This window comes from Capricornis sumatraensis, chromosome X (genome assembly GCF_032405125.1).
Source record: "Capricornis sumatraensis isolate serow.1 chromosome X, serow.2, whole genome shotgun sequence".
Taxonomy (NCBI): Eukaryota; Metazoa; Chordata; class Mammalia; order Artiodactyla; family Bovidae; genus Capricornis; species Capricornis sumatraensis.
Window position 1 is genome coordinate 19,626,971 of NC_091092.1, and position 288,358 is coordinate 19,915,328.

The following is a 288,358-nucleotide window of genomic DNA, read 5'->3' on the forward strand; positions in this document are numbered from 1 at the left end:
TGGTAACCTACTCCAGTATCCTTGCCTGGAGAATCCCATGGACAGAGAAACCTGGCAGGCTACAGTCCATGGAGTTACACAGAATCAGACACTACTGATGCAACTTAGCACATGTGCACACAACTTTGCCTTCAGTGTCCCACCAGGATGACACATAGATATGGATCAAGTAAACTGTCGATAATACATAATTTAATGTACAGCCCTCTGTCTCCAAAAACTTGTATAACTGTGCCTTGACTTCTAATTGGCAGAACGGTTCTCAGAACTTTGTGAGATGCTTTTCTGGGTTGTACTCCTCTAAATTGATTTGAATAAGATTTTCAAGTTCTTTCTTAGATCTGCTGATTAATTGTTGTCTACAGTTCTCGCAGTAGGCCAGGAACTGTGCTAATATATCACATGCATTATGCCATGTAAATCCTGTTTGGTGCTACTACTTCTGCTGTTGTGTATCTGAGAACTGGTTTGTTCTTTTCTTAAGCTAGAAGGAAACAACTAAGACTTTACAAAAAGAAATCAAATTGAGTTTTATTTTTCCAACAATGAGGGAAAAAATATTCACTTCCTTCTTTGCTTCTAAGTTGTTTTAACAGAGCTTTGAATAGTTATTAATTCCTTACATAACCTTGTTAGAGTAGGCATTTTTAATGACAAGAGGCTCATTTTAATAATACATGAAAAAGCATTCTCCTCATCAAAGAAAAGGAAAGGATGCTCAAAGAAAGGAAAGAACAAAAGGAAAAGAGAGAGGAAGGAGTGGTGAGGAAAGGAAGATAACTCTGCACCCAAACGATTAGAAGCACAGGCTAGAAAATAATGTCACCAACATATACTTTGTCTCTTTAAGAGACAGAGAGAAACTGACTAACTTTTCAAGTCAAAGAGAAGGACAAGAAGGTTTCTTTCATGCACCCAACATCACTCTTTTAAGGTTCCTGCTACTTCCTCAGAACTGAGCTTCTGGGGAATCCTATATATACTGTTAAAAAGGAGACAACAAGTCCAAAATAGACTTTCTTGTGCTAAGCCCCTCATCACCAACTGAGACTTAATACCTAACTTAAGTTTCAGCCTCCCCTAGGAATAGAATAAATCTTCAACTAGTAAATCTGGAAATAACCTAGTCAGTAGTGTTGGTGTTCAGTCACTAAGTCACTTCCAACTCTTTGCAACTGCAGCATGCGAGGCTTCCTTGCCCTTCACTACCTCCCAGAGTTTGTTCAAACTCATGTCCATTGAGTCGGTGATGCCATCCAGCCATCTCATCCTCTGTTGCCCCCTTCTCCTCCTGCTCGCAATCTTTCACAGCATGAAGGTCTTTTCTAAAGAGTTGGCTCTTCGCATCAGGTGGCCAAAGTATTGGAGCTTCAGCTTCAGCATCAGCCATTCCAATGAATATTCAGGGTTGATTTCCTTTAGGATTGACTGGTTTGATCTCATCGCAATGGACTCTCAAGAGTCTTCTCTAATACTAGTCATTACTAGTGAGGTAATCTGCCTGATAGACCCCTGCTGTCCCCTAAAGGAAGTTAGCTTGCCACAGATAATGAGATATTTGCTAGTGTACCTTTCTTGTCCTGCCCCTTCTGTCTATCAAAGTCTTTCATTTTGTATAGCTCTTTGAAGGTCCTTTATATCTGCAAGATGGGATGCTGCTCAATTCATGAATCATTGAATAAAGCTAATAAGATCTTTAAAATTTACTCCATTGAATTTTATTTTTTAACAATAGTAAACCTGAGGCAGGACATAGTTGGGCCCCAGGCTGGGCAGCTGGAGTCTGTCTCCTGTGGACAGATACTCCAAAATAGCAGGGGCAAGAGAGGAGCTGAGCCCTGCCCAGATAAGAAAGAAAAGACCACATGTTCCTCATTCTCCAAATCAAGATCTTCCTGACTACACGTGTGAAGAATGGGCCCTTGGAGGTTAAAATGGAGGGGGCACCACCCAATAGTAAATAATGTTAAGCTACTCATAGGCCTCTTCACTAGAATCCATCTTGGCTATGAGATGCAAGCTGCGTGTGCACACGTTTGAGATGTGTGTGCACACATTTGAGATGTGTGTGCACACGTTTGAGATGTGTGTGCACACATGCGAGATGCCTGTGCACACATCTCAGGATCCTGAGCTTTACCAAACACAGATTCTGAACCGGGAAAATGAAAATGATTGGCCAAAGGAAACCCAGAAGAAATGCCTCATAAGAGTGATTCAAACTACCACAAGGGCTCCACACTCTCTCTCAGTCTACAGGTGTGTCTATCAACATGTACTCTTTTCCCTCCTAATAATTACTTTAATTGTTTCACTACTTTTTGTCTCTATATGGAAATTCATTTCTACACAGCAGATGAGCCAGAGCCTTGTCACTGCCCACTAGCCCCTGTGGTCTAGTGGTTAGGATTCAGTACTCTCCCACTTGTGACCTGACCTCAATCTCTGGCCGGGAACTAAAATCCTGCTTCAAGCCACTGCAGGCCGAGGCCACACAAGATCAAACCCTTCCGTTATTTCCAAATAATCTCTCACTGGGTCCATGAGCCACTTCAGAAAATAGTTTAAGAGAAACAATGGACAAGATATAACCAGGATACGTTTATATTTAGTTTTTTCTGTGCTAGGATGGAATTATTTTATCCCACTTTGGTGGATACGTTTATGGTAGCCCAGAGGATGAACTAGTTGGAGAACCTTAATTCCATAGATGGTGACTGCCTGCTTTTAACTAAAACTTTGTGATCCCATCCTGCTAGGTACCTCAAGGTCTTTTTTTCTTTCTAGAAGCATTTTGGCCTGCTTATATTCTGTACAGCTGGAGAACAGACTAGGAACAGAATAGTAACACGTTTTAGGGCATCCATTTTCAAGTTTAAATTTACCTCATGCAGGACAATGAGAATCATCTGTTCTTCCCTAAATCTCCAACATAATCTCCTAAGCCATTTAAAACTAGCTGGGAAGGTGCCAGTTAAATGAGAACTGGATCTACATGTTGCTGTTACCACAGTAGCCTTCTGAATACACACAGAGTTCATTTATTGATATGCAGAGTGCTCATTAATGTGTACACACAGAGTAATTGAGATGATAATTTAAACATTGTTACAAACACTTGTGGGGGAGATCTTCCCTAGTTTCCTGCACAAGGAAGCCAGTCCACAGATTTTAGGCTTTAAATTGAGAGTCAGAGAATTGAGACCTAGCAGACCGTCTTCTATATGTTCAAAATTCATGCTCTAGACCAACCATAGTCTTCTGCTTTTGGCTATCAGCATAATTCCTCGCATCCAGGTAGGTTTGTAATGAACTTTCCTTAACCTTTGGTATAGTGCCAGGATCTGTGACTGAAAGGTCCAGTTGGTTGTATAGAATAGAAGCCCACTCAGGCTAGTTTAAAATCACAAAATGACATTAAATTAGAAGGATAAATGTGGGTCATGGTTCTGGAAGGAGTGACATGAAGAAAACACCATGTTATTTGTAGAAAATCATCAGGCAGCTCCATCTTCCTTTTTTTTTTTTTTCTTTTTGCTATGTGGCCCCTTTTTTATGTATATTTGCTCTATTCTTGTGTTTCATCTTTACAGATTAGCTCTATTGATTCATGGTTTCTATGTTTTCTTATAACTATGGTTTGTAAAAGACTTTGTCTTGCCATGGCTCCAGCTCTGGCCCAATTCAACATGACCATAGGTAATTCATTCAGTCACTGTGTGCAAATGATTGTCTCCACATAGCTTATGGATTGATAACTCCTGGATCAGGTGTTCACCTTCACCTAAAACAAGGCCTTTTATCTGAGACTAACACTATGTGGACAGTTTCAAAAAAGGAGGCTTTGGTTAGGTGACAACTCATATAGACTATACGTGCTATCTGTGGATGTGAGAAAGATCAAAGTCTGCATTAGGGTTCTTTTGGTAACAGAACATATAGTACAAACTAGTTTAATTAAGAAAGGGAAATACATCAGGTTATGTATATGAAAGTTTCAAGAGTAAGGCTGACTGGAGCAGGGAATTCACATATCTTTAGAAATCTCTATCATCTCTCAGAGTGACTTTCCTTGTGCTAGAAACTATTCCCAATAACGTGATAAAGAAGAACATCAGCATCTCTAAATTTACATTCTACTAGCATAAAAACTTCATCCAAACCAAACAAAACAGTAAGCTCCTTACCTCTAATAATTTCCACAAGTGTCCCAAGATTTTCTCTGATTCAGCTGATTTAGATACCCACACACTCCTAAGCTGATCACTATGGCCAGGAGGATATTGTCCTCCTCAGGTTATTTGACCATTTCTGGACCTAGGAGGGGTGTTTAAGCCAAAAGGAAGAGTTGGGCTCTTTAGCCAGGAAAAAAAGATGTCAGCTAAGTGAAAATAACTGATGCCTACCTCACCAGCACATACAGGATTAAAAAGATGCCCTTAACCTCATCTGTACTTTGCTCAAATCAGTAGCCATCTAACTTCTAGGGCAGCAAGTAGATTGAAACATCATGTATGCTACATTGATGGCAAAGTTTCTAGTAAAACATATATATACACAAAGAACTTATGTGTGGCTATACAAACAACATTGAGGTTGTATGTTTATGTATAAACAAGACTGACATAATCAGGGTGTGATGTTTAGTTATTAGCTCTGTGGGATAATTACCTCTCTGGACTTCAATTTATCCATGTGCAAATAACAGTGCTTGTATTAGACCTTCTAAGAACTTTTCAAACACTGACATACAACTCAACTTCAGGTCCTCAGACAGCACTTAGAAGACTATTAGGTAAGCATTTAAACAAGAACTGATCCTTATGTCCTGGCACCCAAAATAAAAGAAAGTAATTATATCTTGAGTTATACTGTCAGTACTATTCATATGTCTTGAATATAGGCCTGTTCTTTGAATTTTTCTTTGTAGTTGCAGAAATGTGTTTCCACTGAGTCATCCAAACTCACTTTCATCCAGTTCTAGAATGCATCTCTGAAACAGCTGATCACACTTACATGGCAGATATAACATGGTCGAAGGCAACTGGCCCATTTTGTAGAAACAAACCAAGACAAAACTAAGTTATCCATTAGAACTCTCGATGTTTTAAGTGACTGAAATACAACTCAAAGTGAAAGTGAAAAGTTAAAGTGAAGTTGCTCAGTCGTGTCCGACTCTTTGTGACCCCATGGACTGTAGCCCTCCAGGCTCCTCTGTCCATGGGATTCTCCAGGCAAGAATACTAGAGTGGGTTGCCATTTCCTTCTCCAGGGGATCTTCCCGACCCAGGGATCGAACCCGGGTCTCCCACATTGCAGGCAGACGCTTTAACATCTGAGCCACCAGGGAAGCCCTCAAACTCAAAGTAATTTATATAATAAAGGGAATATATGGAGGGGACTCATATTACTTAAAATTCCAGTGGTAATCAAAGCTCAGTGCAGCAGCTCAGACAATATCACTGACAACCCAGGTTCCTTACATCTTTCTACTCTAATTTCTGCATGACTGGACTCAACCTCATATTTCATTTGGTAGATACTTGGCAGCTCTAACCCCTCCCACCTCATGGTACCAAAATGGCTGCTGCAATTCAGACCTCTCACTCCCCTTATACTACATAGAGGCAAGACAGAATTTCTTCCAGTAATTTCTATGCTAGTCCTACTCACTATGATTCATATTAATTAAGTCAAGTACTCATCTTTAAATGAATTGCTTTGACCAAGGGGATATTTGTGGATTCGTTTAGACCAATCTGTGTACATCTCTGGTTTTAGGGTGGAATCAACCCCATCTAAGCTGTTTTTTTTAATATAAATTGATTTATTTTAATTGGAGGTTAATTACTTTACAATATTGTATTGGTTTTGCCATACATCAACATGTATCTGCCACAGGTATACACGTGTTCCCCATCCTGAACCCCCCTCTCTCCTCCCTCTCTGTACCATCCCTCTGGGTTGTCCCAGTACACCAGCCCCAAGCATCCAGTATCATGCATTGAATCTGGACTGGCGATTCATTTCATATATGATATTATACATGTTTCAATGCCATTCTCCCAAATCATCCCAGCCTCTCCCTCTCCCACAGAGTCCAAACACTCATCTAAGCTGTTTTAACTGAAAGTCAAGTAAGAGTGAATTCCTCAAAGGGGAATCAATGTATCGCTGCTGAAAGAATGGAGTATGGCTGTTGGAGGTGAAACAACAAATGCTATTTTTAGCTAATGAAAATAGTAAGTCTACAGTACACCAAATCTACTGAACTGTACTTTTTAGTTAAATGTTGTTTGTTCAGTCATGTCTGACTCTGCAACCTCATGAACTGTAACCCATCAGCCTCCTCTGTCCATGGGATTTCCCAGGCAAGAATACTAGAGTGGGTTGCCTTTCCTTCTCTAGGGGATCTTCCCAACCAAGGAATTGAACCTGTGTCTCCTGCATTGGCAGGTGGATTCTTTACCACTGAGCCACCATTAGAAATCCTTTATTTTTCTATGAAGATAATTTGATTCTGTAACTGGCTGGTTAATAAACAAGTTCCAGGACTTGAAGAGATCTGAACAGGAAATCACTTTATTTTTTCACTCCTTATTATTTTAAATTATGCTATTGAGACTCTCCCTTTCTTGTCCCACAATGATCCCTAGGAAGAGTATATAGCTTTTCAGGTACTTTCGGTTATAGGGACAACTTTATTTTGAACATTCATACTTTTTTATTTATTTATATTTTAAAATTTAATTTTTAAATGGTTGTGCTGGGTCTTCATTTTTGCATGGGCTTTTCTCTAGTTGCAGCGAGCAGGGACTACCCTCTAGTTGCAGTGTGTAGACTTCTCATTGCAGCGGCTTCTCTTGTGGAATCCAGGCTCTAGGGCATTAAGGCTCAGTAGTTGTGGCTCCCGGGATCTAGAGCACTGGCTCAACAGTTGTGACACATGGGCTTAGTTGCCCCACAGCATGTAGCACATTCCTCAATCCACAGTCGAGCCTGTATGTCCTGCATTGGCAGGTGGATTCTTTACTACCGAGCCACCGGGGAAGCCTGGACTTTTTCCAGTTAATAAAAATCTAGCCAATATAAAGTAAGACTTCAGTTTCCTGTGTTTTCCCTTTCCCCAGCTCAAGGATCTGCAGTTGGGGAGAGGGAATGAGCTCTCTTTTTCTATTCCTAATGGCTTTTATACCCCTGTTCTTTCATCCTCCAATTGGTTGCAACTAAGGAAGAATAAGGAAGTTGTTGTTGTTGTTGTTGTTGTTGTTTTAACTTAATCGGTGCTTCTGACAGTTCTCACTTGACTAACACTGACTGGCCTTTGTGACAGGCTTTGAAATCCAGGCTCTATAATGAGGCATATTTTGGTGTTCTCTGAAGCTCTGTAGAGACCATAACATTGCATGGTTTCCTGAAGCAGGTAATACATGCTCCCCCTGACTAGAACTAATGCACATTTTGAAAGCTACAATTTTTCAAATGGGAGCAGTAATTTACTAAATCAGAGTGAAGATCTTGCAGGAACATAGAAAAGCCCAGAGGATCTTAGGCAGAGTTAATGTAGAATAATCACAATAGCAATTGTGAGAAAGGAATATCTGTTATATAAGCATCTTGTTTTAGCCTGTTTTTCACATGTGTTTCATACATTAAGCCTTTTCTGTCTAAGCCTCACTATCTGAATCTCATTCACTCTTCTTTCTAGTTTCCCATCCCTTACTCACTGATCATCCTTTTACAGATACAGTTCTACTACTGATTCTCTTTATCTTTTGCCCTCTTTTGATATGGACTCTACCCTATCCACTTCCAGGTCCATTTTAATCAAGCTGTGGATTGTTAACAGAAGGGTGTTCTTAAGTTTCAGACCTAGTCCTTCTTCCCTGCTTTCACAGTCTAGTACTAAATACTAATTACGGACCCAGTGAATGGGTGAGTGCTCAGTTGTGTCCAACTCTTGGCAACCCTATGGACTGTTGCCTACCAGGCTTCCCTCTCTGTGGGATTTTCCAGGCAAGAATACTGGAATGGATTGCCATGCCCTGCTCCAGAGGATCTTCCTGACCCAGGGAGCGAACCTACATCTTCTGCATCTCCTGCATTGGCAGGTGGGGTCTTTACCACTGAGCTTCGGGGGAAGCCCACATAGACACAGATCCATAATATAAGGATTCACACAAATTGTATGTTCTTTTGGGTCTAAAGTGTAAGGTAGCAGAACATAAAGAAGAAACTTTAGAAACACTACAGCAACACAGACTCCAATCAACTTTTTTTTTTTTTTTAACGAAAGGACCTAGATCATATTAGTGCTAAGACAAAAATATTTCAGAGCATAAAACCTCCAGTTAAAGTTTTTATTTTGACTTTTTTTTCCTCTTTGTGTGACAGGTCTTTGACCTTTTTGTCCTCCTTCCCCCATCCTCATACTATATTACTATATATATCTGACTTCTTTTATTTCCTTTCCTAAACTCATTTCAATACTTATCTTTGGCCTTTTGTTCACAAGAATATTATAGTAAGTGAGTACCCTCATTCCATTCCTCTCTTGGTAATTTTGTGGCAATTTTTCCTACTCTATGCTTATAAAAAATGAAGAAGCATTTAATTAAATCTGATAGGCACAATGAGTCATTTAAGATAGTTATGAAACCCAATTCATAATAGTATGTCTTATTCCAATGTCCCTGGAGTTATTTATGTCCTAGGGAGGCAGAGTACTTTCTGTGTTCCAGAGGAGAAACAAAAAAGGAAAGAAAGAAAAGCTTTAGTTCTTCTAAATCAAATTAACTTTGAATTAGCCAGCACATAACAGAATGAGGAAATAGTCTCGACACTTAAACACACACACACACACATAATCTCACACAAAACTCACTTCAAAATTTGCCTGAGAGCTTGTTTTTCCAATTGCATTGTGGTCTCTTTCTCTAGGGACACAGTTTTCCCCAAGATAAGCTGTTATTTCAATTGGAAAAAAAAAAGTGATATACACTAACACACACACACACACACATTTGGCAACCATTTTAGTTTATAGCTTTAGAAGATCAACCAACAGTCTCCACACTTCTCTTCTTGCTCCTAGGGTCTCTGTTTTTAGCCATTCCCTGTTTCTCTCTCACTGTCCTCACTCCCATCTTACTTGTAGGGATAGATAACTTTTATAATTTACCCATTGGTATCAGTCTCCAAAAAGTTCAAAGCCCAACTTTATACTTTTCTTTTTATCCTATTTACTGAGTGTTCTGGGCTGCATTATTATTCTAGCTAGATAGCTCTGTCTTCACAGACAGCTCCAAGAGTTTCCTATAAGCAAGCCCAAGCACCTTTGACTTCCTTCTGATCCTGCCTTGTAATCCAACCTTTATACTCTACTTTTTCCATCCAGGGGAGAGGTTCTTCTGATAACTCTGGGCAGCCATATGGAATATCTTCCATGATAAGTGTTCTGGCCACCTGAATGTGCTTAACACTTCTGTTAAGTTCCTGATTTCTCTCTCTTGATCTCTCTCCTTTAATTATAGTCTCATTTTGATTAATTGAAATCTCTGGTATCAGGAAGTTCTATTCTTAATTCTGATGAATTTACATTTCTTCATGGCAACTACCAGTTCCAACTGATAGGTCAGTCTTTTTGCTGAACCATTCACTCCAAGGAGGCTAAATTCACTTTCTTTCTCTGTTTTCCAACTTTGACAACCATCTTCTGCCAATAACATGTGCCACTCCCAAATAACTAAATGTAATCATTGAGTAATCCTGAGTGTAATCATTCAGAAGATAAACAGCAAAAGATAGGAGTTGAATCACAATTTCACTTCAAAAATAGATACCCACAGCCTCCCTCTTCAATTGCACTTTGTGAAATGCCTTAAATTCAAATGCCCCTGTTTTGCTGTTGCATTTTTTTTTTAAAAAGTAAAGCTCATTATCTGAAGCACCGTTAACCTTCAGCACCATTGACACATATATGATGCAGTCTCCATATTAAACACAAACTGTTCAGCAGTTCGAGGACTGACCGATAAACAGGAGATGACCACAGTGAGGTATACAGCTAGATAGGGAGCCAGAGGCACTGATCGGGGATATTTTGGGGGAAGGTGGATGATGAGGGAGGGGAATAAAAATATTTCTGATTAGTGAGGGGCTTTGCTATAGTTAACCATTAGAGAAATATGAATATTTGTTGTTTTAGAACTACTAGTACCATGGGCATTGAAGGCAAGAACTCAGAAGCACTGGTTGGATTGAATGGAACAGGAAGAACAGGAGTAATAGAAATCTACTTTACCCAGTAGTTGCACAGTTACTTTTAGCAGAGGTTCTAGTTCCTCCCTGTGGGTTTCCCAGGTGGCGCTAGTGCTTAAGAATTCGCCTACAATGCAGGAGACCCAGTTTCGATCCCTGGGTCCAGGAGATCCCCTGGAGAAGGGAATGGCTACCCACTCCAGTATCCTTGCCTGGAGAATCTCCATGAACAGAAAAGCCTGGCAGGCTACAGTCCATGACGTCGCAAGGAGTGGTACACGACTGAGCAACTAAACGACAACCCTAAGCTCCTCCCACAGAAGTAAATGTGGTTGAGTTAGATTTTCTCTTTCATGGTTTCCCTAGCCCAAGCCTGTAATGACAGTGAGACCACGTTGACCATTGCTTGGGTCACTGTGTGGTTGTGAGGATCCCCTTCCCCCGCTTCAGCACACCCACCACTCCCCACCAGCATCCATTCACAAACCTGAAACCCCACTCAAATTACAAAATCACAGATTTATTTATCTGCCTTATGGCACTGGGGCTTCAGAAAGTGACTGTATAATCACAAATGAAGTGAAGTGAAGTCACTCAGTTGTGTCCGACTTTTTGTGACCCCATGGACTGTAGCCTACCAGGCTCCTCTGTCCATGGGATTTTCCAAGCAATAGTCTTGGAGTTGATTGCCATTTCCTTCTCCAGGGGATCTTCCCAACCCAGGGATTGAACCTGGGTCTCCTGCATTGTAGACAGACGCTTTACTGTCTGAGCCACCAGGGAAGTCGTATAATCACAATCACTTGGCAAATCCTAAAACTTAGAGTAATTGTTAGGTTGAGCATCAGCATCTTGACATGAGTTTATAACTTTGAACTACATTCTAGAATAATAACTGGATGCAAATATGAGATTTTGGGAAGAAGATTTATCATTTTTGATGAGGGGAGATGGTAGTGTGAGCGCAAGGCAGAAAGTTCAGTCTCAGAGCATGGATCATTGTGGGGGAAGGCAGGAGGAATGACGGAGGCACCGCTGAGCAGCTATGGAAACAGAGGTTGGGAAGCAGTAGAGAGCAGAAAGTGATATAAAAAGAGAGGTAGGAGCATGAAGAGGAAATATAAATGATAAAACAGCCAGTAGCTAGGAAAAAGAGAGCAAAGCTGGATTAAACAAAGTCTAGGTTTACTGGCATGGACTAGTAGGCTGCTGCCCTGAATGCTTTATGACACAACACATTTTCTTAGACTGAATTGTTGTTGATATTAACTCAATTAAAATTTGATTGCCTACTCTATGTCATGCACTCTGCTAGATATACAGTAATGACAGAGACACTCATGGGACTTCCATTCTGGTAAAGGTTACCTGGAATTGCAATCAGTGTATGGGACAGAAGATGGTGGGTAGATCATTGTGTAAGGGAGTAGTGGGGAGGTGCCTAATCCACTCTTGGGTTGGGGCATGGAAAACTTCTCAGAAGAAAATACTTTTAAGCTGATGCCTGACGAATCAGGAGAAGTATGTCAAGAGGATATGGTGGAGATGAAAAGAGAGTTCCAGGTGGGAGAAATAGCCTACACACAAGTCTAGAGGCAAAGTGTTTGTATTTCAGGGAACTAAGAAGAACCTGATTGGAACACACAGTGCAGGTGGAGGGAGGGGAGAAATTAGGTTGGAAGAAAAGGCTGGGGTCATATCATGAAAGAGCCGTGTTAATTTATTTATGCTTTATCTTAAGAGCTATATGAAGTCATTTCATTTCAGTCTTCCCAGGCTAATATTCTGGGGTCAGGCCCTTCCAGCTTATTCCTCCCAGTTGTCATTCTTTTGTCTAGGAGACAGTCATTTGTATAGAGGTTTAGCCATCATGGATTAAAATCTTCAAAGCACCAATGTGAAATACTTTTTGGTACCTGTTGAAGTTAGTATGAGAAGTTTATAGACTCCCTGGGAAGATCATCTGACTCAAGATAGAAAGTATTACCCAGAGAATTTAATGTTGATATCTGTCTGACCCACAAACAGGACACTTTAAACTCTTATCCCTTCTGACTTGAGTGCCTGTGATTTTTGGCCTAGATATTCTGCCTTTCACCTCTGTACTCTTTCTGTCACCCCCAGCTACCTGCCTAAGTGTGAGGATAGTAGGAAGGTACAAACTATTGATACAACTACATGGGCGATAAGCCCAGCTTCATCCAACTTGGGAAGACAACTTACTCCATCTTCTCAGTTATCTTTGAAACCAATTAAGATCTTCCTTACCCTGCTTATTCAAGCCAGATGCCTCTTCTGATTTCAGTCTGTACTCCTCCTGTCTAAACTCCTCTGGTTGTTCAGGAGGTCTGTCTCCTCTGGTGCAGAGCACCTACTAAATTTGCAGACTCTCTTTCTTTCCCTCGCCTCTGATACACTCTTGGAAACTTAGATTCTGCTTTGGGCTGTGGTTTGCAGTAACCCACAGGCACCTTCAACTTTCCAGAGGAGCTGGAAAGGCTTCTTTCTTGTGGCCATTTGATAATCTTATTTAGATAAGTTAAGACCACTGAGGCAATGTCATTGAAGGGAAAGAGAATGTACATCAACAGATCTGACTCTTAGTTCTGCTCTTCTCTGCCCTGGCTGCGGGATCTTGTAATTCACTTATTTATTTTTTCTATCTTGGTTTCCCCTTGAAAAAGAAATAATGGATATGACAGTACTCTGAAAAGTACAATATTCAGAAATGATAAGGTAATAATTATATAATCATCATCATATACAGACCTGGCATATGCAATACAGGTCATGCACTCAGGTACATGCATTGGCAGGTGGCTTCTTGTAAGCTCTGAACATACCACAGCCCTCTCCCTGCTCGGGAAAGATGAAGCGTGATCCTGGAATCTACAGCAGGATATACACTCACGTAATGAAGCTTCTCCATCCGGACAACTATTCTGCACTCCACAGTTAAGTTTCTATTTATTCAGTGGCTTATTTCAATATGCTAGGCCACCTTCCCAGGCTGACACACACCTTCATGTGCCCCTGCCTGCCAAATTATTCTTTTGAAGGCATCCCTCCCTTTTCTTTGTATCCATACTCCATACAGTGCAAATTTCATATCTGTTTGCGTTTGCAGCATTCACAAATCTTACCTGTATTTTTTCTCTGTGTGTACCTGATAGTGACAGAATAAAAATGACAAGTCTTTCTTCCTTGCTTGAGGACCTGAGGTGTCAAGTGGCAAGACTAGAATTCTGGTCTGTGAGGCAGCTTTGGCCAGCCCTGAAATGGAATCCTAAGAGGCCAGTTCTGACTCCAACAAACAGGGTATGGCTCCCAGCTACGGGGGTAAGGAAGATGATTAGAGAGTTGCCTTTTAGGACACTTGTCCTTCTGAGATCACAGCTGAAAAGCGAGGCAGCTGTACAAAGGGCTGCTAATGGTCAAAACAGCTGCTACATACCTTAATATTCATATCCTTTACACAGGAAGAAAACGCCTTCATCCTCATCCTATGTCAATACAGTTTTACCCTGTATACAGTTCTAGCAGAACTGGACATTTTCTTCCCCTGTCTATGGTAGATTAGAAGCCGCAAAAACAGGGAACAGAGAATAGGAGTCCCCCATTCCTAGTGCTGGGTTATTAATGTCAGACATGCTGACAGCTGCAGAGTGGCACACGAGTAGAAAGTAGTAACTAAAAAGACCAAAGAATAGAAAACTTCAGTTGTTTGGGAACTCTGAGGGCCAAGGAAAATAGTAATACCTGTTTTCAGAGTCCCTAAAGGCATCATGACATGAAAGCACCATACTATGCTTAATGACACTAAGTCGTCAGGAAGGAAAAAACCCAATTACATTATATATCTTCTCTTTAAGTAAGCATAAACCTCTATTTGTGTGTAATTTTAAAGGAAAACAATATAATTTAAAAAACTGAAATTCAAAAATATAATTTCTTTCATTGATTCTTTCATTCATGAAATATGAATTGAGGACTCTGCTATGTATCAGGCACAGGGGATAGAATGGTGAACAAGACATAGCCCACGCCACCTTGAAGGTCACATTCTAGTGGGAAAGACTGACAAGGTAACAAGTGATTAACAAGCAGGGTGAAAAGAGATCACTTGGGAGGGACACTTAACTTGGATATTAGCATTCAGGAAAAGCTTACTGGAGGATATGATGTCTAAGTTAATAAATAAATCAGACAAAAGTAAGTGGAGATAAAGAGTTCTATGCAGTGTGTGCCTGCTAAGTTGCTTCAGTCATGTCTGACTCTTTGCGACCCCATGGACTGTAGCCCACCAGGTTCCTCTGTTCATGAGATTCTCCAGGCAAGAATACTGGAGTGGGTTGCCATGCCCTTCTCCAGTTCTATGCAGAGGCAGCATCATATATGATAGGCTGAAAGTGAAAGAGAATATGGCTCATTTCTGGAAATGCCAGTAGTTTGGTGAGAAGGGAAAGATGGGTAAGTACCAGAAAATAGGTTAGGATGTTTAATGTTTTCATAAAGAACAATAGGAAGCCATTAAAGAGTTTTCAGTTCCTGAATAATGGGAATCAATTTTTAAAATTTAAAATGTTTACTTTGGCTACAGCGTGGTTAATAGATTGGAGGGAGCAGGACTAGAGAGAAGGAGTAGAGTTGGGTGGCTGTTTAAGTAGCCCAGGTGAAAGAAAATGGAAGCCTGTTCTAAGATAGTGTCCATATATATGGAGAGAAGATGGATTTGAAAGAGACTTAGAAATACCACTGATAGGATATTGTGTGAGAGAGAGAGAGGAGTCAAGGATAATGTCTAATTTTTTGTATGGTAGCATGGTGATAGACAGTGGCAGTGCTATTTTCCTTAATATTCCTACCTAGCTACCCACTAGCTATGAAATCAAATTCAGCTGCCTCATTTTTAAAATGAGTAATTTAGTCTAGATTATTGGTTCTCAATGGGATTCCCAGGTGGAGCAGTGGTAAAGAATCCACCTGCCAGTGTAGGAGACACAGGTTCAATCCCTGGGTCAGAAAGATCCCCTGGAGAAGAAAATGGTACCCCACTCCAGTATTCTTTCCTGGAGGATCCCATGGACAGAGAAGCCTCGTGGGCTATAGTCCCTAGGGTTGCAAAGAGTTGGACATGGCTTAGTGACTGAGCACACACTCATGTTGGGTCTCACTAGGGGAGATTTTGTCCCTCACTCAGGATACATTTGGCAGTACCTGGAGACATTTTGGAGAAGGAAATGGCAACCCACTCCAGTATTCTTGCCTGGAGAATCCCAGGGACAGAGGAGCCTGGTGGGCTGCCATCTATGGAGTCGCACAGAGTTGGACACGACTGAAGCGACTTAGCAGCAGCAGCAGAAGACATTTTGGCTGTCACATTCGGGGCGGGGTGGGGAGGGGGAGGTGTTACTGGCATTGAATGAGTAGAAGTTAGAAATGCAGTAAAGATCCTACAGTGCACAGGAAAGTCCTTTTACCTCATCTAAAAATGATTTGGTCCCCTACTGTATAGCACATGGAACTCTACTCAATGCTATGTGCTAGCCTGGATGGGAGGGGAGTTTGGGGCAGGATGGATACATGTATATGTATGGCTGAGTCCCTTCACTGTTCACCTGAAACTACCACAATATTGTTAATCCGTTATATCCCAGTACAAAATAAAAATTTAGTTTGAAAAAGAAAAGAATTATTTGGTCCCAAATGTAAATAGTGCCAAAGTTTTGAAGCCCTGGGAGAGATAATGTAAAGGATTTAGATTAGGTAAACGCAAAAGTCTAGTCAAAGCTTTTGAGTTGTGTATACTTTGACACTGTAGGGAATCAAGTTTTAGTGACTCTCTTCTGGAAGACTCTCTTCTATGTACCAGGTGGATAAATGAGGCATTACTAGAATTATATGACTGATAATAACTAGACATTGGTGGATATAATCTCAATAACCTACACCAGTTTTCAGGAGGATCCAGGTGAATCATGTACTGTAGATATCTGGAGTATGTGTACACAGGAAACTTACTCCAATCTTCCAGAGACCTAGAGTGCTTCCTGTCTGCATTCTTTTTTTTCCCCCAAAATGCAATGTGCCCACTTATACTTTAGTGCAAAGGAACAGGAAAGAGATAACGGGGCAATGGCAGCTCCTGCCTGAGCTGTGTATCTCCTAGAATCATCCTTGTTCCTTGTTGTCAGAAACCCTGATGTACAGCATTTAGCTCCATGTATAGGACTAGAGGTGGGTCCCCACAGAGTGTCTATCCCAGGCCAAGATATTTTATTAACTTTTGGCTTTAGAATGTAGCTTACATTTTGATAGCAGGTGCTGCCCTCCATTCTGTATAAGAAATACCCTTCCTGAAGGTGTGTCTCCCACTCTTAAGGGCTTCTTTATAGGCAGGGTATAAAATTCAGACCATTCGTGTAAGGCTATAGAGTTTCCAGTCCTTACTCAAGGCCTTCATGGCACATGGTAAGCATTCAATAAATAAATGCTTGTTGAGTGAATGAATGAGTTCCCTACATTTTGGGGGCCAAAGGGGAACCTCTCAGCCCCTTGAAAGGGAAAAAGGAGAAAGACAAATCTATCTTTTTTAAATTGTTAAATTTATTTTTAACTTTTTATTCTGTATTGAAGTATAGTTTATTAACAATGTTGTGATAGTTTCAGGTGGATAGCAAAGAATACAGCAATATATGTATACATGTATCCATTTTCTCCAAAACTCCCTTCCCATCCAGGCTGGCACATAACATTGAGCAGAGTTCTCTGTGCTAAACAGTAGGTCCTTGTTGTTTATCCATTTTAAATATAGCAGTGTGTATATGTCCATCCCAACTGTCCAACTACCCCTTCCCACATCCTTCCCTGCTGATAACCATAAGTTTGTTCTCTAAGCCTGTACATCTCTTTCTGTTTTATAAGTAAGTTCAGACAAATCTACTTTTATTAGTGGATATTTACTGAGTGCCCACTATGTGGCAAAGTACTTGTTTTCGCATTATGAACCGTCACCAGACACTGAATTTACTGGAACTCTTATCATGGACTTCCAAGAGTCCAGAACTATGAGAAGTAAATTTCTATTGTTTATAATCCATATAATCTGTGATATTTTTGTCATGGCAGCCCAAGTGGACAAAGACACTAACTTATGCTTTAATATCTTTAGATAGAAGCTAGGCCACCTAGGAGTCCGTTGCAATGCTGCTGCTACTAAGTCGCTTCAGTCGTGTCTGACTCTGTGCAACCCCAGAGATGGCAGCCCACCAGGCTCCTCCGTCCCTGGGATTCTCCAGGCAAGAACACTGGAGTGGGTTGCCATTTCCTTCTCCAATGCATGAAGTTGAAAAGTGAAAGTGAAGTCACTCAGTCGTGTCCGACTCCTAGTGACCCCATGGACTGCAGCCTACCAGGCTCCTCCATCCATGGGATTTTCCAGGCAAGAGTACTGGAGTGAGTTGCCATTGCCTTCTCCCATTGCAATAATCAGAGGCAAGTAATTGTTGCTATTGTTCAGTCGCTAAGTCTTGTCTGACTCTTTGTGACCCCATGGACTGAAGCATGCCAGGCTTCCCTGTCCTTCACTATTTCCAAGAGTTTGCTCAAACTCATGTCCACTGAATCCATCCAACCATCCAGCCATCCAGCCATCTGGTGGCCATCCAGCCATCTCATCCTCTGTCACCCCCTTCTCTTCTTGCCTTCAGTCTTTTCCAGGATCAGGGTCTTTCCCAATGAGTCAGCTCTTCCCATCAGATGGCCAAAGTGTTTGTTGGATCTTCAGTATCAGTCCCTCCAATGAATATCCAGGGTTGATTTCCTTTAGGATTAACTAATTTGATCTCTTTGCTGTCCAAGGGACTCTCAAGAGTTTTCTCCAGCACCACAGTTTGAAAGCATCAATTCTTCAATGCTTAGCTTTCCTTATGGTCCAACTCTCACATCCATACATGACTATTGGAAAAACCATAGCTTTGACTATATGCACCTTTGTCAACAAAGTGATGTCTCTGCTTTTTAATATGCTGTCTAGGTTTGTCATAGCTTTTCTTCCAAGGAGCAAGCATCTTTTAATTTTATGGCTACAGTCATCACACCCAGTGATACTGGAGCCCAAGAAAATAGAATCTGTCACAGCTTTCACTTTTTCCCTTTCTATTTGTCATGAAGTGATGGGACCAGATGCCATGATCTTTGTTTTCTGAATGTTGAGTTTTAAGCTAGCTTTTTCACTCTCCTCTCTCACCTTCATCAAGAGACTCTTTAGTTCCTCTTCATTTTCTGCCATAAGGGTGGTGTCATCTGCATATCTGAGGTTATTGATATTTCTCCTGGCAATCTTGATTCCAGCTTGTGAGTCATCCAGCCCAGCATCTCACACAATGTACTCTGCATATAAGTTAAATAAGCAGGGTGACAATATACAGCCTTTACATATTCCTTTCCCAATTTTGAGCCAGTCGGGAGAGGAGTACATCAAGGTAATAATGCTGGTCAAAACCAACAAGGCAGCAGTGAATGTGTAAGAAACGAGTGGACTCTGGATATATTTTGAAGATGGAATCAACAGGTTTGCTGATAGATTGAATGTGGCTGCAAGAGAAGAGATCACTCCAGAATGACTGTTAAGTTTTTGAACCTGAGCAATAGGAAGTATGAAGTTTTCAAACTTCGAACTGAGATGAGGAAAGCTGCATGAATTGAAATTCAGTTTTAGACAAGTGAGTTTGAGATATGTATTAGACATCTAAGTGAAGGTGTCCAGAAGGCAGCTGATTGCATCATCGAGCTTAGAGAGAGGTGTGAGATAAAGATGTGAAAGCCATGAGACTGGATGAGATTATTAAGGAAGGGTGTATAGATAGAGAAAAAAAAAAACCAAACACAATCTAGATTCAACATTAATAGACCTTTGTCATTTGACCAGGGGTGGGGGCTGACTCTGCCTGTTTACTTTTCATGGAGTGAACATTGCAGCAGCCAACCCGCTCCCAGCAGCCTCCAGAATGGGGCTTGGAACTTTAGAACCTTCGCTCTCTACACTAGGTCCTACTGTGCATACTCCTCTCATAGAAACAATAGCTAAATCTTCACGTGATGTTTAAACCTTTAAGAGGTTACTTGGTTATAAATATTTATCATTTCCTCCAGGCTAATATAATAATGATTATTAATCCTAGCTGAATAAGAATCCATTGTTACCAGGGTGAGGGGAATTTTTTTTTTCCCTCTGTATAATTCATATGCAAATATTTTGAAAAGCAGTTTGAAATGCAAGCTGCCACCTGTCAGTTTGCTTTTTACAATGGAGAGGAAGTCACCATTGTCCCCTGAATTCTGAGAATAGCAAGCATTTGCCTGACTCCATGCATCTTGTTTGCAGGCTGAAAGGTTCCTATAGTAGGTGTTACTTTAGGTAGGAGATTCACTCCCAAAGCTGTTGCTTGGTGTTTATCATCATTTCAGAGGACATTTCTCTTCCTTTGAGGGCATTGATCTTAACTCCTCTTAGGGTGCAGACACAGAGATAGAAACATAAAGGAGGAATGAGAAAAGGTGAGGCGGCAAGTACTGGGGTGAGGCATTGCTCTAAGGCCACCATATTCCTTGCCCTGCCTCTCAGATAGGAATGCATCCAGCATTGGTTCTAATTCCCTTGAAACTGTCTAGGTGTATTTCACATTGTAATCAGTAAATTAACCTTGATTTCTAAGTTCTGTGGTTCTGGTGACTATGGTCATTCACATGTACACGCTTTAGGTGCAGGGGCACACATGCTGTCTAAGAAAACAGTTTTCATACCCGGATGAATGTACCCTTGGGGATACATGAAGACTTCCTAGGGGACACACAGACACAATTTTAAGACAATCGGCTGCCAGATTCTCAATTTTCATAAGTGCTTTTTCCTAAAATAGATGTATAGTTGGAGAGTCACACTAGTTCTCATTTTGTACCTCTTCTTTCAAAGTCAATATTCTGCTCTGCGTAAGAAAGGCATACCCCTTACTCATCTGAATTATTATGATCTGTTCCATCCTCTGACTATTGTGGGGAGGGTGGTGGGAGGGGGGTTCAGGGTTGCGAACTCATGTACACCTGTGGTGGATTCATGTCAATGTATGGCAAAACCAATACAGTATTGTAAAGTAAAAAAATAAAATTTAAATTAAAAAAAGAAAGAATGCAATATTTTGAATAGAGGGTCTTGTGAGAGTAAACATAGAACCTTGGTAAGAAATGCCTTTTATAAGTTCGCATATACTATTAACCAAAACCTATCTTCTGCCTGCTGTTAATTTCCACAAAGTACATTAAAGTCTTAAAAGCATAACATCTACCTATATATAGAAGTAGGACAAAATGTTCCCCAAATGTACAGTCTAGTATGTAATGACTTGAACTTTAGAATATCAGGTTCATTTCATTAGGGTTAATTTCTCCCTCTCTAGAATAGGTATGTTCTATTTCTGTCAAATTGTTTTTAATCATGAAATGAATTATTGACCTATCTATGTACAATAATTCTCAAATATCTGTCTCTCTATTCATCTGTCATACCATTTAAAGGTACTTTAAAACCATCTGAAATTGAAATTTAACATTAAATATTTAGATCCTAATTCACAGCCGATGGGGAAAAATATATGCACACTTTAAAATTTTGAGTTGTTCATTCTCCAATTTTGTCTAATTTCATAGACAATGTGCTTCTAAGTGAAAGTTATATATACAGCTAATGTTTTTATCTTTATAAATGAATTGCTTCTGTTAATTCATAAATATATACAGAGAAGTATGCAACCAATAAATGTACATCTTTATAAATTATCACAAAGTCAATAGACCCATGTAACCAGTCAAAAACTGAAAACATTTTCAGCTCTACAAAAAGCCCCTTGAGCTTCCAATCACTATCTCATTCTTCCTCCCTGTAGGTAACCACACTCCTGAATTATAAAAGCATAGATTTATCTGTTTTTTTTTAAAAAAACATTTTATTTAAGTTAAATCATACAGCATGTATTCTAGTGTGCCTTGTTTCTTTTATTCAACATTATATTTGAGGCATTCATCTATGTTTTTTTGTGTGGCAGTATCCATTTATTTCCATAGCTATATAATATTCTATTAAATGAATATAACAAAATATATTCATCTTTTCTACTATTGATGGACAGTCAACATTTCTACTGTTTCCAGTTTGGGGCTATTAAAAGAAATGCTACTACTCTTGTGAGAGTTGTGAGTTAAGTTTAATTTGGGGCAATATGAGGACTGCATCCTGGGAGACAGTACCTCAGATAGCTCTGAAAAATTTCTCCAAAGATGTAGGGGGAAAGGACACTATAAATGTGATTTTGGTAAAGGGGGAGTACATGCAATCAAACACATATTTTTGATAGAAAGTTTCTACTGGTCTCATTAAGTTTCTGCTAGTCATGGGGGGGAAAAAAAAAACCAGTCACTATGGAAGATTTTAATGCTTTTCTAGATATGAGGAATACCGGAATTGGGCCCATAAAATCAGCTTCTGAGAATATATGACTATCTGAAGACCTGTCTTGCCAGTTTTCCTGGAGCAGAGAATGCCTCATTTCTGCTGCTCTCCACCCTGAACTCCTGCAGGGGTGCAGCAGCATATGACTTAATCCTTGTAGAGGTAGATGGCAAGCACCCACGGCAAGTGCCAACTTGTGGCTGACAAGAGTAAGAGGATTTTCTACCCACCCCTCATCCAGAAACAGATAGGGATTTCTTCTGTTTTGGGCCCAGAATCAATGGATTTTTGCTTGCACTTTATGGGAGAAAGGGTTACTTGCTCTTCTACCAACAGCTTGACCTTTACTTTGTAAGAAAGAAGGATGCTGGGAAGTAACTGGACATCTTACTTAACTGTCAAGCAGCAGCTAGTTACATACTGCATCACCAAGGGGTGAAAGTGGGGGAATTCTCTCAGTCCTCCGCCGTACCTCCAATGTTCTTCCAAATACCTGGAGATTTCCACAGATGTGAACTTGTGAATCAGTGTGAGCTTTTCTTGTGTCAAGAACTTCTTGTTATTCCAAACTGATTGTCATCTATACTTGCCTATAAGGATTTCATAAAATTCCAGCTGATTGCATCTTACCATTTTGCTTGGTGGCCATTTTTTTTCTCTTATGTTCTGCCAAAAAGTGGAAAAGTTCTGTTTCATCTCTCCTTAGAGACACTTGTCACTTTGGTGTGTTTATTTGGTTGCTTTGATACCTCAACTCTATGACAGGCTCAAAAAAAGTTATTTGGTAAATTATCCATCTTCCCTGAACTGAGAGTGGGAGCAGTTTCCTCTTGTGGCTTTCTATATCCTATGCATGAGTGGAACTCTCAAATATCATTACTATGGACATTCTTGTACATAACACTGGTATACTCATGTATACCTTTCTGTTGGGTACATACCTAGATGTAGAATTCTTGAGTCATGCATGCATGTGTTCAACTTTAGTACATACTGTCAGTCTTCCAAAGTGTTTTTTATCAATTTAGAATCCTAGCAGTGTGTAAGAGTTCTAGCCAACACTTGGTAACACCATTTGTTGTTATTTGGGCCATTCCTATACGCATATAAAGGTAATTCATTGTGGTTTAATTTTAATTTCTCTATTGAGTACATTTTCATTTGCATAATTTTATTTCTTTTGCCCTTTGTGGGAATTCTTTCTGTATCATAGAAATGAGCTCTTAAAAGTCATATGTGTTTCAGACATTGTTTCTCACTTTGTGGCCTGCTTCTTTGGTCTCTTAATGGTGCCTTTTTAAAAAGCAAATTGACTGAGATGTAATTTATATACAATAAGTATAATACAATATTGTCCTGTCCTGGGCTCACTCCTATGCTACATTCCACAATTGGTCTAACTGCTGGGTCTGTGGAGTGCTCACCACTTCATCAGTGGAAGACTTCCCATGGTGGGCATCTCCACTTCAAGGAAAGGATTTTCTCCAAGCCTGCGAATACCTTTGACAACAACAATCATATGTGATGCCTCTTCTTAATCTGATGACATCTAACAGTCCTAAGATGGACTGGTGCAACACTTTGTACCTTAACTGTGGACATAATGTGACTTAACTTTGCTGATTGTTCTGTTTTTGCTGTTTGCTCCCTGCATCTGTAACTGTGTGACTGGATTTGTTTCTACCCACATGAAGGCTTTCAAGTTATAAATGTTTGCTCAAACTCCTGCCAATGTGGCAGCTTCCTTCAACTACTAATTGGGGCCCCTGGATCAGAGACCCTCAGTATGAGAGTTAGGAAAATATGTTTCCTCACCAATTTAGGAATGATGCCCCTTTCCCTAGGCAACATAATTCTCCTAAAAGAAAAGGGAGAAATGAGATGGTAACATGTAGGAAGGCTCAGTTCAGTTCAGTTTAGTCGCTCAGTCGTGTCTGACTCTTTGTGACCCCATGAGTCGCAGCACGCCAGGCCTCCCTGTCCATCACCAACTCCCGGAGTTCACTCAGACTCACGTCCATCGAGTCAGTGATGCCATCCAGCCATCTCATCCTCTGTCGCCCCTTCTCCTCCTGTCCCCAATCCCTTCCAGCATGAGTCTTTTCCAATGAGTCAACTCTTCGCATGAGGTGGCCAAAGTGCTGGAGTTTCAGCTCTAGCATCATTCCTTCCAAAGAAATCCCAGGGCTGATAGGGGTCTCCAAATGGAGGAAATAGGCTGCAAGTGTCAGACATTTTTTATCTCTCTCTCAAGCAGCAAGAGGAAACAAACTGCGTGTCAGATTTTTGGCTTCCCTGATAGCTCAGTTGGTAAAGAATCCCCCTGCAATGCAGGAGACCCCCAGTTCAATTCCTGGGTCAGCAACCCCTGGAGAAGGGATAGGCTATCCACCCCAGTATTCTTGGACTTCCATTATGGCTTAGCTGGTAAAGAATCTGCCCACGATGCGGAAGACCTGGATTCAATACCTGGGTTAGGAAGATCCCCTGGAGAAGGGAAAGGCTACCCACTCCAGTATTCTGGCCTGGAGAATTCCATGGACTGTAGAGTCCATGGGGTTGCAAAGAGTCGGAAATGACAGAGCTACTTTAAATGTAAATAATAATAATAATAATAATACAATACATACATACAATTAAATGTACCCATTTAAAATTTATCAGTGAATTCTGACAAATGGATATGCCACCACAATCAAGGTAGAGAATATTTCTATCACTGAAAAAATTATCTTCTCCCTCTTCCCAATCTATTCTCATCCCCACCACTGATTACTGTCAATCATTTGTCTACTTAGATTAATCTTTTCTAGAATTTCTCATAAAAAAATTTAGTATATTTTGTTTCTTTTATTCTCAGTGTAATTTTTTTGAGATTCACCAGTGTTGTTTTTTCAGTAGTTTATTCCTTTTTATTGCTAAAATGTTTAATGTTCACTTTTGATGGGTATATTATGATATTCTCTTTATATAAATTAAGCCAATTTATCTGGAGAAGGAAATGGCAACCCACTCCAGTATTCTTGCCTGGAGAATCCCAGAGACAGAGGAGCCTAGGGGGCTGCTGTCTATGGGGTCGCACAGAGTCGGACACGATTGAAGAGACTTAGCAGCAGCAGCAGCAGCAAGCCAATTTATCAATCATTTCTTTTATTGTTGATATTTTTGAGCCCATTTTGTCTAAGAAATGTTTGCCTACCCTAAGTTCATGAGGATGTTTCTCTATGTTATCTTCTAGAAGCTTTGCTATTTTACCTTAACACATTTAGATAAAAATTTACCTGGAATAATTTTTGTGTCTATATTGAGACAGGGTCATTTTTCATATTCAGTGTAGATACCTAAATTACCTAATACCATTCTTTGAAAAAACTGTGTTTTTATTCAATGCCACCTTGGTTATTAATCAGTTGTCCATACATACACTCTGAGTTTGTTTGCATGCACTCTATTCTGTTCTGTTGATCCACCCTGTCTGTCTTTATGTCAATACCATACTGCCTTGATTTGAATAGCTGAAAAAATCAGGTTAAGTCATCCAACTTTTTTCCTCTTCAAAATTTCCTTGCATGTTCTTGATCCCTTGTACCTCTATATACATGTTAGAATTACCTTGTCATTTATTTTTCTACAAAAATATCTGTTGCAATTTTCATTGATTTATAGACTGATGTCATAATTAGCATTTTCACAGTATGAGTCTCCCAATCCATGAACATGGAATGTCCCTGTTTATTTAAATCATTTACATTCTGTCTCCAAAGTTTTCTAACATTTTCTGTGTAGACATCTTGCATATCTTCTGCTAGATTTACTCCTAGCCAAAGCAGAAACTGTGGTGTTCTATCCATATTTCCTCCTTCAATACTAAGGAACTCATTTCCCTAGCTGCTGGGAATCTTGAGGGCTGAGAGGACTATTGGCTGAGTCTTTTTCCAGGAATTACTTTCAGCTGAAGAGAGGTACCTAATTGTCTCACCCCTCTCCCAATGACTGGTTGATATAGGAAAGTAGTTATAAGAATTTGTTCCCTTTCTGCAAGAGTACAGTGTTAAATAAAATATTAAACACCCAGTTAAATTTGAATTTCAGATGAACAAGAATTCTTATATCAATGTTTAAGTGAAGTCGTTCAGTCGTATCCGACTCTTAGCGACCCCATGGACTGCAGCCTACCAGCCTCCTCCATCCATGGGATTTTCCAGGCAGGAGTATTGGAGTGGGGCGCCATTGCCTTCTTCAGGGGATCTTCCCGACCCAGGGATTGAACCTGGGTCTCCCACATTGTAGACAGACACTTAACCGTCTGAGACACCAAGGAAATGTACTTACAAAAAATCACCCCATCTTCATCCAAAATTCAAATTTAACTGAGCAGAGTACTTTTTGTTTTGTTTTAGTTTTTAACTAAATCTGTCAATGCTACACAAGTGTGGACAACAATTAAGTGCCATCCCAGCTTCAGAGCGGAGAAGGCAATGGCAACCCACTCCAGTACTCTTGCCTGGAAAATCCCATGGATGGAGGAGCCTGGTGGGCTGCAGCCCATGGTGTCGCTAAGAGTCGGGCACGACTGAGCGACTTCACTTTCACTTTTAACTTTCATGCATTGAAGAAGGAAATGGCAACCCACTCCAGTGTTCTTGCCTGGAGAATCCCAGGGACGGGGGAGCCTGGTGGGCTGCCGTCTATGGGGTCGCACAGAGTCGGACACGACTGAAGCGACTTAGCAGCGGTAGCAGCAGCTTCGGAGAGTCCCTTGAGTTTGAAGGAGGCTAGTAAAGAATCCGCCTTCAATGCAGGAGACCTGGGTTTGATCCCTGGGTCAGGAAGATCCCCTGGAGGAGGGCATGACAACCCACTCCAGTATTCTTGCCTGGAGAATCCCCATGGACAGAGGAGTCTGACAGGTTGCAGTCCATGGGGTTGCAAAGAGTTGGACATGACTGAGTGACTAAGCACACACACACTGTTGCTATTGCATTGCACTTCAACTCCTTTCTTTGCACAATTCTACTTTTTAGACTCTTCCATAAGTGCTGACCCTGAGGGTACTTCACAGTAATTTTATAAGAATACAAATATTTGTTTCAGAGGCTGTTACCTAAGCCAGTTAGTATTAAGAGTGGTCTTCCACCGGGCTTCCCCAGTGGGGAAAGAATCAGTGGTAAAGAATCTGCCTGCAGTTCAGGAAACGCAGGAGTCCCGGGTTCATCCCCGGTCAGGGAGATCCCATGAAGGAGGGCATGGCAATCCATTCCAGTATTCTTGCCAGGAAAATCCCATAGATAGAGGAGCCTGGCAGGCTATGGTCCATGGAGTCACAAAGAGTCAGACACAACTAAAGTGACTGAGCACACACAGCACATTAGTGGTCAGAAGATGCAGATTAAAACTGGAATTTGGGACCTGAGTCACTGACTGGGATTCTGACAGTTAGGATTTCATCACTAGTAGTAAGATGGAATGCCTGGCATGCTCTAGTAGTGTAACTGTTAAAACTTTCACTTGTGGTGAACAGGATAGAAGTGAAGTGAAAGTTTCTCAGTTGTGTCCAATTCTTTGTGACCCCATGCACTATAAAGTCCACGGAATTCTCCAGGCCAGAATACTGGAGTGGGTAGCCTTTCCCTTCTCCAGGGGATCTTCCCAACCCAGAGATCCAACCCAGGTCTCCTGCACTGTGGGCAGTTCTTTACCAGCTGAGCCACAAGGGAAGCACAAACAGGATAGGATACTAGTTAAGAGAATATATTGATCACTGACTGGTGTAAAATCAAGATTTTGAGAGTTTTTAGAGAAGCACCATTTGTAAAGAAAATGGAATCAGTTGGCTGTTCAGTACCATGAGTGCATTGGAGAAAAGCTATGAATAGCTATGTGTGATTAATCACTGACTGAAAAACAAAATGTAAAGTCAAAATGTCTATTTGGCAGTATATAAAAACATCATCTCCTGCAAAGGAGAGAAAATATTGAAGGTCAGATTCATAACTCAACTATAGGGATAGCAGTGCTCCAGAGAAGGTTGGTTTCCCAGCCACAGAAAGTCCAGAATGCCATCTATGTCAGATTTGGAGACCTTATTGTGCAGGAATCATGGGAGTTACAGTGAGGCACCAGAGTCAGATAACTAAAAATCCTTGCAACCCCAGTTTCCCTTGAACCCTCTAGGCCTGAGAAAGTGATCTACTCCTCCCTGTTAAAGACTAGCATTCCTCCTTTCCTTGAAGATGATGCAGAGGACTCTGCCTTACAAAGCAACATGTGATTCCTTCACAGTTTCCTCCTATCTTCCCTACTGGCCATAAAACCACAAAATAGGTCTAAGTCCAAACGTAAACTGAACTTCTAAGGAAGAAAAGGGACTATACCCCCAAACACCTCGAGGACCAGGCAAACAGGAGCCACCCTTATGGCAGAAAGCTAACAGGAAATGAAGAGTCTCTTGATGAAAGTGAAAGAGGAGAGTGAAAAAGCTGGCTTAAAACTCAACATTCAAAAACTAAGGTCATGGCATCTTGTCCCATTACTTCATGGCAAATAGATGGGGAAACAGTGGAAACAGTGACAGACTTTATTTTCTTGGGCTCCTAAATCACTGCAGATGGTGACTGCAGCCATGAAATTAAAAGATGCTTGCTCCTTGGAAAAATAGCTATGGCCAATCTAGACAGCATATTAAAAAGCAGAGACATTACTTTGCTTAAAAAGGTGCATATAGGCAAAGCTATGGTTTTTCCAGTAGTCATGTGTGGATGTGAAAGTTGGACCATAAAGAAAGCTGAGTGCTGAAGAATTTATGCTTTTGAACTGTGGTGTTAGAGAAGACTATTGAGATTCCCTTGGACAGCAAAGAGACTAAGTCAATCAATCTTAAAGGAAATCAGTCCTGAATATTCACTGGAAGGACTGATACTGAAGCTGAAGCTCTAATACTTTGGTCACCTGATGTGAAGAATTGACTCATTGGAAAAGACCTTAATGCTGGGAAAGATTGAAGGCAGGAGGAGAAGGGGATGAAAGAGGATGAAATGATTGGATGGCATCACTAACTCTATGGACATGAGTTTGAGCAAGCTTCAGGAACAGGTGATGGACAGGGAAGCCTGGTGTACTGCAGTCCATGGGGTTGCAAAGAGTCGGGCATGACTGAGTAACTGAACTGAATTGAAACAGGAGCCAAGAGAGTACATTTGGGACTGAGTCATGAAGGTGTTGGATCAACGTGGAGGGGCAAGGGAAATATAAGATTGGATAAAAGAGAATATATTGGTATGGGAGCATTCTCCATTAATCCAGAATTTACTCCCCTGGAAAAGACCTTGGGAAGCCATGCTAGGAAGCTGCGAGAATGGCTCTTAGAAACTTAGAGCAATTGATGGCTCGCATTAAGTGAAGTAGATAGGCCAGAATTGCCATAGAAGTCAGTAAACACAGATCACAAGGCTCAAAAAGGTGTATTTTAGAGTGGGTATACCATATTAGGCTAGAAAACTCATCAGTTGATTATGTTTTTGTGAGAGAACCCAGTGGTACTCAGTTCACCAAAGCATTAATGAATGTGGTAGTGAGAAGTGGGGATCAGAATTGTTGAGATACTTAGGAGGGGCTGTTTTATTTGGATTGAGATGATGGAAGTACTATTACAAAAGCAGGCTCACTGATAGCCATAAGGGAAAAAATAATCCTGAAATAATGGAGGCTAGCTGGTGGTGCTTTACCATTAGAAACAAACAATAGGTAGTAAAATGTAGCATCCTTAGAGACAAGTTAAATGGGTAATTGGAAAAAAAAGGTATTACCCAATCTGTATTATGGGTCAGTAAACTATAACCCATGGATTAGCAGCCTATTTTATAAATAAAACTTTATTGGAATACAACCATGCCCATTTATTTTCATATTGTCTGTGGTTGCTTTCACACTACAATGGCAGAATGGCAGAACTGGGTAGTTGTGACAGACCAAATGACCTACAAGTCTAAAATGTTTGCTCTCCAGTCTTTTAAACTAAAAATTTGCTAACCTCAGACTCATATAATGAATGGAAATCAAAGATAGATAATCAAGAGACTGAATGTTGTCACACAAATAAAAAGTCACATTCCTTTGCTCAGTTTCAGGACTGGACATGAATCAGGCCCCAAATACTTGCAGCACAATAGAAAATATATACAGTATTGATTTCCTCGGTCTTTTTCTACAACATTGATTCTCAACTAGGAGTGATTTTTTTTCCTCCCAGAGTATATTTGACAATGACTGGAGACATTTTTTATTTTCATGATTGTGGGAATACTACTGTCATCTAGTGAGTAGTGGCCAAGAATACTGCTATACATCTTACGATCCATAGGATAGGCCCCTATACCAAAGAATCATCCAGCCACAAGTCCCAGTCATGCTAAGGGTAAGAAATGCTGTCCTAAAGATATCTAAAGCCATTTACTCAGATAACTGTACACTGGGAAAAGGAAAATACCCAAATATTTCAATAACCATTGGCTCTGAGTCAATATACTCAAGAACTGGAATCATCATCATTTAACACCCCCTCTTTGAATGGAGAAGTATGAAAACTAGGTCGTAAATGGAGTCCTAACCCAGGATCAGTTCACAAAAGATTCAGAGTCCAAGCCAATAGTTATTCCCCAAGTCCTCAATGTCTAATTGGAATGTAGATATTGGTAATTGTTAGGACACTGCTCTAGTTATTTGGCCTATAGGATAAGAGCTATCATAATAGGGGAGGGCCCAGTGGAAGAAGCCTCTCAAACTCCTCTCCACCAAACCCAAGGCCAAGATAGTAAAGTGAAAAAAAAAAAAAAAAACAGTCAAATGAAATAAATGGGGCCAATTAGTACCATCCTTAAAGATCCTAGTGGTGGTGGTACCCTTCATATCTCCATTTATTTTTTTTCTTTTTTAAAAATTTTTACTTTATTTTACTTTACAATACTGTGTTGGTTTTGCCATGCATTGACATGAATCCGCCACGGGTGTACATGAGTTCCCAATCCTGAACCCCCCTCCCACCTCCCACCCCATATCATCTCTCTGGATCTATTTTACTTTATATTACTTTACAATACTGTATTGGTTTTGCCATACATCAACATTAATTCACCAGCCTGGCTTTTAGAAAAATCAAACATATACTGCAGGATGACAGTGGGTTCAAGCAAATCATAAGCCTCAGTATCAGCTTCTCTACCAGAATTTTTATCTTTGCTAGAGCTGATTAGCAAGGCCTCAGGTATTTGGTACATGGTCATTGGTCCTATGAGTGAGTTCTTTTTCATCCCTACTAAGGAAGAAGATCAGAAGCAGTTTCCATTTACTTAGACTAGATAACAGATTACATTTGCTTTATTTCCAGCAGCACTATTAATTCACCTATTCTGTTGAATATAGTTCCAAGAATTCTGAATTTTCTGAACATTCTACATAATATCATGTTGATACATTATATCAATGATGTCATGTGAATCAGACAAGATGAAAAATAAGTGGCAGGTAATTTGAAGGCATTAGTAAGAAACATGAGCACCAGAAGTTAGAATATAAAACCTATGAAAGATTCAGAGGCCCATGACATTATTAAAGGTTTTAGAGTGGTCTAGGATATGCCAGGATAACTCCTTCAAAGTAAAAGAAAATTTATTTCATCATACCTCTTACCACTAAGAAAAGAGACCAATATCTGATAGTGGTTCGACAGGCAGTATATTGCACATTGGGAATATTACTTCAATATATTACCTGGTGCTATGAAAAGATGCCAGCTTTGAGTAGGGGCCAGAGCAGGGAAAATCTCTGTAACTGGTCCAGGCTGTCATATAAGTGGCCCTGTTGTTTGGGTCATGTGACTCAGAAAACCCTATGGTACTCGAAGTTTTGAGGATAGGAAAAGATGTCACGTGGAATTTATCAGTTTTAGTAGGGGAATCACAGTGTAGACCAATGTGTCCTAGACTAAAGACATGCCACTTTCACTGGAAAGTTGCATACCATTTGAAAACCAGTCCCTGACATTCTATTAAACTATAATAGAGTGATTCATCATGGAACATCAAGTGACCACATGGCCAGAACTGTCCATATTGAGCTGGGCTCTAAAAGATTCTAGACGAAGTTATAAGGTTTCGTAGACCTAGCAGTGATTTACTGTAAGATGAAGTGGTACATCTAGGGCTGGTTGTGAGCAGGGCCAGATGGTACAAGTAAACTACATGAGTAGATGGATCACATTTTCACGTCACCCATCACTGTTGTATTTGCACCTTTTTCTCGGTTTTCACTTATAGCCACATTTGTGATGGTGGTGGTGATGGTGGTAGTGCACCTTACAATTGGCTGATGGAAAAGGGAAAACACCAAGCTTCATTCACAAACTGACCAGTTCAATATGTGGGTGCAAAGCCAAAAGTGGACTTTCGGTATACTATAGCCCCACTCAGAAAGGCAACAAGCTAAACACATAGTCATCCACTCTCTCTGAAAGAAAGATTTGAGGGAAATTCTCAGATGGTGCAAATGACCATTTACTGTGTATGGGGAAAAACTGGCCTAAGTTGAGAATATTTAGGAACTTATTTTAGTGAAAGATCAAAAGATCAGGGGCAAGAAGGTCTAGAAAAGAGGCAAATGATAGACTTAGGGAAGTGTGGATAAACCTCTAGGAGTAGATACCAGGTTTGAGGGCTTCTCTGGTGGTGCTAACAGTAAAGAATCCACCTGTAAATCAGGAGACACAGGAGATGTGGGTTTGATCTCTGGGTCAGGAAGATCCCCTGGAAGTGGGCATGGCAACCCACTCCAGTACTCTTGACTGGAGAATCCCATGGACAGAGGAGCCTGGCAGGCTACAGTTCATAGGGTCACAGAGAGTCAGACATGCCTGAAGTGACTCAACACACACACATGTACCAGGTGTGAAGATCTTCAAACCACCTGTTAAAACACGCCAGAATCATCTGCCACAGAGGGGCACTAACAACCAAGTGGACAGGATTGTTTGGCTAGTTTACATTGCCTAGTCCCTGTCACGGACAACTCCGGTGCTGACAAAATGGGAACAGAAATATAATATCTCAGGTGGCAGAGATGGAGGCTATGTATGTGCCAAATAAAATGAAGTTCCACTCACAAAGCTGATATAGCTATTGCCTCTGCCAGAAGTCCATCCTGTTAGCAACAGAGAGAAGCTGAATCTCCAATATGGTACCATCCCTCAAAGAGACTAGCCAGGCTTTTGGTGGCAAATTAATTATATTGAATCCCTTCCATCTTGGAAGGGCAGTGATTCATGTTGACTAAGACTAACATGTATCCTGGATCAGAGTCTCAGTCACCATCTGAGGGTTTGCACAATGTTTATTCCAATGACATGTTATCCCATGTAGCATTGTATGTTTGATATCAAGAAACATATTTTACAGCAAAGGAGGTGAAACAGTGGACACATCACCATGGGATCTGCTAGTCCTATCACATCCACATTACACAAAAGTTACTGGCCTGATAGATCAATAGGACAGCCTTTGAAAGTGCAACTAAAGCATCATATTGAAGATGGTAGCCTGTGAGATGGGAGTCCCATTCTCCATGAGGTAGTGTACACACAAAATCAATGTACTTTAGTATTCACCACTTGATGCAAAAAGCTGACTCATTGGAAGACTCTGATGCTGGGAAAGATTGAAGGCAAAAGGAGAAGAGGGCAGCAGAGGATGGGATGGTTGGATAGCATCACTGATTCAATAGAAATGAGCTTGGACAAACTCCAGGAGATGGTAAGGGACAGGGAGGCCTGGCATGCTGCAGTCCATCGGGTCACAAAGAGTCAGAAACAACTTAGCAACTGAATAGCAACAACAATCCTTGCTTACTATAAGCTCCAAGTAACCCATTTGGAAAATGTATACTTCCTGTCCCTATAAATCTGGGCTCTGTGAATTTAGAGGTGTTGGCTCCCAGAGAGGGATTGCTTCCACCAGGGGACACAGAAAGAGCACTTGTACACTTCAGATTCTTCAGACATGTCACTCTAACAGATAGGCAGAGAAAGAAGTCACCATCTTGACAAGGATAATTTACTCTGATGATCAGAAGGAGATAAATCTTTTTTTACACAATGAAGGTAGGGAAGAATGTTTGACACCCAGTTCATCTACTAGAATGTTTCATTACTCCTTTGCCTAATTTTGATGGTCAAGAGAAAATTTTATTAGTTATGGGCTTACAAGAGCATAGTAAACAGGGAAGAGGGTTTGATCACACCAAATAAATCATATAGGCCAGCAGAAGTAGCAGCCAATGGTGAGGAGAATCTAGTCTAAACTGTGAATATTAGATGTACCTTGAGATCAATGCTGTGTCAGGAACTGTAGTTTATCCTACTAGCCTTCATCTTGTAAATTCCTGTTGGGAAAAAAATAAGACCAAATAGAATTCTATTAATATTCTGTCCTTACAATTTACTAAGTAAATGAATTGAAGTGATAAAAATCGTGAACTGTAGTCAGCATCATTGTGCATGACAGATTTCCCATGAGAACCGAGATACTCATTCTCCCAGCTACGAAGAATATTGGTACCTGAGTGCTTGCAGCTAACCTCCTTTCTGAGAATTTCCCTCTGTTGAAGAAAATCATCTTGGTCTAAGTGATGCCAAACTCCATGAGCACGTTGTGTCCAGGACTGTCCATGTAGGGGGGATAAAGGTCAAACTCCCATGCCTGCAAGTACATTATAGTTTTAGAGTACCCACTGAGACCACGAAGGCTTTGTTGCAGCCACATCAGAATTCAACTCCCACTTTTCTCAATCTTATATCCTTCACTCTCCAACAAGTACTTATCTTGAGGGCACAACCCCATAAAATTCTTGGATGTCAAGTTCCATCATCTACTCAATAGCCCAGGGAAACTGATCTAAGATATGTTGCATTTGATTTTCTGTGCTATTTTGATTGATATATTTTATTTTTTTTAATTTTATAGTCATTTGTTGCTGATTTAAATAAGAGCATTTTGTGTATTGTCTTTGTATCCAGTAGCCTTGCTAAATTAATTTATTCATGTAGTTTCTCTAGAGTCATTTTTTTCTATTTTCTACCTATATAATCATGTGATTTATGAATAATGGCATATTTGCTGCTGCTGCTGCTAAGTCGCTTCAGTCATGTCCGACTCTGTGCGACCCCATAGACGGCAGCCCACCAGGCTCCCCCATCCCTGGGATTCTCCAGGAAAGAACACTGGAGTGGGTCATATTCATGTCTTTTCAATTCTTTTCTATACCTTTTCCTTGCCTAATTGCACTGGCTGGTATATGCAAGTACAATGCCAAATAGAGGTAGTAAGAGCAAGCATATTTTTCTTATTTCTAATCTCAGGGGGAAAGCTATAACATGTCACCATTGAATACGATGTTTGCTGTACATGTTTTGCATATATTTTAATCAGAATAAGGGCCTTACAATTAACTTCTAGTTTTCTAACATTTTTGTGTAATTGTTGATTTCTGTCTAATATTTAATGTATTATTTATTGATATGATCACAAGATTTTTCCTTTATAAGTAAGTAAGTGTCAGTAGCTCAGTTGTGCCTGACTCTTTGCGACCCCATGGACTGCAGCCCACCAGGCTCCTCTGTCCATGAGATTTTCCAGGCAAGGATACTGGAGGGGGTTGCCATTTCCTTCTCCAAGGGATCTTCCCAACCCACAGACTGAACCTGGGTCTCCTGCGCTGCAGGCAGATTCTTTACTGACTGAGCTACACACTATTAATATGATGAATTACATTAACCAGTTTGTTTATTTTTATATATTTTTAATTCACATACAACAAATGTCATTCTTTTAGAATGCAGTTCTATGATTTTCAACAAAAGCATGTAGTCCAATAATTTTCATCAATCAAGACACAGAACAATTCAATTACCAGAAAAAAATTTCTGCATATACTTCTTTGTACTAATCTCACCAAATCTCAGCCTCTCACAGTCACTGATTTATTCTTGGTCCCAATATATTTGCCTTTTTCAGAATATAATCTAAATGGAGTTAGAGTAAACTACCTCCTTTTAAACCTGATTCATTTTACTGAGTACAACAGGTTTGAAATCCATACATGCTGTATAGATCAATTCATTTTAATTTTTGTCACAGAGTAGTATTCCATTGTAAGGATGAACCAGTTTGTTTTTCTAAGCAGACACTGAAAGAAGTTTGCATTGTTTCTAGTTTGGAGTAATTATGAATAAACCACAACAAATATATTCATATGTGATTTTTGTATCAGTCAGTTCAGCCACTCAGCCGTGTCCAACTCTTTGCGACGCCATGATCCGCAGCACGCCAGGCCTCCCTGTCCATCACCAACTCCCAGAGTTCACCCAAACGCATGTCCATTGAGATGGTGATGCCATCCAACCATCTCATCCTCTGTTGTCCCCTTCTCCTTCTACCTTCAATATTTCTCAGCATCAGGGTCTTTTCAAATGAGTCAGCTCTTCGCATCAGGTGGCCAAAGTATTGGAGTTTCAGCTTCAACATCAGTCCTTCCAATGAACACCAAGAACTGATCTCCTTTAGGATGGACTGGGTGGATCTCTTTGCAGTCCAAGGGACTCTCAAGAGTCTTCTCCAACACCACAGTTCAAAAGCATCAATTTTTCAGTGCTCAGCTTTCTTTATAGTCCAACTCTCACATCCATACATGACTACTGGAAAAACAATAGACTTGACTTTGGGCAGCCTGTATATTGAAGCTCAGGGCTATGTTCCTGTGTTGCTGGAGAATTTGTGCAGTATGTCTTGCTCTGGAACTTGTTGGCCCTTGGGTGGTGCTTGGTTTCAGTGTAGGTATGGAGGCGTTTGATGAGCTCCTGTCTATTAATGTTGCCTGGAGTCAGGAGTTTTCTGGTGTTCTCAGGATTTTAACTTAAGCCTCCTGTTTCTAGTTTTCAGTCTTATTTTTACAGTAGCCTCAAGACTTCTCCATCTCTACAGCACTGTTGATAAAACATCTTGGTTAAAGATGAAAAGTTTCTCCACAGTGAGGGACACCCAGAGAGGTTCACAGAGTTACATGGAGAAGAGAAGAGGGAGGAAGGAGATAGAGGTGCCCAGGGTGAGTTGAGGTGGAATCAAAAGAGGAGAGAGCAAGCTAGCCAGTAATCACTTCCTTATGTGCACTCCACACTCTGGACTGCTCAGAGATGTTCATGAATTTATACAGAGAAGAGAAGAGGAAGGAAGGAGACAGAGGTGGCCAGGAGGATAAAGGGGGAAATCAAAGGAGAGAAACAGATCTAGCCAGTAATCTGTTCCCTAAGTGTTCTCCATCATCTGGAACACACAAACAGATTCACAGAATTGGGTAGAGAAGGGGGAGGGAGGAGATAGAGGCGACCTGGTGGAGAAAAGGAGAGTCCAAAGAAGGAGAGAGCAATCAAGCCAGTAATCTTGCTCCCAAGTAAAAATGGGTACTGAAGATTGGGTTCTTAAATGTACAAAATTGATAACATGTATGCTAACATATACATATGGAATTTAGAAAGATGGAAATGATGACCCTGTATGCAAGACAGCAAAAAAGACACAGATGTGTATAGCGGACTTTTGGACTCAGAGGGAGAGGGAGAGGGTGGGATGATTTGGGAGAATGGCATTGAAACATGTATACTATCATGTAAGAATCGAATCACCAGTCTATGTCCGATGCAGGATACAGCATGCTTGGGGCTGGTGCACGGGAATGACCCAGAGGGATGTTGTGGGGAGGGAGGTGGGAGGGGGGTTCATGTTGGGGATCGCATGTACACCCGTGGTGGATTCATGTCAATGTATGGCAAAAGCAATACAGTATTGTAAAGTAAAATAAAGTAAAAATAAAAATTAAAAAAAAAGACTAAAAAAAAAAGAAAGCAAAAAAAACACAAATATCAAAAATCAAAGATTAAAAATCTAGAGTAGAGGTTGGATTTTCAAAAATACAATATTAAAGAGAAGAAAGAAACAGTCACAAAAATTATAAAATATATATATATATATGAAGTTTGCTTAAAAAATAGGGTCTCTCTTTTATTTGCAAAGTAATAGTAGGTTATAAAAATGAAAATTAAAGGAGTAATAGAGGGCTTAAAAAGTAAAAAAAAAATCAAATTAAAGAATGATAGTAAAAATAGTAAAAAAATATATCTAGGACTTTCTCTGGTGTTGTTGTCACATGACTGAGCAACTTCACTTTCACTTTTCACTTTCATGCATTGGAGAAGGAAAAGGCAACCCACTCCAGTATTCTTGCCTGGAGAATGCCAGGGACAGAGGAGCCTAGTGGGCTGCCGTCTATTGGGGTCGCACAGAGTTGGACACGACTGAAGCAGCTTAGCAGCAACTTAGCAGCAGCTGGTGTTGTGGGCAGTGTGGGGTCAGTTCATTTTCGGATAGTTCCTTGATCTGGCTTATATTTCTCAAGATCTATAGGTTCCTTCCTATGTAGTCGGTGCTAACTACAGGGTTTTAATCTATCGCTCCTGTCACTTCCAAGGAGGTTTCCTGTTTTAGCTTCTTCTGTTTGCTGGTCTCTTCAGTGTCTAATTTCCACCCTGACACAAGGGGGCGGTGGTGGACACTTTTTTAGGCTCATTTGTTCAGTCGTGCTGTGGGGAGGGAGGGACGCTGCAAACAAATAACACTGGTGTGTGTTCGCAGTGTCTCGGCCACACTGGGCCTGCCCCCTCCTCATGGCATGTGTGCTTCCCTGTCTACACTGCTTAGGCTCTAGGTTGCTCTGCCGGGAACTGTCTGCGGCCAGCCCTGGGTTGTATGCACTTCCCATGTCTAAGCCGCTCAGGTTCAGGTACTCGGATAGTCCTCAGAGGCACAGACTCTGTTGTGCCTGCGTTTTGTGCCCTTCCCAGATCCGAGCAGGCCAGGTGACCAGGTGTTTGATGAGCATGGTCGCTACGACTTATCGCCTCCCCCGTCCCTGCCACTCGGTTTTCTGGGTGTACAACCGATGCACCTTCTCAGCGGATGTTGACCGTCCAGAATCCCAAGAAGTCTTGGTTAGCAAGGAAGCCTGCTTGCAGTTTGGTAGATAATGCCTCTCTGGGGCCGTGATTGCCTCCTTCCATCTCTGGCTGCCCTCGCCTACCTGTCTCCGGAGGGGGATAGGCTGGTCTGCAGACGGCTAGCTCTGCTCAGTCCTTTGTTCTGTGAGTGGGCCTGATGGTGTCTTAGGTTAGGGCTTTTCACATAGCTCTAGTCAGCCCTTTGTTCTGTGAGCAGGCCTGGCAGTGTCTTAGGTTAGGGCTTTTCACTTGGTAGCTATCCCACAGTCTGGTTTGCTAGCCCAAGTTAGTTCCCTCTGACTGCACTTGGAGCATTCAGGCCCTGTCCTTACTCTAAGCAATGCAGCCCTCACCTCCCTGCCCAGCCCCCGCTTGCTAGTGGCGGATGCAGGCGTCTGCGCTGCTTCTCCACTGGGGGAGTTACTGTTGGGCACGTAATCTATGGGTTTTAATTATTTATTTATTTTTCCTCCTGGTTATGTTGCCCTCTGTGGTTCCAAGGCTCGCCACAGACTTGGCAGTGAGAGTGTTTCCTGGTGTTTGGAAACCTCTCTTTTTTAAGACTCCCTTCCCGGGTCGGAGCTCCATCCCTACCTCTTTTCTCTCTCTTTTATATTTTTTCCTACCTCTTTTTGAGACAATGGGCTGCTTTTCTGGGTGCCTGATGTCATCTGCCAGCATTCAGAAGTTGTTTTGTGGAATTTACTCAGCGTTAAAATGTTCTTTTGATGAATTTGTGGGGGAGAAAGTGGTGTCCCCAACCTATTCCTCCACCATCTTAGGATTGCCACCTCAATTATGTTCATTTTAAATGTTTTTGTCTACTAATTCTATCATCTATATTCTTTCTGTATTAAATGATTTTTCCTTTTCCTCATTACAAGTTATATTTACTTGCTGCTTTTTATGCTTGGCAATTTTTGTTTGGAAGACAAACATTGTGAATTTTACTTTGTTTAGATTGGACATTTTTGTATTCCAATAAAATTCTTGAGCTTTGTTCTGGGACATGTACTCTGAAATGGAATAATCACTTTGGGTTTGTTTTGGAGGTCTCATAGTAAGGAGTGCAGCTGTGCTTAGTCTACGGCTAATTTTCCTATTATTGAGGTAAGAATTTTCTGTATATTCTACTCAGTTATCTGAATCCTGGGTTTTCGTAGTCTGACTAGTGGCAACAGAAACTATTCTCAGACCGTTTGAGCACTGAGTTCTTATGCCTAGTCATTTCAGATGGTTCAGCAGACATATGTTGGATTAGCACTTAGTTGAACACTTGAGGAGACTATCTACAGATCTGCATGGTTCTTTTTTTGTGTAGGTCTTTTCTCTTCGGTACTCTGTCCTGCAAACCCAAGTTGCCTTGGTCTTCCCAGATCTTTAGTTATGTCTTTTCAAATCAAGGAGACTCAAACTTTGCCTGACTTCCTGTTCCTTGCATTGCAGCTTGGAAATACTCCAAAGGCAGTATACTAGGGCAATCATACAGCTTCCTGTGTTTGTCTTCCGTCTCTCAGGGGTCACTGCAATTTATCCCCTGGTGTCTAATATCTTGAGAACTGTTTTATATATTTTGTCCATGAATTTAGTTGTTTCAGTCAGGAGAGTAAATCCAGTTCCTTTTCATTTTTGCCCAAAGTGAAAGTTTCCCATTCTTTATTTTGAAAAATCTTTTTTTTGGCTCCTGTGACATGACTTCCTCTTGATTATCCCCCTACTTTTGTTCCACACATCTCTTAATTTGGGTATCTCTGTTCTTGTCTTTACATTCTCCCTCTCAGAGCTCATCTGTGATTTTGAGTCCAGGTACTATCCCTTCTGATAACATCTTAAGTATTTATTTACTTGAATGTCTGTATCATATCTACAACTGCCTAAAGGAAATTCTACTTAGATGTCTTGTTCTCATTTAAAATTCAAAAGGTTGGTGTTTTTTTAGGGTGTTGAATAGCCTGGATTCTAGTCCTTACTTTGCCACTACCTTATTAGGTAACCTTAGAGAAATCACTTACACTTTCTTAGCTTTAATTGCATCATGTATATATTGAAGAAGCTTGATTAGATAATTTCTGAACTTTTTTCCTAGTTGTAACATTCTTTTATTCTAGGTAACTCTGGTTAAAACTTAAATTTTCATTATCTTCTTTTTCTGAAAGCTAATTGCTTTCACTTCACATCTGCCTTATACCGTAACCTCCTAATAAGCTTTCTTTCTCCTATCTAACCTGTTGGACATAACAGCCAAAATATTATTCCTTAAATATTCTTATCAACTCATATTCTTGTGAGAACTTGCAATAACTCTTTGTTGACTGACACATTAAATACAATCGTCTACCTGACTTTTAAAATTCTTATCCTTTTTATGCACTCTTATGTCCTGCTACTTACCTATATGAACTTTCAGCCTCACTGTGGATGATCTCTTCTTTATTCCATCTTCCTATTCCTCCTCCTATGACTACTGTTCTCATCTCTTGATGCATCCTTTTTTCCACCCATCCAAGTCCTCACTATCTCTCAAGGTCCAGCTCAAACCTCACTTCCTCCATTGAAGCCTTTGCCTACTGCTTTGGAACACAGTGACCTCTTTACCTTGTAAGCTCCTTTTCTACTTCCTCAGTACATACACCTCATGGTCTAATTGCTAAATATCTGATTATTCCATGCCTGGTAATTTTTTTGTTTTCTCATACACAATTTAAGGTCTTTAGAGACACAAACCATGCCTTCTTGTTTTTTAGGTATGATTTCTTCCAAACATACGGTATTTGTCAAGAAATTATCATTTGATTAAGCCATTCAATTGGGGTTTAATTTGTCTTTTTCCTGAATTATCATTGTGTCTGTGGTGTGTGTAAATAGTACTGGCTCCTAAGACAGTTTGTGCTTATGTTTATTCATTTTATGCTGAGATTTGCATATGCTTTCTGACCACTGTCCATTTCTAACTTTTCAGAAGCAAGTCAGCCCTTGGTTAATGATTCTGAGCTGGGATTTTGGAATACAGATCTGTCTTGATGGCAGGAGCTATGCTAGTACCACATCATCCATCCCTTAGTGAACTTGGCAGATCTTTGTTGGGAAATCTGTGAGTGAATCATCATGACAAAGAGGAAGAGAAAAGCTCAAAGCTCTAGACCTTGATGGCTTAAGAATGCATGCATGCATGCTTAGTCACTCAGTCATGTCCAACTCTTTGCAACCCCATGGACTATAGCCCACCAGGCTCCTCTGTCCATGGGATTCTCCAGGCAGTAATACTGGAGTAGGTTGCCATTTCCTTCTCCATGAGCTTAAGAATAAATATTTAATACTAGCGGGGGGAAAAAAAAGAGAGAGAGAGAGAGATGACAGTACTATGTCATGGTACCCCTAGGATAAGCAATAAGACAATGGCCATGATCTGAAGAATGAGATAGCTTTAAGGAAAGGTGGAGAAAAATTTTTGTCAGCAGGCTTTCTTGGAAGTGAAAATGTGCTAAATAAAGGAAAGGAAGCAAGGAGCTGTGAAAGGATTTCACAGAAGCAAACGTCTTGAATTTGTTTTGAGTAACTTAGCATGCAGTATGAACAGTATTTTAAGACTTCTGAAATCACACTTTACCCTGTTCAACTCAGAACTCATTCTTAGGCTTCTGAAGTAGTGAAGTGGAAGCGACTCAGCTTCTTGGTTTCATATAGATATGGTTGGAATAAATGCATTTCATTTCTTTGCAACCACCACCCCATTCCCAATCAAAACTGAATGCTCAGAATTTTTCTCTTATTGACTTTTTTCCCTATTTACTTTTCCCACCAAGTTGTCTTTAGACTACAGTCTCTACCACTGTCTCTTGTGCCCAGGGACCACAAAGCTTTGGTCACAATTAGGTTTCACAGTCATCTACGTGGAGAAAAACAAAGACATGTCAGTTGAATTGCTGAGAGACAGTCATCATTTCTTTTCCTAAGTTTGATTTATTAAAAGGTTCACTGAACTGTCCGTCTAAACAAAGCATGGTTTAGTAGAAAGAGTACTGTAATGAGAAATATGTGATCAAACAGCAGTAACTGCCTGTTTGACTTTCAGCAACCAACTTAACCTCTGTATTAGGTATGTCATCTGTTAAATTAAGTGATTGAATTATGCAATCTTTCCAGTACCATTCAGGGGTAGTGTTTGATGTATGTGTGACTACTTTCTTTCATGAAGTGTTTCTGATAATGTCTTTTCCTGATGCCCTGTCCACTCTTGGATTCTGAGAAATTTTTTCTCACTTCCTAGACCAATAGCTTTTTCCCCTCCAGGTTTTGTTTGTTCCTTTTTTTTTTTTTAATGGATGAAAGCCAGAAATATGTTAAATGTAACTTGATTCAGAGGTCACAAATAATTCAAGGGCACCCCAGCTTATAATTATGTCTGTCTGACCACGACAGTGTTTAATTTTTCTTTTCTTTTTCAGTACTTGGTTTTTACAAAATTGTATTAGTTACCAGCATTTGAAAGTCTAGGGATCTCATATAAATATTCAGATTTCCAGCATGTCAAAAAGAATCATGATATCAGGAAGCAGGAGCCCCTCATTTCTACAAGGGATGAATCGTGGGTATGAAAGAGTGCCACACCCTTTTAGGCTGGGCTCTCTAGTTTACCACCCCCAACACTCCCTCTTTCCATTGTCTTCCTGGCACTGAAGCCAAGAGTAACTGCCTTTTATTATCATGCCTTTTGTTGCTAGTTTACACTTTATGTGGGGCATTGACTCTACAGTTTATTGCAGCCCCAATGAATGTCAGTTACCACTTAATGTCACACTTGCACTGCTGTTGTTCTTTTACCAGATTTTAAAAACTGAAATTTTTGTACCTATATCTATCAAAAATAAGAAGGCACATCTAAGCCAAAGAATCAACAGTTTTATTTGTCTCATCTAATTTACTGTTTTATTTTACCTTCTTGAACTCTATTGGTCTTTGTATTTATAACCTCTGTTCTAAGCTAAATATATCTTCAATATATTTCTCATTCATAAGGACAGTTTAATCAACAAATGGAATTAGGAAAACTGGATATTCATACGCACAAGAATGAAAGTGGATCTCTGTCTTATACCACACACAAAAATCAACTCAAAATCTATGAAAGACTTAAACTAAGACCTAAAACTGTAAAACTCCTACAAGAAAACATAGGAAGAAATATTCATAACATTGGTTTTAGTAATGATTTCATGAATATGACACTAAAGGCATAGGCAACAACAAAAACAAAAATGTGTGGCTATGTCAAGCTAAAAAGTGTCTTCAAAAGAAAGCAAATCAAATAAAAGGAGAGGAAAATAATCAACGCAGCAAAGGAAATAATCAACAGAGTGAAAATGCAACCGGCACAATGGGAAAAAAAATATATGTAAACCATATGTCTAAAAAAGGGGTTAATATCCAAAATATACAAGGAACTTATGCAACTCAATAGAAAAAAAAAAAAAAAACAAACTGATAATCTGATTTTTAAATGGGGAAAGACCTTAAGTAGACATTTCTCAAGGAAGACATTCAGTTCAGTTCAGTTCAGTTCAGTCACTCAGTCATGTCCGACTCTTTGCAGTCCCAAAGGGTGCAGCACGCCAGGCTTCCCTGTCTTTCAACATCTCCCATAGTTTTCTCAAACTCATGTCCATTGAGTCAGTGATGCCATCCAACCATCTCATCCTCTGTTGTCCCCTTCTCCTCTCACCTTCAATCTTTCCCAGCATTAGGGTCTTTTCAAGTGAGTCAGCTCTTCGCATCAGGTGGCCAAAGTATTGGAGGTTTGGCTTCAGCATCAGTCCTTCCAATGAACAGTCAGGACTAAGTTCCTTTAGGATGGGCTGGTTGGATCTCCTTGCAAGGAAGACATACAAGTGGCCAAAAAGATTATGAAAGAAATGCTCAATGTCACTAATCATCAGGGAAATATAAATCAAAATCACAATGAGATATTATCTCATACATATCAGAATGCCCTTTATTTTTAAAAAAAGACAAATGACAACAAGTGTTGGCAAGGATATAGAATTGCAACCATTGCACACCATTGATGGTAATAAAAATAGTGTAGCCACTATAAAAAGTAGTGTGGAGGTTACTCAAAAATATAAAAAAACTAGAACTTCCATATGATCCAGCAATCCCACTTCTGGGTATTTATCCAAAATGAATCAGGATCTAAAAGAAATATCTGCATTCCCATGTCACTGCAGTTATTCACAGTAACCAAGATGTGGAAACAATCTAAATGTCTATTAATAGATGAATGGATAAGGAAAATGTGGCATATATGTAAAATGAAATACTATTTAGCATTTAAGAACAAGGAAATTCTGCAACATGCAACAACCTGGATAAACCTTGAGGACTTTATCCTAAGTGAAATAAGCCAGACAAAAAGACAAATATTATATTATTGCACTTATATTAAATATCTGAAATAATCAAATTCACAAAATCAAGGAGTAGAATGGTGATTGCTAGGAGCCAGAGGTAGATGTGGGAAGAGGGGAGTTACTAATCAATGGATATATAGTTTAAGTTAAGCTGGATGAATAAACTTGAGAGATCTGCTCTATAACATTGTACCAATAGTCAAGAATGTACACCTAAAAATTTGCTACAGAATAAATCTGTTAAATGTCCTTACCATAATAAAATTTTAAAAAAGAACAATGGGAATCATTGTGGGGTTTTCATCTCGGGGTAGGATTGCCAGGTAAAATATAGAGCATCCAGTCATATTTGAATTTCAGAAAACAACATAAATTTTAATATAAATATGTCCCGAATGTTGCATGATACCTACATATGCTAAAACACTATTTGTTGTTTTTCTGGAGCCCAAATTTAACTGGGAACTCTGTATTTTTATTTTGGTGATTTAACAACACTATCCTGGGAGCAACCTGATTAGTTTTGTAATTTAAAAAGATTACTTTGGTTGCAAGTAAAGAGCAGGTTAGATGGGTGTAAGGCTGGAGGCAGGGAGACATTTTAGAAGACTTGATTGCACTAACTAGATGACAGATAATTAGTAACTTAGGTTAAGGTTGTAGCAGTGGAGATAAAGAAAAGGAAATATCAAAATAAATAGATCTTGGTGAAAGATGAAGACAGAGGATGGAGGTATTACAGAGAATGTCCCACAGTAAAGTAACCTTTTGATTTCTGATTTGAGTATATGAAGGATGATCATAATTTATCATCTAGAATTGAATATTTCTGAAAATGAAAGAGGATGCCAAACCAGGATGTATGGCCACTCTAGTAATTTGTAGCTTCCCTCTTTTTTTTCTTGATATTTATTACCAATGCATATCAATTTTGCTAGGTCTTTTCAAAGAACAAATTTTGGGCTTTGTTTATCCTCTTAATTATATAATTTTTTATTCATTTAATCTTTGCTCTTGTTTTTATTCCTTCCTTTTTCTTTGATCTAGCTCTTTTGTTTATACTTCCTTTGCAAAGATACTTAGATCACTCATTCTCAATATTTCCTCTTTTTTAATACATGTATGCTCTCTAAGACTATACATTTTTCCTATGAGAACAGGTTTACCTGCATCCCTGTAGTTAAGATGTGTAGAATTTTCAGTCATTCAATTAAGAATATCTTCTATTATTCATTGTTGTGTTTTCTTTGACTCTTGGGTTATTTAAAAGTGTATTTCTTAATTTTCTATCATATGGGATCATACTAGATCTCTTTTTGCTGCTCCTTCCCTGGTGGCTCAGACAGTAAGGCATTTGCCTGCAACGTGGGAGACATGGGTTTGATCCCTGGTTCAGGAAGATCCCCTGGAGAAGGAAATGGCAACGCACTCCAGTACTCTTGCCTGGAAAATCCCATGGATGGAGAAGCCGGTAGGCTACAGTCCTTGGGGTTGCAAAGAGTCTTTTTGCTATTCATTACTTATTTCTACAGAACCTATGCTGTATAACTTCAATCTTTGAAATATTTGGGACTTGCTTTTGGTTCAACATATGACCAATTTTGGTAGATGGCCCATGTGGACTTGGAAAGAATTTGTATTCTGCAGTTGATGAGTAGTGATCTAAAATTTGCCGGATTAATTTGGTTAATAGTGTTCAAAGAGTACATCCTTGTTACTTTTTTTTTACTTTCAAATTTTTGCTGACTTTTTGCTTGTTCTATCATTTTATAGGCGAGGTATGTTAAAACTCTTTAGAAAATTGGTTTTTATTAACCTTTTATAGTTTTGAAATGCAGTTACAAATTTAAAAATTCTTATTTCCTTAAAGCTTAGTTCTGTGATATCAATATAGCTAGTCAACCTTTGTTTGGTTAGTTTTTGCAAGTTATAGCTTGTCTCATCATTTAACTTTTAACCTTTCTGTATCACTATAATTTAGATGAGTCTCTTGTTAGAAACTTAAACTTGTTTATTTTTCCTTCAAATCCAGAATGATAATTCTTATATTTTAATAGGATAAGACTACATTTATTTTTGATATGATTTTTGTTATTTGGGTATAAATCTAATATCTCAAAATTTCCTTCTTATATCTAATCTGTTTCAAGTTCATTGTTATTCTTGCTTCTTGTCTTCTTTCGGATTTTTTTCCCCCTCTAGCATTGTTATTACATATTGTTTTAATGGCTCGTCTAAAAATTACATTTTTTTCTTGACTTATCAAAGTCTAATATTAATTAGCCCATCTATTCTTTAATAGAAAATGCAAGAATCTTATAGCACTTTGAAGGTTATGGAGAATTCTTCCCAGGTATTAATATCCTCATATTACAGATGAAAATACTGATGTTCAGAAGAGTTGAGTGACTTGATTATGCTCTCAGAGCTAGTAAGTGGCAGAGAGATTTGAACTATGACAGAAACATGTTGCATTTTCTAGAATCCTTTATGGTCCATTGCTAACAGATATTCCTATAGTTGTCGTGCATCTGCAGAATGTTTTGTTTGCAACAGCCCAGAGGCATATGGTAGTGTCATAGTCTACCCTCCCAGCCACCACCCCCAACAGTACATGCTTTTATTTTTAATATTTATAGCAGTTTATCCTTTACTGTACATATTCACATGCATTATCTTACCTAATACTCTCAATAATTCTATTAAGTAGGTTGTTGTTCAAGACAGTTGTTCAATCACTCAGTCGTGTCCAGATCTTTGCAACTCCATGTCAGGCCACCCTGTCCATCACCAACTCCTGGAGATTGTTCAAACTTATATCCATCGAGTCAGTGATGCCTTCCAGCCATCTTGTACTCTGTTTTCCCCTTCTCCTCCTGCCTTCAATCTTTCCCAACATCAGGGTGTTTTCTCATGAGTTGGCTATTTGCATCAGGTTGACAAAGTCAGCATCAGTGTTTCCAGTGAATATTCAGGATTCTTTTCCTTTAGGATTGACTGGTTTGATTTCCTTGCAGTCCAAGGGATTCTCAAGAGTCTTCTCCAACACCACAGTTCAAAAGCATCAATTCTTTGGTACCCACATCCATACGTGACTACTGGAAAAACCATAGCTTTGACTAGACAGATCTTTGATAGTGAAGTAATATGTCTGCTTTTTAATATGATGTCTAGGTTGGTCATAGCTTTTCTTCCAAAGAGGCAGTGTCTATTAATTTCATGGTGGCAGTGACTTTAGAGCCCAAGAAAATAAAGTCTGACACTGTTTGCATTGATTCTTGCCTTTTTTGCCATGAAATGATTGGACCAGATGCCATGATCTTAGTTTTTTGAATGTTGAGTGTTAAGCCAACTATTTCACACTTCTCTTTCACTTTCATCAAGAAGCTCTTTAGTTCCTCTTTGCTTTCTGCCATAAGGGTGGTGTCATCTGAGTATGTGAGGTTACTAATATTTCTCCTAGCAATTTTGATTCCAGCTTTTGCTTCATCCAACCTGGCATTTTGCATGATATACACTGCATAGAAGTTAAATAAGTGGGGTGACAATATACATTCTTGATGTACTCCTTTCACAATTTGGAATCAGTCTATTTTTCCATGTGTGGTTCTAACTGTTGCTATTTGACCTGCATACAGATTTCTCAGTAGGCGGGTAAGGTGGTCTGGTATTCCCATCTCTTTCAGAATTTTTCCACAGTTTGCTGTGATCCACACAGTCAAAGGCTTTAGCATAGTCAATGAAGCAGAAGTAGATGTTTTTCTGGAATTCTCTTGCTTTTTCTATGATCCAATGGATGATGGCAATTTGATCTCTAGTTACTCTGCCTTTTTTAAATCCAACTGGAACAACAGACTGGTTCCAAATAGGAAAAGGAGTACGTCAAGGCTGTATATTGTCATCCTGCTTATTTAACTTCTATGCAGAGTACATCATGAGAAACGCTGGGCTGGAGGAAGCACAAGCTGGAATCAAGATTGCCGGAAGAAATATCAATAACCTCAGATATGAAAATGACACCACCCTTATGGCAGAATATGAAGATGAACTAAAGAGCCTCTGATGAAAATGAAAAAGTTGGCTTAAAGCTCAACATTCAGAAAACGAAGATCATGGCATCCGGTCCTATCACTTCATGGCAAAGAGATGGGGAAACAGTGGAAACAGTGGCTGACTATTTTTCTGGGCTCCAAAATCACTGCAGATGGTGATTGCAGCCATGAAATTAAAAGATGCTTGCTCCTTGGAAGGAAAGTTATGACCAACCTAGACAACATATTAAAAAGCAGAGACATTACTTAGCCAACAAGGGTCCGTCTAGTCAAGGCTCTGGTTTTTCCAGTAGTCATGTATGGATGTGAGAGTTGGATTATAAAGAAAGCCGAGTGAAGAAGAACTGATGCTTTTGAACTGTGGTGTTGGAGAAGACTCTTGAGAGTGCCTTGGACTGCAAGGAGATCCAATCAGTCCATCCTAACGGAGATCAGTCATGGGTGTTCATTGGAGGGACTGATGTTGAAGCTGAAATTCCAATACTTTGGCCACCTGATGCGGAGAGCTGAGCCATTTGAAAAGACCCTGATGCTGGGAAAGATTGAGGGCAGGAGGAGAAGGAAACAACACAGGATGAGATGGTTGGATGGCATCACCAACACAATGGACATAGGTTTGGGTGGACTCTGGGAGTTGGTGATGGACAGGAAAGCCTGGCGTACTGTGGTTCATGGGGTTGCAAAGAGTTGGACACGACTGAGTGACTGAACTGACTGAACATCTGGAAGTTCTTGGTTCACGCACTGTTGAAGCCTGGCTTGGAGAATTTGGAGCATATCGAATGAGTGTAATTGTGTGGTAGTTTGAACATTCTTTGGCATTGCCTTTCTTTGGGATTGAAATGAAAACTGACCTTTTCCAGTCCTGTGACCACTGCTGAGTTTTTCAAATTTGCTGGCACATTGAGTGCAGCACTTTAACAGCATCATTTTTAGGATTTGACATAGCTCAGCTGGAATTCCATCACCTCCACTAGCTTTGTTTGTAGTGATGTTTCTTCCTAAGGCCCACCTGACTTCTCCAAAATGTCTAGCTCTAGGTGAGTGATCACACCAACGTGGTTATCTGGATTATTATGATTTTTTTTTTTTTGTATAGTTCTTCTGTGTATTCTTGTCTCCTCTTCTTAATATCTTCTGCTTCTGTTAGGTCCATATTATTTCTGTCCTTTATCGTGCCCATCTTTGCATGAAATATTCTCTTTGTATCTCTAATTTTCCTGAAGAGATCTCGTCTTTCTCATTCTATTGTTTTCCTCTTTTTCATTGCACTGATCACTGAGGAAGGCTTTTTATCTTTCCTTCCTATTCTTTGGAACTCTGCATTCAGATGGGTATACCTTTCCTATTCTCCTTTGCCTTTCACTTCTCTTTTTTTCTCAGCTATTTGTAAGGCCTCCTCAGACAACCATTTTGCCTTTTTGCATTTCTTTTTCTTGGGGATGATTTAAATCACTACTTCCTATACAATGTCATGAACCTCTGTTCACAGTTCTTCAAGTACTCTATCATATCTAATCCCTTGAATCTATTTGTCACTTCCTCTGTATAATCATCAGAGAAGGCAATGGCAACCCACTCCAGTACTCTTGCCAGGAGAATCTCATGGACAGAGGAGGCTGGTGGGCTGCGGTCCGTGGGGTCGCTAAGAGTCAGACACAACTGAGCGACTTCACTTTCACTTTCCACTTTCATGCATTGGAGAAGGAAATGGCAACCCACTCCAGTGTTCTTGCCTGGAGAATCCCAGGGACAGAGGAGCCTAGTGGGCTGCCGTCTTTGGGGTCGCACAGAGTTGAACACGACTGAAGCGACTTAGCAGCAGCAGCAGCAGCAGCAGCAAGTGACTTTCACTCAATTAATGTACAACATGTGTAAGTTGAAGGTATAGAGTGTGATGATCAGATACATGTATATATTGTAAATTATTTCCAAAATAAACTTAGTGAACACATCCTTTACCTCTATAATCACCATTTTATTATTATTGTTATGATGAGAACATAAAAGCTCTACCCTCATAGCAACTTTCAAGTATACAATATGGCATTGTTAATTACAGTCACCATACTTTACATTAAATCCAAAGAACTTATTATTTACCTTGTAAGTGGAAGTGTGTACACTTTGAGCAACATTTTCCTATATCCCCTACCTCTTGTTTCTATTTCTATGAATTTCATGTGTTTAAATTCCATGTGTAAGTGAAATCATACAGTATTTGCTTTGCTCTGTGTAACTTATTTAATTTAGCATAATGCCCTCAAGGTTCATTCATGTTGCTGTGAATGGCAGAGATTTTCTTCTGTTTTTCTGGCTGAATAATATTTCATTGCATATATATACCACATTTTTAAAAGTCCATTCATCTGCCATTAAACACTTAGGTTATTTTCATGTCTTAGCTATTCTGAGTAATGCTGCAATGAACACGGATGTGCAGATATTTTTTTGAGACAGTGATTTCATCTTCTTTGAATATATTAATATAACCAGAAAATGATTGGGTTGTAGAGAAGGAAATGGCAACTCACTCCAGTATTCTCACCTGGAGAATCCTGTGGACAGAGGAGCCTGGAGGTCTGCTGTCCATAGGATCACACAGAGTTGGACACGACTAAAGCAACTTAGCATGCATTGGAGAAGGAAATGGCAACCCAGTCCAGTATTCTTGCCTGGAGAATCCCAGGAACAGGAGAGCCTGATGGGCTGCCATCTGTGGGGTCACACAGAGTTGGACACGACTGAAGCGACTTAGCAGCAGCAGCATGATTGGATTATGTGGTAGTTCTGTTTAAAATTTTTGGCGGACCTACATTCACCTCTATTTTCCTAAGTGGCTATATCAATTTACATTTCTATCAATAGTGAACCAGGGTTTCCTTTTCTCCATATCCTTAGGAGCATTTTTTTTAATCTCTTGTCTTTTTGATCATAGTCATTCTAACAAGTATGAGGTGGTATCCCATTGTGGTTTTGAATTGCATTTCTCTGATAATTAGTATTAATATGGAACAACTTTTCATGTACCTGTTGGCCATTTGAACATCTTCTTGGAGAAAATGTCTATTCAATTCCTTTGCACATTTTAAAATTAGATTGTTTGTTGTTTCGCTATTGAGTTGTATGAGCACCTTTTATTTTCTATATTAAACATGTATCAGTTATGCAAATTGCAAATATTTGCTTCCATTCCTTAATTGTCTTTTCATTGTCTTGTTTCTTTTACTGTGCAGATCCTTTTAGTTTGATGTAGTCCCATATTGAATTTTGTTTTTGTTATTTGTGCTTTTGGTGTCATATCAAAAAATCCATTTTTTAGACCAATATAAACAAATGCTTTTCCCTAGATTTTCTTCTTGGAGTTTTATGATGTCAGGTCTTATGGTTCAGTTCTTAATCCATTTTGAGCAGATTTTTGTGAGTGGTATAAAACAGGAGTCTGATTTCATTCTCCTGCATGTGGATATACAATTTTGCCAGCACCATTTATTTTTTCTGACTAATATGTGTATTTATTTTATCCTGTTGCTGCTGCTAAGTCACTTCAGTCATGTCCGACTCTGTGCGACCCCATTGACAGCAGCCCACCAGGCTCCCCCGTCCCTGGGATTCTCCAGGAAAGAACACTGGAGTGGGTTGCCATTTCCTTCTCCAGTGCATGAAAGTGAAAAGTCAAAGTGAAGTTGCTCAGTCATGTCCAATCCTCAGCGACCCCATGGACTGCAGCCTACCAGGCTCCTCCATCCATGGGATTTTCCAGGCAAGAGTACTGGAGTGGGGTGCCATTATTTTATCCTATGGAACTTAATTTTTTTCCTTTGTTTGTTCTACATTCTTTTTTATTAAACTTTGTATTTTATTTTGGAGTATAGCCAACTGACAGTGTTGTGATAGCTTCAGGTGGACAGCAAAGGGATTCAGCTATACATATACATGTATGTACTCTCTCCCAAACTCCTCTCCTGTCCAGTCTGTCACATAACATTGAGCAGAGTTCCATATGCCCTACAGTAAATCCTTGTTGGTTATCCATTTTAAATATAACATTGTGTACATGTTGATCCAAAACTCCCTATCACTTTCCTCCCACCTTCCCCCCAGGAACCATAAATTCATTCTCTAAATCCACCCAGTAGCATTTATTGAAGAGTATATCTGTTCCCCATTGAGGAACTACCTCATCAAATATTAGTTGAACATACCTGCATGTGTTTCTGTGTTTAAATTTTGTTCCATTAGTCTACGTGTCTGTTTTTATGCCAATACTACACTGTTTTGATTACTATAGCTTTGTAATATATTTTGAAATCAGGAAGTATGATGGCTTCAGCTTTGTTCTTCCCTGTCAGGACTGCTATGACTATTCATGGTCTTTGTGGTTTCATATAAATTTTAGGATCCTTTTTTTCTACTTCTGTGAAAAATGCTATTGGGGTTTTGCTTTTTTGTTTATGGCCACACCATGCAGCTTTGGGATCTTAGTTCCCCAACCAAGGGTTGGACCTGGGCCCTCAGTAGTGACAGTGTGGATTCCTAACCACTGGACCACTAGGAAATACCAGCTATTGTACGGTGTTAATAGAGATTATATTGCATTTATAGATGGCTCTGGGTAGGATGAATATTTTAATAATATTAACTCTTCTGATCAATGAACATGAGATAACTTTCTATTCATGTCTCCTTTCTTCTTTCATGAATGTGTTATAGTTTTGCCGTTTAGATTTTTCACTTCTTTGGTTAATTTTATCCATAAGTATTGTTTTTGACATGGTTGTAAAATGAGATTGCTTTATTTCTATTTCAAAAGTTCATAATTAGTGTATAGAAATGCAACTGATTTCTGGGTATTAATTTTGTATCTTGAAACCTTACTGAATTTGTTAATTAAATCTAACAGCTCTTTGATGGAGGCCTTAAGATATTTTTTTCTAAATGTTGAGCTTTAAGCCAACTTTTTCTTTCACTTTCATCAAGAGGCTTTTCAGTTCCTCTTCACTTTTTGTTGTAAGGGTGGTGTCATCTGCATATCTGAGGTTATTGATATTTCTCCCGGCAATCTTGATTCTAGCTTGTGCTTCTTCCAGTCCAGGGTTTCTCATGATGTACTCTGCATAGAAGTTAAATAAGCAAGGTGACAATATACAGCCTTGACTTACTCCTTTTCCAATTTGGAACCAGTCTGTTGTTCCATGTCCAATTCTAACTGTTGCTTCCTGATCTACATATAGGTTTCTCAAGTGGTAGGTCAGGTATTCCCATCTCTTTCAGAATTTTCCACAGTTTATTGTGATCCACACAGTTAAAGGCTTTGACATAGTCAATAAAGCAGAAATATATGTTTTTCTGGAATTCTCTTGCTTTTTTGATGATCCAGTGGATGTTAAGATAAAAAAGATGGGGAAACAGTGGAAACAGTGTCAGACTTTATTTTTTGGGGCTCCAAAATCACTGCAGATGGTGATTGCAGCCATGAAATTAAAAGACACTACTCCTTGGAAGGAAAGTTATGACCAACCTAGATAGCATATTGAAAAGCAGAGGCATTGCTTTGCCAACAAAGGTCCATCTAGTCAAGGCTATGGTTTTTCCAGTGGTCATGTATGGATGTAAGTGTTGGACTGTGAAGAAAGCTGAGCACCAAAGAATTGATGCTTTTGAACTGTGGTGTTGGAGAAGACTCTTAAGAGTCCCTTGGACTGCAAGGAGATCCAACCAGTCCATTCTGAAGGAGATCAGCCCTGGGATTTCTTTGGAAGGAATGATGCTAAAGCTGAAACTCCAGTACTTTGGCCACTTCATGTGAAGGGTTGACTCATTGGAAAAGACTGATGCTGGGAGGGATTGGGGGCAGGAGGAGAAGGGGATGACAGAGGATGAGATGGCTGGATGGCATCACTGACTTGATGGACGTGAATTTGAGTGAACTCTCGGAGATGATGATGGACAGGGAGGCCTGGCATGCTGTGATTCATGGGGTCACAAAGAGTTGGACACGACTGAACGACTGAACCGAACTGAAGATATTTTAATATGTACAAAATCATGTTATTAGCAAACAGATCATTTTACTTCCTCTTTTCTTTTTGGATGCCTCTTACTTCTTTTTCTTGCTTAGTTGCTGTTCTTCCATAGGGCTTCCAGTACTATGTTGAATAGATTTGGTGAAAGTAGGACCCTTGTCTTATTATTTATTTTAGAGGGAAAACTTTCAACCTTTTGAGTATGTTAGCTCTGAATTTTTCATATATGGCCTTTATCATGTTGTTATATGTTCTTTCTGTATCAAATTTGTTGAGAGTTTTAATCATGAAAGGATGTTGAATTTTGTCAAATGTTTGTTCTGTATCTGTTGAGATGATCATATGATTTTATCTTATATTCCATTAACTGATTGCATATATTGAACCATCTTTGCATCCTAGAGATAAATTCCACTTGTTCATAGTGTATGATCTTTTTAATGTTCTGTTAAATTTGGTTTGTTTGCATTTTGTTGAGTAATTTTGCATCTATATTTATCATAGATATTGGCCTGTGACTTTATTTTCTTGTACTACCCTTATCTTTAACATCAGGTTAATGCTGGCCTTGTAAAATGAGTTTGGGAGTGTTCCCCCATCTTCAGTTTTTTGGAAGAGTTTCAGAATATTTGACATTAATTATTTAAATGTTTAATAGAATTAGCTGCTTCCTAGGTGGCACCGGTGGTAAAGAACCTGCCTGCCAGTGCTGGAGATGTAAGAGAGGTGGGTTCAATCCCTGGGTCGGAAGATCCCCTGGAGGAGGGAATGGCTACCCACTCCAGTATTCTTGCCTGGAGAATCCCATGGCCAGAGGAGCCTGGTAGGCTACAGTCCATGGGGTTGCATAGAGTCAGACACAACTGAAGCAACTTAGCATGCATCATGCTTGTTAAGCTAGTTGATCCTAATCTTTTGGGGGAGATTTTAGATTACTGATTTAATATCCTTGTTATTGGTCTATTTCTTTATGACACACACTTATGTTTCTAGGATTGTATACCCATTTCTTGCATACTGTTTAATTTGTTGGCAGATAATTATTCAGAGTAGTCTTTTATGATCTATGGTTATCAGTTGTAATGTTTTATTATTCTTTTATAATTTTATGTATTTGCCTCTTTTCTCGTGATAATTCTAGCTAAAGGTTTGTCAATTTTACCTTCTTAGAAAGTCAATACTTAGTTTTGTTGATATTTTCCATTGTTTTTCTAGTGTCTACTTCATTCATTTCTTCCTGAAATAAATTTCTTATTTTATCTCCTTCCTTCTGCTACCTTTGGGCTTAGTTTTTTCTTGTTAATTTCTTGAGGCTTAAAGTTAGGTTGTTTGTTCGAGATCTTTCTTTTCTAAAATACACTTTGGCTTGTTGTACCTCCATTTTTGTTTGTTGCAATATATCTTTAAAATTTCATCTTTTGATTCCTTTTTTTTTTTTTTTTGACCTATTCATTGTTCAGGGGCATTTTAATTTCCACTTAATTGTAAATTTATCAGTTTTCTTCCTGGTATTGATTTCTAGTTTTGTAATATTGTGGATGGAAAGGATATTTGGTATAGTTTAAATCTTTTTTTAAGTTTACTGAGATTTGTTTTGTAACCTAACATATCTATCCTGGAGAATGTTCCACATGCCCTTGAGAAGAATGTATATTCTGCTCTTCTTGGATGGAATGTTCTTTATATCCCTGTTAGAGCTGTTTGGTCTAAATATAGTTCAAGTCTAATGTTTTCTTATTGATTTTTTGTTTAGATGATCTATCCATTGTTGAAAGAGGAGTTTTGAAATATCCTATTATTACTGTATTGTTGTCTATTACTTCCTGCAGATATGTGATTATTTGCTTAATATATTTAGGCTTAATATATGTTGGATACATATATTTATAATTATGTCTTCCTGATGAATTTCCACCTTTATCATTATATAATGGTCTTCTTTATCTCATTCCAGTTTTTGACTTAAACTCTATTTTGTTTGATGCTCTTTTTTGTTTCAGTTTGTTTGGAATTTTTTTTGTATCCCTTCACTTTGAGTCTGCGTGTGTTTTTGAAGCTGAAATGAGTCTCTTGTAGGCAGCATACAGTTTGTAGTTGTTTTTTCATTATTCATTCAGCCACTCTACCAGGCTGTATCATTTAGATTAAAGAACACAAACTTTAAACCATACAGATAATTTTGTAAATCTTGGTTATTTCCGTTATTAGCCAAATAATTGTACACATGTCACTCTGCTTCAGTTCGTTTATCTGTCAAAAGGAATAATGATATTTGTTATGCTACCTCATGGAGCTGTTATGAATATTAAATGCAATAATTCATGTAAAGTGTTTAGCACTATTCGGAGAAGATAATAGGCTCCCATTAAATTATGCCTCTTATTTATTTTCCCTAAAATTAGGAAGATAAAATCATACAGTAGTTATTATCAGGGGTTTATAAACAAACAGACCTGGGCTGTATGAGTAAATTACTTAATTTCTCTGAGGCTTAGATCTCTCTTCTACAAGTAAAGTTAGTGTCTACCTCACAACATTGTTGGACTTCCCTGGTGGCTCAGATGATAAAGAATCTGTCAACCATGCAGGAGACCAATATTTGATCCTTGGGTCAGAAATATCCCCTGGAGAAGGAAATGGTTACCCACTCCAGTATTCTTGCCTGAAGAATTCCATGGACAGACAGGAATTCCATGGCAGACTATAGTCCATGAGTTGCAGAGTTGGACATGATTGAGCAACTATCACAGGGTTAGTATTGATAGGTATCATAAATTACAGCATTTGACACAAAGTAGGAACTTTAAATAACAGCTATCATAACTGTTGAGAAAAAATAAATAGGAAATTGTATCAAAAACAAAGAATTGTATCACCAACTCTTCTGCAATTTAATAGTAATTAAGAAATTTAATGGTACAGGGAGGGAGATGGGAAGGGGGTTCAGGATGGGGAACACGTGTACACCCATGGCAGATTCATGTTGATGTATGGCAAAACCAATACAATATTGTAAAGTAGTTAGCCTCCAATTAAAATAAATAAATTTAATTTAAAAAAAGAAAGATAAAAAAAGAAAGTTAAGTGTGAGTTTTCTCCTATAGTTGTTGAGCAAAAGACAACAAAGAAAAATGCACTTTACTGAGTCTCTGCATTCCCAACTTAACCAGTCATTTCATAGAAATAGTGGTAAGAACAAAATCTTGTTCATATTGTGTTGTAATAAATATTAATTAAATCTGAATTTGGACTCGTTCATTTAGTTCATATTGAATAATTCAATATTCCATGTAATTTTTGGTTGTTGGCATTATTTTTAAATTTTTAAATACTAGTTTTATTTTTGGCTGCGGTGAGTCTTCATTGCTGTGCATGTGCTTTCTCTGGTTGCATAGAGCAGGGGCTACTCTCTAGTTGTGGTGCACAGGCTTCTCATTGTGGTGGCTTCTCTTGTTGTGAAACAGGGGCTCTAGAGCACAGGCTCAGTCTTTGTGGCACATGGGCTTAGTTCCCCTATGGCATGTGGGATTTTCCCGGACCAGGGATCAAACCCATGTCTCCTGCATTACAAGGTCTATTCTTCATCACTGGACCACTAGGGAAGCCTTGTTGGTATTGTTTTTAATTGAAAACTAATATATAGATGGACATGGTAAAAAAAAAAAAAAGAAACATTTGTAAATGGGTATGTACAATTAAATATATGTTTAAATTCCAGCACTATTTTTTATCCACTGTATGGCCTTGAGCAGGTCACTAAACCCCTGTGTCTGTTTCCTTGGCTATGAGAATCATGTCAATAACTACTTTATAGAGTTTGTATGAGACTCAGATGTGTAAATCACTTAGAATGGTATTTGGCCTTTGATAAGTTCTATATGACTTTCGCTTTGTTTCATTTGCTATTTGTATTTTTCTGTGAATTTCTCATTTATTTTCTTTGCCCTTTTAAAAAAAATTGGATTGTGATATTTTTCTTTGGATTTGTAAAAGCTCTTTATTGTTAAGGTAATTTGTCTTCTACCATATTTTCTTAATCTTTTTTCCCTCATATTTTAACTTATCTATGGATTTTTCTCATATATTAATTTTTCCAGAAATAAATTTTAAATGTTTTATAGTCAGATTTATCAGTATTTTGCCTTAAGGTTTTCAGGGGTTTGTGTCTTGCATACAGAGCCCTTCCACATTCCAAAACTATTTCTTAAAAATTCTCCCATGTTCTCTCCTACTGCTTTTACAGTTATCCTCTTTAGTCTATCTGGCATTTATTCTGATGTAAGAAGTAAAATAGTCATCTACTTGTACTTCTTTTCCAAATGGCTACTCAACTGTTCTAGCAATGCTTACTGACTATTCTATGTAAGTTAAATTCTTACTACCTCCCAGATGACTGGGTATTCCATTTTTCTTCAAGTCCAGATAGTGTGTAGCCCAATCCTAATTCATTGCACTTTAATTTTTTCTTTTGGTTTTGATTTGAATACAAGTAGACTTGGGGAGACGCATTTCTTAGGCAAGTTACTTTCCCTCCTTATAAATTAAAAAAAAAAAAAAAGAGGCCCAAAGTAATAGGTTGTGCTTATCTTTAAAATTCTTTAAACTAACAGCCTATGAAAATTGTTTAAAGAAAGTAAAAATTCCCTGTTGAAGGACTGGATATAAAACTCTTTGTCACCTAATATTCTATTATGTGGGTAAATCATGTTTGATTAAATTTAAACCATAACTTTTCTAATGCATGCATTTCTGAATGTTAGATGCTAAGGAGCAGGCATATACCTAAAAAATAAATGACTATTGTGTATATATACCTTAGAAATTAGTGGATCTTAGAGTATGCACATATGAAGCTTTATGTATTTTTATACCAAATTGTTTTCCAAAAATGTATATATATAATAATAGAAAATAATCACCGCTCATAAGTGATAGACCCTTTCCACTTTAAATATTTCATTTAATGCTCATAATAATCCCATGAGGTAGTGGCACTTTTTTTTTTATTGATGAGTAAACAGAGGTTAAGACCCCATGGACTGTAGCCTGCCAGTCTCCTCTGTCCATGGAATTCTACAGGCCAGAATACTGGAATGGACATTCCCTTCTGCAGGGGATCTTCCCAACCCAGGGATCAAACCCAGGTCTCCCACATTGCAGGCAGTTTCTTTACCATCTGAGCCACCAGGGAAGCCCTTCAGAGGTTCAGAGATGTTAAATAATCTGCCCAAATCCATGGTTAGAAAATGGCAGTCAGAATTTGAACATGCGTTTGACTTTCGAGGGTATGGTGCTTCTACTAAACCACCTGTATTGGATTCTTAGGGCTGTTGACAAGGTACCACCAACTGCATGCCTTAACACAACAGAAATTTACTCTCCTGCAGTTCTGGATGCTTCAAGTACAAAGTCAAAGTGTTGATAGGGCCAGGCTTTATCGGCTAGCTTCTGGTTGTCACCAACAGTCCTTGGTGTTCCTTGGCTTGTAGCTCCATAACTCCAATGTCTGCATTGATAGTCACATGCAGTCTTCCCCCTGTGCATCATGCTTTCCACAGGGCTTTCTTCCATCTGTGCATTTCTGTCTCTGTGTCTTTTCTCTTTTTCTTACAAGGACATCAGTCATACTGGATTAAAGGCCCACCCTACTCCAGTATGACCTCATTTTAACTTGATTACATTTTCAAAGACCTTATTTGCAAATAAGATTGTATTCACAGGTACCAAGGCTTAGGACTTCAGCATAGCTTTGCCAGGGTGGGGGGGTGGGGTAGGGGGACAAAATCTAACCCACAATACCTTCTTACATATCTTATTTCAATCAACTGAGCATTGAACATATTGGTTGCAAAGATACTATGTTGTTGTTTAAAATTACAGTTTTTATAACTGCAGAGCTGGTGCCTGTGAGGTATGTACCTGCAGGAACAACACTTGTATTTGACTTGCCAGGAGGATGGGTGCAGTGGCTGGGCTGAGTTCAGTGCCATGGTAATGTTCTTTCCACCTGATTGGCTTAGCAACCCAAACATCCATAACACTAGCTAGAGTTTTCTTGTTTCCCAAATGCAAAGTTCACAAACTAGTAGCCCAGGATTTGACCCCAACCCACAGATATTTTTTTGCTTTTGTTTTTCCCACATAGATTTTTTTTCAATTTCAGTTATCATATTTCTGACCTGTTTTTGAAATGCAACTGAGTCCATGTTCTAAGATGGCCCAGTTGTAGCTGTTCCCTTTTAGAAGGCAAGCTCCTAATTTGCTACAGTCCCCACCAGTGTTAATGCAGGGTCACATTTTAATGTTTTCTGCTTGATCCCTGAAGCTTTTGACCTTGTGACCCCTGCTCTACGTTTTTGGCTAGGATAGATTTGGAACGAGACCAGATCCAACTCTCTGCTAAAAACAAATACAAAACATAGCAGCAAAATTTAGAGCTCAGTTATTTTGGAGGTGATAGAAGTATTCTAAAATTGATGGTTGAACTACTTTGTTGATATACTAAAAAAGAACCCATTGAATTTTTATACTTTAAATGGCTGAAATATATTGTGTTACATATCTCAATAAAGTTGTTTCTAAAAATAGAAATTAGACAACATAGAGGAAAACATAAATGATGAATCAACTTCTTAAAGACTTTTTCACTGAACTCTTAGAAAGTCTAAAATCGTAATACTAGGATGGCAGCAGATTCAAATGGTTAAGAACAAGAGAAATAAGGTTTAGAAATACTACCCACCTCATGGGGTTGCTATGAGAAGTAAATGAGATAATCCCTGCAAAGCACACAGCACCCTGCCTGGTACATGGTAAGCAATGGATAAGGGTTAGGTATTATGGGCAACTATGGCACAGAAGATACCTAACAATACTTAACCTAACCCCACTGACATTGTATACTCCAGTACCCTGAACCCTGGAACAGTTCTTCCTATGGCCTCTCCAAATGTCCAGTTAGTTCTAGGTGGCTATAGATCCTCAGCTAGAACTGTAGAAGCCTAAGAGGCTCTTAGTGATAGACAAAAAAACATAAGCATCCTAATACTGCGGTGTCTAGGGAGGTGGGGACAAGCTCTTTGTGGCTTATTCAAGCAATACGATGTAGCAGAGTCTCCACAACGCTGAGAGTAGGGAGACCTGACTTCTAATTTTGCTTCCACTCCAAACTGGATTCCCCCTTAAAGAATATTAAAGGTTTCTATGTGTTCGTTTCCACATATACTGAAGGACAATGATATTTACCGAGCTACCTTATAGACCAAATAGGGAGCATAAAGCTACAGGGAATGGCACAGAATTACATATAAGGTAAGGTATGTTTATTCAACAAATCAGCGACCCCAGTCAGGTGACAAGCATACTCTCAGAGAAAGACTGAGGGCCGTAGATTCTTATAATGAGAGGAATTTGAGGATGGCTTTATGGTTTTAGACCCACTGTCTTTGTAAAGATTCCTCAGAGGATGGTGAAGCTCTTGGCAATTAGAGCAGATGTAGCATGGGCTACTATATGCCATGAAATAAAAAGAGCTTCTGGCCAAAAAAACTCATCAAACCAATGTCTTCACCCTATCACAGAATGGAAAATGGCAGCTTCCCTAGATTATAGGGTAGGGTTCCAAAGCAGAGAAAATTACATTCACAACCAAAAATGGGAAGTTTCTTCTCTGGGAAGAGCTAAGCTGTCATTAGGAGACTGGGTAGGTGGCTGTGATTCTTTTCTTCTTCTTCTGAAGTTCTTTGTGAATTTCCATAAAATTCTAAGAAAGGTTTAGAGGTTGATTAACCCTGTTACATCTCCAGATAGCTTCAGGTAAGTCATCCAGTAGATATGGGATAAGCAGGGGCATTTTGCCAGTGCAGCAGTTGGCAGGTCATCTTAATTACCACATTCAAGCACATTCAACTCAGGCAGGGTCTGGGGGTACTAAGGCTTGAGGGACAAGCTGATCTCTAATGTTCCCAACACAATCTTTCAGTTGAAACTGGTGAACTAATGAAGTAGTAGCCACCAGCTTCTTCTAACACATTTTGCTATGTCAAGAGATATTTTAATATTAAAGAGTCAAGGAGGGAGCGGAGGGAGAGGGAGTAAGGTGAAAGTATTCATGGGACGTGAGAGGAATGGAGGATATCTTAGTTGCAGAGTGGTTAAGAGCTTGGGTTGTGGCATCAAATAGACCTGATCTATATCCTGGCTCTGACACTTAAATTCTCAGTTAATTATAAAATGAAATGAAAACAATACTGATCTTAAGCAGCTCTTACGAGGAGAAAATGAGATTATATACTTAAAGCAAGTAGCACATTTCCTGGTACAAAGAAAGTGTTAAAATTAAAAATAGTTATTAAAGATACATGCACCCTAGTGTTCACAGCAGCATTATTTAAAATTGCCAACGTATGGAAGCAGCCTACATACCCATAAAAGACTGCTGCTGCTGCTGCTAAGTTGCTTCAGTCATGTCCGACTCTGTGTGACCCCATAGACGGCAGCCCACTAGGCTCCTCTGTCCCTGGGACTCTCCAGGCAAGAATTCTGAAGTGGATTGCCAGTTCCCTCTCCACCATAAAAGACTACTCAGCCATAAAAAAAAGAATGAAATTTTGCCATTTGCTGTAACATGGATAGACTTGGAGGACATTACGCTAAGTGAAATAAAAAGATAAATATTGTATAATATCACTTATATGTGGAACCTAAAAGATACCAAAAACTAGTGAGTAAAAGATGCCCTAAGAAACCCTCCATTCCTCTCATGTCCCACGAATACTTTCACCTTAATCCCTCCCCCTCAGCTCCCTCCTTGACAAAAAAGACTCAGATAATAAACTAGTGATTGGTTACCAGTGGGGAGAGGAAAGTGAGGAGGGCAAATATAGGGACAGGAGGGAAAAAGAGAAGGTTGGCAGCCTAACTAACAATAGCAGCCACAGTGAGGGCTGACATGATGCTTTGAATGACACAAGGACACTCCTTCATGAGCACATACTTTAATTCCTTCCTGTAATACACATATTTAATGATGATGTTCAGTTTGAGATTTCATATACCTTTTCATTCTTTGTGCCTAGAATTTTGTGTGAATATGATCTTGCCTTCAATTCTGTAAGCTCCCTAAGTTCAGGAACTTGGTTTTCTACTTATGTGTCATTGAAAACAGTACTTAGCATCGCTAGAAGCATTGGGAACTCTTGATAAGTAATGACTGAATATCAATGAATTTAAGGAAATGTGTACATAAGTTAATACATAGAATAGAATAAATTAAGTGGCAGTTTTAGATTCAACAAAACATTGTTTATTGCAATTAGATCTTTACCTTGAGGTAAAGGGGATATTTTAGGGTGATAGCCCAGAAGTCTTTCCTAAAGGATCCCTGCTTTCAGCCCAGCCTAATGGGCTGAGTGAATTGACTCTTCTGTAAAGCAGCCTTATTATGTGATTTTTTTGCATGGGTTCATGCTCATTTGGGCTTCCTTCATGGCTCAGATGGTAAAGAATCCACCTGCAATGTGTGAGACCTGGGTTCAATCCCTGGGTTGGGAAGATTCCCTGGAGGAAGGCATGGCAACCCACTCCAGTATTCTTGCCTGGAGAATCCCCATGGACAGAGGAGCCTTCCAGGCTACAGTCCATATGGCTGCAAAGCGTCAGACATGATTGAGTGACTAAGCACGCCCACGTGCTCATTCAAAACTTGCACAGCTATGTGTCTGTCTTGGTCAGGACTTGGTCAATAGATGTGGATCACAGAATTACTTATAGAAACAAAGTAACTTACTGACTAGCCCAAGTTTTTAGTTCAAACCAGGGGTCAATCTTTGACAGGAAAGGAAATAGAGTTTCTTAGAATCTACTGGTCAACATCATCTCCCCAAAGTGCCTTGGTCATCTAGCCCAGTGGTTTTCAAACTATAATTTTCAGCTTCAGAGGGCCCCATGGGGGTGCCTCAGCGGATTCCTTATATACTTTTAAAAATGATCTTTCTGTGAATGAGTGAATACAAAGTTATAAAAATACAGTACATTGTTTATCTTCTTTTGCTTCAGATCCCTCTTTGATTCAATCTAGTATGTTCATTAATTGATATCCTGCTCAGGCTCTAAGGCTGTGCTTATCTAATACTCCCCTTATCTAATATCCCCAAACTGGGCCTTTATATACTTGGCTTGGACTTTCCCATGTTTTCTCTTTCTACCCAGGTTGCTTTTCTAAATTTGGATGCTTAGTACCCATTGCTAAAATCTGTCATGCACACAATGGCTGGAATGATTTTGCAAAATCCCCTTATAGATTAATGAGAATCAGTCATGTAATTCCAAAAGGAAAGTTCTTTCTAGTTGGTACTTGATATTTCTATATTTAATATAAGTGAAAATACATAAATTAACTCAAGTACAGTTACAACAATCCCAGGACATGCTATGGGTGTGTTGATGAAGTATCTTTTATATACTATTTTCTAGGGCAATAGATGGGGAAACAGTGGAAACAGTGTCAGACTTTATTTTTTTGGGCTCCAAAATCACTGCAGATGGTGATTGCAGACATGAAATTAAAATACACTACTCCTTGGAAGGAAAGTTATGACCAACCTAGATAGCATATTCAAAAGCAGAGATATTACTTTGCCAACAAAGGTCCATCTAGTCAAGGCTGTGGTTTTTCCAGTGGTCATGTATGGATGTGAGATTTGGATTGTGAAGAAAGCTGAGCACCGAAGAATTGACACTTTTGAATTGTGGTGCTGGAGAAGACTCTTGCGAGTCCCTTGGACTGCAAGAAGATCCAAGCAGTCCTTTCTAAAGGAGATTAGTCCTGGGTGTTCATTGGAAGGACTGATGTTGAAGCTGAAACTCTAATACTTTGGCCACCTCATGCAAAGAGTTGACTCATTGGAAAAGACACTGATGCTGGGAGGGATTGGGGGCAGGAGGAGAAGGGGACGACAGAGGATGAGATGGCTGGATGGCATCACCGACTCGATCGGGAGTTGGTGATGGACAGGGAGGCCTGGCATGCTGCAATTCATGAGATTGCAAAGAGTCGGACATGACTGAGTCACTGAACTGAACTGAATTGAACTGAGACAGCAGATACATAGACTTTGTTAATATCCTAGGAGAGCTTGACTTTGACAGAATTATTTCCATTAAAAAATTCTCTTTGGTCTAGCTCCACTCAATCTGATTTATCTTTCGACTCTGAGTTACAGAAAAGTTAACACACACTGCAAAATACTCAAGGTTGAGCTGAGACTCAAAGGTCTGAAACACAAAGGTTGATTATCATTGTGTGAGCAGGTTGTAAAATAAAATCTTTCGGCAACTGTTACATCTGGGGGTTGCAGTTAATAACCCTTTTGCATCAGTTCCAGGACACAGATCTTCCATGTGCTTGGCCCTGCTAAGGTTGCAACCAATCTGAAGTAGGTGGGGTGGCAGTATAATAAAACAGCCTGATATAAACAGCAGATTAAAAGCACTAATGTCATCATGTCTGCCTGGGAAAGGGTCTTTCAATGGCCTTGGCTTTTTTTTTTCTTCCCCAGGTATAGGGCAAGTATGTAAAAAATAAAGCTAGGAACTTTTTATTGAAATTTTTATTTAATACTTTAATTTTAGAGCAGCTTTAGGTTCTCAGCAAAAGTGAATGAAATGTACAGAAATTTCTCATATACCCTCTGTCAACTGCCCTAACACACAACATCCTTCACTATCAACATCCTAAACCAGACTAGCATATGGTATATGGTGTGTGTGTGTATAACTATATATAAACATATATATTTATACATGTATATATTATATATATAGTTGCAACTGATGAACCCATAATCACCCAAAGTTCATAATTAACATCAGGGATAACTGTTGGTCTTGTACATTTGATGGGTTTTGACAAATGTACTATGATATGTACCCACCAGTGGAGTATCATAAACAGTTTTACTTCCTTAAAAATATTCTCTGCTCTGCTTATCTCTCCCTCCTCCTAGTCCCTAATAACCACTCATCTTTCTACTGTCTTCATAGTTTTGCCTTTTCCATATGGTTGGAATAATACAATATTTAGCCTTTTCAGATTGGCACTTTTTTTTTCACTTAGTAATATGCATTTAAGTTTCTTACATGAATATTCATGGCTTGAGAGTTCATTTCTTTTTAGTGCTGAATAATATTCCATTGTCTGGATGTACCAGAGTTTATTCACCTACTGACGGATATCTTGGTTGCTTCCAAGTTTTGACAGCTATGAATAAAGCTGTTATAAACATCCATGTACATAAAATTTTTATTTTTTAAGGACAGAAATTTTCAATTCATTTGGGTAAATACCAAGGAGTGCATTTGCTGGATCATATGGTAAGAGTTGGAGAAGGAAATGGCAACCCACTCCAGTATTCTTGCCTGGAGAATCCTATGGACAAAGGAGCCTGGCAGGCTACAGTCTATGGGGTTGCAAGAGTCAGACACAATTCAGTGACCACCACTACCATGGTAAGAATATTAAGAACTCACCAAACTGCTTTCCAAAGTAGATGTACCAGTTTGCATTCCCACTAGCAATGAATGAAAGCTCCTGTTGCTCCATATCTTTGTCAGCATTTTGTATTATTGTCAATGTTTTAGATTTGAGGTCACTCTAATCAGTGTGTAGTGGTATCTAATTGTTTTATTCTTCAATTTTCTAATGATATATCCTGTTAAATATATATTCATATACTTATCATCATTTGTATGCCTGATTTGGTAAAATATCTGTTCATGTTTTCAGGTTGTTTTGTAATCAGGTGGTTTTCTTATTGTACAGTCCCTTAAGAGTTCTTTGTATATTTTGGATAATAGTCCATCAGAGGTGTCTTTTTCAAATTGTTTTCCCAGTTTAGGCTTGTCTTCCCATTCTCTTGATATTGTTATTCACAAAGTAGAAGTTTTTAGTTTTAATAAAGTACAGCTTATAAATTATTTCTTTAAAAAAATCATGCTTTTGCTGTTACATCTAAAAAGTCATCACCATGCCCAGCGTCATGGAAGTTGTCTCTTATATTATCTTCTAGGAGGTTTCCTATTTTGTGTTTTACATTTAGTTCTATGATGCATCTTTTGTCAATTTTTGTGAACTATGAAAGGTCTGTGTCTATATTCATTTTTTGCATATGCATGTCCAGTTGTTCCAGAACCATTTATTAAAGGGACTAACTTTGCTCTATTTTGTCATTTGCTTGTTGTCAAAGATCAGTTGATCATATTTATGCAGGCCTATTTCTGGACTATCTATTATCTTCCATTGATCTGTTTGTCTAATCTTTCCTTGATACTACAGTATCTTGATTACCATAGCTGTACAGTAAGTATACAGTAAGCTGTGTATCATCAGTTCTCCTACTTTGTTCTTCTTTTTGAATATTTTGTTGGCTTTTCTGGATAGTTTGCCTTTCCATATAAACTTTAGAATCAGCCAGTTTAGTTTGTCAATATCCACAAAATAACCTTCTATGATTTTCACAGAGATTGCATTCAATCTATATATCAAGTAGGGAAGAACTGACAACTTGAAAGTGTTTAGTCTTCCTGTCTACAATTATGTAATATCTTCCATGTATTTATTTCTTTGATACCCTCCCTCAGAGTTTTGTGTTTCTCTTCACATGTACATATTTTGTAAAATTTATACCTATTTCATCTTTGAGTGAAAATGGTAATGTGTTTTTAGTTTTCCCAAGTTATTGAATTTAACTGACATATGATATTGTGTAAGTTTAAGGTATACATTGTGGTGAGTTGATGCACATACACATATATACATATGTAGTGAAATATTTATCACAATATGGTTAGTTAAGACATTCCTCACATCATATAATTACCATTTTGTTGTTGTTACAGTGAAAACATTAACTACTCTCATAGCAACTCAAGTATACAGCAGAGTATTGATAGCTATAGTCAATATATTGTATGTTAGATCCCTGGAATTTATTCATCTTATAATTGAATCTTTATCCTATAAACACCTCTCCATTTCTCCCACCCCCCAGTCTTTAGCAACTGCCATTCTATTCTCTGTTTCAATGAGTTTCGTGTTTTTAGATTCCACATTTAAAGGAGATCACACAGTATTTGTCTTTCTCTATCTGACTTATTTCACTTAGTTGATGCCCTCAAGGTCTATCCATGTTGTTCAAATGGCAGGGTTGTTTTTTTTTTTTTTTCCTATTTTTTGGCTGAATAATATTCTTGTGTGTGCGTGTGTGTGTGTGTGTATTATATACCACATCTTCTCTATCCATTCATCCATCCATTTAGTTTTGTTCCATGTCTTGGCTATTGTGAATAATGCTTAAAAGAACATGGGAATGCAGATATCTCTTTGAGATGATGATTTCATCTTCTTTGGATTATATACCCAGAAGTTGGATTGCTGGATTTATATGATCATTTTATTCTTAGTTTCTGAGGAACCTCCATGCTCATTTCCATAATGGCTGTAATGCTTTACATACCCACCAAGAGTGCACCAGGCTTCCCTTTTCTTTTTATCTCTTGTCTTTTTGATAAAAGATATGAGGTGATATTTTACTCAGGTTTTGATTTGTATTTCCCTAATGATTAGTGATACGGAAAAATCTTTTTTGAACCTGTTTGGATATCTTCTTCAGAAAAACATCTATTCAGATCCATTGTCGTTTTTAATTTGGAATTATTTGCTATTTTGCTATTGACTTGTAGGAGTTCCTTGTATTTTGGATATTAAATGCTTATCAGATATGTGATTTGCAAATATTTTCTCCCATTTATAGGTTTCCTTTTCATTGTATTAATCATTTATTTGGCTGTGCAGAAGCTTGAGAGTTTGATATAGTCAAGTGAAGTTGATTTTTTCCCTTTGTTTCTTGTACATTTGGTGTCATATCCAAAGTGCCACTGCCAAGACCGGTGTCAGTAAGTTTTTTCTTTATATTTTCTTCTAGGAATTTTATGGTTTCAGGTCTTATATTTAAGTCTTTAATCCATTTCAAGTGAATTTGTGTGGGTCATGTACAATAAGGGCTCAATTTAACTCTTTTGCATGTGTATATCAAATTTTCCCAGCATAATTTGTTGAAGAGATTATCCTTTTCTCTTTGAGAGTCCCTGGCTTTCTTGTGAAATATTAATTCACTATATCTACATGGGTTTATTTCTGGGCTTTTGATTCTGTTCCATTGATCTATATATCTTTATACCAGCAACATAACATTTTAATTATTGATACTATAGCTTTGTAATATAGTTTGAAATCAGAGTGACATGGCTCCAGCTTTGTTCTTCTTTTTAGGATTAAATAACTACATGGGATCTTTTGTGGGCCCAAACTAATTTTAGGATTTAAAAACAAATTCTGGGGAAATGCCATTGGAATCTTGATAAAGATTGCATTGACTCTATAGATGGCTTGGGGTAGTATGGACATTACGACAATATTAAGTCTTCCAAACAATGAATATTATTTATTTGTTTTCAGCTTCATTCATCAGTATCTTTCAGTTTTCAGTGACTAGATGTTTCATTTACTTGATTAAATTTATTCCCATGTATTTTATTGTTTTTGATACTATTGTAAATGGGACTGTTTCCTTTCTTTTTCAGATAGCTCACTGTTTTTGTATAAATATGCAACTGATTTTAGTATGTTGATTTTGTATCCTGAAACATGGCTGAATTCCTTGATTGTATCTAAAAGCTTTTAGGTAGATTCTTTAGAATTTTCTACATATAAAATCATGCCATCTGCAAACAGACAGTTTTACTTATTTCTTTCTGATTTGAATGATTTTTATTTACTTTTCTTGTTAATTGCCCTGTCTAGGACTTCTAGTGCTATGTTGAATAGGAGTGGAGAGTGTGAGCACCTTTGTCTTGTTCCTGATATTAGAGAAAAAGATTTCAACCTTTTACTGTTATATATGATGTTAGCTATGGACTTGTTTATATGATCTTACTATGTTCAAGTTTATTCCTCTATACCCAATTTGTCGATAGTTTTTATTATTTTTATATTAGCAGGTTGAATTTTGTCAAATGCTTTTTCTGCATCTATTTAAATCATTTGATTTTTATCATTTTTAATTTGCATATGTTGAACAATCTTTGCATCCCAGGGTTGAATCCCATTTAACTGTGGTGTATAATCTTTTTAATGTCCTGTTGAATTAGATTTGCTATTATTTTGTTGAGAATTTTGCCTCTATATTTATTCGTAATATTGACCTGTAGTTTTTTCTTGTGGTGTCCTTATCTGGCTTTTTTTATGATAGTAGTGCTGGCCTTGTTAAAAAAGAAGTTTGGCAACGCTCCTTTCTCTTGAAATTTTTGTAAGGGTTTGAGTAGTTCAGTTCAGTCACTCAGTCGTGTCCAGTTCTTTCTGACCCCATGGACTGCAGCACGCCAGGCCTCCCTGTCCATCACCAACTCCTGGAGTCTACTCAAACTCATGCCAATTGAGTCGGTGATGCCATCCAACCATCTCATCCTCTGTTGTCCCCTTCTCCTCCTGCCTTCAATCTTTCCGAGCATCAGGGTCTTTTCAAATAAGTCAGCTCTTTGCATCAGGTGGCCAAAGTATTGGAGTTTCAGCTTCAACATCAGTCCTTCCAAAAAATATTCAGGACTGATTTCCTTTAGGATGGGCTGGTTGGATCTCCTTGCAGTCCAAGGAGATCTTCTCCAACACCATAGTTCAAAAGCATCAACTCAAAGAGTTTGAGTAGGACTGGTATTAATTCTTTAATTGCTTGGAAAAATTAACGAGTGAAAGCATCTAGTTGTGGACTCTTTTTGGTGGAGGATTTTGGATTATTGATTCAGTCTCCTTACTCATTATTGGCAGTTCAGATTTTCCATTTCTTTATGCTTCCATCTTGGTAGATAGTATGTTTCTTTCTAGGAATTTATTAATTTTTAAGGATGTCTAATCTGTTGATGTATAGTTAATATTACTGTATTATAACCCTTTGTATTTCTGTGGTATCAGTTACAATGTCTCCTCTTTCATTTATAATGCTATTTATTTGGGTCCTTTCTTTTTTCCTTGATTAGCCTAGCTAAAGGTTTGTCAATTTTGCTTATTCTTATTGTATTAATCTGTCCTATTGTTTTGTTATTCTCTATTTCATTTATTTTTGCTCTAATCTTTATTATTTCATTCTGACTAGCTTTGTCCTTAGTTTTGTCCTTCTTAGTACTGCCTGTGCTGCATCGTGTGAATTTTTGTAAGTTATATTTTCACTTTAATTTAATTACAAATGTAATAAAATTTCTCGAGATATTTAATATATGCTATTTAGAAGCATGCTGTTTAATCTTCAAGGATTTGGGTATTTTCTAGCTATATTTTTCTTGTTGATTAGAGGATATATTATCTTAGTCCTATTTTTTTTTTTTTTAATTTAAAGTGTGTTTTATGGCCTGGGATATAGTCTATCTTGGTGAGTGTTTCATGTGTACTTGAAAAGAATGTGTATTCTGCTGTTGTTGGATGAAGTAATCTATAGATTCTTTATGTCCAGTTGATTGATGGTGTGGTTGAGTTCACCTGTGTACTTTTGATGTTTTGCTTGCTGGATCAGTCTGCTTCTTACAAAGTGATGTTGAAGTTTCCATACATTATAGTGGATTAATCTATTTCTCCTTATAGTTCTATCTGTAAGGGGACAAGTCTCCTGGCAATGTGTGTATGTTAGTCAATTCAGTCATGTCCAAATCTTTGCAACCCTGTGGACTGTAGCTTGCCAGGCTCGTCTGTCTATGGGATTCTCCAGGCAAGAATACTGGAGTGGGTTGCTGTGCTCTCCTCCTACTGGCAATAAATTCCCTTGATTTTTGTTTATCTGTGAAAGTCTTTATATTTCCTTCACTTTTGAAGTATAATTTCAAAGGGTACAGAATTGCAAGTTGGTGTTTTCCCTTAGTACGTTATAGTTCATTCTCTCTTTTTGCCACAATGTGAGGTATATGGAATCTTAGTTCCCCGACCAGGGATTGAGCCCATGCCCTCTGCAGTAGAAGCATGGATTCTTAACCAGTGGAGCAAGAGGGAAGCCCCTGACTCTACTCTCTTTTAGTTTGCAAGGTTTCTGAGAAGAAGTTGGATATAATTCTTATTGTTGCTCCTTTCTTGGTAAGGTGTTTTATTCCTCTGGCTTCTTTCCAGAATTTTACTTTGTCTGATTTTATGAAGTTTGAAAATATGTCTAAATATAAGGGCTTGTTTATTTGTTTGTAACTATCCTGCTTAGTGTTCTCTTAGTTTCCTGGATTTTCGTTGTGGTGTCTAACGTTAGTTTTGGGGAAATTCTCAGGCATTATTGCTGCAAATGCTTCTTTTTCTTTTTTTTCTGGTATTGCCATTCTGTATGTGTTATGCCTCTTGTACTTGTCCCACAGTTCTTGGACATTCTGGGTTTTTGTAGGTTTTTTTCTCTTTGCTTTTCAGTTTGGAAGTTTCTATTGATATATCCTCAAACTCAAAGATTCTTTCCTCAGCCACGTTTAGTCTACTAATGAGCCCGTCAAAGATATTCTTCATTCCTTTTAGAGAGCTTTTGATCTCTAACGTTTCTATGTGATTCTTTCTTAGACTTTCCATCTCTCTTCTTACATTATCCATGTTTGTGCATGCTGTCTACCTTTTTCTTTTTTTCATTAAAGTCCTTAGCATATTAATTATAGTTTTTTAAAAAAGTTACTCTCCTGATAATTCCAACATTCCTGCCATACCTGACTCTGGTTGTGATGCTTGCTCAGTGTCTTTGCACTGAGTTTTTTACCTTTTTTAGTGTGCTTTGAAATTTTTGTTGAAAAGCAGACATGGTGTACTTGTAAAAGGAACTGTAGTAAACAGACTTTTTGTAATGTAGAGGTAAGCTGTGGGGCAAGGGGAAGCGTTCTATAGTCATATGATTAAGTTTCAGTCTTTTGAGGACTCTCTGTCTCTGGACTGTGAGATTCACCAGTGCTTCTCAGTTTTGTCTTTCTCTCCTTAGGTGAGATAGGATGGCTAGAGAGACCTAGAGTTTTATATTTTCCTTTCCCCATATGGAAGACTAGAGGAGGTTGACATTGGTTATTTCACTTCTCCCAAGCTGATTGGGCTCTGATAAAACCCCAGCAGGCTAGGTTCTGGTAAAATAGTTTCTCATGAGGGTAGGCCGTATTAAGCAGACTGTTTTGGCATATTTCATAATTGTTCCTTTTACCCTCCTGCTGGAAACATGAAGGAATTTTTCTCCAATATTCACTATAAGAACCAAGTTGAGTTCATGGAGGTAAAACTCAAAAAAATGTGATTCTCCTTATGGTTGGGCCTCCCTGTTTTTAACTCTTAGAGTTGTCCACATTGAGCCTCCAGCAATTTGTCATTATAGTCCAGATTTTTCTACCCAGAACTGGTTTCCATGGAGGTTTCTGTTTGGGGTTTCTTTTTTTTTTATTTTTCCCTTTATTTTAATTTACAATACTGTATTGGTTTTGCCATACATTGACATGAATCCACCACGGGTGTACATGCATTCCCAAACCTCTGATCTGATAAATAATGATTCTCTTAATTCCCCATGTATCTCTCCAATTTGGGAGGCAGTGGTTTGCCCTGTGACCTTACTTCTTTATCAGACCTAAGAGGAGTATTGACTTTTTTCCCAGTTTTTTCAGCTTTTTACTTTTGTTAGAATGGAGTGGCAACTTGTCAGCTCCTTACATGCCAGACTAGAAGCCAAAACTAAAGCAATAAGTTTGTACCTAAAATTCTTAGTTGTATTCTGGGCCCTCCAGATCCATCATGGATCTCCTGCACCATGTTAGTGAGTGAATCCCTAGGTAAAGCCACACCAATACTCATGTACCACCAGCACTACCAAGCATCACAAAATATTCACAACCCCTTACACATATTTAAGTTCCTCTTCAAAACATACTCACACTGAATATCAGCTATGTATCCATTTGCTTTTTTCTCAAGAAGACCATTCCATGTGTTTGGAGCCTCTGTGTGATTGTCTATAATTTATGATACAACTTCTATGTACTTACTATTCTTATCTTCTTGAGAGTTTTATGAAATAGCATTACATTATTTTGGAACTTTTTTTTTTAAATTTTAGGGAAATACATTTTGTAAAGGAAACAATTTTGAAAGAGGTGATTGCTAAATAATCCCCATGCCCTCATGGCCCATCTCCAGTAACGGACTTCTCTTAGATTCAAGCTACTTTTTGGCAGGAGTAATGGAGGTGGAAGGGAAGCAGAAGGTTCCCAGAGAGGAAGCTGAAGGAAAACTCAGTGTGAGGCAGAGGCTAGAAAGAAGCCAAAATGAGCCAAGGGGTATTATGTTGAGAACTATTGACAAAGTATAAACAAAGGCTTTTAAATTTTCTTTTTAAGCCTTTTTTTTTTTCCCTTAAGGGTATGATAATAGTCTGTTAAATCTAAGCACACATATCTTATTTTCTCTTTTACCTTTTTAAGAAGGATATTTATCAGATGGTCATGTTCTAATTAAAATTTTTTCATATGTTTTAATTTTATTATAAATAACATACCAGAGTTTTCTCCTAAATTAACTTTGTTTCACTTCTTCTTTATCAAAATTGATTTGCTAGGGATGTTTAATGAGAAAAATAGAAGTGAAATAAAACGGTAGAATGGAGAAGTCATAGATATTTGAAAAAATCTTAATCTCTACCTCACAATGGAAGAAAAAAAATCTTGATAATTGGAAGTGCCAAGGCTCTCATTTCCTCATCTGTGAGTATGGGTGTTTCAGGCTAAATCATGTTATTTCAGAAAAATCAATAGGTCTCATAAAATTACTAGCTTCCTCATGAACACAGAACAGTGTTTCTGAAAGCAAATATGATATGATGTGTATACTTACAGAAATCGATGAGAGATATGGAATAATCAGATAATTCCTTGGCAGTCTCTGATAAGTCACTTTTCTTTCTTTCTTTCTTTCTTTTTTTTTTTCTTTTTAGGGAACTACATGTTTATTTCAAGCTTCATGTTTTCTTTTATACTTTGACAAAAGCATTAGGTCAGAGGTTTGACAAGAATATTTTATCATTATGGAAATTCCAGAGTAAATTTCCACTTGCTTCTCTGGCCAGTGAGAAGCCCCACTGAGAAGTATAACCTAAGCTCCGTGTTCAGCATAACTTTCAGTCAGTTCTTTTAGGCTCAGTTAAGTTCAGTTGCTCAGTCGTGTCCAACTCTTTGCGACCCCATGAATTGCAGCATGCCAGGCCTCCCTGTCCATCACCATCTCCCGGAGTTCACTCAGACTCATGTCCATCAAGTTGGTGATGCCATCCAGCCATCTCATCCTCTGAAGTCCCCTTCTCTTCCTGCCCCCAATCCCTCCCAGCATCAGAGTCTTTTCCAATGAGTCAACTCTTCACATGAGGTGGCCAAAGTACTGGAGCTTCAGCTTTAGCATCATTCCTTCCAAAAAACACCCAGGACTGATCTCCTTTAGAATGGACTGGTTGGATCTCCTTGCAGTCCAAGGGACTCTCCAGAGTCTTCTCCAACACCACAGTTCAAAAGTCATCAGTTCTTCAGCGCTCAGCCTTCTTCACAGTCCAACTCTCACATCCACACATGACCACAGGAAAAACCATAGCCTTGACTAGACGGACCTTTGTTGGCAAAGTAATGTCTCTGCTTTTGAATATACTATCTAGGTTGGTCATAACTATCCTTCCAAGGAGTAAATGTCTTTTAATTTCATGGCTGCAATCACCATCTGCAGTTATTTTGGAGCCAAATAAATAAATAAATAAATAAAGTCTGACACTGTTTCCACTGTTTCCCTATCTATTTCCCATGAAGTTATGGGACCTTTTAGGCTATTAGATACAAAACAGGTCACAAACATTAATTCTTCTTCATGGGCCATTTCCTCACCATTCAGACAAAGGCAGCAGTCAACCAGGAGCCCCAGTGGAAGTCACAGAATAGCTTACTAAACAAGAAACATCGGACTGCTGTTGAGGGTATTTGAGCCCCATAGTGGATACTCTATCCTTTAAATTTGCCATCAATAAAACATGAAAATCAATGTCTTTCACATACTAATTATAATGGAGATGAACAAATTCCACAGAAAATCCTCCAAGTTATGCTACACATGGGCTTCTGCATACTTTCTTATCTCAGCCATCATAGCTTTCTACATCTTTGCCCTGGGGAAATTATTGGGAAACAATGGAATGGCAAACAATGGATGGAGGGATGCATAGGCAATAAGAATGGAAGGGTTTCCACCAATTAAGGAACGGATGCTTCTCTCAACTCCAGCATATTTGTTACCAGGTCATCTCTACCAGACAGTTCAGCACAATTAGTTAAGAACATAGGGCTTTTGTGTTAGGTTTGGGTTTGAATTTTGGTTCTACCACTCACTTACTCACTGTGGGGTCTTGGACAAGCCCCTACTCTTTCAGGTTCAATTTCTTCATCAGTAAAATGAAGCTAAGAATGCCTTCATTACCTTCCTTTCATGACTAAATGAAATTACTGATGTAAAAGTAGTGTAGCATGCAGCCCCAAAGCAGTACTTTGTGAGTGGAGTTTGTGATAGTGGTGTTTATATTTGTTGTCTTTCTTTGGAACCCATATCCACCATATGTTTGGTTTCTTTTAACATTATTTTTGAGGGCAGGTTCAGTTCATACTGTGTAAGCTGGTACAAAAGGCCATTGCTCTGAAGCCATTGAATACCTGTTTTTGTCATTTTTCAAATATGGTTTTTGTTTTTGTAAAATTTCTACTCATCTTTACGAACACAGGTTGACTTTGGGTCATGACTCTGGAGCCTAGGGAATTGCCAGGGATTCAACAAAAAGTCGGGTGACATGTACAGAAAGAGTAACATGGAAACTTACATTACCATATGTAAAATAGCCAATGGGAATTTGCTGTATGGCTCAGGAAACTCAAACAGGGGCTCTGTATCAACCTAGAGTGGTGGGATGGGGAAGGAGATAGGAGGGAATTTCAAAAGGAAGGGATACCTATGGCTGATTCATATTGAGGTTTGAAAGAAAAGAGCAAACTTCTGTAAAACAATTATCCTTCAATAAAAAGAAATTAATTAAAACAAAAAGATGATTAGCTGGTTGTTATTAATAACTAACCAGAGCTTTGAGCAAAAGTTCCTTCCTAACTAATCTGCTGATAGAGAAGCCAATCAATCAAACTGAACCGAGGCCTTGTGTTTCAGGCCTCTCATCCTTCACTAAGTGGTAAGGCCTGTGAGAGGGAGTATTAAACTATGGGTCATGAAACCAGAAAAGTTCAGTCACTTGCAAGATTATGGAAGCTACTAGGCTTTAAAATAATGAATTCTAGAAGGGATGAGTCAAGATGGCAGAGTAGGAGGACCTAGAGTTCACCTCTCCACACAAATACATAAAGAATACATCTACAAATGGGCCAGTTCTCATAAAGCACCCACTGAACACTATCAGAGGACCTTGGACACCTAAAAGAAAAAGAAAGACCTGGGTAGGATGAAAGATAGAAGGGAAAGAAAGAGGAAGCAGGATGGAAACTGTGCCCTTGAGGGGAGCTGGAGGAGAAGTTCCTGCACCCAGGGAAGCCCCTGCACCAGCAGGGAGATCAACTGGGACAGAAGAGGGGGGTGCTTTGGGGACTCAGAGAACAGCCCAGAAACCAGTTTGTGGTAGGCCAGACAGAGTGAGACCTACACAGATGGTCTGTGCCATAGCCTATGGCCCCAGTGTGAGAAGTGTATCCACTGCTGTGGAGAGGAGCTGGGTGCTGGAAAATGGGGTTGGGAGAGGACTGCTGTTGGCTGCAAAGAGACAGCCTGAAGAGATGGGAGTGAGGAGTTCTACAACCAGGAATGTTCATGGAAGAAGCCCAGGGCACCATAGAAATGAAGTGCCATTGTTGAATAGCACATGAAGGTGAGGCCACCATTGTAGCATCTTTCCCCAGATGCTGGCCCTCCCTCTGCAGGCACTAGGCAGAGCTCCTGCCTAAATAGGCTCATATGCCCTGGTTAGTGGCTGCCTCAGCCCCTTGCACCTGGGCAGGCTAGTGTGCTCCTGGGCAGCCTCACAAGCAGATGCCATGAGGCAGAGGTGGGGCTGAAACCACAGTTGAGCCCCAGGAACATGAAGCTAAGCAAGAAGAGTTAAAATCTCCCATCATGACTGTGTGAACCATGGATTTACACCCTTACTGCTGGCTTTGTGAACTCAGTGCCCACAGAACATCTGAACAGACCACAAGTGCTCTTGAAGCTGAGGTGGGTCTAGCTTTAGCAACTGTGGCTTTGTGGGCATATACATGTGAGGGCTGGTTACAGCCCAGAGTCTGAGCTTCCTTTATAGCACCCACAGAAGGCCCAGATGCAAGATGGTTGCAGTCTTGGGACTTGACTTCAGTAGATCTACACTGATTGCCTGGTGAAAATAATGCCTGTGAGATACCAGAGCCAATTACCAGCATATCCATGGTTATTGTGGGGCCAAGAGCAGTGACAATTAGTACAATTTGTGAGCTTGAAGAATGGGTGAAAGGTGACACAGCAGAGCACACCCACAGGTAAACAGCTCCAGAAGAGGAATACTCAGTGGATTTTCTCCCAGTAACTTTTCTTCTAGTGGGAACACTCCAATCCCACATACCTCACACTGCATATCAGAAACACAGCTAAGAACCCGATCTGGGGGGACCTCTACAACAATGCCAGAGCATACCCCACCCCTGACAGGGCAGTGGGGCAGTGACAACCACAGAGCAAAATATTCAGTATTTTGAATATTCAGTGCAGGTTCTGGTCACCACAAAATCAGTCACATCTCATATCAAAGGGATAATGGCCAGCAAACACTGAGGAAGGAGGCAGCAGATATCCATAGTGAAAACAGTCCTTGCACCAAAAGATTTTAAACCCACATAGGCTACACAGGGCTATTTCCACATAAAAATAGTCCTCCAAGACAGTCTGAGGGTCTGGTATTGGTAGGAAGGACCTACAGAACATATAGCCTTGAGAGGGAGAGGGTCTTGAGTATAGGAATTCCACAGGGCTGGAGGAAATGGGACCGCACTCTTGGAGGGCACGTACAAGGCAGCACCTCCATAGCAACCTGAGCTAGAAATACATAGGGATCTTGGAGGGGCACCTGTAGTTAATTATGGGGTCAAGGGGCAAGAATACTGCTAGCAGAGGCCTCAAAGAATATTAACTGGTGTGAGCTTTCCCAGAGGTCCCCATTTTGGTGCTAAGACCCAGTCCCCCCAAGGGCCTATAGGCTCCAGTGCTGAATGCCTCAGGCCAAACAACCAGCAAGATGGGAACATAGCACACCCATCAACAGACTGGCTGCCTAAAGTCATATGGAGCTGACATCCACCTCAAAACACACCCCTTGACATGACCCTGCCCACCAGAGGGCCAAGACTCCAGTTCCACTCACCAGAGGGCAGGCTCCAGTCCCTCCCATCAGAAAGCCTGCACAAGCTACAGACTGGCTGAATGGATAAAAAATGAGATAATATATATGCTGTCTATTGGAGACCCACTTTACACCTAGTGATACATATAGATTGAAAGTGAAAGAATGGAAAAAGATAACCCTTCAAAATGGAAAAAAACTGGAGTAGCAATACTCATATCAGAAAAAAATAGACTATAAAATACTGTTACAAGAAACAAGGACACTACATAATGATCAAGGGATCAATCCAAGAAGAAGACATAAATGCAAATACTTATGCACTGGACATAGGAGCATGGTAAAGAATCTGCCTGCAATGCAGGAGACCATGGTTCGATTCTTGGGTCAAGAAGATCTTCTGGAGAAGGGAATGGGAATCCGCTCCAGTATTCTTGCCTGGAGAATCCCATGGACAGAGAAGCCTGGTGGGCTACAATCTGTGGGGTCGCAAAGAGTTGGACACAACTGAGTGACTAACACACGCGTACACATAAGAGCACCTTAATACATAAGGCAAACACTAACAGGCATAAGAGTGTAAACTGAGAGTAACAAAATCAGAGTGAGGGACTTAAACACTCCACTTACAGTCTTAAATGACACAATATACCAAACTTACTGATATTTATAGGGCATTTCACTTGAAACCAGCAGGATAGACTTTCTTTTCTAGTGTACATGGAACATTCTCCAAGATGGATCACACCTTGGACTACAAATTAAGCCTCAGCAAATTTAAGAAAATTGAAATCATATCAAGCATCTTTTCTAGCCACAACCATGTGAGATTATAAATCACTTACAGGAAAAACATGTTAAAAAACAAAAAAACTAACATGTGGAGGCTAAACAGTATGTTACTGAACAACCAGTGAAGCACTGAAGACATCAAAAAGGAAATAAAAAAAAATACCTAGAGGCAAATGAAAATGAAAACATTATGATCCAAAACCTATGCGATGCAGCCAAAACAGTTTCTAAGAGAGAAGTTTAGAGCATTACAATCTTACCTCAGGAAACAACAAAAATCTAAAATAAACAATTTAAGCATACACCTTATGCAACTAGAGAAAGAAGAACAAAGAAAACCCAAAGTCAGTGGAAGGAAAGAAATCATAAAGAATAGAGCAGAACTGAATAAGATAGAGACAAAGAAAACAATAGCAAAGATCAATGAAACTAAAAGCTGGTTCTTTGAAAAGATAGACAAAATGGATAGACCTTTAGCCAGACTCATCAGGATAAAAAGGGAGAGGGCTCAAATCAATAAAATGTGAAAAGAAAAAGGAGAAGTTACAACTGACACCACAGAAAGGCTCATTGGAGACTACTATAAGCAACTATTTTCCAATAGAATGGACAAACTAGAAGAAATGGAACACAGTGTTAGAAAGGCTTCCAAGACTGAACAAGAAATGAATAGAAAGTATGAACAGACCAATCACAAGTACTGAAATGTAAACTGTGATTTTACAAGCTTCGAACAAACAAAAGTCCAAGACTAGATGACTTCACTAGCAAATTCTATCAAATATTTTGAGAATAGTTAACACTTACCTTTATCAACAGTGTAAAACTAAAAGCATTTCCTCTAAGGTCAGGAACAAGACAAGGGTTCCCACTCTCACCACTTTTATTCAACATAGTTTTTGAACTCCTAGTCATGTCAATCAGAGAAGAGAAAGGAATCCAGATTGAAAAAGAAGTAAAGCTGTCAGCATTTGCAGATGACATGGTACTATATATAGAAAACCAGAAAACTACGAGAGTTCATCAATGAATTTGGTAAAGTTTCAGCATACAAAAGTAATACACGGAAATCTCTTGCATTTCTATACACTAACAATGAACAATCAGAAAGAGAAATCAAAGAAGCAATCCCACTTACCATTACATCAAAAAAGATAAACCTACCTAAGGAGACAAAAGCCCTGTACTCCAAAAAATATAAGATGCTGATGATGATCAAAGATGACACAGATAGAGAGACACACCATGTTCTTGGACTGGAAGAATCAATATTGTGACAATGACTATAATACCCAAAGCAATCTACAGATTCAATGCAATCCCTATTAAATTACCAATGGCACTTTTCACCAAATTAGAACAAAAAAATTTTACAACTTATATGGAAACACAAAAGAATACAAATAGCCAAAGCAATCTTGTCACAGAAAAACAGAGCTGGAGGAATCAGGCTCCCTGACTTCAGACTATATTGCAAAGGTACAGTCATCAGAACAGTATGGTACTGACACAAAAACAGAAATATAGATCAATGTAACAGGATAGAAAGCCCAGAGAAAAATCCATGGACCTATGGTCACCTAATCTATTACAAAGGAGGCAAGAATGTACAATGGGGAAAAGACAGTCTTTTCAATAAGTGGTACTGGGAAAACTGAACAATACATGTAAATGAATGAAATTAGAATATTCCCTAACACCATATAGGACTTCCCTGGTGGCTCAGACGGTAAAAGCATCTGCCTACAATGTGGGAGACCTGGGTTCAATCCCTGGGTCAGGAAGATCCTCTGGAGAAGGAAATGGCAACCCACTCCAGTACTCTTGCCTGGAAAATCCTATGGATGGAGGAGTCCGGTAAGCTACAGTCCATGGGGTCTCAAAGAGTCAGACACGACTGAGTGACTTCACTTTAACTCCATACAGAAAAATAAACCTAAAATGGATTAAAAAGACCTAAATGTAAGGCCAAATACTATAAAACACTTACAGGAAAGCATAGGTAGACACTCTTTGACATAAATCACAGCAATATCTTTTTGGATACATCTCCTCGAGTAATGTAAATAAAAACAAAAATTAATAAATGGGACCTAGTTACATTTAACCAGAGAAGGTGATGGGACCCCACTCCAGTACTCTTACCTGGAAAATCCCATGGATGGAGGAGCCTGGTAGGCTGCAGTCCATGGGGTCGTGAAGAGTCGGACACAACTGAAGCGACTTAGCAGCAGCAGCAGCAATTACACTTAAAAGCTTTTGCACAACGAAGTAAATCAAAATGAAAGATAACGTATGAACTAGGAGAAAATATTTGCAAATGATGCTACTGACAAGGGTTAATTTCTAAAATATACAAACAGCTCAAATAACTTAATATCAAAAAAAAGCAAACAACCCAATCAAAAAATGGGCATAAGACCTAAACACACATTTCTCCAAAGAAGACATACAGATGGCCAGCAGGCACCTGAAAAGGTGCTCAACATCACTAATTATTAGAGAAATCCAAATCAAAACTTCAGTGAAGTATCACCTCACTCCAGTCAGAATGCCCATCATTAAAAAGTCAACAAACAATAATTTCTTGAGACAATATGTAGAAAAGGGAACTGTCCTACTCTGTTGGTAGGAATGTAAATTTGTACAGCTACTATGGAGAACAATACAGAGGGTCCTTAAAAAACTAAAAAGATCTACCAGATGATCCTGCAATCCCACTCCTGGGCATATATCTGGAGAAAATCATAATTTGAAAAGATACAGGCACCACAATATTCATTGCAGCAATATTTACAATAGCCAAGACATGCAAACAATATAAATGTTCATCAACAGATGAATGGATAAAGAAGACCTGGTACATGTATACAATGGAATATTACTCAGCCATAAGAGCGAAATAATGCCATTAGCAGCAAAATGGATAGACCTAGATATTATCATCGGAGAAGGCAATGGCACCCCACTCCAGTACACTTGCCTGGAAAACCCTATGGATGGAGGAGCCTGGTAGGCTCCAGTCCATGGGATCGCGAAAAGTCAGACACAACTGAGCGACTTCACTTTCACTTTTCACTTTCATGCATTGGAGAAGGAAATGGCAACCCACTCCAGTGTTCTTGCATGGAGAACCCAGAGACGGCGGAGCCTGGTGGGCTGCCGTCTATGGGGTCACACAGAGTCGGACATGATTGAAGCAACTTAGCAGCAGCAGCAGCAGATAATATCATACTGTGAAAAATCAGACAAAAAAAGACAAATACCATATGATATCACTTATATTTGGAATTTTAAAAAAATGGTACAAATGTACTTATTTACAAAACAGAAATAGAGTCACAGATGTAGAAAACAAACTTAAGGTTACCACAGGGAAAGGGGAGGAGGAATAAATTAGTAGATTGGGAGTGACATATATACACTATGGTGTATAAAATAGATAATTAATAAAGACCTACTATATAGCACAGGGAACTCTACTCAATATTCTATATTCTAATATTCTAACTCAATATTCTGATATTCTATACTCAATATTCTATATGGGAAAAATCTAAAAACATGGATGTGTATATATGTATAACTGATTCACAGTGTATATATATATATATATATATATATGTACAACTATATATGTATAACTGATATATATATATATGCATAACTGATTCACCTTGCTGTATACCTGAAACTAACACAACACTGTAAATCAACTATACATCAATAAGAATGAAATATAAATAAAATAATTTTAAGGATGAGGAGTGTCCATACAGAGCCCAGAACCAGGAAGGTAAACCTATCAACTTCCTCCAGTTCCTCAAAGCTCCATCTTCTTATAGGCTTCTGTTGTAAGCCTCAACTTACACTGGTTCTTCTTTTAATTAATTAATTTATTTTCATTGGAGGCTAATTACTTTACAATATGTAGTGGTTTTTGTCATCCATTGATATGAATCAGCCAAGGGTATACACGTGTGCCCCATCCCAAACCCCCCTCCCACATCCCTCCCTATCCATCCCTCTGGGTTGTCCCAATATACCAGCTATGAGTGCCCTGTTTCATGCATCAAACTTAGACTGTCTATTTCACATATGGTAATGTACATGTTTCAATGCTATTCTCTCAAATCATCCCACCCTTGACTTGTCCCACAGGGTCCAAAACTCTGTTCTTTATATCTGTGTCTCTTTTGCTGTCTCACACTGGTTCTTGAACCAATACTGATAGAGTCATGAAGGCTTTACGCTGATTAAACCACTACCACTAAATCAAAGGTAGGGAGTATGGGGATCTGAAATGCAATATTGCTTTGGCAACACTGTGTCAATAGTGAGGTTAATAGCCAGTTTGCAGCATTCTCATATCCTCTGCAATGCTGGCCAAACTTGACTGAATTAATGTACAAATAAGTAAAATAAGTACAAGTAACAAGGGATATCACTGGGAACTTTTTACTCTGGCACTGCTTCAGGGTCTCCCTGCAGACTGAATCCCTGATGCCTAGTGGCAGATCACAACAAGTTTCCTTTATGATGACACATTCTTATAAAAGACAGGAAGACTTGACAGTCTGACAGACACCTGAAGTGTGAAGATTAATAAAAGATACATCATTCATGATGGGTGTGTGTGTGTGTATATATGTATAATTTATATATATATATATATATATATATATGCTGTCAGTTGATGTAAACAATATTCTAAAAACATACAGTACCATATCAGTGCTAGAAGACGTTGGATACAAGAAAGAATTGGCAGATGGACAATTTGATAGTCAGGTCTATGTGGATGTGAAAATCAAGCTGAGGAGAAGTAGCCCTGATTTGAAAATCAAATTTGGAAGCTTTGCTTTCTTTCCCTTTGACTTCCCTCAAGGGCTACATTATTAGCCAGATGATCATCTAGGTACTATGTTTAATGTGAGTGACATCAGGCATGAAATTCTACCTGAAACATCTTACTCATTGCCTGTTGCTTTGTCTGAAATTCTACCATCAGAGATTCTTATATGGGATCATACTACAACTCAGACACTCTGGAAAAAGGAAATCTCTAGCTTACTCTAGTGAAGATTGATTTCCAGCCATTTCTGCTACTGTGGAATTAAGGATTGTGGGTTAGCCAGAAGTCAGGTGAAAGGGCAGAGAACAGGAACAAAGAATCATAAGGCACAGAATTTCAATATTATCTGCTTCACAGTGTCATAGAAATATCTGAGGATATTCATCTAATCTTTTCTTGGTATATGAATCTGCTTAAGAATATCCCCATGAAATGTTCATCCAATTGCTACTTGAAAACACCTAGTGATAGGAAGGGCCTTAATTATTAAAGTTCACTCTCCTATAAGGCAGTTCTAAAATCTAGTAAGTTCTATGCCATAGGAATCCCAAATTTTCCTCCTTGCATCTTCCATACGACTACTGTTTGTTCTTTATAGACTGCCTCCCATGAAGGCTCTCTGGATAGGTACAGGCATCTTTACTGATTCCCACACAATTTGTGTATGTTAGTCACTCAGTTGTGTTCGATTCTTTGTGACTCCATGGACTGTAGTCCTCCAGGCATCTCTGTCCATGGAATTCTCAGGCAAGAATACTGGAGTGGGTAGCCATTCCCTTCTCCATGGAATCTTCCTGACCTAAGGATTGAACCTGGTTCTCATTGTAGGCAGATTCTCTACCATCTGAGCCAACAGGGAAGTCCCACTGATTTCCTATCCCTAGGTAATAAATAAAGCTTCTCCTCCCACTTCTTACCATATTTCTCAAAGGACATAACGGTAGGATGATAGTGACCAGCCAATAGCAGAAAGATCTAATGGCTCAATGTTCTTTAGGAGCTTCTGTAAAACCCCATACAAATAAAATGTAAAAGACTGACAATGCCAAATGTTGGCAAGGGCGCATGACTGGAATACTCGTATACTGTTGATAAGAATACAAAACAGTATAGTCACTTTGTTCAGTATCTTATGAAGTAAAACATTCTTACCACATGACCTACACCTCAGTATTTAACCCATGATAAATGAAAATATATGTATGCACCCAGACTTATACACAAATGGTCATAGCAGCTTTACTTGTAATGACCCCAAACTGGAAACAACCTAAATATCCGTCAGTAAGGCCAAACAAGATGTGTTACATCCATACCACAAAATATTTTTGGCAATAAAAAGGAATGAGGTCTTGATATATGCCACAACATAGATATACCTCAAAAACATGCCAAGTGAAGGAAGTCAATCACAAAAGACCACATACTGTATGATTACATTTATACGGAATGTCCAGAAAGGGCAAATCTATACAACTAGAAAGTAGATTCATGATTACCTGGGGTCAAGGATGGGGAAAGTGACTGCAAAGGAATGTGATAGAATTTTGAAGTAATGGAAATATTTTACATCTCAAATGTGGTGGTTTATACACACACACATGCACATTTGTCAAAACTCATTAACTCCACATACTAAATTGATAAATTTTATTATGTGTAAATTATATCCTCAATATATTTTCAGATTTTTTAAGGTCAGGCAGAGCCCATCTTTCTGCAGAATCATGTTACTGCTGGTCCTTTTGCATGCCCAGTTATCCTCTGGGAACTCTATTTGCCAATGTCAGTACAGACATTGCCAATCCTCAATACAGAGGTCACCAAGAACACAGGTACACAAGTAGGTGGAAAGAGTTAAGTCTTATTGGAAATATGATTCAATGAGAAAAGATGGAGAAGTAGATGTGACCTTACTGAAATCTGGAGCTCAAGACAGAAGGGCTTTGCAAAGAGGGCATTTTGAGTTTATTATGAGCAAAGGCCATGAATCTGGTGACAGCATTTTCTCACCTGTGATGGATGTGAAGAAGGGAGCTGTCTATTTGTCATTTATGAAGTAGTTCACTGCCATAATATCTGTACTTAGAGTGCCATCAGTTTTTGGCCCCTATAACAATAGTTCTTCCATTTACCTTTCTTTTTACTCCAGACAAATTTCAAGCAGTTCAAGAGATACTTTCCTCAAAAGGCCTTTTGTTTTTGGTCCAACTAGACTTGTGTTGGTACTGAGTCATTACTTCTCAGAGGGAGAAGACTTACGGGGAGTTTCATATTACTCTTATATGATCTTTCCAAGCTTATAAAACAGTTAAGATCATTATTAGTTACTTTACAGGCCAAGAAATTGAGGTATGTAACATTAAAAAATCTTGCCCAAATTCTCCTGACTAATATGTGGAGCTCACATTCTGATAGAACTGGAACCCCGGTTTGACTCCACAGCCTGGACTCTTAACCATCATATCCTTATATTTCAGGCTGTTAAAATAATAACTATAAACTGTTGTTATGAACCGGGCTCTGAGACAAGCAGTTTGCATAACATTGCTTCAATAATTCTAGAATGCCCATGCTCCATGGGGACTGCTTTCCAGTTCCCAACACAGCACCTAGAATATTACAGATACTCAACCAAGATTTATTATGTAAAAGCCCTCTGTGGTAGATATTAGTGGCCACATGAGCTTCAAGGATATGAACTTGCTGAGTTTACAGAGCTCTGAGCTGGCAGAGCCCCAAGTTCTATCACCTTGTACCTGGTATCTGTCCCAGTCAGTGTCAGGGCATTGGGGAATGTCAGCCAGTGAAAATGGAGCACTCTAGCAGTCAGACCACAGAACTAAGTTTGCTGCTGCTACTTAAGATGCTAGAGATTCCCACTACTTCCTATTTGGCCTTTTTCCATCCTCCAGAATCTGCTCCACTGCTGAAGCTTGTAACCTGCCTATGTTTGGGGCATAAAATGGGAGAGGTAAATAATTCTGTCTTCACTTAAGGGTGGTTGAAAATATGTTGTTAAATAATTCTTGCCTGGATTATTTTGTATTCATTTTCTTTCCAAATCTGATGGATAATTTTTTTGACCTAAGGGCCTAGACATATCTGGAACTCTTCTAAGAAGAGAGTAGCCACAAACTAAATGACCCATTTGCCCAAGTGTAGTACAGTCTCAGGACTTCCCTGGTGGCTCAGATGGTAAAGAATCCACATACAATGTGGGAAATGTGGGTTCAGTCCCTGGGCTGGGAAGATGCCCTGGAGGAGGGCATAGCAACCCACGCCACTGTTCTTGCCTGGAGAATCCCATGGACAGAGGAGCCTGATGGGCTATATTCTCAAGGGTCTTTAAGGCTTCTCACTGCTCTGGCTAAGGTCACCATAACTCCAGGGCTGGGACATCTTCCTCCTGAGCATTAGTCTTACTGCCACAAGTCTTTCTTTGTCTATATTTCTATCTAGTTAACTCAGGTTATCTGTAATGCAAAAACATGATGATATGCACTGAAGCAGGGCTAGCTTGTTCAGTCACTTCAGTGACAAATAATAGAAGTTATATCAGGAATGGGAAACAGTAAGACCAGTTAGCTACTATCTAATGGCTGCTGCTGCTGCTGCTGCTAAGTCGTTTCAGTCATGTCCGACTCTGTGCTACCCCATAGACAGCAGCCCACCAGGCTCCTCCCTCCCTGGGATTCTCCAGGCAAGAACACTGGAGTGGGTTGCCATTTCCTTCTCCAATGCATGAAAGTGAAAAGTGAAAGGGAAGTCGCTCAGTCATGTCCGACTCTTCATGACCCCATGGACTGCAGCCTACCAGGCTCCTCCATCCATGGGATTTTCCAGGCAAGTGTACTGGAGTGGGTTGCCATTGCCTTCTCCTATCTAATGGCAGACATTGTAAATTCAACAAAAAATTACTGAATGTCTCTATGTGTAAAGAAGTATGCTAGGACCTAGGGATACAGAGTGAAACTGCATGACTCCTATCTTGATTAACCCATAGTCCAGTAGGAAAAACAGTTCAGTTCAGTTCAGTCGCTCAGTCGTGTCTGACTCTTTGTGACCCCATGAATTGCAGCACGCCAGGCCTCCCTGTCCATCACCAACTCCCGGAGTTCACTCAGACTCACATGCATTGAGTCAGTGATGCCATCCAGCCATCTCATCCTCTGTCGTCCCCTTCTCCTGCCAACCAATCCCTCCCAGCATCAGTCTTTTCCAATGAGTCAACTCTTCGCTTGAGGTGGCCAAAGTACTAGAGCTTCAGCTTTAGCATCATTCCTTCCAAAGAAATCCCAGGGCTGATCTCCTTCAGAATGGACTGGTTGGATCTCCTTGCAGTCCAAGGGACTCTCAAGAGTCTTCTCCAACACTGCAGTTCAAAAGCATCAATTCTTCGGCTCTCAGCCTTCTTCACAGTCCAACTCTCACATCCATACATGACCACAGGAAAAACCATAGCCTTGACCAGACGGACCTTAGTTGGCAAAGTAATGTCTCTGCTTTTGAATATGCTATCTAGGTTGGTCATAACTTTTCTTCCAAGGAAAAACAAGCATGTAATAGTTAATTACAAGTATTACAATTGCTATGACTGCTACAAAGGAGAAAAACTGACAGGTTTTTATGCTAAGTGACTTAGTCTAAGCCACTTGCTCGACACCAAGAATTACCTTCCCCCAAGATGGTGAGGACACTGGAGCTGGTGAAAGCGGTGTTTGAAAGGTAACCTTTCAGTGTCTGCATAAAACATGCCATCAGGGGCATCTATCATTGGTGTCTGCTGAATGCCAAGAGTTTTATACACAGTATCTCAACTCATCACAGCTACTTTGCACTACAGATTTTACAGATACTAAAACTAAGGTTCAGAGTGGTAACTTGTCCAAAGTCTCAAAGCTTTAGCTTTGAATTCAGATTGGGATTTTAATCTAAATTCTATCTAACTCCCAAGCCCATGATTTTTCACTGTTTCAAACTACTTTTAGGTTGCAGTGTTGTTAGGAGCAAGAGTTGAGGATTCTAGTCCAAGATCTAATACTAAATTGTTGTATAAGTGTGCTAATCACTCAGTCATGTCCAACTCTCTGTGACCCCATGGACAGTAGCCCACCGGGCTCCTCTGTCCATGGAATTCTCCAGGCAAGAATACTTGAGTGGGCAGCCATTCCCTTCCTCAGGGGATATTCCCAACCCAGGGATCAAACCTGGGTCTCTTTCATTGAAGGCAGATTCTTTATCATCTGAACCACCAGGGAAGATAAATAGTTATATATCCTTAGACAATTCTTTTTTATCTGTTGGTGGGAGTGTTGAATACATGCCTTGCTTACTTTGCAGTTTAGAAAGATGATAAATGAGACAGTACGAGAAGACTTAGATCAAACAAAATGCTCTGGATATGTGTGGGATGTTACCAGTTATTGAATACTTTGAAAGGTTTCCTCTATTATACTCTTATAATCCCTGCATTGCATGTTAATTCATAGTCAAGCCTGGGAGAGGAAAGAAAGGCTAACTGGAAAGCTTTGGGATTGGAACCTAGCAAAGAGAGTCATAACATGACCTGAATAGTTTTCCAATTCCTGAGCCTTAAATTCCTCATCTCTAAAGTTGCTTCTTATAATTGAAAAACATGATATGTACTAAGTTGCTTATATTAATTTTTCTCCACCTTGAGCAGGGCTGCAGATTGCCTGCATACCACAGGGACCTGGCAAAGCAAAAAAAAAATAAATAAAAAGTTTAAATCTAAGTGGGCTAGGCTCTGTCAGCTCATCAGTTGCAAGTGGTGTTCAGCACTAAGTGAATTGCACTAATGAATTAAAGATGAAAGAGGCAGCAGGGAGCACGAATGCATGAGAAGACCTTTCACTTCAAATTTAAAGAGCTCATTTTATGACTATTTGAGATCTGCAGATCAGAATGTTTCCATTCTTCCTCTAATTGTTTACTTGAAACAGTATATGCTCTTTAAAATGATGGAGGCATGGGGAATGAACAGAGGAACCAAGCTAAGTCCTCAAATTGGTAAACAAAACCTGCTGTATCTTAGTGATTGAGTCTCCTGTAGTAACAGGAGCTGTGAGGTAGGTGGACAAGATGGATAAGGTTCAGGTTGGCTGTAGATCTGAGGATCAGATTCTAGACTACATAAAATGATGGTCAGTGTCATCGCCAGTCTTTTAGCTGTGTGCTCAAGCAAATTATAGAATCTATAGCTTTGAAATGATTTGAAATGAGGCATCTTCATGGTGCCTTCCTTTTATGTAATTCATGGAGTCTCCATTCTAATAACTCTCTGAGTAGTAATCCTAACTCTGTTTACATTTTTCCAATATATGAAACTCATAAATTACTTCATGGAGGCAATCATCCAGTTTCTACCCTCACCCTCCCAAATATATCTTCAGGTAGCTCCTTCCTTTGTCTCTGAGAATATGTATTTCCCCCAAGAGCCCTTCAGAAACAGTTACACATGTACCAAGCTTCCCCTTTGACCCTTGATTTTGCTTAACATCTCAGTACCTTAATTTTCTGACCTGGAAAATGATAAAATTGCAGTCAAAATTGAATGTGATAATGAATATTAAAGTGATTTTTAAGATACTTAAATCTCTATACACACAGACAGTGAAGCTCCATGAGGATGAGAACATAATCATTCCTTTTTGGTTATTCTTTTAATATTTTCATGTATTGATTATATAGATGTGGTGATAGCTCCACCCAGATTTATGGAGATGGTCCCAATTTAAAAATGCTATCTCATTATTCTTACAAAACACAACAAGGTACACATTCAGTTATGCAAAGCGCTCTCCCAGATTGCTTTTTTGAACCTAGAAGTAGTAAAGAAGTCTTCCTCAGACATCATCATTTGTTTTGCCTTGCCAAAAAAAAAAAAAAAAAAAAAAGTCACTGAATTCATGGGGTTTAAGGAAGTAGGGAAGATAGTGAATGGAAAGCCCAAAACTGGTGATACTAATGCCTGCTGGTCCTTCCTTCAACCTCAGATCAGTTCTACAGAGTTGCTATTTCCTGCTCTCATTCAGCTTCCTAACACTTTGACAAGATTTTCATGGCTGGATTCCAGGTCTGATTTTTCTTATCACAATTTTAGCCTCGTGCTGAGTCTCTTCAGACATGTCTAACTCTTTGCAACTCCATTAGGCTCCTCTGTCCATGGGATTCTCCAGGCAAGAATACTGGAGTGGGTTGCCATTTCCTTCTCCAGGGGATCTTCCTGACCCAGGGATTAAACCCATGGCTCTTCTGTCCCCTGCATTGAAGGCACCACCTGGGATGTGCAAGGTATTGAGGGAGCTTAAAGGAAAGAACATACAATCATGTGTTCTTCAGGGAATGAATAAGTTGTAAGGGTGTGAGTAGTCAGAGAGACTGTTTTGAGGAGGGTGAACCTAAGGTGAGTATAGGAAGAAAAGAGCTTTAGAATGAGGGGAGAGAGTAAAAAGCAGGAGTGGGCATGACTACATGTTCTGAAGTGGAGGTAGGGGCTTGGTTTCCTTACATGTAGAATGCATATAATCATATCTACATTGAAGACCACTGTGAGGATTATAAGGTCTAGGAGAGAGGCAACAAATACATGTTCAGCATGGTGCAGTTATTGCTCCAGAGCCCATGACAGACATTGACAGTCCTTCATAACATTCTACCAGTGAGGCCAGTCACAGGCCCAGAATCCTCTCACACACAGCACCAGGCAGCCAGTACCAGTCAGAGTATGCAGTTGGCATAAATTAGGATCTCAAGAAGTCATAAGTGTTATTACTCCCCCCCCCACCGCTGCCGAGACCCACAAAATGTTGGGTACAGCTGAAGGAATGCAGAACTTGTCCTTCCTAATCTTACCAAACACAAGTGAAAGTCCATGCATGTACAGTGTGTTAGAGGCCTGCCATGTCTTCAGCACTTGAAAGTCTGACATGAGACTCAGAGACAACAGTTATGAGCTGTAAGTAGCAGCATACTTGATCTTTAGGATTTGAAAAACCTCCAGAACATGGCTACTTTCCCTAATGTCTTAATTTACCACTCATGTAATGTTGGTACCCCTCAGGGCCTGAATCAAGTTGGAAAGTATAGCCGAGAAGCAATACTGTCTGTTTTGGGGGTTTTTTCCTTGACTCTATCTAATGCTCTATGTTTAGCCCTAGTGATAGCAGGTCTGCATGCATGCTAAGTTGCTTCAGTCATGTTTGAATCTTGTGACCCAATGGGCTGTAGCCTGCCAGGGGCTTCTGTACATGAGATTCTCCAGGCAACAATACTGGAGTGGGTTGCCATGCTTTTCTCCAAGGGATCTTCCAGACCCAGGGATTGATCCTGTGACTCTTATGTCTCCTGCATTGGCAAGTGAGGTTTTGTTGTTGTTGTTGTTGTTTTACCACTAGAATCACCTGGGAATCTGATATGATGTCTACCTATTGGCAGATCACCTTGCCTTCCATCCAGCATCCAGATCCTTGCCTTCCCAGAAAAACACTCCCAATGCTTCTAGACCTTCTTCTTTGCTGAACTGAGAGAAAAGATCAGTGTAAATGGGTCGTGTATTTCAGGGAAGATGTTATTCTGGCTGGTGACTGAGCAGAATCATTCAAACATATGATCTGGCTGCCAGCAGAGAGTAGGCAAAAGAGAGAAGGTAGATGAAGGGAGAGACTGGAAAACATGACCTTAAGAGGAATGTTAAATAGGTACATAGAGCAGGGAGGTTGAAGAGATTCCTTAATAGTGCTGTGCACATTAGGAAGGAAAACTGGGAAACTGACAGGAAATATTGGAGAGACATGCTGAACTTCATAAGCAGTTGAACTTAGAAAGCAGCTACACCATGGGTCCAACTGAGCCAGAGGAGGATTGAAGCTTAAAGGAAACTATGAGGCCTGAGTATAGCAATGGATAAATTGATCCCAGCTGTACTGATGTGTCTCTGATATGGGGATATGAGTTTTTCTACCTCATTTACAGAGCAGAGTAAAATAGTGTATAACTCTCAGCAGGAACTACAAAGTCCTGAGAGAAGGGTCAACTCAATTGTTACTCTCTCTCTTTCCTCTGAGCCGTTACATGTCCCAAGCCTGAGCCAGGTCTGTTCTAGTCCACTGTTTAGAGGTGACCATGCAGCCCCAAGTAGAGTCTAGGAATAAGCAAGCCACATCTCACACATTTAAGAGGTCACTTTTGGAGTCAAATGTTTCCTACATTCAAAAATGTAGATAGTGCCAAAGCAGAAAGGGCATTTTGAGACTACTCAGCTTAGAGTTTTGTTTTGTTTTTTTTTTAATGTTGCTGGAGAAAGTTTCACAATAGTATTATCCATGGAGCTTGATTGGAATGCAAATTATCTGGTTTCATCCCAGATCCACTGAACCATACTGTCTAGGGGTGAGTCCCAAAAATCTGTATGTTAAAATTCCAAGGGATTCTGATGTATGCTGATATTTGAAAATCTCTGATAAATGTAGGAGTTTTGTGTGGGCAATCACACAATATTCCCAAGGTAAAATCTGAAGACCTTTTAACACAGAATAACTTGGGGTGCCTATAAAAATTCAGATTCCTAGGTCTCCTGCTAACCTTCTGAATCATAATTTCTTTTCTTTTTTTTTTTTTAAATAAACCTTAAGAAACCCAATCTTTTCATTATACAGATACAGAAAATACCCAGAGAGAGGAAGTGACTTGCCAGAAGTTATCATCTATACAATCTATATGATGGTGGCATAGTTGGAGTCAGAACCAACTCTTCAGAGAAGTCCAAACAGTATGCCCCTTATGGGCATAAGTGGTCACCTTATGAGTGTTATTTATGTATCAATTTAGCTCTTATGGGCTTCCCTAGTAGCCCAGATGGTAAAGCATCTACCTAGAAGGCAGGAGACCCAGGTTGATCCCTGGGTCAGGAAGATCCCCTAGAGAAGGGAATGGTTACCCACTCTAATATTCTTCCCTAGAGAACCCCATGGACAGAGGAGTCTGACAGACTACAGTCCATGGGGTCACAAAGACTCTGAAAAGAGTGAGCGACTAACATATACACATTTAGCTTTTATATTAGCATCCTGTAGAAGATCTGGAGACCAAAAGTAAGAATGCAACTAATTTGGGTAGTTGTATAACCCTAGTTCAAAGTGTCTCCTCCAATGGGTTATGTAGAACAGCTTGAAAATAAAGCTGGGTAAGGTCTCAAAGCTCTCTTATAAGCAGCAGGGAACAATAGGTCCTTCTCCAAATGAAGTCTCAGGGAACCCCAAAGTGGAGTAATTTTATATCTGGGAAAACTCTTAACTGTGGCTTTGAGTTGAACTGAACACAAATATCAAAGTGACCTGCAATAGTTTACTAAGCCTATTTTTGTGCTGTTGCTTTCGCGTTGAAACTCATACTGATTAATGAAAATTTTAAGCATATGCAGTTTTTCATCAGACCTAGTCCAGGCTCACAAGTTGAATCCCTTGAGACTGTTCATTTGAGTTACAAGCTCTGTTTCTACTTCATCTCCAAAAGATTGTGGTCTGGAACTCCTCCAGACTGTCAGCTCAGCCCCAGGATCTGCTGGGACAATCCAAAGGAAGGCCATTGACTTCTAAAAAGGAGAGTGATTTCCAAAATGATATGTCAAGGTAGATTTTCATTGAGGGATTAGGAATCACCATTGACAACAGTGCCATTGTATGATTTAAATTTGGGCTAAGGCCTATAATTTTAGCAAGTGTTTCACCAGTGCTATATTAACCAGAAAAAAATAAATGATCTGTCGCTTTCAATACATAATTCTGTGAAGAAACAGGAGACCTTAATAGATATTCTGGAACTTCTGAGAGTAGAGGGAAAGGGCAGAAAGAAGGGACAGAGAAGGAAAAGTGAATGCAGAGTTCCAAAGAATAGCAAAGAGAGATAAGGAAGCCTTCCTAAGTGAGCAATACAAAGAAATAAAAAAAAAAAAAAAAAAAAAAAACAAGAGAAAGGGAAAGACTAGAGATGTTTTCAGGAAACTTAGAGATACCAAGAGAATATTTCCTGTGAAGATGGGCACAATAATAAACAGAAACAGTATGGACCTAAAGAAGCAGAAGAGAGTAAGAAGAGGTGGCAACAATACACAGAAGAACTATAAAAGGATAATCTTAATGACCCAGGTAACCATGTTGGTGTGATCTTCACCTAGAGCCAACATCTTGGAGTGTAAAGACAAGTAGCCTTAGGAAGCATCACAATGAATAAAGCTAGTGGAAGTGATGGAATTCCAGCTGAGCTATTTCAAATCCTAAAAGATGATGCTATTAAAGTGCTGCACTCAATATATCAGTGAATTTGTAAAACTCAGCAGTGGCCACAGGACTGGAAAAGCTCAGCTTTCATTCCAATACCAAGGAAGGGCAATGCCAAAGAAAGTTCAAACTACTGCACAATTGCATTCACTTCATGTCCTAACAAGGTTATGCTCAAAATCCCCCAAGATAGGCTTCAAAAGAATGTGAACCAAGAACTTACAGATATACAAGTTGGATTTAGAAAAGGCAGAGGAAACAGCGATCAAATTACCAACATCTGCTGAATCATAGGAAAAGCAATAGAATTCCAGAAAAATGTCTAGTTCTGCTTCATTGACCACACTAAAGCCTTTGAGTATGTGGATCACAATAAAAGTGGAAAATACTTAAAGAGATGGGGCTACCAGACCACCTTACCTACCTCCTGAGAAACCTGTATGCAGGTCAAGAAGCAAAAGTTAGGATCAGACATGGAACAACAGACTGGTCCCAAATTAGGAAAGGAGAATGTAAAGGCTATATGTTGTCACCCTGCTTATTTAATTTATATGCAGAGTACATCAAGTGAAATGCTGGGCTCGATGAAGCTCAAGCTAGAATCAAGATTTCTGGGAGAAATATCAACAACTGCAAATATGCAGGTGACACCACCCTTATGGCAGAAGGCGAAAAAGAACTAAAGAGCTTCTTGATAAAGGTGAAAGAGGAGAGTGAAAAAGCTGGCCTAAATCACAACATTCAGAAAACTAAGATCATGGTATCTGGTCCCATCACTTCATGGCAAATGGATGGGAAAACAGTGGAAACAGTGGCAGACTTTATTTTCTTGGGCTACAAAATCACTGCAGATGGTGACTGCAGCCATGAAATCAAAAGATGCTTCCTCCTTGGAAGTAAAGCTATGACAAACCTAGAAAACTTATTTAAAAGCAGAGACTTGACTTTGCCAACATAGGTCCATATAGTCAAAGCTATGATTATTTAAGTAGTCATGTATGGATGTGAGAGTTGGACCATAAAGAAGGCTGAGCACTGAAAAATTTATGCTTTTGAACGGTGGAGTTGGAGAAGATTCTTGAGAGTCCCTTGTACTGCAAGGAGATCAAGCCAGTCAATCTTTAAGGAAATAATTCCTGAAGATTCATTAGAAGGACTGATGCTGAAGCTGAAGTTCCAATACTTTGGCCACCTGATGGGAAGAACTGACTCATTAGAAAAGACCTTTATGATGGGAAAGATAGATGGCAGGAGAAAAAGGGGGTGAAAAAGGATGACACAGTTAGGTGGCATGAGCTTGAGAAAGCACCAGAAGATGGTAAAGGACAGGGGAAGCCTGGCGTGCTGTAGTCCGTGGGGTCACACAGTCAGACAAGACTGAGTGATTGAACCCCCAAAAGAGTTTGATAGATTTTCACAAACCTTATCTTCAATTCTGAAATCAAAAATCTCTATACAACATAAGAATTTTTAAATTAATTTGGTGCCAAAACTCATTTTGCAGAAAAACCTGACCCAAACTCACATGAACATAGTCTCATAGTCTTTGAATATTCAGACATTTTTTTTTCCTGCAGAAATGTTAATGGCTTAATTATGGGATGTTTTCCCAGACACTACTGAGAGTGTTATCTAATAAACAGTACATACTCTGTGTTGCCTTTCTAAAATTTGACATAATTTAAATTCTAAAACATAGACTGTGGACCTAGAATAATGATAACTAGCATTTATGGAGCATTCACCATCTATATGAAGCTGTACTAATCTCTCTTTATCTCATTTACACTCATGAAACCGTGAGGCAGGTATTAAAATCATCTCCATTTTAAAGTTTGGAACTTACTCTCATAGAGTTTAAATAACTGGTCCAGAGTCACACAGCTTTTGGCCAAGCCAAGGTTTGGACCCAGATCAGTATGATTCTAGAAACTTCATGCTGAACTCTTGCTCTCTACTACCTGAGAGATATGAACAGTTGTTAAGGACACTGTGGACTATTTGTGGGCTTTATTATGGAGAGAGAAGAGCCTACTACCTATTCTGTTTCATTTCAAGGTCAACCTCCTATGCCCAAATGTCTCCTCCCCATTTCTACTTCTCAGAGATGCAACTAATATGGGTTTATTCCATGATGTTTGTGTGTATGGCTTTTCTCACAAGTACCACAAGCAAAAGGAATCTGCTAGCCGACTGGTACAGGTTCCTGCTATCCATCCACTTACTGAATCAAAATTTCTAGAGACTGTGACCAAGCAGATTCTTATACACATTGAGGGGAAAAAAATGAAAAAGCCCTGAGAAAGGCCAATCATTAACCTTTAATAATTAATTAACATCTTATATCAGTTGACACCTAGCTGTGTTGGCAGAAATAAACTTATGGATGGGCCCTGGAAAGTGAAAGATGTCTGAAAGGTGAATAAGAAAATAGGTAGGTGAGATATGGAAAACAAGATATAGAAAATAAGAAAGGATGTATGACAGTAACTTCCCACTTTGGTATCATGTGATGAGGGTAGAGTCTCACCACTGGAATTGTCAGCTGCATTGGAACAATCTTGGAAGCAAATCACTCATTTTTTGTTGATACTCAGAGCACCTATCTATTGTATTATTGTTACAACAGCCTTTTAAAGTAGACAAGATAGTCATCCTCATTACATAAAAGAGAAAATTGACAAGCAAACAAGTTCTTCAAATAATCCAGCTGAGAGTGTTTGGGTTAGTTTCCAGCCCCTAACCTTACTCTATTTCACTCTTCCAATAATAACTACCATAGCTCCAGAGAGGAGGTACCATCATATAAAACCTAGGGAATCAAATCTTACATTCAGTCACATACATTTCTTTTATCCAGTGAGGGCCAATTTAAATGCTTTACTGCACAAAGAAAGGACAATGCTGCTGCTGCTAAGTCACTTCAGTCGTGTCCAACTCTGTGCGACCCCATGGACGGCAGCCCACCAGGCTCCCCCATCCCTGGGATTCTCCAGGCAAGAACACTGGAGTGGGTTGCCATTTCCTTCTCCAATGCATGAAAGTGAAAAGGGAAAGTGAAGTCGCTCAGTCGTGTCTGACTAGTAGCAACCCCATGGACTGCAGCCTACCAGGCTCCTCCATCCATGTGATTTTCCAGGCAAGAGTACTGGGGTGGGGTGCCATTGCCTTCTCCGAGAAAGGACAATATGAAGAATTAAATCTGTAATAGAATATTTCAACCAATATACAGTATGTTTGGGTTTGTTTTAAATTTTTCCTGGATTCTTTATTCTTGCTATCTTTGCAGGGAAGATTGAACATTTTGAACTTTAAGAATATTCTGTTCTTGTCTCTGAGGTTCTCAATCTCATCTCTTCATCTTGCCTGAGATATTTTAATCATCTTCATGGCAAACAATATGACCTCAGACACAGACTAGAAAGCCAGAAAAAATACTTAACCACCACCACAGCAATAAGATCCCCATAGCACTGCAGGTTATGGTTGGAGCACTGAGGATCAAGTTCAACCAGTAAGTATTCCAATTCTGTCAAAGTATTCTCTAGAACAGCACTTCTCAAACTTCAGTGAACATTCAAATCACCTGGAGAATCTTGTTAAAATGGAGTACTGATCCAGTAGTTCTGGGATCGGGCCTTAGAGACGATATTTCCAACAACCTCCCTGGCAATGCCAAAGCTGCCGGTTCCCTAATAGGTTTTGGTGTAGCAAGGGCAAAGAACCGTCATTATGCCAAAGTAGTGTAAGCACATTTGTAGTCCTGGAGGAAGTGCTATTTTGGACAGCAGTCCTGCTGAACATGCCATCTCTGATATTAACTAGTTGTGTGACCCTGGGTAAACATTTTTCATCTCTGGATCTCTGTTTAGCTCCTCTGTGAAATTACGAATTTGGCCTGGATAATTTTTAAGATCACTTTGGATTGTTTGAGTCTCTGATTCTTTGATAAAGAAACTAGAACCAAAGATTATGGCAAAATACACATATATTACCAAGAAAGGGAGTGGAGAAAGCAATCTGCTATATCTTTTGTTTTTATATATTTAATTCCAAAACTTCTGTGTGTCCTAAGGTAATTTTTTTTCTTTTGAATGTGCAGAATATTGGCATTCTCCATGAAGAAGATGTAACGTTGAATGGTGGACAACAATTTTGAGCATTTCTCAGCTGTCAGCATACATTTGTGACCTCATGGCTAACAGCTTTGCCTACTTTCTCATGATGCTGTTGCTCTGATCACAGAGTAAATCCACTGTCTACCCACTAGTATCCAGTACTGGTACTCAATTCTGCCTAGTCCCACTTGCTTGCAGAAGATACAGTAGACAATTACAGGGAATCACCAACTATCACCATTGTTGAAGCAGAATGAGAACTTTCTTACCAAGTTCCAGCAGTCATTTGATGAGCCCACAAAACAGAAAATGAACCACCTGGTGAATACTAAGGTTGACAAAGAGGACAACTTCTCTCAGCAAAATGCCAGTACGTTCCACCTCCTTGCTCAGAATCTGAGATATGATGGATTCAATCAGAGTGATCACTTCCAAGAAGAACTAACTGACTCCACTCAGGATGAAGTAAGTGGTCCAGATCCATTGGACAATCTCCCAGACCTTATCACTCAGTGTATTCAGTTGGACAAGAAACATAGTGACTGGCCAGAGCTTCTAGAGTCAGAGGTCCAGATGCCAGTGTTGGCTCGCTGGATCCACCACCAAGCCTTCTCCAACCCCACAGGTCCAGCACCCAAGGAAGACCCTATACAGCTGCGAGGAAGCCAGCCACCTCTCACTCCAGCCAAACGAGCCCACCAGCAAGAAGTTCAGGCATGCCTCTACTGCAGCCAGGCTGGTCACCTCACATTAGATTGCCTTGCCAAACGTTCTCGAGCCCCAGCAAGGATAAATAACCCAACTCATCAGTAAGAGGAATCCAGGCAAGACACATTGTAAACATAGCCCGCTCACCTCCAGACTTACTGATTTATATTGTGCATTAATGTTTAAAATACAGATACAAAACCATGATACCACTTTATGGATAGTCTTAAACTCATGCTTCTGAGAATTTCAACAAACAGATCTTGTTCATCACCAAACCTGATCCAGCAATGATGAAAACAACTTCCATGCACTTTCTGAAGCTGGGACTAATTTTCCAAGAGGACTAAAACTCAAAGGCAAAACTCTGCCTAGTCTGACCCAGTGGAAACCACTTGGCAATGCATTGGAACACTCCATCCACACCAATGGTTAAAAGATACCTGGGTTGAGTTTGTTGGTCCAAGTCTTTGTGTCTATAGTTGGAACCAAGCCTTTTACCTTCACGCTTACTGCTCTATAGTTCCTGTAGATTTAGAACTCTTGGCTGAGGTCCTGGTTGCATTTCCACTGGCTGCAGCTAAACAATAACAACTAGTTATCATTGTGTACTCCTTATGTACTTGTACTTTTTACATATAAAAATATCACTTTTTTAATGCGGGCTTCCCAGGTGGCACTAGTAGTAAAGAACCCACTTGCCAGTGCTGGAGATGCAAGAGACGTGGGTTCGATCCTTGGCTTGGGAAGATCACCTAGAGTAGGAAAAGGCAGCCCACTCCAGATTCCATGTATAAGGGAGCATGGAGGGCTACAATCCACAGGGTCACAAAGAGTTGGAGATGAGTGAAGCATATAATACACATACACTATTTTATTCAGAACAGTTTCCCTCTGCAGCAACATAACCTCCTTCCCCAGATTTCATTGCCTCTCAGAACATAAAATTAAACCTGGGCTATGAAGTCCAGTTCACCTCAGACTTCTAGAAGCCACTTGTTGAGAAATTCCCAATCAGGGACTTGTTGTTCTCTTTGTGACGCCATCCAAGAGCCAGACTGAGTGTATGAATAGGATGCTGGGACAATGCTTTACTGCCTATTAGCTAGCAGTCATTTTGTTTACCACTTCAACATATTGTTACAGTGACACCATACTCTTCAATTAGAATTAGTTAACTATTTAGAAGAAAGAGAGTTACATGGATGAGTCCTATACCTGTCAATTTCTCTGAGAGTGAAACTAAGTAAAATCTACAGAGAACAAATGACATGTACCCTACTCAAAGGTGCAGTCTGAAATTGCAAAGACTTGGGGAAACTCCAGGTCCAATCAAGTTTGTAGTTTCAGAGGGGCAGATTTGCTACATGATTGATGCCAGCAGGAAGGAAAGAATATAATCATTTTACAGGTCTGAAGAAGGAACCATTAACAAGTGGATGGTTGGTTTTCATAGGATCTAGAAGTGGGAGGGAACAATTAAAGAGCCGTAGGACGTCACTAATTCTCCAGAGTCAGAGAGGGGATATTGACAAGACAATTTGGCAGGTTCATATACAATGGGATAGAGGCACTGGGTCATCCCAATTTATGCCATTAGCCATTAAGATAGTCACCTAACTCACCTTGCTCTAACTCCATGCTCTAAGATATAATCTAATATTAATTACTTTCCCACATATACTTTGTTATGGGGAGAAAATTTGCTGACAAGTTGACATGAAGTGTTCTAACCTGCTTTGCAGTTAATTCTCATTATAAGTGAATAAATTGGTGTTTTACTTATACAACAGTTTGTGTGGTTTTAATAGCATCTATCCTCCAGACCTCCTAATCACCTCTGAGCACACTGGACACAAAATAAGATTCTCACCATGCAAACTCAGTATTCCCAGCATGAACTACAGTGAATTCACGGAAGATTGACCCCCCTGGGAGCCTTGCCTCAACAGTCTCCCTGTTTCTCTCTCTCATGTGTCTACAACTCTAATAATATTTCTAATAACCTATGGTTTTCACTTCCTGCACTTGCTTCCTACTCAATACCCAGTACCATGTACCTTGCATAAGTAATTGCTTCTTATAATACCATATAGTTTAATCTAATCATCAGAATATACTGCCCTGGATGAAGACACAGCACATGACTGTAGACATGAACCCCTGGCACATGCCTTTAGAGAGAGAAGGGTGTATGATTGACCTAATTCTCACCGCTTCCATTCTGTTCAGTTGGCAACATATTAGACCTATGTCATTGCCTTCACCACTATCTATGATGGTTAAAACAAATATCATCTATTTTTGGGACTCGACATATTCACCCAGAACCATCTTGCCTATGACCATTAATAGTCATTGCTGAAACAAAATAGAGAATTTAAAGTATACCAGCATCTTGGCAAAATCTAACACCTAATGCCCTTTTGAGAGCTCTGAAAGCTCGTGTTACATCTGTAAACCCTTTTCCAAGGATGGCGAGGCTTTCTTACCTCACTGCTGCTACTGCTGCTGCTAAGTTGCTTCAGTCATGTCCGACTCTGTGCGACCCCATAGACGGGGGCCCACTGTCTCTGCGATTCTCCAGGCAAGAACACTGGAGTGGGCTGCCATTTCCTTCTCCAATGCATGAAAGTGAAAAGTGAAAGTGAAGTCGCTCAGTCGTGCCTGACTCTTAGCGACCCCATGGACTGCAATGTACCAGGCTCCTCTGTCCATGAGATTTTCCAGGCAAGAGTACTGGAGTTAGGTGACATCGCCTTCTCTTCTTACCTCACTATGAATCCTCAATCCTCAGGTCTCACTTTTCCAGAAAATGGAAAAAACATTCAATGGACTATAGTGTCACGAATTTTCACTGTCACCTTTGTGTGAGTCACTACTCACATTTTGCAAACCAAAGTACTGGAAGTGAGTTATACTTTAAAAGGTGTAGAATCAGAACAAATAACTTAGTATCAGGACCACACTTTACAGTCATTGATTGCCTCTATAACTTTGAGTTTTCATACACTAAATTATTGGTATTACTTCCTGGCATTGGCTTTAATTCTGCAGTCTGTTTGAACCTGCTTCTTGCTCACTGATTTCTAGTATATACCTCATATGGCACTGGTTCTCTTATATCTCCACCTCAGTGATAAGCCAACTGTGATTGCATTCTACCCATCCCATTTACTTTCACATGGAAAACCCTGTAGAACTGCACTTTTCCCTATGAGTAGAAGACATCCCTTTTGGCATAAAGTCTGGCTTTCTGTGCATCTAGAGAAAGGGAATTAATAATTGGTTTATGTCAGACATTGTGCTCAGTGCTGTGTTAATGATACTCATTTAATTTTACATTACTAAAAAATAGAATATCAATTTCTGATATTTAAGAATTAAATTACATTACAGGGCAAGGTTTTATTATTCAAGTTAAGGATGATAACATGAAAGTTCAGATCAGTTAACTTATCCACCCTCTGTTCAGTTCAGTCACTCAGTTGTGTCTGACTCTTTGCGGCCCCATGAATCGCAGCATGCCAGGCCTCCCTGTCCATCACCATCTCCCAGAGTTCAATGAAACTCACGTCCATCGAGTCAGTGATGCCATCCAGCCATCTCATCCGTTGTTGTCCCCTTTTCCTCATGCCCCTAATTCCTCCAAGCATCAGAGTCTTTTCCAATGAGTCAACTCTTTGCATGAGGTGGCCAAAGTACTGGAGTTTCAGCTTTAGCATCATTCCTTCCAAAGAACACCCAGGACTGATCTCCTTTAGAATGGACTGGTTGGATCTCCTTGCAGTCCAAGGGACTCTCAAGAGTCTTCTCCAACACCACAGTTCAAAAGCATCAATTCTTCGGCACTCAGCTTTCTTCACAGTCCAACTCACACATCCATACATGACTACTGGAAAAACCACAGCCTTGACTAGACAGATCTTTGTTGGCAAAGTAAAGTCTCTGCTTTTGAATATGCTATCTAGGTTGGTCATAACTTTCCTTCCAAGGAGTAAGTGTCTTTTAATTTCATGGCAGCAATCACCATCTGCAGTGATTTTGGAGCCCCCCCAAAATAAAGTCTGACACTGTTTCCACTGTTTCCTCATCTATTTCCCATGAAGTGATGGGACCGGATGCCATGATCTTCGTTTTCTGAATGTTGAGCTTTAAGCCAACTTTTTCACTCTCCTCTTTCACTTTCATAAAGAAGTTTTTTAGTTCCTCTTCACTTTCTGCCACAAGGGTGGTGTCATCTGCATATCTGAGGTTATTGATATTTCTCCTGGCAATCTTGATTCCAGCTTGTGCTTCTTCCAGCCCAGTGTTTCTCATAATGTACTCTGTATATAAGTTAAATAAGTAGGGTGACAATATACAGCTTGACGTACTCCTTTTCCTATTTGGAACCAGTCTATTGTTCCATGTCCAGTTCTAACTGTTGCTTCCTGACCTGCATATAGGTTTCTCAAGAGGCAGGTCAGGTGGTCTGGTATTCCCATCTCTTTCAGAATTTTCCACAGTTTCTTGTGATTCACACAGTCAAAGGCTTTGGCATAGTCAATAAAGCAGAAATAGATGCTTTTTCTGGAACTCTCCTGTTTTTTCCATGATCCAGCGGATGTTGGCAATTGGATCTCTGGTCCCTCTGCCTTTTCTAAAACCAGCTTGAACATCTGGAAGTTCACCGTTCACGTATTGCTGAAGCTTGGCTTGGAGAATTTTGAGCATTACTTTACTAGTGTGTGAGATGAGTGCAATTGTGTGGTAGTTTGAGCATTCTTTGGCATTTTCTTTCTTTGGTATTGGAATGAAAACTGACCTCTTCCAGTCCTGTGACCACTGCTGAGTTTTCCAGATTTGCCACACAAAGCTAGTAAGTGGCAGAGCTAGTTTTTGAAACCAGTATCTTGCTAATGTCAGAACTTATCTCTCATAGAGGAGGGCAATTCTCTTAAGTCACACGCTTCATGACCAGACTAACTGACCCAATTACACCTCCCAAAGCCACTCAGTAGAGAAAGGCCATTCTAATAACTGGTATTCATATAGCGACTGGTTGAAATGCATGTTCTGGACTACAGTCTATAAAAGAAGAGCAAGGCAAATCAACACCTTCCAGAACTTTGAGATTTCATTTGTGTTTCTAATAGTTGTAGAAAATTCCTTGAGAAATCTGGAAATACACTGTGTCTGTTTTATGTGACAGGATAGGCTCTTGCTGATTGAGTCAGGATTCTAACAAAAGTTTCTGGCTATCACAAAGCCTCTGTTTTTTCTGTAGATTTTAATTCAAAACTAGTCTTTTTGTTTTTTTTTGTTTTTGTTTTTTTTAGATTCCAGAATTTATTCATCTTAAAACTGAAAAAATTTGAATAATAATGTTCAATAATGTTTATAGTGTTTTTACAATGCCAAGAGACTATAACGACTTTGAAGTTTTCTGATGGTTGTTACCTGCCATTGTCATAGGAATACCAAAATTAAAATAAGAGTGATTGCTTCTGACAGTAGTTTGCAGGACATTTAAACTTGAGTTATACCCCCACTATATTGACCTCAGGGAATTCCGTGTTATCTCTCTAAGAAGCATTTCTAAGAATACAGCCATTTTCTCTTTTATGTTAACCATGATGTTAGCAAGAACTGGAGTGGGTTGGTATTTTCTCCTCCAGGGGATAGTCCCAACCCAGGAATTGAACCCCCATCTCCTGAGTCTTCTACTGAGCCTTCCGGGAAAGATCCTGGAGAAGGAAATGGTAAATCACTCTATTATTCTTGCCTGGAAAACGCCATGGAGAGAGGAGCCTGGGGGGCTACAGTCTATGAGGTTGCAAAAAGTCAGACACTAATAAGCACGCACACATTAGAAAAAACTATCAAACATCGTGTTCCCTTATTAACCCATGATAAGTCTGTCATGTACATATCCTTTATTAAATATGTTTTCATTCTTTAATACTTAATGGGTGCAGTGGATACCATTAGCTTACAGTCTGCTATTAATTTCAGAATTCCCCTTATTCCATTAGCTTTATCTAGGTATCATTTAAAGGCATTCCCCTCCCCATTCAATTGTTCCAGGATATGGAAGAGTCTGTCTTGACGCTGATCATTTCATACATGATTTTGGAGGTTTCAAAACTGTCACTGAGTGCTCACAATGTGCTGAACAAAAGATTTATTGATGTAATCCTTACAGTAGTACTGTCAGTATTTGCATTTTAACAGGTGAAGACAAGTAAACTCACAAGGTTAAGTAATTTGTCCAAAGATTGAAGCTATTACATCATGGAGCCAGGATTCATCTCCAGATCTATCCAACAGAAAAGGACATCTACTTGAGCACTATGCTACCTCTCCTTCCCACACTGACGTCCCAGGCTGAAAAGTCTTAGTCTTTTATGCAGGCCATAAAATCTCTTCAACACACCCTTTCTAAACTTTCTCTATCTCCACTCTATCTTCAGTGAAAAATTACCCACACTTACCCAGAATTCCTTGTGTGAACACAAAAATCTGAACAGCATTTTCTTTTTTGCTACTAGAGCTTTTAAAAATAATACCCAATAATTTTTTGGCCTTTTGGAGATTCATCAGTATCTTGAGGAAAGAGTACTTGTAGACCTTTCCCTGAAGGCTGCTATTCTCTTTCCTGAGATGTAATTCATGACACAAATCCCACTACCCTAAAAATGTAGTCAGAATGTTTAGTGAATAGGTACACTTAACATTGGGCTTCCCAGGTGGCCCTAGAGATGAAGAGCACACACAACCCTGAAGCTCATCTTTCTTCCCTCTAGTAATATTTTCTTATAGGTTTTTTTTTTTTCTCCATTGACTTTACAATACTACCAGGTATCAATACCAACCACTTAGTACATACCAGGCATTGTGCTTTAGGTGGGTTTTTCTCTTTTAATTCTTACACCAATGCTCTTAGACATCTGTTATTTCTATCCCTACTAAGCAGATGAGGAAATTGAGGTTTAGAATAGTAAAGAAAATTATGCACAGAACTAGTAAGTAAAAGGCAAGATTCAAATCTAGATACTTCTAACAGCAGAGACAAGACTCCAACACAGTACATTACTATGGATCTAGAGCCAGAGTCAACAATTGCCAGATGTGGGCCAAATCCAGCCTACTGCCTGTTTTTAATAAGACAATTTTGTTGGAACTCAGTCACACTCATTCATTTACAAGTTGTCTTTGGATGCTTTCATACTGGGACATGCATGGCCCACAATGCCAAAAGCATTATCTGTTCCTTTATAGAAAAAGCTTTAACCCCTGATCTAAACATATTAAGATATTAAATCAGACCAGCTCATGAGGCATCTCATTGTTTTTATTTCTCATTTCAAATGGCCCATTTATCCCTATTATTTCTTTCTTGCCTCTAAATTAGTCTCATCTACATGATGAAACAATAGGATTTTTGTAGAGGCTTAACACTGGATGTTTTCGGTATTCTGATTAAACTTCCTTGACGGTCCATTATCAAATGCATACTTTCTCCATGTGAAGTGAAAGTCACTCAGTTGTGTTTGACTCTTTGCGACCCCATTGACTATACAGTCCATGGAATTCTCCAGGCCAGAACACTGGAGTGAGTAGCCTTTCCCTTCTCCAGATCTTCCTAACCCAGGGATTGAACCCAGGTCTCCTGCATTGCAGGCAGATTCTTTACCAGCTGAGCCACAAGGGAAGCCCACTTTCTGCATGAGACAACTCTAATAGATCGTCCAGGTGTGGCTGAAGTGCACGTTTACTATTTGCCCCCCAAGCCACCAACCATTATTGAATGTGATGGCAGAGGATGATATGGTGAGATAGAAACAGCAACTCAATGGACATGAATCTGAGCAAACTCTGGGAAATAGTGAAGGACAGAGGAGCCTGGCATGTTGTGGTCCATCGGATTACAAAGAGTCAGACACAATTTAGTGACCTGACAGCAATAGTATGCATTGTATTTTTTGCAATGGTCCCTAATTTTCATATGGAGATCCAACTTCTTTTCCAGAGCAGTCTACCTTTCTGGGTGGTAGTCCACCTCAAAGCCTGAGACATAGGCCTAAACCAATAATCTGGTGGCATCTACCTGGCCACTGTGACTGTTCCAGGTATGGCTTTGTGTCTTAAATGTATCTAGAAAGAGTGAGTTTTATGGCCTTTCTTGGATATGTTAGAAAATTAGTCTTATTTTCCACTCCACCAGAATCAGATATAGAAGGATAGAGCCATGATGATTGCTGACAACCCTTCTGACAAAGACAGGAGAGCCCATTTAAGAGTGGAGGCTTCTTGGGAAAGTATAATTTAGGGGTAGAGAGGAAGAACTCAAGTCCTGTTGATTTTGAAGTATAAATTATTTATTGAAATATAGTTGATTTACAATATTAGTTTTAAGTGATATAATAATGACTCAATATTTTTATAGATTACACTTCACTTAAAGTTATTACAAAATAAGTTATTGGGTTGGCCATAGGGTTCATTTGGGTTTTGATATTACAGAAAAACCCAAATGGACCTTTTGGCGAACACAATATATTTAACTGTGCTTTATGTTATATCCTTGTAGTTTATTTATTTTATACATAGTAGTTGGCACTTCTTAATCCTATAATCCTGTCTCACTCCTCCACCTTTCCCACTCCCCACTTGTAACCACTAGTTTGTTCTCTATATACCTGAGTCTGTTTCTGTTTTGTTATATCAGTTCATTTATTTTATTTTTTAGATTCTACATATAAGTGATTTTTTAGATTCTACATATACTGTTTGTCTTTGTCTGACTTATTTAACTAAGCATAATACCACCCAGGTCCAACCATGTTGTTACAAATGGCAAAAAAGTTCATTTTATGGCTGATTAATATTCCATTAGAGATGATACCACATGGCCACCTCATGTGAAGAGTTAACTTATTGGAAAAGACTCTGATGCTGGGAGGGATTGGGGGCAGGAGGAGAAGGGGATGACAGAGGATGAGATGGCTGGATGGCATCACCAACTCGATGGACGTGAGTCTGAGTGAACTCCAGGAGTTGGTGATGGACAGGGAGGTCTGGCGTGCTGCAGTTCATGGGGTCACAAAGAGTCGGACACGACTGAGCGACTGAACTGAACTGAACTGAACATCTTTATCCATTCACCTGTTGATGGGCATGTGGATTATTTCTATATCTTGGCTATTGTAAATAGTGCTGCTATGAATATTGGGGTGCATATACATGATGATAGCATTTGAATCACTAAATCCACTTATCATTGAAAGTGTTTAGCCTAAAATCCTTTTACAAAAGCAGAAAGAATTCCGATACAATGATTTTCCCTGCTATAACTATACTATTTTTAGCTCAATCTCTTATATCATTTTGAGGGGTTAATGCCTAGTAACAGAAAAAAAAAAGTTTCTACATTGCAGTGCTGCTATTGGACAAAGAACAGACTTATGTACTCTGACCCAAGTTTAACCCACTGATATAGAAAGTTCCAGCATTTCTGCTAGCAGAAGCTTTATAGAATCAACTGGATTCATTTATTTTGTTTGGGCTACTGGGCAGAAACAGACTAATCCTGTGTAAACCCATCACTTTCCAAAAGGAATACAAACTTCTACCCCAAAGTTCAGCCATTACTTAAATGAGAGATGATTCATTAACATTTGGGGGACAGGTCGTGGCTAAAGACTTCTCTTCCCATCATTAATGGAGAAGGCAAAGTTATCCCACTCCAGTGCTCTTGCCTGGAAGATCCCATGGACGGAGGAGCCTGGTGGCCTGCAGTCCATGGGGTCGTGAAGAGTCGAACACAACTGAGCAACTTCACTTTCCCTTTTCACTTTCATGCATTGGAGAAGGAAATGGCTACCTGCATCTTTGCCAAGTATAAAGCAAGACAGGGAAGTATAGTGGGTTAAGAATGAAGAACTCTGCCTGGGTACAAATACTGGACCCTTCCTCTCACTAACTAAATGAACTTTCTCAGTTTCCTTAACCGCTCTGTGCCTTAATTTCCTACTTTGTATAGATTATCAGGGTTTCCATGGTGACTCAGACAGTAAAGAATCTGCCTGCAATGCACAAGACCCAAGTTCAATCCCTGGGTCAGGAAGATCTGCAGGAGAAGGGAATAGCAATCCACTCCAGTATTCTTGCCTTGAGAATCCCACGGACAGAGGAACCTGGCAGGTTACAGTCAATAGGATCACAGCAAGTCGGGCACAACTGAGCAACTAACAAACACATAGGATTATGAATCTAAATTAATATTTATAAAAAACATAACATAGCACCTGGTACACAATAACCCCAATGGAAGTATTTGTTACAATAATGAATAAATACCATACAAGTGCTACTAACATTTGACATATATGCAGAGAATTTGTCAAAAAATACATGGTCCGAAACCAATAGGATACATGATGGGAAAACAGCACAGATATCTCTGGATGAGAAAGATGTTTAATTCTGATGCATAGGTTAAGATAGTCTATCCTATCCTACTCACAATCCCATATCATGAATTCTTGTTTTAATCCATTGGGATAATTTCAGATGTAGTGTTGATTGAAAGCTATATATGCACAGAAGTCAGTATGAACTCAACATATAGTCTTTGCCTTTCCCAACTAAGGAAGCATTTATACATCTCTCACTTTATTTTATCCTCAAAATGATACAAGTCAATTTCACAGCTATGCTTTTGTTTCATTTTAGTAACCTAGGAAAATCTAGGTTCAGATTCTCAAATTTCTTCTCCTATCTCCCACATTCCCTAAACTCCCTCTATGTGCTCAGTCATGTCTGACTCTTTGCAACCCCATGGACTGTAGGCCACCAGGTCCCTCTGTCCATGGGATTCTCCAGGCAAGAATACTAGAAGTGGGTTGCCATTTCCTCATCGAGGGGATCTTCCAGACACAGGGATCCAGCATGGGTCTCCTGTGTCTCTTGCACTGCAGGGGAATTTTTAACCACTGAGCCACCAGGAAAGACCCCGTGTAGTTAGAGGAGACTGTTTTGAGGAGGCTGAATTTAAGCTGAACGTGGTAATAGGGCTTTTAGGTGAGGGGAGAGAGAGATTAAAAGCAGGACTGGGAATGACTCTACTTTGTAAGAACACTGTGAGAATTATAAGGTCTAGGAGAGAGGTAACAAATACATGTTCAGCCTGGGACAGTTATGCCTCCAGTGCCCATGGTAGACATTGACAGTCTTTACAACATTCTACAAGCAAGGCCAGTCACAGGCCCAGAATTCTCTTACATACACCTTCAGGCAGCCAGTACAATCACAGTATGTAGTTGGCATAAATTAGGTACTCAAGAAATCATAACTGCTAATACCCCCAGGAACCCACAAAATCTTACATACAGTGGAAGAAATGCAGAACTTGTCTTTATTATGAAATAAGATTTATGAAATAAGAATTATGAATAATTCTTTAGAATGAAAGTCCCTGCATTTACAGTGTGTCAGAGGCCTGCCATGTCTTTAGTACTTGAAGGTCTGACATGACACTGAGACCCAATCCTGCTACAAAGATTATCTGCCATATGTTGTAACATGTCTTATGAGCTATAAGTAGGAGCTTGATCATTAGGAGTTGAGAAACCTCCAGAACATGGCTACTTTCCCTAATGTTTTCATTTACCACACAAAGAAATGTTGAAATTCTACAGGTCCTGAATCAAATTGCCAAGTACAATCAAGAAGCAATAGTCTGTGCTTTGGGGTTTCTTCTTGACTCCATGTAATGCTCTATGTTCAACTCTAGTGATATGATATCTGCCTAATGGCAGATCACCTTGCCATCTATCCAGCATCCAGATCCTAGCCTTCCTAGAAAAACTCTCCCATTGCTTCTAGGCTTTCTTCTTTGTTGGACGAAGAGAAAAGAACAGTGCAAGCAGGTCATGTATTGAGGGAACCATGTTATTGAATGTGTATTGCAGGAACAAAATGTTTGAACATTAAGATGTCTGAAAGTTACATAGGAAAATATGTAGTTGAGATATGTAAAAGAAGAAAGGTATGACAGTAACTTCTTACTTTGGTTTTATGTGATAAGGGTGGAGTCTCACCATTGGAATTGTTCAGCTGCATTGGAACAACCTGGAGGCAATTCACTCATTTTATCTTGCTACTCAGAGTGCCTATCTATTGTTTCATTGATACTCACAACACTGCTTTGATGAAGACAATATGGTCATCCTCAGTAGATATAAGAAGAAATTGAGAAGCAAAGTTCTTCTATCAGATCATCCAACTGAAGATATAGGTAAGTTTCTAGCTCTCCATCTTACACTATTTCCTTCTTACAATATTATCTTCCATAGGTCTCAGCAGGAGGTGCCATTAAATAAAACAGGGGATCAAAGTTGCATTTAGTGACACACACTTTTTGCCCACTGATGGCTAATTTATTTTTATTGTTAAATTTTTGTTATTTTTATTTTTTCAATTAATTAATTAATTAATTTTTTTAAACTTTACAATATTGTGTTGCTTTTGCCATACATTCACCTGAATCTGCCATGGATGTACATGTGTTCCCCATCCTGAAGCCCCCTCCCACCTCCCTCCCCATCTCATCCCTCTGGGTCATCCCAGTGCACCATCCCCGAGCACCCTGTATCATGCATCAAACCTGGACTGGCGATTCGTTTCACATATGATAATTTACGTTTCAATGCCATTCTCCCAAATCATCCCACCATTGCCCTCTCCCACAGAGTCCAAAAGACTGTTCTATACATCTGTTTCTCTTTTGCTGTCTCACATAGAGGGCTATTGTTACCATCTTTCTAAATTCCATATATATGCGTTCAGTTCAGTTCAGTTGAGTCACTCAGTCGTGTCCGACTCTTTGTGACCCCATGAATCGCAGCACCCTAGGCCTCCCTGTCCATCACCAACTCCTGGAGTTCACGCAGACTCACGTCCATTGAGTCAGTGATGCCATCCAGCCATCTCAGTATACTGTAATGGTGTTTTTTCTTTCTGGCTTACTTCACTCTGTATAATAGGCTCCAGTTTCATCCAACTCATTAGAACTGATTCAAATATATTCTTTTTAATGGCTGAGTAATACTCCATTGTGCATATGTAACACAGCTTTCTTATCCATCCGTCTGCTAATGGATATCTAGGTTGCTTTCATGTCCTGGCCTCAGTGTGTATGTCCAGCGATGGGATTGCTGGGTCATATGGCAGTTCTATTTCCAGATTTAAGAAATCTCCACACTGTTCTCCACAGTGGCGGTACTAGATTGCAATCCCACCAACAGTGTAAGAGAGTTCCCTTTTCTCCACACCCTCTCCAGCATTTATTGCTTGTAGACTTTTGGATAGCAGCCATTCTGACTGGCGTGAAATGGTACCTCATTGTGGTTTTGATTTGCATTTCTCTGATAATGAGTGATGTTGAGCATCTTTTCATGTGTTTGTTAGCCATCTGTATGTCTTCATTGGAGAAAGGTCTGTTTAGGTCTTTGGGCCATTTTTTGATTGGGTCATTTATTTTTCTGGAATTGAGCTGCAGGAGTTGCTTGTATATTTTTCAGATTAATTCCTTTTCCGTTGCTTCCTTTGCTATTATTTTCTCCCATTCTGAAGGCTGTCTTTTCACCTTGCTTATAGTTTCCTTTGTTGTGCAGAAGCTTTTAAGTTTAATTAGGTCCCATTTATTCTTGCTTTTATTTTCAGTATTCTGGGAGGTGGGTCATAGAGGATCCTGCTGTGATTTATGCCAGAGAGTGTTTTGCCTATGTTTTCCTCTGGGAAGTTTATAGTCTCTGGTCTTACATTTAGATCTTTAATCCATTTTGAGTTTATTTTTGTGTATGGTGTTAGAAAGTGTTCTAGTTTCACTCTTTTACAAGTGGTTGACCAGTTTTCCCTGCACCACTTGTTAAGGAGATTGTCTTTTCTTCATTGTATATTCTTGCCTCCTTTGTTGAAGATAAGGTATCCATAGTTGCACAGATTTATCTCTGGGCTTTCTCTTTTGTTCCATTGATCTATATTTCTGTCTTTGTGCCAGTACCATACTGTCTTGATGACTGTGGCTTTGTAGTGTAGCCTGAAGTCCGGCAGGTTGATTCCTCCACTTCCATTCTTCTTTCTCAAGATTCTTTTGGCTATTCGAGGTTTTTTGTTTTTTCCATACAAATTGTGAAATTATTTGTTGTAGTTCTCTGAAAAATACCGTGGGTAGCTTGATAAGGATTGCATTGAATCTATAGATTGCTTTGAGTAGTATGCTCATGTTCACTATATTGATTCTGCTGATCCATGAACATGGTATATTTCTCCATCTATTTGTGTCATCTTTGATTACTTTCACGAGCATTTTATAGTTTTATATATATATAGGTTTTTGTTTCTTTAGGTAGATAAATTCCTAAGTATTTTATTATTTTCGTTGCAATGGTGAATGGAATTGTTTCCTTAATTTCTCTTTTTCTGTTTTCTCATTGTTAGTGTATAAGAATGCAAGGGATTTCTGTGTTGATTTTATATCCTGCAACTTTACTATATTCATTGATTAGCTCTAGTAATTTTCTGGTGGTGACTTTAGGGTTTTCTATGTAGGGGATCATGTCATCTGCAAACAGTGAGAGTTTTAATTCTTCTTTTCCAATTTGGATTCCTTTTATTTCTTTTTCTGCTCTGATTGCTGTGGCCAAAACTTCCAAAACTATGTTGAATAGTCTTGGTGAGGGTGGGCACCCTTGTCTTGTTCCTGACTTTAGGGGAAAAGCTTTCAATTTTTCACCATTGAAGATAATGTTTGCTGAGGGTCTGTCATATACAGCTTTTATTATGTTGAGGTATGTTCCTTCTATTCCTGCTTTCTGGAGGATATTTATCACAAATGAATGTGGAATTTTGTTAAAGGCTTTCTCTGCATATGTTGAGATAATCATATGGTTTTTACTTTTCAAGTTGTTAATGTGGTTTATTACATCAATTGATTTATGGATATTGAAGAATCCTTGTATATCTGGGATAAAGCCCACTTGGTCACGATGTATAATCTTTTTAATGTGTTGTTGGATTCTGTTTGCTAGAATTTTGTTAAGGATTTTTGCATCTATGTTCATCAGTGATATTGGCCTATAGTTTTCTTTTTTGTGTGTGGCATCTTTATCAGGTTTTGGTATTAGGGTGATGGTGGTCTCATAGAATGACTTTGGAAATTTATCTTCCTCTGCAGTTTTCTGGAAGAGTTTGAGCAGGATAGGTGTTAGCTTTTCTCTAAATTTTTGGTAGAATTCAGTTGTGAAGCCATCTGGTCCTGGGCTTTTATTCCTGGAAGATTTCTGATTACAATTTCAATTTCTGTGGTTGTGATGGGTCTGTTACGATTTTCTATTTCTTCCTGGTTCAGTTTTGGAAAGTTGTACTTTTCTAATTTGTCCATTTCTTCCAAGTTGTCCATTTTATTGGCATATAATTGCTGATAGTAGTCTCTTATGATCCTTTGTATTTCTTTGTTGTTTGTTGTAATCTCTCCATTTTCATTTCTAATTTTATTGATTTGATTCTTCTCCCTTTGTTTCTTGAGTCTGGCTAATAGTTTGTCAATTTTATTTATCCTTTCAAAGAACCAGCTTTTGGATTTGTTGATTTTTGCTATGGTCTCTTTTGTTTCTTTTGCATTTAATTCTGCCCTACTTTTAAAGATTTCTTTCCTTCTACTAACCTTGGGGTTCTTTATTTCTTCCTTTTCTAGTTGCTTTAGGTGTGGACTTAGGTTATTTGACATTTTTTTCTGTTTCTTGGGGTATGCCTGTGTTGCTATGAACCTTCCCCTTAGCACTGTTTTTACAGTGTCCCACAGGTTTTGGGTTGTTGTGTTTTCATTTTCATTCGTTTCTATGCATATTTTGATTTCTCTTTTGATTTCTTCTGTGACTTGTTCGTTATTCAGCAGTGTGTTGTTCAGTCTCCATATTTTGGAATTTTTAATAATTTTTCTCCTGAAATCAACATCTTACTGCATTGTGGTCAGAAAAGATGCTTGGAATGATTTCAGTTTTCTTGAATTACAAAGGCTAGATTTATGGCCCAGGATGTAATCTATCCTGGAATAGGCTCCGTGTGCACTCGAGGAAAAGGTAAAATTTATTGTTTTGTGGAGAAATGTTCTGTAGATATAAATTAGGTCTAACTGGTCTACAGTATCATTTAAAGTTTGTGTTTCCTTGTCAATTTTCTATTTAGTTGATCTATCCATAGGTGTGAACAAGGTATTAAAGTCTACCACTACCTTCTGCCTCTGTTATTCTACTGTTGGTTCCCTCCAGAGAATATTTGATCTCATTCATTGCATTATTCATTATATATTGACTCTTTTTTTATTTCTTCTATGTCATTGTTAAACCTTTCTCGCATCTTCCCAATCCTTTTCTCCAGGCTATTTATCTGTAACTCCATTTTGTTTTCAAGATTTTGGATCATTTTCTCTATCATTATTCCTAATTCTTTATTAGATAGGTTCTCTATCTCTTACTCTTTTGTTTGATTTGGTGGCTATTTATCCTGTTCCTTTATCTGCTGGGTATTTCTCTGTCTTTTCATCTTGTTTATATTGCTGTGTTTGGGGTGGCCTTTCTGTATTCTGGCAGTTGGTTGTTCCTCTTCATTGTGGAAGTTCCTCACTATGGGTAGGGTTGGACAGGTGGCTTGTCAAGGTTTCCTTGTTAGGGAAGCTTGTGTCAGTGTTCTGGTGGATGGAGCTTGGTTCTTCCCTCTGGAGTGCAATGAAGTGTCAGGTAATTAGCTTTGAGATGTCAGTGGGTTTGCTGTTACTTTGGGTATGTCTTGCTCTGGAACTTGTTGGCCCTTGGGTGATGCTTGGTTTCAGTGTAGGCATTGAAGCATTTGATGAGCTCCTGTTGATTAATGTTCCCTGGGGTCAGGAGTTCTCTGGTGTTCTCAGGATTTGGACTTAAGCCTCCTGCTTCTGGTTTTCAGTCTTATTTTTGCAGTAGCCTCAAGACTTCTCCATCCCTACAGCACCTATGACAAAACTTGTAGGTTAATGATGAAAGGTTTCTCCACAGTGAGGGACACCCGGAGTGGTACACAGAGTTACATGGAGAAGAGAAGAAGGAGGAGGGAGATAGAGGTGACCAGGAGGAGAAGAGGGAGAATCAAAGGGGAGAGAGCAAGCTAGCCATTAATAACTTCCCTATGTGCTCTCCACAGTCTTGATCCCTCAGAGAGGTTCATGGAGTTACACAGAGAAGATAAGAAAGCTAGAAGGAGTCAGAGGTGGCCAGGAGGATAAAAGGGGGAATCAAAATGAGAGAGACACATCAGCCAGCAATCAGTTCCCTAAATGTTCTCCACAGCCCAGAACACACAAGAGATTCACCGAGTTGTGTAGAGAAGAAAATGGGGAGGGGGGAGATAGAGGCAATCTGTTGGAGAAACAGGAGAATCAAAAGAGGGAGAGAGCAATCAGGCCAGTAATCTTGCTCCCAAATAAAAATGGGTACTGAAGATTGGGTTCTTAAAGGTACAAAGTTGATAACAAATACCAAAAAGCAAAGATTAAAAATCTAGAATAACATAGAAAACCCTAAAGACTCCACGAGAAAATTACTAGAGCTAATCAATGAATATAGTAAATTTGCAGGATATAAAATCAACACACAGAAATTCTTTGCATTCCTATACACGAATAATGAGAAAATAGAAAGAGAAATTAAGGAAACAATTCCATTCACCATTGCAAGGAAAAGCATAAAATACTTCAGAATTTATCTACCTAAAGAAACTAAAGACCTATATATAGAAAACTATAAAACACTGGTGAAAGAAACCAAAGAGGACACTAATAGATGGAGAAATATATCATGTTCATTGATCAGAAGAATCAATATAGTGAAAATGAGTATACTACCCAAAGCAATCTATAGATTCAATGCAATCCCTATCAAGCTACCAATGGTATTTTTCACAGAGCTAGAACAAATAATTTCACAATTTTTATGGAAATACAAAAAACCTCTAATAGCCAAAGCAATCTTGAGAAAGAAAAACAGAACTGGAGGAATCAAACTGCCTGACTTCAGGCTCTACTACAAAGCCACAGTCATCAAGACAGTATGGGACTGGTACAAAGACAGAAATATAGATCAACGGAACAAAATAGAAAGCCCAGAGATAAACCCACACACCTATGGACACCTTATCTTGGAAAAGGAGGCAAGAATATACAATGGATTAAAGACAATCTCTTTAACAAGTGGTGCTGTGAAAACTGGTCAACCACTTGTAAAAGAGTGAAACTAGAACATTTCCTAACACCATACACAAAAATAAACTCAAAATGGATTAAAGATCTAAATGTAAGACCAGAAACTATAAAACTCCTAGAGGAGAACATAGGCAAAACACTCTCCGATATAAACTACAGCAGGATCCTGTATGACCCACCTCCCAGAATATTGGAAAGAAAAGCAAAAATAAACAAATGGGACCTAATTAAACTTAAAATCTTCTGCACAACAAAGGCAACTATAAGCAAGGTGAAAATACAGCTTTCGGAATGGGAGAAAATAATAGCAAATGAAGCAACTGACAAACAACTAATCTGAAAAATATACAAGCAACTCCTGCAGCTCAGTTCCAGAAAAATAAATGATCCAATCAAAAGGTGGGCCAAAGAACTAAATAGACATTTCTCCAATGAAGACATACAGATGGCTAACAAACACATGAAAAGATGCTCAACATCACTCATTATCAGAGAAATGCACATCAAAACCATTTCACACCAGTCAGAATGGCTATGATCCAATAGTTTACAAGCAATAAATTCTGGAGAGGGTGTGGAGAAAAGGGAACCCTCTTACACTGTTGGTGGAAATCCAAACCTATACAGCCAGTATGGAAAACAGTGTGGCAATTGCTTAAAAAACTGGAAATAGAACTGCCATATGACCCAGCAATCCCACTGCTGGGCATACACACTGAGGAAACTAGAATTGAAAGAGACACGTGTACCCCAATGTTCATTGCAGCACCGTTTATAATAGCCAGGACATGGAAGCCACCTAGATGCCCATTAGCAAATGAATGGATAAGAAAGCTGTGGTACATATACACAATGGAATATTACTCAACCATTAAAAAGAATACATTTGAATCAATTCTAATGAGGTGGATTGATTCTGGAGCCTATTATACGGAGTGAAGTAAGCCAGAAATGAAAACACCAATACAGTATGCTGCTAATTCACTCCAGTCGTGTGCGACTCTGTGCATCCCTATAGATGGCAGCCCACCAGGCTCCACCGTCCCTGGGATTCTCCAGGCAGGAATACTGGAGTGGGTTGCCATTTTCTTCTCCAGTGCATGAAAGTGAAAAGTGAAATTGAAGTTGCTCAGTCATGTCTCACTCTTAGCGACCCCATGGACTGCAGCCTACCAGGCTCCTCTGGCCATGGGATTCTCCAGGCAAGAGTACTGGAGTGGGTTGCCAGTGCCTTCTCCCCATACAGTATACTAATGCATATATATGGAATTTACAAAAATGGTAACTATAACCCTGTATGTGAGACAGCAAAAGAAACACAGATGTATTGAACAGGTTTTTGGACTCTGTGGGAGAGGGCAAGGGCAGGATTATATGGGAGAATGGCATCAAAACATGTAGATTATCATATGTGAAACGAATCTCCAGTCCAGGTCCAGTGCATGAGACAGGGTGCTCAGGGCTGGTGCACTGGATGACCCAGCAGGATGAGATGATGAGGGAGGTGGGAGGGAAGTTCAGGATGGGGAACACACATACACCCATGGCAGATTCAAGTAAATGTATGGCAAAACTGATACAATGTTGTAAACTAAAATAAATAAATGAATTAATTAAAAAAAGAAATAGAGGAAAATAATAGAATGCAAAGACTAGAGATCTCTTCAAGAAAATTAGAGATACCAAAGGAACATAGCATGCAAAAAATGGCTGAATAAAGGACAGAAATGGTAAGAACCTAACAGGAGCAGAAGATATTAAGAAGAGGTGGCAAGAATACACAGAGGAACTTATAAAAAAGTTCTTCACGACCCAGATAATCACTATGGTGTGATCACTCACTAAGAGCCAGACATCCTGGAATGTGAAGTCAAGTGGGCTTTAGAAAGCATCACTATGAACAAAGCTAGTGGAGGTGATGGAATTCCAGTTGAGCTATTTCAAATCCTAAAAGAAGATGCTGTGAAAGTGCTGCACTCAACATGCCAGCAAACTTGGAAAACTCAGCAGAGGCCACAGACTGGAAAAGGTCAGTTTTCATTCTAATTCCAAAGAAAGGAAATACCAAATGATGCTTAATTTCAGTTCAGTTCAGTTCAGTCGCTCAGTCGTGTCTGAATCTTTGCGACCCCATGAATTGCAGCACGCCAGGCCTCGATGTCCATCAACAACTCCCAGAGTTCACCAGAGTTGCGACCATCGAGTCAGTGATGACATCCAGCCATCTCATCCTAGGTCGTCCCCTTTTCCTCTTGCCCCCAATCCCTCCCAGCATCAAAGTCTTCTCCAATGAGTCAAGTCTTCACATGAGGTGGCCAAAGTACTGGAGTTTCAGCTTTAGCATCATTCCTTCCAAAGAAATCCCAGGGTTATTCTCCTCCAGAATGCACTGGTTGGATCTTCTTGAAGTCCAAGGGATTCTCAAGGGTCTTCTCCAACACCACAGTTCAAAAGCATCAATTCTTCGGGGCTCAGCCTTCTTCACAGTCCAACTCTCACATCCATACATGAACTGGAAAAACCATAGCCTTGACTAGATGGACCTTAGTCAGCAAAGTAATGTCTGCTTTTGAATATACTACCTAGGTTGGTCATAACTTTTCTTCCAAGGAGTAAGTGTCTTTTAATTTCATGGCTGCAATCACCATCTGCAGTGATTTCGGAGCCCCCAAAAATAAAGTCTGACACTGTTTCTCCCTCTATTTCCCATGAAGTGATGGGACCGGATGCCATGATCTTCGTTTTCTGAATGTTGAGCTTTAAGCCAACTTTTTCACTCTCCTCTTTCACTTTCATCAAGAGGCTTTTTAGCTCCTCTTCACTTTCTGCCATAAGGGTGGTGTTATCTGCATATCTGAGGTTATTGATATTTCTCCCGGCAATCTTGATTCCACCTTGTGTTTCTTGCAGTCCAGCGTTTCTCATGATGTACTCTGCATAGAAGTTAAATAAGCAGGGTGACAATATACAGCCTTGACCTACTCCTTTTCCTATTTGTTGTTCCATATCCAGTTCTAACTGTTGCTTCCTGACCTGCATACAGATTTTTCAAGAGGCAGGTCAGGTGGTCTGGTATTCCCATCTCTTTCAGAATTTTCCCTAGCTTATTGTGATCCACACAGTCAAAGGCTTTGGCATAGTCAATAAAGCAGAAACAGATGTATTTCTGGAACTCTCTTGCTTTTTCCATGATTCAGTGGATGTTAGCAATTTAATCTCTGGTTCCTCTGCCTTTTCTAAAATCAGCTTGAACATCAGGGAGTTCACAGTTCATGTATTGCTGAAGCCTGGCTTGGAGAATTTCGAGCATTACTTTACTAGTGTGTGAGATGAGTGCAATTATGCGGTAGTGTGAGCATTCTTTGGCATTGTCTTTCTTTGGGATTGGAATGAAAACTGACCTTTTCCAGTCTTGTGGCCACTGCTGAGTTTTCCAAATTTGCTGGCATATTGAGTGCAGTACTTTCACAGCATCATCTTTCAGGATTTGAAATAGCTCTACTGGAAGTTCATTACCTCCACTAGCTTTGTTCGTAGTGATGCTTTCTAAGGCCCACTTGACTTCACATTCCAAGATGTCTGGCTCTAGATGAGTGATCACACCACCGTGATTATCCGGGCTGTGAAGATCCTTTTTGTACAGTTCTTCTGTGTATTCTTGCCATCTCTTCTTAATATCTTCTGCTTCTGTTAGGTCCATACCACTTCTGTCCTTTATTGAGCCCATCTTTGCATGAAATGTTCCCTTGGTATCTCTAATTTTCTTGACGATATCTCTAGACTTTCCCATTCTGTCCTTTTCCTCTATTTCTTTGCACTGATCGCTGAAGAAGGCTTTCTTATCTCTTCTTGCTATTCTTTGGAACTCTGCATTCAGATGCTTATATCTTTCCTTTTCTCCTTGGCTTTTCACTTCTCTTCTTTTCACAGCTATTTGTAAGGCCTCCCCAGACAGCCAGTTTGCTTTTTTGCATTTCTTATCCATGGGGATGGTCTTGATTCCTGTCTCCTGTACAGTGTCATGAACATCATTCCATAGTTCATCAGCCACTCAATCTATCAGATTAAGGCCCTTAAATCGATTTCTCATTTCCACTGTATATTCATAAGGGATTTGATTGAGGTCATACCTGAATGGTCTAGCGGTTTTTCCTGTTTTCTTCAATTTCAGTCTGAATTTGGTAATAAGGAGTTCATGATCTGAGCCCCAGTCATCTCCTGGTCTTGTTTTTGTTGACTGTATAGAGCTTCTCCATCTTTTGCTGCAGAGAATATAATCAATCTGATTTCGGTGTTGACCATCTGCTAATGTCCATGTGTAGAGTCTTCTCTTGTGTTGTTGGAAGAGGGTGTTTGCTATGACCAGTGCATTTTCTTGGGAAAACTCTATTAGTCTTTTCCCTGCTTCATTCCGCATTCCAAGGCCAAATTTGCCTGTTACTCCAGGTTTTTCTTGACTTCCTACTTTTGCATTCCAGTCCCCTATAATGAAAAGGGACAGATTGTGGTCCACTGGAGAGTGCAATGGCAATCCACTTCAGTATTCTTGCCTTGAGAACCCCATGAACAGTATGAAAAGGCAAAATGATAGGATATTGAAAGAGGTACTCCCCAGGTCAATAGGTGCCCAATATGCTACTGGAGGTCCGTGAAGAAATAACTCCAGAAAGAATGAAGGGTTGGAGCCAAAGCAAAAACAATACCCAGCTGTGGATGTGACTGGTGATAGAAGCAAGGTCTGATGCTGTAAAGAGCAATATTGCATAGGAACCTGGAATGTCAGGTCCATGAATCAAGGCAAATTGGAAGTGGTCAAACAGAAGATGGCAAGAGTGAACGTCATCATTCTAGGAATCCGTGAACTAATATGGACTGGAGTGGGTGAATTTAACTCAGATGACCATTATATCTACTACTGCGGGCAAGAATCCCTCAGAAGAAATGGAGTAGCCATAGTGGTCAACAGAATAGTCCGAAATGCAGTACTTGGATGCAATCTCAAAAACGACAGAATGATCTCTGTTCGTTTCCAAGGCAAACCATTCAATATCACAGTAATCCAAGTCTATGCCCCAACCAGTAACACTGAAGAAGCTGAGGTTGAACGGTTCTATGAAGACCTACAAGACCTTTTAGAACTAACACCCAAAAAAGATGTCTTTTTCAATGATGTTCATACTACTGCACAATTGCACTCATCTCACACGCTAGTAAAGTAACGCTCAAAATGCTCCAAGCTAGGCTTCAACAATATGTGAACCAGGAACTTCCAGATGTTCAAGCTGGTTTTAGAAAAGGCAGAGGAACAAGAGATAAAATTGCCAACATCCACTGAAACATGGAAAAAGCAAGAGAGTTCCAGAAAAACATCTATTTCTGCTTTATTGACTATACCAAAGCCTTTGACTGTGTGGATCATAATAAACTGTGGAAAATTCTGAAAGAGATGGGAATACCAGACCACCTCACCTGCCTCTTGAGAAACCTATATGCAGGTCAGGAAGCAACAGGTAGAACTGGACATGAAACAACAGACTGGTTCCAAATAGGAAAAGGAGTATGTCAAGGCTGTATATTGTCAGCCTACTTATTGAACTTATATGCAGAGTACATCATGAGAAACTCTGGGCTAGATGAAACACAAGTTGTAATCAAGATTGCCGGGAGAAATATCAATAACCTCAGATGTACAGATGACACCACTCTTATGGCGGAAAGTGATGAAGAACTAAACAGCCTCATGATGAAAGTGAAAAAGGAGAGTGAAAAGAGTTGGCTTAAAGCTCAACATTCAGAAATCAAAGATCATGGCATCTGGTCCCATCACTTCATGGGAAATAGACGGGGAAACATTGGAAATGGTGGCAGACTTTTTTGGGTGACTCCAAAATCACTGCAGATGGTGACTGCAGCCCTGAAATTAAAAGACACTTACTTCTTGGAAGAAGTTATGACCAAACTAGACAGCATATTGAAAAGCAGAGACATTACTTTGCCAACAAATATCTGTCTAGTCAAGGCTATGGTTTTTCCAGTAGTCGTGTATCTATGGGAGAGTTGGAATATAAAGAAAGGTGAGCACCAAAGTATTGATGCTTTCGAACTGTGGTGTTGGAGAGGACTCTTGAGAGTCCCTTGGACTGGAAGGAGGTCCAACCAGTCCATCCTACAGGAAATCAATCCTTAATATTCAATGGAAGGACTGATGCTGAAGCTAAAAGTGGAGTTTCAGCTGTGGCCACCTGATGCACAGAGCTGACTCATTTGAAAAAACTCTGATGCTGGGAAAAACTGAGGGCAGGAGGAGAAGGGGACGACAGAGGATGACATGGTTGGATGGCATCACTGACTCAGTAGGCATGAGTTTGAGTAAACTCCAAGAGATGGTGATGGACAGGAAGGCCTAGCATGCTGCAGTCCATTTTTTCACAAAGAGTTGGACACAACTGAGCAAATGAACTGAACTGAACCACCTACCAGAATGTTCTGTTGAAGCAATAAATTTCTTCTTGAATTCCAGCAGTCATTTTGTGTGCCCACCCAATAGGAAATGAACCCGCTGGTTAATACTAAGGTTGAAAAAGAGGACAACTTATTTCAGATGGATTCAACTACTTTTCAACTCAACTCCTTGCTCAGAATCTGAGATATGATGAATCCAATCAGAGTGATCATTTCCAAGAAGAGCTAGCAGACTCCACTGAGGATGAAGTTAGTGGCCCAGATCTGATGGACAATTTCCCAGACCTTATCACTCAGTGTATTCTGCTGGACATGGGGATGAACCAGAGAGATGTTATGGGGAGGGAGGTGGGAGGGGGGTTCATGTTTGGGAACGCATATACACCCGTGGTGGATTCATGTCAATGTATGGCAAAACCAATACAGTATTGTAAAGTAAAATAAAGTAAAAATAAAAATTTAATTTAAAAAAAAAGAAACCTAGTGACTGGCCAGAGCTTCTATAGTCAGAGGTCCAGATCTCAGGGTTGGCTCTTCAGATCCACCACCAAGCCTTATCCAACCCCAGAAGTCAAGCATGCAAGGAAGGCCCTATACAATTGCTAGGAAGTCAGCCACTTCTAACTCCAGCCAAAATAGCTGGCCAGTAAAAAGTTCAGCCATGCCTCTACTGCAGCCACACTGGTCAGTTCACAATAGATTGCCTTCCCAAAGATCCTCAAAACCCAGCAAGTATTAATAACCCAACTAATCAGTAAGAGGAGCCCAGACAAATCACATTGCAAACACACCTCTCTCATCTCCAGACTTACTGGTATACATCATGCATTAATGTTTAAAATACAGATGGGGAATTGTGATACCACTTTACAGAAATTCATAAATTCATGCTTCTGAGAATGTCAACAACCATATTTTGCTTATTTGGTGACCCATTACCCAACCTGATCCAGCAATAATAAAAACAACTTCCAGGCACTTTCTGCAGCAGGGACTAATTTTCCAAGAGTACTGAAAGCCCGCAGGCAAAACTCTGCCCAGTCTGACCCAATGGAAACCACCCTGGCAATGCCTTGGAATACTCCATCCTCACCAATGGGTAATAGATACCTAGGTCAAGAGTTGTGGCCCAGGTCTTTGGGCCTATACCCTCACTCTCACTGGTCTGTATGCTAGTTGCCTGTGGGTTTAGGACTCTTGACTGAAGTCCCTGTTGCATTTCCATAACCTATCAACATTTTCTACTAGAAGCTGATTCATGTTCCAAGTGTTAACTAAAGTTTATCTTAAAATAAAACAACTTTCATGGAACCACAGCACTGCCACCATTTTATGATTATTTATTTTATTACTATTTAAATGCTTCTACTTGCTCAACCACCTGGATATTTTTCTATTGACAAGCTAGATGGTATGGATGTCCAAGCTCTCTGCTTGGAACTTTGTGTCCACTTCTTTGAGAATTAGCCCTTCAGGGAGGTACATGTTTTTAGCCAAGCCCTAGACTCCCCCCCTTTTCCTCCAAACCTACTTCAGGTTCCAGTATCTCTATGGCCAAGTCAAAATGCTCTAAGATAATGATCTCCGATAACTATTTAGTAAGATTTGGGGGGATCATAACGACTATATCTGAAACATGTCCTTGCTGCCTTAAATAGGGACCTGGCTGACTAAACCTCCACTGAAGACTGAGAATTAGGCCCTTCAGTAGCTTCAGACTCTACAGTCCTCAGCATGGTCACCATCTAAGATCTCTGCCCATTGACGCTTTGCTCTACCCCTATAGATCACCTAAGGTGACACTTACCTAGTTGAGGATCTTAAAGAGCAATTAATGGCAGACAATTTTCTGAACCATCTCATGTTTAAAATCATAGGGTATATACATCAATACCATATGTACAGAAAATCATGAAATGGGGGTATGCTTGCTTGTGCTATGCTTTTGGCATATCTCCTCTCTGTGTATAGATACCTAATGCTTCTGAACAAAAATAAGGCTATGCTGAAAAGGAAAAAATCCCTAAAATGTTAAGACTATTCAGGGATAATTGGTGTTTCCTGGTAATGATATGTCTTAGTTCCCTGATTCTTGATGCTGAACTATGTCCCCATAATGGATTCCCTGAGGTAAAATCAGTAAATCAGTATTTCCTAGTAGCCACGAAGGCTGCTCAGAACCTGATGCACCACTGTAGTTTGCCCTAGAAAATTATGCTTTGACAATACCTAAGACCACCTAGGACCTTTTTAGTCCAGCCTATACACTAACAGATCTTTTCACCCATCAGTGCCTCACTAACCAATTAGTGTGTGCCAATTCTTATTTGTATTTACAAGGAGTCTCTCTTATCAATAGCTCACTATATATCCACTTTACTGCCTATGCTTTCACAACAAGACCTGAATGCACATATTTCCATTGTGCTGAGAAATTCCCACTAGTATACTAGGATTGTATGAGAGTCTCTAACAGGTAGTTCTATTTGAAATTTAAGTGACTCTGGCATTACCTGCAAGTGTCCTAATCTAGGGCCACCAATTCTGTCATAAAGGACTAACCCAATGGCCTCCAGTCACTTTTCTTACTGACTCCAGTGTGGTCCTGGTATGTTGATAGGAGCATTCAATTGGTTTAACCACCAATATTTCTTTTTCTTAGTGCCACAATTTTCGTAGGCTTACCAGGTGGCTCAGTGGTAAAGAATCTGCCTGCCAAATAGGAAACATGGGGTCAATCTCTGGGTCAGGAAGATCCCCTGGAGAATGAAATCCCAACCCACTCCAGTATTCTTTCCTGGGAAATCCCATGGACAGAGGAACCTAGTGGGCTAAAGTCTACGGGGTCGCAAAGCATTGGATAAGACTTAGCAACAATGACAACAACAACTTATCATTTTGTCCTCTTTATGTACATGTACTTTTTACATATAAAAAAGTCACTTTATTTTATGCAGAATTCCCAGGTGGCATTAGTGGTAAAGAACCCACCTGTCAATGCAGGAGACATGAGAGGCAGGTTTGATCCTTGGGTCGGGAAGATCCCCTGGAGTAAGAAAAGGCTACCCACTGCAGTATTCTTGCATGGAAGAGTAGATGGACAGAGGAGCCTGGCGGGCTACAGTCTATGGGGTCACAGGGTCAGAGACGACTGAAGCAACATAGCACACACAAACTTTATTTTATGCAGAAGACTTTCCCTCTGCAGCAAAATTACCTTCTTCCCCAGATTTCATAGCCTCTCAGAACCGATAATTAAACTTGGGCTATGAAGTTCAATTCACCTCCTACTTCTAGAAGCCACTTATTGAGAAATTCCCAATCAGGGACCTCTTGTATTCTATGTGACAGAATCCAACAGCCAGACTGAGCATATGAATAGGATGCTGGGTCTGTTCTTTACTGCCTACTAGCTAGTGACCATTTTGTTTAGCACTTCAACATGTTGTTATAGTGACACCATCCTCTTAAATTAGAATGAGTTAATTACTTAGCATAAACACAGTTACATGGATGAGTCATATACCTAAGTGAATTTCTCAGAGAGTGAAACTAATTAAAATCTATAGAGAACAAATGGCATGTATACCACCCAAAGATGAAGACTGCAGTTTTAGATATTTCAATGTTTGAAGCAGGACTTGTTAACAAGAAAATGGTTTTCATGGGCTCTAGTATATGGGGGTAGCAATTAAAGACCCATAGGACATCAATAAACTCTCCAGAGTCTGAGAGGGGATGTTGACCAGCAGATAATTTTACAGGGCCATCTACAATGTGATAGAGGCAACGGGTCATTCCAATTTGTGCCATTAGCCATTAAAATTGTCACCAACTCCCCATGCTCTAACTCCATGCTCTAAGATATAATCTGATTTTAATTACTTTCCCATATAAACTTTGTTACGGGGAGGAAATTTGCTAACAACTGATGTGAAGTGTTCTACCCTGCTTGACAGTTAATTTTCATTAAAAGTGAATAAATTGGTATATGGGTTATACATCAATTTCTTTGATTTTAATAACATCAATCCTACAGATCGTAATCAACTCTGAGCACACTGGAAACAAAATAAGATTCTCACCATGCAAAGTCAGAGTTTACAGTGTGAACTGTAGTGAATTCCCTGAAGATTTTCCTCTGTGGGAGTCTTGCCTCAACAGTCTCTCTATTTTTCTCTCATTTGTCTACAACTCTAATACCCTTTCTAAATACCTATGGTTTTCATTTACTAAACTTAGTTTCGTTCATACCTTGTACCATGGTACATAGCATAAGTAATTGCTTCTTATACTACTACATAGTTCAGTCTAACCATCAGAGTATACTGCCCTGGATGAAGATACAACACATAACTGTAGACAAAAGCCCCTGACACACACCTATACATAGAGAGAAGAGTATATGATTGACCTAAATCTCATCCCCTCCATTCTGTTCCCTGGCAACATATGAGACCTATGTTGCTGCCTTCACTTCTATCCATGACAGTTAAAAACAAATATCACCCTTTTTGTGGACTCTGGAACATCTTCAGCCAGCACCATCTTGCCTTTGATTATAATAGTCATCACTAAACAAAATATAAAATTTAAGATACACAAATATCTAGGCAAAATATAACACCTTATGCCTTTTAGAGAGCTCTGGAAGCTCGTGTTACATCGGTAAAGCCTCCTAAATTGATGGCCATACCTTCTTACCTCACTATGAATCTTCCTTCAGGTCTCACTTGGCCAGGAAAATGGAACAAACACTAAATGGATTATAGTGTCAAGAATCTTCAGTGTACATTTGTGCAAGAGCCACTGCTCATACTTTACAAACTAAAGTCCTGAAAGTGAATTACACAATTTAGTAGAATCAGTAGTACTACCTTAGTATCAGGACCACACTTTCAAGTCATTGAATGCCTCTATAACTTTGAGTTCAGTTCAGTTCAGTCACTCAGTTGTGTCTGAATCTGTGTGACCCCCATGGACGACAGGATGCTAGGCCGCCCTGTCCATCACCAGCTCCCAGCGTTTGCCCAAACTCATGTCCATATAATCAGTGACGCCATCCAAAGATCTTATCCTGTCGACCCCTTCTCCTCTCGCCTTCAATCTTTCCCATCATCAGGGTCTATACATATGAATCAGCACTTTGCATCAGGTGCCCAAAGTATTGGAGTTTCAGCTTCAACATCAGTCCTTCCTAGGAATACTCAGGACTAATCTCCTTTAGGATGGACTGGATAGTCCTCCTTGCAGTCCAAGGGACTCTCCAAATCTCCAACAAAGGACACTCTCTTTTTCAAGTCCAAGAGTCTTCTCCAACATCACAGTTCGAAAGCATCAATCGTTTGGTGCTCAACTTGCTTTATAGTCCAACTCTCACATCCATAAATAACTACCGGAAAAGACATAGCCTTGACTAGACGGATCTTTGCAAAGTAGTGTCTCTGCTTTTTAATATGCTGTCTAGGTTGGTCATAACTTTCATTCCAAGCAGTATGCGTCCTTTAATTTCATGGCTGTAGTCACCATCTGTAGTGATTTTGGAGCCCCCTCAAATAAAATCTGACAATGTTTCCACAATTGCCCCATCTATTTGCCATGAAGTGATGGGACCGGATGCCATGATCTTACTTTTCTAAATGTTGAGCTTTAAGCCAACTTTTTCACTCTCCTCTTTCACTTTCATCATGAGGTTCTTTAGTTCTTGTTCACTTTCTGCCATAAGGGTGGTGTCATCTGCATATCTGAGGTTATTGATATTTCTCCCAGTAATCTTGATTACAACTTGTGCTTCCTCCAGCCCAACGTTTCTCATGATGTACTCTGCATATACATTAAATAAGCAGGTGGCAATATACAGAATTTACATACTCCTTTTCCTATTTGGAACCAGTCTGTTCTTCCATCTCCAGTTCTAACTGTTGCTTCCTTATCGGCATAGAGATTTCTCAAGAGGCAGGTCAAGTGATCTGGTATTCCCATCTCTTTCAGAATTTTCCACAGTTTATTGTGATCCACACAGTCAAAGGCTTTGGCATAGTCAATAAAGTAGAAATAGATGCTTTTCTGGAACTCTCTTGCTTTTGCAATGATCCAGAAGATGTTGGCAATTTGATCTCTGATTCCTCTGCCTTTTCTAAAACCAGCTTGAACATCAGAAGTTCCCGGTTCACGTGTCACTGAAGCCTGGCTTGGACAATTTTGAGCATTACTTTACTAGCATGTGAGATGAATGCAATTGTCTGCTTTATTGACTATGCCAAAGCCTTTGACTGTGTGGATCACAATAAACTGTAGAAAATTCTTCAAGAGATGGGAATACCAGACCACCTAACCAGCCTCTTGAGAAACTTATATGCAGGTCAGGAAGCAACAGTTAGAACTGGACATGGAAGAACAGACTGGTTCCAAATAAGCAAAAGAGTATGTAAAGGCTGTATATTGCCACCTGCTTATTTAACATATATGCAGAGTACATCATGAGAAACGCTAGGCTGGAGGAAGCACAAGCTGGATCAAGATTGCAAGGAGAAATATCAATAACCTCAGATATGCAGATGACACCATCCTTATGGCAGAAAGTGAAGAGGAGCTAAAAAGCTTCTTGATGCAAGTGAAAGAGAAGAGTGAAAAGTTTGGCTTAAAGCTCAACATTCAGAAAACGAAGATCATGGCATCTAGTCCCATCACTTCATGGGAAATAGATGGGGAAACAGTGGAAACAGTGTCAGACTTTATTTTTTTGTGTGTGCTCCAAAATTACTGCAGATGGTGATTGCAGCCATGAAATTAAAAGATGCTTGCTTCTTGGAAGGAAAGTTATGACCAACCTAAATAGCATATTCAAAAGCAGAGACACGACTTTGCCAACAAAGGTCCATCTAGTCAAGGCTATGGTTTTTCCTGTGGTCATGTATGAATGTGAAAGTTGTACTATAAGGAAAGCTGAGTGCCGAAGAATTGATGCTTTTGAACTGTGGTGTTGGAGAAGACTCTTGCGAGTCCCTTGGACTTCAAGGAGATCCAACCAGTCCATTCTAAAGGATATCAGTCCTGGGTGTTCTTTGGAAGGACTGATGCTAAAGTAATTTGGCCACCTCATGCAAAGAGTTGACTCATTGGAAAAGACTCTGATGCTGGGAGGGATTGGGGGCAGGTGGAGAAGGGGATAACAGAAGATGAGATGGCTGGCTGGCATCACTGACTCGATGGATATGAGTTACAGTGAACTCCGGGAGTTGGTGATGGACAGGGAGACCTGGCGTGCTGCAATTCATGGGGATGCAAAGAGTTGGACATGACTGAGCTACTGAACTGAAGTACAGAAAGTGAAAATCACAGGTCTTTAGAAATGTTATTAGAGTTGTGGACAAACGAGAGAGAGAGAAACATGGAGACTTTTGAGACAAGGCTTCAGGGAGGACAATCTTCATGGAATTCACTGCACTTCACACTATGAATGCTGACATTCCATGGTGAGAGTTTTATTTTGTTTCCAGTGGTCTCAGAGGTGATTAGGGTCTGGAGGGTGGATGATATTAAACCCACAGAAATTGAGGTATAAACCAAACACCTATTTAATCATTTATAATGAGAATTAACTGCAAAGGAGAGTAGAACACTTCATGTCAACTCGTTAGTAAATTTACTCCCCTTAACTAAGTTTATATGGGAAAGTAATTATAATCAGGTTAAATCTTAGAGCACAGAGTCAGTTCAGTTCAGTTCAGTTGCTCAGTCGTGTCCAACTCTTTGTGACCCCATGGACTGCAGCATGCCAGGCCTCCATGTCCATCACCAACACCTGGAGTTTACTCAAACTCATGTCCATTGAGTCGGTGATGCCATCCAACCATCTCAAACTCTGTCGTCCCTTTCTCCTCTCACCTTCGATTTTTCCCAGCATCAGGGTATGTTCAAATGAGTCTGCTCTTCACATCAGGTGGCCAAAATATGGGAGTTTCAGCTCCAACATCAGTCCTTCCAATGGACATTCAGGACTGGTTTCCTTTAGAATAGACTGGTTGGATCTCCTTGCAGTCCAAGGCACTCTCAAGAGTCTTCTCCAACACCACAGTTCAAAAGCATCAATTCTTTGGCACTCAGCTTTCTTTATAGTCCAACTCTCAGAGCCATGCATAACTACTGAAAAAACCATAGCCTTGACTAGGTGGACCTTTGCTGGTAAAGGAATGTCTCTGCTTTTTAATATGGAGTCAAGGGGTGTTAGCTGACAATCTGAATGGCTAATGGCACAAATTGGGATGACCCGGTGCCTGTATCCCATTGTATATGGACCTGCCAAATCGTCTGTGGGTTAGTGTTCCCTCACTGACACTGGAGAGATTACTTGTACCCTATGACTCTTTAATTATTCCCATCTACTTCTATATCCCATGCAAACCATTCTCTTGTTAACAATTCCTTCTTCATAGTTGTAAAACGAATAGATTATTTCTTTCTTGCTTGCATCAACCATGGAGCACATTTGTCCCCCTCTGAAATTACAACCTTGATTGGACCTTGGGTTTCCCCAAGCCTTTGCAATTGCAGACTGCATTTTTCTGAGTAGAGTATATGTCATTTGGTCTCTGTAGATTTTAATTAGTTTCACTCTGAGATACATTCACTTGGGTATAGGAATCATCCATGTAACTTTATGCTAACTCATGCTAATTGAAGAGGATGGTATCACTACAACAGCTTGTTGAAGTGGTAAACAAAATGGTCACTAGCTAGTGGGCAGGAAAGCATTAACCAGCATCCTCTTCATATGCTCAGTCTGGCTGTTGGATTACATCACATAGGGTACAAGAAGTCCCGCATTGGGAAATTCTCAACAAGTGGCTTCTAGAAGTAGGAGGTGAACTGAACTTCCTAGCCCTGGGTAGCTGTTCTTAGAGGCTATGAAATCTGGGGAAGAAGGTAATGTTGCTGCAGAAGGAAAGTCTTCTGCATAAAATAAAGCGTGTGTGTGCTAAGTCTCTTCAGTCACCTCTGACTGTTTGTGACCCAGTGTACTGTAGCCCACCAGGTTCCTGTGTGCATGGAATCTCCCAGGCAAGAATACTGGAATCTGTTGCCGTTTCCTCTCCAGGGGATCTTCCTTACCCAAGGATCAAACTCGCATCACTTGGCTCCTGCATTGGCAGGCAGGATCTTTACCATTAGGGCCACCTGGAAAGTCTGCATATCATAAAGGGACATTTTACATGGCAAAAGTACATGCACGTAAAAGTTCTTCAAGAAAATTAGAGATACCAAGGGAACATTTTGTGCAAAGGTGGGCTCAATAAAGGATAGTAATGGGATGGACCTAACAGTAGCAGAAGATATTAAGATGAGGTGGTTCCGGGGTCAAACCTCGGTGGATCCAGGGTGATTCAAAGGTGGGGACGGAGTCAGCGTCCTTGGAAATAACTTATTTAATTACAGATAGAGACGGATTAGAAAATTAACAGAGAAAAAGAGGCTGAATAACTTGGTTTACATGGAATACCAATCACCACCTAAGTAGGCCACAGGCGTCTTCCCATTCTCCTGAAGGAGAGCAGGCACTGAGGCCCCCCTGGTCTGATCTTAGAAGCCCAGGCAAAATTAGCAGGCTTGGTGGGTACCCATGCACCAGATGGGAATTCTGCCAGAAAATAGTAGGAGAGAAAAAGAGGCTGAATAACTTGGTTTACATGGGATACCAATGAAACTCCAAGACAAGGAATTTGCACCATCTATGTTAGGCCACCGGCGCCACTTGAATATCGGAAGGTGCCCCTCCTTGGGCTCCTTCTCGCGTGGGCTTGAAAGCCGGGACAAGTAAGTAGACATGGTGGCCACCCACGCTCCAGATGGGAATTCAGCCAGAAAAACGGGGAGCAAAAAAGAACGACATGGGGGAATCAGTCTTTCCGGAAACTGATCCCATTTCTTTATTTTTTAGATTTGCTTTTATACCTTTTGTTACACATAGGGATGAATACAGAGTCATGTGGGGGTCAGCAGTCCTGACCTTTATCAAAATCAGGTGCTTTACATAAAAAAAAGATTTTAGGGGTTTTACATAATCTTATGGCCATGAGGCCTGCTTACATTTTACAACCCTTTCTTTCTGATAACCAAAAAACTTATTTTTTCCAAGAGTGTTTTTTCTTAAACCAGGCACCACCCTCCAAATAAAGTTGCATTCCTATAGGGTGAGGGTGTAGTGAGTTACAATCAAGAAAGGAATTTATTTAACCCAAGGTTAACATGATTAATCCTAAAGGTTAATACTTGTTTCTCCTATATGCTTAAAGGTTAATACTTATTTCTCCTATATGTTAGTTATATTCATTATAAGGGCAGGGAATATGGAGATTTAGCAGCAAACATCAGCCCAAAAAAAGAAAATCCTTTCACCAATGTTCCCCTTAAGATCTATTTAGTCTTAAGATAGTGATAAAGTTACATTTTTACATAGCAAGGACACAGTGATTTATAACAAAGTACAGTGATCTATTACAAAAGAGAAAATTCATTAACTCAAAATGTCTAGTATTGGTAGCCTTAAAAACTACTATATTTCCTTTTCTATATTCCAAATACATTGATTAATATATTCCCAGGTGCCTAAGGATATGGAGGCCTGGCAGCATTCATTGACTCAACAGTGAGAAAAGCCCTATGCTAATTAAGACTTTCAAAATACTCCAAACTCTCTGTGCTATTTATGGTTGAGAGGTAGTAAACAATCATGTGCGTAGTGGCAGGAGTATGGATAATCCTGTCACACAAGCTAGTTTGCTAGCAGAGAGGTTTGACCTGAGACACCCTTGTCACACCCAGGGCAGGGATTAGCAGCAATTATTGGCACAACAAAAGAAAAACTCTTCACCAATATAATTCTTAACCAACCCACTATACTAATAATTTCCAACTTCCCAAAGGAATTTGCCTTTAGTAAGTCTAAAACATCTCGTGCCTCTCAGGTTGGGAGGCTGTAAACAATCACATGTGGCTGGACGAAACTATACAGGTGGGCTAGATAACCTTCAGAGGAGTTCATAAGTTGAAACACTCTTGTCATGCCCAGGAATTTTTATTGACTTGGAGCTGCACGTTTACTCCTTCTCCGAGAGAACCGGTGGGGAACAGCCCCCCATAAAGTCAAGAGGTGTAGGCAAGAGCATGAAACAGTAAAGTAGATAGACTCTGGTTTTGGGGGTAGATGCTCAGGAACAAGGGGTTTCCTGAGGCTTGATCATGCCTTTGCGTATGCCAAGCCTCCTTCCTCATGACATTTACCATGGGTGGAGTTCCTCACGCTGGCTCCCTGCAAGGTGGCGAAATACACAAAAACTGTACAAAAAAAAAGATCTTCATGACCCAGATAATCATGAAGGTGTGATCACTCACACTCACCTAGAGTGAGACATCCTGGAATGCGAAGTCAGGTGGGCCTCAGGAAGCATCACTATGAACAAAGCTAGTGGAGGAGATGGAATTTCAGTTGAGCTATTTCAAATCCTAAAAGATGATGCTGTGAAAGCGCTGCACTAAATATGCCAACAATTTTGGAAAACTCAGCAGTGGCAACAGGACTGGAAAAGGTCAGTTTTCATTTCAATCCCAAAGGAATAAAAATGCAAAAGAATGCTCAAATTACTACACAATTACACTCATCTCACATACTGGTAAAGGAATGCTCAAAATTCTCCAAGCCAGGCTTCAGCAATACATGAACTGGGAACTTCCAGATGTTCAAGCTGATTTTATAAAAGGCAGGGAAGCAGAGATCAAATTGCCAACATCTGATGGATCATCAAAAAAACAAGAGAGTTCCAGAAAAACATCTATTTCTGCATTACTGACTTTGCCAAAGCCTTTGACTGTGTGGATCACCACAAACTGTGGACAATTCTGAAAGAGATGGGAATACCAGATCACCTGACCTGTCTCTTGAGAAATCTCTATGCCGGTCAGGAAGCAACAGTTAGAACTGGGGAAGGAACAACAGACTGATTCAAAATGGGAAAAGGAGTATGTCAAGGCTGTATATTGTCACCATGCTTATTTAACGTATATGAAGAGTACATCATGAGAAACTCTGGGCTGGAGGAAGCAAAAGCTGGAATCAGGATTGCCGGCAGAAATATCAATAACCTCAGATGTGCAGATGACACCACTTTTATGGAAGAAAGTGAAGAACTAAAGAACCTTGTGATGAAAGTGGAAGAGGAGGATGAAAGAGTTGGCTTAAAGCTCAACATTCAGAAAACGAAGATCATGGCATCTGGTCCCATCACTTCATGGCAAAGAGATGGGGAAACAGTGGAAACAGTGGCTGACTTTATTTTTCTGGGCTCCAAAATCACTGCGGATAGTGATTACAGCCATGAAATTAAAAGACATTTGCTCCTTGGAAGGAAAGTTATGCCCAACCTAGACAGCATATTAAAAAGTAGAGACAATACTTTGCCAACAAAGGTCCATCTAGTCAAGGCTCTGGTTTCTCCAGTAGTCATGTATGGATGTGAGAGTAAGACTATAAAGAAAACTGAGTGCTGAAGAATTGATGCTTTTGAACTGTGGTGTTGGAGAAGACTCTTGAGAGTGCCTTGGACTGCAAGGAGATCCAACCATTCCATTCTTCATGAGATCAGTCCTGGGTGTTCAATGGAGGGACTGATGTTGAAGCTGAAACTCCAATACTTTGGCCACCTGATGTGGACAGCTGACTCATTTGAAAATACTCTGATGCTGTGAAAGATTGAGGGCAGGAGGAGAAGGGGACGACAGAGGATGAGATGGTTGGATGGCATCACCGACACAATGGGTGTGGGTTTGGGTGGACTCCGGGAGTTGGTGATGGACAGGGAGGCATGTCGTGCTGTGGTTCATGGGGTCGCAGAGGGTAGGGTATGACTGAGCGACTGAACTGAAATAAACAGAACAGAGAAATTGATGATAAATTGTTGTTGTCAACGCTCCATTGCTAAGTCATGTCCAACTCTTTGTGACCCCATGGACTGTAGCCCACCAGCTTCCTACATCCTTGGGATTTCCAGGCAAGAATACTGAAGGGGGATGACATTTCTTTTCAGTTCATCTTCCTGACGCAGGGATTGAACCCATGTCTCCTACGTGGTAGGCAGATTCTTTACCATGGGGATACCTGGGAAGTCTGTGATAAATTGTGGCACTAAGATAAAGAAAGATTGGTGGTTACATCAACTGAATGTTCCTATCCACATGCCAGGACCACACTGGAGTCAGTAAGGAAAGTGACTGGAGGCCATTGGGTTAGTCCTTTATGACAGAATTGGTGGTGCTAGATCAGGATACCTGCAGGTAATGCCAGAGTCACTTACATTTCAAACAGAGCTACCTGATAGAGCCTCTCAAATAATCCCAATACACTTGTGGGAATTTCTCAGCACAGGGGAAATATGTGCATTCAGGTCTCCTTGTTGTGAGAGCATATGCAGTAAGGTGGATATATAGCAAGCTATTGATAAAGCAGACTCCTTGCAAATACAAATAAGAATTGGCACCGTGGTTAGTGAGGCACTGATAGGTGAACATCTCTCTTTGTTAGTGCTTTAAGCTAAGGGTAATAAGGTCTTAGTTGGGTTTAGGTATTGTCAAACCATAATTTTCTAGGACAGACTACAGTGGCGCTTCAAGTCCTGAGTGGCCTTGCTGGATGCTAGGAAATACTGATTTACTAATATTACATCAGGGAAGCCATTATGGGAACATACTCTAGCATGAAGAATCAGGGAACAAAGAGCAGATAATTACCAGAATACACCAATTATCACTGCATACCCTTAACATTTTAGGGACTTTTCCTTTTCAGCCTAGCCCTGCTTTTGTTCAGTAGCATTAGGGATCCATACAGAGTGGAGCTATGCCAAAAGCATAGCACAATCATACCCTCATTTTGTGAGTTTTATGGACAGAGGGTGTTGATGTTTGTGTGCTGTATACTTAGTCGCGTCCAACTCTTTGCAACCCCATGGTCTGTAGCCCCCAGGCCCCTCCATTTATGGGAATTCTCCAGGGAAGAATACTGGAGTGGGTTGCCATGCCCTGCTCCAGGGGATCTTCCCAACCCAGGGATCGAACCAAGATCTCCCACATTGCAAGAAGATTCTTTACTGTCTGAGCCAACAGGGAAGCCCATTGATCTTTATACCCCAGGATTTTAAACATGAGATGGTTCAGAAAATTGTCTGCCATTAACTACTCTTTAAGATCTTCAACTAGTTAAAGGGTCCCCAGAGGTTATCTATAGGGGTAGAGCTTAGCGTCAAGGGGCAGAGATCCTAGATCATGCTGATGCCTCTAGAGTCAGAAACTACCGAAGGGCCTGATCCTCAGCCTTCAGTGAGACTTAGTCAGCCAGGTCCCCTATGTAAGGAAGCAAGGACATGCTTCAGACATAGTCATTATGATGTAACACATTCCCCAACTCTCACTAAATAGTTATCAGAGGTCATCATCCTAGAGCATTTTGACTTGGCCATAAGACATGCTGGAACCTGAAGTAGGTTTGAAGCAATAGGGAGGAGGCTAGGGCCTGGCCAAAAACATGCACCAAACTGAAGGGCTAGTTCTCAAATAAGTGTACCCAGAGTTCCAAGCAGATAACTGGGAGGTCGATACCATCTAGTTTGCGAGTAGCAAAAGTTTCGGGTGGTTGGGCAAGCAGAAGCATTTAAATAGTAATAAAATAAAGTAGCACATGAAACGGTGGCAGAACTGTGTTTCCATGAAAGTTGGTTTATTTTAAGGTAGCACTAGTCAACAGGTGGATCAGGATTCAGCTTCTGGTAGAAATGTTGGTAGGATGTGAAATGCAACTGGGACTTGAGCCAAGAGTCTTAAAAAAACAAGGAACTAGCATACAGACCCATGAGAGTGAGGGTGAGAGGCTCGGAGCCAAGTGTAGGCACAAAGACTAGGGCCACAAAGCTCAACCCTGGTGTCTATTACCCATTGGTGAGGATGAAGTTTCCCAATGCATTGCCAGGCTGGTTTCCATTGGGTCCGAATGAGCAGAGTTTTTCCTTCAGGCTTTCAGTACTCTTGGAAAGTTAGTCCCAGGTGCAGAAAGTGCATGGAAGTTCATCATTGTTGGATCAGGTTTGGTGATGGGTCAGCAAATGAACAAGATCTGGTTGTTGAAATTCTCAGAAGCATGAATTTATGACTGTCTGTAAGGTGGTATCCCAGTTCCCCACCTGTATTTTAAACGTTAATGCAGGATATACATCAGTAAGGCTGGAGGTGAGGGAGTATGTTAACAATGTGACTTGCCTGGGTTCCTCTTACTGATCGGTTGGGTTATTCATGTTTGCTGGGGCTTGAGAGCTTTTGTCCAGGCAATCTATTGGGAACTGACCTGCGTGGCTGCAGGAGAGGCATGCCTGAATTTTTCGCTTGTGGGCTCTTCTGATTGGAGTGAAAGGTGTCTCGCTTCCTTGCAGCTGTATAGGGTCTTCCATGGGTGCTGGCTGCGTGCCGTTGGAGAAGCTTGGTAGAAGCTTTGGCTGGTCACTACGTTTCTTGCTGAACTGAATACACTGAGTCATCACAAGGTCTGGGATGTTGTCCTTCAGATCTGGGCCACTAACTTCATCCTGAATGGAGTCAGCTAGGTCTTCTTGGAGATGATCACTCTGACTGGATTCATCATATCTTAGATACTCAGGGAGGAGCTGAAAAGTAGTGTCATCCTGCTGAGAGACGTTGTCCTCTTTGTCAACCTTAGTATTCACCAGGGGGTTCATTTTCTGTTTTGTGGGCTCACGAAATGACTGCGGAACTCACGAAGAAATTTCTCGTACTGCTTCAACAGAGCGATAGGGTAGGAGGTGATTCTGAGTAACTCTCTCTTGTATCTTCTGGAGTGAAATGGGGCTAGGCAGAATTGAGTACCAGAACTGGATACCAGTGGGCAGACAGTGGTTTTGCTCTGTGATCAGAGGGACAGCGTCATGAGTGAGTAGCCAAAGCTGTTAGCTATTAGGTCACAAGTGTATGCTGAGAGCTCAGAAATGCTCAAAACTCTTATCCACCATTCAATGTTGCCTCTTCTTTAGGAAAATGCCAGTATTATCCCCATTTAGAAGAAATTAATTACCTGAAGACACACAGAAGATTTGGAATTAAGAAGATAAAGGAAAGAGTTATAGTAGATTACTTTCATCCTTCCTTTGATAGTATAGGGGCATTCTGCCCTCAGACTAAGCCTATGGTTCTAAATTTTTCTTCTTTATAAGAGACTCAAAAAAGTTTACAATGCAAACTGATCTTAGAAATCATCCAGACCACATTTATAATTTCACAGAGAAGAAAAACAGGCTCAGAGAGGTAAAAATATTTACCCAAGAACACACAACCAGTTGATATCAGAGGTGTCGTGTTCATCAGGCCTGCTGTCCAAAACAGCACTTCCTCTGGGACTCCAAATGTGCTTACATTACTTTGGCATAATGACAGTTCTTGGCCCTGGCTACGCCAAAAACTCAGGGAACCAGTAGCTTTGGCATCTCTAGGGAGGTTGTTGGAAATATAGACCCTAAGACCCCGTCCCAGACCTCCTGGATGAGTATTCCATTTTAACAAGATTCTCTAGGTGATTTGAGTGTTCACTGAAGTTTGAGAAGTGTTGCTCTAGAGAACACTCAGTCAGAAGTGGAATACTTACTCGTTTAACTTGATCCTCAGTGCTCCAACCATAGTCTGCAGTGCTGTGGGGATCTGATCACTGTGCTGGTTGTTAATGTATTTTTCCTGGCTTTCTAGTCTGTCTCTGAGGTCACAACTGTTGCCATGGAGATGATTAAGACATCACAGGCAAGATGAAGAGGTGAGATTGAGAACCTAGGCAACAGGAACAAAATATCCTTAAAGCATAAAGTTCAAAATGTTCAGTATTCCCTGCATTGATAACAAGAGTTAAGAAACCAGGAGATGCTTAAAGACACACCCTAACCATTTGTATATTGGTTGAACTTTTCTCATACATATTTAATTCCCTTTATTGTCCTTTCCTTGTGCTATGTAGCATTTAAATTGTCCCTTTGTGGGCAAGAAGTGTGTATCACTGAATGCAAGATTTGATTCCCTACGTTTCATTTGATGGCACCTACTGTCTAGACCTATAGAAGGTATTATTGGAAGAATTAATTAATTAAACATTGCTGGCAGAAACTTGGGCTGGAAACTTGCCCAAATCATCAGTTGGATGATTTGACTGAAGACTTGTTTGCTACTCAGTTTTCTCTTTTATGTATTAAGAATGACTATTTTGTCTACCTAAAAGGGGTGTTGTGATGAAACCGTAAATGTTGTTGTTAATGAAACAACAAGGGTGTTGTTAATGAAACAATAGGTAGGTGCTCGGAGTAGCAAGAAACAATGAGTGATTTGCTTCGAAGTTTGTTCCAATGTACGTCTACAATGCCAGTGGTGAGACTCTTCCCTCACTGCACAGTACTGAAGTAGGAAGAAACTGTCATACATCCTTTCCTCTTTAACATATCTCACCTACCTATTTTCCTATTTACCTTTCAGAGATCTTCCACTTTCCAGGACCATGCATGAGTTTCTTACTGCCTACCCAGCTAGGTGTCAACTAATAAAAGATGTTAATTAATTATTGAAGCTTAATGATTGACCTTTATCAAGGCCTTCCATTTTTCCCCTCAAACTAATTTGTATAAGAATCTTCTTGGTGTGTGGTTTATAAGACTCACATGTGTATAGTGGACTTTTGGACTCAGAGGGAGAGGGAGAGGGTGGGATGATTTGGGAGAATGGCACTGAAACATGTATACTATCATGTAAGAATCGAATCACCAGTCTATGTCCGATGCAGGATACAGCATGCTTGGGGCTGGTGCACGGGGATGACCCAGAGGGATGTTGTGGGGAGGGAAGTGGGAGGGGGGTTCATGTTTGGGATCGCATGTACACCCATAGTGGATTCATGTCAATGTATGGCAAAACCAATACAGTATTGTAAAATAAAATATGTAAAAATAAAAATTAAAATTAAATAAAATAAAATAAAAAGAAAAAAATAAATTTCTTGGTCCCCGTCTCTAGCAATTTTGATTTAGTGAGTCTGGAGTGGATACCTGGAACCTGTACCAGTTGGGTCGCAGACTTCTTTAGCTGGTGAAAGTGAAAGTGAAGTCGCTCAGTCGTGTCCGACTCTTTGTGACCCCATGGACTGTAGCCTATCAGGCTCCTCCATCCATGGGATTTTCCAGGCAAGAGTGCTGGAGTGGATTGCCATTTCCTTCTCCGGGGGATCTTCCCGACCCAGGAATTGAACCCAGGATTGCAAGCAGATGCTTTACCGTCTGAGCCACCAGGGAAGCTCTAAAAGCCATACACACAGACATCATGGAATAAAGCCATATTAGTGCATCTCAGAGAAGTAGGGATGGGGAGATGACATTTCAAAGAAGTAGGGATGGGGGATGACATTTGTAGGTAGGAGGTTGACCCTCAAATGACATGAAATAGGTGGTAGCCTATTCTACCTCCATATAGAGCTCACAAAGAGCCCTCACTGTCCTTAACAACTGTTCATCTCTCCCTGATAGTAGAGAGCAAGAGTTCAGCACGGAGGTTCTTGAGTTTTACTGACCTGGGTGCAAACCCTGGCTTTCCAAAACCTGAGTGACTCTGGACAAGTTATTTAACCTCTCTGATAATCGGTTGCAAAAATTTAAAATGGAGATGATTTTAATGCCTGCCTCATGGTGTCATGAGGATTAAATGAGATGAAAAGAGATTAGCAAAGCTCCATGCAGATGGCAATGCTCCATAAATGTTAGCTATCATTATTCTAGGTCCATAGTCTGTGTTTTAGAATTTAAATTATTTTCAGATTTTAGAAGGTGACACAGAGTATGTACTGTTTATTATATAATACTCCCAACAGTGTCTGGGAAAACATCTCATAATTTATCTTTTAACATTTCTGCAAGAAAAATGTCTAAATATTCCAAGACTAAGTTCATGTGAGTTCAGGTTAGGTTTTTGTGCCAAATGAGTTTTGGCACCAAATTCATAGTAATAATAATAATAATAATAATAAGTAGCTTCTGTTGTTTACAGCATTCATCTCCGAATGGAAGGTAAGTGTTTGTGCACCTCTACCACACTCTTTTGGGCGAGATGTGCAATTATTACTTTTCCTTCTCTGTCATTGCTTTCTGCCCTTTCTACCCTCAGAAATCCTAGAATATCTGTTAAGGTCTCCAGTTTCTTTACAGAATTATGGATTCAAAATGACAAATCATTTAATTTTTTCCTAATTAATGTGGCACTGGTGAAACACATGCTAAAACTGTAAGCATTAACCCAAATGCAAATCATACAACGGCACTCTTGTCAATGGCAATGGCCTAAACTCTCCAAAAAACCCACCTTGCCATATCATTTCAGAAATTGCTCTCCTTTCAGAAGTCAGTGGCCTCCTATTGAATTGTCCCAACAGATCCTCAGGACTCGGCTGACAGTCTGGCAGAGTTCCAGACCACAGCCTTTTGGAGATGAAGTGGAAACAGAGCTCATTACTCGAATGAACAGGCTTGAGGGATCCAACTTCTGAGCCTGGATCAGGTCTGATAGAAAACTACACATGCTTAAAATTTTCCTTAATCAGCATGTGTATCAACTACGAAAACAACAGCATGAAAATAAGCTTATTGAACTATTGCAGGTCACTTGGATATTTGTCTTCAGTTTGACTCTAAGCCATAGTTAAGAGAGTCCCCGGATAAAAAATTGCACCACTCTGGGCTTTGCTAAGACTCCTTGTGGAGAAGGACCTGCTGTAACCTGCTGTATTTAATAAATCTTTGAGACCTCACCCTGTTATATTTTCAAGCTGGTCTACATAATCAATTGAAGGAGACAGTTTGAACTAGGGTTATGCAACTACACTCAGCAGAGTAGTTGCATTCATACTCTTGGTCTCCAGATATTCTAAGGGGTGCCATTCAGTCAGTTCAGTCGCTCAGTCGTGTCAACTCGTTGCGACCCCATGAATCGCAGCATGCCAGGCCTCCCTGTCCATCACCATCTCCCGGAGTTCACCCAGACTCACGTCCATCGAGTCTGTAATGCCATCCAGCCATCTCATCCTTCGTCGTCCCCTTCTCCTCTTGCCCCCAATCCCTCCCAGCATCAGAGTCTTTTCTAATGAGTAAACTCTTCACATGAGGTTGCCAAAGTACTGGAGCTTCAGCTTTAGCATCATTCCTTCCGAAGAAATCCCAGGGTTGATCTCCTTCAGAATGGACTGGTTGGATCTCCTTGCAGTCCAAGGGACTCTCAAGAGTCTTCTCCAACACCACAGCTCAAAAGCATCAATTCTTCGGCGCTCAGCTTTCTTCACTGTCCACCTCTCACATCCATACATGACCACAGGAAAAACCATAGCCTTGACTAGAGGACCTTAGTCGGCAAAGTAATGTCTCTGCTTTTGAATATGCTATCTAGGTTGGTCATAACTTTTCTTCCAAGGAGTAAGTGTCTTTTAATTTCATGGCTGCAGTCACCATCTGCAGTGATTTTGGAGCCCCCAAAATAAAGTCTGACACTGTTTCCACTGTTTCCCCATCTATTTCCCATGAAGTGATGGGACCAGATGCCATGATCTTCGTTTTCTGAATGTTGAGCTTTAAGCCAACTTTTTCACTCTCCTCTTTCACTTTCATCAAAAGGCTTTTTAGCTCCTCTTCACTTTCTGCCATAAGGGTGGTGTCATTTGCATATCTGAGGTTATTGATTTTTCTCCTGGCAATCTTGATTCCAGCTTGTGTTTCTTCAAGTCCAGCATTTCTCATGATGTACTCCGCATAGAAGTTAAGTAAGCAGGGTGACTATATACAGCCTTGACGTACTCCTTTTCCTATTTGGAATGAGTCTGTTGTTCCATGTCCAGTTCTAACTGTTGTTTCTTGACCTGCATACAGATTTCTCAAGAGGCAGGTCAGGTGTCTGGTATTCCCATCTCTTTCAGAATTTTCCACAGTTTATCGTGATCCACACAGTCAAAGGTTTTGGCATAGTCAATAAAGCAGAAATAGATGTTTTTCTGGAACTCTCTTGCTTTCTCCATGATGCAGTGGATGTTGGCAATTTGATCTCTGGTTCCTCTGCTTTTTCTAAAATCAGCTTGAACATCAGGGAGTTCATGGTTCACGTATTGCTGAAGCCTGGCTCGGAGAATGATATTACTTTACTAGTGTGTGAGATGAGTGCAATTGTGTGGTAGTTTGAGCATTCTTTGGCATTGCCTTTCTTTGGGATTGGAATGAAAACTGACCTTTTCCAGTCCTGTGGCCACTGCTGAGTTTTCCAAATTTGCTGGCATAATGAGTGCAGCACTTTCACAGCATTATCTTTCAGGATTTGAAACAGCTCAACTGGAATTCCATCACCTCCACTAGCTTTGTTTGTAGTGTTGCTTTCTAAGGCCCACTTTTGTTCACATTCCAAGGTGTCTGGCTTTAGATTAGTGATCACATCATCATGATTATCTGGGTCGTGAAGATCTTTTTTGTACACTTCTTTCGTGTATTCTTGCCACCTCTTCTTAATAGCTTTTGCTTCTGTTAGGTCCTTACCATTTCTGTCGTTTATTGAGCCCATCTTTGCATGAAATGTTCCCTTGGTATCTCTAATTTTCTTAAAGAGATCTCTAGTCTTTCCCATTCTGTTCTTTTCCTCTATTTCTTTGCATTGATTGCTGATGAATGCTTTCTTATCTCTTCTTGCTATTCTTTGGAACTCTGCATTCAGATATTTATATCTTTCCTTTTCTCCTTTGCTTTTCTCCTATCTTCTTTTCACAGTTATTTGTAAGGCCTCCCCAGACAGCCATTTTGCTCTTTTGCATTTCTTTTCCATGGGGATGTTCTTGATCCCTGTCTCCTGCACAATGTCATGGACCTCATTCCATGGTTCATCAGGCACTCTATCTATCAGATCTAGTCCCTTAAATCTATTTCTCACTTCCACCGTATAATCATATGGGATTTGACTGAGGTCATACCTGAATGGTCTAGCGGTTTTTCCTGTTTTCTTCAATTTCAGTCTGAATCTGGTAATAAGGAGTTCATGATCTGAGCAACAGTCAGTTCCTGGTCTCATTTTTGTTGACTCTATAGAGCTTCTCCATCATTGGCTGCAAAGAATATAATCAATCTGATTTTGGTGTTGACCATCTGGTGATGTGCATGTGTACAGTGTTCTCTTGTGTTGTTGGAAGAGGGTGTTTGCTATGACCAGAGCATTTTTTGGCAAAACTCTATTAGTCTTTTCCCTGCTTCATTCTGCATTCCAAGGCCAAATTTGCCTGTTACTCCAGGTGTTTTTTGACTTCCTACTTTTGCATTCCAGTCCGCTATAATGAAAAGGACATCTTTTTTGGGTGTTAGTTCTAAAAGGTCTTGTAGGTCTTCATAAAACCGTTCAACTTCAGGCTCTTTAGCATTACTGGTTGGGGCATAGACTTGGATAACTGTGATATTGAATGGTTTGCCTTGGATACAAACAGAGGTCATTCTGTTGATTTTGAGATTGCATCCAAGTACTGCATTTCGGACTCTTTTGTTGACTATGATGGCTACTCCATTTCTTCTGAGGGATTCCTGCCCACAGTAGTAGATATAATGGTCATCTGAGTTAAATTCACCCATTCCAGTCCCTTTTAGTTCGCTGATTCCTAGAATGTCAACGTTCACCCTTGCCATCTCATTTGACTACTTCCAATTTGCCTTGATTCATGGACCTGACATTCCAGGTTCTTATGCAATATTGCTCTTTACAGCATAGGACCTTGCTTCTTTCACCAGTCACATCCACAGCTGGGTATTGTTTTTGCTTTGGCTCCATCCCTTCATTCTTTCTGGAGTTATTTCTCCACTGATCTCCAGTAGCATATTGCACACCTAATGACCTGGGGAGTTCCTCTCTTGCTACCCTATCATTTTGCCTTTTCATACTGTTCATGGGGTCCTCAAGCCAAGAATACTGAAGTGGCTTGCCATTCCCTTCTGCAGTGGACCACATTCTGTCAGACCTCTCCACCATGACCCATCCGTCTTGGGTTGCCCCGTAGGCATGGCTTGGTTTCATTGAGTTAGACAAGGCTGTGGTTCTAGTGTGATTAGATGGACTAGTTTTCTGTGAGTATGGTTTCAGTGTGTCTGCCTTCTGATGCCCTCTCGCAGCACCTACCATCTTACTTGGGTTTCTCTTACCTTGGGCGTGGGGTATCTCTTTACGGCTGCTCCAGCAAAGCACAGCCACTGCTCCTTTACCTTGGACGAGGGATATCTCCTTACCGCCGCCGTTCCTGACCTTCAACGTGGGATAGCTCCTTTAGGCCCTCCTGTGCCTCCTCAGCCACCGCTCCTTGGGTTGCTCCTCCCGGCCGCTGGCCCTGGCCTCGGGCATGGGTGGCTCCTCCCAGCTGCTGCCCCTGGCATTGGGCTCAGGGTGGCTCCTCAGGGTCACTGCCCCTGCCCTTGGGCATGAAGTGGCTTCTCCCGGCTGCCCCTGACCTCGGACGCGGGGTGTCTCCTCCTGGCCACCACTGACCTCGGACTCGGGGTCACTCCTCCCGGCCGTTCCTGCGCCGTCACATCCTGGCACTCTGGGCCGTTGTCTCTGACTTCCGATGTGGGGTAGCTCTCGGCTGCACTTGGTGCGCCACCGCCGCCACCTGCGCTTAGTGCGCTGGCCTGCTGCCGCCGCCTGCGCTTATAGAAGCTAAATGTCAGCATATTATTCCTTCAGTTGTGTCCAACTTTTTGTGACCCCATGGGCTATAGTCTGCCAGACTCCACTGTCCATGGAATTCTGTAGGCAAAAATACTAGAGTGGGTAACCATTCCCTTCTATACGAGATCTTCCTGACCCAGGATCAAACCTGGCTTCCTGCCTTCTAGGCAGATGCTTTACCACCTGAGCTACCAGGGAAGCCCATAGGAGCTAACTGGTACACAAATAACCCTCATAAGGTAACCACAGGGGCATGCTGTTTGGACTTATCTGAAGATTTGGCTGTGACCCCAGCCCTGCCACCATTTGTACTGACAAACTGGGGCAAGTTACTTCATCTCTCTGGGTCAGTTTCTGAATCTGCATAATGAAAGGAAAGGTTTCTCAAAGTTCATCGAGATAAGATATCATGATTCACAAGGGTTATCAGGAGGCCTAGGAATCTGTATTTTTATGTTGCAGTTCAGTTCAGTTGCTCAGCTGTGTCCAATTCTTTGTGACCTCATGCAATGCATCATCCCAGGCCTCCCTGTCCATCAACAACTCATGGAGTTTATGTAAACTCATGTCCATTGTGTCAGTGATGCCATCCAACCACAGCCAGGGATTCAATCTGAAGAGATGGATGGTGTCGGCGATGATGATGTAGCCTCTGACTCAAAGTATGGGACTACATGTTTATTTCAAGCTTCAGGTTCTCTTTTATAGTTTGAAAAAAGCATTAGATCAGAGGTTTGATGTTTTTAGTTTCCCCCAGATTTACTTTACTTAAGTTGTGATTACATTGTAACTCTTGCTACAATCCTCCAGAGAAGACAATGGCACCCCACTCCAGTACTCTTACCTGGAAGATCCCATGGACGGAAGAGTCCATGGGGTGCGAAGAGTCGGACATGACTGAGCGACTTCACTTTCCCTTTTCACTTTCATGCATTGGAGAAGGAAATGGCAACCCACTCCAGTGTTCTTTCCTGGAAAATCCCAGGGAAGGGGGAGCCTGGTGGGCTGCCATCTCTGGGGTTGCACAGAGTTGGACACGACTGAAGCAACGTAGCAGCAGCAGCATACTACATTCCTCAGTTTATTTCTTATCATTCTACATCCTGTTTGCCCCTAGCATCTTAAGAGCATTATCTCCTGAAAAGGTTTCTAGCTATTCTTCATTAATCCTAAAACTTAGACTCAGCAAATTTCTTTTGCCATAAACATTCCCCTCACAAACAAGTCTCAGATAATAATCCTTCCCATGGCCTCAAGCTGCAGCCTATGTGCTCATCCTGGGACTGTCTTTGTGAAGATCCTTGAACAAATGTCAGTGATTATTTTATAGATTATTTTCTGGCACAACTGGAGAAGGCTTTGTGCTTTCTCATGCTTCTCTCAAGCACCTTAACATTCTTTCCAGCCAGTTCAACCAAGGAAAGGAAAGAACAATTCAGAATCACAAGGCCTAACTCCTTCATCCTGGGATTATACCTGCGAGATGAGGAGAGGGGGTTGGGGCCGTGCCTCCATTTTGTCAGTAATGCCTAATGCGGCTCCCAACATGTTGTCCACTTCTCCTCCTACCTTCACTCATTCTGAGCATCAGGGTCTTTTCAAATGATTCAGATCTTCGCATCAGGTGGCCAGAGTATTGGAGTTTCAGCTTCAGCGTCAGTCCTTCCCATGAAAAGTTGGGACTAATTTTATTTAGGATGGACTGGTTGGATCTCCTTGCAGTCCAAGGGATTCTCAAGAGTCTTCTCCAACACCACAGACCAAAAGGATCAAAACTTCGGTGCTCAGTTTTCTTTATAGTCCAACTCTCACATCCATACATGACTACTGGAAAAGCCATAGCCTTTACTAGGCGGAACTTTGTTCTCAAAGTAATGTCTCTGCTTTCTATTTGTTTGTTTGTTTATTTATTTATTTATTTATTTATTTTACCTATCCTCTTTGCATGACCAGCCGGCACGCTAAGTGGAGCCGAGAGGAGCTACCCCACGTTCGAGGTCAGGGGCAGAAGCCGAGAGTGCCAGGCTGCGACGGTGCAGGAACAGCTGAGAGGCACTACCCTGCACCCAATTTTAGGGGCAGCAGCGCCTGGAGGAGAAACCCCACGTCCAAGTAGCCGTGGTTGCCTGGGCGCAGGAGGGCCTAGAGGTGCCATCCCACGTTGCATGTCAGGAAGGGCGGTGGTGAGGAGACACCTCTCATCCAAGGTAAGGAGCAGTGGCTGTGTTTTGCTGGAGGAGCCATGAAGAGATATGCCACGCCCAAGGTAAGAGAATCCCAAGTAAGATGGTAGGTGTTGCAAGAGGGCATCAGAGGGCAGACACACCGAAACCATACTCACAGAAAACTAGTCAATCTAATCACACTAGGACCACAGCCTTGTCTAACTCAGTGAAACTAAGTCATGCCCGTGGGGTAACCCAAGACGGGCAGGTCATGGTGCAGAGGTCTGACAGAATGTGGTCCACAGGAGAAGGGAATGGCAAACCACTTCAGTATTCTTGCCTTGAGAACCCCATGGACAGTATGAAAAGGCAAACTGATAGGATACTGAAAGAGGAACTCCCCAGGTCAGTAGGTGCCCAATATGCTACTGGAGATCAGTAGAGAAATAACTCTGGAAAGAACGAAGGGAAAGAGCCAAAGCAAAAACAATACCCAGCTGTGGATGTGACTGATGATAGAAGCAAGGTCCGATGCTGTGGAGAGCAATATTGCATAGGAACATGGAATGTCAGGTTTCTGCAGGAAGGAAGTGTCTGAATATTCAGAGACTAGGTTTATGTCAGTTTGGGTCAGGTTTTTCTGAAAAATGATTTTTGGCACCAAATTAACAACAACAAAAAAAAGTGTTATGTTGTGCAGAGCTTTTTTTATTTCAGAATTGAAGATAAGGGTTTATGAACCTCTATCAAACTCTTTTGGGTTTTGTTCAGTCACTCAGTTGCGTCTGAATCTGTGACCCCAGGAACTGCAACACGCCCGGCTTCTCTATCCTTCACCGTCTCCTGGAGCTTGCTCAAACTCATGTCCTTTGAGTTGGTGATGCCTTCCAACCATGTCATCCTTTTTTTCACCTCCTTCTCCTCCTGCGTTCAGTATTTCCCAGCATCAAGGTCTTTTCCAATGATTCGGCTATTTGCATCATGTGGCCAATTATTGGAGTTTCAGCTTTAGCATCAGTTGTTCTAATAAATATTCAGGAATGATTTCCTTTAGGATTGATGGGTTTGATCTCCTTGCTGTACAAGGGACTCTCAAGAGTCTTCTGCAAAACCACAGTGTGAAAGCATCAGTTTTTTTCACACTCAGCCTTCTTTAAGGTCCAGCTCTCACACCCATACTTGACTAATGGAATAAACATAGCTTTGACTATACGGACATTTGTTGACAGGTAAAGTCTCTACTTTTAAATATGCTGTCTATATTTGTCATAGCCTTTCTTCCAAGGAGCAAGTGTCTTTTAATTTCATGACTGCAATCACCATTGACAGTGATTTGGAGCCCAAGAAAATAAAGGCTGTCACTGTTTTCATTGTATACCCATCCACTTGCTGTGAAGTGATGGGACCAAATGCCATGATCTTAGTTTTTTGAATATGTAAATCACATTCCAATGGCCAGCTTTTTTGCTTTCCTGTTCCACCTTCATCAAGTGGCTCTTTAGTTCCTCTTTGCTTTCTGCCATAAGAGTGGTGTCACCTGCATATCTGTGGTTGTTGATATTTCTCCCAGCAATCTTGATTCTAGTTTGTGCTTCATCTAGCCCAGCATTTCACATGATGTACCCTGCATATAAGTTAAGTAAGCAGGGTGATAATATACAGCCCTGACATACTCCTTTCCCAATTTGGAACCAGTCTGTTGTTCCATGTTCGGTTCTAACTGTTGCTTCTTGACCTGCATACAGGTTTCTCAGGAGGCAAGTAAGGCGGTCTTATACTCCCATCTCTTTAAGAATTTTCCACTTTTGTTATGATCCACATAGTCAAAGGCTTTAGCATAGTCAATGAAGCACAAGCAGACATTTTTTTCTGGAACTCTCTTGCTCTTTCTGTGATCCAACAATGATTAGTAATTTGATCTCTGGTTTTGCCGCCTTTTCTGAATCCAGCTGTTTGATCTGTGAGTTCTTGGTTCACATTCTGTTGAAGCCTACCTTGGAGGGTTTTGAGGATGACCTTGGTAGCATGTGAAATGAATGCAATTGTGTGGTAGTTTGAGCTTTCTTTGGCATTCATTGCCCTTTCTTGGTATTAGAATGAAAACTGACCTTTCCCAGTCCTGTGGCCACTGCTGAATTTTCCAAATTTACTGACATATTGAGTGCAGCACTTTAACAGCATCATTGTATAGGATTTGAAATAGCTCAGCTGGAAGTCCATCATTTCCACTAACTTTGTCTTTGTTCATCGTGATACTTCCTAAGGCCCACTTGTCTTGACAGTCCAAGATATCTGGCTCTAGGTGAGTGATCATGCCATCATGGTTATCTTCTGTGTATTGTTGCCACCTCTTAATCTCATCTGCCCTCTATTAGGTCCATCTGTTTCTGTCCTTCACTGTGCCCATCTTCACATGAAATGTTATCTTGGTATCTCTAATTTTCTACAACACTTCTCTAGTTTTTCCCATTCTATTGTTTCTCTCTTTTTCCCATTCTATTGTTTCTCTCTATTTCTTTCCATTTTTCACCTAGGAAAGTTTCATTATCTCTCCTTGCTATTCCTTGGAACTCTGCATTCACTTCTGCTTTTCTGTCTCTTTTTTCTGCCTTTTCTATCCACTCTCAGAAGTTCCAGAACATCTGTTTAGGTCTGCTGTTTCTTTACAGAGTTATGTCTTCAAAGTGGCAGATCACTTAATTTTTTCTAAGTAATGCAGCACTGGTGAAACACTTGCTAAAATTCCAAGTTCAGATCAGTTCAGTCGCTTCGTCATGTCTGACTGTTTGCCACTCCATGGACTTCAGCACGCCAGGCTTCCCTGTGCATCACAAACTCCTGGAGCTTGCTCAAACTCATATCCATCGAGCTGGTGATGCCATCCAACCATGTCATCCTCTGTTGTCCCCTTCTCCTCCCACCTTCAATCGTTCCCAGCATCAGGATTTTTTCCAATGAGTCAGTTCTTCACATCAAGTAGGCAAAATATTGGAGTTTCAGGATCAGCCCTTCCAATGAATATTCAAGACTGATTTTCTTTTTTAGGAGTTGAAATAGCTAAACGAGAATTCCATTACCTCTACTAGCTTTGCTCATAGTGATGCTTCCTAAGGCCTACTTGACTTTGCATTCCAGGATGTCTGGCTCTAGGTGAGTGATCACACCATAGTAGTTTGCTGGGTCATTAAGATCATTTTTGTATAGTTTTTCTGTGTATTCTTGCCACATCTTCTTAATGGCTTCTGCTTCTGTTAGGTCAGCTCCCGGTCTTTTTTTTTTTTTTTTTGCTGACTGTATAGTGTTTCTCCATCTTCAGCTGCAATGAGTATAATGAATCTGGTTTGGCTATTAACCATCTGGTGATATTCATGTGTAAAGTCATCTCTTTTGCTGTTGGAAGAAGGTGTTTGCTATAACCAGTGTGTTCTCTTGGCAAATCTCTGTAGGCCTTTGTCCTGGTTTATTTTGTCCTCCATGCCCAAACTTGCCTGTGAATCCAGGTACCTCTTGACTTCCTATTTTTGCATTCCAGTCCCCTCTGATGAAAATAACATTTTTTCTTTTTCTTTTAAGAGACATACAGGAACAGGAACGGAACGTTGCTCAGTCGTGTCCGACTCTTTGCAGCCCCTAAAACATTCCAACTACATTTTTAGGGTAATGGGATTCATGTCATCAGTTACATCTCAGGAAAGAAAACAGCAGCAATAAGGAAAATGTCTATAGTGACTCTTTCCTCAAAATACTGATGAAAGTCCAAAAGACCAAAAGATTACTGAATAGTATTTTAAAAGGCTTTAGTAATAAAAAACAAAATGCTGTTCAAATTTATTTTGTGTCCATACAAGGATTTCTGCATAAGTGTAGAATGATAATTTTTCACTGAAGCAGTGAGGATAGAGAAGACTTGGAAGGGGTGTGCTGAAGAGATTACTGGCCTGCATAAAAGACTAAGACTTAAGAGCCTGGAATGTAAATGCTGTAGTGACAGGTAGCATAGTCGTCGAATAGATGCCTTTTTCTGTTAGTTAGACCTGGAGATGAATCCTGACTCCATGACTTATTAGCTTCAGTCTTTGGACAAATTACTTAAACATCAAGAGTTTACTTGTTTTCACCTGTAAAATGCAAATACTGCTAGTGTTACTCTAAGGATCACACCAATAAATCATGTACTCAGTGATAACAAGCACACAGTGACTATCATTAATTGAAGCCTCTAAAATCATGTGTGAAGTGATCAGCTTCAAGACAGACTTTTTCATATCCTGAAACAATTGAGTGGGAAGGGGAATGATTTTAATTATACTCGGATGAAGCTAATGGAAGTAAGGGGAATTCTGACATAAATTACAGATAGTAAGCCAGTGGGATCTGTTGCACCCATGAAGGATTAGAGACACAGGTTGAAAACGTGTAAAAAAGGATACATACATGATAGACTTGTCATGGGTTACTAAGGGAACATGATGTTTGATAGTTTTTGCTAGTGTGTGCATGCTCAGTAGTGTTTGACTCTTTGTAACCCCATGGAATGTGCCTGCCAGGCTCCTCTCTCCATAGAGTTCTCCAGGCAAGAATACCAGAGTGTGTTGCCATTTCTTACTCCAAGAGATCTTCCCCTGATGCCTCAGTGGTAAAGAATTCACCTGCAATGCAGAAGACACAGGAGATGTGGGTCAATCCCTGAGTTGGGAAGATTCCCTGAAGGAGGACATGGCAACCCACACCAGTTCTTACTAACCTCATGGTTAAGGTAAAAGAGAACATGGATATCTTCCCACAAATTCTCCTCAGAGAGATATTCCTTACCTGGACATTCCCTGAGGTTCATACAATGGGGGCAGAACTCAAAATAAAATGGCCAACTAACTAGTGTCAGAAGCTACCAAACTCTTGTTTTAATTTTAATATACCTATAACAATGGCAGGTAAAAACTATCAGAAAATTTCAAAGTCTTTGTTCTCTCTTGGCATTGTAGAAACTCTGTAAATATCACTACACAATTATTCAAAACAACTGTATAGTTTTGAATGATGTTATTGTAGCCAGAAACTTTTGATAGAATTCTGACTGAAAAAGCAAGAACTTATCCAGTCTGATAAAGCAGACACAGTGTATGTCCAGGTTTCCCAAGGAATTTTACACAACTATTAGAAACACAAATGAAATCTCAACGTTCTGGAAGGCATTGACTTCTTATGCGGTTCTTTTATAGACTGTTGTCCAGAAGATGCATTTCAACCGGTCACTGTGTGAATACCAGTTACTGGAGTCCTATCTCTGCTGAGTGGATTTGGGAGGGGTAATATGATCAGTTAGGCTGGTCATGAAGGGTTTGACTTAAGAGAGTTTCTCTCCTCTCTAAGAGATCAGTCCTGCCAGAAGCAAAATACTACTTTTAAGACTAGTCCTTCCACTTACTAACTATATGTGAAATTAGGTGGACTAGTTCACTGCTCTTAACTTTCATATTATCATCTTTAAATGGAAAAATGACACCTGTCCCATAAGGCAGTAATCATTAAATACCAGAAACACATATTCTATTTTTCAGTAATGTGAAATTCAATGAGTATCATTAACACAGCACTGAGCACAGTGTCTGACATAAACCAGTTATTAATTCCCTTTCTCTAGATGCACACAAAGCCAGATTTTATGCCCAAAGGGATGAGTCTTCTACTCATAGGAAAGCTAAAAATTCTACAGGGTTTTCCACGTGAAAGTAAATGAGGTGGGTGGAACGCAGTCACAGTTGGCTTATCACTGAGATGGAGCTACAACTGAACCAGTTCGTTCCATGTGAGGTATATACTAGAAATCAGTGAGCAGGAAGCGGGTTCTAACAGACTGCAGAATAAAGTCAAAACCGGAAGCAATTCCAATAATTTAGTGCATGACTATTCAAAATTGTAAAGGCAATCAGTGACTGGAAAGTGTGGTCCAGACAACAAGTTATTTCTGCTGATTCTACTAAATGGTATAACTCACTTTCCCAGGACTTTTGCTTGTAAAGTATGGGCAGTGACTTTTGTACAAAGGTGGCACTGAAGATTCATGACACTATAGTCCATTGAATGTTATTCCATTTTGCTGGCCAGATGAAACCTGAATATTCACAGTCAGATAAGAAACCATGACCATCAACGTAGAAGGCTTTACAGATGTAACACGTGCTTCCAGAGCTCTCCCAAGGGCATGAGGTGTTAGATTTTGCCAGGATGCTGGTATATCTTAAATTCTCTATTTTGTTTCAGTGATGACTATCAAGGTCATAGACGAGATGGTGCTAGTGAAGACGTTCCAGAGTCCAAAAAAAGGGTGACATTTGCTTTAACAATCATGGATAGAGGTGAAGGCAGTGACATATGTCTCATGGGTTACAAAGTGAAAGAAATGGAGGTGGGTGAGAATTAGGTCAATCATACTCTCTTCTCTTTCTAGGGGTGTATGTCAGGGTCGCATGCCTACAGTCATGTGTTGTGTCTTCATCCAGGGCAGTATACTCTGATGGTTACAATTAACTATGTGGTATTAAAAGTAGCTATTACTTATGCTAGGTACCATGGTACTGGGTATGACTAGAGATAAGTACAGGACCACGTTCAAGGTAAGGAGGGGCGGCTGTGAGGAGATATCCCTTGTCCAAGGTAAGGAGCAGCAGCTGTGCTTTGCTGAAACAGCCACAAAGAGATACCCCACGTCCAAGGTGTGAGAAACCCAAGTAAGATGATAGGTGTTGTGAAAGGCATCAGAGGGCAGACACACAAATGGTAATCATGGAAAACTAGTCAGTCTAATTACACGGACCACAGCTTGGTCTAACTCAATGAAACTAAGCCATGCAGTGTGGGGCCACCCAAGACAGGCGGGTCATGGTAGAGTGGTCTGACAGAATGGGGTCCACTGGAGAAGGGAATGGCAAACCACTTGAGTATTTTTGCCTTGAGAACCCCATGAACAGTATGAAAAGGCAAAATGAGAGGATACTGAAAGAGGAACTCCCCAAGTCAGTAGGTGCCCAATATGCTACTGGAGATCAGTGGAGGAATAACTACAGAAAGAATGAAGGGATGGAGCCAAGGCAAAAACAATACCCAGCTGTGGATGTGACTGGTGATAGAAGCAAGGTCCAATGCTGTAAAGAGCAATATTGCATAGCAACCTGGGATGTCAGGTCCATTCAATCAAGGCAAATTGGAAGTAGTCAAACAGGAGATGGCAAGAGTGAACATTGACATTGTAGGAATCAGCGAACTAAAATGGACTCAAATGGGTGAATTTAACTCAGATGACCATTATATCTACTACTGTGGGCAGGAATTCCTTGGAAGAAAGGGAGTAGCCATCATGGTCAACAAAAGAGTCTGAAATGCAGTACTTGGATGCAATCTCAAAGACGACAGAATGATCTCTGTTTGTTTCCAAGGCAAACCATTCAATATCACAGTAATCCAAGTCTATGCCCTGCCAGGAGCCAGCACAGGAGATCTCACCCATGACAAGGTCATGTGGAAGAGACCTGATAAGCAAGGCTTCAGGACTCACGAGACCCTCTGGACTTGCTCAAGCATCTAGCCCAAAACCAGAATCCGTATGTCTTACTATTTTGTGCCTTTCTGACATCAACAAGGGGCTATCCCTGACCACCTTTCTCTAGAGAAAATCAACTTAGGGCTCTAGCTAATAAGTCTCCTGGACATGAAAGGAATATTTCAAATCACCCCCCCCACCCCGCCCCCCAGCATTCAAGCTTGCTTGGCAGGTTTATCCAGACTGTTGCAGCTATGCACGTGATTATTCACAGCCTCTCAACTGTGAGAGGTACAGGAAGCATAAAACATGCTAAAAATATAGAGCCTTTCAAAGAGTTAAAAGCTATTAGAATAGTACTGGTGTAGGATTTTATTGTTGAGCCAATGCTTGCTGCTAAGTTCCCATATCTCTTATCCACTGTACACCTGGGAGTGCATTAGTTAATGTAGTTGGAATGTAAGAAAGACAAGTGTAGCCTTGAAATTAACCATGTCAGACCTTTGAGCTAATTGGTTCTTTCTTTGTTGTAACTCACTACACCTTTGCTCCGTGAGAAATGTAACTCTGTTTAATACTTTCTGAGGCTGACATAGATTAGAAATATAAAGAAAAAACATTTCAAGGGCAAATAAGTTTTCTGGTTGAGCAGCCTTTATCAAAAGAGGGCCATAAAATGTTCACAGGCCTCCAAGGCCAGAAGATAATGTACACAATATTGTTTATGGGAAAGGTATGCAAAAATAATGCTGGTTTCAATAAAGACAAAACAGATGTAATGTTTGGGCTCACTCTATACGACTTTGCATCTTTCATTTCCCTCTATGTCCAAGTCAAGGTATAAAAGTTGCTTTTCAAAAGAAAGTTATGGGCCTCGCTCACTGAAGAAGCTTGGTCTCCCCATGTCTGTCTGTCTGTCTGTCTATCTTTCTTTCTTTCTTTCTCTCACTCTCTTTTGCAGGCTGATCCATTAGAGCATAGAGGCTTTCTGATTTCACTTATCTGCCTGGGCTTCTAAGACCTGAATGGGAAGGCGCTCTGCATCTTCACTCCCTCGGGAGACCGGGAGGGCACCTGCAGCCTACATGAACAGAGCAAGTCTCTTGTCTTGGGACTTTAGTTGCTTTCTGTGTAAACAAAGTAATATCAGCCTCTTTCTCTCCTCTATTTTCTCATCTATTTTTTTTCTTTCTTGTTTTTTCTTTATTTCTCTCTGAATCATTCTCTTTGCCGACGTCATCTCTCCTGAGGGTTCCCTTGGATCCTGTGGGGGCTAAACCCTGGCAATACCCCAACCAGTAATGCCAAGGAAACTGAAGTTTAATGGTGCTATGAAGACATACAAGACCTTTTAGAACTAACACCCCAAATAGGTGTCCTTTTCATTATAGGGTACTGGAATGCAAAAGTAGGAAGTCAAGAAACACCTGGAGTAACAGGCAAATTTGGCCTTGGAATACAGAATGAAGCAGGGCAAAGGTTAATAGAATTTTGCAAAGAGAATGCACTGGTCATAGCACACATCCTCTTCCAACAACACAAGAGAAGACTCTACACATGGGCATCACCAGATGGTCACCTGCGAAATCAAATTGATTATATTCCCCTTCTCCTCTCGCCTTCAATTTTTCCTAGCATCAGGATATGGTCAAACGAGTCTGCTCTTCACATCAGGTAGCCAAAATATGGGAGTTTCAGCTCCAACATCAGTCCTTCCAATGGACATTCAGGACTGGTTTCCTTTAGGATAGACTGGTTGGATCTCCTTGCAGTCCAAGGCACTCTCAAGAGTCTTCTCCAACACCACAGTTCAAAAGCATCAATTCTTTGGCACTCAGCTTTCTTTATAGTCCAACTCTCACAGCCATACATGACTACTGAAAAAACCATAGCCTTGACTAGGTGGACCTTTGTTGGTAAAGGAATGTCTCTGCTTTTTAATATGGAGTCAAGGGGTGTTAGCTGACAATCTGAATGGCTAATGGCACAAATTGGGATGACCCGGTGCCTGTATCCCATTGTATATGGACCTGCCAAATCGTCTGTGGGTTAGTGTTCCCTCACTGACACTGGAGAGATTACTCGTACCCTATGACTCTTTAATTATTCCCTTCTACTTCTATATCCCATGCAAACCATTCTCTTGTTAACAATTCCTTCTTCATAGTTGTAAAACGATTAGATTATTTCTTGCTTGCTTGCATCAACCATGGAGCACATTTGCCCTCCTCTGAAATTACAACCTTGATTGGACCTTGGGCTTCCCCAAGCCTTTGCAATTGCAGACTGCAATTTTTTGAGTAGAGTATATGTCATTTGGTCTCTGTAGATTTTAATTAGTTTCACTCTGAGATACATTCACTTAGGTATAGGAATCATCCATGTAACTTTATGCTAACTCATGCTAATTGAAGAGGATGGTATCACTACAACAGCTTGTTGAAGTGGTAAACAAAATGGTCACTAGCTAGTGGGCAGGAAAGCATTGACCTAGCATCCTCTTCATATACTCAGTCTGGCTGTTGGCTTACATCACATAGAGTACAAGAAGTCCTGCACTGGGAAATTCTCAACAAGTGGCTTCTAGAAGTAGGAGGTGAACGGAACTTCCTAGCCCATGGGTAACTGTTCTTAGAGGCTATGAAATCTGGGGAAGAAGGTAATGTTGCTGCAGAAGGAAAGTCTTCTGCATAAAATAAAGCGTGTGTGTGCTAAGTCTCTTCAGTCATCTCTGACTGTTTGTGACCCAGTGTACTGTCGCCCGCCAGGTTCCTGTGTGCATGGAATCTCCCAGGCAAGAATACTGGAGTCTGTTGCCGTTTCCTCTCCAGGGGATCTTCCTTACCCAAGGATCAAACTCGCATCACTTGGTTCCTGCATTGGCAGGCAGGATCTTTATCATTAGGGCCACCTGGAAAGTCTGCATAACATAAAGGGACATTTTACATGGCAAAAGTACATGTACATAAAAATCCTTAAAGAAAATGAGAGATACCAAGGGAACATTTCATGCAAAGGTGGGCTCAATAAAGGACAGAAATGGGATGGACCTAACAGAAGCACAAGATATTAAGAAGAGGTGGCGAGAATACACAGAAACTGTATATAAAAGAGATCTTCATGACCCAGATAATCACGAAGGTGTGAATACTTACACTCACCTAGAGTGGGACATCCTGGAAGGTGAAGTCAGGTGGGCCTCAGGAAGCACACTATGAACAAAGCTAGTGGAAGAGATGGAATTTCAGTTGAGCTATTTCAAATCCTAAAAGATGATGCTGTGAAAGTTCTGCATTCAATATGTCAGCAATTTTGGAAACCTCAACATTGGCCACAAGACTGGAAAATGTCTGTTTTCATTTCAATCCCAAAGAAAAAATGCCAAAGAAGCTCAAATGACCACACAATTGCACTCATCTAACATACTGATAAAGGAATGCTCAAAATTCTCCAAACCAGGATTCAGCAATACATGAACTGGAACTTCCACTTTTATCTGGTTTTATAAAGCGTGTGTGTGCTAAGGCAGAGGAACCAGAGATCAAATTGCCAACATCTGATGGATCATCAAAAAAGCAAGAGAGTTCCAGAAAAAACATCTATTCCTGCATTATTGACTTTGCCAAAGCCTTTGACTGTGTGGATCACCACAAACTGTGGACAATTCTGAAAGAGATGGGAATACCAGATCCCCTGACCTGCCTCTTGAGAAATCTCTATGCCGATCAGGAAGAAACAGTTAGAACTGGAGAAGCAACAGACTGGTTCCAAATGGGAAAAGGAGTACGTCAAGGCTGTATATTGTCACGCTGCTTATTTAACGTATATGCAGAGTACAACATGAGAAACGCTGGGCTGGAGGAAGGACAAGCTGGAATCAAAATTGCCAGCAGAAATATCAATAACCTCAGATGTGCAGAGGACACCACCCTTATGGCAGAAAGTGAAGAACTACAGAGCCTCATGATGAAAGTGAAAGAGGAGAGTGAAACAGTTGGCTTAAAGCTCAACATTCAGAAAATGAAGATCATGGCATCTGGTCCCATCACTTCATGGCAAAGAGATGGGGAAACAGTGGAAACAGTGGCTGACTTTATTTTTCTGGGCTCCAAAATCACTGCAGATGGTGAGTACAGCCATGAAATTAAAAGACACTCACTACTTGGAAGGAAAGATATGCCCAACCTAGAAAGCATATTAAAAAGTAGAGGCAATACTTTGACAACAAAGGTCCACCTAGTCAAGGCTCTGATTTTTCCAGTAGTCATGTATGGATGTGAGAGTTGGACTATAAAGAAAGCTGAGTGCCGAAGAATTGATGCTTTTGAACTGTGGTGTTGGAGAAGACTCTTGAGAGTGCCTTGGACTGCAAGGAGATCCAACCATTCCATTCTTCATGAGATCAGTCCTGGGTGTTCAATGGAGGGACTGACGTTGAAGCTGAAACTCCAATATTTTGGCCACCTGATGTGGAGAGCTGACTCATTTGAAAATACTCTGATGCTGTGAAAGATTGAGGACAGGAGGAGAAGGGGAAGACAGAGGATGAGATGGTTGAATGGCGTCACTGACACAATGGGTGTGGGTTTGGGTGGACTCCAGGAGTTGGTGATGGATAGGGAGGCCTGTCGTGCTGTGGTTCATGGGGTCGCAGAGGGTGGGACACGACTCAGCGACTGAACTGAACTAAAAAGAACATAGAAATTGATGATAAATTGTTGTTGTCAATGCTCCGTTGCTAAGTCATGTCCAACTCTTTGTGACCCCATGGACTGCAGCCCACCAGCTTCCTACATCCTTGGGATTTCCCAGGCAAGAATACTGAAGGGGGATGACATTTCTTTTCAGTGCGTCTTCCTGACGCAGGGATTGAACCCATGTCTCCTACGTGGTAGGCAGATTCTTTACCATGGGGATACCTGGGAAGTCTGTGATAAATTGTGGCACTAAGATAAAGAAAGATTGGTGGTTACATCAACTGAATGCTCCTATCCACATGCCAGGACCACACTGGAGTCAGTAAGGAAAGTGACTGGAGGCCATTGGGTTAGTCCTTTATGACAGAATTGGTGGTGCTAGATCAGGATACCTGCAGGTAATGCCAGAGTCACTTACATTTCAAACAGAGCTACCTGATAGAGCCTCTCAAATAATCCCAATACACTTGTGGGAATTTCTCAGCACAGGGGAAATATGTGCATTCAGGTCTCCCTGTTGTGAGAGCATATGCAGTAAGGTGGATATATAGCAAGCTATTGATAAAGCAGAGTCCTTGCAAATACAAATAAGAATTGGCACCGTGGTTAGTGAGGCACTGATAGGTGAACATCTCTCTTTGTTAGTGCTTTAAGCTAAGGGTAATAAGGTCTTAGTTGGGTTTAGGTATTGTCAAACCATAATTTTCTAGGACAGACTACAGTGGCGCTTCAAGTCCTGAGTGGCCTTGCTGGATGCTAGGAAATACTGATTTACTAATATTACATCAGGGAAGCCATTATGGGAACATACTCTAGCATGAAGAATCAGGGAACAAAGAGCAGATAATTACCAGAATACACCAATTATCACTGTATACCCTTAACATTTTAGGGACTTTTCCTTTTCAGCCTAGCCCTGCTTTTGTTCAGTAGCATTAGGGATCCATACAGAGTGGAGCTATGCCAAAAGCATAGCACAATCATACCCTCATTTTGTGAGTTTTATGGACAGAGGGTGTTGATGTTTGTGTGCTGTATGCTTAGTCGCGTCCAACTCTTTGCGACCCCATGGTCTGTAGCCCCCAGGCCCCTCCATTTATGGGAATTCTCCAGGGAAGAATACTGGAGTGGGTTGCTATGCCCTGCTCCAGGGGATCTTCTCAACCCAGGGACCAATCCACGATCTCCCACATTGCAAGAAGATTCTTTACTGTCTGAGCCAACAGGGAAGCCCATTGATCTTTATACCCCAGGATTTTAAACATGAGATGGTTCAGAAAATTGTCTGCCATTAACTACTCTTTAAGATCTTCAACTAGTTAAAGGGTCCCCAGAGGTTATCTATAGGGGTAGAGCTTAGCGTCAAGGGGCAGAGATCCTAGATCATGCTGATGCCTCTAGAGTCAGAAACTACCGAAGGGCCTGATCCTCAGCCTTCAGTGAGACTTAGTCAGCCAGGTCCCCTATGTAAGGAAGCAAGGACATGCTTCAGACATAGTCATTATGATGTAACACATTCCCCAACTCTCACTAAATAGTTATCAGAGGTCATCATCCTAGAGCATTTTGACTTGGCCATAAGACATGCTGGAACCTGAAGTAGGTTTGAAGCAATAGGGAGGAGGCTAGGGCCTGGCCAAAAACATGCACCAAACTGAAGGGCTAGTTCTCAAATAAGTGTACCCAGAGTTCCAAGCAGATAACTGGGAGGTCGATACCATCTAGTTTGCGAGTAGCAAAAGTTTCGGGTGGTTGGGCAAGCAGAAGCATTTAAATAGTAATAAAATAAAGTAGCACATGAAACGGTGGCAGAACTGTGTTTCCATGAAAGTTGGTTTATTTTAAGGTAGCACTAGTCAACAGGTGGATCAGGATTCAGCTTCTGGTAGAAATGTTGGTAGGATGTGAAATGCAACTGGGACTTGAGCCAAGAGTCTTAAAAAAACAAGGAACTAGCATACAGACCCATGAGAGTGAGGGTGAGAGGCTCGGAGCCAAGTGTAGGCACAAAGACTAGGGCCACAAAGCTCAACCCTGGTGTCTATTACCCATTGGTGAGGATGAAGTTTCCCAATGCATTGCCAGGCTGGTTTCCATTGGGTCCGAATGAGCAGAGTTTTTCCTTCAGGCTTTCAGTACTCTTGGAAAGTTAGTCCCAGGTGCAGAAAGTGCATGGAAGTTCATCATTGTTGGATCAGGTTTGGTGATGGGTCAGCAAATGAACAAGATCTGGTTGTTGAAATTCTCAGAAGCATGAATTTATGACTGTCTGTAAGGTGGTATCCCAGTTCCCCACCTGTATTTTAAACGTTAATGCAGGATATACATCAGTAAGGCTGGAGGTGAGGGAGTATGTTAACAATGTGACTTGCCTGGGTTCCTCTTACTGATCGGTTGGGTTATTCATGTTTGCTGGGGCTTGAGAGCTTTTGTCCAGGCAATCTATTGGGAACTGACCTGCGTGGCTGCAGGAGAGGCATGCCTGAATTTTTCGCTTGTGGGCTCTTCTGATTGGAGTGAAAGGTGTCTCGCTTCCTTGCAGCTGTATAGGGTCTTCCATGGGTGCTGGCTGCGTGCCGTTGGAGAAGCTTGGTAGAAGCTTTGGCTGGTCACTACGTTTCTTGCTGAACTGAATACACTGAGTCATCACAAGGTCTGGGATGTTGTCCTTCAGATCTGGGCCACTAACTTCATCCTGAATGGAGTCAGCTAGGTCTTCTTGGAGATGATCACTCTGACTGGATTCATCATATCTTAGATACTCAGGGAGGAGCTGAAAAGTAGTGTCATCCTGCTGAGAGACGTTGTCCTCTTTGTCAACCTTAGTATTCACCAGGGGGTTCATTTTCTGTTTTGTGGGCTCACGAAATGACTGCGGAACTCACGAAGAAATTTCTCGTACTGCTTCAACAGAGCGATAGGGTAGGAGGTGATTCTGAGTAACTCTCTCTTGTATCTTCTGGAGTGAAATGGGGCTAGGCAGAATTGAGTACCAGAACTGGATACCAGTGGGCAGACAGTGGTTTTGCTCTGTGATCAGAGGGACAGCGTCATGAGTGAGTAGCCAAAGCTGTTAGCTATTAGGTCACAAGTGTATGCTGAGAGCTCAGAAATGCTCAAAACTCTTATCCACCATTCAATGTTGCCTCTTCTTTAGGAAAATGCCAGTATTATCCCCATTTAGAAGAAATTAATTACCTGAAGACACACAGAAGATTTGGAATTAAGAAGATAAAGGAAAGAGTTATAGTAGATTACTTTCATCCTTCCTTTGATAGTATAGGGGCATTCTGCCCTCAGACTAAGCCTATGGTTCTAAATTTTTCTTCTTTATAAGAGACTCAAAAAAGTTTACAATGCAAACTGATCTTAGAAATCATCCAGACCACATTTATAATTTCACAGAGAAGAAAAACAGGCTCAGAGAGGTAAAAATATTTACCCAAGAACACACAACCAGTTGATATCAGAGGTGTCGTGTTCATCAGGCCTGCTGTCCAAAACAGCACTTCCTCTGGGACTCCAAATGTGCTTACATTACTTTGGCATAATGACAGTTCTTGGCCCTGGCTACGCCAAAAACTCAGGGAACCAGTAGCTTTGGCATCTCTAGGGAGGTTGTTGGAAATATAGACCCTAAGACCCCGTCCCAGACCTCCTGGATGAGTATTCCATTTTAACAAGATTCTCTAGGTGATTTGAGTGTTCACTGAAGTTTGAGAAGTGTTGCTCTAGAGAACACTCAGTCAGAAGTGGAATACTTACTCGTTTAACTTGATCCTCAGTGCTCCAACCATAGTCTGCAGTGCTGTGGGGATCTGATCACTGTGCTGGTTGTTAATGTATTTTTCCTGGCTTTCTAGTCTGTCTCTGAGGTCACAACTGTTGCCATGGAGATGATTAAGACATCACAGGCAAGATGAAGAGGTGAGATTGAGAACCTAGGCAACAGGAACAAAATATCCTTAAAGCATAAAGTTCAAAATGTTCAGTATTCCCTGCATTGATAACAAGAGTTAAGAAACCAGGAGATGCTTAAAGACACACCCTAACCATTTGTATATTTGTTGAACTTTTCTCATACATATTTAATTCCCCTTATTGTCCTTTCCTTGTGCTATGTAGCATTTAAATTGTCCCTTTGTGGGCAAGAAGTGTGTATGACTGAATGCAAGATTTGATTCCCTACGTTTCATTTGATGGCACCTCCTCTCTAGACCTATAGAAGGTATTATTGGAAGAATTAATTAATTAAACATTGCTGGCAGAAACTTGGGCTGGAAACTTGCCCAAATCATCAGTTGGATGATTTGACTGAAGACTTGTTTGCTACTCAGTTTTCTCTTTTATGTATTAAGAATGACTCTTTTGTCTACCTAAAAGGGGTGTTGTGATGAAACCGTGAATGTTGTTGTTAATGAAACAACAAGGGTGTTGTTAATGAAACAATAGGTAGGTGCTCTGAGTAGCAACAAACAAATGAGTGATTTGCTTCCAAGTTTGTTCCAATGTTCGTCTTCAATGCCAGTGGTGAAACTCTTCCCTCATTGCACAGTACTGAAGTAGGAAGAAACTGTCATACATCCTTTCCTCTTTAACATATCTCACCTATCTATTTTCCTATTTACCTTTCAGAGATCTTCCACTTTCCAAAACCATCCTTGAGTTTCTTACTGCCTACCCAGCTAGGTGTCAACTAATAAAAGATGTTAATTAATTATTGAAGCTTAATGATTGACCTTTATCAAGGCCTTCCGATTTCCCCTCAAATTTGATGCGTCTCCTTCAGAATGGACTGGTTGGATCTCCTTGCCGTCCAAGCCACTGTCAAGAGTCTTCTCCAACACCACAGTTCAAAAGCATCAATTCTTTGGTGCTCACCTTCTTTATAGTCCAACTGTCACATCCATACATGACTATTGGAAAAACCATAGCCTTTACTGGATGGAACTTTGTTTGCAAAGTAGTCTCTGATAATTGCTGATAGTGAAATATCCTATAGATATCAATTAGGTCTAACTGGTCCATTGTATCATTTAAAGTTTGTGTTTCCTTGTTAATTTTCTGTTTAGTTGATCTATCCATAGGTGTGAGTGGGGTATTAAAGTCTCCCACTATTATTGTGATGTTGTCAATTTCCCCTTTCATACTTGTTAGCATTTGTCTTACATATAGTGGTACTCCTATGTTGGGTGCATATATATTTATAACTGTTATGACTTCTTCTTGGATGGATCCTTTGATCATTATGTAGTATCCTTCTTTGTCTCTTTTCACAGCCTTTGTTTCAAAGTCTATTTTATCTGGTATGAGTATTGCTACTCTTGCTTTCTTTTGGTCTCTATTTGTGTGGAATATCATTTTCCAGCCCTTCACTTTCAGTCTGTATGTGTCCCCTGTTTTGAGGTGAGTCTCTTAGAGACAACATATATAGGTGTCTTGTTTTTGTATCCATTCAGCCAGTGTTTGTCTTTTGCTTGGGGCATTCAACCCATTTACGTTTAAGGTAATTACTGGTAAGTATGATCCCAATGCCATTAATTTTATTGTTTGGGGCTCGAGTTTATACACCCTTTTTGTGTTTCCTGTCTAGAGAAGATCCTTTAGCATTTGTTGGAGAGCTGGTTTGGTGGTGCTGAATTCTCTCAGCTTTTGCTTGTCTCTAAAGCTTTTGATTTCTCCTTCATATTTGAATGAGATCCTTGCTAGGTACAGTTATCTGGGCTGTAGGTTATTTTCTTTCATCACTTTAAGTATGTCCTGCCATTCCCTCCTTGCCTGAAGAGTTTCTCTTGAAAGATCAGCTGTTATCCTTATGGGAATCCTCTTGTGTGTTATTTGTTGTTTTCCCGTTGCTGCTTTTAATATTTGTTCTTTGAGTTTGATCTTTGTTAATTTGATTAATGTGTGTCTTGGGGTATTTTGCCTTGGGTTTATCCTCTTTGGGACTCTCTGGGTTTCTTGGACTTGGTTAATTATTTCCTTCCCCATTTTAGGGAAGTTTTCAACTATCATCTCTTCAAGTATTTTCTCATGGTCTTTCTTTCTGTCTTCTTCTTCTGGGACTCCTATGATTCAAATATTGGGGTGTTTAACATTGTCCTGGAGGTCTCTGAGGTTGTCCTCATTTCTTTTAATTCATTTTTCTTTTTTCCTCTCTGATTCATTTATTTCTACCATTCTATCTTCTACTTCACTAATCCTAACTTCTGTCTCTGTTATTCTACTATTTGTTCCCTCCAGAGTGTTTTCAATCTCATTTATTGCATTATTCATTATATAGTGACTCTTTTTTATTTCCTCTAGGTCCTCGTTAAACCTTTCTTGCATTTTCTCAATCCTTGTCTCCAGGCTATTTATCTGTGATTCCATTTTGATTTCAAGATTTTGGATCATTTTCACGATCATTATTCAGAATTCTTTATCAGAAGATTCCCTATCTCTTCCTCTTTTGTTTGGTTTGGTGGGCATTTATCCTGTTCCTTTACCTGCTGGGTATTCCTCTGTCTCTTCATCTTGTTTATATTGCTGTGTTTGGGGTGGCCTTTCTGTATTCTGGCAGTTTGTGGAGTTCTCTTTATTGTGAAGTTTCCTTGCTGTTGGTGGTGTTGTATGGGTGGCTTGTCAAGGTTTTCTGGTTAGGGAAGCTTGTGTCGGTGTTCTGGTGGGTGGAGCTGGATTTCTTCTCTCTGGAGTGCGATGAAGTGTCCAGTAATGAGTTATGAGATGTCAGTGGATTTGGAATGACTCTGAACATGCTGTATATTGAAGCTCAGGGCTGTGTTCCTGTGTTGCTGGAGAATTTGTGTGGTATGTCTTGCTCTAGAACTTGTTGGCCCTTGGGTGGTGCTTGGTTTGAGTTTAGGTATGGAGGCATTTGATGAGCTCCTGTCGATTAATGTTCCCTGGAGTCAGGAGTTCTCTGGTGGTCTCAGGATTTGGACTTAAGCCTCCTGCTTCTGGTTTTCAGTCTTATTTTTACAGTAGCCTCAAGACTTGCCCATCTATACAGCACCATTGATAAAACATCTTCATTAACATGAAAAGTTTCTCCACACTGAGGGACACCCATAGAGGTTCACAGAGTGACATGGAGAAAAGAAGAGGGAGGAGGGAGATAGAGGTGATCCGAATGAGATGAGGTGGAATCAAAAGAGGAGAGAGCAAACTAGCAAGTAATCACTTCCTTATGTGTGCTCCACAGTCTGGACCACTCAGAGATGTTCATGGAGTTATACAGAGAAGAGAAGAGGGAAGAAGGAGACAGAGGTGGCCAGGAGGGTAAAGGGGAGAATCAAAAGGAGAGAGACAGATCCAGCCAGTAATCAGTTCCCTAAGTGTTCTCCACCATCTGGAACACACAAAGAGATTCACAGAGTTGGGTAGAGAAGAGAAGGGGGAGGGAGGAGATAGAGGTGACCTGGTGGAGAAAAAAGAGAGTCCAAAGGGGGAGTGAGCAGTCAAGCCAGTAATCTTGCTCCCAAGTAAAAATGGGTCCTGAAGATTGGGTTCTTAAAGGTACAAAATTGATAACAAATATCAAAAAGCAAAGATTAAAAATCTAAAGTAGAGGTTGGATTTTCAAAAATACAGTATTAAAGAAAAGAAAAAAGTCACAAAAATTATAATATATATATATATGAAGTATGCTTTAAAAAAATAGGGTCTCTTTTTTTTTTGCAAAGTAATAGTAGGTTATAAAAATGAAAATTAAAGGAGTAATAGAGGACTTAAAAATTTTAAAAAATAATTTAAAAAAGAATGATAGTAAAAATAGTAAAAATATATCTGGGACTTTCTCTGGTGTTGTTGTGGGCAGTGTGTGGTCAGTTCATTTTCGGATAGTTCTTTGGTCCAGCTTATATTTCTCAAGATCTATAGGCCCCTTCCTCAGAGAAGGCAATGGCAACCCACTCCAGTACGCTTGCCTGGAAAATCCCATAGATGGAGGAGCCTGATAGGCTGCAGTACATGGGGTCGCTAGGAGTTTGACACGACTGAGCGACTTCACTTTCACGCGCTGGAGAAGGAAATGGCAACTCATTCCAGTGTTCTTGCCTGGAGAGTCCCAGGGACGGGGGAGCCTGGTGGGCTGCCATCTATGGGATCGCACAGAGTCGGATACGACTGAAGCGACTTAGCAGCAGCAGCGTAAGCCCCTTCCTATGTAGTCAGTACTAACTACAGGGTTTTAATCTATTGCACCTGTCACTTCCAAGGCAGTTTCCTCTGTTTTAGCTTCTTCTGTTTGCTGTTCTCTTCAGTGTCTAATTTCCTCTCTGACACAAGGGGGCGGTGATGGACACTTTTTTAGGCTCACTTGTTCAGCTGTGCTGTGGGTGGGGGGAGGGACGCTGCAAACAAATAACACTGGCATATGCTCGCAGTGTCTCAGCCACATTGGTCCTGCCCCTGCTCATGGTGTGTGTGCCCTCCCTGCCCACACTGCTCAGGCTCTAGGTTGCTCTGCCAGGAACTGTCCAAGGCTGGCCCTGGGCTGCATGCACCTCCCAGGTCTAAGCCACTCAGGTTCAGGCACTTGGGTAGTCCTCAGAGGCACAGACTCAGTTGGGCCTGCATTTTGTGCCCTTCCCAGGTCCGAGCAGTTCAGGTGATGAGGTATTTGGCAAGTGTAGTCGCTGCGACTTATCACCTCCCCCGTCCCTGCCACTCAGTTTTCTGGGTGTACAACTGGTGCACCTTCTCAGGCGGATGTTGACCATCCAGAATCCCTAGAAGTCTTAGTTAGCAAAGAAGCCTGCTTGCAGTTTGGTAGATAATGCCTCTCTGGGGCCGCAATTGACCCCTTCTGGCTCTGGCCACCTATCACTGGAGGGGGATGGTCTGCAGCCAGCTATCTCTGTTCATTCCTTTGTTCTGTGAGTGGGCCTGGCATTGTTTTAGGTTAAGGCTTTTCATGTGGTAGCTATCTCACAGACTGGTTTGCTAGCCAAAGTTACTTCCCTCAGATTTCCCTCAGGGCATTCAGGCCCAGTCCTTACTCTAAGCAATGCAGCCTGCGTCTCTCTGCCCAGCGCCCACTTGCTAGTGGCAGATGCAGGTGTCTGTACTGCTTCTCCACTGGGGGAGCTACCTTTGGGCACATAATCTGTGGGTTTTAATTATTTATTTATTTATCCTCTCAGTTATGTTGCCCTCTGTGGTTCCAAGGCTCGCCACAGACTCGGCAGTGAGAGTGTTTCCTGGTGTTTGGAAACTTCTCTCTTTAAGACTCCCTTCCCAGGACAGAGCTCCATCCCTACGTCTTTTGTGTCTCTTTTTGTCTTTGATATTCTTTTCCTACCTCCTTTCCAAGACAATGGGCTGCTTTTCTGGGTGCCTGATGTCCTCTGATGGAATTCAGAAGCTGTCTTGTGGAATTTACCCAGCATTTAAATGTTCTTTTGATGAATTCGTGGGGGAGAAAGGGGTCTCCCTGTCCTATTCCTCTGCCATCTTCTGTCTCTGCTTTTTAATATCCTGTCTAGGTTGGTCATAACTTTTCTTGCAAAGAGTAAGCATCTTTGAATTTCATGGCTGCAATCACCATCTGCAGTGATTTTGGAGCCCCTCAAAATAAAGTCTGACACTGTTTCCACTGTTTCCCCATCTATTTCCCATGAAGTGATGGAACCAGATGCCATGATCTTAGTTTTCTGAATGTTGATCTTTAAGTCAACTTTTTCACTCTCCTCTTCCACTTTCATCAAGAGGCTCTTTAGTTCTTCTTCACTTTCTGTCATAAGGGTGGTGTCATCTGCATATCTGAGGCTATTGACATTTCTCCCGGCAATCTTGATTGTAACTTGTTCTTCATCCAGCCCAGTGTTTCTCATGATGTACTCTGCATATAAATTAAATAGGCAGGGGGACAATATACAGCCTTGACATACTCCTTTCCTTATTAGTTCTAACTGTTGTGTACTGATCTGTACACAGATTTCTTAAAAGGCAGGTCAGGTGGTCTGGTATTCCCATCTCTTTCAGAATTTTCCACAGTTTGTGGTGGTCCACACAGTCAAAGGCTTTGGCATAGTCAATAAAGCAGAAATAGATGTTTTTCTGGGACTCTCTGTTGTTTCAATAATTCAATGGATGTTGGCAATTTGATCTCTGGTTCCTATGCCTTTTCTAAAACCAGCTTGAACATCTGGAAGTTCATGACTCACATACTGTTGAAGCCTGGCTTGGAGAATTTTGAGCATTACTTTACTAACGTGTGAGATGAGTGCAATTGTACAGTAAGTAGTTTGAGCATTCTTTGGCATTGCCTTTCTTTGGGTTTGGAATGAAAACTGACCTTTTCCATTTTTATGTTTGTGTATTCCCAAATTATTCTGTGATCAGAGGTCTTCAGATTTTACCTTGGGAATATTTGGTGACTGCTTATTGCAAAATTCAGACTTAAACTGAAGAAAGTATGGAAAACCACTAGACCATTCAAATAGGTCCTAATCAAATTCCTTATGATTATAGAGTAGAAGTGACAAATAGATTCAAGGGATTAGATCTGACAGAGTGGCTGAAGAACTATGGATAGAGGTTCATGTCACTTCACAGGAGGTGGTGATCAGGACATCCATGAAAAGAAGAAATGAAAAAAGGCAAAATGGTTGTCTGAGGAGGCCTTACAAATAGCTGAGAAAAGAAGAGAAGCAAAAGGCAAGTGAGAAAGGGAAGATATACCCATCTGAATGCAGAGTTCCAAAGAATAGCAAGCAGAGCTAAGAAGGCCTTCCTCGGTGATCAATGCAAAGAAATAAAGGGGAAAAAATAGAATGGGAAAGGCTAGAAACCTCTTCAAGAAAATTAGATACAAAGGGAACATTTCATGCAAAGACGGGCACAATAAAGACCAGACAGTATAGACCTAACAGAAGCAGAAAATACTAAGCAGAGGTGGCAAGAATACACAGAAGAACAATACAATAATAGTAATGACCAGATAACCACAATGGGGTGATCACTCACTTAGAGCCAGAAATCCTGGAATGTGAAGTCAAGTGGGCCTTAGGAAGCATCACTATGAATGAAGCTAGTGGAGGTGAAGGAATTCCAGCAGAACTAGTTCGAGTCCTACAAGATGATGCTGTAAAAGTGCTGCACTCAATATGCTAGCAAATTTGGAAAACTCAGCAGTGGCCACAGGGCTGGAAAAGGTCAGTTTTCATTTCAATCCCAAGGAAACACAATGCCAAAGACTGGTCAAACTACCACACATTTGCACTCATCTCACATGCTAGTAAAGTAATGCTCAAAATTATCTAAGTGAGGCTTCAATAGTACATAAACTGAGAACCTCCAGATATTCAAGCTAGATTTAGAAAAGGCAGAGGGACCAGAGATCAAATTGCCGACATCTGTTGAATCATAGAAGAAGCAAAAGAGTTCCAAAAAACATCTACTTCTGCTTTACTGACTATGCCAAAGCCTCTGACTGTGTGGATCACAACAAACTGTGGAAAATTCTTCCACAGTGAGAATACCAGAGAGATGAGAATACCTGACCACCTTACCTGCCTCCTGAGAAATCTGTATGTAGGTCAAGAAGCAACAGTTAGAACCGGACATTGAGTAACAGACTGGTTCCAAATTGGGAAAGGAGTACGTCAAGGCTGTATATTGTCACCCTGCTTATTTAACTTCTATGCAGAGTCCATCATGCAAAATGCCAGGCTGGATGAAGCACAAGCTGGAATCAAGATGGCCAAGAGAAATATCAGTAACCTCGGATATGCAGATGACACCACCCTTAGGCAGAAAGTGAAGAGGAACTAAAGAGCCTCTTAATGAAATTGAAAGAGGTGAGTGAATAAGCTGGCTTAAAACTCAGTATTCAAAAAACTAGGATCATGGCATCCGGTCCCACTGCTTCATGGCATATAGATGGAAAGACAACGGAAACGGTGAAAGACTTTATTTTTATGGTCTCCAAAATCACTGCAGATGGTGACTGTGGCCATGAAATTAAAAGATGCTTGCTCCTTGGAAGAAAAGCTGTGATAAACCTAGACAGCATATTAAAAGGCAGAGACATTACTTTGCCAACAAAGATCCACCTATTCAATCTATGATTTTTTCTTAGTTATGTATGGATATGAGAGTTGTAACATAAAGAAAGCTAAGCACCAAAGAACCGATGCTTTTGAACAGTGGTGTTTGAGAACACTCTTGAGAGTCCCTTGGGCTGCAAGGAGATCAAATCAGTGAATCCTAAAGGAAATCAGTTCAGTTCAGTCACTCAGTCGTGTCCGACTCTTTGTGACTCCATGGACTGCAGCATGCCAGGCTTCCCTCTCCATCACTAACTCCTGGAGCTTACTCAAACTCATGTCCACCGAATCAGTGACGCCATCCAACCATCTCATCCTCTATCGTCCCCTTCTCCTCCAGCCTTCAATCTGTCCCAACATAAGTCTTTTCCAATGAGTCAGTTCTTTGCATCAGGTGGCCAAATGTTTGAAATCAATCCTGAATATTTTTATGAAGGACTGATTCTTAAGCTGAAACTCCAATACTTTGGCCACCTGATGGGGAGAAGTGTCAGAGTTGGACACTTCTGAGTGCCTGAACTAAACTGAACTGCCCACAGAAAACTCCTATATTTTTCAGAGTTTTTCAAATTTCAGGATACATCAGAATCCCTGGAAATTTTAACATGCAGATATTTGGGTCTCAACTCTAGGCAGTGTAAATTATGGGTCTAGGATGAGACTAGATAATTTGCATTTCAATCACATTCCATAGATAATGTTGATGTGGAAGTTTCCCCATCAGCACTTTCCAAAACACTCTAGGCTGAGAATTCTCAAAACACCCTTTCTGCTTTGGCACTCTCTTGACTTTTGAATGTAGAATGTATGTGACTCAAAAAATGGCCCCTGAGATGTGTGAGATGTGGATTGCTTCCTTCCTAGTGTCTGTTTGAGGCTACATGGTCACCTCTAAACAATGGGCTAGAACAGACCTGGCTCAGGCTTGGGACATGTAGCTGGCTCAGAGGCAAGAGAGAAATAGGAGTTGAGTTAACCCTGCTATCAGGACTTGGTAGTTCCTACTTGGAGTTATGCACTATTTCACTCTGCTCTGTAAGTTAATGAGGTAGAAAAACCATCCTGATATCCTCATATCAGATATAGAACAGTCCAGCTGAGATCAATTTGCCCATTGCTATGGCTCAGATCAGACCTCACAGCTTCCTTTAAGCTTTAACCTTCCTCTGGCTCAGTTGGACCCATGACCTAGCTGCTTATAAAGTTCAACACGTTATGAACACTCTCTCCAATATTCCCTTTCAGCTTCCCAGTTTTCCTTTCTAATGTGCACAACAGTAGTAAGGAGCCTCAGCAGCTTTCCTGCTCCATGGACCTGTTTAACGTTCCTCTTAATGTCATGTTTCCCAGGCTCCTCCATCACCTACCTTGTCTCCTTTGCCTACTCTCTGCTGGCAGCCACATCGCATGTCTGAATGATTCTGCTTAGTCACCATCCAGAATAACTTTGTCTCTGTAATACATGTCCAGTAACATGGGCCCCACAATACATGAGCCATTTGCACACTGTTCTTTTCTCTCAGTCCAACACAGAAAGAGGCCAGAAAACACTGAGAGAGTTTTTTTAGTAAGGCAAGAATCTGGATGCTGGATGGATGGCAAGGTGATCTGCCATTAGGCAGACATCATATTACTAGGGTTGAATGCAGAGAATTACATGGAGTCAAGAAGAAATCGCAAAGACAGACTCTATTGCTTCTTGATTGTACTTGCCAATTTGATTCAGGCCCTGAGGGATTCTCACATTGCTATGGGAGGTAAATGAAGACATTAGGGAAATTAGCCATGTTCTAGAGGTTTTACAACTCCTAAAGATCAAGTGTGCTGCTAATTATAGCTCATAAGAGATGTTACAACATATGGCAGATAACCTTTGTAGCAGATTGGGTCTCAGTCTCTTGTCAGACCTTCAAGTGCTAAAGACATGGCAGGCCTCTGACACAGTGTAAATGCAGAGAGTTTCACTTGTATTTGGTAAGATTAGGAAGGGCAAGTTCTGCATTCTTTAGTTGTACCCAACATTTTGTGGGTCTCTAGGGGTTATAACATTTATGATTTCTTGAGTACCTAATTTATGCCAACTACATACTCTGATTAGTACTGACTATCTGTAGCTGTGTGTAAGAGAATTCTGAGCCTGTGACTTGCTTCTCTGGTAGAATGTTGTGAAGAACTGTTAATGTCTGCTATGGGCTCTGGAGCAATAACTGCACCATGCTGAACAAATATTTGTTACCTCTCTCCTAGAACTTATAATCCTCGCAGTGGTCTTACAAAGTAGGTATGATTATTTGCATTCTACATGTGTGGAAAACAAGCCCCTACCTCCACTTAAGACCATGTACTCATGCCCACTCCTGCTTTTAATCTCTCTCTCCCTTCACCTAAAAGCCCTCTTCTTCCCATGTTCAGTTTAAGTTCAGTCTCCTCAATACAGTCTCATCTGTCTCCCCTGGGGATTCCTCAGTGGCTCAGTGGTTAAAATTTCCCCTGCAGTGCAAGAGACACAGGAGACCTTGGCTCAATCCCTGGGTCTGGAAGATCCCTTGGAGGAGGAAATAGCAACCCACTCCAACATTCTTGCATGGAGAATCCCATGGACAGAAGATCCTGGTGGCCTATAGTCCATGGGGTTGCAAAGAGTCAGACATTCCTGAACATGCAGAGTGTGTTTAGGGAATGTGGGAGACAGAAGAAATTTGAGCATCTTTGAATCTAATCTTTCCTAGGTTAGTAAAATGAAATGAAAGTAATAAATTGTATCATTTTGGGGATTAGGTAAAGGGAGAGAAGCATAAAGGCTTCTTTAGTGGGAAAAGGGAAAGACTATATGGTGAGTTCACTATTGACTTCTATCCATATATGGTTTTCAACGAAGACTGCATCTGCAATTGTCATGATGTATAAAAAGCAGAATTCCTGATATGTGATTGTGACTGGATAGGATAGAATGACCTATCTTATGTATTAGATTTAAAGGTCCTTTCTCATCCAGAGATATTTATGCTGTTTTTCCATCATGTATTATATTTTGGGGGGACCATGTTTTTTTGACAGATCCTCTACAGCTGCCAACAAAGGTCCATCTAGTCAAGGCTATGGTTTTTCCAGTGGTCATGTATGGATGTGAGAGTTGGACTGTGAAGAAAGCTGAGCGCCGAAGAATTGATGCTTTTGAACTGTGGTGTTGGAGAAGACTCTTGAGAGTCCCTTGGACTGCAAGGAGATCCAACCAGTCCATTCTGAAGGAGATCAGCCCTGGAATTTCTTTGGAAGGAATGATGCTAAAGCTGAAACTCTAGTACTTTGGCCACCTCATGCGAAGAGTTGACTCATTGGAAAAGACTCTGATGCTGGGAGGGATTGAGGGCAGGAGGAGAAGGGAACGACAGAGGATGAGATGGCTGGATGGCATCACTGACTCGATGGACGTGAGTTTGAGTGAACTCCGGGAGTTGGTGATGGACAGGGAGGCCTGGCATGCTGTGATTCATGGGGTCACAAAGAGTCCGACACGACTGAGCGACTGAACTGAACTGAACTACCGCTATCTCAAATGGTTGTAGTACTTGTATGCTATTTATTCATTTTTTCACAAACACTTCTATAGTGGTTATTGTGTACCAGGTACTATTTTAATTTTTTTTAAATATTAATTTATACTTCATAATCCTATGTGTGTTTGTTGCTCAGTCATGCCTGACTCTCTATGATCCCACTGACTCCAGCCCACCAGGCTCCTCTGTCCATGGAATTCTCCAGGCAACAATACTGGAGTGGGTTGCCATTTCCTTCTCCTGGCAATCTTCCTGACTCAGAGATTGAACCTGGGTCTTCTGAATAGCAGGCAGATTTTACTCTCTGAAACACCATGGAAATCCTCATAATCCTATACAGAGTAGGAAATTGAGGCACAGAGTAGTTAAGGAAACTGAGAATTTTCATCTAGTTAGTGGGAGGTAGAGTCCAGCATTTGAATTCTGTCCAGGTTTCTCACTCTTAATCTGCTATACTTTGCTGTGTTGCTTTGTACTTGGCATAGTGCAGGTGTTGATGATGGGAAGAGAAGTCCTACGCCACAACCTGTCCCCAAAATCTTAAGCGGCCATCTCACATTTGTTTACGTAATGGCAGGACTTTGGGGCAGAACTTTCTATTCCTTTTGGAAGTTGATGCGTTTATACAGGATTAGTCTGTATCTGTCCAGTAGGCCAAACAAAACTCATGAATCCAGAACACTCTACAAAGGTTTTTTTTTTTTTTTTTTTTTTTTAAGGCAGAAATGCTGGTCTCTGTATTAGAAGGTTAAACTTGGGTCAGAGTACATAAGTCTGTTCTTTGCCCAATACCACCACTGCAATATAAATTTTCCTTTTTTGCTGTTAATAGGTATTAACTCCTCAAACTGATATAAGAAATTGAGCTAAAATAATGTAGTTTTGTGGGGAAAATCATTGTATCAGAACTCTTTGTGCTTCTGTAAAAGAATATAATTAGCTTCAAGGCTAAACGCCTTCAAGCATAAGTGGATTTAGTGATTCAAAGATATGATTACTTACATGCACATCAATGTTCATAGTAGCACTATTTACAATAGTCAAGATATAGAAGCAACCTAGGTGTCCATCAACAGATGAATGGATCAAGATGTAGCATAATCTAGAATGGAATATCAGCCATAAAACAGAATGAAATATTTTGCCATTTGTAACTACATGGATGGACCTGAATGGTATTTTACTGAGTGAAAGAAGTAAAAGACAAACACTATATGTTATCACTTATATGTAGAATATAAAAAAAATAATAAAACAAATAAATATAACAAAACAGAAAAAGACTCATAGATATAGAGAACAATCTAGTGGTTCCCAGTGGGGAGAGGGAAAGAGGGAGGAGTAAGACAGGGGTATAGGATTAAGAGGTACTAACTACTATGTATAAGAAAAAATAAACAACAAGAATGTAATGTACAGCACAGGGAAATATATTGAGTTGGTCAAAAGGTCCATTTGGATTTTTCTGTAATGTATTAAAACCCAAATAAACTTATTGGCCAACCCAATATCTTATTTTGTATACTCCACTTTAACTGGAGTATAATCTATGAAAATATTGAATCACTATCATCACTTAAAATAATATTATAAATAAACTACATTTCATTAAAAAGATTAATACTTAAAAAAAAATTCAGGACTTCATTTCTTCCTCTTTGCCCCTAAATTCTACTTCTCAGGAAGCCTCCACTCTTAAATGGGCTCTCCTCTCTTTGTCAGAAGGGATGTCAGCAATCATCAGGGCTATATCTGTTTACATTTGATTCCAGTGGGGAGAAAATGAGAGTACTTTTCTAACATTTCAAGAAAGGCTATAACATTCACTCTTTTAAAACATGTTTAAGAAAAAAGCCCACACCTGGAACAGTCACAGTGGCCAGGTAAATGCCATGAGATTATTGCCTTAGGTTTCATGCTGGGAGGTGGAATGCCACCCAGGAAGGTAAACTAAAGTGGAAAAAAAGTTTGATCTCTATATGAAAATTCGGTACAATTGCCAAAATTACAGTGTTTGCAGGAGAAGGGTGGGGGTGGGAGGGGTCGGGAGGAAGCATTAAACGTCCCCTATAACCAACCCAGATAATCAGAGTTTTCTGACGCAGAACGTAGACATTTGATAATGGATCACCATTGAAATTTATTTAGGATACTAAAACACAGTAAGTAAGCTGCTACAGAAATCCCATTGTTTCATCATGTAGATGAGACTAACTTAGAGTGAAGAAACAAAAAATAGGGACAAATGGGCCATTTTAAATGAGAAATATAAACAATGAGATGCCCCATGAGCTGGTCCGATTTAATACCCTAATATGTTTAGACCAGGGGTCAAAGCTTTTTCTGAAAAAGAACAGATAGTTAATGTTTTTAGCTTTGTGGGCATGCATGTCCCAGCATGAAAGCACCCACAGACAACATGTAAATGATGGGTATGACTGAGTTCCAATAAAATCTTACTTTTGAAAACAGGCAGTAGGCTGGGGTTGGCCCACAGCTGGCCATTGGTTGACTCTGGTTGTAGATCAATAGTAATGTACTGTGTAGGAGCCTGGACTCTGCAATTAGAAATATCTAGATTTGAGTCTTGCTTTTACTTACTGGGCTTCCCTGGTAACTCAGTTGGTGAAGAATCCACCTACAATGCTGGAGACCCAGGTTCAATATCTGGTGCAGGAAGATCTGCTGGAGAAGGGATAGGCTATACACTCCAGTATTCTTGGGTGTCCCTGGTGGCTCAGCTGGTGAAGAATCCGCCTGCAATGTGGGAGACTTGGGTTCAATCCTTGGGTTGGGAAAATCCCCTGGAGAAGGGAAAGGCTAGCCACTCCTGGAGAATTCTATAGAATGTATAGTCTGTGGGGTCACAAGGAGTTGGACACAACTGAGAGACTTTCACTTACACTTTCTTTTTTCACTTTTTACTTACTAGTTCTTGCATAATTTCTTTCATCATTCTAAGCCTCAATTTATTCATTTGCCTAATAAGGTTAATAATAGCAGCTGTCTAAGACCATGGTTATAAGAATTAAAAGAGAAAATGAACCTAAAGCACAATGCCTGGCATGTAGTAAGTGGTTCGACTTGATGCCTGGTAGTATTATAATTAAAATCAATGGAGAAAAAAATAACAAAAATTTATGAAAGGGAGAAACATGAGCTTCAGTGTTTGCATGCTCTTTACTACTTAGTGCTACGTGGAAAGTCCAGTGTTAAGGATACCCCTTTATTAAAAAGTTCCAACTATATTTTTAGGGTAGTGGGATTTGTGTCATCAATTACATGTCAGGAAAGAGAATACAAGCCTTCAGGGAAGGGTCTACTCTGACTCTTTCCTCAAGATATGGATAAAACTACAAAAGGCCAAAAAATTACTGGATATTATTTTCAACAGCTTTAGTAGTGAAAAAGAGAATGCTGTTAAGACTGATTTTGTGTCCACACAAGGAATTCTGGATAAGGGTGAAATAGTTATTTTTCACTGAAGACAGAATGGGGATAGAGAAGGTTTATAAAGAGTGTGCTGAAGAGATTACTGGCCTGCATAAAAAGACTGACTTTTCAGCCTGGGACATCAGTGTGGGCAGGACAGGTAGCATAGTGGTCAAATAGATGTCCTTTTCTGTTAGATAGACCTGTGCTTCAGTCTTTGGACAAATTACTTACACCTTATGAATGTACTTGTTTCACCTGTAAAATGCAAATACTGATAATATTGGCTCAGTTCAGCTCAGTTCAGTTGCTCAGTCGTGTCTGACTCTTTGCGACCCCATGAACTGCAGCATGCCAGGCCTCCCTGTCTATCATCAACTCCAAAAGCCTACCCAAACTGATGTCCATTGAGTCGGTGATGCCATCCAATCATCTCATCCTCCGTGGTCCCCTTCTCCTGCCCTCAATCTTTCCCAGCATCAGGGTCTTCTCAAATGAGTCAGCTATTTGCATCAAGTGGCCAAAGTATTGGAGTTTCAGCTTCAACATCAGTCCTTCTGATGAACACCCAGGACTGATCTGCATTAGGATGGGCTGGTTGGATCTCCTTGCAGTCCAAGGGACTCTCAAGAGTCTTCTCCAACACCACAAATTGAAAGCATCAATTTTTCAGTGCTCAGCTTTCTTTATAGTCCAACTCGTACATCCATACATGACTACTGGAAAAACTATAGCTTTGACTAGACAGACATTAGTTGGCAAAGTAATGTCTCTGCTTTTTAATATGCTGTATAGGTTGGTCATAACATTCCTTCCAAGGAGCAAGTGTCTTTTAATTTCATAGGTGCATCAACATCTGCAGTGATTTTGGAGCCCAAGAAAATAAAGTCAGCCACTATTTCCACTGTTTCCCCATCTATTTGCCATGAAGTGATGGGACCAGATGCCATGATCTTAGTTCTCTGAATGTTGAGCTTTAAGCCAACCTTTTCACTCTCCTCTTTCACTTTCATCAAGAGGCTCTTTAGTTCCTCTTCACTTTCTGCCATAAGGGTGGTGTCATCTGCACATCTGAGGTTATTGATATTTCTCCCGGTGATCTTAATTCCAGCTTGTCCTTCTTCCAGCCTTGCGTTTCTCATGATGTACTCTGCATATAAGTTAAATAAGCAGGGTGACAATATACAGCCTTGACGTACTCCTTTTCCTATTTGGAACCATTCTGTTCTTCCATGTCCAGTTCTAAGTGTTACTTCCTGATCTGCATAGAGATTTCTCAAGAGGCAGGCCAGGTGATCTGGTATTCCCATCTCTTTCAGAATTTTCCACTGTTTATTGTGATCCACAGAGTCAAAGGCTTTGGCATAGTCAATAATGCAGAAATAGATGTTTCTCTGGAACTCTCTTGCTTTTTCGATGATCCAGCAGATGTTGGCAATTTGATCTCTGGTTCCTCTGCCTTTTCTAAAACCAGCTTGAACATCTGGAAGTTCCCAGTTCACGTATTGCTGAAGCCTGGCTTGGAGAATTTTGAGCATTACTTTACTAGCATGTGAGATGAGTGCAATTGTGTGGTAGTTTGAGCATTCTTTGGCATTTTCTTTATTTGGGATTGGAATGAAAACTGACCTTTTCCAGTCTTGTGGCCACTGCTGAGTTTTCCAAATTTGCTGACAAATTTATGTAGTATTGGCTACTGTAAGGTTCACACCAATAAATCTTGTACTTGGCACATAGTAAGCATTCAGTGACTTATTATTATTCGAAGCCTCTAAAATCATGTGTGAAGTGATCCGCATCAAGACAGACTCTTTCATATCCTGGAACAATTGAACGAGGAGGGGAATGCCTTCATATTATACCTAGATGAAGTTAATGTAAGTAAGCGGAATTCTGACATAAATGACAGATAGCAAGCCAGTGGTATCTATTTCCCCGTAAGGCATTTGAGACCCAGACTGAAAACATATTTAATAAAGGATACATATATGATAGATTTATCATGAATTACTAAGGAAATATGATGTTTGATAGTTCTTGCTACTGTGTGTGTTCATTAGTGCCTGACTCTTTGCAACCCCAAGGACTGTGCTGCCAGGATTCTCTGTCCATAGAATTTTCCAAGCAAGAATACCAGAGTGTGTTGCCATTTCTTATTCCCAGAGATATTCCCCTGATGTCTCAGCAGTAAAGAATCTACGTGCAATGCAGGAGATGAGGGTTCAATCCCTGAGTTGGGAAGATTCCCTGAAGGAGGAAATAGGACTCCCCTCAGGTTTTTGCTAACCTCATGGTTAATCAAAAAGAGAACATGGCTATCTTCCCGCAAATACTCCCTAGAGAGAGATTGTTTAACTCGAAATTCCCTAAGGTTGATATAGTGGAAGCAGAACTGAAAAATAAACGGCCAACTGACTACTGTCAGAAGTAATCACACTCCTGTTTTAATTTTGATATTCCTAGGACAATGGCAGGTAAAAACTATCAGAAAACTTCAAAGTCCTTGTTGTCTCTTGGCATTGTAAAAACACTATAAACGTCATTGAACTATTATTCAAAAAGACTCTATAGCTTTGAATGAAAATCTGTAAAAATACAGATGTGTTGTGATAGCTGAAACTTTTGTTAGAATCCTGACTCAACAAGCAAGACCCTATCCAATCACATAAAACAGATGCAGTGTATGTCCAGATTTCTCAAGGAATTTTCTAAAACTATTAGAAACACAAATGAAATCTCAAAGTCCTGAAAGACATTGATTTGCTTGTGCTTCTTTTATAGACTTTGGTTCAGAACATGCATTTCAACCAGTCACTATGTGAATACCAGTTACTAGAATGGCCTTTATCTACTGAGTGGCTTTGGGAGGTATAATCGGATCAGTTAGGCTGGTCATGAAGTGTGTGACTAAAGAGAGTCTTTCTCCTCTATCAGAGATCAGCTCTGCCATTAGCAAGATACTGCTACAAGATCTTAACCCTCCAAATTACTAGCTGTGTATGAATTCAGGGTGGATAAGATAACCAATCTGAACTTCCATGCCATCATCTTTAAATTGAATAATAACACCTGACCCATAATGTAGTAAGCATTAAATCCCCAAAATAGATATCCTATTTTTTAGTAGTGTGAAATTAAGTGAGCTCATTAACACAGCACTGAACACAATATCTGGCATAAGCCAATTATTAATTCACTTTCTTAAGATGCACACCAAGCCAGATTTTATGCCCAAACTTATGAGTCTTCTACTCATAGGTAAAACTGAATTCTATAGGATTTTGCCAGTTAAAGTAAATGGAGTGGGTGGAAGGCAATTACAGTTGGCTTATCACTGAGGTAGAGATATAAGAGAACCAGTGCAATGTAATATATGTACTAAATCAGTGAGCAAGAAGCAGGTTCAAATAGACCGCAGAATCAAAGCTAATAGCAGGAATTAATACCAACAGTTTAGTGCATGACTGCTGCTGCTGCTGCTGCTAAGTCGCTTCAGTCATGTCCAAATCTGTGTGACCCCAGAGACGGCAGCCCACCAGGCTCCTCTGTCCCTGGGATTCTCAAGGCAAGAACACTGGAGTGGGTTGCCATTTCCTTCTCCAATGCATGATAGTGAAAAGTGAAAGTGAAGTTGCTCAGTCGTGTCTGACCCTTTGTGACCCCATGGACTGCAGCCTACCAGGCTCCTCCATCCATGGGATTTTCCAGGTAAGAGTACTGGAGTGGGGTGCCATTACTCAAAGTTAAATGCAGGAAGTCAAGAAACACCTGGAGTAACAGGCAAATTTGGCCTTGGAGTACAAAATGAAGCAGGGCAAAGGCTAATAGAGTTTTCCCAAGAGAACATACTGCTCATAGCTAACACCCTCTTCCAACAACACAAGAGAAGACTCTACACATTGACATCACCAGATGGTCAATACTGAAATCAGATTGATTATTTTCTTTGCAGCCAAAGATGGAGAAGCTCTATACAGTCGCAAAAACAAGACTGGGAACTGACTGTGGCTTAGATCATGAACTCGTTATTGCCCAATTCAGATTTAAATTGAAGAAAGTGGGGAAAACCACTAGATCATTCAGATATGACATAAATCAAATCCCTTGTTGTAGGGGACAGGAAGAATAAAAGAAAAGCAGGCCCCGACAAGGTCCACAAAAGAAATTTATAATTATTGATAAACTGGGTGCTATAAGGCATGAGACTCTTGGAATAAGTCCAGAGGGAACAGTTCATAATCTTGAAAACAAGATGTAATCCTCGGGTCAGAAAACCGACCCCAGACTGTTTCTCAACTGGCATCTCAGAGTCACATGTTTACGTATCTGGTGGAAAATCTATAGATAAGAATATTAGTCTTAGTTACTGATTACTTATTGATTATGCTTTCCTAATTACTCAATCCAACCAATCCATTCGGAAGGAAATCAGCCCTGGGATTTCTTTGGAAGGAATGATGCTAAAGCTGAAACTCCAGTACTTTGGCCACCTCATGCGAAGTCTTGACTCACTGGAAAAGTCTTTGATGCTGGAAGGGATTGAGGGCAGAAGGAGAAGGGAACGACAGAGGATGAGATGGCTGGATGGCATCACTGACTCGATGGACGTGAGTCTGAGTGAACTCCGGGTGTTGGTGATGGACAGGGAGGCCTGGTGTGCTGCGATTCATGGGGTCACAAAGAGTGGGACACGACTGAGCGACTGAACTGAACTGAACTGAATGATCATTTTGTTCTTTGGCCCTGAAAGCCACATGAATTATAGTTTAACTACCTGCATATTCTCTCACTCATGGCTGAAAGTAAAATAAAGCTGGCTTGGGTTCAGTTTCAGCACGTTGACCTTGGAGCAGTGTTGGTCCTCTGATCCTGGTTTTTCTCTGAATTCTTGTGTCTCGTTTCTCATTCTCTCACTGTATCGTGCTTTTAGAAACCCTGCTTGTTGAGCTGGTCTCGACATCTTATGATTATACAGTGGAAGTGAGAAATAGATTTAAGGGACTCGATTTGATAGACAAAGTGCCTGATGAACTATGTATGGAGGTTCGTGACATTGTACAGGAGACAGGGATCAAGACCATGCCCAAGAAAATGAAATGCAAAAAACCAAAATGGCTGTCTGAGCAGGCCTTACAAACAGCTGTGGAAAGAAGGGAAGTGAAAGGCAAAGAGACAGGGAAAGATATACTCATTTGAATGCAGAGTTCCAAAGAATACTAAGGAGAGATAAGAAAGTATCCCCCAGTGATCAGTGCAAAGAAATAGAGGGAAATAATAGAATGGAAAAGACTAGAGATTCTTCAAGATGATTAGAGATTCAAAGCGAACATTTCATGCAAAGATGGGCACAATAAAGGACAGAAATGGTATGAACCTAACAGAAGCAGAAGATATTAAGAAGCAGTGGCAAGGATACACTGGAGAACTGTACAAAAAAGATCTTCATGACCCGGATAATCACGATGGTGTGATCAATCACCTAGGGCCAGACATCATGGAATGTGAAGTCAAGTGGGCCTTAGGAAGTATCACTACAACAAAGCTAGTGGAGGTGATGGAATTCCAGTTGAGCTATTTCAAATCCTAAAAGATGATGCTGTGAAAGTGCTGCACTCAATATGCCAGCAAATTTGGAAAACTCAGCAGTGGCCACAGAATAATTTGGGGATACGCAAACATAAAAATGGAAAAGGTCAGTTTTTATTCCAAACCCAAAGAAAGGCAATCCAAACAATACTCAAACTACCATACAACTGCACTCATCTCACACGCTAGTAAAGTAATGCTCAAAATTCTCCAAGCCAGGGTTCAACAGTACATGAACCGTGAAATTCTAGATGTTCAAGCTGGTTTTGGAAAAGGCAGAGGAACCAGAGATCAAATTGCCAACATCCACTGGATTATCGAAAAAACAAGAGAGTCCCAGAAAAATATCTAATTCTGCTTTATTGACTATGCCAAAGCCTTTGACTGTGTTGATCACAATAAACTATGGAAAATTCTTATAGATATGGCAATACGAGATCACCTGACCTGCCTTTTAAGAAATCTGTATGCAGGTCAGGATGAAACAGTTAGAACTAATAAGGAAAGGAGTATGTCAAGGCTGTTTATTGTCACCCTGCTTATTTAACTCATATGCAGAGTACATAATGAGAAACACTGGCCTGGATGAAGCACAAGTTATAATCAAGATTGCCAGGAGAAATGTCAGTAGCCTCAGATATGCAGATGACACCACCCTTATGACAGAAAGCGAAGAAGAACTAAAGATCCTCTTGATGAATGTGGAAGAGGGGAGTGAAAATTTTTACTTAAAGCTCAACATTCAGAAAACTAAGATCATGGCATCTGGCCCCATCACTTCATGGCATAGATGGAGAAACAGTGGAAATACTGGCAGACTTTATTTTTATCAATTTCTGCTTTATTGACTATGCCAAAGCCTTTGACTGTGTGAATCACAAGAAACTGGAAAATTCTGAAAGAGATGGGAATACCAGACCACCTAACCTGCCCCTTGAGAAATCTGTATGCAGGTCAGGAAGCAACAGTTAGAACTGGACATGGAACAGCAGACTGGTTCCAAATAGGAAAAGGACTGAGTCAAGGCTGTATATTGTTACCCTGCTTATTTAACTTCTATGCAGAGTACATCATGAGAAACGCTGGACTGGAAGAAACACAAGCTGGAATCAAGATTGCCGGGAGAAATATCAATAACCTCAGAAATGTAAATGACACCACCCTTGTGGCAGAAAGTGAAGAGGAACTAAAAAGCCTCTTGATGAAAGTGAAAGAGGAGAGTGAAAAAGTTGGCTTAAAGCTCAACATTCAGAAAATGAAGATCATGGCCTCCAGTCCCATCACTTCATGGGAAATATATGGGGAAACAGTGGAAACAGTGCCAGACTTTATTTTTTTGGGCTCCAAAATCACTGCGGATGGTGACTGCAGCCATGAGATTAAAAGAGGCTTACTCCTTGGAAGAAAAGTTATGACCAACCTAGATAGCATATTCAAAAGCAGAGCCATTACTTTGCCGACTAAGGTCCGCCTAGTCAAGGCTATGGTTTTTCCTGTGGTCATGTATGGATGTGAGAGTTGGACTATAAAGAAAGGTGAGCACCGAAGAATTGATGCTTTTGAACTGTGGTGTTGGAGAAGACTCTTGAGAGTCCCTTCGACTGCAAGGAGATCCAACCAGTCCATTCTGAAGGAGATCAACCCTGGGATTTCTTTGGAAGGAATGATGCTAAAGCTGAAGCTCCAGTACTTCGGCCACCTCATGCAAAGAGTTGACTCATTGGAAAGACTCTGATGCTGGGAGGGATTGGGGGCAAGAGGAGAAGGGGACGACGGAGGATGAGATGGCTGGATGGCATCACGGACTCGATGGACGTGAGTCTGAGTGAACTTGGGAGATGGTGATGGACAGGGAGGCCTGGCGTGCTGTGATTCATGGGGTCGCAAAGAGTCAGATACGACTGAGTGACTGAACTGAACTGAAAATCACTGCAGATCATGACTGCAGCTATGAAATTTAAAGACACTTACTCTTTGGAAGAAAAGTTATGATCAACCTAGAAAGCATTTTAAAAAGCAGAGACAGTATATATGGAGTTTAGAAAGACGGTAATGATAACCTTATAGGTGAGACAGCAAAAGAGACAGAGATGTATAGAACAGTCTTTTGGACTCTGTGGGAGAAGGCGAGGGTGGGATGATTTGAGAGAATAGAATTGAAACATGAATATTATCATATGTTAAACAGATCGCCAGTCCACGTTTAATACATGAGACAGGGTGCTCAGGGCTGGTGCACTGAGATGATGAAGAGGGATGGAATGCAGAGCGAGGTGGGAGGGGGGTTCAGAATGGGGAACACATGAATCATGGCTGATTCATGTCAATGTATGGCAAAAACTACTACAATATTGTAAAGTAACTAGCCTCCAATTAAAATAAATAAATTTAAAAAATAAATATACTTAGAATTGTATTATTTTTTCACCAGGAAAAGCAGATGACAGATTGTAGTGGATGCATACACCGTCTGATCACAGTATCTCATGCTCATTCCAGTTTGACAGTGGTTTCACACTAATGTACCAGATTTGATGATTTGAAAAGACATGTCTTTCAAGTTGCCTTTATGGATAAACCTCATTTTTATAGGTTGATAAGTTATGGATATCCTGACATAATAAGTCCAAGACTTGATGGGACTGTACATATTTGATGCATTTTCGTCATCACATCCTGTTTAACCTCTCATATCCTGTTGACTTCTTTCTCAGTTCATAAAATAATACTGGCTTAAAAGATTATGGTACAATATCACATAAGTCAGTATATGTTCATTGCCTATTATTCAGTAGGAACTTAATACATGGTCATGTTTCCCCATTTGTTGGATGACATTCCCTATTATATGTATACATATATAATTATTATGATGATCAGTTCAGTTCAGTCGCTCAGTCATGTTCGATTCTTTGCGACCCCATGAATCGCAGCACGCCAGGCCTCCCTGTCCATCACCAACTCCAAGAGTTCACCCAGATTCACGTCCATCGAGTCAGTGATGCCATCCAGCCATCTCATCCTCTGTCATCCCCTTCTCCTCCTGCCCCCAATCCCTTCCAGCATCAAAGACTTTTCCAGTGAGTCAAGACTTCGCATGAGGTGGCCAAAGTACTGGAGCTTCAGCTTTAGCATCATTCCTTCCAAAGAAATCCCAGGGCTGATCTCCTTCAGAATGGACTGATTGGATTTCCTTGCAGTCGAAGGGACTCTCAAGAGTCTTCTCCAACACCACAGTTCAAAAGCATCAATTCTTCAGCGCTCACCTTTCTTTATAGTCCAACTCTCACATCCATACATGACTACTGGAAAAACCAGAGCCTTGACTAGATGGACCTTTCTTGGCAAAGTAATGTCTCTGCTTTTGAATATGCTATCTAGGTTAGTCATAACTTTTCTTCCAAGGAGTAGGCGTCTTTTGATTTCATGGCTGCAATCACCATCTGCAGTAATTTTGGAGCGCCGAAAATAAAGTCTGACACTGTTTCCACTGTTTCCCCATCTATTTCCCATGAACTGATGGGACCAGATGCCATGATCTTCGTTTTCTGAATGTTGAGCTTTAAGCCAACTTTTTCACTCTCCTCTTTCACTTTCATCAAGAGGCTTTTTAGTTCCTCTTCACTTTCTGCCATAAGGGTGGTGTCATCTGCATATCTGAGGTTATTGATATTTCTCCCAGCAATCTTGATTCCAGCTTGTGTTTCTTCCAGTCCAGCGTTTCTCATGATGTACTCTGCATAGAAGTTAAATAAGCAGGTAACAATATACAGCTTTGATGCAGTCCTTTTCCTATTTGGAACCAGTCTGCTGTTCCATGTCCATTTCTAATTGTTGCTTCCTGGCCTTCATATAGATTTCTCAAGAGGCAGGTCAGGTGATCTGGTATTCCCATGTCTTTCAGAATTTTCCACAGTTTCTTGTGATCCACACAGTCAAAGGCTTTGGCATAGTCAGTAAAGCAGAAATCGATGTTTTTCTGGAACTCTCTTGCTTTTTCCATGATCCAGCGGATGTTGGCAATTGGATCTCTGGTTCCTCTGCCTTTTCTAAAACAGCTTGAACATCAGGAATTTCACAGTTCACGTATTGCTGAAACCTGGCTTGGAGAATTTTGAGCATTAATTTGCTAGCATGTGAGATGAGTGCAATTGTGAGGTAGTTTGAGCATTCTTTGGCATTGCCTTTCTTTGGGATTGGAATAAAAACTGGCCTTTTCCAGTCCTGTGGCCACTGCTGAGTTTTCCAAATTTATTGGCATATTGAGTGCAGCACTTTCACAGCATCATCTTTCAGGATTTGAAACAGCTCAACTGGAATTCCATCACCTCCACTAGCTTCGTTCATGGAAATGCTTGCTAAGACCCACTTGACTTTGCATTCCAGGATGTCTGGCTCTAGATGAGTCATCACACCATCGTGATTATCCAGGTCATGAAGATCTTTTTTGTACAGTTCTTTTGTGTATTCTTGCCACCTCTTCTTAATATCTTCTGCTTGTGTTAGGTCCGTAATATTTCTGTATTTATTGAGCCCATCTTTGCATGAAATGTTCCATTGGTATCTCTAATCATCTTGAAGAATCTCCAGTCTTTCCCATTCTGTTGTTTTCCTCTATTTCTTTGCATTGATCGCTGATAAAAGCTTTCTTATATCTTCTTGCTATTCTTTGGAACTCTGCATTCAGATGCTTAGATCTTTCCTTTTCTCCTTGGTTTTTCGCCTCTCTTCTTTTCACAGCTATTGGTAAGGCCTTCTCAGACAGCCATTTTGCTTTTTTGCATTTCGTTTCCATGGGGATTGTCTTGATCCCTGTCTCCTGTACAATGTCACGAACCTCATTCCATAGTTTATCAGGCTCTCTATCTATCTCTGTCTTGGGTTACCCCACGGGCATGGCTTAGTTTCATTGAGTTAGACAAGTCTGTGGTCCTAGTGTGATTAGATTGACTAGTTTTCTGTGAGTATGGTTTCAGTGTTTCTGCCCTCTGATGCCCTCTTGCAACACCTACCATCTTACTTGGGTTTCTCTTACCTTGGCGTGGGGTATCTCTTCATGGATGCTCCAGCAGAGTGCAGTCACTGCTCCTTACCTTGGATGAGGGGTGACTCATCACTGCTGCCCTTCCTGACTTTCAGCGTGGGATGGCTCCTTTAGGCCCTCCTGCGCCCACTGCTCCTTAGACATGGGGTTGATCCTCTGGGCTGCCACCCATGGCCTTGGACGTGGGGTTGATCCTCCGGGCTGCCGCCCCTGGCCTTGGGCCTGGGGTGGCTCCTCTCAGCCACCGCCCCTGACCCCAGATGCGGGGTAGCTCCTCTCGGCCATTCCTGCACCGTCGCAGCCTGGCACTCTCAGCCTCTACCCCTGACCTCGAACGTGGGGTAGCTCCTCTCAGCCCCGCTTAGTGCACCAGCCTGCCATGCAAAGAGGATAGGTAAAATAAATAAATAAATAAACAAAAAGAAAGCAGAGACATTACTTTGAGAACAAAGTTCCGTCTAGTAAAGGCTATGGCTTTTCCAGTAGTCATGTATGGATGTGAGAGTTGTACTATAAAGAAAGCTGAGCACCGAAGATTGGACCCTTTTGAACTGTGGTGTTGGAGAAGACTCTTGAGAGTCCCTTGGACTGCAAGGAGATCCAACCAGTCCATCCTAAAGGAAATTAGTCCCGACTGTTCATTGGAAGGACTGATGCTGAAGGTGAAACTCCAATACTTTGGCCACCTGATGCGAAGAACTGAATCATTTGAAAAGACTCTGATGCTCAGAATGATTGAAGGTAGGAGGAGAAGGGGACAACATGTTGGGAGCCACATTAGGCATTACTGACAAAATGGAGGCACGGATCCAATCCCCTCTCCTCATCTCTCAGGCATAGTCCCAGGATGAAGGAGTTAGGCCTTGTGATTCTGACTTGTTCTTTCCTTTCTTTGGTTGAGTTGGCTGGAAAGAATGTTAAGGTGCTTGAGAGAAACATGAGAAAGCACAAAGCCTTCTACAGTTGTGCCCAGAAAATAATCTATAAAATAATCATTGACATTTGTTCAAGGATCTTTACAAAGAATGTCCCAGGATGAGCACGTAGGCTGCAGCCTGAGGTCATGGGAAGGATTCTTATCTGAGACCTGTTTGTGAGGGGAATGTTTATGGCAAAAGAAGTTTGCTGAATTTAAGGTTTAAGATTAATTAAGAATAGCTAGGCTTCCCTGTTGGCTCAGATGGTAAAAGAGTCTCTCTGCAATGCGGGAGACCTGGGTTCGATTCCTGGGTCAGGAAGGTCCCCTGGAGAAGGAAATGGCAATCCACTCCAGCACTCTTGCCTGGAAAATCTCATGGACGGAGGAGCCTGATAGACTACAGTCCATGGGGTCACAAAGAGTCAGACAGGACTGAGAGACTTCACATAAGAATAGCTAGAAGCCTTTTTAGGAGAAAATGATCTTGAGATGCTAAGGGCAAACAGGATTTAGAAAGATAAGAAATAAACTGAGGATTTCAGCATGCTGCTGCTGCTAAGTTGCTTCAGTCGTGTCCAACTATGTGCGACCCCAGAGACGGCAGCCCACCAGGATCCCCCATCGCTGGGATTTCCAGGGAAGAACACTGGAGTGGGTTGCTACTTCCTTCTCTAATGCATGAAAGTGAAAAGGGAAAGTGAAGTCGCTCAGTCGTGTCCGACTCTTTGCACCCCATGGACTGCAGTCTACCAGGCTCTTCCATCCATGGGATCTTCCAGGTAAGAGTACTGGAGTGGGGTGCCATTGCCTTCTCCGGAGGAATGTAGCATGAGTTACAATGTAATCACAACTTAAGTAAAGTAAATCTGGGTGGGAGAAACTAAAAACATCAAACCTCTGAACTAATGCTTTTTCCAAACTATAAAAGAAAACCTGAAGCTTGAAATAAACATGTAGTCCCATACTTTGAGTCAAAGGCTCCATCATTGTCAGCCGGAAGTCGTCCGCTACTTTGAAACAGAGGCTACATCATCATCGCCAACACCTTCCATCTCTTCAGATTGAATCCCTGACTGTGGTTGGATGGCATCACTGACACAATGGACATGAGTTTGCATGAACTCCATCAGTTGTTGATGGACAGGGATGCCTGGCATGATGCAGTCCATGGGGTCACAAAGAATAGGACACAGCTGAGCAACTGAACTGAACTGCAACATAAAAATACAGATTCCTAAGCCTCCTGATAACCCTTGTGAATCATGATATCTTATCTCGATGAACTTTGAGAAACCTCTCCTTTCATTATGCAGATTCAGAAACTGACCCAGAGACATGAAGTAACTTGCCCCAGTTTGTCAGTACAGATGGTGGCAGAGCTGGGGTCACAGACAAGTCTTCAGATAAGTCCAAACAGTATGCCCCTGTGGTTACCTTATGAGGGTTATTTGTGTACCAGTTTAGCTCCTGTGGGCTTCCCTGGTAGCTCAGATGGTAAAGCATCTGCCTAGAAGGCAGGAGAGCCAGGTTTGATCTAGGGTCAGGAAGATCTCGTATAAAAGGGAATGGTTACCCACTCTAGTATTCTTGCCTAGAAAATTCCATGGACAGAGGAGTCTGGCAGACAATAGCTCATGGGGTCGCAAAAAGTTGGACACAACTGAAGGAATAATATGCTGATATTTAGCTTCTATAAGCGCAGGCAGCGGCGGCGGGCTGGCGCACTAAGCCCAGGCAGCGGCGGTGGCGAGGCAGCGCACCAAGCGCAGCTGAGAGCTACCCCACGTCCGAAGTCAGGGACACCGGCCCAGAGTGCCAGGCTGTGATGGCGCAGGAACAGCCGAGAGGAGTAACCCCGCATCCGAGGTCAGTGGTGGCCAGGAGGAGACACCCCGCATCCGAGGTCACGGGCAGCCGGGAGAAGCCACTTCCTGCCCAAGGCCAGGGGCGGTGACCCTGAGGAGCCACCCCGAGCCTGATGCCAGGGGCGGCAGCTGGGAGGAGCCACCCACGCCCGAGGCCAGGGCCGGCGGCCGGGAGGAGCAACCCGAGGAGAGGGTGGCTGAGCAGGTACAGGAGGGCCTAAAGGAGCTATCCCATGTTGAAGGTCAGGAACGGCGGCGATAAGGAGATACCCCTCATCCAAGGTAAGGAGCAGTGGCTGTACTTTGCTGGAGCAGCCGTAAAGAGATACCCCACGCCCAAGGTAAGAGAAACCCAAGTAAGATGGTAGGTGCTGCGAGAGGACATCAGAGGGCAGACACACTGAAACCATACTCACAGAAAACTAGTCAATCTAGTCACACTAGGACCACAGCCTTGTCAAACTCAATGAAACCAAGCCATGCCTACGGGGCAACCCAAGATGGACGGGTCATGGTGGAGAGGTCTGACAGAATGTGGTCCACTGGAGATGGGAATGGCAAGCCACTTCAGTATTCTTGCCTTGAGGACCCCATGGACAGATGAAAAGGCAAAATGATACGGTACCAAAAGAGGAACTCCCCAGGTCATTAGGTGTGCAATATGCTACTGGAGATCAGTGGAGAAATAACTCCAGAAAGAATGAAGGGATGGAGCCAAAGCAGAAACAATACCCAGCTGTGGATGTGACTGGTGATAGAAGCAAGGTCCGATGCTGTAAAGAGCAACAATGCATAAGAACCTGGAATGTCAGGTCCATGAATCAAGGCATATTGGAAGTAGTCAAACAGGAGATGGCAAGGGTGAATGTTGACATTCTAGGAATCAGTGAACTAAAATGGACTGGAGTGGGTGAATTTAACTCAGATGACCATTATATCTACTACTGTGGGCAGGAATCCCTCAGAAGAAATGGAGTAGCCATCATGGGCAACAAGAGTCTGAAATGCAGTACTTGGATCCAATCTCAAAATCGAAAGAATGACCTCTGTTCATTTCCAAGGCAAACCATTCAGTATCACAGTAATCCAAGTCTATGCCCCAAGCGGTAATGCTAAAGAGCCTGAAGTTGAACGGTTTTATGAAGACCTACAAGACCTTTTAGACCTAACACCCAAAAAAGATGTCCTTTTCATTATAGCGAAGTGGAATGCAAAAGTAGGAAGTCAAGAAACACCTGGAGTAACACACAAATTTGGCCTTGGAATGCGGAATGAAGCAGGGCAAAGACTAATAGAGTTTTCCCAAGAAAATGCACTGGTCATAGCAAACACCCTCTTCCAACAACACAAGAGAAGCCTGTACACATGGACATCATCAGATGGTCAACACCAAAATCAGATTGATTATATTCTCTGCAGCCAAGGATGGAGAAGCTCTATAGAGTCAACAAAAATGAGACCAGGAAATGACTGTGACTCAGATCATGAACTCCTTATTACCAGATTCAGACTGAAATTGAAGAAAGTAGGGAAAACCGTTAGACCATTCAGGTATGACCTCAATCAAATCCATTATGATTATACAGTGGAAGTGAGAAATAGATTTAAGGGACTAGATCTGATAGATCGAGTGCCTGATGAACTACGGAATGAGGTTTGTGATATTGTACAGGAGACAGGGATCAAGACCATCCCCACGGAAAAGAAATGCAAAACAGCAAAATGGCTGTCTGGGGAGGCCTTACAAATAGCTGTGAAAAGAAGAGAGGTGAAAAGCAAAGGAGAAAAGGAAAGATATAAACATCTGAATGCAGAGTTCCAAAGAATAGCAAGAAGAGATAAGAAAGCCTTCATCAGCGATCAATGCAAAGAAATAGAGGAAAAGAAGAGAATGGGAAAGACTAGAGATCGCTTTAAGATAATTAGAGATACCAAGGGAACATTTCATGCAAAGATGGGCTCAATAAACGACAGAAATGGTAAGGACCTAACAGAAGCAAAAGATATTAAGAAGAGGTGGCAAGAATACATGGAAGAACTGTACAAAAAAGATCTTCACGACCCAGATAATCATGATGATGTGATCACTAATCTAGAGCCAGACACCTTGGAATGTGAACAAAAGTGGGCCTTAGAAAGCAACACTACAAACAAAGCTAGTGGAGGTGATGGAATTCCAGTTGAGCTGTTTCAAATCCTGAAAGATAATGCTGTGAAAGTGTTGCACTCAATATGCCAACAAATTTGGAAAACTCTGCAGTGGCCACAGGACTGGAAAAGGTCAGTTTTCATTCCAATCCCAAAGAAAGGCAATGCCAAAGAATGCTCAAACTACCGCACAATTGCCCTCATCTCACATGCTAGTAAAGTAATGCTCAAAATTCTCCAAGCCAGGCTTCAGCAATACGTGAACCATGAATTCCCTGATGTGCAAGCTGGTTTTAGAAAAGGCAGAGGAACCAGAGATCTAATTGCCAACATCCGCTGGATCATGGAAAAAGCAAGAGAGTTCCAGAAAAACATCGATTTCTGCTTTATTGACTATGCAAAAGCCTTTGACTGTGTGGATCACAAGAAACTGTGGAAAATTCTGAAAGAGATGGGAATACCAGATCACCTGACCTGCCTCTTGAGAAATCTGCATGCAGTTGAGGAAACAACAATCAGAAATGGACATGGAACAACAGACTCATTCTAAATAGGAAAAGGAGTATGTCAAGGCTGTATATTGTCACCCTGCTTACTTAACTTCTATGCAGAGTACATCATGAGAAATGCTGGACTGGAAGAAACACAAGCTGGAATCAACATTGCCAGGAGAAAAATCAATAACCTCAGATATGCAGATGAAACCACCCTTATGGCAGAAAGTGAAGAGGAGCTAAAAAGCCTCTTGATGAAAGTGAAAGAGGAGAGTGAAAAAGTTGGCTTAAAGCTCAACATTCAGAAAACGAAGATCATGGCATCCGGTCCCATCATTTCATGGGAAATAGATGGGGAAACAGTGGAAACAGTGTCAGACTTTATTTTTGGGGGCTCCAAAATCACTGCAGATGGTGACTGCAGCCATGAAATTAAAAGACACTTACTCCTTGGAAGAAAAGTGATGACCAACCTAGACAGTATATTCAAAAGCAGAGACATTACTTTGCCGACTAAGGTCCGCCTAGTCAAGGCTATGGTTTCTCTTGTGGTCATGTATGGATGTGAGAGGTGGACTGTGAAGAAGGCTGAGCGCCGAAGAACTGATGCTTTTGAACTGTGGTGTTGGAGAAGACTCTTGAGAGTCCCTTCGACTGCAAGGAGTTCCAACCAGTCCATTCTGAAGGAGATCGACCCTGGGATTTCTTTGGAAGGAATGATGCTAAAGCTGAAGCTCCAGTACTTTGGCCACCTCATACGAAGAGTTGACTCATTAGAAAAGGCTCTGATGCTGGTTGAGATTGGGGGCAAGAGGAGAAGGGGACGACCGAGGATTAGATGGCTGGATGGCATTACAGACTCAATGGATGTGAGTCTGGGTGAACTCCGGGAGATGGTGATGGACAGGGAGGCCTGGCATGCTGCGATTCATGGGGTCGCAAAGAGTCGACACGACTGAGCGACTGAACTGACTGAATAGCACCCCTTAGAATATCTGGAGACCAAGAGTAAGAATGCAACTACTCTGCTGAGTGTAGTTGCATAACCCTAGTTCAAAGTGTCTCCTCCAATTGGTTATGTAGAACAGCTTGAAAATATAACAGGGTGAGGTCTCAAAGATCTCTTAAATACAGCAGGTTACAGCAGGTCCTTCTCCAAAAGGAGTCTTAGCAAAGCCCAGAGTGGTGCAATTTTCTATCTGGGGACTCTCTTAACTATGGCTTAGAGTCAAACTGAAGACAAATATCCAAGCGACCTGCAATAGTTCAATAAGCCTATTTTCATGCTGTTGTTTTCGTAGTTGATACTCATACTGATCAAGGAAAAGTTTAAGCATGTGTAGTTTTCTATCAGACCTGATCCAGGCTCAGAAGTTGGATCCCTCAGGCCTGTTCATTTGAGTAATGAGCTCTGTTTCCACTTCATCTCCAAAAGGCTGTGGTCTGGAACTCTGCCAGACTGTCAGCCGAGTCCTGAGGATCTGTTGGGACAATTCAATAGGAGGCCACGGACTTCTGAAAGGAGAGCAATTTCTGAAATGATATGGCAAGGTGGGTTTTTTGGAGAGTTTAGGCCATTGCCATTGACAAGAGTGCCGTTGTATGATTTGCATTTGGGTTAATGCTTACAGTTTTAGCAAGTGTTTCACCAGTGCCACATCAATTAGGAAAAAATTAAATGATTTGTCATTTTGAATCCATAATTCTGTAAAGAAACTGGAGACCTTAACAGATATTCTAGGATTTCTGAGGGTAGAAAGGGCAGAAAGCAATGACAGAGAAAGAAAAGTAATAATTGCTCATCCTCCCCAAAAGAGTGTGGTAGAGGTGCACAAACACTTACCTTCCATTCGAGATGAATGCTGTATACAACTGAAGCTACTTTTTATTATTATTATTATTATTATTATTATTACTATGAATTTGGTGCCAAAACTCATTTGGCACAAAAACCTGACCTGAACTGACATGAACTTAGTCTTGGAATATTTAGACATTTTTCTTGCAGAAATGTTAAAAGATAAATTATGAGATGTTTTCCCAGACACTATCGGGAGTGTTATATAATAAACAGTACATACTCTGTGTCACCTTCTAAAATCTGAAAATAATTTAAATTCTAAAACACAGACTATGGACCTAGAATAATGATAGCTAACATTTATGGAGCATTGCCATCTGCATGGAGCTTTGCTAATCTCCTTTCATCTCATTTAATCCTCATGACACCATGAGGCAGGCATTGAAATCATCTCCATTTTAAATTTTTGCAACCGATTATCAGATAGGTTAAATAACTTGCCCAGAGTCACTCAGGTTTTGGAAAGCCAGGGTTTGCACCCAGGTCAGTAAAACTCGAGAACCTCCGTGCTGAACTCTTGCTCTCTACTATCAGGGAGAGATGAACAGTTGTTAAGGACAGTGAGGGCTCTTTGTGAGCTCTGTATGGAAGTAGAATAGGCTACCACCTATTTCATGTCATTTGAGGGTCAACCTCCTACCTACAAATGTCATCCCCCCATCCCTACTTCTTTGAAATGTCATCTCCCCATCCCTACTTCTCTGAGATGCACTATAATATGGCTTTATTCCATGATGTCTGTGTGAATGGCTTTTAGAGCTTCCCTGGTGGCTCAGACAGTAAAGCATCTGCCTGCAATGCAGGAGACCCGGGTTCGATTCCTTGGTCGGGAAGATCCCCTGGAGAAGGAAATGGCAATCCACTCCAGCACTCTTGCCTGGAAAATCCCATGGATGGAGGAGCCTGATAGGCTACAGCCCATGGGGTCACAAAGAGTCGGACACGACTGAGCGACTTCACTTTCACATTCACCAGCTAAAGAAGTCTGCTACCCAACTGGTACAGGTTCCAGGTATCCACTCCAGGCTCACTGAATCAAAATTGCTAGACACTGGGACCAAGAAGATTCTTATACACATTAAAGTGGGGAAAACCGGAAGGCCTTGATAAAGGTCAATCATTAAGCTTCAATAATTAATTAACATCTTTTATTAGTTGACACCTAGCTGGGTAGGCAGTAAGAAACTCACGGATGGTTCTGGAAAGTGAAAGGTAAATAGGAAAATAGGTAGGTGAGATATGTTAAAGAGGAAAGGATGTATGACAGTTTCTTCCTACTTCAGTACTGTGCAATGAGGGAAGACTTTCACCACTGGCATTGTAGACGTACATTGGAACAAACTTGGAGGCAAATCACTCATTTGTTTATTGCTACTCAGCGCACCTACCTATTGTTTCATTAACAACACTCTTGTTGTTTCATTAACAACAACATTCACGGTTTCATCACAACACCCCTTTTAGGTAGACAAAATAGTCATTCTTAATACATAAAAGAGAAAACTGAGTAGCAAACAAATCTTCAGTCAAATCATCCAACTGATGATTTGGGCAAGTTTCCAGCCCAAGTTTCTGCCAGCAATGTTTAATTAATTAATTCTTCCAATAATACCTTCTATAGGTCTAGAGAGGAGGTGCCATCAAATGAAACGTAGGGAATCAAATCTTGCATTCAGTGATACACACTTCTTGCCCACAAAGGGACAATTTAAATGCTACATAGCACAAGGAAAGGACAATAAGGAGAATTAAATATGTATCAGAAAAGTTCAACCAATATACAAATGGTTAGGGTGTGTCTTTAAGCATCTCCTGGTTTCTTAACTCTTGTTATCAATGCAGGGAAAACTGAACATTTTGAACTTTATGCTTTAAGGATATTTTGTTCTTGTTGCCTAGGTTCTCAATCTCACCTCTTCATCTTGCCTGTGATGTCTTAATCATCTCCATGGCAACGGTTGTGACCTCAGAGACAGACTAGAAAGCCAGGAAAAATACATTAACAACCAGCGCAGTGATCAGATCCCCACAGCACTGCAGACTATGGTTGGAGCACTGAGGATCAAGTTAAACGAGTAAGTATTCCACTTCTGACTGAGTGTTCTCTAGAGCTGCACTTCTCAAACTTCAGTGAACACCCAAATCACCTAGAGAATCTTGTTAAAATGGAATACTCATCCAGGAGGTCTGGGACGGGGTCTTAGGGTCTATATTTCCAACAACCTCCCTAGAGATGCCAAAGCTACTGGTTCCCTGAGTTTTTGGCGTAGCCAGGGCCAAGAACTGTCATTATGTCAAAGTAATGTAAGCACATTTGGAGTCCCAGAGGAAGTGCTGTTTTGGACAGCAGGCCTGATGAACACAACACCTCTGATATCAACTGGTTGTGTGTTCTTGGGTAAATATTTTTACCTCTCTGAGCCTGTTTTTCTTCTCTGTGAAATTATGAATGTGGTCTGGATGATTTCTAAGATCATTTTGGATTGTAAACTTGTTTGAGTCTCTTATAAAGAAGAAAAATTTAGAACCGTAGGCGTAGTCTGAGGGCAAAATGCCCCTATATTATCAAAGGAAGGATGAAAGTAATCTACTATAACTCTTTCCTTTATCTTCTTAATTCCAAATCTTCTGTGTGTCTTCAGGTAATTAATTTCTTCTAAATGGGGATAATACTGGCATTTTCCTAAAGAAGAGGCAACATTGAATGGTGGATAAGAGTTTTGAGCATTTCTGAGCTCTCAGCATACACTTGTGACCTAATAGCTAACAGCTTTGGCTACTCACTCATGACGCTGTCCCTCTGATCACAGAGCAAAACCACTGTCTGCCCACTGGTATCCAGTTCTGGTACTCAATTCTGCCTAGCCCCATTTCACTCCAGAAGATACAAGAGAGAGTTACTCAGAATCACCTCCTACCTTATCGCTCTGTTGAAGCAGTACGAGAAATTTCTTCGTGAGTTCCGCAGTCATTTCGTGAGCCCACAAAACAGAAAATGAACCCCCTGGTGAATACTAAGGTTGACAAAGAGGACAACGTCTCTCAGCAGAATGACACTACTTTTCAGCTCCTCCCTGAGTATCTAAGATATGATGAATCCAGTCAGAGTGATCATCTCCAAGAAGACCTAGCTGACTCCATTCAGGATGAAGTTAGTGGCCCAGATCTGAAGGACAATATCCCAGACCTTGGCATGACTCAGTGCATTCAGTTCGGCAAGAAACGTAGTGACCAGCCAAAGCTTCTACCTAGCTTCTCCAACGGCACGCAGCCAGCACCCATGGAAGACCCTATACAGCTGCAAGGAAGCGAGACACCTTTCACTCCAATCAGAAGAGCCCACAAGCGAAAAATTCAGGCATGCCTCTCCTGCAGCCACGCAGATCAGTTCCCAATAGATTGCCTGGACAAAAGCTCTCAAGCCCCAGCAAACATGAATAACCCAACCGATCAGTAAGAGGAACCCAGGCAAGTCACATTGTTAACATACTCCCTCACCTCCAGCCTTACTGATGTATATCCTGCATTAACGTTTAAAATACAGGTGGGGAACTGGGATACCACCTTACAGACAGTCATAAATTCATGCTTCTGAGAATTTCAACAACCAGATCTTGTTCATTTGCTGACCCATCACCAAACCTGATGTAACAATGATGAACTTCCATGCACTTTCTGCACCTGGGACTAACTTTCCAAGAGTACTGAAAGCCTGAAGGAAAAACTCTGCTCATTCGGACCCAATGGAAACCAGCCTGGCAATGCATTGGGAAACTTCATCCTCACCAATGGGTAATAGACACCAGGGTTGAGCTTTGTGGCCCTAGTCTTTGTGCCTACACTTGGCTCCGAGCCTCTCACCCTCACTCTCATGGGTCTGTATGCTAGTTCCTTGTTTTTTTAAGACTCTTGGCTGAAGTCCCAGTTGCATTTCACATCCTACCAACATTTCTACCAGAAGCTGAATCCTGATCCACCTGTTGACTAGTGCTACCTTAAAATAAACCAACTTTCATGGAAACACAGTTCTGCCACCGTTTCATGTGCTACTTTATTTTATTACTATTTAAATGCTTCTGCTTGCCCAACCACCCGAAACTTTTGCTACTCGCAAACTAGATGGTATCGACCTCCCAGTTATCTGCTTGGAACTCTGGGTACACTTATTTGAGAACTAGCCCTTCAGTTTGGTGCATGTTTTTGGCCAGGCCCTAGCCTCCTCCCTATTGCTTCAAACCTACTTCAGGTTCCAGCATGTCTTATGGCCAAGTCAAAATGCTCTAGGATGATGACCTCTGATAACTATTTAGTGAGAGTTGGGGAATGTGTTACATCATAATGACTATGTCTGAAGCATGTCCTTGCTTCCTTACATAGGGGACCTGGCTGACTAAGTCTCACTGAAGGCTGAGGATCAGGCCCTTCAGTAGTTTCTGACTCTAGAGGCATCAGCATGATCTAGGATCTCTGCCCCTTGACGCTAAGCTCTACCCCTATAGATAACCTCTGGGGACCCTTTAACTAGTTGAAGATCTTAAAGAGTAGTAAATGGCAGACAATTTTCTGAACCATCTCATGTTTAAAATCCTGGGGTATAAAGATCAATGGGCTTCCCTGTTGGCTCAGACAGTAAAGAATCTTCTTGCAATGTGGGAGATCGTGGTTCGGTCCCTGGGTTGAGAAGATCCCCTGGAGCAGGGCATGGCAACCCACTCCAGTATTCTTCCCTGGAGAATTCCCATAAATGGAGGGGCCTGGGGGCTACAGACCATGGGGTCGCAAAGAGTTGGACGCGACTAAGCATACAGCACACAAACATCAACACCCTCTGTCCATAAAACTCACAAAATGAGGGTATGATTGTTTGTGCTATGCTTTTGGCATAGCTCCACTCAGTATGGATCCCTAATGCTACTGAACAAAAGCAGGGCTAGGCTGAAAAGGAAAAGTCCCTAAAATGTTAAGGGTATGCAGTGATAATTGGTGTATTCTGGTAATTATCTGCTCTTTGTTCCCTGATTCTTCATGCTAGAGTATGTTCCCATAATGGCTTCCCTGATGTAATATTAGTAAATCAGTATTTCCTAGCATCCAGCAAGGCCACTCAGGACTTGAAGCGCCACTGTAGTCTGTCCTAGAAACTTATGGTTTGACAATACCTAAACCCAACTAAGACCTTATTACCCTTAGCTTAAAGCACTAACAAAGAGAGATTTTCACCTATCAGTGCCTCACTAACCACGGTGCCAATTCTTATTTGTATTTGCAAGGAGTCTGCTTTATCAATAGCTTGCTATATATCCACCTTACTGCATATGCTCTCACAACAAGGAGACCTGAATGCACATATTTCCCCTGTGCTGAGAAATTCCCACAAGTGTATTGGGATTATTTGAGAGGCTCTATCAGGTAGCTCTGTTTGAAATGTAAGTGACTCTGGCATTACCTGCAGGTATCCTGATCTAGCACCACCAATTCTGTCATAAAGGACTAACCCAATGGCCTCCAGTCACTTTCCTTACTGACTCCAGTGTGGTCCTGGCATGTGGATAGGAGCATTCAGTTGATGTAACCACCAATCTTTCTTTATCTTAGTGCCACAATTTATCACAGACTTCCCAGGTATCCCCATGGTAAAGAATCTGCCTACCACGTAGGAGACATGGGTTCAATCCCTGGGTCAGGAAGATGCACTGAAAAGAAATGTCATCCCCCTTCAGTATTCTTGCCTGGGAAATCCCAAGGATGTAGGAAGCTGGTGGGCTACAGTCCATGGGGTCACAAAGAGTTGGACATGACTTAGCAACGGAGCATTGACAACAACAATTTATCATCAATTTCTATGTTCTGTTTAGTTCAGTTCAGTCGCTGAGTCGTGTCCCACCCTCTGCGACCCCATGAACCACAGCACGACAGGCCTCCCTATCCATCACCAACTCCTGGAGTCCACCCAAACCCACACCCATTGTGTCAGTGACGCCATTCAACCATCTCATCCTCTGTCGTCCCCTTCTCCTCCTGCCCTCAATCTTTCACAGCATCAGAGTATTTTCAAATGAGTCAGCTCTCCCCATCAGGTGGCCAAAGTATTGGAGTTTCAGCTTCAACATCAGTCCCTCCATTGAACACCCAGGACTGATCTCATGAAGAATGGAATGGTTGGATCTCCTTGCAGTCCAAGGCACTCTCAAGAGTCTTCTCCAACACCACAGTTCAAAAGCATCAATTCTTCGGCACTCAGCTTTCTTTATAGTCCAACTCTCACATCCATACATGACTACTGGAAAAATCAGAGCCTTGACTAGACGGACCTTTGTTGGCAAAGTATTGTCTCTACGTTTTAATAAGCTGTCTAGGTTGGGCATAACTTTCCTTCCAAGGAGCGAGTTTATTTTATTTTCATGGCTGTAATCACTATCCGCAGTGATTTTGGAGCCCAGAAAAATAAAGTCAGCCACTGTTTCCACTGTTTCCCCATCTCTTTGCCATGAAGTGATGGGACCAGATGCCATGATCTTCGTTTTCTGAATGTTGAGCTTTAAGCCAACTGTTTCACTCTCCTCTTTCACTTTCATCACGAGGCTCTGTAGTTCTTCTTCACTTTCTGCCATAAGGGTGGTGTCCTCTGCTCATCTGAGGTTATTGATATTTCTGCCGGCAATCTTGATTCCAGCTTGTGCTTCCTCCAGCCCAGCGTTTCTCATGATGTACTCTGCATATACGTTAAATAAGCAGGGTGACAATATACAGCCTTGACGTACTCCTTTTCCCATTTGGAACCAGTCTGTTGTTGCTTCTCGAGTTCTAACTGTTGCTTCCTGATTGGCATAGAGATTTCTCAAGAGGCAGGTCAGGGGATCTGGTATTCCCATCTCTTTCAGAATTGTCCACAGTTTGTGGTGATCCACACAGTCAAAGGCTTTGGCAAAGTCAATAATGCAGGAACAGATGTTTTTCTGGAACTCTCTTTCTTTTTTGATGATCCATCATTTGTTGGCAATTTGATCTCTGGTTCTTCTGCCTTTTATAAAACCAGATAAAACTGGAAGCTCCCAGTTCACCTATTGCTGAAGCCTGGCTTGGAGAATTTTCAGCATTCCTTTACCAGTATGTGAGATGAGTGCAATTGTGTGGTCGTTTGAGCATTCTTTGGCATTTTTTTTCTTTGGGATTGAAATGAAATCTGACCTTTTCCAGTCCTGTGGCCACTGCTGAGTTTTCCAATATTGCTGACATATTGAATGCAATACTTTCACAGCATCATCTTTTAGGATTTGTAATAGCTCAACGGAAATTCCATCTCTTCCACTAGCTTTGTTCATAGTGTGCTTCCTGAGGCCCACCTGACTTCACCTTCCAGGATGTCCCACTCTAGGTGATGTGAGTAATCACATCTTCGTGATTATCTGGATCATGAAGATCTCTTTTTTGTACAGTTTCTGTGTATTCTCGCCACCTCTTCTTAATATCTTCTGCTTCTGTTAGGTCCATCCCATTTCTGTCCTTTATTGAGCCCGCCTTTGCATGAAATGTTCCCTTGGTATCTCTCATTTTCTTGAAGAATTTTTATGTACATGTACTTTTGCCATGTAAAATGTCCCTTTATGTTATGCAGACTTTCCAGGTGGCCCTAATGATAAAGATCCTGCCTGCCAATGCAGGAGCCAAGTGATGCGAGTTTGATCCTTGGGTAAGGAAGATCCCCTGGAGAGGAAACGGCAACAGACTCCAGTATTCTTGCCTGGGAGATTCCATGCACACAGGAACCTGGCGGGCGACAGTACACTGGGTCACAAACAGTCAGAGATGACTGAAGAGACTTAGCACACACACGCTTTATTTTATGCAGAAGACTTTCCTTCTGCAGCAACATTACCTTCTTCCCCAGATTTCATAGCCTCTAGGAACAGTTACCCATGGGCTAGGAAGTTCCGTTCACCTCCTACTTCTAGAAGCCACTTGTTGAGAATCTCCCAATGCGGGACTTCTTGTACTCTATGTGATGTAAGCCAACAGCCAGACTGAGTATATGAAGAGGATGCTAGGTCAATGCTTTCCTGCCCACTAGCTAGTGACCATTTTGTTTACCACTTCAACAAGCTGTTGTAGTGATACCATCCTCTTCAATTAGCATGAGTTAGCATAAAGTTACATGGATGATTCCTATACCTAAGTGAATGTATCTCAGAGTGAAACTAATTAAAATCTACAGAGACCAAATGACATATACTCTACTCAAAAAATTGCAGTCTGCAATTGCAAAGGCTTGGGGAAGCCCAAGGTCCAATCAAGGTTGTAATTTCAGAGGGGGGCAAATGTGCTACATGTTTGATGCAAGCAAGCAAGAAATAATCTAATCGTTTTACAACTATGAAGAAGGAATTGTTAGCAAGAGAATGGTTTTCATGGGATATAGAAGTAGAAGGGAATAATTAAAGAGTCATAGGGTACAAGTAATCTCTCCAGTGTCAGAGAGGGAACACTAACCCACAGACGATTTGGCAGGTCCATATACAATGGGATACAGGCACCGGGTCATCCCAATTTGTGCCATTAGCCATTAAGATTGTCAGCTAACACCCCTTGACTCCATATTAAAAAACAGAGACATTCCTTTGCCAACAAAGGTCCACCTAGTCAAGGCTATGGTTTTTTCAGTAGTCATGTATGGCTGTGAGAGTTGGACTATAAAGAAAGCTGAGTGCCAAAGAATTGATGCTGTTGAACTGTCGTGTTGGAGAAGACTCTTGAGAGTGCCTTGGACTGCAAGGAGATCCAACCAGTCTATCCTAACGGAAACCAGTCCTGAATGTCCATTGGAAGGACTGACGTTGGAGCTGAAACTCCCATATTTTGGCCACCTGATGTGAAGAGCAGACTCATTTGAACATATCCTGAGGCTAAGAAAAATTGAAGGCGAGAGGAGAAGGGGAATATAATCAATTTGATTTCGGAGTTGACCATCTGGTGATGCCCATGTGTAGAGTCTTCTCTTGTGTTGTTGGAAGAGGCTGTTTGCTATGACCAGTGCATTCTCTTGGCAAAACTCTATTAGCCTTTGCCCTGCTTCATTCTGTATTCCAAGGCCAAATTTGCCTCTTACCCCAGGTGTTTCTTGACTTCCTACTTTTGCATTCCAGTACCCTATAATGAAAAGGACACCTATTTGGGGTGTTAGTTCTAAAAGGTCTTGTATGTCTTCATAGCACCATTCAACTTCAGTTTCCTTGGCATTACTGGTTGGGGTATTGCCGGGGTCCAGCCCCTGCAGGATCCAAGGGAACCCTCAGGAGAGATGGCGTCGGCAAAGAGAATGATTTAGAGAGAGATAAAGAAAGAATAAGAAAGAAAGAAAATAGATGAGAAAATAGAGGAGAGAAAGAGGCTGATATTAATTTGTTTACACAGAAAGCGACTAAAGTCCCAAGACAAGAGACTTGCTCTGTTCATGTAGGCTGCAGGCGCCCTCCTGGTCTCCCGAGGGAGTGAAGATGCAGAGCACCTTCCCATTCAGGTCTTAGAAGCCCAGGCAGATAAGTGAAATCAGAAAGCCTCTATGCTCTATTGGATCAGCCTGCAAAAGAGAGTGAGAGAAAGAAAGAAAGAAAGATAGACAGACAGACAGACATGGGGAGACCAAGCTTCTTCAGTGAGCGAGGCCCATAACTTTCTTTTGAAAAGCAACTTTTATACCTTGACTTGGACATAGAGGGAAATGAAAGATGCAAAGTCATACAGAGTCAGCTCAAACATTACATCTGTTTTGTCTTTATTGAAACCAGGATTTTTTTTGCATACCTTTCCCATAAACAATATTGTGTACATTATCTTCTGGCCTTGGAGGCCTGTGAACTTTTTATGGCCCTCTTTTGATAAAGGCTGCTCAACCAGAAAACTTATTTGCCCTTGAAATGTTTTTTCTTTATATTTCTAATCTATGTCAGCCTCAGAAAGTATTAAGCAGAGTTACATTTCTCACGGAGCAAAGGTATAGTGAGTTACAACAAAGAAAGAACCAATTAGCTCAAAGGTCTGACATGGTTAATTCCAAGGCTACACTTGTCTTTCTTACATTCCAACTACATTAAGTAATGCACTCCCAGGTGCACAGTGGATAAGAGATATGGGAACTTAGCAGCAAGCATTGGCTCAACAATAAAATCCTACACCAGTACTATTCTAATAGCTTTTAACTCTTTGAAAGGCTCTATATTTTTAGGATGTTTTATGCTTCCTGTACCTCTCACAGTTGGGAGGCTGTGAATAAACACATGCATAGCTGCAAGAGTCTGGATAAACCTGCCAAGCAAGCTTGAATGCTGGGGGGTGGGGTGGGGGGGTGATTTGAAATATTCCTTTCATGTCCAGGAGACTTATTAGCTAGAGCCCTAAGTTGATTTTCTCTAGAGAAAGGTGGTCAGGGATAGCCCCCTGTTGATGTTAGAAGAGTTGGTGAAAGGCACAAAATAGTAAGACATACGGATTCTGGTTTTGGCTAGATGCTTGAGCAAGTCCAGGGGGTCTCTCGAGTCCTGAAGCCTTGCTTATCAGGTCTCTTCCACATGACCTTGTCATGGGTGAGATCTCCTGTGCTGGCTCCTGGCAGGGCATAGACTTGGATTACTGTGATATTGAATGGTTTGCCTTGGAAACAAACAGAGATCATTCTGTCGTCTTTGAGATTGCATCCAAGTACTGCATTTTGGACTCTTTTGTTGACCATGATGGCTACTCCCTTTCTTCCAAGGGATTCCTGCCCACAGTAGTAGATATAATGGTCATCTGAGTTAAATTCACCCATTCCAGTCCATTTTAGTTCACTGATTCCTACAACGTCAATGTTCACTCTTGCCATCTCCTGTTTGACTACTTCCAATTTGCCTGGATTGGATGGATCTGACATCCCAGGTTGCTATGCAATAGTGCTCTTTACAGCATTGGACCTTGCTTCTATCACCAGTCACATCCACAGCTGGGTATTGTTTTTGCCTTGGCTCCATCCCTTCATTCTTTCTGTAGTTATTCCTCCACTGATCTCCAGTAGCATATTGGGCACCTACTGACTTGGGGAGTTCCTCTTTCAGTATCCTCTCATTTGGCCTTTTCGTACTGTTCATGGGGTTCTCAAGGCAAAAATACTCAAGTGGTTTGCCATTCCCTTCTCCAGTGGACCCCATTCTGTCAGACCTCTCCACCATGACCCGCCTGTCTTGGGTGGCCCCACACTGCATGGCTTAGTTTCATTGAGTTAGACCAAGCTGTGGTCCGTGTAATTAGATTGGCTAGTTTTCCATGATTACCATTTGTGTGTCTGCCCTCTGATGCCTTTCACAACACCTATCATCTTACTTGGGTTTCTCACACCTTGGACGTGGGGTATCTCTTCGTGGCTGTTTCAGCAAAGCACAGCTGCTGCTCCTTACCTTGGACAAGGGATATCTCCTCACAGCCACCCCTCCTTACCTTGAAAGTGGTCCTGTATTTACCTCTAGTCATACCCAGTTCCATGGTACCTAGCATAAGTAATAGCATCAGAGTATACTGCCCTGGATGAAGACACAACACATAACTGTAGGCATGAGACCCTGACATACACCTTTAGAAAGAGAAGAGAGTATGATTGACCTAATTCTCACCCACCTCCATTTCGTTCACTTTGTAACCCATGAGACATATGTCACTGCCTTCACCTCTATCCATGATTGTTAAAGCAAAGGTCACCCTTTTTTTGGACTCTGGAACGTCTTCACTAGCACCATCTCGTCTATGACCTTGATAGTCATCACTGAAACAAAATAGAGAATTTAAGATATACCAGCATCTTGGCAAAATCTAACGCCTCATGCCCTTGGGAGAGCTCTGGAAGCACGTGTTACATCTGTAAAGCCTTCTACGTTGATGGTCATGGTTTCTTATCTGACTGTGAATATTCAGGTTTCATCTGGCCAGCAAAATGGAATAACATTCAATGGACTATAGTGTCATGAATCTTCAGTGTCACCTTTGTACAAAAGTCATTGCCCATACTTTACAAGCAAAAGTCCTGGGAAAGTGAGTTATACCATTTAGTAGAATCAGCAGAAATAACTTGTTGTCTGGACCACACTTTCCAGTCACTGATTGCCTTTACAATTTTGAATAGTCATGCACTAAATTATTGGAATTGCTTCCGGTTTTGACTTTATTCTGCAGTCTGTTAGAACCCGCTTCCTGCTCACTGATTTCTAGTATATACCTCACATGGAACGAACTGGTTCAGTTGTAGCTCCATCTCAGTGATAAGCCAACTGTGACTGTGTTCCACCCAACTCATTTACTTTCAAGTGGAAAACCTTGTAGAATTTTTAGCTTTCCTATGAGTAGAAGACTCATCCCTTTGGGCATAAAATCTGGCTTTGTGTGCATCTAGAGAAAGGGAATTAATAACTGGTTTATGTCAGACACTGTGCTCAGTGCTGTGTTAATGATACTCATTGAATTTCACATTACTGAAAAATAGAATATGTGTTTCTGGTATTTAATGATTACTGCCTTATGGGACAGGTGTCATTTTTCCATTTAAAGATGATAATATGAAAGTTAAGAGCAGTGAACTAGTCCACCTAATTTCACATATAGTTAGTAAGTGGAAGGACTAGTCTTAAAAGTAGTATTTTGCTTCTGGCAGGACTGATCTCTTAGAGAGGAGAGAAACTCTCTTAAGTCAAACCCTTCATGACCAGCCTAACTGATGATATTACCCCTCCCAAATCCACTCAGCAGAGATAGGACTCCAGTAACTGGTATTCACACAGTGACCGGTTGAAATGCATCTTCCGGACAACAGTCTATAAAAGAACCGCATAAGAAGTCAATGCCTTCCAGAACGCTGAGATTTCATTTGTGTTTCTAATAGTTGTGTAAAATTCCTTGGGAAACCTGGACATACACTGTGTCTGCTTTATCAGACTGGATAAGTTCTTGCTTTTTCAGTCAGAATTCTATCAAAAGTTTCTGGCTGCCATAACATCATTCAAAACTATACAGTTGTTTTGAATAATAGTTTAGTGATATTTACAGGGTTTCTACACTGCCAAGAGAGAACAAAGACTTTGAAATTTTCTGATAGTTTTTACCTGCCATTGTCATAGGAATATTAAAATTAAAACAAGAGTTGGGTAGCTTCTGACACTAGTTAGTTGGCCATTTTATTTTGAGTTCTGCCCCCATTGTATGAACCTCAGGGAATGTCCAGGTAAGGAATATCTCTCTGAGGAGAATTTGTGGGAAGATACCATGTTCTCTTTTACCTTAACCATGAGGTTAGTAAGAACTGGTGTGGGTTGCCATGTCCTCCTTCAGGGAATCTTCCCAACTCAGGGATTGACCCACATCTCCTGTGTCTTCTGCATTGCAGGTGAATTCTTTACCACTGAGCCATCAGGGGAAGATCTCTTGGAGTAAGAAATGGCAACACACTCTGGTATTCTTGCCTGGAGAACTCTATGGAGAGAGGAGCCTGGCAGGCACATTCCATGGGGTTACAAAGAGTCAAACACTACTGAGCATGCACACACTAGCAAAAACTATCAAACATCATGTTCCCTTAGTAACCCATGACAAGTCTATCATGCATGTATCCTTTTTTACACGTTTTCAGCCTGTGGCTCTAATCCTTCATGGGTGCAACAGATCCCACTGGCTTACTATCTGTAATTTATGTCAGAATTCCCCTTACTTCCATTAGCTTCATCCGAGTAAAATTAAAGTCATTCCCCTTCCCACTCAATTGTTTCAGGATATGAAAGAGTCTGTCTTGATGCTGATCACTTCACACATGATTTTAGAGGCTTCAATTAATGATAGTCACTGTGTGCTTGTTATCACTGAGTACATGATTTATTGGTGTGATCCTTAGAGTAACACTAGCAGTATTTGCATTTTACAGGTGAAAACAAGTAAACTCTTGATGTTTAAGTAATTTGTCCAAAGACTGAAGCTAATAAGTCATGGAGTCAGGATTCATCTCCAGGTCTAACTAACAGAAAAAGGCATCTATTCGACGACTATGCTACCTGTCACTACAGCATTTACGTTCCAGGCTCTTAAGTCTTAGTCGTTTATGCAAGCCAGTAATCTCTTCAGCACACCCCTTCCAAGTCTTCTCTATCCTCACTGCTTCAGTGAAAAATTATCATTCTACACTTATGCAGAAATCCTTGTATGGACACAAAATAAATTTGAACAGCATTTTGTTTTTTATTACTAAAGCCTTTTAAAATACTATTCAGTAATCTTTTGGTCTTTTGGACTTTCATCAGTATTTTGAGGAAAGAATCACTATAGACATTTTCCTTATTGCTGCTGTTTTCTTTCCTGAGACGTAACTGATGACATAAATCCCATTACCCTAAAAATGTAGTTGGAATGTTTTAGGGGCCGCAAAGAGTTGGACACGACTGAGCAATGTTCCCTTCCTGTTCCTGTATGTCTCTTAAAAAAAAAAAGAAAAAAAAGTCCTTTTCATCAGAGGGGACTGGAATGCAAAAGTAGGAAGTCAAGAGGTACCTGGATTAACAGGCAAGTTTGGGCATGGAGGACAAAATAAACCAGGACAAAGGCCTACAGAGATTTGCCAAGAGAACACACTGGTTATAGCAAACACCTTCTTCCAACAGCAAAAGAGATGACTTTACACATGAACATCACCAGATGGTTAATAGCCAAATCAGATTCATTATACTCATTGCAGCTGAAGATGGAGAAACACTATACAGTCAGCAAAAAAAAAAAAAAAAAAAAAAGACCGGGAGCTGACTGTGGCTCAGATCACGAACTCCCTGTCAAAAATACAGATTTAAATTAAAGAAAGTAGGGAAAACCACTAGACCATTCAGGTATGACCTGAAACAAATCCTTTATGACTACACACTGGAAGCAACAAATAGATATGCAGGATTAGATCTGATAGAGAGAGTCCCTGGAGAAGTATGGATGGAGTTTCGTGACACTGTATAGGAGGCAGTGATCAAGATCATCCCCAAGAAAAATAAATGCAAAAAGGCAAAATGGTTGTCTGAGGAGGCTTTAGAAATAACTGTGAAAAGAAGAGAAGTGAAAGGCAAAAGAGAAAAGGAAAGACATATCCATCTGAATGCAGAGATCCAAAGAAGAGCAAGGAGTGATAAGAAAACCTTCCCCAGAGATCGATGCAAAGAAATAGAGGAAAACAGTAGAATAGGAAAGATTAGAGGTATCGTCAAGCAAATTAGAGACACCAAGGTAAATTTTCATGCAAATATGGGCACAGGAAAGGACAGAGACGGTAAGGACCTAACAGAAGCAGAAGCCATTAAGAAGATGTGGCAAGAATACACAGAAAAACTATACAAAAACGATCTTAATGACCCAGCAAACTACTATGGTGTGATCACTCACCTAGAGCCAGACATCCTGGAATGCGAAGTCAAGTAGGCGTTAGGAAGCATCACTATGAGCAAAGCTAGTGGAGGTAATGGAATTCTCGTTTAGCTATTTCAACTCCTAAAAAAGAAAATCTGTCTTGAATATTCATTGGAAGGACTGATGCTGAAACTCCGATACTTTGGCTACTTGATGCGAAGAACTGACTCATTGGAAAAAACCCTGATGCTGGGAAAGATTGAAGGCGGGAGGAGAAGGGGACAACAGAGGATGACATGGTTGGATGGCATCACCAGCTCGATGGATATGAGTTTGAGCAAGCTCCAGGAGTTGGTGATGCACAGGGAAGCCTGGCGTGCTGAAGTCCATGGAGTGGCAAACAGTCAGACATGACGAAGCGACTGAACTGATCTGAACTTGTAATTTTAGCAAGTGTTTCACCAGTGCTGCATTAGTTAGAAAAAATTAAGTGATCTGCCACTTTGAAGACATAACTCTGTAAAGAAACAGCAGACCTTAACAGATCTTCTGGAACTTCTGAGAGTGGATAGAAAAGACAGAAGAAAGGGACAGAAAAGCAAAAGTGAATGCAGAGTTCCAAAGAATGGCAAGGAGAGATAATGAAACTTTCCTAGGTGAAAAATGGAAAGAAATAGAGAGAAACAATAGAATGGGAAAAACTAGAGAATTGTTGCAGAAAATTAGAGATACCAAGATAACATTTCATGCGAAGATGGGCACAGTGAAGGACAGAAACAGATGGACCTAACAGAGGGCAGACGAGATTAAGAAGAGGTGGCAACAATACACAGAAGATAACCATGATGGCATGATCACTCACCTAGAGCCAGATATCTTGGACTGTCAAGACAAGTGGGCCCTAGGAAGTGTCATGATGAACAAAGACAAAGTTAGTGGAAATGATGGACTTCCAGCTGAGCTATTTCAAATCCTATACAATGATGCTGCTAAAGTGATGCACTCAATACGTCAGCAAATTTGGGAAATTCAGCAGTGGCCACAGGACTGGGAAAGGTCAGTTTTCATTCTAATACCAAGAAAGCACAATGAATGCCAAAGAAAGCTCAAACTACCACACAATTGCATTCATTTCACATGCTACCAAGGTCATCCTCAAAACCCTCCAAGGTAAGCTTCAACAGAATGTGAACCGAGAACTCACAGATGAAACAGCTGGATTCAGAAAAGGCGGCAAAACCAGAGATCAAATTGCTAATCATTGTTGGATCACAGAAAGAGCAAGAGAGTTCCAGAAAAAAATGTCTGCTTGTGCTTCATTGACTATGCTAAAGCCTTTGACTATGTGGATCATAACAAAAGTGGAAAATTCTTAAAGAGATGGGAATATAAGACTGCCTTACTTGCCTCCTGAGAAACCTGTATGCAGGTCAAGAAGCAACAGTTAGAACCGAACATGGAACAACAGACTGGTTCCAAATTGGGAAAGGAGTATGTCAGGGCTGTATATTATCACCCTGCTTACTTAACTTATATACAGGGTACATCATGTGAAATGCTGGGCTAGATGAAGCACAAGCTAGAATCAAGATTGCTGGGAGAAATATCAACAACCACAGATATGCAGGTGACACCTCCCTTATGGCAGAAAGCAAAGAGGAACTAAAGAGCCACATGATGAAGGTGGAACAGGAAAGCAATAAAGCTGGCCTAAATCACAACGTTCAGAAAACTAAGATCATGGCATTTAGTCCGATCTCTTCACAGCAAATGGATGGGTATACAATGAAAACAGTGACAGACTTTATTTTCTCGGGCTCCAAATCACTGTGGATGGTGACTGCAGTCATGAAATTAAAAGACACTTGCTCCTTGGAAGAAAGGCTATGACAAACATAGACAGCATATTTAAAAGTAGAGACTTTACCTGTCAACCAATGTCCGTATAGTCAAAGCTATGGTTATTCCATTAGTCAAGTATGTGTGTGAGAGCTGGACCATAAAGAAGGCTGAGTGCAAGAAAAACTGATGCTTTCGCACTGTGGTTTTGCAGAAGACTCTTGAGAGTCCCTTGTATAGCAAGGAGATCAAACCCATCAATCCTAAAGGAAATCATTCCTGAATATTTATTAGAACAACTGATTCTAAAGCTGAAACTCCAATAATTTGGCCACCTGATGCAAAGGGCCAAATCATTGGAAAAGACCTTGATGCTGGGAAATATTGAAGTCAGGGGGAGAAGGAGGTGAAAAAAAGATGACATGTTTGGATGGCATCGCCGACTCAAAGACATGAGTTTGAGCAAGCTCCAGGAGATGGTGAGGGATAGAGAAGCCTGGCATGTTGCAGTTCCTGGGGTCACAGATTCAGATGCGACTGAGTGACTGAACAACCCCAAAAGAGTTTGGTAGAGGTTCACAAACCCTTATCTTCAATTATGAAATAAAAAAAGCTCTGCACAACATAACGCTTTTTTTTATTGCTGTTAATTTGGTGCCAAAACTAATTTTTCAGAAAAACCTGACCCAAATTGACATAAACCTAGTCTCTCAATATTCAGACACTTCTTTCCTGCAGAAATGTTAATGGCTTAATTATGGGATGTTTTGCCAGACAGTACTGGTAATGTTATATAATAGCAGTACCTACGCTGTGTTACTTTTCTAAAATTTGAAAATAATGTAAATTCTAAAACACAGACTGTGGACCTAGAATAATGATAGCTAACATTTTGTGCATTGGCCATCTACAACAGTTCAGTCGCTCAGTCATGTCCCACTCTTTGCAACCCCATGGACTGTAACACGCCAGGCTTCAATGTCCATCAGCAACTCCCAGAACTTTCTCAAACTCATGTCCATCATGTCAGTGATGCCATCCAACCATCTCATCCCCTGTCATCCCCTTCTCCTCCTGCCTTCAATCTTTCCCCACATCAGGGCATTTTCCAGTGAGTCAGTTCTCAAATCAGGTGTCCAAAGTATTTGAGTTTCAGCTTCAGCATCAGTCTTTCCAATGAATATTCAGGGACATGAAGCTGTGCTAGTCTCTTTTTCTCTCATTTACCATCATGATACCATGAGGCAGGTATCAAAATCATCTCTAGTTTAAAGTTTTGAACTGATTCTCACAAAGCTTAAATACCTTGTCCAGAGTAGAGTCACACAGCTTTTGCCAAGCCAGGGTTTGGACCCAGATCAGTATGATTCTAGAACCTCCATGCTGAACTCTTGCTTTCTACTACCTGGCAGACATGAACAGTTGCTAAGGACAGTATAGGCTCTTTGTGGGCTTTATTATGGAGGTAGGAGAACTAACCAACTATTATGTGTCATTTTAGGGTCAAACTCCTACCTCCAAATATCACCTCCCCTTTCCTACTTCTCAGAGATGCAACTAATATGAGTTTATTCCATAATGTTTGTGAGTATGGCTTTTCTCACAAGGACCACCAACAAAAGAAATCTGCTAGTTAACTGTTACAGTTTCCTGGTATCCACTCCAGACTTACTGAATCAAAATTGCTAGAGACTGGGACCAAGCAGATTCTTATATACATTAAATTTTTAGGGAAAAATTGAATGCCCTTGGAAAGGCCAAAAACTAGCCTTCAATAATTAATTAACATCTTATATCAGTTGAAATCTTGCTGTGTTGGTAGAAATAAACCTATGGGTGGGCCCTGGAAAGTGAAAGATGCTGAAAGGTGAATAGGAAAATAGGTAGGTGAAATATGGAAAAGAAGAAAGGGTGTATGACAGTATCTTCCTACTATGGTATTATGCAATGAGGGTAGAGTCTCTCCATTAGACTTGTTCAGCTGCATTGGAACAATCTTGGAAGCAAATCACTCATTTTTTTGATACTCTGAACACCTATTTATTGTTTCATTGATACTCACAACAGCCTTTTGAGAGAGACAAGATAGTCATCCTTACTACATAAAAGAGAAAATTGAGAAGCAAACAAGTTCTTCACATAATCCAGCTGACAGTGTTTGGGTTAGTTTCTTGCCCCCAACCTTACCCTATTTCACTCTTCCAATAATGTCTTCCATTGGTTTAGAGAGGAGGTATCATCATATGAAACCTAGGGAATCAAATCTTACATTCAGTGATATACATTTATTTTCCCCAGTGAGGGCCAATTTAAATGCTGTACTGCACAAAGAAAGGACAATAAGAGGAATTAAACATGTAACAGAATAGTTCAACCATTATACCATATATTGGGGGTTTGTTTTAAACTTTTCCTTGATTCTTTATTCTTATTACCTTTTCAGGGAAGACTGAACATTATGAACTTTATACTTTAAGAATACTCTGTTCTTGTCTCTGAGGTTTTCAGTTTCACCTCTTCATCTTGCTTGTGATATCTTAATCATCTCCATGGGAAACAATGTGACCTCAGACAAAGACTAGAAAGCCAGAAAAAAAATGCATTAACCACCACCACAGCAATAAGATCCCCATAGCACTGTAGGTTATGGTTGGAGCACTGAGGATCAAGTTCAACCAGTAAGTATTCCAATTCTGTCAAAGTATTCTCTAGAACAGCACTTCTCAAACTTCAGTGAACATTCAAATCACCTGGAGAATCTTTTAAAAATGGAGTACTAATCCAGTAGTCCTGGGATCAGGCCTTAGAGATGTTATTTCCAACAAACTCCCTGGCGATGCCAAAGATGCCAGTTCCCTAATAGGTTTTGGTATAGCAAGGGCAAAGAACCGTCATTATGCCAAAGTAGTGTAAGCACATTTGTAGTCCTGGAGGAAGTGCTATTTTGGACAGCAGTCCTGCTGAACATGTCACCTCTGATATTAACTAGCCATGTGACCTTGGGTAAACATTTTTCATCTCTGGGTCTCTGTTTTTCTCCTCTGTGAAATTACAAATTTGGCCTGGATAATTTTTGATCATTTTGGATTGTGATCTTTATTTATTATTATTATTTTTATTTAGTTATTTATTTTACTTTAGACTATTGTATTGGTTTTGCCATACATCAACATGAATCCGCCATGGGTGTACATGTGTTCCCAATCCTGAACCCCCCTCCCACCTCCCTCCCCATACCATCCCTCTGGGTCATCCCAGTGCAAAAGCCCCAAGCATCCTGTATCCTGCATCGAACCTAGACTGGTGATTCGTTTCTTATATGATATTATACATGTTTCAATGCCATTCTCCCAAAACATCCCACCCTCTCCCTCTTGCACAGAGTCCAAAAGATTGTTCTATACATCTGTGTCTCTTTTGCTGTCTCGCATACAGGGTTATCATTGCCATCTTTCTAAATTCCATATGTATGTGTTAGTATACTGTATTGGTGTTTTTCTTTCTGGCTTACTTCACTCTGTATAATCGGCTCCAGTTTCATCCACCTCATTAGAACTGATTCAAATGTATTTTTAATGGCTGAGTAATGCTCCATTGTGTATATGTACCACAGCTTTCTTATCCATTCATCTGCCGATGGACATATAGGTTGCTTCGATGTCCTGGCTATTATAAACAGTGCTGAGATGAACATTGGGGTACATGTGTCTCTTTCAATTGTGATCTTTAGATCACTAAAATTGTTTGAGTCTCTGATTCTCTGATAAAGAAACTAGAACCAAAGATTAACATAGGCCAAAATGCACATATATTACCAAGAAAGGGAGTGGAGAAAGCAATCTACTATAACTTTGTATTTATATTCCTTTTAAAATTAATCTATTTATTATAATTGGAGGCTAATTACTTTACAATATTGTAGTGGTTTTTTCCATACATTGACATGAATAAGTCACAGGTGTACATGTGTCTCACTATCCCAAATCCCCCTCCTACTTCCCTCCCCATCCCATCCCTCTGGGTTGTCCCAGTGCACTGGCTTTAAGTGCCCTGTTTCATGCATGGAACTTGGACTTGTCATTTATTTCACATATGGTAATATACATGTTTCAACACTGTTCTCTCAAATCATCCCGTCCTCTCCTTCTCCCACAGAGTCCAAAAATCTGTTCTTTATATCTGTGTCCCTTTTGATATCTTGCATATAGGGTCATTGTTACCATCTTTCTAAATTCCATATATATGCATTAATATACCATATTGGTGTTTTTCTTTCTTACTTCAGTCTGTATAATAGGCTCCAGTTTTATCCATCTCATTAAACTCACTCAAATGTGCCATTTTTATTTTCTGAGTAATATTCCATTGTGTATATGTACCATAGCTTTCTTATCAATTTGTCTGCCTGTGGACGTCTAGGTTGCTTCCATGTCTTAGCTATTGTAAACAGTGCTGCGATGAACTTTGGGATATACATGACTCTTTCAATTCTGGTTTCCTATGGTGTGTATGCCCAGCAGTGGTATTGCTGGGTTGATGGTAGTTCTATTTCCAGTTTTTTAAGGAATCTCCACACTGTTCTCCATAGTGGCTGTACTAGTTTGCATTCCCACCAACAGTGTAAGAGGGTTCCCTTTTCTCCACACTCTCTCTAGCATTTATTGTTTGTAGACTTTTTGATAGCAGCCATTCTGACCAGCATGAGATGGTACTCATTGTGGTTTTGATTTGCATTTCTGTGATAATGAGTGATGTTGAGCATCTTCTCGTGTGTTTGTTAGCCATCTGTATGTCTTGCTTTGGAGAAATGTCTGCTTAGTCCTTTGGTCCATTTTTTGATTGGGTCATTTATTTTTCTGGTATTAAGCTGCATGAGCTGCTTGTATATTTTTGAGATTAATTCTTTGTCAGTTGTTTCGTTTGCTATTATTTTCTCCCATTCTGAAGGCTGTCTTTTCCCTTTGCTTATAGTTTCCTTTGTTCTTCAAAGGGTTTTAAGTTTAATTAGGCCCCATTTGTTTATTTTTGCTTTTATTCCCATTACTCTTGGAGGTGGGTCATAGAGGATCTTGCTGTGATTTATGTCAGACAGTGTTTTGCCTATGTTTTCCTCTAGGAGTTTTATAGTGTCTGGTCTTACATTTAGATCTTTAATCCATTTATAGTTTATTTTGTGTATGGTTTTAGAAAATGTTCTAGTTTCATTCTTTTATAGGTGGTTGACCAGTTTTCCCCACCACTTGTTAAAGAGATTGTCTTTTCTCCATTGTATATTTTTGCCTTCTCTGTCAAAGATAAGGTATCCATAGACAAGTAGATTTATCTCTGGGCTTTGTATTTTGTCCCATTGATCTATAATTCTGTCTTTGTGCAGGTACCATACTGTCTTGATGACTGTAGCTTTGTAGTATAGCCTGAAGTCAAGCAGGTTGATTCCTCAAGTTCCATTCTTCTTTCTCAAGATTGCTTTGGCTATTTGAGGTTTTTTGTGTTAAACAATCCCATTCACCATTGTGATGAAAAGCATAAAATACTTAGGAATAAATTTATCTAAAGAAACAACAGAGCTATATATAGAAAACTATAAAACACTGATGAAAGAAATCAAAGATGACACAAATAGATGAAGAAATATACCCTCTTCATTGATCAGAAGATTCAATATATTGAAAATCAGTATATTATCCAAAGCAATCTATAGAGTCAATGCAACCCTTATCAAGATACCAACAGTATTTTCACAGACCTAGAACAAATAATTTCAAAATTTGTATTTATATTCTTAATCCCAAATCTTCTATGTGTCCCTAAGGTAACTTATTCCTTTTGAATGTGCAGAATATTGGCATTCTCCATGAATAAGTTACATCATTGAATAGTGATAACAGTTTTAAGCATTTCTCAGATCTCAACATACTTTAGTGAGCTCATAGCTAACAGCTTTGGCTACTTGTTCATGAGGCCATTGCTTTGATCATAGAGTAAAACCACTGTGTGCCCACTGGTATCCAGTACTGGTACTCAATTCTGCCTAGTCCCACTTGATTGCAGAAGATACAATAGACAATTATGCAGAAACACCACCTATCAGAGTACTCTGTTGAATCAGTATGAGAAACTCCTTCTTGAGTTCCAGCAGTCATTTGGTGAGCCCACAAAACATAAAGGGAACCCTCTGGTGAATACTAAGGTTAACAAAGAAGACAGCTTCTCTCAGCAGAATACCACTATGTTCCACCTCCTTGCTCAGAATCTGAGATATGATGAATCCAATCAGAATTATCACTTCCAAGAAATAGCTGACAACATTCATGATGAAGTAAGTGGTCCAGACATTGAACAATTCACCCAGTGTATTCAGTTGGACAAGAAATGTAGTGACCAGCTAGAGCTCCTACATTCAGAGGTCCATATCCCAAGGTTATCTCCGTGAATCCAACCAAGCCTTCTTCAACCCCACAGGTCCATCACCCAAGGAAGACCCTATACAGCTGTGAGGAAACCAGCCAACTCTTACTCCAGCCAAACAAGCTCACCAGCAAGAAATCCAGGCATGCCTCTACTGCAAGTAGGCTAGTCACTTCACAATAGATTGACTTGCCAAACCTTCTTGAGCCCCAGCAAGAATAAATAATCCAACTCATCAGTAAGAGGAGCCCTGGTAAGTCACACTTCAATCTTTCCCAGCATCAGGGTTTTTTCCAATGAGTCAGTTCTTCGCATCAAGTAGCCAAAGTATCGGAGTTTCAGCATCAGTCCTTCCAATGAATATTCAAGACAGATTTTCTTTTTTAGGAGTTGAAATAGCTAAACGAGAATTCCATTACCTCCACTAGCTTTGCTCATAGTGATGCTTCCTAACGCCTACTTGACTTCGCATTCCAGGATGTCTGGCTCTAGGTGAGTGATCACACCATAGTAGTTTGCTGGGTCATTAAGATCGTTTTTGTATAGTTTTTCTGTGTATTCTTGCCACATCTTCTTAATGGCTTCTGCTTCTGTTAGGTCCTTACCGTCTCTGTCCTTTCCTGTGCCCATATTTGCATGAAAATTTACCTTGGTGTCTCTAATTTGCTTGACGATACCTCTAATCTTTCCTATTCTACTGTTTTCCTCTATTTCTTTGCATCGATCTCTGGGGAAGGTTTTCTTATCACTCCTTGCTCTTCTTTGGATCTCTGCATTCAGATGGATATGTCTTTCCTTTTCTCTTTTGCCTTTCACTTCTCTTCTTTTCACAGTTATTTCTAAAGCCTCCTCAGACAACCATTTTGCCTTTTTGCATTTATTTTTCTTGGGGATGATCTTGATCACTGCCTCCTATACAGTGTCACGAAACTCCATCCATACTTCTCCAGGGACTCTCTCTATCAGATCTAATCCTGCATATCTATTTGTTGCTTCCAGTGTGTAGTCATAAAGGATTTGTTTCAGGTCATACCTGAATGGTCTAGTGGTTTTCCCTACTTTCTTTAATTTAAATCTGTATTTTTGACAGGGAGTTCGTGATCTGAGCCACAGTCAGCTCCCGGTCTTTTTTTTTTTTTTTTTTTTTTGCTGACTGTATAGTGTTTCTCCATCTTCAGCTGCAATGAGTATAATGAATCTGATTTGGCTATTAACCATCTGGTGATGTTCATGTGTAAAGTCATCTCTTTTGCTGTTGGAAGAAGGTGTTTGCTATAACCAGTGTGTTCTCTTGGCAAATCTCTGTAGGCCTTTGTCCTGGTTTATTTTGTCCTCCATGCCCAAACTTGCCTGTTAATCCAGGTACCTCTTGACTTCCTACTTTTGCATTCCAGTCCCCTCTGATGAAAAGGACTTTTTTTTCTTTTTTTTTTTAAGAGACATACAGGAACAGGAAGGGAACATTGCTCAGTCGTGTCCAACTCTTTGCGGCCCCTAAAACATTCCAACTACATTTTTAGGGTAATGGGATTTATGTCATCAGTTACGTCTCAGGAAAGAAAACAGCAGCAATAAGGAAAATGTCTATAGTGATTCTTTCCTCAAAATACTGATGAAAGTCCAAAAGACCAAAAGATTACTGAATAGTATTTTAAAAGGCTTTAGTAATAAAAAACAAAATGCTGTTCAAATTTATTTTGTGTCCATACAAGGATTTCTGCATAAGTGTAGAATGATAATTTTTCACTGAAGCAGTGAGGATAGAGAAGACTTGGAAGGGGTGTGCTGAAGAGATTACTGGCTTGCATAAACGACTAAGACTTAAGAGCCTGGAACGTAAATGCTGTAGTGACAGGTAGCATAGTCGTCGAATAGATGCCTTTTTCTGTTAGTTAGACCTGGAGATGAATCCTGACTCCATGACTTATTAGCTTCAGTCTTTGGACAAATTACTTAAACATCAAGAGTTTACTTGTTTTCACCTGTAAAATGCAAATACTGCTAGTGTTACTCTAAGGATCACACCAATAAATCATGTACTCAGTGATAACAAGCACACAGTGACTATCATTAATTGAAGCCTCTAAAATCATGTGTGAAGTGATCAGCATCAAGACAGACTCTTTCATATCCTGAAACAATTGAGTGGGAAGGGGAATGACTTTAATTTTACTCGGATGAAGCTAATGGAAGTAAGGGGAATTCTGACATAAATTACAGATAGTAAGCCAGTGGGATCTGTTGCACCCATGAAGGATTAGAGCCACAGGCTGAAAACGTGTAAAAAAGGATACATGCATGATAGACTTGTCATGGGTTACTAAGGGAACATGATGTTTGATAGTTTTTGCTAGTGTGTGCATGCTCAGTAGTGTTTGACTCTTTGTAACCCCATGGAATGTGCCTGCCAGGCTCCTCTCTCCATAGAGTTCTCCAGGCAAGAATACCAGAGTGTGTTGCCATTTCTTACTCCAAGAGATCTTCCCCTGATGGCTCAGTGGTAAAGAATTCACCTGCAATGCAGAAGACACAGGAGATGTGGGTCAATCCCTGAGTTGGGAAGATTCCCTGAAGGAGGACATGGCAACCCACACCAGTTCTTACTAACCTCATGGTTAAGGTAAAAGAGAACATGGTATCTTCCCACAAATTCTCCTCAGAGAGATATTCCTTACCTGGACATTCCCTGAGGTTCATACAATGGGGGCAGAACTCAAAATAAAATGGCCAACTAACTAGTGTCAGAAGCTACCCAACTCTTGTTTTAATTTTAATATTCCTATGACAATGGCAGGTAAAAACTATCAGAAAATTTCAAAGTCTTTGTTCTCTCTTGGCAGTGTAGAAACCCTGTAAATATCACTAAACTATTATTCAAAACAACTGTATAGTTTTGAATGATGTTATGGCAGCCAGAAACTTTTGATAGAATTCTGACTGAAAAAGCAAGAACTTATCCAGTCTGATAAAGCAGACACAGTGTATGTCCAGGTTTCCCAAGGAATTTTACACAACTATTAGAAACACAAATGAAATCTCAGCGTTCTGGAAGGCATTGACTTCTTATGCGGTTCTTTTATAGACTGTTGTCCGGAAGATGCATTTCAACCGGTCACTGTGTGAATACCAGTTACTGGAGTCCTATCTCTGCTGAGTGGATTTGGGAGGGGTAATATCATCAGTTAGGCTGGTCATGAAGGGTTTGACTTAAGAGAGTTTCTCTCCTCTCTAAGAGATCAGTCCTGCCAGAAGCAAAATACTACTTTTAAGACTAGTCCTTCCACTTACTAACTATATGTGAAATTAGGTGGACTAGTTCACTGCTCTTAACTTTCATATTATCATCTTTAAATGGAAAAATGACACCTGTCCCATAAGGCAGTAATCATTAAATACCAGAAACACATATTCTATTTTTCAGTAATGTGAAATTCAATGAGTATCATTAACACAGCACTGAGCACAGTGTCTGACATAAACCAGTTATTAATTCCCTTTCTCTAGATGCACACAAAGCCAGATTTTATGCCCAAAGGGATGAGTCTTCTACTCATAGGAAAGCTAAAAATTCTACAAGGTTTTCCACTTGAAAGTAAATGAGTTGGGTGGAACACAGTCACAGTTGGCTTATCACTGAGATGGAGCTACAACTGAACCAGTTCGTTCCATGTGAGGTATATACTAGAAATCAGTGAGCAGGAAGCGGGTTCTAACAGACTGCAGAATAAAGTCAAAACCGGAAGCAATTCCAATAATTTAGTGCATGACTATTCAAAATTGTAAAGGCAATCAGTGACTGGAAAGTGTGGTCCAGACAACAAGTTATTTCTGCTGATTCTACTAAATGGTATAACTCACTTTCCCAGGACTTTTGCTTGTAAAGTATGGGCAATGACTTTTGTACAAAGGTGACACTGAAGATTCATGACACTATAGTCCATTGAATGTTATTCCATTTTGCTGGCCAGATGAAACCTGAATATTCACAGTCAGATAAGAAACCATGACCATCAACGTAGAAGGCTTTACAGATGTAACACGTGCTTCCAGAGCTCTCCCAAGGGCATGAGGCGTTAGATTTTGCCAAGATGCTGGTATATCTTAAATTCTCTATTTTGTTTCAGTGATGACTATCAAGGTCATAGACGAGATGGTGCTAGTGAAGACGTTCCAGAGTCCAAAAAAAGGGTGACCTTTGCTTTAACAATCATGGATAGAGGTGAAGGCAGTGACATATGTCTCATGGGTTACAAAGTGAACGAAATGGAGGTGGGTGAGAATTAGGTCAATCATACTCTCTTCTCTTTCTAAAGGTGTATGTCAGGGTCTCATGCCTACAGTTATGTGTTGTGTCTTCATCCAGGGCAGTATACTCTGATGCTATTACTTATGCTAGGTACCATGGAACTGGGTATGACTAGAGGTAAATACAGGACCACTTTCAAGGTAAGGAGGGGTGGCTGTGAGGAGATATCCCTTGTCCAAGGTAAGGAGCAGCAGCTGTGCTTTGCTGAAACAGCCACGAAGAGATACCCCACGTCCAAGGTGTGAGAAACCCAAGTAAGATGATAGGTGTTGTGAAAGGCATCAGAGGGCAGACACACAAATGGTAATCATGGAAAACTAGCCAATCTAATTACACGGACCACAGCTTGGTCTAACTCAATGAAACTAAGCCATGCAGTGTGGGGCCACCCAAGACAGGCGGGTCATGGTGGAGAGGTCTGACAGAATGGGGTCCACTGGAGAAGGGAATGGCAAACCACTTGAGTATTTTTGCCTTGAGAACCCCATGAACAGTACGAAAAGGCCAAATGAGAGGATACTGAAAGAGGAACTCCCCAAGTCAGTAGGTGCCCAATATGCTACTGGAGATCAGTGGAGGAATAACTACAGAAAGAATGAAGGGATGGAGCCAAGGCAAAAACAATACCCAGCTGTGGATGTGACTGGTGATAGAAGCAAGGTCCAATGCTGTAAAGAGCACTATTGCATAGCAACCTGGGATGTCAGATCCATCCAATCCAGGCAAATTGGAAGTAGTCAAACAGGAGATGGCAAGAGTGAACATTGACGTTGTAGGAATCAGTGAACTAAAATGGACTGGAATGGGTGAATTTAACTCAGATGACCATTATATCTACTACTGTGGGCAGGAATCCCTTGGAAGAAAGGGAGTAGCCATCATGGTCAACAAAAGAGTCCAAAATGCAGTACTTGGATGCAATCTCAAAGACGACAGAATGATCTCTGTTTGTTTCCAAGGCAAACCATTCAATATCACAGTAATCCAAGTCTATGCCCTGCCAGGAGCCAGCACAGGAGATCTCACCCATGACAAGGTCATGTGGAAGAGACCTGATAAGCAAGGCTTCAGGACTCGAGAGACCCCCTGGACTTGCTCAAGCATCTAGCCAAAACCAGAATCCGTATGTCTTACTATTTTGTGCCTTTCACCAACTCTTCTAACATCAACAGGGGGCTATCCCTGACCACCTTTCTCTAGAGAAAATCAACTTAGGGCTCTAGCTAATAAGTCTCCTGGACATGAAAGGAATATTTCAAATCACCCCCCCACCCCACCCCCCAGCATTCAAGCTTGCTTGGCAGGTTTATCCAGACTCTTGCAGCTATGCATGTGTTTATTCACAGCCTCCCAACTGTGAGAGGTACAGGAAGCATAAAACATCCTAAAAATATAGAGCCTTTCAAAGAGTTAAAAGCTATTAGAATAGTACTGGTGTAGGATTTTATTGTTGAGCCAATGCTTGCTGCTAAGTTCCCATATCTCTTATCCACTGTGCACCTGGGAGTGCATTACTTAATGTAGTTGGAATGTAAGAAAGACAAGTGTAGCCTTGGAATTAACCATGTCAGACCTTTGAGCTAATTGGTTCTTTCTTTGTTGTAACTCACTATACCTTTGCTCCGTGAGAAATGTAACTCTGCTTAATACTTTCTGAGGCTGACATAGATTAGAAATATAAAGAAAAAACATTTCAAGGGCAAATAAGTTTTCTGGTTGAGCAGCCTTTATCAAAAGAGGGCCATAAAAAGTTCACAGGCCTCCAAGGCCAGAAGATAATGTACACAATATTGTTTATGGGAAAGGTATGCAAAAAAAATCCTGGTTTCAATAAAGACAAAACAGATGTAATGTTTGAGCTGACTCTGTATGACTTTGCATCTTTCATTTCCCTCTATGTCCAAGTCAAGGTATAAAAGTTGCTTTTCAAAAGAAAGTTATGGGCCTCGCTCACTGAAGAAGCTTGGTCTCCCCATGTCTGTCTGTCTGTCTATCTTTCTTTCTTTCTTTCTCTCACTCTCTTTTGCAGGCTGATCCAATAGAGCATAGAGGCTTTCTGATTTCACTTATCTGCCTGGGCTTCTAAGACCTGAATGGGAAGGTGCTCTGCATCTTCACTCCCTCGGGAGACCAGGAGGGCGCCTGCAGCCTACATGAACAGAGCAAGTCTCTTGTCTTGGGACTTTAGTCGCTTTCTGTGTAAACAAATTAATATCAGCCTCTTTCTCTCCTCTATTTTCTCATCTATTTTCTTTCTTTCTTATTCTTTCTTTATCTCTCTCTAAATCATTCTCTTTGCCGACGCCATCTCTCCTGAGGGTTCCCTTGGATCCTGCAGGGGCTGGACCCCGGCAATACCCCAACCAGTAATGCCAAGGAAACTGAAGTTGAATGGTGCTATGAAGACATACAAGACCTTTTAGAACTAACACCCCAAATAGGTGTCCTTTTCATTATAGGGTACTGGAATGCAAAAGTAGGAAGTCAAGAAACACCTGGGGTAAGAGGCAAATTTGGCCTTGGAATACAGAATGAAGCAGGGCAAAGGCTAATAGAGTTTTGCCAAGAGAATGCACTGGTCATAGCAAACAGCCTCTTCCAACAACACAAGAGAAGACTCTACACATGGGCATCACCAGATGGTCAACTCCGAAATCAAATTGATTATATTCCCCTTCTCCTCTCGCCTTCAATTTTTCTTAGCCTCAGGATATGTTCAAATGAGTCTGCTCTTCACATCAGGTGGCCAAAATATGGGAGTTTCAGCTCCAACGTCAGTCCTTCCAATGGACATTCAGGACTGGTTTCCGTTAGGATAGACTGGTTGGATCTCCTTGCAGTCCAAGGCACTCTCAAGAGTCTTCTCCAACACGACAGTTCAACAGCATCAATTCTTTGGCACTCAGCTTTCTTTATAGTCCAACTCTCACAGCCATACATGACTACTGAAAAAACCATAGCCTTGACTAGGTGGACCTTTGTTGGCAAAGGAATGTCTCTGTTTTTTAATATGGAGTCAAGGGGTGTTAGCTGACAATCTTAATGGCTAATGGCACAAATTGGGATGACCCGGTGCCTGTATCCCATTGTATATGGACCTGCCAAATCGTCTGTGGGTTAGTGTTCCCTCTCTGACACTGGAGAGATTACTTGTACCCTATGACTCTTTAATTATTCCCTTCTACTTCTATATCCCATGAAAACCATTCTCTTGCTAACAATTCCTTCTTCATAGTTGTAAAACGATTAGATTATTTCTTGCTTGCTTGCATCAAACATGTAGCACATTTGCCCCCCTCTGAAATTACAACCTTGATTGGACCTTGGGCTTCCCCAAGCCTTTGCAATTGCAGACTGCAATTTTTTGAGTAGAGTATATGTCATTTGGTCTCTGTAGATTTTAATTAGTTTCACTCTGAGATACATTCACTTAGGTATAGGAATCATCCATGTAACTTTATGCTAACTCATGCTAATTGAAGAGGATGGTATCACTACAACAGCTTGTTGAAGTGGTAAACAAAATGGTCACTAGCTAGTGGGCAGGAAAGCATTGACCTAGCATCCTCTTCATATACTCAGTCTGGCTGTTGGCTTACATCACATAGAGTACAAGAAGTCCCGCATTGGGAGATTCTCAACAAGTGGCTTCTAGAAGTAGGAGGTGAACGGAACTTCCTAGCCCATGGGTAACTGTTCCTAGAGGCTATGAAATCTGGGGAAGAAGGTAATGTTGCTGCAGAAGGAAAGTCTTCTGCATAAAATAAAGCGTGTGTGTGCTAAGTCTCTTCAGTCATCTCTGACTGTTTGTGACCCAGTGTACTGTCGCCCGCCAGGTTCCTGTGTGCATGGAATCTCCCAGGCAAGAATACTGGAGTCTGTTGCCGTTTCCTCTCCAGGGGATCTTCCTTACCCAAGGATCAAACTCGCATCACTTGGCTCCTGCATTGGCAGGCAGGATCTTTATCATTAGGGCCACCTGGAAAGTCTGCATAACATAAAGGGACATTTTACATGGCAAAAGTACATGTACATAAAAATTCTTCAAGAAAATGAGAGATACCAAGGGAACATTTCATGCAAAGGCGGGCTCAATAAAGGACAGAAATGGGATGGACCTAACAGAAGCAGAAGATATTAAGAAGAGGTGGCGAGAATACACAGAAACTGTACAAAAAAGAGATCTTCATGATCCAGATAATCACGAAGATGTGATTACTCACATCACCTAGAGTGGGACATCCTGGAAGGTGAAGTCAGGTGGGCCTCAGGAAGCACACTATGAACAAAGCTAGTGGAAGAGATGGAATTTCCGTTGAGCTATTACAAATCCTAAAAGATGATGCTGTGAAAGTATTGCATTCAATATGTCAGCAATATTGGAAAACTCAGCAGTGGCCACAGGACTGGAAAAGGTCAGATTTCATTTCAATCCCAAAGAAAAAAAATGCCAAAGAATGCTCAAACGACCACACAATTGCACTCATCTCACATACTGGTAAAGGAATGCTGAAAATTCTCCAAGCCAGGCTTCAGCAATAGGTGAACTGGGAGCTTCCAGTTTTATCTGGTTTTATAAAAGGCAGAAGAACCAGAGATCAAATTGCCAACAAATGATGGATCATCAAAAAAGAAAGAGAGTTCCAGAAAAACATCTGTTCCTGCATTATTGACTTTGCCAAAGCCTTTGACTGTGTGGATCACCACAAACTGTGGACAATTCTGAAAGAGATGGGAATACCAGATCCCCTGACCTGCCTCTTGAGAAATCTCTATGCCAATCAGGAAGCAACAGTTAGAACTCGAGAAGCAACAACAGACTGGTTCCAAATGGGAAAAGGAGTACGTCAAGGCTGTATATTGTCACCCTGCTTATTTAACGTATATGCAGAGTACATCATGAGAAACGCTGGGCTGGAGGAAGCACAAGCTGGAATCAAGATTGCCGGCAGAAATATCAATAACCTCAGATGAGCAGAGGACACCACCCTTATGGCAGAAAGTGAAGAAGAACTACAGAGCCTCGTGATGAAAGTGAAAGAGGAGAGTGAAACAGTTGGCTTAAAGCTCAACATTCAGAAAACGAAGATCATGGCATCTGGTCCCATCACTTCATGGCAAAGAGATGGGGAAACAGTGGAAACAGTGGCTGACTTTATTTTTCTGGGCTCCAAAATCACTGCGGATAGTGATTACAGCCATGAAAATAAAATAAACTCGCTCCTTGGAAGGAAAGTTATGCCCAACCTAGACAGCTTATTAAAACGTAGAGACAATACTTTGCCAACAAAGGTCCGTCTAGTCAAGGCTCTGATTTTTCCAGTAGTCATGTATGGATGTGAGAGTTGGACTATAAAGAAAGCTGAGTGCCGAAGAATTGATGCTTTTGAACTGTGGTGTTGGAGAAGACTCTTGAGAGTGCCTTGGACTGCAAGGAGATCCAACCATTCCATTCTTCATGAGATCAGTCCTGGGTGTTCAATGGAGGGACTGATGTTGAAGCTGAAACTCCAATACTTTGGCCACCTGATGGGGAGAGCTGACTCATTTGAAAATACTCTGATGCTGTGAAAGATTGAGGGCAGGAGGAGAAGGGGACGACAGAGGATGAGATGGTTGAATGGCGTCACTGACACAATGGGTGTGGGTTTGGGTGGACTCCAGGAGTTGGTGATGGATAGGGAGGCCTGTCGTGCTGTGGTTCATGGGGTCGCAGAGGGTGGGACACGACTCAGCGACTGAACTGAACTAAACAGAACATAGAAATTGATGATAAATTGTTGTTGTCAATGCTCCGTTGCTAAGTCATGTCCAACTCTTTGTGACCCCATGGACTGTAGCCCACCAGCTTCCTACATCCTTGGGATTTCCCAGGCAAGAATACTGAAGGGGGATGACATTTCTTTTCAGTGCATCTTCCTGACCCAGGGATTGAACCCATGTCTCCTACGTGGTAGGCAGATTCTTTACCATGGGGATACCTGGGAAGTCTGTGATAAATTGTGGCACTAAGATAAAGAAAGATTGGTGGTTACATCAACTGAATGCTCCTATCCACATGCCAGGACCACACTGGAGTCAGTAAGGAAAGTGACTGGAGGCCATTGGGTTAGTCCTTTATGACAGAATTGGTGGTGCTAGATCAGGATACCTGCAGGTAATGCCAGAGTCACTTACATTTCAAACAGAGCTACCTGATAGAGCCTCTCAAATAATCCCAATACACTTGTGGGAATTTCTCAGCACAGGGGAAATATGTGCATTCAGGTCTCCTTGTTGTGAGAGCATATGCAGTAAGGTGGATATATAGCAAGCTATTGATAAAGCAGACTCCTTGCAAATACAAATAAGAATTGGCACCGTGGTTAGTGAGGCACTGATAGGTGAAAATCTCTCTTTGTTAGTGCTTTAAGCTAAGGGTAATAAGGTCTTAGTTGGGTTTAGGTATTGTCAAACCATAAGTTTCTAGGACAGACTACAGTGGCGCTTCAAGTCCTGAGTGGCCTTGCTGGATGCTAGGAAATACTGATTTACTAATATTACATCAGGGAAGCCATTATGGGAACATACTCTAGCATGAAGAATCAGGGAACAAAGAGCAGATAATTACCAGAATACACCAATTATCACTGCATACCCTTAACATTTTAGGGACTTTTCCTTTTCAGCCTAGCCCTGCTTTTGTTCAGTAGCATTAGGGATCCATACTGAGTGGAGCTATGCCAAAAGCATAGCACAAACAATCATACCCTCATTTTGTGAGTTTTATGGACAGAGGGTGTTGATGTTTGTGTGCTGTATGCTTAGTCGCGTCCAACTCTTTGCGACCCCATGGTCTGTAGCCCCCAGGCCCCTCCATTTATGGGAATTCTCCAGGGAAGAATACTGGAGTGGGTTGCCATGCCCTGCTCCAGGGGATCTTCTCAACCCAGGGACCGAACCACGATCTCCCACATTGCAAGAAGATTCTTTACTGTCTGAGCCAACAGGGAAGCCCATTGATCTTTATACCCCAGGATTTTAAACATGAGATGGTTCAGAAAATTGTCTGCCATTTACTACTCTTTAAGATCTTCAACTAGTTAAAGGGTCCCCAGAGGTTATCTATAGGGGTAGAGCTTAGCGTCAAGGGGCAGAGATCCTAGATCATGCTGATGCCTCTAGAGTCAGAAACTACTGAAGGGCCTGATCCTCAGCCTTCAGTGAGACTTAGTCAGCCAGGTCCCCTATGTAAGGAAGCAAGGACATGCTTCAGACATAGTCATTATGATGTAACACATTCCCCAACTCTCACTAAATAGTTATCAGAGGTCATCATCCTAGAGCATTTTGACTTGGCCATAAGACATGCTGGAACCTGAAGTAGGTTTGAAGCAATAGGGAGGAGGCTAGGGCCTGGCCAAAAACATGCACCAAACTGAAGGGCTAGTTCTCAAATAAGTGTACCCAGAGTTCCAAGCAGATAACTGGGAGGTCGATACCATCTAGTTTGCGAGTAGCAAAAGTTTCGGGTGGTTGGGCAAGCAGAAGCATTTAAATAGTAATAAAATAAAGTAGCACATGAAACGGTGGCAGAACTGTGTTTCCATGAAAGTTGGTTTATTTTAAGGTAGCACTAGTCAACAGGTGGATCAGGATTCAGCTTCTGGTAGAAATGTTGGTAGGATGTGAAATGCAACTGGGACTTCAGCCAAGAGTCTTAAAAAAACAAGGAACTAGCATACAGACCCATGAGAGTGAGGGTGAGAGGCTCGGAGCCAAGTGTAGGCACAAAGACTAGGGCCACAAAGCTCAACCCTGGTGTCTATTACCCATTGGTGAGGATGAAGTTTCCCAATGCATTGCCAGGCTGGTTTCCATTGGGTCCGAATGAGCAGAGTTTTTCCTTCAGGCTTTCAGTACTCTTGGAAAGTTAGTCCCAGGTGCAGAAAGTGCATGGAAGTTCATCATTGTTACATCAGGTTTGGTGATGGGTCAGCAAATGAACAAGATCTGGTTGTTGAAATTCTCAGAAGCATGAATTTATGACTGTCTGTAAGGTGGTATCCCAGTTCCCCACCTGTATTTTAAACGTTAATGCAGGATATACATCAGTAAGGCTGGAGGTGAGGGAGTATGTTAACAATGTGACTTGCCTGGGTTCCTCTTACTGATCGGTTGGGTTATTCATGTTTGCTGGGGCTTGAGAGCTTTTGTCCAGGCAATCTATTGGGAACTGATCTGCGTGGCTGCAGGAGAGGCATGCCTGAATTTTTCGCTTGTGGGCTCTTCTGATTGGAGTGAAAGGTGTCTCGCTTCCTTGCAGCTGTATAGGGTCTTCCATGGGTGCTGGCTGCGTGCCGTTGGAGAAGCTAGGTAGAAGCTTTGGCTGGTCACTACGTTTCTTGCCGAACTGAATGCACTGAGTCATGCCAAGGTCTGGGATATTGTCCTTCAGATCTGGGCCACTAACTTCATCCTGAATGGAGTCAGCTAGGTCTTCTTGGAGATGATCACTCTGACTGGATTCATCATATCTTAGATACTCAGGGAGGAGCTGAAAAGTAGTGTCATTCTGCTGAGAGACGTTGTCCTCTTTGTCAACCTTAGTATTCACCAGGGGGTTCATTTTCTGTTTTGTGGGCTCACGAAATGACTGCGGAACTCACGAAGAAATTTCTCGTACTGCTTCAACAGAGCGATAAGGTAGGAGGTGATTCTGAGTAACTCTCTCTTGTATCTTCTGGAGTGAAATGGGGCTAGGCAGAATTGAGTACCAGAACTGGATACCAGTGGGCAGACAGTGGTTTTGCTCTGTGATCAGAGGGACAGCGTCATGAGTGAGTAGCCAAAGCTGTTAGCTATTAGGTCACAAGTGTATGCTGAGAGCTCAGAAATGCTCAAAACTCTTATCCACCATTCAATGTTGCCTCTTCTTTAGGAAAATGCCAGTATTATCCCCATTTAGAAGAAATTAATTACCTGAAGACACACAGAAGATTTGGAATTAAGAAGATAAAGGAAAGAGTTATAGTAGATTACTTTCATCCTTCCTTTGATAATATAGGGGCATTTTGCCCTCAGACTACGCCTACGGTTCTAAATTTTTCTTCTTTATAAGAGACTCAAACAAGTTTACAATCCAAAATGATCTTAGAAATCATCCAGACCACATTCATAATTTCACAGAGAAGAAAAACAGGCTCAGAGAGGTAAAAATATTTACCCAAGAACACACAACCAGTTGATATCAGAGGTGTTGTGTTCATCAGGCCTGCTGTCCAAAACAGCACTTCCTCTGGGACTCCAAATGTGCTTACATTACTTTGACATAATGACAGTTCTTGGCCCTGGCTACGCCAAAAACTCAGGGAACCAGTAGCTTTGGCATCTCTAGGGAGGTTGTTGGAAATATAGACCCTAAGACCCCGTCCCAGACCTCCTGGATGAGTATTCCATTTTAACAAGATTCTCTAGGTGATTTGGGTGTTCACTGAAGTTTGAGAAGTGCAGCTCTAGAGAACACTCAGTCAGAAGTGGAATACTTACTCGTTTAACTTGATCCTCAGTGCTCCAACCATAGTCTGCAGTGCTGTGGGGATCTGATCACTGCGCTGGTTGTTAATGTATTTTTCCTGGCTTTCTAGTCTGTCTCTGAGGTCACAACCGTTGCCATGGAGATGATTAAGACATCACAGGCAAGATGAAGAGGTGAGATTGAGAACCTAGGCAACAAGAACAAAATATCCTTAAAGCATAAAGTTCAAAATGTTCAGTTTTCCCTGCATTGATAACAAGAGTTAAGAAACCAGGAGATGCTTAAAGACACACCCTAACCATTTGTATATTGGTTGAACTTTTCTGATACATATTTAATTCTCCTTATTGTCCTTTCCTTGTGCTATGTAGCATTTAAATTGTCCCTTTGTGGGCAAGAAGTGTGTATCACTGAATGCAAGATTTGATTCCCTACGTTTCATTTGATGGCACCTCCTCTCTAGACCTATAGAAGGTATTATTGGAAGAATTAATTAATTAAACATTGCTGGCAGAAACTTGGGCTGGAAACTTGCCCAAATCATCAGTTGGATGATTTGACTGAAGATTTGTTTGCTACTCAGTTTTCTCTTTTATGTATTAAGAATGACTATTTTGTCTACCTAAAAGGGGTGTTGTGATGAAACCGTGAATGTTGTTGTTAATGAAACAACAAGAGTGTTGTTAATGAAACAATAGGTAGGTGCGCTGAGTAGCAATAAACAAATGAGTGATTTGCCTCCAAGTTTGTTCCAATGTACGTCTACAATGCCAGTGGTGAAAGTCTTCCCTCATTGCACAGTACTGAAGTAGGAAGAAACTGTCATACATCCTTTCCTCTTTAACATATCTCACCTACCTATTTTCCTATTTACCTTTCACTTTCCAGAACCATCCGTGAGTTTCTTACTGCCTACCCAGCTAGGTGTCAACTAATAAAAGATGTTAATTAATTATTGAAGCTTAATGATTGACCTTTATCAAGGCCTTCCGGTTTTCCCCACTTTAATGTGTATAAGAATCTTCTTGGTCCCAGTGTCTAGCAATTTTGATTCAGTGAGCCTGGAGTGGATACCTGGAACCTGTACCAGTTGGGTAGCAGACTTCTTTAGCTGGTGAATGTGAAAGTGAAGTCGCTCAGTCGTGTCCGACTCTTTGTGACCCCATGGGCTGTAGCCTATCAGGCTCCTCCATCCATGGGATTTTCCAGGCAAGAGTGCTGGAGTGGATTGCCATTTCCTTCTCCAGGGGATCTTCCCGACCAAGGAATCGAACCCGGGTCTCCTGCATTGCAGGCAGATGCTTTACTGTCTGAGCCACCAGGGAAGCTCTAAAAGCCATTCACACAGACATCATGGAATAAAGCCATATTATAGTGCATCTCAGAGAAGTAGGGATGGGGAGATGACATTTCAAAGAAGTAGGGATGGGGGGATGACATTTGTAGGTAGGAGGTTGACCCTCAAATGACATGAAATAGGTGGTAGCCTATTCTACTTCCATACAGAGCTCACAAAGAGCCCTCACTGTCCTTAACAACTGTTCATCTCTCCCTGATAGTAGAGAGCAAGAGTTCAGCACGGAGGTTCTCGAGTTTTACTGACCTGGGTGCAAACCCTGGCTTTCCAAAACCTGAGTGACTCTGGGCAAGTTATTTAACCTATCTGATAATCGGTTGCAAAAATTTAAAATGGAGATGATTTCAATGCCTGCCTCATGGTGTCATGAGGATTAAATGAGATGAAAGGAGATTAGCAAAGCTCCATGCAGATGGCAATGCTCCATAAATGTTAGCTATCATTATTCTAGGTCCATAGTCTGTGTTTTAGAATTTAAATTATTTTCAGATTTTAGAAGGTGACACAGAGTATGTACTGTTTATTATATAACACTCCCGATAGTGTCTGGGAAAACATCTCATAATTTATCTTTTAACATTTCTGCAAGAAAAATGTCTAAATATTCCAAGACTAAGTTCATGTCAGTTCAGGTCAGGTTTTTGTGCCAAATGAGTTTTGGCACCAAATTCATAGTAATAATAATAATAATAATAATAATAATAAAAAGTAGCTTCAGTTGTATACAGCATTCATCTCGAATGGAAGGTAAGTGTTTGTGCACCTCTACCACACTCTTTTGGGGAGGATGAGCAATTATTACTTTTCTTTCTCTGTCATTGCTTTCTGCCCTTTCTACCCTCAGAAATCCTAGAATATCTGTTAAGGTCTCCAGTTTCTTTACAGAATTATGGATTCAAAATGACAAATCATTTAATTTTTTCCTAATTGATGTGGCACTGGTGAAACACTTGCTAAAACTGTAAGCATTAATCCAAATGCAAATCATACAACGGCACTCTTGTCAATGGCAATGGCCTAAACTCTCCAAAAAACCCACCTTGCCATATCATTTCAGAAATTGCTCTCCTTTCAGAAGTCCGTGGCCTCCTATTGAATTGTCCCAACAGATCCTCAGGACTCGGCTGACAGTCTGGCAGAGTTCCAGACCACAGCCTTTTGGAGATGAAGTGGAAACAGAGCTCATTACTCAAATGAACAGGCCTGAGGGATCCAACTTCTGAGCCTGGATCAGGTCTGATAGAAAACTACACATGCTTAAACTTTTCCTTGATCAGTATGAGTATCAACTACGAAAACAACAGCATGAAAATAGGCTTATTGAACTATTGCAGGTCGCTTGGATATTTGTCTTCAGTTTGACTCTAAGCCATAGTTAAGAGAGTCCCCAGATAGAAAATTGCACCACTCTGGGCTTTGCTAAGACTCCTTTTGGAGAAGGACCTGCTGTAACCTGCTGTATTTAAGAGATCTTTGAGACCTCACCCTGTTATATTTTCAAGCTGTTCTACATAACCAATTGGAGGAGACACTTTGAACTAGGGTTATGCAACTACACTCAGCAGAGTAGTTGCATTCTTACTCTTGGTCTCCAGATATTCTAAGGGGTGCTATTCAGTCAGTTCAGTCGCTCAGTCGTGTCGACTCTTTGCGACCCCATGAATCGCAGCATGCCAGGCCTCCCTGTCCATCACCATCTCCCGGAGTTCACCCAGACTCACATCCATTGAGTCTGTAATGCCATCCAGCCATCTAATCCTCGGTCGTCCCCTTCTCCTCTTGCCCCCAATCTCAACCAGCATCAGAGCCTTTTCTAATGAGTCAACTCTTCGTATGAGGTGGCCAAAGTACTGGAGCTTCAGCTTTAGCATCATTCCTTCCAAAGAAATCCCAGGGTCGATCTCCTTCAGAATGGACTGGTTGGAACTCCTTGCAGTCGAAGGGACTCTCAAGAGTCTTCTCCAACACCACAGTTCAAAAGCATCAGTTCTTCGGCGCTCAGCCTTCTTCACAGTCCACCTCTCACATCCATACATGACCACAAGAGAAACCATAGCCTTGACTAGGCGGACCTTAGTCGGCAAAGTAATGTCTCTGCTTTTGAATATACTGTCTAGGTTGGTCATCACTTTTCTTCCAAGGAGTAAGTGTCTTTTAATTTCATGGCTGCAGTCACCATCTGCAGTGATTTTGGAGCCCCCAAAAATAAAGTCTGACACTGTTTCCACTGTTTCCCCATCTATTTCCCATGAAATGATGGGACCGGATGCCATGATCTTCGTTTTCTGAATGTTGAGCTTTAAGCCAACTTTTTCACTCTCCTCTTTCACTTTCATCAAGAGGCTTTTTAGCTCCTCTTCACTTTCTGCCATAAGGGTGGTTTCATCTGCATATCTGAGGTTATTGATTTTTCTCCTGGCAATGTTGATTCCAGCTTGTGTTTCTTCCAGTCCAGCATTTCTCATGATGTACTCTGCATAGAAGTTAAGTAAGCAGGGTGACAATATACAGCCTTGACATACTCCTTTTCCTATTTAGAATGAGTCTGTTGTTCCATGTCCATTTCTGATTGTTGTTTCCTCAACTGCATGCAGATTTCTCAAGAGGCAGGTCAGGTGATCTGGTATTCCCATCTCTTTCAGAATTTTCCACAGTTTCTTGTGATCCACACAGTCAAAGGCTTTTGCATAGTCAATAAAGCAGAAATCGATGTTTTTCTGGAACTCTCTTGCTTTTTCCATGATCCAGCGGATGTTGGCAATTAGATCTCTGGTTCCTCTGCCTTTTCTAAAACCAGCTTGCACATCAGGGAATTCATGGTTCACGTATTGCTGAAGCCTGGCTTGGAGAATTTTGAGCATTACTTTACTAGCATGTGAGATGAGGGCAATTGTGCGGTAGTTTGAGCATTCTTTGGCATTGCCTTTCTTTGGGATTGGAATGAAAACTGACCTTTTCCAGTCCTGTGGCCACTGCAGAGTTTTCCAAATTTGTTGGCATATTGAGTGCAACACTTTCACAGCATTATCTTTCAGGATTTGAAACAGCTCAACTGGAATTCCATCACCTCCACTAGCTTTGTTTGTAGTGTTGCTTTCTAAGGCCCACTTTTGTTCACATTCCAAGGTGTCTGGCTCTAGATTAGTGATCACATCATCATGATTATCTGGGTCGTGAAGATCTTTTTTGTACAGTTCTTCCATGTATTCTTGCCACCTCTTCTTAATATCTTTTGCTTCTGTTAGGTCCTTACCATTTCTGTCGTTTATTGAGCCCATCTTTGCATGAAATGTTCCCTTGGTATCTCTAATTATCTTAAAGCGATCTCTAGTCTTTCCCATTCTCTTCTTTTCCTCTATTTCTTTGCATTGATCGCTGATGAAGGCTTTCTTATCTCTTCTTGCTATTCTTTGGAACTCTGCATTCAGATGTTTATATCTTTCCTTTTCTCCTTTGCTTTTCACCTCTCTTCTTTTCACAGCTATTTGTAAGGCCTCCCCAGACAGCCATTTTGCTGTTTTGCATTTCTTTTCCGTGGGGATGGTCTTGATCCCTGTCTCCTGTACAATATCACAAACCTCATTCCGTAGTTCATCAGGCACTCGATCTATCAGATCTAGTCCCTTAAATCTATTTCTCACTTCCACTGTATAATCATAATGGATTTGATTGAGGTCATACCTGAATGGTCTAACGGTTTTCCCTACTTTCTTCAATTTCAGTCTGAATCTGGTAATAAGGAGTTCATGATCTGAGTCACAGTCATTTCCTGGTCTCATTTTTGTTGACTCTATAGAGCTTCTCCATCCTTGGCTGCAGAGAATATAATCAATCTGATTTTGGTGTTGACCATCTGATGATGTCCATGTGTACAGGCTTCTCTTGTGTTGTTGGAAGAGGGTGTTTGCTATGACCAGTGCATTTTCTTGGGAAAACTCTATTAGTCTTTGCCCTGCTTCATTCCGCATTCCAAGGCCAAATTTGTGTGTTACTCCAGGTGTTTCTTGACTTCCTACTTTTGCATTCCACTTCGCTATAATGAAAAGGACATCTTTTTTGGGTGTTAGGTCTAAAAGGTCTTGTAGGTCTTCATAAAACCGTTCAACTTCAGGCTCTTTAGCATTACCGCTTGGGGCATAGACTTGGATTACTGTGATACTGAATGGTTTGCCTTGGAAATGAACAGAGGTCATTCTTTCGATTTTGAGATTGGATCCAAGTACTGCATTTCAGACTCTTGTTGCCCATGATGGCTACTCCATTTCTTCTGAGGGATTCCTGCCCACAGTAGTAGATATAATGGTCATCTGAGTTAAATTCACCCACTCCAGTCCATTTTAGTTCACTGATTCCTAGAATGTCAACATTCACCCTTGCCATCTCCTGTTTGACTACTTCCAATATGCCTTGATTCATGGACCTGACATTCCAGGTTCTTATGCATTGTTGCTCTTTACAGCATCGGACCTTGCTTCTATCACCAGTCACATCCACAGCTGGGTATTGTTTCTGCTTTGGCTCCATCCCTTCATTCTTTCTGGAGTTATTTCTCCACTGATCTCCAGTAGCATATTGCACACCTAATGACCTGGGGAGTTCCTCTTTTGGTACCGTATCATTTTGCCTTTTCATCTGTCCATGGGGTCCTCAAGGCAAGAATACTGAAGTGGCTTGCCATTCCCATCTCCAGTGGACCACATTCTGTCAGACCTCTCCACCATGACCCGTCCATCTTGGGTTGCCCCGTAGGCATGGCTTGGTTTCATTGAGTTTGACAAGGCTGTGGTCCTAGTGTGACTAGATTGACTAGTTTTCTGTGAGTATGGTTTCAGTGTGTCTGCCCTCTGATGTCCTCTCGCAGCACCTACCATCTTACTTGGGTTTCTCTTACCTTGGGCGTGGGGTATCTCTTTACGGCTGCTCCAGCAAAGTACAGCCACTGCTCCTTACCTTGGATGAGGGGTATCTCCTTATCGCCGCCGTTCCTGACCTTCAACATGGGATAGCTCCTTTAGGCCCTCCTGTACCTGCTCAGCCACCCTCTCCTCGGGTTGCTCCTCCCGGCCGCCGGCCCTGGCCTCGGGCGTGGGTGGCTCCTCCCAGCTGCCGCCCCTGGCATCAGGCTCGGGGTGGCTCCTCAGGGTCACCGCCCCTGGCCTTGGGCAGGAAGTGGCTTCTCCCGGCTGCCCGTGACCTCGGATGCGGGGTGTCTCCTCCTGGCCACCACTGACCTCGGATGCGGGGTTACTCCTCTCGGCTGTTCCTGCGCCATCACAGCCTGGCACTCTGGGCCGGTGTCCCTGACTTCGGACGTGGGGTAGCTCTCAGCTGCGCTTGGTGCGCTGCCTCGCCACCGCCGCTGCCTGGGCTTAGTGCGCCAGCCCGCCGCCGCTGCCTGCGCTTATAGAAGCTAAATATCAGCATATTATTCCTTCAGTTGTGTCCAACTTTTTGCGACCCCATGAGCTATTGTCTGCCAGACTCCTCTGTCCATGGAATTTTCTAGGCAAGAATACTAGAGTGGGTAACCATTCCCTTTTATACGAGATCTTCCTGACCCTAGATCAAACCTGGCTCTCCTGCCTTCTAGGCAGATGCTTTACCATCTGAGCTACCAGGGAAGCCCACAGGAGCTAAACTGGTACACAAATAACCCTCATAAGGTAACCACAGGGGCATACTGTTTGGACTTATCTGAAGACTTGTCTGTGACCCCAGCTCTGCCACCATCTGTACTGACAAACTGGGGCAAGTTACTTCATGTCTCTGGGTCAGTTTCTGAATCTGCATAATGAAAGGAGAGGTTTCTCAAAGTTCATCGAGATAAGATATCATGATTCACAAGGGTTATCAGGAGGCTTAGGAATCTGTATTTTTATGTTGCAGTTCAGTTCAGTTGCTCAGCTGTGTCCTATTCTTTGTGACCCCATGGACTGCATCATGCCAGGCATCCCTGTCCATCAACAACTGATGGAGTTCATGCAAACTCATGTCCATTGTGTCAGTGATGCCATCCAACCACAGTCAGGGATTCAATCTGAAGAGATGGAAGGTGTTGGCGATGATGATGTAGCCTCTGTTTCAAAGTAGCGGACGACTTCCGGCTGACAATGATGGAGCCTTTGACTCAAAGTATGGGACTACATGTTTATTTCAAGCTTCAGGTTTTCTTTTATAGTTTGGAAAAAGCATTAGTTCAGAGGTTTGATGTTTTTAGTTTCTCCCACCCAGATTTACTTTACTTAAGTTGTGATTACATTGTAACTCATGCTACATTCCTCCGGAGAAGGCAATGGCACCCCACTCCAGTACTCTTACCTGGAAGATCCCATGGATGGAAGAGCCTGGTAGACTGCAGTCCATGGGGTGCAAAGAGTCGGACACGACTGAGCGACTTCACTTTCCCTTTTCACTTTCATGCATTAGAGAAGGAAGTAGCAACCCACTCCAGTGTTCTTCCCTGGAAATCCCAGCGATGGGGGATCCTGGTGGGCTGCCGTCTCTGGGGTCGCACATAGTTGGACACGACTGAAGCAACTTAGCAGCAGCAGCATGCTGAAATCCTCAGTTTATTTCTTATCTTTCTAAATCCTGTTTGCCCTTAGCATCTCAAGATCATTTTCTCCTAAAAAGGCTTCTAGCTATTCTTATGTGAAGTCTCTCAGTCCTGTCTGACTCTTTGTGACCCCATGGACTGTAGTCTATCAGGCTCCTCCGTCCATGAGATTTTCCAGGCAAGAGTGCTGGAGTGGATTGCCATTTCCTTCTCCAGGGGACCTTCCTGACCCAGGAATCGAACCCAGGTCTCCCGCATTGCAGAGAGACTCTTTTACCATCTGAGCCAACAGGGAAGCCTAGCTATTCTTAATTAATCTTAAACCTTAAATTCAGCAAACTTCTTTTGCCATAAACATTCCCCTCACAAACAGGTCTCAGATAAGAATCCTTCCCATGACCTCAGGCTGCAGCCTACGTGCTCATCCTGGGACATTCTTTGTAAAGATCCTTGAACAAATGTCAATGATTATTTTATAGATTATTTTCTGGGCACAACTGTAGAAGGCTTTGTGCTTTCTCATGTTTCTCTCAAGCACCTTAACATTCTTTCCAGCCAACTCAACCAAAGAAAGGAAAGAACAAGTCAGAATCACAAGGCCTAACTCCTTCATCCTGGGACTATGCCTGAGAGATGAGGAGAGGGGATTGGATCCGTGCCTCCATTTTGTCAGTAATGCCTAATGTGGCTCCCAACATGTTGTCCCCTTCTCCTCCTACCTTCAATCATTCTGAGCATCAGAGTCTTTTCAAATGATTCAGTTCTTCGCATCAGGTGGCCAAAGTATTGGAGTTTCACCTTCAGCATCAGTCCTTCCAATGAACAGTCGGGACTAATTTCCTTTAGGATGGACTGGTTGGATCTCCTTGCAGTCCAAGGGACTCTCAAGAGTCTTCTCCAACACCACAGTTCAAAAGGGTCCAATCTTCGGTGCTCAGCTTTCTTTATAGTACAACTCTCACATCCATACATGACTACTGGAAAAGCCATAGCCTTTACTAGACGGAACTTTGTTCTCAAAGTAATGTCTCTGCTTTCTTTTTGTTTATTTATTTATTTATTTTACCTATCCTCTTTGCATGGCAGGCTGGTGCACTAAGCGGGGCTGAGAGGAGCTACCCCACGTTCGAGGTCAGGGGTAGAGGCTGAGAGTGCCAGGCTGCGACGGTGCAGGAATGGCCGAGAGGAGCTACCCCGCATCTGGGGTCAGGGGCGGTGGCTGAGAGGAGCCACCCCAGGCCCAAGGCCAGGGGCGGCAGCCCGGAGGATCAACCCCACGTCCAAGGCCATGGGTGGCAGCCCAGAGGATCAACCCCATGTCTAAGGAGCAGTGGGCGCAGGAGGGCCTAAAGGAGCCATCCCACGCTGAAAGTCAGGAAGGGCAGCAGTGATGAGTCACCCCTCATCCAAGGTAAGGAGCAGTGACTGCACTCTGCTGGAGCATCCATGAAGAGATACCCCACGCCAAGGTAAGAGAAACCCAAGTAAGATGGTAGGTGTTGCAAGAGGGCATCAGAGGGCAGAAACACTGAAACCATACTCACAGAAAACTAGTCAATCTAATCACACTAGGACCACAGACTTGTCTAACTCAATGAAACTAAGCCATGCCCGTGGGGTAACCCAAGACAGAGATAGATAGAGAGCCTGATAAACTATGGAATGAGGTTCGTGACATTGTACAGGAGACAGGGATCAAGACAATCCCCATGGAAACGAAATGCAAAAAAGCAAAATGGCTGTCTGAGAAGGCCTTACCAATAGCTGTGAAAAGAAGAGAGGCGAAAAACCAAGGAGAAAAGGAAAGATCTAAGCATCTGAATGCAGAGTTCCAAAGAATAGCAAGAAGATATAAGAAAGCTTTTATCAGCGATCAATGCAAAGAAATAGAGGAAAACAACAGAATGGGAAAGACTGGAGATTCTTCAAGATGATTAGAGATACCAATGGAACATTTCATGCAAAGATGGGCTCAATAAATACAGAAATATTACGGACCTAACACAAGCAGAAGATATTAAGAAGAGGTGGCAAGAATACACAAAAGAACTGTACAAAAAAGATCTTCATGACCTGGATAATCACGATGGTGTGATGACTCATCTAGAGCCAGACATCCTGGAATGCAAAGTCAAGTGGGTCTTAGCAAGCATTTCCATGAACGAAGCTAGTGGAGGTGATGGAATTCCAGTTGAGCTGTTTCAAATCCTGAAAGATGATGCTGTGAAAGTGCTGCACTCAATATGCCAATAAATTTGGAAAACTCAGCAGTGGCCACAGGACTGGAAAAGGCCAGTTTTTATTCCAATCCCAAAGAAAGGCAATGCCAAAGAATGCTCAAACTACCTCACAATTGCACTCATCTCACATGCTAGCAAATTAATGCTCAAAATTCTCCAAGCCAGGTTTCAGCAATACGTGAACTGTGAAATTCCTGATGTTCAAGCTGTTTTAGAAAAGGCAGAGGAACCAGAGATCCAATTGCCAACATCCGCTGGATCATGGAAAAAGCAAGAGAGTTCCAGAAAAACATCGATTTCTGCTTTACTGACTATGCCAAAGCCTTTGACTGTGTGGATCACAAGAAACTGTGGAAAATTCTGAAAGACATGGGAATACCAGATCACCTGACCTGCCTCTTGAGAAATCTATATGAAGGCCAGGAAGCAACAATTAGAAATGGACATGGAACAGCAGACTGGTTCCAAATAGGAAAAGGACTGCATCAAAGCTGTATATTGTTACCTGCTTATTTAACTTCTATGCAGAGTACATCATGAGAAACGCTGGACTGGAAGAAACACAAGCTGGAATCAAGATTGCTGGGAGAAATATCAATAACCTCAGATATGCAGATGACACCACCCTTATGGCAGAAAGTGAAGAGGAACTAAAAAGCCTCTTGATGAAAGTGAAAGAGGAGAGTGAAAAAGTTGGCTTAAAGCTCAATATTCAGAAAACGAAGATCATGGCATCTGGTCCCATCAGTTCATGGGAAATAGATGGGGAAACAGTGGAAACAGTGTCAGACTTTATTTTCGGCGCTCCAAAATTACTGCAGATGGTGATTGCAGCCATGAAATCAAAAGACGCCTACTCCTTGGAAGAAAAGTTATGACTAACCTAGATAGCATATTCAAAAGCAGAGACATTACTTTGCCAAGAAAGGTCCATCTAGTCAAGGCTCTGGTTTTTCCAGTAGTCATGTATGGATGTGAGAGTTGGACTATAAAGAAAGGTGAGCGCTGAAGAATTGATGCTTTTGAACTGTGGTGTTGGAGAAGACTCTTGAGAGTCCCTTCGACTGCAAGGAAATCCAATCAGTCCATTCTGAAGGAGATCAGCCCTGGGATTTCTTTGGAAGGAATGATGCTAAAGCTGAAGCTCCAGTACTTTGGCCACCTCATGCGAAGTCTTGACTCACTGGAAAAGTCTTTGATGCTGGAAGGGATTGGGGGCAGGAGGAGAAGGGGATGACAGAGGATGAGATGGCTGGATGGCATCACTGACTCGATGGACGTGAATCTGGGTGAACTCTTGGAGTTGGTGATGGACAGGGAGGCCTGGCGTGCTGCGATTCATGGGGTCGCAAAGAATCGAACATGACTGAGCGACTGAACTGAACTGATCATCATAATAATTATATATGTATACATATAATAGGGAATGTCATCCAACAAATGGGGAAACATGACCATGTATTAAGTTCCTACTGAATAATAGGCAATGAACATATACTGACTTATGTGATATTGTACCATAATCTTTTAAGCCAGTATTATTTTATGAACTGAGAAAGAAGTCAACAGGATATGAGAGGTTAAACAGGATGTGATGACGAAAATGCATCAAATATGTACAGTCCCATCAAGTCTTGGACTTATTATGTCAGGATATCCATAACTTATCAACCTATAAAAATGAGGTTTATCCATAAAGGCAACTTGAAAGACATGTCTTTTCAAATCATCAAATCTGGTACATTAGTGTGAAACCACTGTCAAACTGGAATGAGCATGAGATACTGTGATCAGACGGTGTATGCATCCACTACAATCTGTCATCTGCTTTTCCTGGTGAAAAAATAATACAATTCTAAGTATATTTATTTTTTAAATTTATTTATTTTAATTGGAGGCTAGTTACTTTACAATATTGTAGTAGTTTTTGCCATACATTGACATGAATCAGCCATGATTCATGTGTTCCCCATTCTGAACCCCCCTCCCACCTCGCTCTGCATTCCATCCCTCTTCATCATCTCAGTGCACCAGCCCTGAGCACCCTGTCTCATGTATTAAACGTGGACTGGCGATCTGTTTAACATATGATAATATTCATGTTTCAATTCTATTCTCTCAAATCATCCCACCCTCGCCTTCTCCCACAGAGTCCAAAAGACTGTTCTATACATCTCTGTCTCTTTTGCTGTCTCACCTATAAGGTTATCATTACCGTCTTTCTAAACTCCATATATACTGTCTCTGCTTTTTAAAATGCTTTCTAGGTTGATCATAACTTTTCTTCCAAAGAGTAAGTGTCTTTAAATTTCATAGCTGCAGTCATGATCTGCAGTGATTTTCAGTTCAGTTCAGTCACTCAGTCGTATCTGACTCTTTGCGACCCCATGAATCACAGCACGCCAGGCCTCCCTGTCCATCACCATCTCCCAAGTTCACTCAGACTCACGTCCATCGAGTCCGTGATGCCATCCAGCCATCTCATCCTCCGTCGTCCCCTTCTCCTCTTGCCCCCAATCCCTCCCAGCATCAGAGTCTTTCCAATGAGTCAACTCTTTGCATGAGGTGGCCGAAGTACTGGAGCTTCAGCTTTAGCATCATTCCTTCCAAAGAAATCCCAGGGTTGATCTCCTTCAGAATGGACTGGTTGGATCTCCTTGCAGTCGAAGGGACTCTCAAGAGTCTTCTCCAACACCACAGTTCAAAAGCATCAATTCTTCGGTGCTCACCTTTCTTTATAGTCCAACTCTCACATCCATACATGACCACAGGAAAAACCATAGCCTTGACTAGGCGGACCTTAGTCGGCAAAGTAATGGCTCTGCTTTTGAATATGCTATCTAGGTTGGTCATAACTTTTCTTCCAAGGAGTAAGCCTCTTTTAATCTCATGGCTGCAGTCACCATCCGCAGTGATTTTGGAGCCCAAAAAAATAAAGTCTGGCACTGTTTCCACTGTTTCCCCATATATTTCCCATGAAGTGATGGGACTGGAGGCCATGATCTTCATTTTCTGAATGTTGAGCTTTAAGCCAACTTTTTCACTCTCCTCTTTCACTTTCATCAAGAGGCTTTTTAGTTCCTCTTCACTTTCTGCCACAAGGGTGGTGTCATTTACATTTCTGAGGTTATTGATATTTCTCCCGGCAATCTTGATTCCAGCTTGTGTTTCTTCCAGTCCAGCGTTTCTCATGATGTACTCTGCATAGAAGTTAAATAAGCAGGGTAACAATATACAGCCTTGACTCAGTCCTTTTCCTATTTGGAACCAGTCTGCTGTTCCATGTCCAGTTCTAACTGTTGCTTCCTGACCTGCATACAGATTTCTCAAGGGGCAGGTTAGGTGGTCTGGTATTCCCATCTCTTTCAGAATTTTCCAGTTTCTTGTGATTCACACAGTCAAAGGCTTTGGCATAGTCAATAAAGCAGAAATTGATAAAAATAAAGTCTGCCAGTATTTCCACTGTTTCTCCATCTATGCCATGAAGTGATGGGGCCAGATGCCATGATCTTAGTTTTCTGAATGTTGAGCTTTAAGTAAAAATTTTCACTCCCCTCTTCCACATTCATCAAGAGGATCTTTAGTTCTTCTTCGCTTTCTGTCATAAGGGTGGTGTCATCTGCATATCTGAGGCTACTGACATTTCTCCTGGCAATCTTGATTATAACTTGTGCTTCATCCAGGCCAGTGTTTCTCATTATGTACTCTGCATATGAGTTAAATAAGCAGGGTGACAATAAACAGCCTTGACATACTCCTTTCCTTATTAGTTCTAACTGTTTCATCCTGACCTGCATACAGATTTCTTAAAAGGCAGGTCAGGTGATCTCGTATTGCCATATCTATAAGAATTTTCCATAGTTTATTGTGATCAACACAGTCAAAGGCTTTGGCATAGTCAATAAAGCAGAATTAGATATTTTTCTGGGACTCTCTTGTTTTTTCGATAATCCAGTGGATGTTGGCAATTTGATCTCTGGTTCCTCTGCCTTTTCCAAAACCAGCTTGAACATCTAGAATTTCACGGTTCATGTACTGTTGAACCCTGGCTTGGAGAATTTTGAGCATTACTTTACTAGCGTGTGAGATGAGTGCAGTTGTATGGTAGTTTGAGTATTGTTTGGATTGCCTTTCTTTGGGTTTGGAATAAAAACTGACCTTTTCCATTTTTATGTTTGCGTATCCCCAAATTATTCTGTGGCCACTGCTGAGTTTTCCAAATTTGCTGGCATATTGAGTGCAGCACTTTCACAGCATCATCTTTTAGGATTTGAAATAGCTCAACTGGAATTCCATCACCTCCACTAGCTTTGTTGTAGTGATACTTCCTAAGGCCCACTTGACTTCACATTCCATGATGTCTGGCCCTAGGTGATTGATCACACCATCGTGATTATCCGGGTCATGAAGATCTTTTTTGTACAGTTCTCCAGTGTATCCTTGCCACTGCTTCTTAATATCTTCTGCTTCTGTTAGGTTCATACCATTTCTGTCCTTTATTGTGCCCATCTTTGCATGAAATGTTCGCTTTGAATCTCTAATCATCTTGAAGAATCTCTAGTCTTTTCCATTCTATTATTTCCCTCTATTTCTTTGCACTGATCACTGGGGGATACTTTCTTATCTCTCCTTAGTATTCTTTGGAACTCTGCATTCAAATGAGTATATCTTTCCCTGTCTCTTTGCCTTTCACTTCCCTTCTTTCCACAGCTGTTTGTAAGGCCTGCTCAGACAGCCATTTTGGTTTTTTGCATTTCATTTTCTTGGGCATGGTCTTGATCCCTGTCTCCTGTACAATGTCACGAACCTCCATACATAGTTCATCAGGCACTTTGTCTATCAAATCGAGTCCCTTAAATCTATTTCTCACTTCCACTGTATAATCATAAGATGTCGAGACCAGCTCAACAAGCAGGGTTTCTAAAAGCACGATACAGTGAGAGAATGAGAAACGAGACACAAGAATTCAGAGAAAAACCAGGATCAGAGGACCAACACTGCTCCAAGGTCAACGTGCTGAAACTGAACCCAAGCCAGCTTTATTTTACTTTCAGCCATGAGTGAGAGAATATGCAGGTAGTTAAACTATAATTCATGTGGCTTTCAGGGCCAAAGAACAAAATGATCATTCAGTTCAGTTCAGTTCAGTCGCTCAGTCGTGTCCCACTCTTTGTGACCCCATGAATCGCAGCACACCAGGCCTCCCTGTCCATCACCAACACCCGGAGTTCACTCAGACTCACGTCCATCGAGTCAGTGATGCCATCCAGCCATCTCATCCTCTGTCGTTCCCTTCTCCTTCTGCCCTCAATCCCTTCCAGCATCAAAGACTTTTCCAGTGAGTCAAGACTTCGCATGAGGTGGCCAAAGTACTGGAGTTTCAGCTTTAGCATCATTCCTTCCAAAGAAATCCCAGGGCTGATTTCCTTCCGAATGGATTGGTTGGATTGAGTAATTAGGAAAGCATAATCAATAAGTAATCAGTAACTAAGACTAATATTCTTATCTATAGATTTTCCACCAGATACGTAAACATGTGACTCTGAGATGCCAGTTGAGAAACAGTCTGGGGTCGGTTTTCTGACCCGAGGATTACATCTTGTTTTCAAGATTATGAACTGTTCCCTCTGGACTTATTCCAAGAGTCTCATGCCTTATAGCACCCAGTTTATCAATAATTATAAATTTCTTTTGTGGACCTTGTCGGGGCCTGCTTTTCTTTTATTCTTCCTGTCCCCTACAACAAGGGATTTGATTTATGTCATATCTGAATGATCTAGTGGTTTTCCCCACTTTCTTCAATTTAAATCTGAATTGGGCAATAACGAGTTCATGATCTAAGCCACAGTCAGTTCCCAGTCTTGTTTTTGCGACTGTATAGAGCTTCTCCATCTTTGGCTGCAAAGAAAATAATCAATCTGATTTCAGTATTGACCATCTGGTGATGTCAATGTGTAGAGTCTTCTCTTGTGTTGTTGGAAGAGGGTGTTAGCTATGAGCAGTATGTTCTCTTGGGAAAACTCTATTAGCCTTTGCCCTGCTTCATTTTGTACTCCAAGGCCAAATTTGCCTGTTACTCCAGGTGTTTCTTGACTTCCTGCATTTAACTTTGAGTAATGGCACCCCACTCCAGTACTCTTACCTGGAAAATCCCATGGATGGAGGAGCCTGGTAGGCTGCAGTCCATGGGGTCACAAAGGGTCAGACACGACTGAGCAACTTCACTTTCACTTTTCACTATCATGCATTGGAGAAGGAAATGGCAACCCACTCCAGTGTTCTTGCCTTGAGAATCCCAGGGACAGAGGAGCCTGGTGGGCTGCCGTCTCTGGGGTCACACAGATTTGGACATGACTGAAGCGACTTAGCAGCAGCAGCAGCAGCAGTCATGCACTAAACTGTTGGTATTAATTCCTGCTATTAGCTTTGATTCTGCGGTCTATTTGAACCTGCTTCTTGCTCACTGATTTAGTACATATATTACATTGCACTGGTTCTCTTATATCTCTACCTCAGTGATAAGCCAACTGTAATTGCCTTCCACCCACTCCATTTACTTTAACTGGCAAAATCCTATAGAATTCAGTTTTACCTATGAGTAGAAGACTCATAAGTTTGGGCATAAAATCTGGCTTGGTGTGCATCTTAAGAAAGTGAATTAATAATTGGCTTATGCCAGATATTGTGTTCAGTGCTGTGTTAATGAGCTCACTTAATTTCACACTACTAAAAAATAGGATATCTATTTTGGGGATTTAATGCTTACTACATTATGGGTCAGGTGTTATTATTCAATTTAAAGATGATGGCATGGAAGTTCAGATTGGTTATCTTATCCACCCTGAATTCATACACAGCTAGTAATTTGGAGGGTTAAGATCTTGTAGCAGTATCTTGCTAATGGCAGAGCTGATCTCTGATAGAGGAGAAAGACTCTCTTTAGTCACACACTTCATGACCAGCCTAACTGATCCGATTATACCTCCCAAAGCCACTCAGTAGATAAAGGCCATTCTAGTAACTGGTATTCACATAGTGACTGGTTGAAATGCATGTTCTGAACCAAAGTCTATAAAAGAAGCACAAGCAAATCAATGTCTTTCAGGACTTTGAGATTTCATTTGTGTTTCTAATAGTTTTAGAAAATTCCTTGAGAAATCTGGACATACACTGCATCTGTTTTATGTGATTGGATAGGGTCTTGCTTGTTGAGTCAGGATTCTAACAAAAGTTTCAGCTATCACAACACATCTGTATTTTTACAGATTTTCATTCAAAGCTATAGAGTCTTTTTGAATAATAGTTCAATGACGTTTATAGTGTTTTTACAATGCCAAGAGACAACAAGGACTTTGAAGTTTTCTGATAGTTTTTACCTGCCATTGTCCTAGGAATATCAAAATTAAAACAGGAGTGTGATTACTTCTGACAGTAGTCAGTTGGCCGTTTATTTTTCAGTTCTGCTTCCACTATATCAACCTTAGGGAATTTCGAGTTAAACAATCTCTCTCTAGGGAGTATTTGCGGGAAGATAGCCATGTTCTCTTTTTGATTAACCATGAGGTTAGCAAAAACCTGAGGGGAGTCCTATTTCCTCCTTCAGGGAATCTTCCCAACTCAGGGATTGAACCCTCATCTCCTGCATTGCACGTAGATTCTTTACTGCTGAGACATCAGGGGAATATCTCTGGGAATAAGAAATGGCAACACACTCTGGTATTCTTGCTTGGAAAATTCTATGGACAGAGAATCCTGGCAGCACAGTCCTTGGGGTTGCAAAGAGTCAGGCACTAATGAACACACACAGTAGCAAGAACTATCAAACATCATATTTCCTTAGTAATTCATGATAAATCTATCATATATGTATCCTTTATTAAATATGTTTTCAGTCTGGGTCTCAAATGCCTTACGGGGAAATAGATACCACTGGCTTGCTATCTGTCATTTATGTCAGAATTCCGCTTACTTACATTAACTTCATCTAGGTATAATATGAAGGCATTCCCCTCCTCGTTCAATTGTTCCAGGATATGAAAGAGTCTGTCTTGATGCGGATCACTTCACACATGATTTTAGAGGCTTCGAATAATAATAAGTCACTGAGTGCTTACTATGTGCCAAGTACAAGATTTATTGGTGTGAACCTTACAGTAGCCAATACTACATAAATTTGTCAGCAAACTTGGAAAACTCAGCAGTGGCCACAAGACTGGAAAAGGTCAGTTTTCATTCCAATCCCAAATAAAGAAAATGCCAAAGAATGCTCAAACTACCACACAATTGCACTCATCTCACATGCTAGTAAAGTAATGCTCAAAATTCTCCAAGCCAGGCTTCAGCAATACGTGAACTGGGAACTTCCAGATGTTCAAGCTGGTTTTAGAAAAGGCAGAGGAACCAGAGATCAAATTGCCAACATCTGCTGGATCATCGAAAAAGCAAGAGAGTTCCAGAGAAACATCTATTTCTGCATTATTGACTATGCCAAAGCCTTTGACTCTGTGGATCACAATAAACTGTGGAAAATTCTGAAAGAGATGGGAATACCAGATCACCTGGCCTGCCTCTTGAGAAATCTCTATGCAGATCAGGAAGTAACACTTAGAACTGGACATGGAAGAACAGAATGGTTCCAAATAGGAAAAGGAGTACGTCAAGGCTGTATATTGTCACCCTGCTTATTTAACTTATATGCAGAGTACATCATGAGAAACGCAAGGCTGGAAGAAGGACAAGCTGGAATTAAGATCACCGGGAGAAATATCAATAACCTCAGATGTGCAGATGACACCACCCTTATGGCAGAAAGTGAAGAGGAACTAAAGAGCCTCTTGATGAAAGTGAAAGAGGAGAGTGAAAAGGTTGGCTTAAAGCTCAACATTCAGAGAACTAAGATCATGGCATCTGGTCCCATCACTTCATGGCAAATAGATGGGGAAACAGTGGAAATAGTGGCTGACTTTATTTTCTTGGGCTCCAAAATCACTGCAGATGTTGATGCACCTATGAAATTAAAAGACACTTGCTCCTTGGAAGGAATGTTATGACCAACCTATACAGCATATTAAAAAGCAGAGACATTACTTTGCCAACTAATGTCTGTCTAGTCAAAGCTATAGTTTTTCCAGTAGTCATGTATGGATGTACGAGTTGGACTATAAAGAAAGCTGAGCACTGAAAAATTGATGCTTTCAATTTGTGGTGTTGGAGAAGACTCTTGAGAGTCCCTTGGACTGCAAGGAGATCCAACCAGCCCATCCTAATGCAGATCAGTCCTGGGTGTTCATCAGAAGGACTGATGTTGAAGCTGAAACTCCAATACTTTGGCCACTTGATGCAAATAGCTGACTCATTTGAGAAGACCCTGATGCTGGGAAAGATTGAGGGCAGGAGAAGGGGACCACGGAGGATGAGATGATTGGATGGCATCACCGACTCAATGGACATCAGTTTGGGTAGGCTTTTGGAGTTGATGATAGACAGGGAGGCCTGGCATGCTGCAGTTCATGGGGTCGCAAAGAGTCAGACACGACTGAGCAACTGAACTGAGCTGAACTGAGCCAATATTATCAGTATTTGCATTTTACAGGTGAAACAAGTACATTCATAAGGTGTAAGTAATTTGTCCAAAGACTGAAGCGCAGGTCTATCTAACAGAAAAGGACATCTATTTGACCACTATGCTACCTGTCCTGCCCACACTGATGTCCCAGGCTGAAAAGTCAGTCTTTTTATGCAGGCCAGTAATCTCTTCAGCACACTCTTTATAAACCTTCTCTATCCCCATTCTGTCTTCAGTGAAAAATAACTATTTCACCCTTATCCAGAATTCCTTGTGTGGACACAAAATCAGTCTTAACAGCATTCTCTTTTTCACTACTAAAGCTGTTGAAAATAATATCCAGTAATTTTTTTGGCCTTTTGTAGTTTTATCCATATCTTGAGGAAAGAGTCAGAGTAGACCCTTCCCTGAAGGCTTGTATTCTCTTTCCTGACATGTAATTGATGACACAAATCCCACTACCCTAAAAATATAGTTGGAACTTTTTAATAAAGGGGTATCCTTAACACTGGACTTTCCACGTAGCACTAAGTAGTAAAGAGCATGCAAACACTGAAGCTCATGTTTCTCCCTTTCATAAATTTTTGTTATTTTTTTCTCCATTGATTTTAATTATAATACTACCAGGCATCAAGTCGAACCACTTACTACATGCCAGGCATTGTGCTTTAGGTTCATTTTCTCTTTTAATTCTTATAACCATGGTCTTAGACATCTGCTATTATTAACCTTATTAGGCAAATGAATAAATTGAGGCTTAGAATGATGAAAGAAATTATGCAAGAACTAGTAAGTAAAAAGTGAAAAAAGAAAGTGTAAGTGAAAGTCTCTCAGTTGTGTCCAACTCCTTGTGACCCCACAGACTATACATTCTATAGAATTCTCCAGGAGTGGCTAGCCTTTCCCTTCTCCAGGGGATTTTCCCAACCCAAGGATTGAACCCAAGTCTCCCACATTGCAGGCGGATTCTTCACCAGCTGAGCCACCAGGGACACCCAAGAATACTGGAGTGTATAGCCTATCCCTTCTCCAGCAGATCTTCCTGCACCAGATATTGAACCTGGGTCTCCAGCATTGTAGGTGGATTCTTCACCAACTGAGTTACCAGGGAAGCCCAGTAAGTAAAAGCAAGACTCAAATCTAGATATTTCTAATTGCAGAGTCCAGGCTCCTACACAGTACATTACTATTGATCTACAACCAGAGTCAACCAATGGCCAGCTGTGGGCCAACCCCAGCCTACTGCCTGTTTTCAAAAGTAAGATTTTATTGGAACTCAGTCATACCCATCATTTACATGTTGTCTGTGGGTGCTTTCATGCTGGGACATGCATGCCCACAAAGCTAAAAACATTAACTATCTGTTCTTTTTCAGAAAAAGCTTTGACCCCTGGTCTAAACATATTAGGGTATTAAATCGGACCAGCTCATGGGGCATCTCATTGTTTATATTTCTCATTTAAAATGGCCCATTTGTCCCTATTTTTTGTTTCTTCACTCTAAGTTAGTCTCATCTACATGATGAAACAATGGGATTTCTGTAGCAGCTTACTTACTGTGTTTTAGTATCCTAAATAAATTTCAATGGTGATCCATTATCAAATGTCTACGTTCTGCGTCAGAAAACTCTGATTATCTGGGTTGGTTATAGGGGACGTTTAATGCTTCCTCCCGACCCCTCCCACCCCCACCCTTCTCCTGCAAACACTGTAATTTTGGCAATTGTACCGAATTTTCATATAGAGATCAAACTTTTTTTCCACTTTAGTTTACCTTCCTGGGTGGCATTCCACCTCCCAGCATGAAACCTAAGGCAATAATCTCATGGCATTTACCTGGCCACTGTGACTGTTCCAGGTGTGGGCTTTTTTCTTAAACATGTTTTAAAAGAGTGAATGTTATAGCCTTTCTTGAAATGTTAGAAAAGTACTCTCATTTTCTCCCCACTGGAATCAAATGTAAACAGATATAGCCCTGATGATTGCTGACATCCCTTCTGACAAAGAGAGGAGAGCCCATTTAAGAGTGGAGGCTTCCTGAGAAGTAGAATTTAGGGGCAAAGAGGAAGAAATGAAGTCCTGAATTTTTTTTTAAGTATTAATCTTTTTAATGAAATGTAGTTTATTTATAATATTATTTTAAGTGATGATAGTGATTCAATATTTTCATAGATTATACTCCAGTTAAAGTGGAGTATACAAAATAAGATATTGGGTTGGCCAATAAGTTTATTTGGGTTTTAATACATTACAGAAAAATCCAAATGGACCTTTTGACCAACTCAATATATTTCCCTGTGCTGTACATTACATTCTTGTTGTTTATTTTTTCTTATACATAGTAGTTAGTACCTCTTAATCCTATACCCCTGTCTTACTCCTCCCTCTTTCCCTCTCCCCACTGGGAACCACTAGATTGTTCTCTATATCTATGAGTCTTTTTCTGTTTTGTTATATTTATTTGTTTTATTTTTTTTATATTCTACATATAAGTGATAACATATAGTGTTTGTCTTTTACTTCTTTCACTCAGTAAAATACCATTCAGGTCCATCCATGTAGTTACAAATGGCAAAATATTTCATTCTGTTTTATGGCTGACTGATATTCCATTCTAGATTATGCTACATCTTGATCCATTCATCTGTTGATGGACACCTAGGTTGCTTCTATATCTTGACTATTGTAAATAGTGCTACTATGAACATTGATGTGCATGTAAGTAATCATATCTTTGAATCACTAAATCCACTTATGCTTGAAGGTGTTTAGCCTTGAAGCTAATTATATTCTTTTACAGAAGCACAAAGAGTTCTGATACAATGATTTTCCCCACAAAACTACATTATTTTAGCTCAATTTCTTATATCAGTTTGAGGAGTTAATACCTATTAACAGCAAAAAAGGAAAATTTATATTGCAGTGGTGGTATTGGGCAAAGAACAGACTTATGTACTCTGACCCAAGTTTAACCTTCTAATACAGAGACAAGCATTTCTGCCTTAAAAAAAAAAAAAAAAAAAAAAAAAAACCTTTGTAGAGTGTTCTGGATTCATGAGTTTTGTTTGGCCTACTGGACAGATACAGACTAATCCTGTATAAACGCATCAACTTCCAAAAGGAATAGAAAGTTCTGCCCCAAAGTCCTGCCATTACGTAAACAAATGTGAGATGGCCGCTTAAGATTTTGGGGACAGGTTGTGGCGTAGGACTTCTCTTCCCATCATCAACACCTGCACTATGCCAAGTACAAAGCAACACAGCAAAGTATAGCAGATTAAGAGTGAGAAACCTGGACAGAATTCAAATGCTGGACTCTACCTCCCACTAACTAGATGAAAATTCTCAGTTTCCTTAACTACTCTGTGCCTCAATTTCCTACTCTGTATAGGATTATGAGGATTTCCATGGTGTTTCAGAGAGTAAAATCTGCCTGCTATTCAGAAGACCCAGGTTCAATCTCTGAGTCAGGAAGATTGCCAGGAGAAGGAAATGGCAACCCACTCCAGTATTGTTGCCTGGAGAATTCCATGGACAGAGGAGCCTGGTGGGCTGGAGTCAGTGGGATCATAGAGAGTCAGGCATGACTGAGCAACAAACACACATAGGATTATGAAGTATAAATTAATATTTAAAAAAAATTAAAATAGTACCTGGTACACAATAACCACTATAGAAGTGTTTGTGAAAAAATGAATAAAGAGCATACAAGTACTACAACCATTTGAGATAGCGGTAGTTCAGTTCAGTTCAGTCACTCAGTCGTGTCGGACTCTTTGTGACCCCATGAATCACAGCATGCCAGGCCTCCCTGTCCATCACCAACTCCCGGAGTTCACTCAAACTCACGTCCATTGAGTCAGTGATGCCATCCAGCCATCTCATCCTCTGTCGTTCCCTTCTCCTCCTGCCCTCAATCCCTCCCAGCATCAGAGTCTTTTCCAATGAGTCAACTCTTCGCATGAGGTGGCCAAAGTACTAGAGTTTCAGCTTTAGCATCATTCCTTCCAAAGAAATTCCAGGGCTGATCTCCTTCAGAATGGACTGGTTGGATCTCCTTGCAGTCGAAGGGACTCTCAAGAGTCTTCTCCAACACCACAGTTCAAAAGCATCAATTCTTCGGCACTCAGCTTTCTTCACAGTCCAACTCTCACATCCATACATGACCACTGGAAAAACCATAGCCTTGACTAGATGGACCTTTGTTGGCAGCTGTAGAGGATCTGTCAAAAAAACATGGTCCCCCCAAAATATAATACATGATGGAAAAACAGCATAAATATCTCTGGATGAGAAAGGACCTTTAAATCTAATACATAAGATAGGTCATTCTATCCTATCCAGTCACAATCACATATCAGGAATTCTGCTTTTTATACATCATGACAATTGCAGATGCAGTCTTCGTTGAAAACCATATATGGATAGAAGTCAATAGTGAACTCACCATATAGTCTTTCCCTTTTCCTACTAAAGAAGCCTTTATGCTTCTCTCCCTTTACCTAATCCCCAAAATGATACAATTTATTACTTTCATTTCATTTTACTAACCTAGGAAAGATTAGATTCAAAGATGCTCAAATTTCTTCTGTCTCCCACATTCCCTAAACACACTCTGCATGTTCAGGAATGTCTGACTCTTTGCAACCCCATGGACTATAGGCCACCAGGATCTTCTGTCCATGGGATTCTCCATGCAAGAATGTTGGAGTGGGTTGCTATTTCCTCCTCCAAGGGATCTTCCAGACCCAGGGATTGAGCCAAGGTCTCCTGTGTCTCTTGCACTGCAGGGGAAATTTTAACCACTGAGCCACTGAGGAATCCCCAGGGGAGACAGATGAGACTGTATTGAGGAGACTGAACTTAAACTGAACATGGGAAGAAGAGGGCTTTTAGGTGAAGGGAGAGAGAGATTAAAAGCAGGAGTGGGCATGAGTACATGGTCTTAAGTGGAGGTAGGGGCTTGTTTTCCACACATGTAGAATGCAAATAATCATACCTACTTTGTAAGACCACTGCGAGGATTATAAGTTCTAGGAGAGAGGTGACAAATATTTGTTCAGCATGGTGCAGTTATTGCTCCAGAGCCCATAGCAGACATTAACAGTTCTTCACAACATTCTACCAGAGAAGCAAGTCACAGGCTCAGAATTCTCTTACACACAGCTACAGATAGTCAGTACTAATCAGAGTATGTAGTTGGCATAAATTAGGTACTCAAGAAATCATAAATGTTATAACCCCTAGAGACCCACAAAATGTTGGGTACAACTAAAGAATGCAGAACTTGCCCTTCCTAATCTTACCAAATACAAGTGAAACTCTCTGCATTTACAGTGTGTCAGAGGCCTGCCATGTCTTTAGCACTTGAAGGTCTGACAAGAGACTGAGACCCAATCTGCTACAAAGGTTATCTGCAATATGTTGTAACATCTCTTATGAGCTATAATTAGCAGCACACTTGATCTTTAGGAGTTGTAAAACCTCTAGAACATGGCTAATTTCCCTAATGTCTTCATTTACCTCCCATAGCAATGTGAGAATCCCTCAGGGCCTGAATCAAATTGGCAAGTACAATCAAGAAGCAATAGAGTCTGTCTTTGCGATTTCTTCTTGACTCCATGTAATTCTCTGCATTCAACCCTAGTAATATGATGTCTGCCTAATGGCAGATCACCTTGCCATCCATCCAGCATCCAGATTCTTGCCTTACTAAAAAAACTCTCTCAGTGTTTTCAGGCCTCTTTCTGTGTTGGACTGAGAGAAAAGAACAGTGTGCAAATGGGTCATGTATTGTGGGGCCCATGTTACTGGACATGTATTACAGAGACAAAGTTATTCTGGATGGTGACTAAGCAGAATCATTCAGACATGCGATGCGGCTGCCAGCAGAGAGTAGGCAAAGGAGACAAGGTAGGTGATGGAGGAGCCTGGGAAACATGACATTAAGAGGAACGTTAAACAGGTCCATGGAGCAGGAAAGCTGCTGAGGCTCCTTACTACTGTTGTGCACATTAGAAAGGAAAACTGGGAAGCTGAAAGGGAATATTGGAGAGAGTGTTCATAACGTGTTGAACTTTATAAGCAGCTAGGTCATGGGTCCAACTGAGCCAGAGGAAGGTTAAAGCTTAAAGGAAGCTGTGAGGTCTGATCTGAGCCATAGCAATGGGCAAATTGATCTCAGCTGGACTGTTCTATATCTGATATGAGGATATCAGGATGGTTTTTCTACCTCATTAACTTACAGAGCAGAGTGAAATAGTGCATAACTCCAAGTAGGAACTACCAAGTCCTGAGAGCAGGGTTAACTCAACTCCTATTTCTCTCTTGCCTCTGAGCCAGCTACATGTCCCAAGCCTGAGCCAGGTCTGTTCTAGCCCATTGTTTAGAGGTGACCATGTAGCCTCAAACAGACACTAGGAAGGAAGCAATCCACATCTCACACATCTCAGGGGCCATTTTTTGAGTCACATACATTCTACATTCAAAAGTCAAGAGAGTGCCAAAGCAGAAAGGGTGTTTTGAGAATTCTCAGCCTAGAGTGTTTTGGAAAGTGCTGATGGGGAAACTTCCACATCAACATTATCTATGGAATGTGATTGAAATGCAAATTATCTAGTCTCATCCTAGACCCATAATTTACACTGCCTAGAGTTGAGACCCAAATATCTGCATGTTAAAATTTCCAGGGATTCTGATGTATCCTGAAATTTGAAAAACTCTGAAAAATATAGGAGTTTTCTGTGGGCAGTTCAGTTTAGTTCAGGCACTCAGAAGTGTCCAACTCTGACACTTCTCCCCATCAGGTGGCCAGAGTATTGGAGTTTCAGCTTAAGAATCAGTCCTTCATAAAAATATTCAGGATTGATTTCAGACATTTGGCCACCTGATGCAAAGAACTGACTCATTGGAAAAGACTTATGTTGGGACAGATTGAAGGCCGGAGGAGAAGGGGACGATAGAGGATGAGATGGTTGGATAGCGTCACTGATTCGGTGGACATGAGTTTGAGTAAGCTCCAGGAGTTAGTGATGGAGAGGGAAGCCTGGCGTGCTGCAGTCCATGGAGTCACAAAGAGTCGGACACGACTGAGTGACTGAACTGAACTGATTTCCTTTAGGATTCACTGATTTGATCTCCTTGCAGCCCAAGGGACTCTCAAGAGTGTTCTCAAACACCACTGTTCAAAAGCATCGGTTCTTTGGTGCTTAGCTTTCTTTATGTTACAACTCTCATATCCATACATAACTAAGGAAAAATCATAGATTGACTAGGTGGACCTTTGTTTGCAAAGTAATGTCTCTGCCTTTTAATATGCTGTCTAGGTTTATCACAGCTTTTCTTCCAAGGAGCAAGCATCTTTTAATTTCATGGCCACAGTCACCATCTGCAGTGATTTTGGAGACCATAAAAATAAAGTCTTTCACCGTTTCCATTGTCTTTCCATCTATATGCCATGAAGCAGTGGGACCGGATGCCATGATCCTAGTTTTTTGAATACTGAGTTTTAAGCCAGCTTATTCACTCACCTCTTTCAATTTCATTAAGAGGCTCTTTAGTTCCTCTTCACTTTCTGCCTAAGGGTGGTGTCATCTGCATATCCGAGGTTACTGATATTTCTCTTGGCCATCTTGATTCCAGCTTGTGCTTCATCCAGCCTGGCATTTTGCATGATGGACTCTGCATAGAAGTTAAATAAGCAGGGTGACAATATACAGCCTTGACGTACTCCTTTCCCAATTTGGAACCAGTCTGTTACTCAATGTCCGGTTCTAACTGTTGCTTCTTGACCTACATACAGATTTCTCAGGAGGCAGGTAAGGTGGTCAGGTATTCTCATCTCTCTGGTATTCTCACTGTGGAAGAATTTTCCACAGTTTGTTGTGATCCACACAGTCAGAGGCTTTGGCATAGTCAGTAAAGCAGAAGTAGATGTTTTTTGGAACTCTTTTGCTTCTTCTATGATTCAACAGATGTCGGCAATTTGATCTCTGGTCCCTCTGCCTTTTCTAAATCTAGCTTGAATATCTGGAGGTTCTCAGTTTATGTACTATTGAAGCCTCACTTAGATAATTTTGAGCATTACTTTACTAGCATGTGAGATGAGTGCAAATGTGTGGTAGTTTGACCAGTCTTTGGCATTGTGTTTCCTTGGGATTGAAATGAAAACTGACCTTTTCCAGCCCTGTGGCCACTGCTGAGTTTTCCAAATTTGCTAGCATATTGAGTGCAGCACTTTTACAGCATCATCTTGTAGGACTCGAACTAGTTCTGCTGGAATTCCTTCACCTCCACTAGCTTCATTCATAGTGATGCTTCCTAAGGCCCACTTGACTTCACATTCCAGGATTTCTGGCTCTAAGTGAGTGATCACCCCATTGTGGTTATCTGGTCATTACTATTATTGTATTGTTCTTCTGTGTATTCTTGCCACCTCTGCTTAGTATTTTCTGCTTCTGTTAGGTCTATACTGTCTGGTCTTTATTGTGCCCGTCTTTGCATGAAATGTTCCCTTTGTATCTAATTTTCTTGAAGAGGTTTCTAGCCTTTCCCATTCTATTTTTTCCCCTTTATTTCTTTGCATTGATCACCGAGGAAGGCCTTCTTAGCTCTGCTTGCTATTCTTTGGAACTCTGCATTCAGATGGGTATATCTTCCCTTTCTCACTTGCCTTTTGCTTCTCTTCTTTTCTCAGCTATTTGTAAGGCCTCCTCAGACAACCATTTTGCCTTTTTTCATTTCTTCTTTTCATGGATGTCCTGATCACCACCTCCTGTGAAGTGACATGAACCTCTATCCATAGTTCTTCAGCCACTCTGTCAGATCTAATCCCTTGAATCTATTTGTCACTTCTACTCTATAATCATAAGGAATTTGATTAGGACCTATTTGAATGGTCTAGTGGTTTTCCATACTTTCTTCAGTTTAAGTCTGAATTTTGCAATAAGCAGTCACCAAATATTCCCAAGGTAAAATCTGAAGACCTCTGATCACAGAATAATTTGGGAATACACAAACATAAAAATGGAAAAGGTCAGTTTTCATTCCAAACCCAAAGAAAGGCAATGCCAAAGAATGCTCAAACTACTTACTGTACAATTGCACTCATCTCACACGTTAGTAAAGTAATGCTCAAAATTCTCCAAGCCAGGCTTCAACAGTATGTGAGTCATGAACTTCCAGATGTTCAAGCTGGTTTTAGAAAAGGCATAGGAACCAGAGATCAAATTGCCAACATCCATTGAATTATTGAAACAACAGAGAGTCCCAGAAAAACATCTATTTCTGCTTTATTGACTATGCCAAAGCCTTTGACTGTGTGGACCACCACAAACTGTGGAAAATTCTGAAAGAGATGGGAATACCAGACCACCTGACCTGCCTTTTAAGAAATCTGTGTACAGATCAGTACACAACAGTTAGAACTAATAAGGAAAGGAGTATGTCAAGGCTGTATATTGTCCCCCTGCCTATTTAATTTATATGCAGAGTACATCATGAGAAACACTGGGCTGGATGAAGAACAAGTTACAATCAAGATTGCCGGGAGAAATGTCAATAGCCTCAGATATGCAGATGACACCACCCTTATGACAGAAAGTGAAGAAGAACTAAAGAGCCTCTTGATGAAAGTGGAAGAGGAGAGTGAAAAAGTTGACTTAAAGATCAACATTCAGAAAACTAAGATCATGGCATCTGGTTCCATCACTTCATGGGAAATAGATGGGGAAACAGTGGAAACAGTGTCAGACTTTATTTTGAGGGGCTCCAAAATCACTGCAGATGGTGATTGCAGCCATGAAATTCAAAGATGCTTACTCTTTGCAAGAAAAGTTATGACCAACCTAGACAGGATATTAAAAAGCAGAGACAGAAGATGGCAGAGGAATAGGACAGGGAGACCCCTTTCTCCCCCACGAATTCATCAAAAGAACATTTAAATGCTGGGTAAATTCCACAAGACAGCTTCTGAATTCCATCAGAGGACATCAGGCACCCAGAAAAGCAGCCCATTGTCTTGGAAAGGAGGTAGGAAAAGAATATCAAAGACAAAAAGAGACACAAAAGACGTAGGGATGGAGCTCTGTCCTGGGAAGGGAGTCTTAAAGAGAGAAGTTTCCAAACACCAGGAAACACTCTCACTGCCGAGTCTGTGGCGAGCCTTGGAACCACAGAGGGCAACATAACTGAGAGGATAAATAAATAAATAATTAAAACCCACAGATTATGTGCCCAAAGGTAGCTCCCCCAGTGGAGAAGCAGTACAGACACCTGCATCTGCCACTAGCAAGTGGGCGCTGGGCAGAGAGACGCAGGCTGCATTGCTTAGAGTAAGGACTGGGCCTGAATGCCCTGAGGGAAATCTGAGGGAAGTAACTTTGGCTAGCAAACCAGTCTGTGAGATAGCTACCACATGAAAAGCCTTAACCTAAAACAATGCCAGGCCCACTCACAGAACAAAGGAATGAACAGAGATAGCTGGCTGCAGACCATCCCCCTCCAGTGATAGGTGGCCAGAGCCAGAAGGGGTCAATTGCGGCCCCAGAGAGGCATTATCTACCAAACTGCAAGCAGGCTTCTTTGCTAACTAAGACTTCTAGGGATTCTGGATGGTCAACATCCGCCTGAGAAGGTGCACCAGTTGTACACCCAGAAAACTGAGTGGCAGGGACGGGGGAGGTGATAAGTCGCAGCGACTACACTTGCCAAATACCTCATCACCTGAACTGCTCGGACCTGGGAAGGGCACAAAATGCAGGCCCAACTGAGTCTGTGCCTCTGAGGACTACCCAAGTGCCTGAACCTGAGTGGCTTAGACCTGGGAGGTGCATGCAGCCCAGGGCCAGCCTTGGACAGTTCCTGGCAGAGCAACCTAGAGCCTGAGCAGTGTGGGCAGGGAGGGCACACACACCATGAGCAGGGGCAGGACCAATGTGGCTGAGACACTGCGAGCATATGCCAGTGTTATTTGTTTGCAGCGTCCCTCCCCCCACCCACAGCACAGCTGAACAAGTGAGCCTAAAAAAGTGTCCATCACCGCCCCCTTGTGTCAGAGAGGAAATTAGACACTGAAGAGAACAGCAAACAGAAGAAGCTAAAACAGAGGAAACTGCCTTGGAAGTGACAGGTGCAATAGATTAAAACCCTGTAGTTAGTACTGACTACATAGGAAGGGGCTTACGCTGCTGCTGCTAAGTCGCTTCAGTCGTATCCGACTCTGTGCGATCCCATAGATGGCAGCCCACCAGGCTCCCCCGTCCCTGGGACTCTCCAGGCAAGAACACTGGAATGAGTTGCCATTTCCTTCTCCAGCGCGTGAAAGTGAAGTCGCTCAGTCGTGTCAAACTCCTAGCGACCCCATGTACTGCAGCCTATCAGGCTCCTCCATCTATGGGATTTTCCAGGCAAGCATACTGGAGTGGGTTGCCATTGCCTTCTCTGAGGAAGGGGCCTATAGATCTTGAGAAATATAAGCTGGACCAAAGAACTATCTGAAAATGAACTGACCACACACTGCCCACAACAACACCAGAGAAAGTCCCAGATATATTTTTACTATTTTTACTACCATTCTTTTTTAAATTATTTTTTAAAATTTTTAAGTCCTCTATTACTCCTTTAATTTTCATTTTTATAACCTACTATTACTTTGCAAAAAAAAAGAGACCCTATTTTTTTAAAGCATACTTCATATATATATATATATATATATTATAATTTTTGTGACTTTTTTTTCTTTCCTTTAATACTGTATTTTTGAAAATCCAACCTCTACTTTAGATTTTTAATCTTTGCTTTTTGATATTTGTTATCAATTTTGTACCTTTAAGAACCCAATCTTCAAGACCCATTTTTACTTGGGAGCAAGATTACTGGCTTGACTGCTCACTCCCCCTTTGGACTCTCTTTTTTCTCCACCAGGTCACCTCTATCTCCTCCCTCCCCCTTCTCTTCTCTACCCAACTCTGTGAATCTCTTTGTGTGTTCCAGATGGTGGAGAACACTTAGGGAACTGATTACTGGCTGGATCTGTCTCTCTCCTTTTGATTCTCCCCTTTACCCTCCTGGCCACCTCTGTCTCCTTCTTCCCTCTTCTCTTCTCTGTATAACTCCATGAACATCTCTGAGTGGTCCAGACTGTGGAGCACACATAAGGAAGTGATTACTTGCTAGTTTGCTCTCTCCTCTTTTGATTCCACCTCATCTCATTCGGATCACCTCTATCTCCCTCCTCCCTCTTCTTTTCTCCATGTCACTCTGTGAACCTCTATGGGTGTCCCTCAGTGTGGAGAAACTTTTCATGTTAATGAAGATGTTTTATCAATGGTGCTGTATAGATGGGCAAGTCTTGAGGCTACTGTAAAAATAAGACTGAAAACCAGAAGCAGGAGGCTTAAGTCCAAATCCTGAGACCACCAGAGAACTCCTGACTCACCTCCAGCTTTACTGATTTATATCATGCATTAATGTTTAAAATAGAGATGGGAAACTGATGCCACTTTACAGACAGTCATGCTTCTGAGAATTTCAACTACCATCAACAAACCTGATCCAGCAATGATGAAAACTATTTCCAGGAACTTTCTACAGCTGGGACTAATATTCCAACAGAACTGAAGGCTCACAGGCAAAACTCTGCCTAGTCTGAGCCAATGGAAATCACCCTGGCAATGCACTGGAAAACTCCATCAACACCAATGGGTAATAGAATCTTGGGTTGTGTTTGTTGGTCCAAGTATTTGTACCTACAGTTGGGCCAAAGCCTTTCACCTTCATGCTCGCTGTTCTGTATCTTAGTTCCTGTAGGTTTAGGACTCTTGGCTGAAGTCTTGGTTGCATTCCATAAGCAACTAAAAAATAGCAATAGTTAGAACAGGACATGGAACAGCAGACTGGTTCCAAATTGGAGGAGGAATATGTCAAGGCTGTATATTGTCACTCTGCTTATTTAACTTATGTGCACAGTACATCATGAGAAGTGCCAGGCTGGATGAAGCAGAAGCTGGAATCAAGACTGCTGCTGCTGCTAAGTTGCTTCAGTCGTGTCCAAATCTGTGCTACCCCATAGACGGCAGCCCACCAGGCTCCCCCATCCCTGGGATTCTCCAGGCAAGATCACTAGAGTGGGTTGCCATTTCATTCTCCAATGCATGAAAGTGAAAAGTGAAAGTGAAGTCCCTCAGTCGTGTCTGACTCTTCGAGACCCCATGGACTGTAGCCTACCAGGCTCCTCTGTCCATGGGATTTTCCAGGCAAGAGTACTGGAGTGGGTTGCCATTGCCTTCTCCGGAATCAAGATTACTGGGAGAAATATCAATAACCTCACATATGCACATGACACCACCCTTGTGGCAGAAAGCGAAAAAGAACTAAAGAGCCTCTGGATGAAAGTGAAACAGGAGAGTGAAAAAGCTGGCTTAAAAATCAACATTCAACAAACTAAGATCATGGCATCTGGTCCCATCATTTCATGGCAAATAGATGAGGAAACAATGGAAACAGTAACAGACTTTATTTTCTTGGCCTCCAAAATCACTCTGTACAGTGACTGCAGACATGAAATTAAAAGATGGTTATTCTCTGGAAGAAAAGCTATGACTCATCTAGGCAGTGTACTAAAAAGCAGAGAGAGACATTATTTTGCCAACAAAAACCATCAAGTGAAAGCTATGGTTTTTCCAGTAGTCATGTATGGATGTGAGAGTAGGACCATAGAGAAGGATCAGGGCTGAAAAATTGATATTTTTGTACTGTGGTGTTGGAGAAGACTCCTGAGAGTCTCTTGGACTGCAAGGACATTAAAACAGTCAATTCTAAAGAAAATTAATCCAGAATATTCATTGAAAAGGGTGTGCTGAAGCTGAAGCTCCAATGCTTTGGTCACCTGATGCATAGACCTGACTCACTGGAAAAGACCCTTATGCTAGAAACTATTGAAAACAGGAGGAGAAGAAGATGACAGAGGTTGAGATGGCTGGATGGCATCACTGTCTCAATGGACATAAGTTTGAGCAAGCTTTGGGAAATGGTGAAGGACAGGGAAGCCTGGCATGCTGCAGTCCATGGGGTTGCAAAGTTTCAGTCACAACTGAGTGACTAAAAATCAACAATAAATAGGTATCATTAACACTGGGCTTCCCAGGTGGTGCTAGCAGTATAGAGCACACAATACACTGAAGTTCAGCATTCTTCCCTTCCATCAGTCTTTCTTTCAGCTTTTTCATCATTAACTTTAATTATAATACTAACAGGTATAAAAACTAACCACTTACTACATACCAGGCATTGTGCTTTAGGTGCATTTTCTCTTTTAATTCTTACACCAGTGGTCATACACGTGTGTTATTATTATCCCTACTAGGCAATGAGGAAATTGAGCCTTAGAGCAGTGAAGGAAATTATACATAGAACTAGTAAGTAAAAGGGAAGACTCAAACTAGATACTTCTAACAGCAGAGTACAGACTCCTATGCAGTACATTACTATCTAATATCTCATGCCCCTGGGAGAGCTCCGGAAGCTTGTGTTACATCTGTAAAGCCTTCTTCATTGATGGCCATGCTTTCTTATCTCACTATGAATCTTCACTTGGCCAGGAAAATGAAACACATATTCAATAGACTATAGTGTCATAAATCTTCATTGTCACTTTCTGCAAGAGCCACCACCAACATTTTGCAAGCAAAAGTCCTGGAAGTGAGTTACACCATTTAGTAGAATCAGTCTGGACTATCTTGGTATCTTGACCACACTTTACAATCATTGATTGTCTCTATAACTTTGAGAAGTCATGCACTAAATAATCGGTATTACTTCCTTGTATTGGCTGTTATTCTGCAGTCTATTTGAACATGCTTCTTGATATACTGATTCTAGTATATAACTTACATGACACTGGTTCTCTTATATCTCCACCTCAGTGATTAGCCAACTGTAACTACTTTCCACCCATCCCATTTACTATCACATGGAAAACTCTGTAGAATTTCAGTTTTCCCTATGAGTAGAAGACTCATCCCTTTTGGTATAAAAACTGGGCCTGTGCCCATCTAGAGAAAGGGAATTAATAATTGGTTTATGCCAGACACTGTGCTCAGTGTTTTGTTAGTGATACTCATTTAATTTCATATTCATAAAAAAGTAGAATATCCATTTCCACCATTTAATGCTACTACATTATGGGGCAGGTGTTATTATTCAATTTAAAGATGATGATATGAAAGTTCAGAACACTTAACTTATCCACCCTAAATTCACACACAGCTAGTAAGTGGCAGGGCTAGGATTTGCAGCTAGTATTTGCTAATGGCAGAGCTGATTTTTGATAGAGGAGGGAGAATGTCTTAAGTCACACCCTTCATGACCAGCCTAACTGACCCTATTGCACCTCCCCAAACCACCCAGTAGAGTAAGGCCATTCTAGTAACTGGTATTCACATAGTGACTGGTTGAAATGTGTCTTCTGGATAACAATCTATAAAAGAAGCACAAAACAAATCAATGCCTTCCAGAACTTTGTGATTTCATTTGTGTTTTTACAATGCCAAGGGACAACAAAGATTTTGAAGTTTTCTGATGGTTGTTACCTGCCATTGTCATAAGAATATCACAAATTTTACAGTTTGATTACTTCTGGCAGTAGTTTTCTGGCCATTTAAATGAGTTCTATTCCCACTATGTCAACCTTAGGGAATTTCCAGTTAAACAATCTGTCTCTAAGGAGCATTTGTGGGAAGATAGCCATGTTTTCTTTTACATTAATCATGAGGTTAGCAAGAGCTGGAGTGGGTTGCCATTTCCTCTTCCAGGGGAACCTTCCCAACCCAAAGATCAAACCCCTGTCTCCTGAGTCTTCTGCTGAGCCATCCAGGAAAGATCTGGAGAAGGAAATGGCAACTCACTCCACTATTCCTACCTGGAAAACTTCAGGAGAGAGGAGCCTGGCAGGCTACAGTCTATGGGGCTTTGTAGCCTTTGAGGCTACAGTCCGCAAAGAGTTGGACACTACTGAGCCCACACACACTAGCAAGAGCTATCAAACATGTTCCCTTACTAACCCATGATAAGTCTATCATGTACAGATCCTTTATTAAATATGTTTTCAGTCTCTAATGCTTCATGGGGACAATGGATACCATTGGCTGATTGTCATTTATTTCAGAATTTGCCTTACTCCCATTAGCTTCATCAAGGTATAATTTAAAGATATTCCTCTCCCCATTCAATTGTTCTGGTATATGGAAGAGTCTGTCTTGATACTGATCACTTCACAGGTGATTTTAGAGTCTTCAAATAATAACAATAGTCCCTGGGTGCTTACTATGTGCTGAGCAAAAGATTTGGGGGCATAATCCTTACAGTAGCACTATCAATATTTGCATTTTAGCAGGTGAAAACAAGTAAACTCATAAGGTTTAACTCATTTGTCCAAGATTGAAGCTAATAAGTCATGGAGCCAGGATTCATCTCCAGATGTATCTAACAGAAAAGGACATCTACTTGACCATTATGCTACCTGTCTCTCGAACACTGACATCCCAGTCTGAAAAGTCTTAATCTTTTATGCAGGCCAGTAATCTCTTCAGCACACCATTTCCAAATCTTTTCTATCCCCACTCTGTCGTCAGTGAAAAATAATTATGCCACAATTACCCAAAATTCCTTGAGTAGATGCAAAAAATCTGAATAGCATTTTCTTTTTTGTTACTAAAGCTTTTAAAAATAATATCCAGTAACTTTTTGACCTTTTGGAGTTTCATAGGTACCATGATTAAAGAGTCATTCTAGTCCTTTCCCTGAAGGCTTCTATTCTCTTTCCTGAGATGTAATTGATGACACAAATCCCACTACCTTAAAATATAGTTGGAATGTTTAATAAATAGTTATTCTTAACACTGGGCTTCCCAGTGGACACTAGATGTAAAGAGCACACACAACACTGAAGCTCATCTTTCTTCCCTCTCACAAGGTTTTCTTATTGTTTTTTTAACCCAGTGACTTTAATTATGATACTAGTAAGTAAGTGTTAGTAGTTCAGTCATGCCTGACTCTTTGCGACCCCATGGACTGCAGCCTTCCAGGCTCCTCTGTCCATGAGATTTTCCAGGCAAGACTACTGGAGTGGGTTGGCATTTCCTTCTCCAGGGGATCTTCCCAACTCAGGGATTGAATCCGGGTCTCCTGAACTGCAGACAGATTCTTTACCAACTGAGCTACAAGGGAACCACATATCAATACCAACCACTTACTACATGCCAGGCATTATGCTTTAGGTGCATTTTCTCTCTTAATTCTTATACCAACACTCATAGACATCTGTTATCATTATCCATACTAGGCAAATGAGGAAATTGAGGCTTAGAATAGTAAAGGAAATTATGCATAGAACTAATTAAGTGAAAGGCAAGACTCAAATCTAGATACTTCTAATAGCAAAGTCCAGACTTCTACACAGTACATTACTATCCATCTAGAGCCAGAGTCAACCAATTGCCACCTATGGGCCAAATCCAGCCTATTGCCTATTTTTAAAAATAAAATTTTATTGGAACTCAGTCATAACACTCATTTACATGTTGTCTTTGGGTTCTTTCATGCTGGGACATGCATGGCCCACAAAGCCAAAACCATTAACAATCTGTTCCTTTACAGAAAAAGCTTTGACCCCTGATTTAAACAAATTAAAGTATTAAGTCAAACCTGCTCATGGAAGCATCTTATCATTTATTGCTCTCATTTCAAATTGCCCATTTATCCCTATTATTTTGTTTCTTGCCTCTAAATTAGTCTCATCTATTTGATGAAACAATGGGATTTTTACAGACGCTTAACATAGGATGTTTTTGGTATTCTAGTTAAATTTCATCAGTGATCTGTTATTAAATGACTACTTTCTGCATCAGTTCAGTTCAGTTCAGTGGCTCAGTCATGTCCGACTCTTTGCAATCGCATGAATGGCAGCACGCCATGCCTCCCTGTCCATTACCAACTCCCGGACTTCACTCAGACTCACATCCATTGAGTCAGTGATGCCATCCAGCCATCTCATCCTCGGTCGTCCCCTTCTCCTCCTGCCCCCAATCCCTCCCAGCATCAGAGTCTTTTCCAATGAGTCAACTCTTCACATGAGGTGGCCAAAGTACTGGACTTTCAGCTTTAGCATCATTCCTTCCAAAGAAATCCCAGGGCTAATCTCCTTCAGAATGGACTGGGTGGATCTCCTTGCAGTACAAGGGGCTCTCAAGAGTCTTCTCCAACACCACAGTTCAAAAGCATCAACTCATCGGTGCTCAGCCTTCTTCACAGTCCAACTCTCACATGCATACATGAATACAGGAAAAATCATAGCCTTGACTAGACGGACATTAGTCAGCAAAGTAATGTCTCTGCTTTTGAATATGCTATCTAGGTTGGTCATAACTTTTCTTCCAAGGAGTAAGCGTCTTAATTTCATGGCTGCAGTCACCATCTGCAGTGATTTTGGAGCCCAAAAAAATAAAGTCTGACACTGTTTCCACTGTTTCCCCATCTATTTCCCATGAAGTGATGGGACCGGATGCCATGATCTTCGTTTTCTGAATGTTGAGCTTTAAGCCAACTTTTTCACTCTCCTCTTTCACTTTCATCAAGAGGCTTTTTAGTTCCTCCTCACTTTCTGTCATAAGGGTGGTTTCATCTGCATATCTGAGGTTATTGATATTTCTCCCGACAATCTTGATTCCAGCTTGTGTTTCTTCCAGTCCAGCGTTTCTCATGATGTACTCTGCATATAAGTTAAATAAGCAGGGTGACAATATTCAGCCTTGACGTACTCCTTTTCCTATTTGGAACCAGTCTGTTGTTCCATGTCCAGTTCTAATTGTTGCTTCCTGACCTGCATACAGATTTCTCGAGGCAGGTCCGGTGATCTGGTATTCCCATCTCTCTCAGAATTTTCAACAGTTTATTGTGATCCACACAGACAACTCTAATAGATTGTTCAGGTTTGGTTGAAGGACACAGTTACTGTTTGCCCCTCATCCCACCAAGCACGGTTGAAAACAGTGGCAGAGAATGAGATGGTGAGATAGAATCAATGAAACAATAGACATGAATCTGAGCAAACTCAGGGAGATAGGGAAGGATAGAGGAGCCTTTCATGTTGCAGTCCACGGGACTGCAAAGAGTCAGGCATGACTTAGCAACTGAACAACAAGAGCAAGCATTGTACTTTTGGCAATGGTCCCTAATTTTCATATAGAGATCCAAATTCTTTCTCACTGCCGTCTACCTTCCTGGGTGGCAGCCCACCTCCAAGCCTGAGACCTAGGCCTAAACCAATAATCTGGGGCATCTATGTGCCCACTGTTACTGTTTCAGGTGGGGAATTGTGTCTTAAATGTATCCAAAATGAGTGAATCTTATGGCCTTTCTTGGAAATGTTAGAAAAATACTCTTATTTTTTCCACCACTGGAATCAGATGTAGAAGGATATGGCCCTGATGATTGCTGACAGCCCTTCTGACAAAGAGAGGAGAGCCCATAAAGAGTGGAGGCTTCCTGGAGAAGTAGAATTTAGGGGCAGAGAGGAAGAAATAAAGTCCTGATATTATTATTAAATATAAATTATTTATTGAAATATAGTTGATTTACGATATTACTTTTAGTGATGACATAGTGATTCAATATTTTATAGATTGTACGTCACTTAAAGTTATTACAAAATAAGTTTTTAGGTTGGCCAAAAGGTTCATTTGGGTTTTGATGTTACAGAAAAACCCAAACGGACTTTTGGGCCAACCCAATATATTTACCAGAGCAGTACATAATATCCTTGCAGTTTATTTTATACATAGCAGTTGGCACCTCTTAATCCTATACTCCTATCTCACTCCTTCAACTTTCCCTCTCCCCACTGGTAGCCACTAGTTTTTTCTCTATAGATGTGAGACTGTTTCTGTTTTGTTATATTCATTTTATCTTTTTTAAGTTTTAGATTCCACATATAACTGATAACATATACTCTTTGTCTTTCTCTGACTTCTTTCACTCAGCATAATACCATCCAGTTCTGTCCATGTTGTTACAAATGGCAAAACATTTCATTTATGGCTGACTAATAATCCATTGTAGATTATACCACATCTTTATCCATTCATCTGTTGATGGACACTTGGGTTGCTTCTATACTTGGTTATTGTAAATAGCCCTGCTATGAACACTGAGGTGCATGCATGTGATGATAGTTTTTGAATCACTAAATTCACTTATGGTTGAAGGTATTTATCCTTGAAACAAATAAAAATCCTTTTACAGAAGCACAAAGAATTCTGACACAGTGATTTTCCCTACTACAACTACACTATTTTCAGCTCAATCTCTTACATCAGTTTGAGGAGTCAATCCCTAGTAACAGAAAAAAAAAAAAAAAACAAGTTTCTACATTGCAGTGGTGGTATTGGGAAAAGAACAGACTTATGTACACTGACTCAAGTTTAACATAATACTTTCAGCTAGCAGCAGCTTTGTAGAGTCTTCTGGATTCATGAATTTTGTTTGGCCTACTGGGCAGATACAGACTCATCTGTGTAAACCCATCATCTTCCAAAAAGATATGAACTTCTCCCCAAAGATCAGCCATTATTTAAATGAATATGAGATGGTTGCCTAACATTTGGGGGAGAGGTTATGGCTTAGGACTTTTTTCCCCATCATTACCACCTGCATGTTTGCCATGTACAAAGCAAGACAGGAAAGTATAGTGGGTTAAGAATGAGGAACTCTGCCTAGGTTCAAATGCTAGACTCTATCTCTCAATAACTAGATGAACTTTCTCAATTTCATTAAACTCTCTGCGCCTCAATTTCCTACTTTCTATAGGCTTATGACAATTTCCCTGGTGATTCAGACAGTAAAGAATCTGTCTGCAATACAGGAGACCCAGGTTCAATCCCTGGATCAGGAAGATCTCCAGGAGAAAAGAGTGGCAATCCACTACAGTATTCTTGCCTGGAAAATCCCATGGACAGAGGAGCCTGGTGGGCTATAGTCAACAGGATCCCAGAGTTGGGCAAAACTGAGTAACTAACACACATATAGGATTATGAAGTCTAAATATTTATAAAAAAACATAAAAGAGTACCTGGTACACAATAACCACAACAGAAGTATTTGTTAAAATGATGATTAAATAGAATACAAGTACTACAAACATTTCCGATATCTGCAGAGGATCTGTCAAAAAATACATGGTCCCAAACCTATAAGATACATGATGGAAATATACCACAGATATCTCTGGATGAGAAAGATTTTTACATCTGATACAAAGGATAGGTTATTCTATCCTATCCAACTCACAATCTCACATCATGAATTCATTTTTTAATCTGTTGGGACAATTGCAGATGTAGTCTTGGTTGAAAGATCTATATGGACAGAACTCAATAGTGAACTCAACATATAGTCTTCCCCTTTCCCAACTAGCGACACATTTATGCATCTCTCCGTTTACTTAATCTCCCCAAATGACACAAATCAATTTCAGAGCTGTATTAGGTTTCATTTTAGTGACCTAGGAAAGACTAGGTCAAGATTCCCAAATTTCTTCTGCTGTCTCCCACATTTCTTAAACTCTCTCTGGGCGCTCATTCATATCTGACTCTTTACAAACCCGTGGACTATAGCCCACCAGGTTCCCCTGCCCGTGGGATTCTCCAGGCAAGAATACTTGAGAGGGTTGCCGTTTCCTTATCCAGGGGATCTTCCAGACCAAGGGATTCAGCCCAAGTCTCCAGTGTCTCTTGAACTGCAAGGGAATTTTTAACCACTGAGAAATGGGGGGAGCACCTGTGTAGTCAGAGGAGATTATATTGAGGAGGCTGAATGTAAACTGAACATGGGAAGACAGATTTTAGGTGAGGGGAGAGAGACACTAAAAGTAGGAGTTGGCAGGACTCTACTTTGTAATACCAGTCTGAGGATTATAAGGTCTAAGAGAGAGGTAAGAAATACATGGTCAGCATGGTGCAGTTATTCCTCCAGTGTCCATGGTAGACATTGACACTCCTTCACAACTTTCCACCAGAAGCCAGTCAGAGGCCCAGAATTCTCTTAAATACAGCTCCAGGCAGCCAGTACCAATCAGCGTATATAGCTGGCACGAATTACATACTCAAGAAATCATAAGTGTCATTACCTGCAAAGACCCACAAAATGTTGGGTACAACTGAAGAAACACAGAAATTGCCCTTATTATTCTTACCAAATACAAGTGAAAGTTCCTGCATTTACACTGTGTCAGAGGCCTGCCATGTCTTCAGCCCTTGAAGGTCTGACATGAGACTGAGATCCAATCCTGCTAATAAGGTTATCTACCATATGTTGTAACATCTCTTAAGAACTGCGAGTAGCAGCACACTTGATCTTTAGGAGGGGAAAAACCTCCAGAACCTGGCTAATTTCCCTAATGTTTTCATTTACCTCCCATAGAAATGTTGGAATCCCTCAGGGCCTGAATCAAATTGGCAAGTACAATCACAAAGCAATAGAGTCTGTCTTTGCGATTTCTTCTTGACTCCATGTAATGCTCTATGTTCAACCCTAGTGATACGTTGTCTGCCTAATGGCAGACCACTTTGCCTTCCATCCAGCATCCAGATCCATGCCTTTCTAGAAAACTTCCCCACTGTTTCTAGGCCCTCTTCTTTGTTGGATTGAGAGGGAAGAACAGTGTGCAAATGGGTCATGTATTGAGGGCCCCATGTTATTGGACATGTATTCCAGGGACAATGTTATTCTGGATGTGCACTGAGGAGAATCATTCAGACACGTGATGTGGCTGCCAGCAGAGAGTAGGCAAAGGAGACAAGGTAGGTGATGGAGGAGACTGGGAAACATGACAGTAAGAGGAATCTTAAGTAGGCCCATTGAGCATGAAGGCTGCTTAGGCTCCTTAATACTGCTGTGCACATTAGAAAGGGAAACTGGGAAACTTAAAGGGAATATTGGAGAGAGTGTTCATGACATGCTGAACTTTATAAGCAGCTAGACCATAGGTCCAGCTGAGCCAGAGGAAGGCTAAAACTTAAAGGAAGCTGTGAGTTCTGATCTGAGTCATAGCAATGGCAAATTGATCTCAGCTGGACTATTCTATATCTGATATGAGGATATCAGGACGTTTTCTTCTACCTCATTCACTTACAGAGCTGAGTAAAATAGTGCATAACTCAAAGTAGGAACTACCAAGTCCTGAGAACAGGGTTAACTCAACTCCTATCCTCGGTTTTGCCTCTGAGTCATCTACATGTCCCTAGCCTGAGCCAGGTCTGTTTAGAGATGACTGTAGTTCTAAACTAGCTCACTCACACCAGCTTACTGTTTAGAGGTGACCATGCAACCTCAAGCAGAGTCCAGGAAGGAAGCAATCCACATCTCACACATGTCAGGGGCCAGTTTTGGAGTCAAACACTTCTACGGTCAAAACTCAAGAGAGTGCCGAAACAGAAATGGCCTTTTGACACTATTCAGCCTAGAGATTTTTGGAAAGTACTGATGGGAAAACTTCCACATCAACATTATCTATGGAATTTGATTGGAATGCAAATTATCTGATCTCATCCTAGACCCACTGAATCACATTGCCTAGAGTTGAGCCTGAAAAATCTGAATGCTAAAGTTCCCATGGATTTTGATGTATCCTGAAATTTGGAAAACTCTGATAAATATAGGAATTTTCTGTGGGCAGTTCAGTTCAGTTCAGACGCTCAGGAGCATAGCACGCCAGGCTTCCCTGTCCATCACTGACTCCTGGAGCTTGTTCAAACTCATGTCCATTGAGTTGGTGATGCCATACAACTATCTCATCCTCTGTCAGTCCCTTCTCCTCCCACTTTCAATCTTTCCCAGCATCAGGGTCTTTTCCAATGAGTCGGTTCTTCTCATCAAGTTGCCAAAGTATTGGAGCCTTGCTTAAGTATCAGTCTTTTCAATGAATATTTAGGAATGATTTCCCTAATGATTGACTGGTTTGATCTCCTTGCAGTCCAAGGGAATTTCAAGAGTCTTCTCCAACACCACCATTCAAAAGCATCAGTTCTTCAGTGCTCAGCTTTCTTTATGGCCTAACTCTCTCATCCATACATTACTACTGGAAAAATCATAGCGTTGAGTATACAGACCTTTGTTGACAAAATAATGTCTCTGCTTTTTAATATGCTGTCTAGGTTTGTCATAGCTTTTTTTCTGCAACGATCAAGCATCTTTTCATTTCATGGCCACAGTCATCATCTGCAGTGATTTTGGAGCCCAAGAAAATAAAGTGTCACTGTTTCCATTATTTCCCCATCTATTTGCCATGAAGTCGTGGGACTGGATGCCATTATATTAGTTTTTTGAATATTGAGTTTTAAGCCAGCTTTTTCATTCTCTTCTTTCACTTTTATCAAGAGGCTCTTTAGTTCCTCTTCACTTTCTGCCATAAGGATAGTGCCATCTGCATATCTGAGGTTATTGGTGTTTCTCCCAGCAATCTTGATTCCAGCTTGTGCTTCATCCAACCCAGCATTTCACATGATGTACTCTGCATATAAGTGAAATAAGCAGGGTTACAATATACAGCCTTATGTACTTCCTTCCCAATTGGGAACCAATCAGTTGTTCCATGTCTGGTTCTAACTGTTACTTCATGACCTGCGTACAGCTATCTGAGCAGGCAGGTAAGGTGGTCTGGTGTTCTCATCTTTTGAAGAATTTTCATTTGTTGTGATCCACACATAGTCAATAAAGCAGAAATGGATGTTTTTTTTGGAACTCTCTTGCTTTTACTATGATACGATGGATGTTGACTATTTGATCTCTGGTTCCTCTGCCTTTTCTAAATCCTGCTTAAACATATGGAAGTTCTCAGTTCATGTACTGTTAAAGCCTTGCTTAGAGAATTTTGAGCATTACTAGTGTGTGAGATGAGTGCCACTGTGTGGTAGTTTGAACAATCTTTGGCATTGTGTTTCTTTGGGATTGGAATGAAAACTGACCTTTTCCAGTCCTATGGCCACTGCTGAGTTTTTCAAATTTGCTGGCAGATTGAGAGCAGCACTTTAACAGCATTATCTTTTAGGATTTGAAACAGCTCAGCTGGAATTCCATTACCTCCAGTAGCTTTGTTCATAGTGATGCTTCTTAAGGCCCATTTGACCTGTTTCAGGATGTCTGGCTCTAGGTGAGTGATCACACCCAGTCGTTATCTGGGTCATTAATATCTTTATAGTATAGTTCTTCTGTATATTCTTGCCACCTCTTCCTAATGTCTTTTGCTTCTGTTAGGTCCATACTGTCTGTTCTTTATTGTGTACATCTTTACATGAAATGTTCCCTTGGTATCTCTATTTTCTTGAAGAGATCTCTAGTCTTTCCCATTCTATTGTTTTCCTCTATTTCTTTACATTGATCAGAGGAAGGGTTTCTTAGCTCTCCTCACTATTCTTTGGAACTCTGCATTCAGATGGGTATATCTTTCTTTTCTCACTTGCCTTTAGCTTCTCTTCTTCTCTCAGCTATTTGTAAGGTCTCCTCAGACAACCATTTTGCCTTTTTGCATTAATTTTTCTTGGGGATGATCTTGATCACCACCTCTTGTGCAATGTAACAAAACTCCATCCACAGTTCCTCAGGCACTCTGTCTATCAAATCTATTCCCTTGAATCTATTTGTCAATTCCACTGTATAATCATAAGGAATTTGATTTAGGTCATATTTGGATAGTGTAGTGGTTTTCCCTACTTTCTTCAATTTAAATCTGAATTTTGCAATAAGCAGTCACTTAGTATTTCCAAGGTAAATTCTGAAGACCTCTTAGCACAGAATTATTTGGTGGGTATACAAACATAAAAATTCAGATTCCTAGGTCTCCTGCTAACTCTTCTGAATCATGATATCTTGTCTTGATAAACTTGCAGAGACCCAATCCTTTCATTATACAGATTTAGAAGCTGATCCAGAGAGAGGAAGTGACTTGACCAAGGTTGTAAGTGTAGATGGTGGCAGAGCTGGGGTCACAGCCAAGTCTTCAGAAAAGTCCAAACAGTATGACCTGTGGTCACCTAATGAGGGTTATTTGTGTATCAGTTTAGCTCCTATGGGCTTCCCTGGTGGCCCAGATGGTAAAGAATCTGCTTGCTATACAGGAGACACAGGTTCATTCCCTGGGTCAGGAAGATCCCCTGGAGATGTGAATGGTTACCCACTCCAGTATTCTTGCCTGGATATTTCCATGGAGAGAGAAGCCTGGCAGATAATAGTCCATGAGGCGCAAAGCATCAGATACAGCTGTGCAACCAACACACACACATGTTTAGCTCCTATAGTAGCAACACTTAGAAAATCTGGAGACCACGAGTAAGAATTTAAGTACTCTGGGGAGTGCATAACCCTAGTTCAAAGCATCTCCTCCAGTGCGCTATGGAGAACAGCTTGAAAATAAAGCAGGATAAGGTATCAAAACTCTTATAAGCAGCAGGGTACGACAGGCCCTTCACCAAGTGGAGTCTCAGGGAACCACAAAGTGGAGTAATTTTATAACTGGGGAAACTCTTTTAACTATGGCTGTGAGTCAAACGGAACACAAATATCAAAGTGACTTGCAATAGTTTACCAAACATTTTTGTGTTGTTGTTTTCGTAGTTGAAACTCATACTGATATAGGAAAAGTTTAAGCATTTGCAGTTTTATGTCAGACCTAGTCCAGACTCAGAAGTTGGATCCTTCAAGCCTGTGAATTTGTGTTACGAACTCTGTTTTTACTTCATCTCCAAAAGACTGTGGTCTGGAACTCTAGACTGTCAGCTCAGCCCAAAAGGATATGCTGGGACAATCCGATAAAAATCCACTGACTTCCAAAAGGAGTCTATTTCTAAATTTCTAAAATGATAACACAAGGTAGATTTTCTTTGAGGGATTTAGCAATTGCCATTGACAACAGTGCTGTTGTGTGATTTGCATTTGGGCTAAGGCTTATAATTTTAGCAAGTGTTTCACCAGTGCTACATTAATTAGAAAAAATTAAATAATCTGCCACTTTGAATACATAATTATGTAAAGAAGCAGGAGACCTTAACAGATATTCTGGAACTTCTGAGAGTGGATGGAAAGGGCAGAAAGCAGGGACAGAAAAGGAAAAGTTAAAATTGCACATCTCCTCCAAAAACATTTGGTAGAGGTACACAAATCCTTATCTTCAATTCTGAAATCAAAGCACTGTATACATAGAAGCTATCTAAGTTTTTTTTTACTGATTTGGTGCCAAAACTCATTTAGCATGAAATCCTGACCTAAACTGACATGAACTTAGTCTTTGCATATTCACACATTTTTTTTTCCCTGCAGAAATGTTAATGGCTAAATTATAAGATGTTTTCTAAGATACTATTTGAAGTGTTATGTAATAAATAGCACATACTCTGGGTTACTTTTCTAAAATCTGAAAATAATATAAATTCTAAAACACAGATTATAGACCTAGAATAATGATAGCTAACATTTATGGAGCATTCGCCATCTGCATGGCTCTGTGCTAATCTCTTTTCATCTCATTTAATCCTAATGACACAATGAGGTAGGTATTAAATCATCTCCACTTAAAGTTTGGAACTAATTCTCATAGAGGTTAAATAACTTGTCCAGAGTCACACAGCTTTTGGCCAAGACAGGGTTTGGACCCAGGTCAGTATGACTCTAGAACATCCACACTGAACTCTTGCTCTCTACTACCAGGGAAAGATGAACAGTTCTCAAGGACAGTGTTGGCTCTTTGTGGACTTTATAGGCAAGTAGAATAGGGTGCCACCTATTTTATGTCATTTGAGGGTCAACCTCCTGCCTCTAAATGTTGCCTTCCATGCCTACATTTGTGAAATGAAACTAATATTGCTTTATTCCATGATGTTTATGTGTATGGCTTTTCATGCAAGGACCACCAGCAAAAAAACTGGCACCATTTTCTGATATCTGCTGCAGACTTACTGAATCAAAATTGCTAGAGACTGGGACCAAGCATATTCTTATACACGTTAAAGTTTGAGGGGAAAAAAATGAATGCCCCGAGAAGGGCCAATTATTTCCCTTCAATAACTAATTAACATCTTCTTTTTTTTCCTCTCAAACTTTAATGTGTATAAGAATATGCTTTGCTGACTAAGGTCCATTTAGTCAAGGCTATGGTATTTCCCGTGGTCATGTATGGATGTGAGAGTTGAACTGTGAAGAAGGCTGAGCACCGAAGAAGTGATGCTTTTGAACTGTGGTGTTGGAGAAGACTCTTGAGAGTCCCTTGGACTGCAAGGAGATCCAACCAGTCCATTCTGAAGGAGATCAGCCCTGGGATTTCTTTGGAAGGAATGATGCTGAAGCTGAAGCTCCTGTACTTTGGCCACCTCATGTGAAGAGTTGACTCATTGGAAAAGACTCTGATGCTGGGAGGGATTGGGGGCAGGAGGAGAAGGGGACGACAGAGGATGAGATGGCTGGATGGCATCACTGACTCAGTGGACGTGACTCTGAGTGAAGTCCAGGAGTTGGTGATGGACAGGGAGGCCTGGCGTGCTGCGATTCATGAGGTCGCAAAGAGTCGGACACGACTGAGCGACTGAACTGAACTGATTGCAATCGATGTGACCTCAAACACAGACTAGAAAGCCAGAAAAAATACACTAGCTACCACCACAGCAATC